The sequence below is a fragment of the Trichoplusia ni genome, chromosome 3 (assembly GCF_003590095.1).
Source record: "Trichoplusia ni isolate ovarian cell line Hi5 chromosome 3, tn1, whole genome shotgun sequence".
In the NCBI taxonomy this organism is placed as follows: domain Eukaryota; kingdom Metazoa; phylum Arthropoda; class Insecta; order Lepidoptera; family Noctuidae; genus Trichoplusia; species Trichoplusia ni.
The window spans coordinates 12,464,581-12,711,477 of NC_039480.1; the positions used below are offsets into that span (position 1 = coordinate 12,464,581).

At 34.8% G+C, this 246,897-nt stretch overlaps 9 protein-coding genes and 1 pseudogene across 17 annotated transcripts in view; 6 read left to right on the forward strand and 4 right to left on the reverse strand.

The window, feature by feature from the left end:
- Window positions 1-9,016: 9,016 nt before the first annotated feature.
- On the forward strand, window positions 9,017-13,488 carry LOC113491958 (28 kDa heat- and acid-stable phosphoprotein). The gene is made up of 6 exons (XM_026869180.1): window positions 9,017-9,180; window positions 9,428-9,518; window positions 10,321-10,420; window positions 10,823-10,950; window positions 11,378-11,563; window positions 12,434-13,488. Exons 1-6 carry the CDS (start codon window positions 9,171-9,173, stop codon window positions 12,435-12,437), a joined length of 519 nt encoding a protein of 172 aa, XP_026724981.1. The 5' UTR covers window positions 9,017-9,170; the 3' UTR covers window positions 12,438-13,488.
- Window positions 13,489-31,235: 17,747 nt separating this feature from the next.
- LOC113491959 lies at window positions 31,236-167,053 on the reverse strand. 2 transcript variants are annotated; one of them, XM_026869181.1, is made up of 6 exons: window positions 166,543-167,053; window positions 123,462-124,169; window positions 35,415-35,611; window positions 33,569-33,800; window positions 32,417-32,494; window positions 31,236-32,002 (listed from the first exon to the last, which is right to left on the reverse strand). In XM_026869181.1, exons 2-6 carry the CDS (start codon window positions 124,097-124,099, stop codon window positions 31,693-31,695), a joined length of 1,455 nt encoding a protein of 484 aa, XP_026724982.1. In that variant the 5' UTR covers window positions 124,100-124,169; window positions 166,543-167,053; the 3' UTR covers window positions 31,236-31,692. The 2 variants fall into 2 exon arrangements, with proteins under 2 accessions (XP_026724982.1, XP_026724983.1); XM_026869182.1 differs by lacking the exon at window positions 166,543-167,053 and having other exon boundaries at window positions 123,462-124,176.
- Window positions 167,054-188,032: 20,979 nt separating this feature from the next.
- On the forward strand, window positions 188,033-213,135 carry LOC113491963. The gene is made up of 7 exons (XM_026869193.1): window positions 188,033-188,332; window positions 200,803-200,932; window positions 206,485-206,660; window positions 209,189-209,365; window positions 210,817-210,914; window positions 211,469-211,570; window positions 211,842-213,135. The coding sequence occupies exons 2-7, from the start codon at window positions 200,830-200,832 to the stop codon at window positions 212,209-212,211; spliced, it is 1,026 nt and encodes a 341-aa protein (XP_026724994.1). The 5' UTR covers window positions 188,033-188,332; window positions 200,803-200,829; the 3' UTR covers window positions 212,212-213,135.
- On the forward strand, window positions 188,415-191,139 carry LOC113491961 (dynein intermediate chain 3, ciliary-like). Its single transcript, XM_026869189.1, has one exon. The coding sequence runs from the start codon at window positions 189,325-189,327 to the stop codon at window positions 191,050-191,052; it is 1,728 nt and encodes a 575-aa protein (XP_026724990.1). The 5' UTR covers window positions 188,415-189,324; the 3' UTR covers window positions 191,053-191,139.
- A 676-nt stretch (window positions 213,136-213,811) lies between the features above and the next one.
- LOC113491960 (putative homeodomain transcription factor 1) lies at window positions 213,812-227,512 on the forward strand. 5 transcript variants are annotated; one of them, XM_026869184.1, is made up of 16 exons: window positions 213,812-214,056; window positions 214,262-214,333; window positions 215,299-215,385; window positions 215,946-216,091; window positions 217,999-218,207; window positions 218,892-219,031; window positions 219,257-219,403; window positions 219,646-220,339; window positions 220,715-220,826; window positions 221,222-221,338; window positions 221,780-221,958; window positions 222,518-222,654; window positions 223,419-223,647; window positions 224,039-224,134; window positions 224,556-224,813; window positions 225,107-227,512. In XM_026869184.1, exons 3-16 carry the CDS (start codon window positions 215,366-215,368, stop codon window positions 225,254-225,256), a joined length of 2,634 nt encoding a protein of 877 aa, XP_026724985.1. In that variant the 5' UTR covers window positions 213,812-214,056; window positions 214,262-214,333; window positions 215,299-215,365; the 3' UTR covers window positions 225,257-227,512. The 5 variants fall into 5 exon arrangements, with proteins under 5 accessions (XP_026724985.1, XP_026724989.1, XP_026724984.1 ...); XM_026869188.1 differs by lacking the exon at window positions 220,715-220,826 and adding an exon at window positions 220,450-220,483 and having other exon boundaries at window positions 213,812-214,023; XM_026869183.1 differs by having other exon boundaries at window positions 213,812-214,023.
- Window positions 227,513-227,656: 144 nt separating this feature from the next.
- LOC113491962 (putative RNA-binding protein Luc7-like 2) lies at window positions 227,657-232,909 on the reverse strand. 3 transcript variants are annotated; one of them, XM_026869190.1, is made up of 7 exons: window positions 232,657-232,909; window positions 232,402-232,496; window positions 230,594-230,692; window positions 230,010-230,228; window positions 229,667-229,879; window positions 229,061-229,275; window positions 227,657-228,753 (listed from the first exon to the last, which is right to left on the reverse strand). In XM_026869190.1, exons 1-7 carry the CDS (start codon window positions 232,715-232,717, stop codon window positions 228,612-228,614), a joined length of 1,044 nt encoding a protein of 347 aa, XP_026724991.1. In that variant the 5' UTR covers window positions 232,718-232,909; the 3' UTR covers window positions 227,657-228,611. The 3 variants fall into 3 exon arrangements, with proteins under 3 accessions (XP_026724991.1, XP_026724992.1, XP_026724993.1); XM_026869191.1 differs by lacking the exon at window positions 232,657-232,909 and adding an exon at window positions 231,927-232,005 and having other exon boundaries at window positions 232,402-232,491; XM_026869192.1 differs by lacking the exons at window positions 232,402-232,496; window positions 232,657-232,909 and adding an exon at window positions 231,913-232,005.
- Window positions 232,910-233,276: 367 nt separating this feature from the next.
- LOC113491966 (phosphatidylinositol N-acetylglucosaminyltransferase subunit Q) lies at window positions 233,277-236,257 on the forward strand. Of its 2 annotated transcripts, XM_026869198.1 has the most exons (8): window positions 233,759-233,825; window positions 233,911-234,196; window positions 234,278-234,403; window positions 234,485-234,620; window positions 234,694-234,838; window positions 235,139-235,331; window positions 235,425-235,539; window positions 235,706-236,257. In XM_026869198.1, exons 2-8 carry the CDS (start codon window positions 233,960-233,962, stop codon window positions 235,885-235,887), a joined length of 1,134 nt encoding a protein of 377 aa, XP_026724999.1. In that variant the 5' UTR covers window positions 233,759-233,825; window positions 233,911-233,959; the 3' UTR covers window positions 235,888-236,257. The 2 variants fall into 2 exon arrangements, with proteins under 2 accessions (XP_026724998.1, XP_026724999.1); XM_026869197.1 differs by having other exon boundaries at window positions 233,277-234,196.
- Window positions 236,258-237,250: 993 nt separating this feature from the next.
- Window positions 237,251-242,541, reverse strand: LOC113491971 (nuclear distribution protein nudE homolog 1-like). The gene is made up of 7 exons (XM_026869207.1): window positions 242,112-242,541; window positions 241,859-242,006; window positions 241,623-241,759; window positions 241,107-241,243; window positions 240,544-240,699; window positions 240,207-240,289; window positions 237,251-237,778 (listed from the first exon to the last, which is right to left on the reverse strand). The coding sequence occupies exons 1-7, from the start codon at window positions 242,183-242,185 to the stop codon at window positions 237,668-237,670; spliced, it is 846 nt and encodes a 281-aa protein (XP_026725008.1). The 5' UTR covers window positions 242,186-242,541; the 3' UTR covers window positions 237,251-237,667.
- Window positions 239,978-246,897, reverse strand: part of LOC113491969 (nuclear distribution protein nudE homolog 1-like) — an 18,195-nt gene continuing 11,275 nt past the window's right edge. Inside the window, exon 7 of the mRNA XM_026869206.1 lies at window positions 239,978-240,106. The gene's annotated coding sequence lies outside the window, so the exon portion shown is untranslated. The remainder of the gene's footprint in view (window positions 240,107-246,897) is intronic.
- LOC113491970 lies at window positions 243,117-246,789 on the forward strand (annotated as a pseudogene).

A 246,897-nucleotide genomic window follows, 5' to 3' on the forward strand; every position in this document is an offset into this window, starting at 1 on the left:
GATAGAACAAAATAAAATAAAAAAACAAGTATAGGTATTAAGTTTTGAGAGGCAGATTTATTGATATCTAGGTAAGTGTAATGGTAGTCTCACAAGCTGTTTTCAGGATCGCTTAATTGCTAGAAGCACAACCTTCTTTCCAAAACAGATGCTTTAAGTTTAAGTTTAGCCAAATCCAACTGGATGCCATGAAATCCATAGGATTGTGTTCGATCAAAAAGGTTATATTTAAGATTCTCTATTCCTCATTACTAGGTTTCTATTCCTATCAAAAATACCAGCAAGAAACTCTATATTAGGTCATACAAAAAGAAAGATAATGTCTCCAATGTTTGCAAAAGATGTGTAAAAATTATCTTTCAACTTCAAAGTACTTAATAAGCCTAACCATGTATTAATTACAACCATGTTACAGTTGGGCCCTTTATAACGGTAAAAAAAGAAAATAAATTTGATTTAAAAACGGGATAATAAGGCCTAAAGCGCATTTAAATTAATTTAAGTTCACGTCCAATAAAACTGCAATTTTAGTGATAATCATTTGTTAGTTGTCATCCCAGCGGGGAATGTTAAGGGCTCCCGAAGACGAAGAAACGTGTTTGATAGAGACAAATGTAACTTCATCTTTACACACGTGGTTTGACGCACAGCAGAAATACCGCGAAGAGTCTTCAAATTTAATCCTTGTCGGGGTGAGTTTCACAAACATTCAATATTATATTATTAATGAATAAATAAATAAATACGGACAACATCACATACATTGTTCTGAATGCATAGTAAGTTGCTAAAGCACTTGTGTTATGGAATTCAGATACAAACGCCCAGACCCGAGACAATGTAGAAATGTCAATTTTTACATTGACCCGACCGGGGATCGAACCTGGGACCTCAGAGCTAGCGACACCTTGAAACCGGTGCGTACGCCACTCGACCACGGAGGTCGTCAATTATTATTTATGCTTTTCATATATGAAAAACTAGCTGTTGCCCGCGACTTCGTCCCCGTGGGTAGCAGATATAAGTTATGATTTAGGTATACCTGCCCAGTTTTTTTCACATTTTCCATTGTATCTTAGCTCCCATTAGTCGCAGCGTGATGGTTTATAGCCTAAAGCCTTCCTCGACGAATGGTCTATTCAACACAAAAAGATTTTTTTAATTTGGACCAGTAGTTCCTGAGATTAGAGCGTTCAAACAAACAAACACTTCAGCTTTGTATATTAGTATATAGATTATATATAGATTATATTACTTACTATTGTATTATTATTTGTGCTTTTCATATATGAAAAATGTAAAAGGGAGATTTCATTCCTGAGGCATTCTCTACCAATCAACCATAGGGTGATATAGAGATAACAAGAAGTAGCTGCAAAGTAGGCAAATTGTGACGACACATTCCTATTGTACCAATTAATATAAAAAGGTAGATTCTATAATATTATTGCAGTTGTGGAAGTCAGACATTTCACTACTTAGAGCGGCGTTGCTCTTCCACAATAATTGATCAAAACCTTAACACGAGGCGGTAGCCACTCCGTTTTGTAAGGTTTGACAAAAGTTTACGTGTCTAAAATTATTTTTATTTCGTTTGTAAGGGTCATTTTCATTTCTTTCCGCTGTTTGGTTCTATTCCACCCAAGAGCGTAAACCTGGACAAAATAACCTTCAAACAGTGCCAAAAAAACTTAGTTTGAGTCAAACATGTTTGATCGTTTGACTGGCCCTTTACGGAACACGAGAACAATGTATGTTATGCCACTCTTATACAGATGTCAACGATTAAATGGGACAGGCGGAAGGCAAACTCTTTGGAGTAAAAACTTTTTTTCTAAATGAACTTTTATGTGCAAATTATATTTTTTTATAAGTAGGTCAGTTACGTAATAGTGTCCTGTATTTTTCCTACTGCATAGAGAAAGATAAATTAAAATCGCGCATTCCAATTTCAAAAACTTGGATTATATACAATGCTTTCTTCATCTCTGGTTAGTAGCAGCTTACAATAGGCCGAGAACAATACAAATCTTTAGAAAGTTATGATAAGCTATCATAACTTTCATAACAAGCTAGAGTTCGGACGTCCCGTCTTGCACATACGACTAAGGTCGTTAAACCACAAGGACATCTCCGCAGAACTCGATTTATTTAATAGCACTGGATATACTTAGACGTAATAAGATTGATAAGCGGGCGTCGTTTGTGAAAAAAATATTAGGGTCAACATACTTTTGACGCTAATATTTTTTCGCTTTTCGTAATTAAATCCTTCTTACGTTACTTTTGTTGCCGAAAGCAAACAAATTAAGATTTGACTAGCTGTCGAAAAAATGGTGAAGTTTACCTGTGATTTCCAATAGATCACTCTATTTTTCTTCCATGTTCCAAACACCCTCTTATGTGCAACCCTCGGCTAATGCAACCACTCATTTTAGTCGTTTTTTTGATCAGTAAAATAAAATCAACTCCGGCTCTAAGGAATTAAACCCTCGTGTTGCGGCAGCTTATACCAACATTCAAGTCACATGTACAAAACACCAAGACTCAGAACAAACATTCGTGGCTCACACAAATGCTTGTCCTTCTGGAGGATGTAACCCACAACACTACGCACACGGTCAATTTGGCGGTAGACCTATAACCACTTGGCAATCCATACTCACTCAATAAGAAATACTTATTATATTCTCAATTTGTTTGCCATTTTTACTTAACCGGGAATCTTTCTAACTTAAAAAAAAAGTTACGCGAGTAGGCCGACCTTCTTCCTGACATGTTTATCGTTGTATTATGACGTCACGTCAAATTGGCGCAGCGTGCGTAATAACACGATCAGCAGTCATGCAACGGTAATTTCGCAGGCATCTTTAAACAATTGAATGGTCACGAGATTTTGAATCAGACAGTGTTATCAACACGTCTGCTGTTATCCCGTTATGGAAAAATGTCTCTATAATATCTCTATGTCTAAGAAAGGAGTGACAGATTCAAAAGAAAAATATTTGTCCATACCATTTTGTAACATTACTGATAATAGATAGAACAGTATAATTATGCGAACTCCCTTTATTTTGAAAAATAACTGAGAAAGTAAAATTAAAAAAATACAATTTCATTAAATCCCCAAATCACTTTTAAACATCAAAATGAAAAAGTGTGCCTAATCAGCTACCATTGAACATTATCATAAGGAAAACCAATAAAAAACAAAAAACAAACGCAACCTATCCTGATTCTTTTCATGCATTAACAAATCGCTTAATTCGTTAACAACATCATGACTGATTGGTTCCATATCCTCATAAACGCACACACAATCAACGCCCCATCAATGCTTAGTAATTGAAAACCAGGGTTAGTCTTGTCGCTTATAAAATAAAAACAGTGGCAGTCATTTTTGAAGGATTAAAAATCTGCATGAATTTGCGTAACATGATGGTAAACTGGAAGCTTACCATCACGTTATCCACTAAAAAAAGAGAGCGCTCTACACCGGGTAATATTCCCTCTTGCTTCCACAACAGCTTAAGGGAGTTGTATGCCTCTATACCTTTATACGTAATAATCTTTAATGCACAGGCCGTTGATTGTGGCTCAGAGGCACGAACTGTCAATATTAAAGATTCAAAATCACTTTAGCCTTAAAAAGTTTAAGGATATAGATCGGACCTCCTTGGACATACAAAAAGATGGGCATTAAACAAATACCCGTTATGAAGTCAACGAATATAAATGTGAAATAATCAAATGAAACATGTTTATGCTTTCTCAATTTATTGTCATTTAATCTTTTGTAAGGTCCTTTAATAACATTATGTTTTATCATGATTACTTAAACAGCACACATTTCGACATTTGATACCTACTCAATTAACACTATAAAGATAGGTACTTTGTCTTTGACTTTTGACTTTGACTTTGATACAATGGAAAATTCTGTCTCAAGCGACGTCGGGAGACCAAAAAGTTTCATCAAGATAAGTAATTTAAGAACAAACCAGTATACGTACCAGTAGTCAATAGTCATTTGTTTAACGGGGCCATAAAAAGACAACCCTAAAACTATTAAAATTATCATGAAACAAGTATCTGACTCTTAAAACGCACAAGAAACTATTACGATACCATTGGATGTACATATATGTAACTCACAATGTAAACGAATCAAGAACGAGTCGGACTCGCCACACCGAGGGTTCCGTTCAAAATTGGGAACCCACCCATGAAGTTGTTTAACCTGGATCTTTTTTTAACTATTGATAAAGGTGCAACTCCAATACTTAATCCATGAAAACTTCCTTTCTCTCATTCTATCACAGTTGATAAGATACAGCCCAGTAACAGACGGTAAGACAAACGTACTGACAGCAGTGCATCAGTAATAACGGTATGTTCTACTCTTTGAGTACAGAACTCCAAAAGGCGGCATAATTACTTCTCCAAAGGAAAGAATTTTTACCTTGTAAATATTAGTAAACATGTTTGAACCCTTAACACATTTCACAAGAACGTTAAGAGTTGTTTAACCAGACACCATAGTACCAACACAAAAGGGTATTTTTGTACCATTTTTACGCCACTTAAAAGCTGGTTTTCATGCTTAAAAGTTACATTTAACTGCGCGAATGCACGTTTATGAGTGAGTTTACTAGGGTACCTAATTGGCTCAATGTGAAGATTAAATACTCCTAAATTATTTACTGTTTTGGTGGCATAAGGCAATAATATTAATTAATATTATTAGCCATAAGTGTAAAGGCGCCTTTCCTCCTTCCAGTTGTCTTGGTTTATGGCTAACATCGGCCAGCTCTGCGAAAAGAACTCGAGCTCGTTACTTAATCTCCCCCTCCATATAGCATCAGATAAAAGTATTAGTTCATTTTGTTATTGTCAGTCTGGATTCGAAAATTCGGCCACCGCTTAAGACATTAGCCGCTTTACCAATTGCTTTTAAATCGGCAAAAATAAATGGAAAATAGATCGGCCACTAAGACGCTACAATCTTCATGTTTAATAATTGCAGACAAAAATATCTGTTATGCTATGCCATAAGTTTTGTTCCAGTTTTCCGGCTTGAGTTTCCTTTAAACGATATTGATGTTCAAACAATAAGCATTAGTGACGATTATTGTATTTTTCCAGGTTAATCAAAGAATATGTAAGAATTTATTGTAATAACGTAGTACCTACTTCTACGGCAATTACGAGACACCTACATGATTGTATGATTTTCTGATGACATAGTGAATCCAAATGATCTAATAATTGTCAACTGGCGCATTATCATACATTCAGCCTTATAAGTAGTATAACCTAGGAATGCACAGTTGTACTAGCGCTACGGCTAGCGGTTTCACTAGCTCAATCTATACAAACGCAAAGAAGAACTCGCAAAGCGTTTGGTCGACTCTACCAATGATCAGAAGGCTGGTTTATATTTTGCCCAAAGAATTAGCATTGCCATACAACGTGGCAATGCAGCCAGCCTTCTGGGCACTTTTCCCGACTTTGGCAGGGATGAAGATGTCTTTTTTGACGCTTTGTAAATAATGACATGTATATTTTACATTTTGTATTGATATAGTTTTAAAAATGTTAATTTAGTAAAAATACATTACACAATGTGTTTAATAATTTAGTAAATATTAATAATACATTTACAAGAATATTTTACCAAATGTGCCGTCGCATAAAAATCTCTTCACAAATAAGGAGACAGGCAAACGGCCATAAAATGCAACGTCTCCGTCAACGCGCAAATTTTTAATTCGTCCAGAGAAACGACAATTTTGAAGCTGTTATTAAACATAATGGTGGAAACATCTTGAAGGTGTTCACCTCAAAGAGTTGACAGATTATTGGAAAAATACGATATTAACTAAAAGGGAACGAAACTGGGTAAAATACAATGACTCCCTTTATCATGCCCTCACTGTCAAAAGGGAAAGACAAAAAAATACATTTTATAACTTCACATAGGGAAATGACGTTCTTGAATATTGAGAGTATCGTTAAAGTGCGTATTACGTACTGAGATTGATTATTTTATCTTGCTTTCTAAGGTAAGATTCTCAAGTACATCTCTTTTGGATTTTTTTCTTACTTTTCCTAGTCAACCTAACTTCCTCAAAAAAACACTACTGTCGGTCCAAATGAATGAAAAACTTTGAAAGAGATTGGAAAAAATCGTCGATAGTCAACAAAAATGATCATGAAAAATTACTTTACAAAACTAAATTACTTACTCATTACATAAATCGGATCAAAAACATCAGAGTAATATGTAAGCATACAATGTCCCAAAATTAGTATCGAATTAAGAACCTCCGTTTGAAGTCAGCTCAAAAAAGGCTTTCACAAACAGGACTTAAAGACGAATAACCGTATTACTATGACAGTAAACGTAAAACTATTGTTTACAATAAAAAAAATGCGTACAATACAATGTGAGTCATGTTAACAATTCGTCAAACACATTAGGTTTGTGTGTCGGGTTGTGCTTCACATACTAATCCCCTGTTCAACCTTGACTCGCCAATAACTTCTTAATATCGAGGTGAATGATTCGTGTTTAGTTTCCGTAACAGGATATTATAGATAATACCTTGATAGTAACTTCGGTCCTTCAAATAGTATTTAAATTAGTTGTAGGCATGGATAAATAAGTAGGTAGCTACGCACACATATCTACCTGTAAGTAGTGGTATTTATAAATATGTATGTATACGGAAAACTGTTATTAATTTTAGATATACTAAATATAGGTATATTGAGATATTTAAGTATTTACCTATACAGTGCATAAGTAGGTCATATAAACCAACGTAACGCTGGCCTTCCTTAAATATTGAAAAATATACAAAGGATTTATTTTATAATATTTTAAACAAAAACGTAGGTACTACTTACTTACTAATTTCAAATAAAAACTACTGCTCTAAACTTGATGAAATTTTTATGAGACCGAATGACAACTATTTCACGTTAAATGAAAATGTTTCATAACCCGCTTCATCCAGTCCGAAGTTTTGAGGTAACCCTGTTTTTAAACATAAAAAAAACGCAGTCGCAAAGTAAACAACTATTATGAAAACGTGTGAAACGCGAAATATCTGCAAAATCTGTGGATGCCTTCTTGATATCACGTACATACCTAAGTAACAACATTCATACCAATCCATTATTGTTTTCATTTTTCACTTCCTTATCGCAACAAATGTTTTGTCACGTTTGACCCAAATCTTAAATGTCTTGATAAATGCGGTATTTCTGATCCATCACACTTGGCCTGACTTGGCCTATATAGAGTTACTTGCAGTGGTGTTTTATAACGGGGGTTCCTAAACGAGGAATATAAATCAATGTGATAAGATTTTGGCGCGCAACCACTTACCAAGGTAAATGACCGCGCGGAACTCTTAGGGAGTATCAACAGTTGTACCTAATTAGACTTGGAGTTTGATCGCAAAATCGTGATTTTTGAATGTCTTTTTGTTTACTTATATAGGTAAGTAAGTACCAACTGCAACGGAGTAACTATCTAGACACCCAAAAAAATCAGCTTCAGAAATAAAAGCTATGAAAAATATTTTTATTTGCACAAGTAGTTAACATACAACAAAGCCGTGAGAGATCGCTGGGTCGCACAGGTTTCTTTCAAAAATTTTGAAAACCTACTTATCCTTTAAAACTATAATCCATTACGTACCACATACGTAACCATACCAAGATTGAACCTACCTAAACAAATATAGTATCTATAGGCCTGTCAAAGGTTAGTTTTTTTTTCACAAACTTCTTGCACGTGAATGGGACTTTATGCGTTTTGATGTTTGGAATACGCAAAGAAACAAAAATGGCCTAATGAATAAAAAATAAATTCCTGTAGATGTTTTTGTTTCAACAATGTATTTTTGTACAATGTTGTTTTTAAACCAGTTTAAAGTCTACTCCTTAGCCAGAGGACAAACATAATCTTACGAGAAGCGAACCCGTTGCATGTTATGCAAAAACTCAAAAAGTAAGTAGCTATGGTGGTCGTGGGTTAAAATTAAGAAGTAAAGATTTATCAATTCAGGAGCGGGAGAATTTAAGTACCCTTTTTATTTCTAAAATTAATGAAGGGGTTTAAAGGAGTAAGTTTACTATTGACAATTGCTTAATAATATTTAACAAGAAAAAATTATCTTATCACATAAAAACAATACAGCGGGTGTGATGGAAAACGTGTGTGGAACGTACCCATACGTACGTAACCCTTGTTAATGTTGCAAGCTTAAAATTAATTAATATAAAGTAGTCGATTACTAAAATCGACTTCCAAAGAACAGTACAAAACGGTGCAACAAACCTCGCAGTTGAAAAATTAGAAAAGTGGATAGAAAAATAAGATGTCATTAAGAATGATAGCTTTTTTTAATGGGAGATCATGAAATGACTCCTCCCGCTTTGGGTTGAGCAGCAGGGAATGTCAGACTCGTACTGTTTACCGGGGCAATGGTAACCCTTTCGGACAACCCCGTTGCTTCGACAGGCCTCCGCCCTAATCGAATGGACTTGATAGAGCTTGTTGACATTTCTTTGGACGCGCACGGCACTCGAACGCGCCGTAAAAGAATAATAGCTGTTTCGTTTTACCATCTGGTTCTGATAGACACCCACTTTTGTGAGCCAATAATTAGTAATTATTATTTTTAAACACTTATAATCCTGATATGAAACAGGTGTATTTGACACAAAACATAATTGATACCTTTGCCTGAAGGTCTAAAAAAATTAAATTTGTAAAAATATTTAAATGAGCATATATAATTTAGCAAATGTATCATTTTAAGGGAAATTTATTCATTTTAATGTAAGTTAATAATTATTTTACTGCTTATCATAATTTTGATGTAAAAACTAACTTTAATCAATAATAACTAAAGTTTATTATTCGTCATTTAGTAAAATCGACTAAAATAAATATTTACAATTGCAACATTTTTCTGTGTTATCTGCTCAACGAGGCTTCGTTTCGATTTCGAATTCCGGTTCCGACGAGACGTCAACGCTAAATTTATCCGATTTTTAGTATTTTGCTTACTAATTTCCTTCAAAGATTAATATTGCAGTCAAATAATAACTTTACAGTTGTATAAAATAGTAACAAGTAAATACATCTCAACATGCCACGCGGTAAGTGAATCGTTTACGTGTTGTTTTTTCTCAATGTCGTCCAATGTTATGGGAATGTGCTTTCTTTAGAAAATCTAGTTAGAATGTGGCTATTCCTTGAGTGTAAAACGTGAGATTTTTAAGTTATCATTTGTTATATTATAGTAGATGCGTAATGTCTTTATGATCTGTATCGTTGAAAGATTATTGATTGTTTTCTGGCCTACTAACCTTTTGAGACGAACATTGCTTTTGTTTAACATTTCAGGTAAATTCACGAATCACAAGGGCCGCAACCGCAAATTCACGAGCCCTGAGGAGTTGGAGGAGCAGCGGAAACAAGAGGAACAAAAGCAGAGGCAAGTGATTCATGAATAAGTTGTCTATAAATGTCTATGATAGCTTGACTCATTGTTCTGAATGAACTATAAGCATTGGCACTACACCTATAGTTTCACATTCACTACTCTTTTTTAAACACCTAAAACAAGTACCTCATTTGACTAACAAATAGTTTGTATCATTCTGAATGTGATCTCATTATATTTATGTTTGTGTGTATGCCAACACTACTTACATTTTTAAAAGTGGATTCTATTAATAGTGTCAATATTGTTTACACAGTCAATTTGCCCAAATTCATTGTGGAAACCTACAAGACATTGAGTTAATAAGCTTGTTATTAGGGATAATCAAAATAATGGATAATAAATAATTAGGGATACTAAGATTTTTTACACATAAACAAACAGTTAAGTATGAATATTGATGTCCATGACAGTTAGAGAACGCAATCTCTGTTCCTCTTTTAGAATTAAGTCCGGTAGATTTTTAATTACATAAAAAATAATTACATTGCATTGGTACAAAAAAAAACTATAGTTACTTAATAACATATTTAATTTATCATCTTAAAAGTCTAAAACAACTGTTCTGTTGAACCAGGAGACGCAGGTTCAAGTCCAGTCTTACATTAATTTGTATGCAGCACTATTTTTACACACTTTTAGTTTTAAGTAACTATAAAAATGCCTGTCTTTGTTATTTTACAATACAATTTTGAAGTAATATTCTTATTTTAAACAAAATCAGAATTTTGTGATGCCATAATTCCTAAAATGTATTTGAAATATCTTAAAATAAACTTGTTTTTAATTTCAGGTGGAGGAAAGAACATGGGAAAGAGAGTTCTAGTGAAGAAGAGTCAGAAGAAGAAAAGTCTGGCTCCGGCAGCGACGACGATAGTGACTCGGATGATGATGTAATTATATTTTGTATGTTCTATGGTTTCTCTTTTTAAATCATATCACTGGTCATAATGTGATGTTCTGTGCCCGCAATGTGTATTCTCATATGATTTTTGGGTCATTTTGTTAATAATAATTATTATAAGTTTTATTGTTTTCATCACATTGCTATTCTTTGCTCAAGGGTCCACAAAATGTAATTCACATCAATATATTCATCACAGGATGGTACTCCAGCCGGGCTTTATATTTATATGTATTCAGGAGCTTAATTAAAAGGCAACAAGTTGATAGATTAGAAATCTAAGATAGCCAGGACAGTCTTTCAGCATGTTAAAACTTCCTCTTCAACCTGACCATGATTGAGTGTATGGCATGTAAGAACAATGATTTTATACCTTATTTCACTGTTTCAGAAACCATCCAAGGCTAAGGGTGTGTCAGGCCTCATTGAAGTAGAGAACCCCAACCGTGTAGTGAAGAAAAATAAGAAATTGACCAACTTGGACAATTTAGGCGAAGGAGAAAAACCTCAGTTATCAAGGTAAATCTAATAAAATTTATTTATTCTGTTTTCAAGTTATATCAACACTTGATGGTGGTCTTTTGATTTGGATGAACATAACATTATATTTAATTATGAAGCTTTAGTTGAGCACTTATTTGTTTTAAGAAATGCATACTTGGGCATAAAAAGTATTGACCCCTACACAAATAACATCTATTTTGGCTGACTTTCGGAAGAAAGTTATGTCCATACCATCTGTCTGCCCGTGACCATGATACCTGCAAAGGTGTCGAAACGTTGGAAACTAAAATCTAAAATAAAACCGCGATAAAATCCGTAAAAGTAGTTTCATTTCAAAGTTATGTATTTTTAAGAAAGAAGTACTAAAAATACTACTACTTATTTGGAATGCAATAAATAATTGATTATTGAGTACACCAACACTTGCATCCATAATTTTCAGGCGTGAACGAGAGGAGATAGAGAAACAGCGTGCGGCGGCCGCGTACCAGAAGCTCCACGCGGAGGGCAAGACCGACCAGGCGCGCGCAGACCTCGCGCGGCTCGCCATCATCCGCCAGCAGCGGGAGGAGGCCGCCAAGCGCAGGGAGGCCGAGAAGAAAGCCAAGGACGAAACACCTAAGAAAAGGTAAAGGGGTAACTAACGTGAGAATGATTCATTATTAAATGATGTAACGATTTACTCAGGCGTATTTATCGGGGTAGGCCGATCCCGCCGCGTCTGCTTATGATTAAGGACTCCGGTTCTGTCAGAAACTAGTCGGGCCACCCCGATAAATACGCGTGAGTAAACCGTTAGTACCGTTACATCATCTAATAAAGGTAAAGGGGCCTTTAGCGATAAGACCATTGTCCATTACCCTAAAATTGTAGGCATTAAGAATCACTGCTGCAATTTTTTGGTGAACAATAAAGAATATTCTAATCTTATCTTTATTACACTGCCTTGTTGGTCTAGTGGTTAGGGACCCTGACTAATACACCGGAAGCCGTGGGTTCGATTCCCACCTAGGACAAATGTTTGTGAGATGAGCTCGAGCATCAGTTCTGTCTCTGGGTGTAATTTATCTATATTATGTATGTTTTTAGAAATTACAAGTTATCAAGTATTCATAAGCTTTGCACAATTGCAGACAAAAGTGAAAGCTGTTGAACATTAGATTATAATATATTACAAACATGAAAGTACGATTTGCATTCAAAGAGTCGCGAAGACGCGAGAGTGAGTAAAATGATAAACAATGTTGATTTATCTTTTTGTCAGAATATTCTTATTAAAAATACATTGTGACTAAACAAAGTTAAACAACAATAAAGATTACAAAATCAAATATGCCACTGTATTAGATGTTTATTTACATAAGGTGACATGTTAAGATAAAAAGACCTAGAATGTTTACCTATGTGGTTATTTCTTTCTTAATATTATTAATATTATTTTGACACTGTTAAATTGCTTAAGTATCTAACATAATATTATCTTTATCTGTGCTTGCAGGTAGACTACTGAGCAAAGGACGTGCCGTTTTGCTGTTTCGCATGCTCATAATCTCAGGCTAGGTGGCTTTCCGAATCACTCTCCTATTGAATATTGTGATCTTTTTATCCTATACAAATTTTGCATACAGACTTTCATTAATGTATAAAGCATAATATATTTTTACATCTTATGATTTTGTGAAGCTTTCCTAGCTGTGACATACCTCTGATTGTGTGAAATATTATTGTTTCTTTATTGGACGCACCAGAAGACTGTTGTAGTCAATCGTTCTGGGTATAAAATTCTAGTTCACAAGTATAAAATTTGCAAACCGAAAATCGAGCGTATAATTTTAAAATGGTGGTAACTCACGTGTTCTTGTTGTTTTTATATATTTAGGTAAATTTAATGTTATACTATACATAATATGAGCAGCATACAATGCCCCATTTTTTAAATGTCTACGTTTTAGAGAAATGTACAAACTGTCTAAATGCACAATAAGAGTGCTTTTTATTTACGAGATTTATTGACAAACCCTAATAGAATCACTTTCATCAATCCCAGTGGATCATTCGAAATGTAGACATTTACAAAGTGTTAGCACATAATTATTTTAACATAAATTAGCCATAATTACTTAAAGCTATAATTCACCATCATCGAGTTCGAAATTTCAATAAAGTTTTCATTAATTACACAGATTAAATAACAATGCCATGATTCGTGATGATGACAAGTCGTACGTAAAAATAAATAAATGGTGTAAATTTAAATATATATAACTTATGATGAAATGTAATAAGGAAGGGTACGATGTCTACATAGTTTATATTTTTTAATTCCACCGGAATGTCAGTTGCTTTGTGAAATTTTCATGTGTACTAAAAACAGCATGTTTTAAAATTGTTAAAACGAGTCAGATATATTTACAAGCTATGTCTTTAACAGAAAATTTCATAAAGAAATGTGCAATGTATGAATTTGCTTAGGACTAATTGTTAGATAGTCTCAATAGACAATTTTTATAAAGCAAATGTGTATCTATATAATAAAAATTGAAAATGATTCTATTTTTGTTGTTTGCTTTTCTTCTCCCGGATCTTTATTACCAAATCTTGTTATTTTATTAGAATGGTTGAAATACAAAGATATTGTACAATCAGTCAGCTTAAAAACCGATCATATTCGTTTTTATTAAAACTTTAAGATTCAACCAGTAAAATCATCCTTAACAGTTAACGTTATCGCGAGTATCAAGTCGATCTACCTAAATGATGGTTGAATTATTATTAATTTATGGGCCGCCAACAAAAACTGCACAAGTCCAAGTCATAAAATTAAGTACAAACAGTACAATTTTGTCCGTTGTGCTCCTATAATTACAGGAGACCGCAGCTTGCTTATATTTGAACAATAAAATAAAGCACACGGTTGGAATTTCAATCTTCATAAATCATTTTTCGGGCCATTACTTGACACCCCGTAACTGAACATACATTTTTGTGCCTATAGATATTATGAAGGTGAGTCCGACTGTATAATCGTATAGAATTCAAATAAAATCTTCAAGTTTCAAAACTAGCCCTTTAAGTTACAAAACAACTCGCATTTTTACATTTAGCTGCAAGTGTCGAGAAATATTCAATCTAGTATGGTAATACTAATTTCCCTCGGGATTGTACTGGGCATAACGTAGCGCCGTGCAAAACGAGAAACTCAGCGCAATTATGGGTCTGTTGTTAATTTTATTTTTAGATATTTTTGTTTTATTAAAACGACTTCCTCTCCTTGAAGTTTTAACACTCACAAATTCAAGACACCCAATCTCAGAACAGGCGTCTTTGAATCGGACAGTGCTAATCTTAATGCTAGTCTAACGCGGGGATCGAACCCTCGATATGTCGCGCAAATTGGGTTTGGTATGGTGACCTATACAACTCTGCTATCCGAGTTTTTAATCTACAAGGAAGCTTTTTTTGGTAAGTATAAGGCGTTTAAATTTTTAATAGACTTGGCACGAATCTTTAAAATATGTATAGAAAAATATTTCGAAAAAAAAGTCTGGTTTCGGCGTTCGGCTATTTTTTTATTCTGGTTGCCTTCATTTAAACTACTAATTTGTGTCCTAGTCGCATTGTTTGAATCATATTCTGTAATTCTGATAGTGTTCAAAAACTTGTTGACGATACTTACAACAAACTTCTAAAGAACAATAATGGTCCATATTTCACGGATCATTATCCCTTGAGAGTTAATCGTGGCGTCTACGATACTCCGATATATGCGCATATTAACCGCGACCTCGTCCAAACAATTGATAAGATTTGTAACTGTTGTTTTTGTTTACACATCTTTTTAACTACATTGTATAGACATTTACTACAGAAGGGTCCAACCGTTAATCTGTTGGAGAGCTTATTAATTCTTATTCTAATTGATTGATCACAGGTAATCCGCTCTGTCCGTGGATGGGCGACCATCTATGTCATAGAGTTCCTCCGTGTTTCGAAAGGCACGTTAAATGGTAGGTTCCGAGCGTTCCGGCTGTTATTAACACATCTTTGTCAGTCGTTACCGGTAGTCAGAAGCTAGGAAGTCTGACAACCGCTCTAACTAAGGGGTATCGTGTTACCAAGGTAATTGGGTTGAGGAGATAAGATAGTAGGTCGCTCATTGTTAAACTCTTGTACTTAGCTGCATCCGGTTGGACTCAAGCCGACCTCAAAATAGTTGAGGAAAGGCTAGGATGATAATGACGTATTTTTTTTGTTTTGCAATTAAATAAAAAAATAACGGTGTTAAAGTATCTATTGATTGAAAATGAACATTAACTTTTTGCACCTACTCCATCTTCAATTACTTTCCCCATAATGTATCAACCTCAATGCCTCAAATATTATATGCATAAAGCAAAACATGTAAAATTTATTTACACGTTTTCATTCCATATTGTACGCGAATAAATATGGTTATTAATATTTTTATGTAATAACGGATAATGCGATTACTCCATTAACGAAAAAGGGGTTTAATACATTAATAATTTGGCACCTATAAAATCTACCAGGTTTAACAAAATGTCCGTGTAGCGAACACTGTCCCGCTACGTAATATATTTAAAGTGTTTATATTAACTATATAAATTTGGCGCCTCGGTCGACTTCGCTCAGATTTCGTGTGACTCGGATATAACGCTATTAACTTAATATGCGCATACATAAAATTCTTTATGAGACGATATTTTCATGACAAAACACACTGTGAAAAACTATAGGGAAAATTGAAGCGAAAATATAATAGCAAAAATGTGACGGTATTTTCTAGCAGTCGACATTGTTGTTTGACGTCGTATATTTATAAAAAAATTGTATATTTAGAAAATAAAAAAGTTTTGATTTATAAAAATATTTTTTAGAGGGTAGTCGTCTGTTTGACACAATTCGCCGCAGTCACGTCAGCTCATAATTAAGGATATCGCTTGGATCCGAAACTAGTCGGACGATCCCAATTATAACATGGGACTCGCTCCTAGTTTAATCAAATAATATAAATCAGTGCTTAATCAATTTTTCATGACTGGTAGTTTGGTACATGTGCTTAAAACAACAAGATATTTTTTAGTAGAAGATTGTGTGTGTTTTTGAGTTATGTCAGTGTGTATTAACCAAAATAAATGAACGTTTAGTGTTAAAAAAAAGGCTACAAAGTAAACTCTACAAGATGTGACAACGTTCATGAACCACGACACCCTTTCTGAGGTAAGTACCTAGCTAGATTTATTATCATTTCATTTTAACGCGACTATAGGCTTTCTATAAAATAGGCTTTTTACAACACGAGGTTTTCCTCACCGACTATTAATTTTATGCAGTCCCAAAAGTATATTTAGGTAGCACTCTATCAAGATCAAAATTAAAAGTAATATCAAAATTAAATTGTGGATTATTTTAATCCGTCCACAAACAGTTGGCTTACCCCTCCACATTATTCAGACAACCCCCCAAAGACCACGTAAGACAATTACACGTCCGTTTGATATTCCGTCGACGTTTCCCCAAAACATTTGTTTATTCTACGCAAAAACATTAAACAGGATCTAAAACGCCCTAATACCTATCTATCACGTTATCCCCAAATGGAAAGCTTCTGGAAACGAATTTACGGGAGTACTCCATTACAAAGTGTAAATTCGCGGCCGTAAGATATCAGAAGCTCAATTTTTGTAACACAAGGGTGCAGTCAAATTGGCCGCCGATAAGCGAAGGGAGGGTTGGACGAAGGTTGATGTAGGTAAACGGGAATGTAAAACCTTGATAATATCGGCTTCCTATCTGCTGAACATCCTTATGTAGATTAGAGGTCTCGCACAGGCCGTTCATTGCTTCTTCAGCTCGGCAACCTTTTACCTTACTTCAAGACTGTTTAACCTTAAAAGGGCGTAGTAAAATTGAAGTGAGGTGACGTTATGGCGGACTTCCATCTTCCCTATTATACATATGCTGGCCTAAATTTAGTTTTATGTAAAGTAAACTTATATTTTGTGTAGGGACGTGTAGGTCTTGTCGTATAGGTACTTACTCCATTTATTTTAAAACTGAGCGTCACTCGTTTTCTGCATAACTAATTGTATGTTCACTGGCAGGTAACATTAAAATAAATGAATTACAAACGAAGTAAAACCAAAACAATAACTTCTTGTCAACACTCTTACTACATAATGGCCATTTGAAAATAACATACATATTTTAGTAGAATATAAAAAAAAAACTACACGACATTTGGAAGTGAATAATACGACATCGGAAATTAAGACACAACATGTATAAAACTTTATATCTGTAACAAGAGAAGTAAAAAACACCGTATTTCACAATCATATACGTGGCATGCTTCACCGGCTTTACCACGAATATCCGGAAAAGCTTGGAACGTAGGTACGAGTACAAAGTTGTTTTCGCCGCGGGCTGCAACAATAAAAGGCCGCAAGCTCCAGTTTCGGCCGTAACAGGGAGCGATATTCGCCGGCCGGCCTCGCAGTGCAATTTACTTAACATGCTCATTGTTGTACGAACAGATTTAGATAGTAACTTGCCAGTGTTCGTTGTTTACTCTCTGTTTAACGAATGAAGATGTTTTAGTAAACGGTTGCTTATGTTCAATACGAAGATAATAGAATAAGAGTATTATGCGTCGATAGCAGGTGTAATAAATTGGTAACTTCAATCTTTATATACATAGTTCTACTGTACGTGTGTATGTCAGGGAACTCCTCCGTTAAAGATCCTAATAGATTGAAATATCATGTATGACAGCGTTTGTCGGGTCCGCTGTTTAAGTTATAAATTTGGGCTAATAAAACCGCTAACTTCGTTAATTTGGTCTTTACACAATAAACATTGTCATTATTATTGATACACAGATCTCATCGGAGTGATTGCAATAGTCTAGCATAGCTGATAAAAAACATTGTTATGTTATTTCCCATTGTCACGTTAAACTCTAAATCGACTTTTATAAAAAATAACGTCACACCAACTTAGTCCCTAACGCCTTTAGAACTTTTCATCCGCACATATACTGAGTCACCTAATGCGTCCGAAATTTTGCAAAGTCAGCGTATCTTATCTGTTCACAAGTCACAAAGCGAATAAGAAACACATTAACACAAAAAGGTTTTCGGTAGCTTATTCATATTAGCAAGTCTCTCGAGTCTTGCCCAACTTATTGTCTGACTGCCTAAAATATTACGGGTACGTGCCCGAATATCTAAATGCGTCGGGAGCTACGTAAAGCAGTAAATTCTCATTACAGGTCCGGCCGCGGTGTAACATCGAACTATGTTAATTTAACACACATCCCTCTGTGGGGCGGAATGTGGTCGAAACTTTTTACTCAAAAATCTTTGTTCGTATTTTTGCTTTGAATACCGTAGTATTTCGGGTGTTTAAAATTCGATGGTTTGATTTAAAATCATTCAGTGGTTTTCATTTGCTTTTGTTTTGATTACGTGTGTCCGCGTAAGGCAAATGTATGGACAACGATTCCTAATTTTGCATGAACTCAAACGTTGAGAAATTACTTTTATTTTTTGTCAGTCTAGTGAGTTATGGATACAAGTCATTTACATACACTCAATCAATTCGTCTTGCTCTAACTCTCATAAAAATTTCGCATGTCCGGTGAAGCTTTACTAAATATACGGTACTCATTTGAATGCAGGCGTTGTATCTCAAATAATGAACATTGCTCACCTTATCTTATCTTTAGGTATTACTTAACGTGGCGTACGCATGACGTCATCCTTTTATAAAAACCCCTTGACATCCTCCCCTTGTGAAAGCAACAAAATAATTCAATTTTCTTTCTTTGATTTCACAAAGTCTACTACAAAAATCTGGGGTCTACGTCGACTAAACAAAAACTGAAGTCCTGTAAAAACTGTTACTACTCAATAGCGGGTATCCTAAAACTTCATTTGAATTGGGTTTCCCATTTGCATTCCCATTCTGAAACCAACGTAAAGTAACATAGATGTCCCGGTATCTTCTTTTATGACCTGCAGTCCAGTACACAGGTAGGTCTGGTAAGCCAGTATTACGATGGTTCGCTTTTAAAAATAAATTTCGCAACAAAGTTTTGCTGGAAATAGAACTGAACTCTCGTTTGAAACAAAAACGTGAACGAATTTCTATATACTAGGAGCTGTTTAAAAACGGAAGAGTCCTTATGTGCTTATACATTTTTGACTTGACTTTGACTATTGCTTGCTTGCTGTTATGCAAAATTATATGAGAAGATAATGATTTATTTTTCGCCAAGAACAAGGTTATTTATGGAGTTCTTGTTATATGATCAGTTAGTCAGCAGCCAGTGCCAGTCTGGAATATCTATTGTTTGTGAGCCAGCAGTTATCAACGATGGCAAACTGACTGTATCAAGTATTATTTTCATCCCGATGAAAAATGATGAAATATATATTAACTAAAAATACACATATAATTTACGATACACATTGCAATGTAATATATATTTCATTTGAATTTTGTTATTATAAATGAGATATGTCTAGCAAATATCAAAAATCTGTATCAATAAATGTTTACAGTAACATTTTTATCATACAAATACTATTGACGATAGGCCTGCAACAATAACTCATAATTTTATTGTAATTAGTCTGTGAATTCGAATACATTCAATAAACTTAATCGTAATTAAGGATTTGGGGCGTGTACTCCTGAATACATTGATGTAATTGAAAGCGGGTTAATTTGTGAATATCAACAAAAATTAATTTGTCTTTTTTATCAGAATACAATAGTTATTGAATATGATTGGGAATTTTCAAATACTAAACTTTGAATTAACGTTTAGACGGTTTCAGATGTCTTTCTGGCAATATGTACAAGAGAAAATAAATATTTATGCTTTAAAAAAGTGACTACCTTAATAAGAAATTTAATACTTGTGTCGCGGGGAGTTTCGTGTATTACACAAACGCCTTTCCTACGCGGGGATCGAACCCGCGATACGTCGCGTACGGTAGGTTTAGCATGTGACCACAATCACTAAGATATCTGTGCTGTCACGAGAACCAAAATCATCACAAAATTCATATAAAACTGAAATACAGATTTCCCCCACTAATATCATATTATTAGCAAACTTTTTTTACCACTTATAACAAATATAATTGAGTTATATGTAGTTACAAAATACCCGAAACGACTTATCAAATATTCTTCCACAATTCAGGTCAAAACAAAACTCCAAGGATAAAAGTATCAGGCGATCTAATTGAATAGCTAATAAACAAAGTGTCTAAGTTTCCCGCCGTGCAATAAATAATAGATAAATTAAATGGCCGAGAGCCGAGCGAAACAGAATTAAAAGTTTCCGGGAGGTTTCACCTAAATCACAGCTAGCTGATTTATATTTCACGCACCTTCGGGGCTGCAGCGAGTAATTCAAGTGAACCTGTGATAACGTGTGCTTCCTGATTTCGTTGGACTGATTTGTGGTGGTTATAACTCTTGGACTAACTGTAGGTTTAGAAAAGAGTTTGTGTTATTTTTCTGGGAAGGTTCGGTTGTGTTTTGTTTCTACTTTTTGCTACGAATGGTGGTTAATAAGCTTATGAAAAAGTACACAGTATGTGATACTTTATTACTTCCAGAGGTATCTTGAATAATGTTCAATGGAACTGAATTTATAAGAAATAATTTATCGCACTCTAATATTTCTGAAGATTCTATTCTTTTCATGGTTTTAAACAACTAATTGATAGCTATTACAAATCGTACTTGAGTGTCAATGGCTAAATTAATAAAAGTGTGGAGGTCCATTTCTAGCCAAGTCGTGAACAAATTAAATATTAAACAATTCAAGCTGTATAAATAGACTCATAAATATATCCTTATACTGGAAAATATTTTGTGTAGAACATTTTGTTTCCATCATTATTATGAAAAACTCAGCTTGATATTTTCGGTTCAATATTCTTAACATTTCGTTTCCTCTTGAACGAATGTTCATCCATGCTTAGTTTCGTAGATAAACTGTTGACTCTATTATTCTTGGACGCGTCTTTTTTCACATCTCTTAGTAAATATCGTTGTCAAACATAAATACAGTCACAGTTTTATTCTTGGCAGCATTTATGAATTTCCTATTTTCACTTAGCTGATTAACTTCTATTATAGTTATGTTCAAAAATTGTCAATTTTAGTACTTAGTCTTTATAATTTTAAATAACCTTACGCTTACAAGCCAAAAATACTTTACATAAAAAATAAACCAATTTCATCTTTCGTTCAGCAAAATGTGTCATGTTTGTAAACTTTGCCGCTGGAGCAAGCTCAATTTACATTGTTACCACATAACTTAATACTGTTGATCGGCTTATGATCTGTTAATATAACCTTTTGCAGCTTTGCCTCAACAATATCAGATTTCCATAAACTGCTCATAACACACGATCGTGTAATTAAATTTGCGAGCTAACGGAGCTTATCGAAACAATATTATCGATAGCATGGATCGCCTCCAGCTGTTTGTGAATACACAAATTTAGTTGATGGCAGTTCGACTGTCTGAGATCAACCCGTAACTCAATGTACACAAGAGTTTATTTGTTCCTTTCGAGAACGCGACCTAATTGAGCTAGAGTCTAACTTTGCCCCGTTTTGTTTATATTGTAAAGGGTAAACTGTTTAAAAATGTTTGCAGCCAATATTGGGGAATGTAAAATTGATGGGGTTGCTGTACAACTGAAGCGATCTAAAAATAATGCAAAAGCGATGATAAATATCTATATTACCTCGCCTACTGCTGTCGTTCAAAGATGAGCAATATAATGCCGTTTTGTGTCAAATTCCAAGAATGATTATAACTTCGGTACTTATTTTTGTCAAACTTTGTCATGTTCAGTCCAATCAAATAGGATTAACATAAAGTTTCCGGACGTACGTACAGGATTCAATAATTTGGTACCTATATACATATACTTACTTTATTATCCCTTAAGTTACGGTAACGAAATAAAAGACGGTGCACCGCAAAATGTCTCACTTCCAAAACTGACTTGTTCTGACTTTTCATGGTGGTAGATATGTATAATATATCCTGGGACAACTCACTCACATGGTAACCAGACAACTGGTAAACTTATATATTTCTAAATACTTACATATTATAGATAAATTACACCCGGACACCAGAACAAATGATCATGCTCATCACAGAACATTTGTCCTGGGCGGGAATCGAACCCACGACCTCCGGTGTAGCAGTCAGGGTCACTAACCACTAGACCAACTGGCCCGTCAAATGTATGATGGTATTAGGTGAGTGTTTTTTTATTATGATGATTGTGAAGGTCAATGTGTGATTCAAGATCGGTATTTTATAAGGAATTCAAGATAATGTTGTTCGTCGTTGTTGAAAATGACGTTAGACTTAGCATAATAATATTATTGTATATTTTTCTTTCACAAAGGTACCTTAAATCTAATGAAATATGATACATGATAAGTATGCTTTGTAGTTATAATACGTTGATTACTTTGTAGACCAAAGACAAAGACTTAGTTGAAAAAAACTATTGTTACCGTACCACAAATTATAAGCTTGAACGAGTGGTACGAAAATCTCAGTTGCCAGATATAATAATACTGAGTGGGTTTCGTTTACAGTCAAAATAGCCAGGTTTGAATATGAAATGAATAAAGGTGAAATCACTTATGTAAATGGGAAAAGTTTAGAATCCCGCCTTTGATATGGAGTTTTAGTTCCACGTAATAGAAGTGAATGTTTTAAAATAGGTAGGTACATTGTTTCATGATATACCTGATTATTTAGAGAAAATTATAATATCATTTGACTCTACAAATGTAGATTTGAGTAAAATATACTAATCTATGGTAATATATAAAGCTGAAGAGTTTCTTTGTTTGTTTGAATGCGCTAATCTCAGGAACTACTGGTTCAAATTGAAAAAATCTTTTTGTGTTGAATAGGTGATATGATTCTAGGAATATTGTTTTTGGACAGAGAGTTCTGGAACTGGATTTTTAATTACATTATATTACTTCAATGCCCATAAAATGATTTAATATTGTTGCAGCTTTAGATTCGTAATAAAACAAATAACGGCAATTCGAAAACAGAAAATAGTAATACGAATAACAGATAAACGAGAAGCAACTACTAGAAAAATATATATTTTTTGTCCAGAACACAAAAAAACTCTATGCAATAAACATAATTTCGTAAACAATGCCGCAATCATTCTAACTTCGCAGACCGTTTTCCCAAAACGACCTCGCAAAGGTGACCACTTATCGTATTTCCAACAATACACCCAATTTCCTGCTCTCTCTGCTTTTATGATTGCATAATTTTCTTTTATTTATCATCGTCTGGGAAAAAAAAAAGAAACAAGGCAGTGGTGAGCGCTTATTCAGCCACCATTAGTAAGCCCGGCGGGCGAGGAGCCGACAAGTCAATAAATCATCTCGGCATCGGCATCTCTTATCGATTCTATTGAATAGCGATTTATTCGCTCGATGCTTAATCGCCGCTTTTCAAATATGAGTAGGCTTGAGGTACCTAATATGTCTGCTACTCTGCTCAGAATAAAACCTCGTTAAAATATCGCTGGGAGTTGCGTATTGCTGTTAGTTGTCTGTTTTTCTAGCTTAGTTCATTTCCTATCAGAAAAATGGGTTTATTAATTTTTTGGCTATAAATATGGACGCATCCACAATTTTAGATACTTTATTATTCTTTTGTTGGCACATTTTTGTGTATACATCTCCTGAATTTTCAGTAATGAATAAGCATTAAATACCTTTGTTCACCCCTTTACTTTTGTCTTATTTAACTTTTGTAAACAAATAGCTAATCACATGTTTTCAATATACATATTTTCCCAGTACGTTTATTACGTTAAAGCTTAGTAATTTTATATATAAAAAATATACCCGGGTGGAGTAAAATTACGCATTTTAAAATTCTTAAAGGTACCTGTGATGCTTGTTGATTGCATTATTCTTTCATTAAGGGTGAAAAATTAACTCTACAATATTCTGTAAAGAATGAGAGCTGAAGCATACCACCACTTTATAACGTAAGACAGTTGCCATTGTGGAAAAGAGACAGCGCTCTACGTAGCTTATATAGCTTCGTCTCTCTTCAACAACAACAAAAATCTTACTTTGAGAGTCAGTGGTAAACCCCTGTTACTAGATACTGTTGTATTTCGAGACCGTCCGATATTGTTGGAGAGCTTTTGGCATCCTTTCAGACTTGTTTTATCCCGGCTTGTGATGAATAATAAACTTGAGTTTCATGAAAAGAGTTCAAGTACTTAAGTATTTACTGCGTTGTTTAAAAAAATATTGTAAATCAATCCAGGAGTAACTAAGCCGTACATGCAGTTTCATCTTTTGATGCATTTTTCCCACGTTTTTATACACTCACTTCTCTTATTTGTTTTTTTGTTACTTCAGTGTAGCTTCAAAACAGATGACAATGTAATTTACAACTATAACAACCGCTGGACCGATTTTGATCAAATTTGAATGAAGTTACATTTAAAAACGTAGTTATTGGATTTTTAAATCTATTAATTTGTAGTCTACATACATCAAATCATAAATGGAATTGTAACGAATGCTTTAGCTTGTATTTAAATAAAACAAAAGCTTGTGCTATAAGCAACTGACTGTCATATTTCACTGCTACCATCTTCAATTCGTTCCAAAAAGTATCTACACTTTCAAACAAACTGGCTGTTTACAATAAAAACACAAAGTAGCTACATAGGTATTTAAAAGCCATTAAAGTGAACGCAGAAGATGTGGCTAAAGCTAGTATTGGATATGCATATGTTCCGCTTGGATGGGTCTTAGGTACGCTCCGGGGACCAAGTTGCATTCGATTGCAATATTTGAATTTTTACTAGAAATGTTTGAATAGAGAAATTATATTTTGTTTTGAAGAGTGACGTAATAGAATTCCTTTTACTGAGTCATTTGGTATGTATCAATATGATTCAGGGATTAAAATGATATTATGATTAAAACCTTTATGGGTCTAAAGCGATTAAAATAATATAATTATTATGAATTTAATGGGTGTTTTAATATTATGTTTAAAGAAAAAGGAAAAGAAGGTTCAGTTTGGAAGTATTTTCTTTTCTGTCTAAAGTCTAGTTTACTTTTTTATGATTGTTGGTCAGTCAAATAATGCAGTATGTGGTATTGCAATGTTAAATTGGTACGACAATTTTTTTTTACAAAATGCCTTCCTTGTTTATATCATAAAAAAACTTGTCCGAGGATGAAACCCACGACCCGTATAGCATAAAGATAATCACGCAGCGGCTACCTAAGCCGCTGCGTCAATCAAACTAACTAGCCCTTCGTTAAACCTTTAGATATGCCTATAGAAACTCTTTATAACAATCGTGTCATAGTAGATATTTTTTCACTTTTTCCACTTCCTCTTACATTATTTTATAGTATGTAAAAACTACAAACCATTACTTACTTAAAGAAAGTTATTTATTGTTATACAACCCAATCAAACACTACATATTATCATAACACTCGGGCAATGATGACGATTTCTAAAGTTATTGAATAGGCCTGATATTGTTAACAAAACATTATTTATAATTATAATTATCAATAAAATTGGAAGACGACTTACAGTTTCTTTTCGTATAAATAATTTTGATCGTGACTGTACAACGTACATACATACTCGTAGCTACTTCGTATATGTGCTGATATCTGACTCATGGTTCATGCACAAAGCTTAATGATCCGTCCTATATTCCGTCAGTTCTTGTCATTATCTACAAACAAGCTTTTGGTAGAACACGCAGAGCTAAGTTCATTATATACAAATCTATATCTATACTAATACTAGCTGTTGCCCGAGACTTCGTCCGCGTGGTTAGAAGAAATTGCGACTATTACTTGAGATTTAAACTATCCTATCTCTCAAGTTGGATCGAACTGCACATGGTGTGCGAATTTTATTATAAACGATTAAGTGGTTTAGGAGTCCATTGATTACAAACATTGTGACACGAGATTTATATATATTAAGATATCTATACCAATATATAAAGCTGAAGAGTTTGTTTGTTTCTTTGAACGCGCTAATCTCAGGAACTACTGGTCCAAATTGAAAAATTCCTTTTGTGTTGAATAGACCATTCATCGAGGAAGGTTTTAGGCTATAAACCACGCTGCGACTAATAGGAGCGAAGATACAATGGAAAATGTGGAAAAAACAGGGCAGGTATAAATCATAACTTATAATATCTTCTAACCACGGGGACGAATTCGCGGGCAACAGCTAGTATAAAATAATATTTTTACAAATTTTAATGTTAACGAATAAAAGTCAAGTCTTCAATGTGTTGTTAGTTTGGTTACTAAGACTGAAATACGGAGCTTTTTCTCATTCTATATAGTAGTTATTATTAATTAAATTAGGTACTGGTTGATTTGCAATTTTTATTTAAACTATACTAGATATGTTAACTGAGAGTAATTCAATTTTGCTCTTTAAATTTGAAATCAATTTGCAAACGTTTTTAGTTCTGATTTGTGGGCTACCACCAATAAATTTCAGTGTGGTCCACAAATTTATTCGTCAAAGATCAAATTTATGATCGTAATAATTATTGCCATTTGTTGACTTTGTTGTTATAGTGGAACAGAAATGCAGCATTTGGAAAAATGTCAACTGTTTAGATAATACAGTTCATGAGATACAGCCTGTTTACGACGATGAGACGAACGGATAGACAACGACGACTCAGCAAAATGGTCTCATTTTTATTTCTTGCCTACGGAAACCTTAAAAGGGGAGTCCGAATCAGCGCTCTTTTATTCTTTACGCAAGTAGGAAACATCATCTTTAAATTAAACATTTATTTGTTCAATAAATTGCAAGTCTTTTACGCATCAAAAGTATTCCGAATAATAATACAGGGGCGTTACGAATACCTCTTTAAACAAGACTGTTGCAATTGTGCAAGCGAGATGCACGTTTTGCATAATGTAGAGCCGTATCCATCTTTATAATCACTAACAGCCTTACTATCAGGACTCTGGCTTATTGGTCTGGTGGTTACTGGCCCTGACTGCTATAACGGAGGTCGTGATTTCGATTCCCACCCTGGAAAAATGTTTATGTAATGAGCACGATCCTTTTGTTTTAGGTATATATGCGGGTAATTTATCTATGTTGTGTATGTATTAAGAAATATATATTAATATGTTTATCAGTTGTCTAATACTCATAAAATGTGCTTAATTTAAGACTAGATGGCGCTGTGTTTTGTAGAATACGTTATAAGAGATAGTGCCACGCCAACTGTATTTTCAGAATGTTAAGGAAAACAGGGTGATCCATCTCTGCGTATAAATCAATACAAGTGTGGTATAGTTTCCTTTATCCCGGGGATAACTAGCCAAAATCTGAATTTATTGCGCGCCGTCGGTAAAGAACGTCTATCGATCACTCGTATCTTGTAATCGGATCTTTTGCCCGCATGTCTCGATTCATAATGTTTTGTGGTGTGACAGAGGGTCGCTAACGTAAATAATCGATTTACGTGTTACTTTGAGTAGTTTGAGTATAGCTTTAAATCGATGATGTAAATAAATATACCGATTACGTCCCTACGAAAACTTACAATGATTTATTTAATGTACTTACTGCTCGTTGATGTTGCTATAAATTATTTTATGTTAACTTAAGCTACACCACTAAGGAACAATGATATTTTTTATATTAATCGGCATTAACCAGAACTATACTATTTTTATGCATTGTCTTACCGCGGGAGGTGTTTGAAACAAATGATTTTCAATTAGGTATAGATTTTATAAAGAGGCATTAAGGACCGAAGACAAAATTCGACTTTTTACCTTGACACACAGAATGTACGCTATCGTCCAGAATACACTATTTTTGCTTCAAATTTTTACTCGTAAAAGTAATTAAAGCAACAATAACTAAATGACATATTATTATTTACCACTAACTAACAGGAAGAAAGCTCTACGAAGCATTATTCGTCGAAAATAAAATTCCGTATGTAACGTGCTGCAGATTATATTAAAAATGTTTAATTCCTTTATAATTTTTTCCTTTATTACATTCACTCTGTTCGCCATTGTAGCGAACGTTATTAATACTGGACCGATTTTCATTTTCCCAGCGTCGTGGGGTGTCGCGACAAAATTGCTTTACAATATAATTACAGAGTACCATTGTTCCGGATTCCACTGGCTGGGCTTCGATTTGCATTCGAAATGGAACGAATTTTGTTCAAATTGTTCGACTAGTTTCATTTGAGATGGTGACTTGGTCCCGATTAATTATTTGGTAAAGATGATGAACGATGAAGGGGTAATTCTTCATTAAGCTATTGAATGACATAAAACTATCAAATTTATTCGCTTCTAAAACTCTTGCGTGATATATTTACTCGGTGAATTTGAAGATTCCAGATTAATATTATCTAAATCTATTTTAGATAAGTACAAAAATACTCAGGCGTTTGAAGGTTTAAAGTTTAATCAGATTTAATTAAAAAAAGAATTTCATTAATTGTTTTGCAGACATAATTTCTAAAGAGTTTTGTTTTAATTTTCTTTTTCGGATATCGTATTAAACACATGTAAAGGGTTTTCTCGAAGTTCCGTAGTTATTACGTGGGAACGATTCTTTTCATAAAATTCTGTCCGTTCCATGATTCACTTATAATACTTTCATTAAAACAATTACATTTTAACAAATTAAAATGAAATGGAGCATAATTAATACAGAGTACTCACTTTTAATTAAATGAAGTGTCAGTGATCAGTCCCTGCTTTTTAGGGTTCAATACCAAAAGTGTAAAAAGAAAAACAGAGCCGTGTTAGGTTGTAACTAAAGTTCAGCTGTCTATTGAGCTGTTCTTGTTTCTGTTACCAGGGTGTAACTTATGAACCATGATAATGGGACAGTTGAATTCGCCAACTGGGATTACTTTATGCTTAAAGCTTCTTCTAGACTTTTAAACATTTTGCAACGGCTATTGAGAAAAAATGAAGGGTAACCTACTTTCTGCAAATTGGTTTCTCTAAAGTCTACTTAGTACGGAACTCTAAGGGTCGCAAATTAGCCTCGCAATTAACCAATTTTCTATCTTAAAGCAGACAGTAACATAGCAACTTAAACTTATGGACGTTGTAAAATTTGGTTATTTGTCATTTGATTATACCAGACATAAATCTCGTGTTTCATTTTATACGTAAAACTACAAGTAATGTAAGGTCACATACCCAAACTGCCACGTTTGTCATCTCTCCGTGACTATTTAGAGCGAGGCCAGAACTCCTACCACGATCCTTTAAGACTTGCAGTCGTAGAGCAAGACAGCGATACACAACGTAGAGCGCCATCTCTGTCTCACAAGAGCAACAGTATTACTGTAAGTTATCATGGTAGCTGGTTTAATGTCTAAAGCATCCGTGCCGCGTACATCTGCACTCGGCTTTGTGCTAGTGAAAGTGTGCCCCACACTCCTACAAACATCAAAACGTTAACAGAAATCCACAAAATCCGATTATGCAAATGTTAAATCTAGACAATTTACATACATATTCGCATACTGTCGCAAAATAAATACATAATATTAACATAACGTGCATTAATAAAGAGAGAACTAACAATAGTTGGTCGTTTAATCTGGAATGAATAAACAACTATATATTGTCTGGTGTATCTAATGGAAAATTTCAGTCTTCTTTTGTTTTCTGTTTGTTGTTCGAGGTATCTTTTGTTTTGTATAGAAAATGAAAATATTTTTTTTCCAATGAGGGTCCAATCAATCTTTTGTTTTAACTGTAATGTTCAGGTTTTTTTTAATTTTGGGAGAGATAGTCAACTCTTTATAAATTTTTGACATTCGACTTAGTCGATGATGGTTTTCAAAGCGTTAACTAGTAACATTTCCCCGAGTGCTCAAAATAGCGAAACGCTCAGATATTTATTAAACTGGCAAGTGAAAGACACTTGTCAAAAATAAATGTCATTGCCATAATTTGATTTTTTATAATAAAAAAACTGTTTAACTTAACATTATGACTGTATCTGGGCTTTCTTTTACTTCCATTAAGTTTTGATTACTGAATTGATATAGGTATACCATCATTTTTTAATTAAGTGGGAACTATGAGTTGATAAATTATAAACAAAAGTTTGGTTTCACTAAAGATCTTTATTTCTTATAATACAAATAACGTTATTTACAATATGTTTATTACATTATCGTTACAATAAATCTTATTCTAATAGTTTTTACACAGTACTATGTCACTATATATTGTGGATAGGTATCGGAAACAATGCTATTTTGTATAAGACTGGTTTAACATTTAATATAAATATTGGTTTCTAATTACACATTTTTGTAGTATTCATATCACTACTTAAAATATACCTCTTTGATCAAAGGTTTCTATTCAAAACCTCGAAAAATCTAAAATAAATTAATTGAAAGGAATATGTATGTAGTGGTATTTATTTTGAATAACTTTTAAAGTTTGGCAGAATAATGAATGCTTATATTCCGCCAAATAGATTTTTAAATAAAATGCCTCTAAATCATTTTCTGTTTAATTTAGGAACAAGATTAACATTGAATACAATAAGTTAAAAGTAGAAAAAGGTTTTTTGAAGGATAACAGAAACCAGTATGAAGTTTTTAATTATGTAGTTCATGCAGAGCCATAAGATTATAACTGTCATTTAATTATGAACAGTTACTTCTAAAATGGTGTGTGGGTAGCATTGAGACTAGCTCCAAAGCCAGTAATTGTCTTTGACGTTGATAAATATTAAGAACAAATTACATTTAAAAATAGAACACCTATACACAATAGACGGTACCGGGAAATTTGCAATAATTGCGTCTTTAAATATGTTAGTATCCAAGCAAATTTAAAAAGAATAACTGTTATTCTATTTACAAAAAAACTAATAATGAACCATTGGCACTACATGAATAACAAGTTCCATAGTTGTACATCGCGGTGAAGGATTTGGTTTCAATGATAAATCGATCGTTGCATCAACTACTTATTTATTCATATTTATTCCTAATATAATTTGTATCAATTGTATATACACGGCACATATTTTGTTAAATATAACAACACTATTTAAAACGAAAAATACGTCAGTGCTTTTAAATATTTACACGATACTTATAATAATATAATAAGGTACTTCAAACCATTACATTTTTAAAACAGAGTTAAACACAAACATTGAACACAGTTTTGTTTTGAATGAGCGCTAAAACTTTATGTATGAAGCACAATTAAATTTATTCCTCTCGTGAATATTTTACGGTTAAAATCGTCTACTTTTCACTATCTAGTGTAGCTAGACGTGAACGTAATTTCAAATGCACTTTATTATTCGGTCATTCAAAACAAAACGCCTGCTCTCGAATATAACCGCTAAAGTTCATTTTGAAAATTATTTTTTTAATAATAATTAACTTTTCACTTTCTATGTATAATATTAAATCACTTTTTGCTTACTTTCTTTACATTAGTACATAGTTCAATCACGTCAATCGTTGCAACTATCACAAGCCTTCGGGAGTCTGCAAGGCTAGTTCCGATGGCGTTTGTATCAAGTGTATTTCTCCTAGAACGTTTAGTTCGTGTATTGTGCTAATGCTTGGAGCGTTATAAGTGTGCTAGTATGTCGATTTCTGAATTTGGTTGTGTGTGTGTGTCGTTGAGGGCTGTGGAGCCGGATACGGTGACGATGACGGGCTGTGAGTCTGTGTGGACGATGGTGACGAGGTGTTCGTCTGGGTCCTTCTCCTGTTCAGGTTTGGGTAAAGCTTCGATGGTGTTGTCGACGTATTTGAGGTCTATGGGCGTGATGGTGGGCAGGTTGTCTGTGACGGTGACGGGCGGGTCGGCTCGCGGCGCGCGGTATGATGGCGGCCCGCTGTACTCCGAGCCACACCACGCGGCGCCCGTTGATCCTCTGCAAGTGACAAAACAATAATAAAGTTAATGAGTATAATGGGCTACTAAAATCGATTGTTTTCCATACAATAAGAAATTCTTTTCTAAAAATGACTCCCGCATTTAGTATTTTAATCCTTGTGTCGCAGGGGGTTTCACAAACAATCAAAACACATGCACAAAAATACTCAGACTCAGACCTTATTTTGATTACATTTATCGATAAATATGACATTTTACCAGGCGATTGAAGAACAAAACGAAATACACATTCCACAAAGCCCCGACAGCCCATTATTGTGTCGTTCATATCCGATACATTGTCTCGTATTTGATAGGAGATTTTCGTTTCTACAAGGAAAACCATTTGGAGACAGAAACAATCTGGCGATAGGTTTCAGATAGCAATTGTATTGACTCTACAATATCGTACCTGACTAGACTGGCTGAGTTTGATCTGTAAGTCGGGGGCGGCGACACGGCGGGCGCACTTCTGTCCAACAGAAGTAACCTGACAAGAAAAACGAATCGTTTAGACTTGAAAAAAAAAACGAGTATTAAAACCTCTTTCGTTGCGCAATCTTCAAAAATTCAGGACCTCAATTTTGCTTTTTACAATTGCCGATGAAAGTAAATATTGTATATAAATTTGACTCTAGTCGTATGCATGCATTTTGCCAACATAATAATTGGAATAACATTGGTTCATCGGTAATAGTAAATAGTGAAATTGGGCCTTGGTTGCCATTCAAATATAGCCCTTATGAACTCCGCGGATTGTATGTTTCGTAGTAGTTTACATAATGTATACAAGGTTGAGAAATGATTTTGTTGACTGTGATAAAAGCTCCCATGTGTTTAAGTACTTATTCACCTTTTCCATATATTGAAAAGCTTGGGACTTTAAATCAATCTAAATAAAAACTGAAGTTAAAAATGTTTAAGTAAAATAAACAAACCATTATTAATTATATCAATCACATCATTTAAAGCATGCGAATCCACAAAGACTTAAGAAAATAAATATTCTATTAAAACTTTGAAAGCATACTTTATAATTTACATCGGATGCAAAATATTTTTAATGTTCTCCACGTCTTTGTTTTCTTCCTCCTTAGCTTCCATTAGCAAGTTTTTGTTTTGACGGGGTCCTACGAAGCGGACTTTATATTTCAAAATGATATCAGGTTTCCAAAATACGTTATGAATTTTAAGACATCACGTATTTATTTAAGCCACATTTTGCGATATTTAGATGTTTTAGTTGAATGGAAACCGTAGAAATGTATTTCTTCAGGTATGCATTATTGCATTAGAGAGTCTTTCGTTAATATAAGATTAGTCACACTGACACAGAAAAATTTACCGTGAAACGTTGTCAAAGGATTCAACGTTTGTCACGAATTATCAAAGAACTGTCTACATACATTTCTATATACATTCGTGTCTTTATATATTAACTTGCCTTTATCATTTCGTGTAAATAAGCTAAAAGTTGATTATTTTTCTTTCAACACATCAACAAAGTTGATAAAAGGTTATGTTATAATGGTAGAGTGATGATTATAATAGATGTGGTACACACCTGAGTCTATATTCTTGCATTGAGGCTTGGTAGGTGGGTGGTGGTGGCCTATAATGGAACTCAGGGTAGAGCATGGCCGCGTAGGGATGGTGCGGGCGCGCGTAGCTCGGCGGCAGGCGCGGCACGAGGCGCCGGCACGACGCGCGCCGCAGCCCCAGCAGCGCGCATGGGGCGTCGCGCGCACCCAGCTTCCACGCCAACCCCGCTGCTGTTACTAGCACTACTCCTATACCTGGGAACAAATGGTTACATTAGGCTTATGAAAGAATCAATCTATAACTAAGAATATTATGTATATACGTGTAATTGGATGTTCTTAGTAAGTAGGTACTTTGGTATTATAATACTTTTGAAACAATCATTGAAAAGAGTCAAATTGTTTTTTGGCAACTTGAAATAAAAATGGTAAGTGTAAATTGTTCGGTGAAACAGGAACATGCATAGGATGAAGAAGTGCAATTGAGCAATTTAATTTGAAGTCATTGAACTCTACAATACTGCCTTTAACACTCTACCATGCCTCTACTCTATATTTATTGTAACGTACTATGAACTTCATAGTAAAATTCAATACATTTCCCCGTCTAACACCAGATGTCAACACGACGATGGGTAACATGGCTGTCAGAAATTAGCCACAGATAATAACAACAACTGACGCTTATTTAGCAACTGTTGTTAATTACTTTCGTGCTCGTGATCACGAACAATATGTTCCGGTAATCCGGCGGGCGCTGACGGTGCTGACTTTGTACATATTGTATTAATTTCGTCCCAACTAAAACAAATAGAGCAGAACTCACAAACGAAATTTATGAATATTTTTTTAACAAAGGCATGTAGAGCTAGATTTGATTCGAATCGAACTGATGCTTTTTTGTTTTTATATGTTATTGACGTCCTTTCATTAGTGCTGTTGCTAAGTTGTCGATAAGCTTCCAATACATGAGCTAAAGTACTGCAGATGGGTGAAGTTTACCGGTGAGTGACATCGACAAATTGGCCCGTCGGTGTTGGCACAACAATAGATCGCTTGCCTGTAACAATATCATTTGTCCCTAACGCTAATGAAATTCCAATTAATTCCACTCTAAAACTCATTCGAAGTTTAATTGAAACCTCTAGGGGCGATGATGTAATGAGATTGCGGCCAGACTTGTTATTGTCATATGCATAGCGAATAACAAATGAGCCACCACAGATTATTTTACGGTTAATTACGGTCGTCTGTTATGTCGACCGTGGAAAACCGTTTCGGTCGAATTTATGAATATTAGAACACGGACATTAAATTTTATGCACATCTGCATGCGAACATCTGAACGGTTGAATCTCGCTGAGTTTCGTTTGGTCGGTTTGCTCATCGAGCTGGATAATTTTAATCAGCTATGAAGAAAAAATATGTTTTAGCATAAATGAGTGGCGAACTGTTGAGCGATCAAAGTCTTCATTACAAAGGGTTTCGTTCTAATGAACAGCTACAGCGATGCAGTGTAAAATTTCACAACTCGTTCTTCTTTTATCAATTCTTATAACGTTATGAAGGAAATATTGCATTTTAGCGAAAGATATTCCTTTATACAGATTTTTGAATTAGGTGACCAAACGTGATGTAATTCCTTGACATTATAATTGCCGTGTAGTAATTTACATAGATACCTATTGTTAGCGCACTAATTGTTCTTTTACCCTAAAAAAATCGCACAATGAGCCAATTTAGAGTCTACGTGTGAAAAAAGGATACCCTCTGCCATCACCTTAAAGAAATTTCTCGGTTACCTATGCATTTAGCTTTAGAAAAAAAAACAACAAGAAGAACTGGTTCCTGTTTTTACAGATTCCTTACCTATCATAAGTAGGAGTAGTGTGAGCGGGGCTCGGGGATGAGGCCTGAGGGCCCCCAACACGGCCCCCGCGGCGACGAGGCAAGCGCCAACCACGCCGAGGAACAGCACGCACAGCCGCAGCGGAGGCCGGCCGCAGCACGACTTCGGCGCGTTGCCCTCGCCTTCAGAGCACGCGTACGCCGCGCCTCTACCTGATCTGAAAGTTTAAAAAGGATTTTAGATTAAGATCTACTTAGATATGTTCATAGTTTATTGTAGTATAGTATAGTGTAGTTGGATGGTAAATATTCATGTTTAAAGAACAACTTTGACAAAAAATAAATAGAATTAGTAAAAAAATAATCACATTGTTGGAATCAATAGAAATATAAAAAAAAATTAATGCATATATAGCAAATGATTTGAAAAATTAGTAAAAATTTTAAAAATATATCACTTTCAAGCAATAATTAGGTTAACGATAAGTGTTAATGCTAGAATCTAATATATGTTGTTTGTGTTCTAGTAAGTACCATTAATCAGAGACATTTTTTTCAGGATCTATCGTAAGCGCAAATGCAAACGAAAGCCAGTATTAACATGATTTCTCAATTAAAATTGTAAGTACCTTTCTTTTGGGTCACAAAGTTAAAAGCTGTCGCTCGCAAATCCACTGTCCTAACATTTTATGTAGCGAAGTCACATTCGCGTTGTGTTGGGCATATAAACTTTTCACGACAAAAAATACCCCATTTATATTTTTACATACCGCAAAAACTCACATTTAACACGGCCGTGTATTCATACCATTTTTTATGAGTTTCACGTACATTTCTGCTTAAAGTTACAAAATCACGGCAACTTGGGCATAATTCTTATGAAAAAAGTATTTTCCATTCCCATAAAATTAATTAAGAAAAAGTGGGTTTTCGTAATAGACGCACAGCAAGGTGACTTTTAATTTTTCAAAATTTAAGTACGTTGTTAAAGTTACTTTTGAGTTTAATGAGAAACTGTTGCTAGAACAACATTAGGAATCAAAAGTTTATTACTGACAGTAAATTAAATAAAGGAGGAGAAATTGAGGAAATTATGTAATAGTAGATGTTGTTCTATTTCTTTGCGTATAAAAATATAGCTTACTAATCAAATAACATATAATATATGTAAAGGTGCATAGTACTTATATTAACGTATTTAAAGTTCGATAGTGCACAAGCCGATGGCAGTAACACAACACACAACACTATTTACTACAAAACTTTTGCTCCGTAGTAAGTTTTCATTACGAAACTTATGCTCTCGCATCTATATGAAAATGTATTGTTCCCTGGCTGGACATTCTTTAAAGCTGTTAAGTGTATTTATCTTGAAAATGCATTTATATATTTTTTAATACAAAATAACGGACGAAAAATTGCACGATCCTATTCTGCCAGTCAGAGCTAGTTACGTATAAAACAAGGGTGAATACAGTGACTGGCAAACAAAAAAAGTAAAACCAATATGGCCACGCCACCACAAAGACTAGTAAAAAGAAGGTTGCACGCTACAAAACTACATTTAATGAAACTAGCTTTTACCTAATGGTGACAATGTGGCTGTAGTAAACTAGACTTTAATTTAGAAACCCAGGAGGGTATCGCCTGCATTTTAAAAGAAAGGCACTGTTTACAGTAACTTGAAAATAAAAAGTTGTGAGGTTATGCTCGTAATATATTTTTAAATTACTAAAGCATTTAGCATGAAAAACATACAAAATTAGGCACCATAGTACAGTGAAATGCATTTTTTTAAAGAAAGAGTAGATAATAAATTAAAAAAGAAACATTCGATTTGGATTTGAACTCCTTCGTAGGACTAGAGTTTGTGTGATCCACGAATGCGGTGTCTTTGTGCATGTAACTTAAATGTTTGTGGAACCCCCGTGACACAAGGATTAAATAACATCTGCTGACAATAGCTTACAAAAATAACACCCTAAGGCATAAAGATCAACTAAGTTACACAACACACGTTCACACCTTTATGACCGACAAAGGAGTCTTACTAAATTCTTTACGTCGAACATAAACCAAAAAAAAGAAGAAATATGAAATGCAAATAGCCTGAACGCGGAGTCGTGAAGTCGTGGTATTATATTATTATACTGTAGTCGTTGGCTTGGTACAGAGGCTTCTAAATAACTCTATTATTGCTCATTCAACGTTTGTGCAGTCTTTATCTTCTATTATAGTTAACGCAGCAGACATTGGTATATACTGGCCTATGGCGTTGAGTGTTGTGCAAGGATTCATTTTTTTCGTGATAAAATTTGAAAATAGCGCTTTGCCACAATACGAAGGATGAGATGTGTCTGTCTGTCTGTTTGTCTGTGGCATCATAGCTTCCGAACGGATTGAACTTTCTTAAACATGATTGATCGTAAAAATTAAAATAGGTTAGTTGAATAATAAGTCTGTCTAAGAATGTATAAAAAGCAAGTCAATATTTACTACTGAAAATAAATGAAGTAGCACATCATAAAATATTTCACTCATTACGTTACGTAACAAAACCTAATCCGAAATTAATTAGGAAAATCACAAGTGTATTAATGCATTCACAATGCGGCTTCAAGCGAGGCCAGAGGAAAAACACGACGCACCTCATTTGTGGGCTAAGCTATCTAATTCCAGCGCAACGTTTTGTTTTCCTCATTAGGCGGTTACATCACTAAATAGTGCGGGGACTAGGTCGCCATGAACGTGGTAACTGGCTCGCGTCGTTTTGCATTATGCATGTATGCCTGCATGCCGGTAACAGCCGTGTTCTCACATGATATGAGACTTACTCGCCTCTAAACCGCATTAAACCCCTGACGATTCTACTTAAATGTCTATTACTAGATTTTAATTGGAGTTTTATTTTTACCATCAACTTGTACTAGAAAATGGTACGCGCGCTGGAGGGTTTATGTTCAAGTAGAAGGAAATATGTGATATGATTCAAAGATTTTATAATTTGACCTCTTTTTTCTGTATGTATGACAATACTTTCACATCTACAAACTTTAGAATTAGGTATTGCTCCACTTAACTCACTCCACTTAAAACCGAGAGCTCTATTTCACTATTATAAATCATCCACCTCAAATAGTACGCAGTATTTTTGTATTCAGGTAGTCGGCGGACAGGGGAGGGCAGTTAGGTATGTAAATTGCAGACGAGTGCGCTTAATGCGGGCTCATCGCCAATTAGGCCTAAGTTGAGCACGGCCTTTATACGCTAATGGACTTTTTATGTTTTCTGTCATTTTTCCACACCACTTCGTACATTTTACTCTTTTTGCTAGCACCCCCAGTAGGACTCACACTCGACATTACAAATTAATTCTCAACTCTACCCCACGCTCGTGGTCTCACGTCTAAGCGGCTACTTAATTTGCTTATGGTAATACTTTCGAACGCTCTCTTTTATACTCCTACATTACGACTTCGCATCAACTCTAAATCCATCTTTTGTGCGTACGTTCGTTTTAACGACTATCATTGAGAGCGATCACAGCTGAATGCACACGAGTTTGTCGACCCCTCATCGTCTGACCCCTAAAGGAAGAGGGTTCTTATAATGTTAATAGCTAATAGCGAAGCACATACAGATAAAACTTTACTTTTATCTCTGTCACGCTCCACAATCAAAGTTTTTATTCTATTCATGCGAGTACTATTTGTCATTGCTTTGATCTGAGACTAGTCGAATGGGCATTAATTTCTATTTAACAAAAACAATTGAGGTCAACAGAAGCCCCGAAAAGCCGACATTAGTATTCAGTCGGCGTGATTTGGCTTACTTAAGAATGGAAAGCCGAGCTGTCAAAGGCAAAACATTTTATCTTTTCCAGTGCAGTGATCCTAATAAATCTGTAGCTCGAGAATAAAAGCAATAAGAGTTGTACGTCTCTCTCATTGGTTAAATTTCGTATAAAGCGAGCGCGGTGCGATAGTTGTCGAGCGGTACGGACATTTTGATAAATTACTATAGGTACAATAACATTCATTCCGCTGCTCGCTCGGGTCTCTTCTGTTTTTAATTTGACTAGTCATCGCCGACCTCGGCGCTCTAAGTTTGATGAAAAATACGTTTCCCATTTCTGCCTGAGTGGAAGACCTTTCGATGTTCGTTTTTTATTAAAGCTCTCAGCAGTATTATAATAATTTAAAGTATATTTCTGGCTGATTTGACTATCGCTGCCGTTTATCCGCTCGATAGCATCGTTGGGATGTTATGAAAAAGTTCGCGTGCCAGATGAGATAGATTGTGACGTGGCAATACAATAAAGTGCATTGAATGACGCCATGTGCGCGGGCGATGGGTTCGATAAGCGGGGAGGAGACGCCTCAGTTTGTCCCAACTATAATAACCCTCGCCACGCGATATGGAACGCGTGCTAGTAATGTAATTATGCATTTCCCATTTTTAATTGCTCTTTTCTCTACCGTTTGGTTGGTAGAAATGACCAGTGTCGCAGTATGTTGCAATGCCCAGACTGCTTTTTGATGCGCACTTTTCACACTATCATTTTGTGGTCTATTACGTTACGCCGTCCATCAGTAGTTGAAAGCTAAACTCTCAGATTACCCAGTAATGACATTTTACGTAACTCAAACAATGGGATAAAGTTCCGAATTACCAGCGTTATATTTATGTTCTGATATTGCTTAAGGTAAAAATACACATGGACCAGGAAAATGGTTTAAATAAACTATTAAGGTAATAGCTGATGTTATGGCTATGTTTATATAAAATACTAGCTGACCCGGAAACGTTATTTTACATTAAAAAAATATTTGTAGGGAATTTACGAAACTTTTATTTGCAAAAGTTGAAAAAAACCTTAATGTGAATAAAAAATGTTAGTAGCTAATGGTAAACACATAGTTGCTGATTCTCAGACTAACCAAATTTATATAAAAAAAAGTATAATTTCGTTAAAATCGGTTCAGCCGTTTTTTAGAATCTAAGTGTGATAATTAACATTGTAACTCGGGAATTTCGTATAAAAAAGTAAGTTTTTACATACAGTTAAAATAATCATTTTATGGCTATAGAAGTTACGCAAACCACATCTATTTTGCTTAAGGTTAAGAATATCCAGGTTTAAAAATCGCATTTAATAAGTAAAGACAAAATAAACATTAAGTAGCACTCAGACACATTATTGTCTCACGTTCTGAAGATTACATGAAGTTGCGCAATAATTGTTAAGGACAACTCAGATTAACATTGTCTTGTACTTAAGCCGCATTAGGCCTCCAACACTTACTGACATAATTCCACCAGCAGACATGGCGTTGAGTATGTTATGCGCATATTAACCAACATCTCGTCTCGAGTGCTGTGCTTCAGAGCGCGAAATTTATGTCGTTAATAAGGGCTAGGAGGGTTAATTAGCTGATTTATGTTGCCCATATTGCGGTGCGCACTCCGGATTATGACCCTCTGGCATTGACAGTTTAATAGCCTCTCTATATTACAGGCTATGAGTCGTCACGGACAGCAATTATGATGAACAAAGATCCTCCCATGATGCGTGACGAAACGGGATAGATTTGAAGAGATTTCTTTATTTTAAGTGGACGTACGTAAAACAGGGTTGGGTTTTTGTTTGACTACTACAGAACGAGTTTTGTTTTTACGCTTTACGCGAAACGAATTGTAGAGAAACATTGATGATTGCTTGATCAGTATCCATCAGCGCTTCTCGTGGAAGCAACATGCGTTATTAACTTGTTAAGAAAAATATGCGTAAAATTTTATACATTATCATCACGCACGTACGTTTTTAATTTACTTTAGTAAGTTTTATAGCGTAAAAATGAATCCCACTGTTTGTAAATTAAAACAATCCAATAAAAACCTATATTAAAGATCAGTGTGTTGCGTCTAATAGGTCTACATCAATTCGTTAGGCATGCAAGGAAATTGACTACAATAAAAAAGTAAATCAGGGCTAAGGATACGCGTATTCAGTCAAATAAAAATCTCTGCGTGATTCGAAATGTAAATAGCTTGGTATTTGGTACGTAGTGACGTGACGCGACGACGAGCAAGTAATGCCACAATATGATCGCCCCGAGTGCCATAAAAATGGCAATTTTGTGAACAAACAGCCGTGGCCCCTTGGCTCAACAGTCGGCAGAGCCACGCTCCATCAACTCACAGCGTATGAAACTTAATCATCTTTTGCATAGTTTATACTGGAAACGCTGTGGCAAAAAAGGCAAATGCGATGGTACCTTCTAAGGTATTAAATTGAACGTGATAAAACCTCTATCTATCTTCTGTTCAAAAGAAAACAATATCTTAAAACGTTAATATGAAAATAGAAGTTATTCTTTTGGCGCATTAATTAAGCTGTTTATATTATTTTCTGCATTTAAAGTATAACCCTTGCAACTAATACTGCTTTAGCGCGACATTTATAGTCGCGTCTGTCGTTTCCTTACTCTACATTTTGTTTACCATGTGTCAGTCTCAATTTGAATACATTTTAAGCACAGTAAAGTTTCTGTGCGATACTAAAACAGCCGTAAAATGTTTTCAGTACGTTTCAAGTCTCTTATTGTTTTATTATCTGAGGGATATCAACATGATTTAGTTATGTTAGACGAGTTTCAGTGTTGTCGTGAATGAAATGATGTATTACATGAATAGGGAATGGTTAGACGGCGTCTGCCTAACTAAAAGAAGTATCCGTGTATTGAATAAACCGTTTGGATTATCGATAATGATGGTAAAATAAGATAGATAACAGGTACAAAATGTTTGGGAATAGAAAAGTATTTCAGTAGAAACATAAAAGTAAATTCCTTAGTTCACAAGAAATATTAATTTGAAAGTGTTAAAATAAATACCGAACAATATTAACCAAGTCTATATCTTCTATACTCCACATGTAAGCTAGCCGTTCGGCCGTCGTCGGGCGGCCATCGCGACGTCTGTCCTCCCTACATCCTGTAGGCGCGCCGCTCAACCAAGCGTGCTAAGCTCAAACATATCGCACGTCCCGACATTTGGTAGACCAACGTTTTATGCGAACTCTTTGCAGTTCATTACATCAAATCATCATCATCCATATTTCTAACCTTTTCACAACTATGTTGGGGTCAGCTTAAAATCCAACCAGATTCAGCTAAGTACCAGTATTTCACAAAGATCGACTGTCGCGGGCAACACGATACCCCTGAGTAAGACTGGCTTTCAAACTTTCTAACTTCTGACAACCTGTAACGACTGTCAAAGATGTATGAACAATAGCCGGGATCTACAATTTAAAGTATCTTCCGAAGTACGGAGGAACTAATTACAGCAAAGATCCAAAGACCGACCGCGTCAAGCGTAGCTTAACCTGTGATCATTCAACTTGTGCAATTGTAGCTTAACCACGAGCTCCTCTCAAAGCTTTATTCTTAAAAATTTAATAATCAATATCGAAGGATATTGGCCAAGTCTAAATCTTCCAAAATCTACAGCATGTAAGTTCGTCGGGCGGCTATCGCGAGGTCTGTCCTCCCTACATCCTGTGGGAGCGGCGCTCCACCAAGCGTGTTCAGCTCAAACATATCGCACGTCCCGACATATTTGACATTCAATCTATATTGCTGCACAGGTATGCTTGATACTTGAAACTTGTGGAATAAAGGTATATGTATGGTTAAAAATATGAAGGTATTTATATTGTAGAGACTTGTTTTTAAATCGATGCTCACGAAAGAAGTACATCTTTTGAGTATTCTAGAAAACATTTTCATTAAGAAAATATTTAACTGTAACAAATCTCAGTTTAGTTAATTTCCAATAGGAATTACAGGTGTTTTTTTTTTAACTTAAGCGATAAATGAACTCTATGATTGTCTGTAGAGTTATTTTTGATGCTTCTTTTTTATTTTACCGTAATATTTTAAACAGAGGAAATTCCACTCGAAAACAATTAAATGTTCGATGTTTTGTTATTTTTTCAGAATATTTTAAACAGAGGAAATAGTAGATACACAAAAGCAAAACACTCAATTCCTTTGAATTTCGTGATTTATTCGAACCCATATCACCATTTCTCTCAGTTTAATTAACGAAACAAATTCCAAACAAATCAAAGGTATAAACTATCTAACGTTACTGTATCTGAATGTAACAATAAATCCTCTTGCCTGTTAGTTGCTACGCACATACATACATACACATGTCCGATCGTTGTTCGTGTATGTACAGATAGGAAGAAAACTAAATGAATTAGAAGATAATATATAATTTAAGAGCTACTAAATACAATCAAAGGTCATTACTTACTATTGGGAACTGGAAATAAAGTAGTGGTTTCTTAGGTTTACGTGAATGTTAGACATTGAAATGAAACGACTTTTACGGATTTTATCGCGGTTTAATTTTTGGTTTTAGTTCCCGACTCAGTCTGCCCGTGACCATGATACCTGCAAAGGTGTCGAAACGTCGGGAACTAAAACCAAAAAATAAACCGCGATAAAATCCGTAAAAGTCGTTTCATTTCAATGGAAATAAAGTAGTTTAAATTATATGAACATTTATGTAAGTTCAGGTATTAGACTTAATAAATAAAATAAAAAAAAACATGACACAAATTAAAAGTGTACTTTGTTGTCATGGTGCAATTCCAATTGCTCTAATTTATATAGTTAAATCTATTTATCAACTGTTCTGCTAACCATACGTACTAGTGTGTTGCTTTTCACTTAGTTCACTCACACAAGGCAAATACCAACACAAAGTAGGCATCGATTTACCGATTACACGTGTTCGGTGCCCGTGCAACGCATCGGCGATGATATTCAATAGAATTACGCAGACCCTTTGTGAAACCTAGTAACGGGCTTGTGGAAGCGATGGGATGTTCTACCTCTAAAGAATTCAGTTTCTAATGTATTTCACACATTCACCACTTGTAGGACGAAATAGAAAAACAGTTCATCAGATTTTGAAGGTGGGAATATTTTGAATGTTTGAAGTTGTACGTTTATTCCAGTGCTCTTCAGATTAGGCTTAAATAGATGTATAAAGATGAAGATGAAAGTTAATTGTGCTTTAATGCAGATGTACCCTATTCATGACACACAGACGTAGGTTTGGTTATTTCAAATAAGCATCAGCGAAAGCACACCTGGTCTCCGCTTATTAAACTGGGCTTAGAAATAAGATGAAAGTTCGTTCACATAACTAGATAACGTTACAAATGAAAGCAATATTCTCGAAATACAAACGTCGTCATTTGTTTCTACCAACATAAATATTTATTTAAATCGCAGCCGAACGCAGTTAGAAAACATAAAAAAAAAACAATTGAAAAACTAGCAATACGCTATCGACGTTTGCAGTTTTACACATCCAATATTAGTTATTTTAAAAAATGGCTAGCTTTTAACGAACATTTATGAAATAAAATGTTATAAAATGAAATTCGGTTTCACGCTTATGAGAATTTCGTTTAGCTTTTCGTTTCATTGAAGCCAATATTAATGAGAATGCTTAATATTTTAATACCATAAAGGGCTTCATATTTTATAGGAAATGATCGCTCTTTATTACTGACTAATTAAACTCGAGGGGATATTAAGTGTGGAAGTTGTAAAAGTGAGTGATGAACGTTTAAAGAGTACTTACCATCGAAAGGCAAATATTCACGAACGTTATATCATGACTAACATATCGCGAAATGATTTACTTTTTAATAGTGATTTAGATTACGAATTAGATTTTTTTTTGCGTTAATTTTTTTATTATGTCTTTTGTTTCGAAGAAATATATGTTCTTGTTCAAAGAAATTTCAAGTTAAGAATCCAATATCATAGATTTACGTCTTAATTTCTAGTCTAAATTCCTTACATTTCAACGAAAACCTTTGTATATATTTATTCGCCTCCTTGTAGTAAAACCTCCTCAGAAACATTTCTTTAAATCTTTATCACGTCCATCACAGATAAAACATACTTTCTTCTAAAATTACAAGCGTGACGTTTATGTAACTATGTTATGCATCTGTAATTTGTATCATGCGTAAGTAATATGCGTAAAAACATAGTTCACGCATCGTGCGCTTGTGATAAATTTCTTTGCCATCCGTACTATAATTAAGTAGGTAAGTAATGTGTGAATTATCATTGTAACATTAAATCCGGTCTTAGAGGCACAACTAATTGCTAAGTACGAACGTAATCCCAAAGAGACTTTTTGTCCAAGTGACTGTGGGACAAGGAAGAGGAAATGCGTAAGATCACGACTTGGACGATTCACACGCGTGCTGTACTATTAGCAACGAGTCATTTATATGTCGCCATTACATGTAAAACCTCCTTAATTGATGGAACTATTTCCTATATAAGACAATAGACGTTCCTGATTTGATACTCGTTTGTTTTACGACGAGGGAACAATTTGATTCAGTATACAACCTATCTAGTATTGTCGATGTCACAATAACGCATTCCTCAGTACGGTGTGCAGTATACAATGATAGCTTACTGTTCGTGTTGTTTGTCGGAATAGGAAGGTATGTAGTGATGCGCACGTTGTGATAAATAATAGGTATGTGGTCGAACTGTTACTGATAATTACTATGTTACGAAATTTCCTTCCTAACTTAAAAATTACGATGTTCATTTGTTTAAACTTAAATATATTATGTGTTCTGTTCTGTACATTCTTTAATGTTGTAACTTGAAATATAGTTGTATAAAATTCAACAAATCGACATTTCATGAAAACCGTTATATATTTAGAACAATGCAAGTATTTTACGACTTCATTGTAACACGTTACGTTCCAATAAGTTTATTTATTATTTTATAATAGACTAGCAGTTTTATTGCAACAATTACGAAGTTTATTCTTGTATTTGCTATAGTAATATTACTTTGAGAACAGTTATTTTATTTTGGAACGTAAAAGTGAAGTGGAAGTGTTTATTAAGCAGAAAAAGCTGCGACTTTTCAACATTTTAAGTTGGTAGCGGACTTATGAAAACATTTTTCTTTTCAGTCCTTAGTTCTAGACAAGTAAAGACTTCTTAGTTGGACTCGTTTTGAGTGATTATTATTTTCTGTCTGATTTAAGGACGAGCGTTTTTGGACTTGCATTTTTCCATTATTCCTGTAAGGTTTCATACCCAAAGGGTAAAAACAGAATCCTATTTACTAAGACGTATGACCGTCTGTCTGTCACTGGGTTGTATTTCATGAACCGTGATATCTAGACAGTCGTTTGGTTTTTTAAATTATACATTTCTATTACCATTATGCCAACTATTAATGAGAATTAACAGCAAGGTTAAGTAAATACCGGTAAGGTCATAAACCATTTTTTGTTGTAAATTTGTTCGCACAAACAACCTCCCAGGTTTGTGAAAATAGTTAATTTTTTTTAGTAGTAAATTTACATTTAAGTATCGTGCTTTGCTGTAGTATTTAGGTCTAATTTATTGTCACCGTAAATTATCGCAGATTTACAAAAGGAGAGCGATAGGAAGCAACACCTACCACAGCGGTATCTATTGAATTACACCGGTATGTCGGCATAGCGGCGAGCTGCGCCAGCGTGATTAATACCCGATCAATAACGCTTGTTTGTCGCAATAAATACTAACTTATAACAGCGTATGTACTAAGTACGATATCATCGTCGAAGCTCTAACTCTATAAATAATAATTTTCGGTGGTTTCACATCAATAAGCCTTATTAGAGACATGTATCGCCCAATAGAAAGTCAGATAAATAAGGGAAATACAATGATTCTACTATAGTGTCCCAGCAACTATGTAGTTTTAAAATAAAGAGCGAAGTTAAGTAACGTTTGTTACGGTCAAAAATTTGTTTGTATTGTATAACAAATAAATTTGAGAGTTGCGTGTCTGACTCGCACTTGACCGGGTTTTGTCTACAGATCTAAAAAGTTGCTATTTTTAATATATGCATAGGTGTTGGAACTTTAACTATGTTATGAAACCTCTTTGGTTATGTCCCTCGAATCCGTGGAAATAAATAGGGGCGACAACGAAGCGTTAACTTTGACGATCGGAGTACGGATTAGGATGTGAAAAATGATAGCTTAGTACCTTAGTACCGGGTATTTTGTGATGGCAAAGGTGCGTACACGGGGATAAGTGCGTGACTTATCCATCATGTTGGCAGTTCCTTACTGCGGTACTCGTCACTTCAGACCGTGATGTGTGACTGTGAGTGTATTATGAATCTTCTGTCAGCTCTCAAGGACAAGGCATGTTTTACCATATTTCTGTATCAATAGCTGTTTGATTTATGAGCTTTATCACTGATGTAATGGTGGGGAATCGATTGAATGACTTCGCCCCTGCTACAAACGTACGTTACGTAAAAAAACAACCTTTCGTTGACTTAATAGTGTTGTAACTGTATACGGTTTTTTTGTATCCATCACCCTCGTAAAATTTCGCTATGTGTTTTACATAAAAAAGATCTTGGAGTGTGACGAATTAATAACAAGAGATCATATTTACGCGGTGCGAATAATGTAACCTTTTTTGCCGTTCGCGTCGGGTCAGACCTAAAAAAAATACAAAGCCGGGCTAACTCACGAGCCGAGCGTATGCCTATTTGGCCAAATCCACCCGAACCATGAGTGGATGTGTGCCGGGGTGACACATGTCAAAATTCGCAATTTAGAGCTCTTCTCACAATGTTTATTGTTATGTTAAAGTATCAGCTTAGTATTAGAATACACATTCCATGTTTCGTAATCCTTTTTATTTTAATTTCACAAAAATGGTAATTGAAAAGCTTTGCAGGTAGAACAATGCTATTTCGAGCATTAAATTTGAGGTATTTTGTATATATTTCATGTGTAGCTATTGCACACCTTGTGATTATATAGCACGGTATTCCTTTTTACTCTGAAACGTTTTGACATATTTGAGTATAATTTCTTGTGAACACAACACACAAATCTACGAAGCACATCTGTTTCGTCTCGTCACACACCTCTTGGGGTTCTCGCGTAATTAGTCACAGTGTTTATTTACACACATGTTTACCTACGCGTGACGTAAGTGATTTTGCCAGACAGTCGACTGTTTGCCAGCCATTATCGTACGCCGCGCGGCCAGGATGCATTTTGAATACCGCAAACCGATAGCCGAGTTAATGGAGTTACGTTACTGTCAGCGCTGATTCGACGATACCCTAATTAGCATGTGATGGCATTAACCGAACTAATGATAAAATGTTTATTCAAATTGAAAATTATGCCCGTAAACATGTAGTCGATGAGCCGGAATTGGGTATTTGTATCGTACAATGTTTCCGACTGATTCTTTATTCATTCGAAACGATTTCCATAGAAAATAGGGTGGAAAGCATTTGAATTTCTTACGGGAAATATTCGCTATTGATACGAATATTTGTTTTGTTCACAATTCACCACGGTTTGTATCACTTGGGATGTATTTTTCAGGCATACCTCCTCGGATTTACGAGTTTAGCTCACCTTATCTCGTGTACCTGTTCTCGGTGCAATTTTTCAGACAAGATGGAGGAACCACATTTACAAATCGTCTGCAGTTACTGAACTTAGAAGGGAAATATTGCTTCCGATTTTGTACGTTGGAATGTAGCAAAAAATCTTGATGGTTTTGTTTTTTGAGATAGTTGCATATGGAGCATAGCTACATTTCTTTTAAAAACCATAAGATTAATAAAAACCTCTGGTGTCTGTTCAGCGGTTTGCCCGTCTGCCTGTCTGTCACCAGGGTGTATCTCGCGATCCGTGAAAGTCAGACATTTGAAATTATTAAAGATTTTGTATTCTGGTCGCTGCTATTACACCAAATAACAATCATAAAAATAATCTATGTTTTGCAACAGTTGCAATGGTTAATAATTTGATGGGTTGTCTTTGAAGCTTTCGAGTTCGACTCCCACTTCCCTGGTTTTTATTGCGCTGCTAGAAGCAATAAGACACATGAGCCTTATTATTTTTATAAACCAAGTACCTACGTACTAATAATAGGTAAATGTATTGAGGGCCATGTCTACCCGGATCATTTTGCTAACATTTTATTAAGGTAACGTGTACGTCGGCGAGTGGCTCAGGTAGAATCCTTTATATTAGCTGTCTTTGTGGGCGTAGATGACAACGAAAAAAGGTATATCTCTACCTACGGTACCTTTCAAATCGAACCCGGGGGTTGCGCTCTATTGGGATTCTATAGGGATGTTCGAACACTGTGGCTTGTTTTTATACGAATTTACAAGCATAACACAGCTGTTGAATGAAGAGAACCAGATGTGTCCAAAAGATTTATTTGTTAACAGAATCTCTGTGCATACTGTTCTTTACTGTAACAGGATCTATCTTCAACTTTGTGTAAACTTAGTAATTAGACAAAACTTATATCGAAGAAGCTTCCATAATACGATGTTGTTAGCTAACTCGCTCCAAGTTTAATAATAAATGTAATATGTAGCTCATCCATAACGGCAAACATTGCCTCTAGGTAATAAGATGAAGTAATCGATATTCAAGGCACTATAAGTTATGTAAGTAAACAGTTTGGACGGAGGAAAAAAAACATAGTTTTTATAGGTAGTAAAAATAATGAAATTACGCATCGATGGTACATCCCTGTCCCTATTAATCGTGGAGTTGACATACCCTCGTCGTTTGATGAACTAATACGGGCTAAAGTGGAAACAGTTCGGAATTTCCACCACTGAAACGTATTTGATTGAGATGCTGGGTGCACACCGATGTTTATAGCACAGTAGTACTAAAAACGTTCTCGATATACATTTTATACAACATCAAAAACTTGGCAAGGAAATACCGTTTATATGAGCTGTACATGTCGCCTAGACGTCATTGTAAAACACTTTTATGAGGTATTAAAAAAACCATCAAATTCCGATCAATAAAGACCGTTGGAATAAAAATTTCATTTTGTTCCAACGAATTAAAGATACATCAATCTTCTTAGTAGTAAATTGAAAAGTCTGCGATCAGATTAACGGTTTACAAAAATGAGCAATCAAACACTAAATTGGATTCAACCAAATTATGGAGTCACTTCCAATCTCAATGATCGAAATAATGAAATTCATTCTGTTACAAAACCGTCCTTTTTGCAAAAGAAATTTTGGGGACAGCGTCGTCCCTTAAATTGTACGTATCTATTTAAAGTGTGTCAAGAGAATCAACATCGCCGGCCCATCCGGATATTCGTGGCTCTCAATTCAATTTGGCATAACGCTTCGGGGTAATGAAAAATTTCCCTTACAAATGACGAATTTGATACTTTTGTCACGCACTTCATCAATTTAATGACGAGTAGGTATTTGTTTTCTTCTCCTAAAAACGGTCTCGACGGTCTTGTGACGTAATAGATTGTGAAAGTTTGAGAAAATAAAGGGTATTGTGAAAGTTTTCAAGGTAATTTGAAGGTCTAGACTTTGAAGACAGGTAAGACGAGCTTTGTTCTCAGTTGCTTCATTAATTATCTTATAAGAATACAATTAAGATAATTACGGATTGTTAAAAAAGCGAAGTACCATACCATCTTCTTCTTTGCTTGAAGTTCTTTATGGTGATCATTCGAAACTTACCCTCTTAAAGCAGGTTAAAATAGCAAACTTACATAATATTTAAAAGAGGTTTATTTTCTAACAAGAAGAAAGTGATACGGGTCATGAATACAAATCGGCTATTGAATTAAGATATAAAACAATAAATGCGTTGGTGGAGCGCGCTCTCAATCCCCATGTAGGAGGTCTTATGTTTGCGGTAAAGCCACGTCTTCAAGCAATATTATTGTAGTTTCAGAAGCGTGACAGCAAAATACACAGCTTAGAGTGTCGTCTCTCTTCCACAATATTATCGCTTTAAGAGGAACCCTTGACGAGGAAAACGGACTGTGGCCGGCGATCGTTGAGCAAAACGAAACGATATCGGGGGCCCGAGGGATTTATCGGTATGCTATTAATCATCCCGCTAGGTATTGACGCTTTCCTGCAGGCACTAGGCGGGTTTCGAGACTGTAATCCTACCGATGTTAAGGATTATGCGGCTGTACCTCAAGCTAAGCCAACAACCCTCGAGAGGAGTTTGCCAAATTGAAAAAACCTTGGGATAGTCTGGGAATACAAGTCTAAAACAAAATCTTTTTGCTGTTGTACTTTTTTCTGAAACGGCCACTATTCCTACATTTGATGGTCTTTATGATACCTTAACATGGAGTTTTATAGTGGTTGTGTTTTGTTATTAGGCCACAAAGGATGCTGATGTCCAATTTCTTGACGTTATCCCTTGATCGCCTTTTACGGCACCTAAGGGAAAAGGAAAGGGATGGCTTATCGGTTCCCAAATACCATGAGCCTTCGCATCTTACGAGTATTTGCTAGTTTTACGGAAAACATGCAACGTTCAAATAATAAAGCTCGAACAATGAAACGAGTTAAACTAAAATCAGTTAAATTATTAATAGACATAAACACTTGGTCATTAGTTAAGCAGCACATTGCTTGGTTAGATGCCATTGTTTTCGGTTACAAAACAAAACTCATACAAAACTGAGCGGCCATTAGCTGGCTGTAACGAGCCGGGACACGTCTAGAGGTCCATTAGGTAACCAGCGTGTTAGATTTGGAACATTAAAGTAAGACTGTACCCGTGACGCAAGATTAATGATGAAATCTTTCTACGGAGTAAATTGATCTGTAATGACGTCACAAGCTTCAATCTACAGTACGTTGATAAAACTGACTTTTACACAGAAAGAAATGAACATCAAGATTCAATTCTGATATGGTTGATTTTACTCATATTTTCGCGTATTTGTATAACCCTTGCAATCTTTAAAGTGATATTTTCTTTAAGCATCTGAAATGAGACAAATAATGTGATCAACATTAAAAATATACAATCACAAATACACACGTACCACCACGGGCACACATGAATTGTACAATCAAAATATAGCGACTATGCGTAAGGACAGTCTGTAGAGCCCATTAAGTAGCCGGTTAGTGGCCGGTAAATAACCACAGCCAATGAACATTTGCTACATGAAAGAAGCCAGTGGTGCGTTGGCCGAAATGCAAAGCACCCTGAATGCGGCATACCGTATTTGTGGAGTGCTCCGGCTTTCCGTACCCGTCATTCAGAAGCGAAACGCAGTAACAATGTGGCTCAACGCAGTGTACTCTATAAGAACCTGATACGTTGGTAGATAGACAACTGAATATCGGACTATAGATACCTCTAATTCTAATTCGGAATTTTGCATCGATCAAGATTGAAGTGCGGTAAATATATCCTTCCTTATAAATTACGTATTTTTTCTTCAGAGTTGCCTCAATAAATTGAACCAAGCGCAACAGGACAACACGCAATTATAAACTTAACAATAAAGAAAGAAAAATGGTTTCACCTTCACCAAAACCTTATTGAAAACTATTTTGTATCCCTCTCATACTTCTTAAAGTATCATTAATGTAGTTATGGAAAAGAGACAACGCTCTACGCTGGACAGCATGCATTCACGCTTCCACAATTCCAATCACCAAATTACTTGAAAAGTCAGCATTATCCCCTACATTTCTTCCTCGACTCTACTTTATAGTTGTATGTAAATGTATAGTTCCCTAACAGTAGTGTTTCTCTCGTTTCCTAGTGACGCAACAGCAATTTACGAGTACAGTCAGATCGACAGCGCAGTCAAGTTGATCGTTACCAGGAGAAGTTCGTAACATTTTCACGATCGATAAAATGTTTGTCCTAAATATAGACGACTTTGTTCAATGTTTATGTCTGTTTAATTCGTAAACAGTCTTTTATGCAGTATGGAGGTCTAATTACATGAGCGTTTACAAAAAACTATAAAATACACGATTAGTGATTGAACGTGGTGTAACATTAGGCAAAAATCAGATCATATTTTTTGAAAACTTTCCCAATAGATTAGTCGAGTTTTCAATTAGTATACACACATATAAAAGTACAATATGGTTAGAGATTTGATATACTTCCAAATTGAAATAAACTATATAATAACATAAACTTCCTAGCGACCAATAAAAACTATGCAGTTTGCAGGGGTCTCAGAACACCATAATATAACTGTAAGTAATATAGAGTCTCAAAATTATTTTCTTATCGTCAATTTTGATAGCATTATTATTTACATAGTATAATTTTGTAAGTAGATATATGTATAATATTGCACCTAGGTTAGATTTATCGATGTGCCTAAAGCGCTTCCTTATAGTGGGCTATACCAGGAAGGGGACTAGACACTTAGGTAGGCTCTTCTCGAGAAATACTATATCCAACACGATCGAATTTGAGTGAACTCAGTAAACGTTGGTGTTACCAAGCTTTCAAATATCTAGGTGTACCCAGAAGTTATCTCATATTTCAAAAACGGATGCCAATAATCCAATTTAGTTTGAATTCAGGGTTCCCAGGTGAGTTAAGTCGAACGACGAACTCTACTTTTGTTATTAAACTTCAATAATTAATGACTTTACTTTACTTTTTAACAGAATTTTTATTAATGCAGAATGTATTGAATGAATGTAAAAAACCAGTTCGGTTTATCAGAATAAGCCAGTCCAGTTGGAAATTTGTTTAAATAAATTGATACAGATTAATTATCTATGCTACCTAAAACTGAGTTTAGTTAGTTTCGGGAAATTTCCCAAAAAATTAAGGTTGTATGGCTATGCTTAAGACATAATATATGCTTTTGATAATGTCTTGCAACATCGAAGATGGTTTTTTATAGATACTGTATATTCATTGTCATCTAAACAAAATATTACAAAAAGGTAGTAACAAAATATAACTTTTTCCGAAGGAAATGTGGAGGTAAATACACCGCATGCCTTTGTTTTATTTTTGTCAGTAATTACTCGCGCTTAATCATCATTCAACTCATCATTATTATCAACACAGCTTTATTTAAGTAGTTTAATAATAAACGTCAGATAGCAATTTGTGCTAGAAAGCTGAGCCAATATCGACGTCGAGAGCTCATGCGACCGCAGACATGTTAGTGCCATGTGCGTTGATCCATCGAAATAGGCGATTTGCCCCAGGCCCGGTAAAGCACTATAACACGGTGCCACGTCGTACCCACTGACACCACTTGACAGAGAACATAGAAGTACCATTTTGAACTAAAGTTTAAGGCGACTCCAACCGTTCAAAGTAATCAACAGTAATTGTCACATAAATTTTGTTTTGATCTACTAAATGATAAGAGCTGAGGTGAAAACATTGCTTTTCTATCCTAGTCAAATAATAATAAATATCTAATAGACAATTAACATGTGCACAACTGCACAAGTTATCGATATTTACCGATCCAATGTGCCTATTATTGTTGTTTCAATTATGAAAGTGACGTTAATGATCCATTATGTTTCTGATACAACAAAGAAATGAGGAAGAACAAATTATTGAGTTCATCGAATTAATTTGCCCTTAAATCAGATAGCGATTTTACAATGTTTCTTTGTTACTCAACACGCAATGCCGCTTCAATTCAAGGGCAATTTTAGTGAAATAATACGAAAATTATTTAGAACCATATTCTTACTTCGTTGGACGGTAAACATTTTAAGGTACCTATAAATCACATTCAAAAATACCCTGGCTATCTATTGCTAAAATATGATTCTAAAAATGATTTATATCAATCCTGAGTCTACCCTACAACACCATCATCTTAACCTCTTTATAATGATAGTTTAGCTGGAACTTCTGTTTATTCTGTGTTGTGGCAACGGGGTCGCCATTTCCCGGCACCTGGCCACACGGATGTCAACCCAACTTCCCCACATTATATTTCGAAACATTTATACAATAATTATAGGAGAATTATACTTTATAATAGGAAGTGGGCGTACGTTTGCAAAATGAATGCCTGTTTAGTATTTAAACAATAGGACATTGGAAAGTGACTGACGGAATTATATTGTGCTGTTTTATGTAATGTCTTATGTGAGTTAATGGTCTGAGTAAACATACCTTATCTTATTAAAGGCGCCACGAAAGCATTTGCACAAAATCATAAGTATCGAGCAATGTAATTTGTACCTAAAACCTTGTATAGTCAATTCATCTCATCTTTTCTTGCGGCTCTGTGAGTGTGTATACCTTGTAATAAGGTGCCGGTATACATCAATACATCTTACATTTGTGTATCACTGTCAAAATTACAAGCACACATAGCACCGCACGCACAAATGAGTAGATTCAAAATCTCTTACTTAACGCATATTTTATCTACAAATAGTGTTCGGGTCACGGCCTCCGTAATTGTGTTCAAGTGAGTTCAAGGTTCAAATAAGACGACTTGCAAGTCAATATTGCCGTAAATAATTTAATCATTGTCTTGTTTACTTACTTGTTTAAGGATTGGCATTTATATGTGACTTACTAATGCTTCATTCGTTTGTGTAAATAAATGATTTCGATTTATTTATAAATGCATGTCTAACCTGAAATTATCTACTGTTAGGCTAAGTTTCTTCTAGAATATCTCTCTCGCTCTCTCTCATAAGAATGAGAAGAATGAGAGAGAAAAGAAAGAATCCAGGTTATCTCGTCATTTCACCTGGTTCTGCCTTTCTAACACCTATTCAAATGAAGACCATTCGGTTAGCTCCTCGTTGGTTATTACGAAACAATAACATTCAATTTCGTATATTTAATGATCAATAATAAAACAAAGGACATATCGTTGGGAGGATACATTAATGTTTACCCAGACGGAAACTGACCTCGATAAAACTGAAATCGTATGCTCAAACACGTCATTGTGTTCGTAAATATAAACATTATTCATCCTTTACCTATTTGCTAGGCCTACCTTTTGTCGTTTTATTTTGTTCTGAACTGACAGCGCTGTGTAATCAAAATTCTGAATGAATTATTGAAAGAATAAAATACGTAGTTGTCTTGAAGTGGATATAAGAGTTTCAATGTTTTTAAATGATCTTACTAAGATTTTATATTGAAAATACTAAGTCACAATTAGTCTAAGTTGTCTATAACTGAGATATACATGATACAGATCTATGACAGTTTGATATTTTCTTTTTGTTAAAAGCTGTAACTGAGTGGGTGGGTGCGACATTAACTTAAATGTGGTCTTCATTGAATGCAAAACATACAAAAGGCGATGTTTAAAACTCAGCTGTCACAAAAAAGTTTCCAACCATACAGTTTTACCTACCTCACTCGTTTCTCTATTGTAACACTCTCTTTTGTGCAACCTTTTCATAGTGGAGCATTTGGCTGGTGTTTTGTTTCGCCAATATAATAAATACACATGCTGTTTCAGTGTTCGATGACTGTGGATTATTCGAAGCTTTTAGTAAGAGATAGCTTGTATTGTTCCGTGAAATATTCAGAGGAATGTAAGAGTAGCCTGTGGGCAACAAACGTTGGCTATTGTTCCTTATTGAGCGTTTGTTTTGTTTTAGACTGTAAGGTATTCGTCATCTCGTCCTCGGCTTAAAGCCAAATAGCAGACATGAAAATAATGTAAATAGTAATTTATCAACTCGTTCCTTTCTTGTGTGGAAATTTGAACTAAATGAATGTTTAGTACAGACAAAAAAATAACTATGTATTTTTTAGGATTCTTTTATCATATGTTTCCGTACGATACTTTACCTTCCCTGTAATTGAGTTATTATCCCTGTGATTGTTATGTCATGTACAATGTTAGTTCACATGGCGCATTTAATCCTGGCAGAGTAATATGTTACTGTCCACGTCTTTGTGCGTTTGATATTCGGCCCTCAGAAGAAGACAAAGCCTTGCGTCCCGGGCTAACGATCTTGACACCGATATGCTATTGTCCACATAAGTCTAATAGTTTGTTCAATGTCGATTTATGGGATCCCTTACGTCATAAGGCGAGGTGAACTAAGAATCGAATTCTCCATAACTTTGATGAATGGCCAGTATTTGTTACATCCTTGGTAAATAGTTTGTGAGTTTGAGTGAACACGCAAAAAGGTCCTATTTCAGCGTCTATGAAATATGTTAGGGTTTGTTTGATGAATTTCCTTCATGTTCGTATCAATATTTGAAATCTAAAAATATATTCGATCATATATCTTTTTCTATGTCATAACTGAATTGGAGAAGCGAAAAGATTTGCGTTGATGAGCAAAGTCTTCGTATAAAATTAATATAATTCGTTCCGGTCACATAGAGCTCGTGTTAGCAGATTTGACAAAGACAAACGAGTGGCGATTTGTCTTCGTCAAATTTGCAATGCAATCGAGAAAATATACGATATCACATGCTTTTAGTAGTGTGGATATTTTATAGAAAATATTTTGACTAGTATTTTTATTACGCATCATGTGAATTTGTTTTAACGTGATAATACTGGCATAATAATACTAGCTATTTTGTTAGTAGCTTCAATATCGAAGAAAACAAATGGTGCCATAGAGAGTTCAATCAATAATGCTAAATAAGCCAATATCTTAATGACAAAGGCATTCAAGCATGCAAAACGCAGTCATAAAATATGGTTTCTTCAATGAATCATTACAGCAATGTCACGTATTGTAACAGTTTTTGCTAGTACAATGAGCTGACACCCGCAGCTCGGGCTAACCTTCGCCGTGGTCAGATTCCTTGTCTGCCATTGGCAGTGATCTTGATATTTTTTCCCACGACTTTTTGTTCCGCGGATTTTGTCAAACTTTGTTTTTGTCCTTATCTTTACAAAAAAAGCAATGAGCGAGGTAAAACTAAACACCGTGCCACTATTGCGCTACAGAAATGATTCGTCCGAGAAGAAAAAGTATTACGTATAAGTGTGTATTCATCCACAATGCTCGGCTACGTAATTCAAAAGCTAATAAAAAATTTGATGGGTCTTTGTTGCTGTGAAAAGCAATTTGAGGCGATCAGTATAGAGCTGTTTTAAAATTAATTTTAACTTTACACCTACACTGTTTTATGGGCAGGGTAAAGTTCGGATCTGATTCCATACTTAACCAGAGAAATATTGCGCTTTTTTATTTAAAAACTTTTCGAAAGAAATAAAATGTTTTATGGTCATTTTTTTATTCCGTTCCTTCAAAATACTTCCTTATGATTGCTTTCAAGAGGCTATGGATACACGCAATGGATGAAACGTCAGGTGCTTTCGTTAAAACATCGACTTGGGTTTTGATCGTGGTTAGAAAGAGACGACAACAAGAAACAATTGAACAAACCTCTGCGTGTGAATAGTTAACCTGCGCTACGTAGTTAATTTCCCATGGCGTATGGTTGTTCAGTTTAATTCTTGTTTTAAAACTGCCGGTGGTGCTGCCGTGTGAACGACGCGACCTTGATACCATGATACCCGTTGACTTCGAGACTTTTTGTACGGTTTCCTTATGATACGAGCAATTAACATACATTCAGAGTGCAGTAACAGGCATATTCTATGCTCGTAATACACGAATTTGTTTATTTACTATGAGAACTGTGGCTTATTGCGCAATTGTTGTTGTTTGACATAATATGTCGGAGTTGTTTTTAACACGTATTCATTTACCGCTATGTGAATAAGCATGACAGTTGACGTGCATTATTATAGAGCTATGTTAACTGGCAGAGTTTTTATGAAACAGGCAGTGCCTTTTATAATATTAAGGATTCCGTACTCAAAGAGTAAAAATGGAGCACTATAACTAAGAGTCCGCTGTCTGTCCGTGTGTCTGCCCGCCTATCTGTCCGTCTGTCACCAGGCTTTATCTCAATAACCCTGATAGCCATACTGTTGAAATGTAGAGATCATATTGTATTCCTGATGTTGTTATGGTCAAAAAATTGTTGGTGTACCTCAGTATAATCTGATGGTTGTGCACTTGATCGGTTTTATTAAGCATGGCACACACAAATTGCAGACGATTATAATTAGAATGTAAAAAAATGTGTAAATTTTAAATTGAATTGTTCACTGTATAATTAAATAGAAACGAATGCTTTAAAGAATAATGAAATTAAATTATTATGTAGGTAAGTAGGTATACGAATAAATATGTATTTAAGTTAAACAATTATGCCTAAGTGTGCGTGCTGCATAAGTTTTAACATTAAAGTAATTCAAGTATTTTTGTATTCATTTGCATGATAATCGTAGAGGTCGTCGGATTGCGGTCAAAATTAGCATATGTATCTATAAACAAAGGAAGAATTAGCAGTTATACAAACACATAAGAAGGTAATATTCGGTAAATCATAATTCTTCAATGCCGGCGATGATATTAAATGCTTGTTACAGTCATAAATGCAGTTAATGAAGATATTGGTTCTTTTTTCCTTCCATCTTTATGAGTTCTATAACTTATAAAGATGAAATTGTTATGTGTGTTAAATGATAGTTTTTTAACTTAAAAGCTGTGATGATAGGCACATAGGATAAAAACAGCTAGACATGGAAATTTGAAATACTGTTAAATTACTGAAAATGGTGACCATAACGACAAATGTAAAATAAAATCGGGGCTTTTGCAAATTTGTTGTTCTTAACGATAGAACGCTAAGTGTCGCGAGCCCAATGAATGCAAGGTCATATGCTTATAAAATACATAAAATGTAAAAACTGCGATACTTTGTAAATATATCCAACGAGAAACAGCGTTTAGCGTTACCAATCACTTGACCGACCGCACATTCCATTAGCAGTATTGCAAGAAAGACTTTCCATTGTAATTTACAGTAAGTACATATACATGTGAGATAATAACGTTGCTTGACTTTACATTGTTCCGATATTACGGTCCATTGCCCTGGAAACTATTACAATAGCGTCAATAGGAGCTAATCAATGTACATTATCTGATGTATCACGAATTAACTTTGACTAAGCCATCTAATTCACTCATGCATGATAATTAACCTTGCTCATATATTCACACGGTAAGAGTAAGCTGATTTAATGAAATTAACATGCTATTCGCCAGCTATAGGTAAAATGGTCAGTTGCCAACCCACGCTCCATTAAAAGTGAGTCCAAAATCTCATAAAATTTATGTTCGCGCATGACGTCGTAAATGCACCCTGTACGGAGAAATAAAACGAGTCTATAAAATTCGGGTGAAAGGGAATTCTTTTAACGTACTGCAATAAAGTGTTCTTTATCGGTATCGCTAAAAAATTCGCTACACTTTGTAAATAAATTATTATTATTACGAATAAGTCTTAACGCTTGATTTGTTTTGTAATTGCGCTCCGTAATATTAAGAATGAATGAGGGGTATGTGGAGATTCATCAATTTCTCAATCGTTTGAACAAAGGCTGTCCGTTTCCGAAGGAGGTTCGCCACGCGCTATTGCGAGAACTGTTCGAACGTGATGGTTGCGACACACTCGTGACTGAACTGCGCGTGCGCTCCACTCGGAAAGTTGCTACACAACGATACCGAGACCTAGACTTGCCTTTGTAAGTAATAAACAGACATGAGTTGATTGAAACGTTTGGAAAGTGTATTTGTCTCGTTGATGATGAGCAGATCGATTGACACACTGTCGGCGACCTAATTGGAGAGCTGCACCAAACTGACATTTGGACGTTCAGTACCTACTATCATGACATAGACATGAGTGCTTTAATGAGCCACCTATTTGGCTTCGGTCGGTGCAAATGACGCGGATTTGCAATCAGTGCGGTCACGAGCGTGATTCCGCGTTCACTCATTTCGTTGTACTTTGAACGGGTAATGTCCCATTGACAAATCCGCACCAGTCAAAGGCAACACGGCGTTTGCTTAAGTGTCCTTAATTGTAGTACGCAATAGTACGTATGTTGTGATTAACGATAATGTCAGTTTAACACACAAGCTCGTATTTGTTGTTACACCAATGTGTAAATTGAATGTGGTTTGTGACTTTCGCAAATTCTCTCCAAAGCGAGTGTAAACTACGGCTGTCTGTCTCGGTATTGTTTAGACAATGTTTGTAAATATCTTAACGCTTTGAATACACTATTCTCAACGTGAATAACAAACAACGTTTGAGCTATGAACAATCGTTATTTTAATTACATATTTACATTCCACACTTTCTTTAATCAAATCGTATAAATTTGAATAAAAGGCCAAGTTCACAATGGCCTTGCAGACTCACCTCGCGTATTTATGTCATCAAAATGCATAGAAAATATAAATATTCAAATGAACCATTTCCATTACAATTGTTCAAATAAAATGTTAATTATCTACACCGGGACTTAAATAATAAATAAGGTTACAAATCGGGTTTAAAAACAAATGAAGATAGACACAAACGAATTCGAAAATGAGGTTGTTCTTCTGAAACATGTAACGCGGTACTTTCCTAAATCCTAATTCTGAACTATGATTTAGGAACCATGGAACAGAGAAGTAGATGGAAATTACGATAAAATTGTCGTTACACTCTTAACGATCAACTTAAAAGCATATACTAATTTGTTTAACTTGAAGCGAACAAACCATCAATATCTGCATGTTTTTTTTTCATATTTTACTCTTTACATTCGACAAAAAACAAAGAGTGTCTTCTGTGACAGATTCCAGTATAACAGCATTATAGAGGCACTTCCTCCTACAAGCCTCCTTCTATAATTGAAATAGAAGGAGGTTGAAAGTGTGTTTATAAAGCTCGCTTTTTACTTTTTAATTTCTAAGATCGGTTACATAACGGCCAGTGTGTTTGGAATATTGTATTGTGGTATACGGAAGCATTTCCTTACGTTCTCCTTTTAGATGAACAGATTAATGTGAGAACGTAAGAGTCGTGATTGAAAAGGTGTTGATGTAAGATTGCGACCTCATGTTACTTCAATAAGTCTTTAAGGCTAATTGCCTTATTGAATTAGGTAAGCGGACAAGACTAAGTATGTAGAGCTTTGCATGTTTACATAATATCCGAGAGCATTAACGATTTAACAATATGATTAGAATAAATAAACAAGGAGGTACGTCTCAAAACGTAAATGTCGTGATTATACAAAAATTTAAAAAAAATACACAGAATATTTAGGCCCAGTTGAAGGACATTAATTTACAAGCGGTTTATCAAATAATAATATATATCTACTTACGAATAAAATGCAAATAAGAAAAGCAGTATGTTTTACTCCCTTTAATCTATGAAACTTATGTAATTAAAAAGATTTTATTAAATCTCCAATGGAAAGCAGCTACGTTAACAGCAATGACAGAGCATATAATTATGTTTTGACTAGAGCACGACACAAACAAATGAAGTAGTTATTCTAAATTCAATCAGCGTTTCAATCAGGGATCGTTACACTAAGGTGATCCTCGCCAGTGCTCCTAAAATGGAGTGATCATTACAACAATCGATATTCGTAATAGAATAACAATTATTAAATAGATTTGACCTTAACCCATAACATCGGTAGCCAAGTGTCCTCACAGTCCCTTATTAGATAGAGTTGTACGATGCATTGTAATGCGAGAAATGCGGGGCAAGGATAATAAATCGATTCTTAATCGATGTAGCATCAGATTGTTGTATAACTTGTGGATAAATCGATCAATATCTACAAAGCATACAATTTCTTCACCAAAATATGAGGGATTGATGGATTGGGCTGAGATGGATTAATGCTATAACCAGAACTATCACTGTCTCTACAAATAATTTTCATGAAAAGTTTTCTTAAAAAAGTATGGCAATTAAAACCTTCTGGCAATCGCTTAATGCTGCCTAAAGAGAAATGATACGTAGTATACGTAGTACCCTTACATCATTAATATACCTGCGCAGCGAACTACAAAGAAACTATATAGTGGTATACATACATCCAACACTACTAAGTTCGATAAATAAGGTTTTAACGCATCAGTCACGTGTTAACTCATTAGCTTTTCTGATTATTAAGTGTTATATTAATCCGTGCATTTAATTATTTTATAACCGAAAATACAACACTTAAATTCAAATTATTTTAAAAAGTATTTCAGTGTCTAAAAAAATTTTTTTTTTTAATTTTCATCGTAGAATTGACTCTACAAATATCAATTTCTCGAATATATTCTCAATTCAAATATTATTCATCTAATCATTGAAGGCTGGCCATTGTTAGTAGTTGTTCTATTAATTGGCCTCTCATATTTGCCTCGTGGAACTTCAATTGCTTAGCTCAAGAAATTGCGAAAGCAGGAAGGCCCTTCAGGCTGGCACAAAATGAATTATACAGAGCAACAACAAGTCCCTATTAGAGTTTGGACAACGGCTCGCGGCGTTGGGGACAGAGGGACTACTGCCTCTTTTTAAAGTAAAAAAGAGATGCCGTCTGACGTCGTATAGAGCTCTATCTTGCTTCCACAATTGCAAAAGTCTTAATTTTAAAATTTTGATAGTATGGGCACAGAGTCTGTGAACTTGGACGCTTGCTTACTTAAGTATACTTCAAGATTGATGTGCCTCAACAGAGTTAGTTATATGTCATCTCTACTGGAAATGATTAAAATAAGAATTAGCAGTACCTTTGTACACCTTTTTTAATACTTATTTTGTTTTTGTTAATTTTCTATGTGCACAAATTGTTAAATAAAATGCTATACGTATCAAATTATCTTTAGTTGTCACTGTTATTATGCGTTTTAAGACTTTTACCTGTACATCTCATTATAAAAAGATAAAGAGTTGAATTTATTGTCAAAGTAATTTACCGAAACAATTGTTGAATCTGCTCGTTAAGTTGCACAAAGCTTGCCAAGTTAGACGTTTAACAAATAATCGAAGAGCAAGCAACCAATACCTAGGACAAATAGTTTCTCAATTACCAACTACGAATCTCGAGATATCAAATTGGGGTTTAATGGTTGCTCTTGCCAAAGATGAATAAGGTCTTTGTAGATCAAGTTCTAAAATAATTAGACATGAATGTCATACGTTACTGGCTGACAAAACAAATGCTGTGGTTATTGTCAGCTTAAGAGGATAGAAGATTTTTAAATTGGAATTACGAGTATTCTATGTTGTACGCCAGTTTATTGTAACCCCCATACCGAATAATAATAATGTTTATTTTATGATGGGTTAGTAAATAATATGAAGATGAATATGGGAAAGCTCTTTCTCATAATGTCGTTAGCAATACATATGATATTAGTTAGCATAATTTTGCACCATAGTATCTTAATTATTACTGACGAAACGTCGCCAATACAAGTCATACATACTTACATATATCTTAGCAATAATATTCCGCTTTACCGTTTCGTACAATTCCCGCAATAGAATTGTCCCGTCACACGTTTCTATGATTAGACGATAAAACGTATGTGTTTTACCTGAAACAAATAAAAACGTCGTTAATAATGTTTAATGTTGTCATAAAGTAAAATACGTTTTTCAATAGTCATAAACTGACGCGGTGTTACCAGTGCTTAATGCTCATGTCACTCATATCTCGTTAAAAACTTTTTACACGATTTTGGTTTTTATTTCTAACTTCACGCATTCACGCTAATGTTCAGGCATGGTTTTTTGTTGTTTGTTTATGGATAGTAATTACCTATATTTTTCTGTTGAAATATTCGAAAATTCCTTTTTATAATAAGCCATCAAGATTTGACAGATACAGATGTGTCTCAAACATACACAGTAGGTCATCATATTGTTATGTTATCTTTCGAGAGGATAATCCTTGTTTATGGGACCGTCCCGTGCCCGACTGGTTTTGGAACCCACATTAATCTCGAGTCGATCCAGATAATTACTTTATGAGTTTACATTATGCTTGGAATCTATAATCGCGTACAGTAATATTTGGGCGAGGTAACTTCTCCCACTGGACACTATCCATAAAGACACTTTAAATATGTCCTTAGATGACCTAACATTAATATACCAACAATTACCAAAACTTATCCTATCAAACATTCTAATTTCCAGTGAAAGTGTCACAAACATGAATAACGAACAAACGACTGTCCCCCGAACTATACTTAACCATAATATCAAGTATTAATGAAACGAACTCCCGAAAGCAATCTGGTGCCTTACTATCTCCTCTATAAGTAACATTATTGCAATTGTGATAGAGAGACAACGCGATACAGCTCGTAGAGCTGCATCTCTTTCCCACATTTGCAGTGATATTGTTTGAAGAGTTGGTGGTGGGTAATCTGGTCGGTCCTCATACGTTATGAGTCATAACGTGCTCGTAATAATTACATATGTATAAAGTCAGTGGCCGTAACTCGGGAGGTGTGAGTTGTGTAACATTAACGTGCCCGGTTATTAGTGATCACTCACTGTGCAGCGATCATTTATTTTATTTTTTATTGAAGGCTTGATTTAAGGATAACCTTTATGTGTGGCCAGTATTGTACCGTAAAATAATATTTTTTTTATATTAGTTCTAATTTTAAAATATTGAACATATTTCTTTTTTTATTTGTTATACTATCAACGGGTTAACTATGCAGATAATGTGTTTTACGAAACTTACTCTACATACATACATTTCACATCTTCGTTAATTCTTTTTTGTGTTATTTCACATCATGCAAAAACAGATTATTAAATTAATGTTTATTTTATTTCAAGATAATTCATTGTTTATTGATTATAAAAGACACAGTATGGCGCAGAGTTTCCTATTATATTAAACAAACAATATCCTAACTTGTACGTGCATGGGAAGTTGAGTTTTATTTAATTTGCGCTGCCATCACAGAGCAATTATTCTACTAGACATACTAGAACCAAAGGTACGGCTCTCTGCAGACAGCTGCAAGGCAATCACGTCCTTTATTGAACTTATAATTCCAACAAAGGAGCCCCGCTTCTCTCCAACTATAATATTTAATTAGACCACAATCACTAGGACTGCTCCATTTACATTAGTTTGCCTGAAATTCCATTAAAGTTTAAACGGAGCGAAAAGCTTCGAAAAAGTATTTATTACACTATTACGTCATTAATCATAGTTTAGAAAAGTAATACTACCAGTAGAACATAAAAGTATTAAACAATATTATTTACGTTAGTACCTTTACATTTTCTGACTTAATACAATTGTACACAATGAAATATGTAAATTTTATTTCATATTTATACAATTACAATGTTTCAAACCTCACAACAGTTCCGCGTTACAATTGATTCCTAATTTAAATTCAAAACTAAGTACCACTAAATGCTGTTATCAAATACCCACACAATAGAATCTTACATACACTTACATAAACATTTTTTTCTTCTTTTTTTGGTACTGGCCACTACGAGATAATTAGTTACTGTCGAAGAAAAAAACAAAAGCTTCGTGACGATTGGTTATGGCTGTCTTGTTCAGCAAAAAGTATGAATGTGTTTTAGCTTTATCTATATTGATGTACAATTTATGGAGGTTTTAGTTCCGGCCCATGATATATTTATTTTAAATCTATTGTACAGTAATGATGGTCACTTGTTATTCGACACTTTAGGCATTGTTCAAGTAACTTAATCTTTCATTTTTTGACAAAAAGTTTAATGTTTTAAGCAACTTTAAAAAATGTAGTCAGCAAAAATAACAGATTCCCACCACGATTGGTGATCTATGACATCTACCTGTCAAAAGCTGTTTTTGCTGACTTTACAATACACACATTGATCTTGTATGGATCGTCATGTGATTGTCGCTGTATTATCTTGCTCCGAGGGAACAATTCAGCACACGTCCGCAGACGACGTGCGTCCACTACAAATGAATCATTTGAATAATTGTCCTCTCTGATTGATACCTGCGTTTGATTTATAACTTTATTTAAAATACAATTGGGTTGGAATTACGTTTTTGTATTTATCATAAATTGTGTCCTTTTGAAAATGATGTCCAAGTTATGTTTTCGCGCATTTTCTTTAAAGTGGTCAGCATTACACATTCAATTGTTTTATTTCATATCATAAATACATGAATGGAATTTTACCCATACTGTCATTATCTTTACTTATGCAAATAAAATCTTCTAAGCTTTGATTATATTAAAGCTCGTGAGCTCAATCCCACGAAGGCTGTATAGGTGGTCTGGCCAGGGAGATAAAGTTATAATTATTGATACCGTTAAGAATTTCTAATGGGAGGAGGTGGGACGCAAGAACTCTGTGTTTACAGCTCTTCAATTGTTTTACACAACGTTTATCAATACCCATGAGTATGCCATTGACTTTGCTCGACCATAAAATGTGACGTTTGAATGTCATTCATGATAAACAATACCGTCATTATTTTAACTTGCTATTATCTAAGTTAGTAGGTACCTGACACAAAGGCGTATAATCACTGTATAATACTTTATCGACTATAATCGAGATTTCAGTTTAGTATGATATGAAATGTTGACATATTTTTATACAACTAATGTGTATTGACTACTCCGCAGTTCGATTTTACCTGACTTAAGGTTTTGTCATGCGATAAAAAGAGGACCATCTGTGGATACATACCAGAAAGCTAGTATTAAAAGAATAACATGCATACTTATACTAACTTAACATAATCATTAACACCTGTTCCACATATTAGGATATGCAATACCATCACTACTATGTATGGTATCTACCGTACAAGGAGTATTAATATGAATCACTTTATCCATAATAATATTTACGATAACACATCAAACAGATCTGTTATAGATATGAACTTTATTGAGCGTCATCCATCATTCACTGTTTATGGCTGGATACATAACGCTAAGTGTTCCTTTCATCTTTAAAAAGTATAACATTATCATAGACAAGAATTAATGAAGCAGCTTTGAAATTAGAACTTTACAGCCATAGGTGAACGTTGCATGTTCTTAATTTGAACATTGTTTAATTTTAAATTAACCGTTTAATTTCGGCTCCTAGAGAACCGTTTTGAATTCTCACTAAGTTACATTATACTTATACATAACTTTTGAAAAATTATTTATCATTTAATATCTGTGTTTGTTTGTTTAGTGTATAAAATGAAATGTATCAAGTAGATAAATCGATCAATCAGCTTTGAATTTACATGTCAAGAGTAAGGTTGACCGACCAAATTGATCTTTATGCATATATACGTATACTAATATATACGTATTTCTATAAGGAAGGTTAAGCGGAAAAGGGAAATATAATAAAAGAGATACGCCGTAATGTTTAGTTTGCTCGGTGCACAAGATCCAGGTCAAGTGCGAGCGCCGAACGGTACTCGGCAATTACATAAACGGGTTTACACAAAAACACTATAACGATACTGTTTAACCTCTACTCTACGAACTACATATTTATAATACGGAACCGTTTTACATGGAACACTTTCAAATTATTCCACGATTTGAAATTTAGAATTTTCTTTTTTTTTATCAAGGACTTTTCTTGGCTATGGTAATGTTTTGCGAAAATGTATCTAACCTTTTTGGCCATAACAGAGAAATGTTTCCTCCTTTTTACGCTTATTGCGACATTTCTTCTGAGCGGTGTAAATATTTTAATTATGCCTGAAAATGTTTAATGTACGGTTTGTAATGAAACCAGTTATCATTCGATAGGTGAGCGACGTAATTTTCACGCGTGTTTAACAATATGATTTATTCGTTTAATGAAGCTATAATTATCGTAATAAGTTAATATTGTCTGTTACACTATTATTTTGTTTTAAATCGTGTATGTCCATTATAAGGAAAAATATAATGGCGTAATTCGCACTTGGTATATTTACGTGTGCATTGGGTTCTATAAATCAGCTCTCTAAAAGTACGAACTCTGTATAGGTATTAGTGAAACTGGGTCGCGTTTCGCATTCGCGGTGAATCCATTTCGCAGTGTTGTATTCCGCGACCATTGTCTCATGTTCCGTGATGCCCGGACTCCTTCCGTTTGCATTAACTATTCGCACATTTTTGTTCCATTTTCTTTTGTTTTTTAAAAAAGCTTAATAAGGCAGAATAATTATCCTTTCTAATTAAACGTGCGTGTTATTCGCAAGGTTGTGAAATTAATGATTTTGAAGCCTGGTTTGTTTGAAAAATACGATCGAATTATTTTAATTAAAGTTTTGCTTTTACATAACAGTACTTATATATCGAGTTCGTTTTGTAAGTAAATACGTGTGTTTATAGAAGTGTTTATTTTTCAAAGAAAACTTAATATAACCAACTTTTTGGTTGACATTAAACAGAATATGGCGTTGTCAAATATTGTGAGAAGATGGCATCGACCGCTCGTGTTGTTTGCTTAGGACGAGGTAATGTACTATCTTATCGATAAAGCTGGACACCATATTGTTGGGCGAAATAAAAAACGTGTGAGACAGGAAGAGAAAAAACTCTCTAACTGGTTTGTGATCAGTTGACCACCCAACGTCATTACAGGGGTTATATAAATATTGTAGCAGCAGTTTGCAAGCGTATGGGGAAGTAGACGATAGATGGCATGCAATCCTATCCATGCAATACTCGAGACATGCAATATAATTTATATATTGGATTTAATAATTTAATTTTATTAAATCCATTTAATATAATTTAATTTTATTAAATCCATTTAATATAATTTAATTTTATTAAATCCATTGTTTTTAAAAATCATTTAAAAAGAACGACTAATGCACTAAGGATCGTCGTGCGATCGTCGCAGGGGGTTTCACAATCATTAAAGTACACGAATACTACAATATACTTATACATATAGGTATGTAGAATGTCTTACTATAATTCCAGCCCGTTGCAGCCCTAATAAGAATAAAAGCTCCATAATATTTAACTAAACTTCCGCATCACTTATAACGAGGAGCCACAAAAATATCACACGAAAAGATATGAGATAGAAATCCATTCTTTCCAACATTAAGATGATTTATTTACAAAATATCCTCATCCATGCATCCTCTATGGTGGTATTCGGTGCCAGTGATTGGCACTCAGCCAATAGACATATCCTGTTTAATAATTCTTATTCAAAACTTGTGTATTTAGCGTACTGGCCGGAAAGGAAAGTTTTTAACAATAGCCTGAACAAACAAATGAACGAGAAAATGTTTTTTTATTTTAAACACAGATAATGAATATTATGTGTGACGTCTGTCTATATATAGGTGGGATAGTTATTGACGCAGATAAGGCACGTTTTTTATTGTACGATATTTTTGACGATGTATAATGTCAATAAATTCTAATGATTTATTATTTTGCACAAAATTAAACTAAAAGTGTTCTAACACTAAAATAAGGAATGAATAATATTTACTTGACTGTAAATGTACAAAATACTAGTATACGTCACTTCATTTGCGCACTAAAAAAAAGCATAGATTTTATCAAAAATAAATAAATAAGTTAGCAATGTAATCCTATGTTGTTAGAGATTGCAAATCAGACTGGAATTCGTAGCAATTCGCAATTTACTAATTGTAATTCGTCCGTGATACTCCGTTTTACAAACGTTTCATAATTTTGTGATTGTAACCACATCTACGGAGAAATATACATTTTACATTCATTATGATGTTAGAGGGAAATGAAATCAAAATATCTAACAATGCACTTTCAAAACATTGTTTTAGAAACGTGACGATGAAATATTCACGCAAAATAAACGGCTAAGTTTTTGGAGAGCAATGCTGTAATCGAAAACAATTGACGTCTTTGAAATATGCATGGAAATAATTGATGTCATACTTTTAATTATGTTTGAAGCTACTAGTTAGATAAAAATAAGGTTCTCCGTTAATTTTTTCATATCATTTCGATTTCTCGATCATCCATTTATAAACTTATAGCGTTTGTTTTGATAATTTTAACTGACTCGTAGCAGTACAATCCTGTGTTTAATGCCTCAATAATTTATAAAAAATATATATTATCTAATCAAGTATTTACAATTTACAGGTTCAAAAGTACACACGCCGTACATATCGCGAAGGCCTTCTCTATAGCAGTCTAATATCCTCAAAGAATAGTGTGAAAGCGAATAATTATAGGATATAATAAGCATTCTACGAGACCGATTTCAGCAAGAGCAGTGCCTACGATGCATTCTTCAGAGTATTGGTGCGGCTGTGGAAGAGAGATGCCGACGAAGAGAGAGCGCCGTATAGTGCGCTGTCACGCTCCCACAACTACTTTATACGGTAGCTAACTATTGTCTATTGCCTTGACTTTGTTAACGAAACTTTGCGATAAATACTATCTATTCCTACAATCTTTCAACAAGGACTTTTGAAATGATTGCCTAGTTTGAAATGTAACTCTTAACAAATGCATGATAATGTTGGCAAAGTTTTACTCCATAACTTGAAATATTTTTTTCATTCCGTCTCAGTGTCTTTTGATGGACTATTGTTTGATATTTGGATGAAACAATCGCACATAATTATTACAGCATGATACAGTAATGTGTTAAGTAAGTAATTAAACTTAATTAGACAAGAAAGAAATAATATTTTCGAATTGTTCTATGGGTATGGAAGAGGCGTTACTAGTGTTGTGTGAGACAAATAACCTTTATTAATATTTTAATGTAACTTAGTTGGTACTGTGGTAAGCCGAAGGACCAGCATTGACATTAGTTGATTCCCGTAAAAGGTATGCATTTATTCATCGTATTATTTACATTTGATTGCTAACAATTAATAATAGAAAATACAGTTTCCAAATCACACCCTATCAAGAAAATATTAAACAAACAAGATTAAAAACAACGCCCATCAAACGCAGCCAACTATATAAGTAGCGTTAAACAGCGTTACAAGATATACGGAAAATATTCGGATACATTACAAATACGTGATTTACAAAAACATTAGCCTCCTTTTCGCACTCAGTTGGCTAAAAGGGACGCAGTTAAGCATGATAGTCGCGTGCAATTACCGGGTAAACTAGTTCTGTGCAGTGTGCGGTGCTCGGTGCGTGGGAAACAGGCGTCCGAGATGAATCACGGCAGTACTCATTCTTCAAACGTACTGGCGACTCCATGTACTACGTGCACCTTTACTTGGCAGACCTTGACTGCACGGAAAGTCCAGATTGAGATCATGATGCGATGTGTCGAGGGTTGGATCCCGCATAAAACCCATTTGTGTGATCTGATGAATGCTCTGAGTCTAGGTGACTTTGAGCATGTGTATTGTAAATCTGTGAAACCCCGGCGACACAAAAATAGAATTCAGACAGCAACGCCAAGTCGTGTGATCTTATGCAGAATTATAATATAAACAGAAATTCGTGGATCGAATCCTGGCATGCAACAAATTCATGTGCGCATAATAAAGTAATTATCTCTTGCTTAAAACGGTGATGGAAAACATCGTAAAGAAATCAGCACACCTGAGAATTTATCAAGGGAATTAGCCGCGTCATAGGACGGGCAATAAAGTGTGACAGGTTGTATCATCAACCATAAGATAAGGAAGCCTCCAGGTCTTGCGTCCTCACGATCCAATGTAAAGGGTATTTAGTCCTCTTTGTACCCAGTTGATGCACCCATCTGTACATACTGGGCGCTCGGAATCCCGTCATTTTGTAATTGATGGATGAAACGTCTCGATCGCAAGAGACCTCCGGTTAAATGCATATATTTTCTAAAACAGTTTATTTATGTTCTGACTGATCGATGTGTAGCCATAACTACATTTTTCTATTGAAAATTTAAGGATATTATGACTTAAATAAACAATTTAGTTTAAAAGTTTCTATAATGCTAAGTTAACTTTTTGGATTACGTACTCAAGGGGTTAAAACGGAACACTATTCCTGAGGCTCTGCTGTTTGTCCGTCCGTCTGCTACCAGCCAATATCTTATCAGCCATGGTAGGTAAGTAGCTTTTTTCATTCAAAAATTGTATTTTTGTTGTCGTTATAACAACAAATAAACAAAATGAGTCCAAGTTTTAAGCAACGCTTGTTATAGTTGTCACGTACCATCTAAATTGAAATCATTCATCCATTGCACAAGTTTGTTAAAATATAATCATGAAATACATCTCTGTTTAACTTTTGAATGTACCAAACGTGTAATTATACGCAATAGTAGAGCTCATATATTCTAATTTATTGTTTCATTTACCCTTCAAGGTGCACGATTCTTAACAATATACCGTCTATTGCGCATTAATCTAAACAAATACATATTAATATTATAAAAGTACTTGGATCAGACTTGCTAGCCTCTAGGCCACCCATCACCACGTGCTAAAGTAAGACAGTTGCAATTGTAAGAGCGAGAGAGCAGAATACACATCATAGAGCAGCTTCTCGCTTCCACAATTGAAATAGTCCCATTTTAAAATGTGGCTAGGCTTCTGGATCGCCCTGACACGTATACTGATTATGGACTAGACGGATCACGAATCTTAGCATTCATTATTGTTACCTTATAAAGAAACATACTCTTATGGCTATGACCCTATGTCGCTTTGTTAACTAGATGCTTATAGTTGCTAGCTTGTTACGAACAAATGACGGTGAAAGTGTTCGTTTGAGTGTCAACGTCAGAGCACGTGACATTTAGACAATAGCCCAATGATATAACAAAGTAAGGCTTTAGCAATTAATTACTCTTGCATGTATGAAAATTACATTTTGTTTTGACTAATCTATTCCTAGATAAATGTGACTTAGGATTGTCATTTTCATACGTTTCAACTTCTTCTATTTAACTTAACAATTTACAAAATTGTCACTTGGCTCGTTTATGTAGAAAAAAACAGAAGTAAAGCAATCTTTCCCGCCACAAATATTGCTCTTCAGAAGACCAAATAAGTGCTAATTAACAGTATACAAGCCAATTAAAACACTTAAACACAGTGCAAACTTGAACTAAGAAAATCGTTCAACATAATGTAATAGATTTTTTTTCTGCACCTTGTAAAAGAATAAGAGTAATAAATTTCCCCGGAGTTCGCGGACTTACCCGGGAGTTAGCCCGGACTTATGTAAGGAACACGACTTCTCAGTTAATTACTTTGTATCCAGTTAACAGGGTGCTAACTCGCAATATGTATGCAGGCCTCACTGGGTCGTTTAATAAATCGTCTCATTTCTTTACTCTGCACCGATTGGCTACTTAAAGTTAATTTTTCATAAGTTAATTGCTCTTTTGTTTGGCTCTACAAAATATGGGCAATTGAAATTAAGCGTCTACTGCAGTAATAAGGACTTCTTAATTAGTCTCTTGGTAACAAAATGGTCAAGTAAAATGGTTCAGTTTAAGGTATTATTTTCTACATTTAATTTGTTTTTTCTTGTATAAAATATTGTCTCAATGTTTAACTGCGATTCATTATCGATCCATATTTGATGATTATTCGGTTAAAGAAGAAAAAAGTCATTTTAGGGACTTTTTTATCCGTCACCAGTTCTGATCGTTAGTAGTATTTTTTTGTATAATTTATTATTTCTTCACATTCTACAATGAGGAGGTTCTCGACTCAGCCAAAAAATAAGCTGATGCGGCTGGAAAATAAAGTTTGGCTCGTATTCTATGATTTTTAATATATTAGAAAATCTGTCAGAGACACGAGTGCATGCAAAGTCTTGCCTCAGGTATAATGCAGGTGTGAAGAGAGAGTGCTGGCACAATGCCTGTGTAATACGCGGCGATTTTCTTTAAGATAACGTCAACAACGCAAGCCAAATTCTATTCAGCAAACCACATGCTTTCCATACATATTAAGAGCATGCTTATGATCCTTGTATGGATAAGAAACAATTCATGCAATGGCTTGCTTGGTACAGAAAGTTTTCGTAATGGAACTTTTACTTTTTTTTGTAATTCATTCATTTATTTCGAATATAGAAAGAGGCCTGTGAGAAGCAATGGGGCGTTTACAGGCTGATATTGATACTAAATAGTTGTTTGCAATTCACAAACTGGGATTGTAGGATCTCGGATTTAAAGTTTAAGACGAAAATTAGTGAGCGTTCTCTGACGTCATGATTGTTTTTTTAGGCTCCCCGAAGAAAGCTTTCCATCAATTCATTATAGGTGTATGTATCAAGACCAATTACTATAAATATAATCTATCTTTTATAAAATACTTACGCGTTAAAGCACATATCTCACACTGCACCATCCATTAAATCCATTTTTTTTTTCATCTTAATGTTGTGGGCGATAAAAGATATGACAGGCACCCACATACACCGAATAAAATTTGATAGATCACTGAATATTTGTCAATGAATAATAAATATTATATCGTAAAAAATATAGGACAAGGCTTTACACAATTCCGGGTATAAAATTAATACGTACAATTGATTTAACGATCTTTTTACATACAAACTTTTTATGTATTTCAGTCAAAATATTATTGTATTTTAAAAGAACAATGACAAAGCCTTGTTTTTTTTTTAATTAAATGCATCCGTTTACCTTGAGTAGGAAATAAAGGCGATGATATTTTTTATACAGATATAAAAACGGCGTTTCATTGAAGGCCCTATTAAGTAAGAAGTGAGATGCGCTGACTGAATCTTGAATTTAAGTTAGTTTTGTACCAAGCTGCCTTTTACAATCAACTACATATTTATAGTACCTTATCTCAAGGGTATAAGGTTGAGTTTTGCACAGCTATTTAGTATCAACTTAAAGTCCACATTACAAGGATTTTCTTAAAAGTTAACGCTAAATGTGAGACGTAATTATCCTTGTGTCAATTACAGTTTGTTTGAAGTTACGTGTAGAATTATCAGCAATTATTATAATAATGTATTTCCAGGTAAACTAAGACAATTATGAGACAAACCACTAGTAACACAAGACTGCATCGTATAAAAAGCTATAAATTTTGTTGATAGGTGCAACAATCAGATCTAAAAGTACCTACTTTTAAGTATTTAAATAGTATGTAAGTTACATATGTAGTCACGTGAGAAATTAGAGAATTTACTAAATTCCTATGTCGTAATTAACTATTCTAACAACTTAGTACAGCATTGGCTATTTACATTAAATTAAATAAAAAATAAAAACACTGACAGTGATATACATAAGAGGGTTTTCCTTTTTTAAGATGTGTGTTTTGTCATTCCTTTTTTTCCCTTTTGCTACCAGTTAATACTCGTTTTAAGAGTTTATAGGTCATGCACCGACAACTAAAATAATATTTTTTTAAAACCAATTTTAATTTTTGAAAAAAATAAACAATAGTACTAAGAAATCGTAATAACTCTTGTATCATTGAACACCAACACCTACAGCTCACAGCTGTACTAAATATTAAATGGAGCCTATAAAAGCCTATTCATGTCCTAACTTTAATGTAAATGAAAAAGTCAGCTTTTATTATTCGTCGTCTGTGCGTACTTCAACGTTCAATGGAGCAACAGATGGCAGAAAATATTCCCATTGAAATCTTACGCGTGCCCTGTATTAGCGCTAAGGTACCTACTTACTTAATGCCTCTTCATGACATAACAAGTAAGAATTCTCAGTAAATCTGATATTAGAAAAAAACAATGTAAGTATGTATATATTTATTTTGTCTTAAAACGCTTCTCAATGTATTCTCATGAGGACTTTATAAGCTATCATTTGGAAGTCAGTTCTTTAAATCGTCTTTAACAAAATTTAACTGTTTTTTATTTTATTAAACAAAATTTAACACTCTAAAGTCATTAACTAATATAATTCTCTTCATTCAATCTTTAATTATATTTTCTAACAATTGTTAAGTGTAGCCAATAAATAATAAGAAAAAATAATCATATTAATGTCAGTCAAATAATTTGATAACTTACTATAACTTATAAAATTTTCTGAACGCTTTCAGGATGCATTTTGATTGCCTATCGAATCATAAAGTTGTTTGCAGACTAAAGGTAAATTATATTTAAGCTTTTTAGTTAGTTAAGTCAATTAAATCAAGATATAAATTAAATAATAGTGAATAGTTTAGACTCTTCATTTCTTTTAATGTCGTTACTTAAGTTCATTAGTTAAACACCGTTTACCAGATTTCTTTTTATTTATATGCTGTTTATGTACACACAAGTTTACAAAGGAACATTATCATAGCCTTTTTAAATGTCTCACTAATTTCACACTAATTTCTAGTGCGTTCCAACAATTAAATCATTTACAATGCAAAAACAAACTTACACATATCAAACGCGATAACCAATACACTACGAAACGGTAAACAGTTTCCGAACTGTCACAATAATACTTTATTCCCATTACACAAAAACTTTCGCAGACGAGTGCGTGATAAATGGTGTTACGTTCAAACAATGGGAACGTTTTCAGCTGCTCTTGAAGCTAGCTTAATTGAAGTGTACCTTTACTCAGTTTTAAATGTAATTTTGTTGTTGAGGAAGCAGGACAGCGATACAAGATGTAGAGCGTTGTCTCGCTTGCACACGGTCTTAATAGCTGATAACAGCATCTTTCTTTGTACTCTGCTCTTGAAGTGGCAAGGTTGCCTTTGTGGGAGGAAGATAGCATGCTATATTTCGTAAAGCGGCGTCTCGCTTACTCAATCGCGACAATCCTGCTTCAAGTTCTCATAGTAAGAGCACTGGTAAGTGGTATCTGACAAGTTCACATACAAACCATTTAGTTACGGAATTTCTAAGCGCTGATTGGTTTTTATTAGTTCTGATTGTTAATCTAGATAATTCAGAATGAGATTATAAACGCGATAGTTGTTTTTAGAGCCTAGAAATCTAGATGTTCTATCGGTAAATGTTAATATTGAGTACATTTCTTTTAACAAGATTTTATGTGATTATATTGAATATAATCGTGTATGGGAAAATCTATTTTATGCTTTTCACCCGCGGCTTCGCCCGCGTCGAGGTCGGTTATTTCGCGTTTCCAAGAGAACTCTTCAAAAGTCCGGGATAAAAAATATCCTATGTTCTTTCTCAAGGTCAACTCTATCTCTGTACCAAATTTCATTAAAATCAGTGCAATAGTTTAGACGTGAAAGCGTAATAGACGGACAGACAGAGTTGCTTTCGCATTTATAATGTTAGTAGGAATACTTAAACATGAACATGCTTTGACAAGCACAGTATGTAAGAAAGTTTCAATTGTTTCATCTCTTTCTATTACTTTGACAGCCTTAACTTAAGTACATAATTATGACAAAGTATTTAGTATATGGCGTAATTAAGAGTAGGTACATTCGACTACATCATAGAATGTAAAACACTTCCTCAATATTGGCTTTATTAAGGAGAATACCTGTCTTAATCCTTTGAATGAACTCGAACGCTGAGTAATTAGGACAGGCACCGTTGCTCTTAAGAAAATGAAATCTAGTCGCGAGACTTGATTTCCGAATGTCTTACTAAGTAATTTGCCTTATCTCTGAATTTAATTTGAACTTCGTTCTTATTTACTAAGTACTGTTGCGTACTTTCTAAGGTAATCAATAAGCAGTGTTAATTTTATTTCATGTTGATCTGAAATATAATTGATTAACAGAGTAGTATTCCCATTCGCTACTGTGTGGCATCGCGAATTTTTTCAGAGAATAAAAAAAAAAAGTTTTTTAGTCTATGGCAACTCACAACTAAACGTCACTTTCTTTTTTCGCGACTTAACGGCATCGTGGGGATGCGTGTACGCAGCCCTTGCCCTAGGTTCATCGCCGTTGGATGGAACCCCAAATTACGGAATATAAACGATGGAACACTGACCCATAACCTCAAAGAGGGGGGCCAACAGGTGAGGTTTTCTCTGATTTTAGGTTCAGCGAACAAGGACGCAAATATGATGTGAGATGATGCGAAATACTAAAAACATGCATGAACCGAGCGGGTCCGAGAGACTTTAGCTCGAAGATCGGGCTCTTCGCGAGACGTCGTAGCTCTGATAAACCCTACTGCAAAGTTCGGGACGCGAGCCCGCAACGTTGATAGTACACAAAACAACATGCATTACGTATAACCGAGCTAGTACGCGATGCTCCACGCTCGATGTTAAATTGTGGGCGCCCCCAAATTACGGAATATAAACGATGGAACACTGACCCATAACCTCAAAGAAGGGGGCCAACAGGTGAGGATTTCTCTCATTTTAGGTTCAGTGAACAAGGACACAAATATGATGTGAGATGATGCGAAGTACTAAAGACATGCATGAACCGAGCGGGTACGAGAGACTTTAGCTCGAAGATCGGGCTCTTCGCGAGACGTCGTAGCTCTGATAAACCCTACTGCAAAGTTCGGGACGCGAGCCCGCAATTTTGACAGTACACAAACAACATGCATTACTACAAAGTTCGGGACGCGAGCCCGCAACTTTGATGGTACACAAACAACATGCATTACTACAAAGTTCGGGACGCGAGCCCGCAACTTTGATGTTACACAAAGAACATGCATTACTACAAAGTTCGGGACGCGAGCCCGCAACTTTGATAGAACAACATGCATTAAGTATAACCGAGCTTGTACGCGAGACAGCTCGAAGATCAAAACTTCGTACGAGATACGACAGTTTTGATGAAGAACATACTATGTTCACTGGTTCTCACAGTCCACAACAAGAACCAATGGTGACACTCTTCGAGGTGGATTCGAGGCTCAAGATAGAAACAAGACCAATGCACCTATCAAGAATATATAACAAAAGTTATAACCGAATACCACCTCTAAACCTAAGCAAGGACTGTGGAAAACATAAGTGGTCCGGCATCAAACCAAAGTGCTAGCACAGCAAGGTGGACCCAAGAGTGGTATGATACAACTGTGACACCCTCGCTGAACAGGACACAGGAAGGGTGGCCCCGAGAGGGTACACCATGCCATGCATCCAGCAGGCAATTGTCAACCAGGTATATGTAATATATCTAACTGTCTTTCATGTTGTGAACATACCACCACTAATGTACCTTAAAATACTTGAACATAACATTGTTTACATAAACAATATACATATAAATGAAATCAACAATATGTGTCAGACCATCAATAACTCATGAGTTAGGGGCTGTACAAATATGCACTCACAGTAAAAATTTCTATCTATATACATGTATGTCTAAAGATTTAGTATTCTTAAGACCACCAAACTCAACGGACAGATCAGATTTGTTCTTAACTGAAAACCAAAAATATATATAGAAAAATATTATAGTTTTCAAATTGTGGATATGGGAACCTTGGACCATCAATATCACATGTCTTGCACAGTCTTAAGATAAAACTGATTCCTTAGGTTCAATAACACCTAAACTCAGAAAAATTAATCCGCTTTGAGTTTGAAAATGTCATATAAATTTACTGCAATTCCATGTAGTCCATGTACAGCACCCACAGTCCTTACAGACTAGAAATTTAACAAACTGTTGTCTGAATGACCACCCATTGGTTAGAATCAGTATAAATGTCTAGCTGACAGAGGGGCTACACTCACATTTATCTAAATGATTTTCCCTCATTGTTAACTATGATTAAAGTATATTAGTGCAATAAATACTTTAGGTTTACTAAGTAAAACGAATAGAGACTAGTTAACATCAGAAATACAGCAAGAATGCAACTCCTATAGAGATACTAAATATCAATGATATTAAACATTGCCCAATCAGCAAATTGGCAAGATTGTTGGGAACCTTCTGTGAACCTGCCCAAGAGGTTATGTTCAAACACACACAAAAAATAATAGAACAGGTTAAGTACTTAGCCTTGTTGCATAACAATAGCAATCTTGATGCTGTCAACTGACCTAAGATGGGGCCCCATTACATAATCCGAAACTATAAGAACATTATAGAAAATGTATACTAGAACTAGTTTCTAAAGCTTTTCTAATAGAATGGTGACACATTGTAATGGCGAAAACAATTGTAGCGTGGTGCCTTGTTTAGAATGATGACTTGCATTTAATAAATCAATTAGAACATAATATTAACTGGATTAAAACACATTGCAAGATTATACAGCCAGAGTAACATGGCTGCAAATACATAAGTAAGATAAATAGTGCTCAGTTCCACATGTAAGTCAACGAAAAAACCATACTTGTTTCGTTATCAATAGATTTTGGGCCCCACAAGTTTATCTATAGCAATAAAAACAATGTGACACACACATCTCTAAGAAGTGAGGCACCCAATAACATTAATGCTACTAAACACTAAATGTATATGCATCAATACTTAGTGGACATGAATATGTTTTTTAAGCATTCCCAACATTTGTTTACCTTACTAAATGTTTCAGAATATTAATAATGACAAAGCAAAAAGTCACTAAGTTCTTATTCACCCAATTTTGGGATTTTTTAACCGACAACACACACTGAGCAGACTAGGTGCCCTGACAAAAAGCATCTCTTAGGGGAAGCAGTTAGAAGCCAACGTTAGATAGCTCATTAACCATCATGTTACCATCTGTGTCAACAAAGCAGTAACCGGGATCCTATTTTGATCTTCACCCTTATTAATTAGGAAACATTAATAGAAAGTTTAGAGAATGGAGCTAGCTTCAAAACCCTAAATTTCCACAAATCAGCATTGACTCTAAAGATGGGAGAGGAATTAGGTATGGATAACAAAGGATTTCTGAGAGGCTTACTCAGATTGAGATTTGCCTGTATTACAGAAAGCCAGAACCCATATTTTGTATTGAACCAGCTAACTCATCTGCTAGCTGCCTCAAAACACAATATTATAAACATATTGCTTATCGGTTAAGAAAGTATAGATGGTTATTAAATAGAACTTGCAACAACTGGTTGCAAGCAACATGATGACAAAATAGGCTAGAACATAATTATATGGCACAGGAATAACTCTGTTGACAATAAACACAAACATACATATATTATGTTAATGAAACATACAATACACCTGTATCTGAAGACACAGAATTATTTAGTTATTTATTTGAACCAAGACACAAAAATCTTCTAACTCCTAGCTTGGATAGCTGCTCAATGGGTACTAGCCGCCCTCTCATACATTAAACTAAATAACATAGCCCATGTCACACCCTGACAATTAATAAGATGAGAATTGTGATAACCAACCTTACTCTCAGTAAAAAAGGAAAGGAACCATAATGTACTTTTTACTTTTAAGATCATAAATTATGGCTAACTTCTAAGATTTAAAGATCCTTGTAGCCTCAACCAATACCTGAAATAAGTTAACTTTACCATATTAAAAGTTTTACCCTTGGCCTTCAAAACAGTTAATCAGGTATCAAATTTATACCTGCTGACAGCTGTATCCCACACTCCAGCAGTACATCTGCAAGAGCAGCAGGAATGCTCTTGAGTTTAATCAGGGAAAAAGGTGGTTTGGTTGTAGGTTCTACTACCTTTGCAAGGCCTTATAGCTCATGTCTTAGGAACCGACAACTGCAGTGACAAAAATTTTAATTTAATTTTAATCATAATTGAGTGACTTACAAACTGCAACTGACAGTAAATGGAATATCTCATTATCATCTTGTTATTTCTTATTAATAGCTTATAAATAAGAAATATTTGCAGTACCTTAAATACTCTTATTATTACTGCGCTAAAAAAGAGCAAAAATTAGTAACTAATTATCTAATTTTATGGCAAAATTAAAACAATATGAAGAAAATCTGTATTACTAAAAAAATCATAATTACATTGTAAATAATTAAAAATAATTATGTATAACAATATTATTATATATAAAAATATATAATAATATTGTTTGACACAATTAACACAATGTGTAGAAAATTTGTTACTAAAAATTTATTGTTACATTGTTAATAATGAATAATTAATTATCAAACTGTACACAATATCACTATGTATTGGAAATGTGTCTTACTCAAAATCCATAGTTACAGTGTTAAAAGCTAATGGTTAAGTATCAAATTGCACAAGGTGCAGGAAATTTGTATGACTTAAAAAAAGTCATAGTTACATTGATGTCAAAAAGAGCACAAATTGGTAATTAATAGTCAATCATGAAATTGGTGGACACAGTCTCCACAATATGTGGAACAATTGATAAAGATATATTTATTTGCATAAACATGTGTAACATAACATAAAATTTGTTCATTGTTCCACTTAAAAACTCATATTACATTAATCTCAGTAATAGAACAAAGATAAAGAAGTATTTATTTGCCTAAAACATGTATTAAACATTTTTTTTGATGTGGTGAAAATATAAGGACAATATATGCATCAACATGTTCTGCCCTTTTTGGCTTACAAATTCGGCATTTAGAAAAAATTGTTAATTACTACAGACTAATTTTATAAAAAATGAAAATTAATAGTTGATCAATAATCAATGTGTATGACAGAATATATGTATTAAACATTTTTTGATGTGGTGAAAATATAAGGACAATATATGCATCAACATGTTCTGCACCTTTGGCTTACAAATTTGGCATTTAGAAAAATTTGTTAATTACTACAGACTAATTTTATAAAAAATGAAAATTAATAGTTGATCAATAATCAATGTGTATGACAGAATATATGGATAAAAACAAATATAGATACTAATATTAGAATAATATGCCACTATAAATAGATATCTTAATAATTATAAAGCCTTAACCGTTATTCATCATATCCAGGCTTATAAGATGTACCCATTATGCCTCAATCTCTGAACAACTACTCTGTTAATCAATTATATTTCAGATCAACATGAAATAAAATTGAGGATTGGATTAACTTACCTAAGTGACATCCAATCGTAATTTTATGAAGGTTGATCTGAAATATAATCACCCACCCCAACCCCAGCATCAATAGCTGAACCCTGGCATAATGGGACCCACAAAATCATGGTTAGCTCTAAATCAGTGACGTTTAGTTGTGAGTTGCCATAGACTAAAAAACTTTTTTTTTTTATTCTCTGAAAAAATTCGCGATGCCACACAGTAGCGAATGGGAATACTACTCTGTTAATCAATTATATTTCAGATCAACCTTCATAAAATTACGATTGGATGTCACTTAGGTAAGTTAATCCAATCCTCAATTATATAACAAAAATATTAAGATTGCCCGAGAACACAATTAAAGTTACGATGCTTAGTTTTTGGCATAAAAAAATACTATTTCAAAGAATAAGTAGTGTGATTAATAAAAAAAAAAATCCGCTGCCTATGTAAGAACGTCATAAAAATCAAATACGCGTAACAGCAAAAAGATTGGCCGGAAAAAATAACTAAAACAATTAAAAATGAACATACAAAAAGGTCATATTACAGACAAATTCATACTTGTCTGTAATATGACCTTTTTGAATATATATATATTTATTATATGAACGCGATATAACACCATCTACACCACATACCAAATCAAACGTGTAAGCCGTAGAAACGTAAAAATAGGAATTAATTTAAGAGCAACATAATTTAGTGGCCCGATAAAGTTCTGTTCATAAATAATGAAGAGAGCGAGCTTAGTTTATTTATTTTTTTAAAGTCGTCCGAACGGCGTCTACTAAAAATATCCGGTCGTTAGTGACTCGTTCCTCGATTAAAATTAGTTAACAGTTCCAACCCTGTTTGGGAAGGACTTCGTTCGCTTAACAACGCGAGAGCTAACAAATTAAATCTTATTCACACTTCGGCGCTAATCTCATCTAATTCTGTTCTAGAAGTGTTTAGATAGTGTATTTATTAACTTGACTAGGAATAGAGAAAATCTAAAGCATCGAAGAATTTTCGGTATTGATCTCGATAGTCAGTTGTTTGTCCTTCTTTTTTTGAAGCTGAACATTTATTGGGCACAAATCCAAAGTTCCAGTCTGTTGATCGAATACAAGAATTTCAGAAGTAAAGACGACAATTAAACCAATAAGGCTAATTACAAATCTAGAAATAAATTTCGTTAGTTCTTGTTTTACTTAATAAACAACTTTAAGTTAACGTCAACTGAAATCGAAGCTAACTTAAACAGAGAAGCCATTAAAACCGTTAATACGATCAAAAATTAATTTGGACTCGCTGTTACTTTAGTAGTAAATTTTCTTTGCGTAAATACATTACGTAAACATTTTAAGAGGGCAGAAAATTGGTGTGACGTAATCAGAGTTAAACGAAAAATATATTACTTGCCGTGTTAAAGGCGACTTATTGCTGGCCAGTTTGTAACTCACTAGGTACAATCTTTCTTAATTTTTGCCAGTTTCAGAATTTATCTTACCTAATATCTAACGCATATAGTAAACAGTCTACATAAGAATGATCGAAACTAAAGTGACCGTAGACAATGGTTGTATTTGAACATCCATTCGAGCTATCGCCACCTCCCCTTGTGAACGGTTCACGCCGCAATGCAATAAAAGCGATGAAGCGCGATGACAGATAAGAGTTACGGCGCACTTCAGCTTATTACCTTATTCGGGAAACTTCCCAATATAGATATAACTGTAGCACACAATAAAGAAAATACTTGCAATTACAAACATAATGTTCACGTGCGGCTTTATTTGAATGCTGATTACGTTGCGCCAGCTGGGCAAGGTAAAGCATTCCGCGCATTCTAAAACAGGTACACTAGAGTTGTTCCGATGAATCCCGGCTAGCCATAAAAAAATTAAAAGGTACGATTCCGCCCAGCCCAGCACTTAATGAAAAAATCCATTTAGGAATGTCTGATTAAAATACGTAGCCATTCCGTAGGTCGTGGGACTAGATTAGTTTCGGGTAGCCTTTATTTTTCCGCTTTACGTTCGTGCACTAATCGATGTCGCTGACGCCGAGCGGTTACACAGCAAGGCATCAGGTGGTTTGATTACGTAACATTAAACATTGTTCACGACCATTACAATCATCAAGCATACTTTAAACATTTTTTCCTGTAATGCAACAATGAAAGGCCAATGGCATTTTAATTTAAAGCAATGTGTGAAGGGAAAAAGTTGTGGTTTGTATACATAAGAATGCCATGAAAGCTAAAATCCAGGGCACATTAAATTTATCAATCACAAATTTAACTTTTAATCACGTTGTAAAGTAAATTAATTTACTAGACTAGCAGTTCCAGGAATTCTTTATTATTTAATGTAAGATGGGGAACCATTTAAGATTCCCGAGATACTTAGTTGGGTGGTGTCGTATAAATGAGGTATGGAGCTCTGTCGTAGAGTGCACCATTAAAGCCACATGTGGCAGCCGTCACCTCGCGCCTCGCCACCGTTTCCCAATATTGTTAACCTAGTCGCACGTTTTAATTTACTGAATTTACACTTCGGAAGGCGACAGCTTTGAAGTGAGATAGGATTGTGGTGTAAAAATTTTGTTGGTTTATTTTTGAGCAAAAATGGAGCAACATGTTCTCTTTTCTTTTTCTATTTAGTAGTACACACTAACACACAATATTTAATTCTACATTATTAAAAAAAAGAACCCAATATACAGACAAATGCAATCTCAGAATCTCAGACTCGCAATATCCAAAACCATCCATCATTTAGACTCGCCTTAAACATAATCTCCTTAACAAAATAAAGCTGAGAAATATTATATTTTTGATGAAGACTATCGGCTGCTTATTTCATTATACAGGCTGAATGTTATTCTTCATTATGCCGTAATGAAATGCCGCGACGACCGAATTATGACAGAATAAATAAATTCCATAATTCATCTAGTTTAAACATTTTTATTAGGAGTCCGTATATAAATTTAGCTGATCATTTGAATACTGCATTAATTTAGATGAGAAAATAGATTCTATTTCGGTTTGGTGTGAAATGAGCAAGCGAAGAAGATGCTTTTTGACTATTCAGTTTTGTAGCAAAGTTTTAACAGCTAGAGAGGATTTTTGTAATTTAATACAGCCCGACATTTTATTTTATTCTTAATACTTACTACTTATTTTAAGTATAGGTAAAGTTACGAATACAAGACTGCATTTAAACACAAACCTAAGAGGGTAACTTTCTAATCATAAATTCGAATTCCTATTATTCATTCTACGATTACACAATAGCAGGAAAAACAAAAATATTTGGCCATAAATTGATGGTAGCGACATTCTAATTTCAATAATTGGGAAGCAAACTTTGAGAATAGCCAATTAGGCGATTGGAACTTTGGGATGAGATGACGATTTGTTTGCCCGGCGGTGCGCCGCGCTTTCGTCTGCACCTCGTTTGTATGTGTACGTAAATAATCTTTATATTTTTGTTGCGGAACTGAAGTAAAGAAATGGTGATGAAAAAATATTAATTTAATATTGACTTTGACATCTTATCGATTTCATAGAAAGACGTTTTTGGTCACATGTCTCCTCGTTTTAACAATCTTATTAAGTAAAATATTTTTTAGCTGCTTTTTATCGACGGTTAATGATGTAATGTTGAATTAATTTAGCAGAAACTATTACATAAGATCAGGAAGAGTCAACATAACTCAACATTTTATTTGCTTTAGTGAATTAGAATGCATTCTATTCATGACTGCGCTCACAAATTCGTTTCTGATTGCTCACACATGTCGTCGAAGACATAAGTTACGTAATCATCTTATCTGTCTTTACAAAAACGTTTCTTTATTTAGAACATAAACACGAGAAAATTGCTTTCAGAAGACATCAAAGGCTCCCAATAAAACTCACTTATTTGAACCGTTGTCGAAGCGAGACATCTGTTTCTAAAACATACCAGAACAAATATGATTCCTTATCGTCCATCAATATTCAAGTCGTTATAAGCGCTCATTAAATTAATAGAAATTCAATAAGCTCTGTCAGCGTTTCTTATAATTCTTTAAATGTATAATCCCACCTTCTTTGTATTCGGAACAACGCACCGACCCTAATTCACGAAGTTCGTATATTATATTCAGAATTTCGAAGTTTGCGTAATGAAGGAACTCGGCAAGTCATTTATTTCTGTGCTTGGTCATTCAATAACTTAATTTGTAGTTATATTATACAAGTTCTGAGCTGAGCTGTTAACAATTACTGCTATTAGTATACGACGAAGTTTTCGTTCTCAGTAAGTTTTGAATCAATATATTCAGTCGGAAAGCGTTAGAACAGAAGTCAGTAAAGATCGTTATAAGTTGGTACTAAGGAAACGTGGCTATTGAGTTTGGTAGATATTAATCTCACCAATATTTCTTGAGCTATTCTTTACAGTATGATAGAAGTCCCGGTTCAAAGGAGGATCTTTACAGACTGACAAAAAATATGAAACGTCTCGACGCGGGTGGCGTTGTCTTACCACCGGTAAAATATTTAATAGCTACGCCGTAGAGAGACATCAAGAACGAATGAACCACTTATAACCATAAATTTAACACGTTACGATGCGGTTTTTTTGTAAGTTATTATTGTGTTTACTATACCTAGTAGATACTAATAGGAATGATGATTTATAAATCCAATTTTTTTTTCGTTTGCTTATAGTTAGTTCCTTAAATTACCTATTAAATACTTAAAGAAATCCAATTATTTTTTTAATCAATGTAATAACGTAAAGCATCTCATTGTTTCGCATTTCATTCAACATGATCTTGACCCGTAAAAATCGAAATAAAACAAAATACCAAAAGGCAGAAATAAGTTTGAATGGTCGCCTTCCTACTGCATAAATCTTGAAGCAGTCTCTAATTGAATATTCTCTTTGCGTAATGCCGTCTTATTTCACCCTTTAAAATAAAATAAAGGCTGAAAGCGAAACATGTAAATTTTATCGTGTCTGGGCACGGCCGCCGGGACAGGCACGGATTTTTTACCATCCAAGGTAAAGGAGAAAACTTGGCTCGTATTTTCAGCTAAAACTTCCCCCACTGCAATGCTCGTTGAGAAATACTTTTGTGACTTACGGAGCGAGTTATAAAAGAATGGCGTATTGTATGAAGCGCGAGGAGCTAACAAATCATTTCAAACGCTCCGACCGCGAATTTGGGGCGGTCAGTGCGAAGTGTACCGGAGCGTTAAGGCTGCGGGAAAACTGTTAGGTGTAAAATGTTACATATCCCGGACGGTATTGCGTGGACTTTGAATTCGCCGGAAATTCAACAATATAAAAGCGTGATGATAGTTTTAAAATAATCAAAACTTGTGCAATGTTGTGGATATGAAAGTATTTCTGCTTTTGTTTCCGCAGTATTCCTGTGAAACAAAATGGCGAATTCGCATTAGACTCATTCCGTCACGACACGATTGTGTCTCAGACTGTTATTTTTTGGGATCACGTTTTATTCATGTTTCATTTGAAAGAAAATTCTTCTCGACGACTTCCATAGGAAGGTAATAATCATTTGGCGCGTTTTTAATATACCAAGTTGCGAATTGGAACGAACGTTGCCACATTGCCATATTAACCGAATTTTGGGAAGGAAAAAAGATAATTTTAATAATAAAAATAGCATCAAGTAAAATTACTAACGATTGTCTACCAAAAGTTTTTGTTACCAAGTAGGATATATAATAGATACTTTAAGATTATATTTTGCCTAATTTAAATTCTGAACAAAAAATGAAGGAGTTTGCAAGCTAGTCTCCTATTACATGAGTCTATAGGCAAGCATCGATGAAATGTGAACGTGCAAACAACGATACGTCTTTACCGAGCAAACACAGGCTGGACGAAATGTTTATATTTGTATGGTCATAAGACTTTGTGAAATAAATGTTGGCCATATAATTGTCCTAGACGTAGTTTGCAATACAGCTGGTGATTAAGGAATGACCAATTTAAGAGATATAAAGTTGGGTGAATTGTAGGCAAGATTTGATTTGAAAACCATAGAAGAAATAAATAATATTAAACTTTTACTTTTATATGCAAACTAAAATTTAAGTTTCACATCTGTACGATTAGCAGTTTTAATTATCTGACTTGACAAGCAACACTTTGCATTAAAACCTTCTTTTGTTTAAGTGTTGATGTTGTTGTATATATTGTTACCTCTCCATATTTATCTATGTTTCTTAAGTCAGGTAAGCAATGTTCTGAGTTTCGAACTAGATATTTATCTTGCGACCCACTCCCAAAAAAAGAACGAAATAGGAACTTTTTTCTCTAAGTTTAGCCAAACTTTAAGAGTGTCCATGAAATTTGTAGCAAGTTCCTCAAAATCGATACAGAAGAGATGGCAATGCGTAAAAAAATAGTAGCTCCATATATTATCTGTTTTCAAATAACTAAATATGATTGTAACACATAAATTTTACTTTCAATTCGATATGAATAAATAAAACCATGGTATAGATTACAAATAAATGTATTTACATTGCAGCAAACAGTTTTGTTTGCACAGTAATGTCAAACACAGGACTACACGTTTATTTTAGTTAAATACTTCATGTTTTTGTTATTAATTTTACGATAAAGATTTATTAACAGGTAATTTATTTTAATTGGTCTTACAGCGTCATTGTTTGTTATTGTAAAGATTATTGCTAACAATTTACCATTGAGGTTGATTTCTAAAAGACTATGGTTGTCGTACATTGGAGTTGACAAATGAGACAATTTAAAAAACAATCAAAGGAGGTTCTAAGAAATAATAAGTCTTATAATTAACAAACAATCATGTTCGAAGTTGTAAATAATGCTGTAGAAACAAATTCAGGCCAATAATTTGAATAAAGAATAATTTAAAACGATGTTTTTTTCCTCAGTAGATATTTTCTGGTATCTACGCGTTTCTTTATCTTTTGTTTCATTTAAACAGAATTTTTACTACATCTGACTAGCACTCGTATTTTGAAATGATTTAATCACTTTGATATCACAAGTATAAAAAACATTCGTTTCTGATTTAGGTCCACAAGAAGACTTTAACAAGGATTTCAAGAAGACGTTCACTAATTACAGTTACTGAGCATCCAATTTACGAAAAAACTGAGCACTCTAGCACTCATTAAATATCAAGTGATCACTTAAAACACTTAGGATATATAATCTTTAAAGATACCGTACAAACGGAATTAAGGATTCAGTCTGTTTGTGACCTCATTTCGTAACATGCTAAGATATACAACTCAAGTACTACAGAATTTCTATAAATAATACGAAGCAGGATCCTACTGTTAAACAAAAGACAAACCGACCGAGTATAAAGTATTGTGAACACAGCAATGCCATTTTCCAGAACAAAGTGGGAATTACATTAAAAATGGACCGTATTCTTAAATCTATAAAGTTTATTTTCTTTTGGCTTGGAGTGCGATCTGAGTCGCTCACGTAGTGGGTAGTGGTTTGCCTTTCACTCCGCTATTTTATTGTACAGATATTTGGTATGGAGTGAAGCTTAAAACGTATGAAACTAGAGACCAGTGCTGATAGTTCGATTAGCGCTGATACATTAATTATTGCTCGCTCATAACCCAATTAGGTCATTGTTTTTACGACTGGTAACAGCGCTTTGGAGATTAAATAGATAGTCGTAGATTTTAGTTGAGTTATTACATTTCATACTTTATTGGATACTAGTAGTGGACTCTCTTTGTGCGCACTAAGATTTTAAATTTGCCCAGTGTGAGTTAGTTGGCTTTGGGAGGCAGTCAGTCCATTTATACCATTTCAGAAGCCTAATAGTACATAACAGTTTCTTTTATAAAATATTAGATAAAACCTTTAGTTTAGTGACAGTCTTTTTTAAATGTGCGAAAATATCTGTCAAAAATCTTTCCTGAATGAGATTTAATGAGATCTTAAAAAAAAAAATATTTTGTCTCGTAAATAAATATGAGTTAACGATAAATATTGAGTGAGTAATTGGTGTTATATACCCGTGCTCGGACTAGAAGTTGTGGGACATAAACTTAGCAATAAAACAACGTTAACTGTAGACGTACACAATTTACATTGGCCCTATCACCTTTAAAAGCAATTCCGTTGCAGGTGTGCGAGCGAGATAGCGCTTTCCAAATTGTAGAGCTGTGTCTCGCTGCCACAATTACAAAAGAGGTTGTACTAGGCCTTCATATGTACTGTAATGAAAACATAAACGTGTGATTTATGTCACAAACAAGCTTAGTATCTCTATAAAGTTGTACGATGGCAATTTAAATTCCCTCTTTGATTGGCATATCAATATTGGTTATAAAACCGGATTTCTATGTGATTTGAATCTGACTGCAGTGCGATTAATGTGATTCATGTAACTTCTATAAAGCATCCGATTCTTAATCTAAGGAAGTATTGAACTAATGAACGGATAAGGACAAATACAAGTCTTACTCTAACTCTAAATAAGAAGTTTTAAAATAACACCTTAAATTAATTTTAACTTATGATATTCAATATAATATAAAACACCAGTTTTCTCATTACCTTTATTTACCTCACACGTAAATTCTAGACCTAAATTAGTTTATTCTAACAAGATGGACGTGTTTAGTTTTTCGAAATTCTGATAAACAGACAGCTCGTGGAATAGTACAGTATATTATAAATAGATTAGTTCTACTAACAGTTAATTTCCGATGAAACCATAAGCATCATCATCACCAATTTAGCCTTTTCCCAACTATAATAATAATAATAATATAATATCATTTCTTTATTCAAGTAACCATGACTCAATAATGTTAGTTTTGCTTAAAACTATTGTTAGTAACATTTCATAATTTAATTTAACTTTATTAATTCGAATAACTCACACGGGTCACCGCTGCTTTATCCCATGCGAGACGGCACAACAATGATTTACGTATGAGCAATCCAGACGCCCAGCAATCATAGTCAGGACACTGTTGGAGCTGGCCCGCACCCTGCGCACCAGAGAGGCACATCTCTTTCGCATGGTCGCATAAAAACAATCTACGTGTGCGTCAGCAAACATTCCTGATGCGCTACAGAAGCGAGGCAGCCCCACCAGTATCCTAAACGCGTCATTGTATTGAACGCGGAGAGCGCTGTACGACTTTTGAGTATATCTGGCCCAAAGGCTGCACGTGTAGAAAGAAGTACAGTAAGCTCGAAAGAGTGTGATCTTTACCTGAAGGGAACAACGTGCAAACCTACGGGCCAGCATGTTCGCTCGAATCGACAACGCTCTCCGCTCCCGTTCAATGTCGTCATCGTCGTGAAGGCTGGGGGTCAATGAGTGACCCAGATATTTAAACTTATACACTCTTTTTAATGGTATCCCATTGAGTGCAACAGGTGGTATGGTGGTGGTATGTTGGGGCCGGCTTCCAGTCTAACCAGCTGCAGCTAAGGTTGTTTTCGGATGGCGCGTTCAATTGGTCTTTATGACGTATTTTGTCGCCCATCCACGGACCCACCGCATCAAGCATAGCTTAACCTGTGTTCGATCCACTTTTGCAGTTGCAGTTTAGCCACAAACTCTAACAAAAAATATGACACCGTAGACAGTCTGTTTTTTTTTGTTTCCGTAATCAAAGGGTAAAAATAGCACTATTACTAAGTCCACGCTGCCTTTCCATCAGTCAACACGTTTTATCTCGAACCGTGATTTGGAAATTAAAATTTTCCTAAATTAAAAAAAAAATAAGTTTATTTTTAGCCTTATGGAACTGGACATTCAGTTGCGAATCTTGTTTCTATTGCACAACTGTTCTACTCTATAAAACTAAATATGCAAGATCTACAGAAGAATAAAAGACTGAAAAGGAAAATAATTACCTACATACATACAAATGATTTTCTAAAATAAACTTACAAGGGAAATCACACAATACGTAACCATTTGACTATAAAAGTAAAGAAAACAAGCTATTAAATGTACATTTGATTCATGTTTATGTTTGCTAATGAATACATCCTTATAACTTCTTTTAGGTCATCGAAATAATTAAAAAGCTATAAAATGGTCGTGTCAACACAAAAAGACTTGCTTGCACACGTGTTTTACGACTAATTAAAACGTTTCCAACACTTCCTTGTTTGGATTTCCATTAATTCCGGATAAGCACTGAGATTTAACGTTCTGTAGTAAAATAATGATACTTTCATCTTTTAATGTTTATGCGAAAAAAGTTAGTTTATAAGGTTAGTTCTCGACAATCATTCATAATACTAATCTAAGAATCCATATTTCACAGCATCATATAAATTTAACATCAAAGAAAATACCACAGTCTATAATTATGAACGTGATTCCGATTATCTCTTTAAGATTCTCTAAGTCACAACTCGTTGTTCTAAATCACTGTATTATAATTATAATAATAAAGAGCTTAACTACGCTTGAAGGTATTCAACGTTGACCCAGATCAAATAAAGCAATCGCTGTTTTTCCTCAACGTTCAACGTGTATGTAACTTTTTAGATCAAGGAGACAGATTAATTCACCGAGCACCAAACTTAGGCAGACGCAAAAACTCCGTAGTATTTTTATAGGTAATCACGTATATATAACCACAATAAATTGATATCTGTGGAACGATCAAACAATAAAATTGTCGGTTACTCAACGTGCGCTCAGATTTCAATCATCAACACAGTAATTTGATGCAGCAGCTACAATGAAGGTCGCTTCCGATGTTATTTAAACAGCTGAAGATTTGAAACCATGTATCCATGTTTACATAAAAACAACTGTTCAAAGAATGACACATCAAACAATTGACGTAAAGTAAATATCACAACATGCAGCACGAAAGTACATTGTATTGAACATCAAACAAAATAAAACTCGAAATCGGATCTCCATAATGCTGTGATGAGAAGAAATGCTTACCGTCTCGTGTTAAATCTTTTTCTTATAACTTTTCTTTATCGAACACAAAGTTGAGTGAAATTTGGGAGGTATAAAACGTGTGGCGTGCGGGCTTAGCGCGGTAGGCGTAGCGTTTACAAGTCGACGGGGTAAATTGGATCCCCCGGGATTTACTGACGCCTTCACGCAAACGTTTCGTGCGCTCAAGCCTTCAGCGTTCACGTCGGCGCGTAAAATATTCAACATCTTTGTCGATGTTATTTATAAGACGCTCTCGGATAGATAAGAATATTTAGCATTTTACTTGGAGCTGAGAAACTCGGGATTGTTGTATCAAATATACTTTTTAACGAGTTCACGTGCAGGGAATACAAGGGAGCGTGAGAGAAATAACGGTGGATGTAAGGAAGTTTCATCCGTGGATATATTTAGACTAATAATGGGTTACAAAGCTGAGCCTTGCTAATTGTTCATCCTGTTGTTTTGCTACAAATCCTCGAGGACGAGAGCGAGTGTAGGTGGCCGTCTAATACGTTTTCATCCGACATGACTAGACTATGCCGCCTTTATATAAGAGATAATTAAACCTATGTTAGTTATACGGGATGATGAATCTGTTGTATCAGGTTAGTATCTGTATTTTTATTTACACGACTAAGTATCAATTGTTTTTTGTCTTACCTACAAACAAAATAGACAGTTTTTGTTTTATTCGTCGATATACGAATGGACCCTTTATCGTTAAACACTATCCTATTTGAAGGATCCTGAGTGTATTAGGGCGCAGGTACACGGGCTAGTAATTGGGCCCGCCTCCCGCAGGGCACCCATTTCAAATCCTTAACGTGGGTCCGGATTACTTTAATGACGCATATGTTGGAAGCTTTTTGTGCCATCCTAAGAAACTGATCGGCGATAATACAGAAAAAAGATTGACGGTTAAAATTGACAAATTAAGTTGCGTTTAGATCGCAATTTACATAGTTTCACGAAACCGTATAATATTTTAAACGGTTGTGAATACGCAAGTAGGTAGCTGTGCCTACGTTTTTATTCGGTTGTGAGATTTCAACCAAAAACAGAAATGAGAAGCTATTAGTAGCCATTTTCGGTTTATTGCCCAAATATTTCTTTACAAAACATTCGAAGATCGTTATCTCACGCACTGACAGTCACAGTCTGATAACAAAACAAAAGTGTGTCGATGGAACATTGTAAAGGCGTTAACAAGAGCTTGCATTTCCAGGCGATTTGCGTTCGTGACGTCACATTACAGTCAGCAAAACGCATTTGCTGATGGTACACATTTGAAGTAGAAATGCGAGTATATTTTGTCATTTATTATTTATTCGTTGAAGACTGGAAAGTAGTACGTGACTTCGCTTGTCTGGAACATCTCATCGCAACCGCTTTATGCTTTCTTCTTGTTGTGATCACTACCATTGCCAAGCGCTTCGTCTTACGTAACACCGAGCTCAGAGCTCCCTTTGTCTTGTACAATATGAATTACTACATTTGCTGGGGCGCATCCGAGCAAACGTAGGAAGTACTATAATTAATTTTCCACACATATTAGTAACATAATATCTGCCTTTAAAATAGTTTTGAATGTGATAAGATCATTTCAAATTACTATATCTTTGTTACTTTTTGCGCTATAAACATGATTGACAGTTTCATACTTTTCAAGGCGTAAAGGTCAAATATCAAACGCAAGAGAATATTAGCAGTACGAGGTTGCTTAACAGCAAATTTGCACGGAGCGGTTTGCATCATTTGCGTCATGATTTAAACAAATTGTAGTAAAATGATAAACGTCTGTCGAGCACGCGAGTGTGGTCTGCTGCAATAGTTACATCAAAGTAACTTCAATTCGCTTCGTTTCCTTGTATGTAATACAATACGGGCAATGCAGTTTCAAGTAAAGTATCGTGTGTGGTTTCCAGTGACGGATAAAGCGAAGATCATGGAACCATGTAGAGCCGCGACTGTTGACGTTTACGCGGAACAATAATTGAATTCAAAGAGTTTTTATTCAATAACTTTTCAGAATCCAATGAAAAGATAGGATCTGAGAATTGATACAGAAATAAGCTACTTCGAATAAAGAGTACCGTAAAAAGAATATTTGATTTACTGGGACAGAAATAAAGAAATTATCCATTGGTTGCTTTAAATATAGAATACTGCTGAGTTACGAAATATATATTTAATTAAGATTCTACTATAGAAATAAAGAGAAAATTTTACCTTTGCAAATAAATAGAAACTTTTCCTCAGAACTAAATACTAGTACTAACGTAAAATATAGAGAGGAGTTTTAGAAACTTTTCATACAAGACGGCTTAAACGCTAATCCTGCTAGAAACTTTACACGGATTTAAAGTATTGGAGTGAAAAATAGTTTCAAAATGACAGTGAGACAGCTGAAAGTATTTAAAGGCCCAAAATAACATTACGAGCGCAGTATAATCCTACTAAAGGATACCGTTGCTACGAATGTTCGTTTTATTTGAAAAGTTCTCAACCTTCTTTTGTTTTCACCAAAATAGTTCAGTAGTTGTCCGAGTATTTTGTTTTTTTCTTTTCCAGCCAGGTTAGTTGTCTTTTGTTTCATTTTTGTTAGGCTGTCTACTTTTTGATTATGCATCGATTTATGTTTGGATGACTAATAGTATTGACGGATGTAATGTAAAAATCGGTAAACTCGTGGCACTGACAGATTTCGTAGAATGGGAAACAAATTTCCTAAAAAAATCTAAATTAGGGTTCTGTTATCAACGATTGTGTACAAACCCCTAATATTACATATAAATATTGACCATTAATATTTAGGTGTTACAAAACCTCTAGAATACCTACTAAATACAATTTTTACAGTAGCTCTATTTATCTCTGTGCGACACATGACCATGATTTTTATAGACTATATTGCACCATAAAAACTGTGCTTTAACGTATTTTACAAAAAGAGAACGGCTCGTTATATCAGACTCATGAGGTTTTGACGACAGAGTTTCAATATGAAAATTGCCTGTATATTTATTTGAGAGTGAACAAACGATTTTTGATTGTAAAAGCTCACAAAAGTAAAACCGAAGGCCTTTGTGCTGCAAACTAAGTCAGTGCGCCACATTACGACCTTTTACCGGCCTTCGATACGCTTGCAGAGGAAATCTATGCTAACGACAACAACCATTGTTACTAGCCGATAAAACTAAAATGCCGCTATGCTCTTAAATACTTTCATTTAAAACTCCTTGAAAAGTATGATTTAGACGTAACTAGCTGTTGCCCGCGGGCTCGCCCACGCAATTCTACATGAACCTAAAATCGGGGAAAAAACTATCCTATATGTTAATCCTGGTTATAAACTATCTGTGTACCATATAAGTTTCTTATAAATCCCTTCGGTGGTTTTTGAGAAAAAGGAACAAACTTCCATAATCTATACATACAAATTCTCGCGTTTATTATATAAGTAGGATAGTAGGATTTTGAACGATTCAAGTCGTATTTGCGCAGCGCGCGATGTGTGGTTAACTCTTGTCAATATACAGTGACGATGTGTAACCATACAGCTTTCATTTGTGTGTCACTCAAAAGCTTTAATAACAAACAACCGCACGCACACATAGCCACACGCGCACAGATGAGTTGAATTGTCCGCAACTACTAAATGTTTATGTATATATCCACCCAGATAATAACAGACAGTTACATGTCCTTAATTAACTTACCAAGCGATAAAAACTGGTTTTAATTATCACATACCTGAAACAAATAAATTTTTCGTTAATAATTTGATAATACGTTTATTTCGCTTTATTACAAAGATAAGTATTAAATTTCATTTAAAATTGCATTCGCAACCTGTTTAATGCCGACATATTTGTATTTACTATGTAATTCGTGTTTACAAATTGTATTTACTAATAGGAATTATAAAAACACTGTTTTATTAAAAGTATCAAAATGTTTCATTCGTAGCACAATAAATGTAATTTATTGAGAAAAGTTTAGCAAAATTATTCAAATCACGTCCACCTTCCAACCAGCTTTACAATTCTCTCCATTTAGGGACCAGTTTCGAATAAACTCGTGAAACTAAAAAAACTACATCTACTGCAGTTTTTTTAGTTTCACGAACTCATAACGAGCAGACAAATTATGAAAATTTCGGGTGTTTATCGATTTTTATTTATTCGTGTCGTGATTGAATGCTCTCGATTTTAGCCGAGCGGTGTCTTCAGTTGGCATTCTTTCCGAGTTTCCCACGGTTTTCAAGCAAATCGATGTTGCTTCATGTCGTGAAACGTTTTGCAAGGGATGGCGCTGTTTCCTAATTTAAATTTTTGTAAACGAACAAAAGCTGAATTATAAAAAGTTAAGTTGGCAAACTGGCTTCCTGCAGAAGAAAAAGCAAAGGGTTCATTGACAGTGAGGATGCGGGCGGTGGACAGTTTGGTGGTCGCTAACTAACCTCGTACCATCAGACAGTTGACGGATCGATGCACATAATGAAGCCGGAACGCAAACCACACTTTCTAGACGAGCCAAAGAAGTTTAATAGCTCCCCAAAACCTCATCTCTTTATAATTCCCATTTACTAAAGTTATGGAAATTGAAAAAGGTAATATCAGAGCCATAAAATAAAATGCGAGAAGTCGAGCAGTGGCGGAGTAGTTCTCATAATAATATCTTGAAATTGGTTTCTTAATTAACGTACTTAGTTTCTTCATTACATGAACTACTTAAAATTCTGTTCTACATCATATGCACTTTTGCTGAGTCGAATATTTGGGTACGAAATCTGGTGAATTATAAAATGATATTGTATCATGTATATGCCCATTTTTGGTACTATCGGTTTCGCAACGAAGTGTCATTGTTATTTATGATCCATTAATCGGCATCCAATGCGATCAAAGAGAACAAATTCTTCATAAGCTGCAATAAATTATAACAATTAAAACCCAATATCCCCTGTTGTACTTGTAAGGAAGCATCAATTAGCACGGTGTTATGACTCAGGTCTTAACACCGGTGTGGTCCAAGAACAGAGACATCTGGCGATCGAGCGTCGACCTCTCCGGTACCGGTTTACTTAAGACTCGCTGCAGTCTGCGCCGGCGCGTTCACTAAACATCCATACTCTATAGTAAGTTCTCAATGTATGCGCTCTGATTCAATTGTTTACGTGAGCGTATCGACTATTTACTACGCGGACGGAATATTGATTATTGTAAATCTGTCTTTTGTCAATAAACTGGAGGCTGACGAGATCGTTCAACTTTTACAAGTGTACATTGATGAGAAAAAATTGCAGAGTTTTTGGATTTTTATTATTAGGTGGATTTTTCTTTAAAACTCATGTTGACCAAAAGCTCGATTTTTTCGAGGTTACCTATAAGAACTTGGGTATAATAAGAAAAGCCATAGGTAGTCGTTATTCGGTGTTGAATGGTATCCATGGTTACCGAGGCGTGATCGTTCCACAGACTTGCTCCTAGTTATTCGCCGACATTATTACGAAATTGCTGAGAAAAACTATTTACATAACGTGATTCTTGTTATATCATGATTTTAAACGTTTCTTGAAATAATGAATAGGGTATTTTATTTGTCACAGAATGAATTGGAAATTTAAACAAATACGTATCGCATGGAGAACAAAGGGCAATCATATAAGCTGTAAAATAAAAGGAAGGACAGACACCTTGTTTCCATCGGTTTCCCACGATACTCGCGTGCGTAGGCCCAAGTTATTTCGTCTCGTTTCAGGACTCAGTTTCGTAAGTGTGTGAGCGAGACAGCATGCTCACATATCGACATGTTGCAACCAGAAAGAAAGGCGTCCTGGAGGAACAGGTTCCTTGATAAAAATAATATTAGGGTCAAGGATTTTATCTAAACTCTATACAATTCACAATCCAACAGAAGTCAAACATTAACTTTTGTTTAAAGAAAACGGAACATTGAATAGTCGGACAAAAGAAATTGAATAATCAATGAACATTGCGGATGCCTGTGCGTCACATTTAGAATTTGTTTTGTTAAAGATAACCTTGAAAGATCCGTGAATCTTGTCAAGTGAGAAGCCGGTCACAATAAGCTATGGGGACCGAAAGTGACCATTATGCGTCGGAGAGTACCTACTTACGCATTGTTACAACGGCCGGCCGCAGGTAGAGGCTATTGTGACATAAACAACTAGGGTAGGTCTCGCTACGCAAATCACCCAACAGATACAAATCAGATTCCCAAAGTGTTTTGTTAATCCAACCAGCTATTGACATTGCCCTAAACTTTAACGTAATCGAGATTTAAGCACTTTAGCCAAGTTCGAGGGTGCTTTATCTTCAATTGAACGTTTAATCGAATGGAAATGATAACCCGAGATCAAATTTGATTTAGTACGGTTTATATTTCGATTAAATTTATATCGAATCTTTATTTTAAGTTTGATAAAGTTGGATAAGAGTTATAAAAGAAACTTTACTTGGAATAAAAACAATATTGGTCTCCTAACTTCTAACTACCGAACATTATTCACCCAGTTTTGCTTGAATGATTTTCGTAAATGGTGTAATTTTGAGTACGTTTTGTGAGCCAACTATCGAGGCATAGGAAGGTCCGAGGGCTCATGAATAGATGTTCTATTGAATAAAAGTTATCAATACATTTAACATTCATAGGCAGGGTTCGTTTCTATAGCAGGTAGAGACATCCCTCGTCATGAACGTTGGCACCAAACCACACGTGCGAGCACACAATAAATCACCGCTTCTCACAATGATACTGTAACAGTGTCTGGACAGAATACTATTACTTCTTAGATAAATTAAAAGGGGCAAAAACTTCAACAATGTGTACACATTATCTACGCAAAACTTTGACTCTACACGCTGCTTTTTTTTCGTAACAACGTCAAGCCACTTTTTTTGGTCGAACAGATACACAGTAATTTTCAATAGTATGTGTAATTAGTCTTACGTTATAGATCAGGAGAAACAGAATTCTGTCACTTTAAATTGTTTAATCATTCCCCCTATTGCTTTGTTTGTTCCATTCCAAAAATCCCCCTTTCTTCACAAATCACAAGTGCCTCCCTAATACTGTTCTAGTATTGATCATACTTTAAGGAATACATGTGATGTAACACACAACACAGTTGTTCGTAGAATCATTACAGTAAAAGAAATCCCTACCTGATAACCCTGAGTCATCCTTTTATCGCTCCAGAAACCAGTTCCGAAAAAAAAGATATGCCAAGTTGACCTGCGCACTCGCAACGGAATACATACACGGTATGTTGATGTGTGAGTGTAAGCGCTCGTGTCGTTGCTTTAGAAGCTGCGAGTGCTACGTTTGTGTGTGTTTAACGAGTTGTAACCTGTTCAATGTGGTTGAATGAAGAGTGGCACAGGAGGTAAGCTACTTTCTACCGGTCCGTCGACGCGCACACCACGTGACCGCGGTGTTTACCGAATTCTACGGTATCTATCTAAATTCCTAATCTTATACAGTTCGTAAAATCGTATTTAAGCGTGTTTATAGTCATTTTCTCTTTATTTAAATTAATAACATGTTTTACAGTAAATAACAATTATCTGAAATTAATGTTTATGATGTCCCATTGTAATTTCACGGGCCAATAATATTGCGTTATTAGCGAGGTCGTTTTATGCGTTCACTGACATTTTCAGATTTTATGTGTTTCTTTTATTAGTACTGTTTGGAAATCACAATGTTCTACGATAATGGTTTTTATATTTGTTAACAGTAAATGTGCACGACAGTTAGCGTGTTTTACCTCTTTGACATTTTTAAACATCTGAACATCGGGCCCAAGTTCGTACAGATTCTTTGGTTAGCTTTCTACTCTTGTTTGTACACTACGCGCGCGACTTTGACCGCGAGGCTATAAATGATGTGAGTGCACGTATCTTCTCACCGTTTTTCTTACACATTTCATTACTGATCTACTCCTATTTACCATAGCGTGGTGGTATATATGCCTCAGTAAGTAAGCGCCTCCATTCAAATAAACGAACATACTCTTCAGCTTCATAATATTATAATATCGACTTTGGGGCAGATCGAATAATACAAAAGTATCCCTTATGTTATAAAATAAATATTGTTCTATAGGAAGATTAGAAATACGTTCGATGGGTAAATAAACTGTAAGTTATTTCCCGTTCCGGATAACCCTCGGATTCAGGTCGTAACGAGATTTGAACACATCCGACATGGAATAATAGCCGTGCCCTATTGGACCTTATTTGAAGAAATGGAAGTCGACTTAAAGTTGCCCTCTTTTGATACATTAGACTACTTTCTGTCCTTTTCAAGTGTTAACAATGTCCTTGGGTTTCTATTGGCAATATTCGAAGGTTTGGTTACTTGTAACAGGGTTTCGCAACTATTTTGTTTTCTCTTATAGTTTTTTTGGTGATTTTATTATGAAGTTTATATAGATTACTAAATGTTATAAGTGCATTGCATAGTGTAGTACATCAAAATATATCATTGATATTATGATTATTACAGCTTGTAAATTAAAATTTTCTATTAATAATTTTCTACAATACTGAGACAGCCTAATGTTAATTATTCAATCAAAATGTTAATGTATTGTCACCTTGATATTAAATTAAATTATTCGTTGCGAAATCAGTATTAAAATGCAGTCGGCCATCAAATACAAAATTACATAATAATTATAATAAATTAATACAGTTCCATAAAACCGCTTAAATGCGAGTTGGATTAAAAAACAAATGGGTTAGGTGACGTAGATTATTCACAAAATTCGATTTCAAAGCTAAAAAATGCCGTGTTCCAGTATAATTGCCAGTGTTCTAGCCTAAGAAAATGTTTTGCTTAAAACAGTTGTGTAATAGAAAACAATTCTGCTTCAAACTCAAATCCCAGACGAGTAAAGATTCAAACTCATCTATCAAACAATCTTATGTCTTTAAAATATCGTTAAAATCACCAACGAGTTTATCTTTCACGCGTCATGCGCATCTAGTTGACAGTTTGCAGTAAAAACCGCTATAGTTAGTATAGCAACAGCCGAAACAGATAAACGGTTTGCCGCATGAGAGAGCACCACTAGCACATCGACATTCTCCAATATAGTGGAGTGACTGCCGTCTAAGCATCACCTTTAATATCCGATACTGCTGTGGGATACAATTTTGGGACCACGAATTGTGTCCACCTGAGCAGTGTATACCTTAGTAGTGTATACCAAGCTCTTACTGTCTGAGCTAAAACCTTTATGATATATACTAATAGTGGTCTAATATAAAGTTAAAAGGAAACTGAAACCTTCTCTGTTCTATTTTTGAATTTGATTCGATTTTCAATTCGACCCTAAAATGGTGCTATGACAATGAACCAAGATTCAGTGTTATAAGCATTGTTAGCTACTCTTTCGAATGTAGTTCCAACTTGTGCCGCTGCTCGGATTGGCGCTAGTGTCAGGTTTCAGGGTGCCAACTCTACCTCAATTCGATTGAGAGAAGATTGAACCTGCAGAACATAATAAATTAACTTTTCGATGAAATTGCAAAAATGTATAAAAATTGCATTTCTTTCCGGTATAATTTAGAATTGTTTTTAAATTGTTCATCATGTTGCGCCGACCCCAAATGGGCATGATGAATTAATTGAATTCTTGGTTAAGATAAACCTAAGTCCATACACAGCAAACAGACCTGCCACATAATACTGAATGCAAAAGTTACTTCATAGATCCGCTTCTGTTTATTTTTGTCTACAAAGAATATATATTTACCAAAACCTTTTGACCATCACTGAATCATATCTTGTTTGAGTCACATTATGCCCACGATTGCTAGTTTAGCGGTGTGCAGTGGCAATATTATTATCCTGCGCAGTATGTTATTCTGTTACATTATAATATATACACGTGCAAACGCCATCAGTCAAATAAACCGCCGTGTATTAACAATCCACTGTTATGTACAGTTACAAATGTATTATGAACTATTAATACAATGCTAGTGTCCTGTTCAAATTATTAACGTTTGCTAGCATTAAAGCCTAATGGTATGACTAAGAACTGATAAGGCAAAGGTCGCAGGTTTGAATCCCGTCCTGCACTAATGTCTTAAAAAGGTCTGACTGAAGAGGATAATAAACTGCATTTAAATGCTGCTTCTATTTTTCGTCTTCTTTAAATACCACTTTTGTGATTCAAAAACAACTTTGACTAAGAGCAACAGTGAATTCTGTTTTGAATAGAATCAGTGAATTCTCAATGAATTTTTAACAGCGGATATTTTTGTTAGATCCAATTAAATTTTTGGCAATTTTGGTTTTTGTTTAAAAAGGTGCTTCATTTCAATCATATCCTTTTACACGTACTTATACGTATGGGTATAAAATTTAACCGGTTCTTCTTTCAAACATTGTACGTCATGGATAATCATTACATAAAAAAAATAACACTGGAATCCATGAGACCAGGGAACGCAACTGATCAATCAAGGTATCTGCAAAGTTGAGATTTTGCCGAGGTGTGAATTGAGGGGATGTGCTTAATTCGTACATTGAATCTAAATAGGTGGGGTAGGGTGCGGGCGGGGGCCGGGGGTGCAAAGGGCCACAAAGGGCTGTGTCCACGTCATTAGAGCCCATTGATACAGAACCCCGCAATACATAGGGGATGGTCGGGATACAAACCAAATATCGGAAACTGGTTTCTGCACCTGCGACCGCTCTACAATGTAGTTTTAAAACTATTTGGTTAGAATGGGGTTTTGTACTTACCGTGTACTCGAAAACGACGTTTTTTTTAACTTATTATTATTTTCTTATTACCAGTATGTATTAGTTATTATTTGTTTTTATAGTACAGAAGTAACTTATTTTTCCTCTATCTTACGCTCAATATTGGATAGATTAACTAATCAATGAGGCTGTCTGAGCGATAATTATGTTGCTAATTGATTCCTAATGCATGCAGGAGCATTACTGAAATAGAAACTAATTATGTAGATGGAAATAGACGTTGTTTAATTACCTGTATATAAGCAGGAAATGAATTAAATAGCCAATGGCTGTTTACTCCATTGAAGTAATATCAAGTCTTGTTTTAAACACCAGCTCTGAGGAGTTCGGGCCTAAAAACTATGTGAGAGTTTTTGTTTCATCGACTCCTTCACAAAAACAAAGAAATGAAACACTTGTGTAGCAAAGGATTTTACAAACATTCAAGTCACATGCGCAAAACACCCAGACTCAGAACAATCATTAGTGGAGGCCACTAATTATGGGCTCAAAAACATATTGTGTTTAAAATGGTGACTCAAGCTCATTATGGTCTATAGCATCTTTCAATTCCTGAAGCGAACTTTTCCAAAATAAATCAGTATCTTCCAAAACGAATTGAGGAACGTCAGTTCAAAGGTGTACCAATAATATGTTAAATTTTATTCAGTTCAAATGTTTACAAATAAACTGAATCCAGAGTATACATGTCGGTGAAATATACTGCCGACCCCGACCGCTCGCCGAGACCGACATTATTTATTAAGACCAAAGTCGTGTCACCAGCAATGACCGAACTCCTACATGTAAAACAGATTCACAGTTTTATCCGTCGATGCCGCACTAAATATACAATGTAAGGTTGAGGTTTCATACAAGGTGCATTAAGGTGATGTAATTTTGGTAAAAATTTTAGTGTCCAGGTTGATAAAAAACGAACATATTTGTAATGTATCGTATTAGCACTCTCAGGCCAGTCAATCAATGACATCAATCAGTCAATCAATGCCGGTCTAAGTTTCATCTTTATTATATTCATACTTTCAAAAAGCCGTGAAGCGCTTTTTAGGTCTCGCATGCGATGTATTATTTTACCACTCATCCATTCTTAAGAACAGCAGAGTACTTAACATATTTTTAAGCTCTAAGTCACAAATAATTTAAAATCATAAATACTCATCCCAACTTTTCCCTACAAAACATTTTTGGGAAACCATTTTCTTTACAATAATAAAGTAGAAAATATATGTTTGGGGTTCGTAACAATGGACAGTGACCTCCAAACCACCCTAGCTTATGGCGTGACCCCACACATTCATGGGATAAACTACATACGGCTTATGTCCCCAGAGTATATGGTTATTACATACGCCTAGTGGGATTATTCGCACCTAATGCAGAACTGGTATTAAACTGATTTGATGTTATGAATTTTACACTTACCTACCATTTTACATACAAACTCTTAACCTGAGAAGTCTTAGTGCTTAGCCGGTCTATAATTTAATACGTTCAAACTAATAAAAATATTAATTGTTTCTAGCAAACCAAAGAAAAGGAATCAATATCAGTTTCAAACTTCTAACAACAGTTCCAAATAGGTCTGCTGTTAATTTTCAATTAAAACAAATGCAGTAACGTGCAAACAAAGCAACACCGTAGTAACTTTGTATTAGTTTCTCAGATCCAATATCGCACCCTTCATCAACAGCCCTTATTATTAAAGTAATTGTTTGGAAACAATAGAAGCAATTCAAAACCGGGACATCGTCTATAGTTCGGGGATCCCGCAATTAATATGGCCATAAATTTATAGACACACGACGCATTATGTTCTTAGGTAGGGCAACATTCGGTGCACAGCAGGACGTAAAACCATTAGTAATATACAAGTAAATAAAAATACACTTTCCCACAAAAATGAATTAGGTTCATATCTATATGGTATAGAACACATTTTGTCCATTATAATAACATGACCGCAAAATATTTTTCCTGGTAAATCGTGGATTTGCACTCAAGAATAAATACTAATTTTCCTGTTTGGCACTAAATTATTAAGTTCATCATACAAGGAAAACAGAACAATGGCCGAACTAACATGAATACTACACCTATTAATTAAACCAATTATTTGGAATAGGTATGGTTGTTTCTACATAATACAGTGTTGTCTTATAGTCAGGACAAATTAGAAATAGGCGATATAGGAAGGTACGTGATTAGATCAAATATGATGTACCTGTAACAAGCATTACTACTGATAGTAGTAATATTAAGACCTTACCGTCAACTGACAAGGAAAACAATTGAATCTATCAACCTCAATCAAATGTATTTTTTTAAGTTGTATGATCCTTAGGTAGTAAGTTTTAAGAAACATATTCAGTGATTTTTTACCAGATAATAATAATTTTAGGCTTCAAGATTGGGTATAAGACCAAAATAACAGTTTTCATAAAAGATAGTGTTACGAAACTGCTGCAAGCTTGATTAAAACAGCCATTAAGCTAACAATAGACCGTAATTGCGAATGCATAGCAACGATGACAGTCGCAGCAAAGCCCATTTCATATTTGGGAGGGTTCAAAACAACGTTGGGTGATGAGATAGCCGGCCGGCTCCCGACGGGTCGTCAATACTCCGTTCCCACACATTCCCACGATAAAATGATAGACTGTGCGAGTCTATTATTTTATAACAAACTAAAACGAACAATAGTAATAGCTATTGGTGCATAACACAACTTTAATTAAAAATGTACGTGTGTTCCTCATAAATTGAAAGTTGACAAGAATAAAAAAAACAAATGCCTAAATTAAAAATAAATAAAAAGAAGTTAATCGGCCAGGGAATTCAAGTTTTGAAAACAGAACGTAGATTTTCTAAACTTATACAATACACATACATAAAAACTTTGTGGTTTTTGTTGCTTTTGCCTGCGACAAGCTTAAGTTTACATGGTTTTAAATATTGAAACTTAATAATGGTAATTTACAATATCGCTATTAATTCGTCATGAAATTGTTGTAAACCAATACATTACTTTCAAAATAAATCAAAAATATAATAAATCTCCACTAGAGGCATTGCAACGGTAACAAAGTCACAGCGCTATAGAAATCTCGAGGCGGCCGCCATGTTTTATTCCGTTTTTAAAACCGTTCTCGAATCGATGTGATTCGATACTGAATAATGTCTTTTGATACGTCTCGCTTTATGAAGCTCTCGGCTCTCCACTATTTTTCCGTTTACGATTTATTTGCGTTGCCTTCATAGCAGAGTGTACTTTATATTCTTTTTATTTAACGTTTTCATGTACTGCGCTGGTTGTATTAAGTTGTTGTTTTTCGTTTTTAATGTAAGGCGATGCTTAGTATTCCAATACTGACGCTGTTTATTTGATTCAAACAACATCAGAGGTATCATCAAAGCGAGCATAATGTACTCTTTGCATTATCGAATGCGCATACAAATATCATATTACGATGCATTTGTTTATTACAAACAGATATGTACGCCTACATTACCAAATACGTTTGAAACTTGTTATTAATGTTTCTTATGACCTACTTTGTTGACAAATATTACGTAATACCAATGTTAAAATGTTAGCCATTTGTTTATAATATCTCCATTTTTTCTTTATTTTGATAAAAAATAATTTACTCATTTCATGGTTTAATCAAATCTTAAAACAATATCCTTTTCGCCTCATTCGAATTACAAAAACGGACCTACCAATGGCAATTGCATTAATTTTAAGACGTCTAAACCTAAACGAAATGAATATTCTTACTGAATCTTTAAAAGCGCTTATCGCTCAAGCAGTATCAGAAATACATCCAGGGAACTATTTTAGTCTACCACAATTTCCCAACACAGTCCCTTAGCGGAAACTAAAAATTTCACACGAAGAAGTGAGAAAGCAATAAAACGACCAATCCTGATTTATTGACCATTTGCAGAAAACAACTGAAACCAGGTAGCAACTAGCAAGCACCTTTACGGAAATTGGAATTTCCGAACAAGTTGTTTTAACACCAGCCCTTGTTACACACATCATTAACGCCCATTAACAATCGAGTAAGACTAGGCACCTGATTTCATCATAGAGACAAATTGCACGATTAGCTTTTGGTACGAGGTGCGGTCTTATTATACATGTCAAATGATTTTAGACTTTATTTTCTGTGCCATTAGAGTTATGCTAATATGAGTTAGAATGTAAAGTGCAAGCGTGTGGGTCAGTTGCACCGAGGTCGCTCAACCAAATGTCAGCTAAACAGGATCCGTGTCAGTGTCGTACCGCTTGGCTGTTGATCTGATCGAAATACGATCTACCAAATGCATGAACTCGGAAGCATTGTCTTCTCTTATACTAACATTGAAAGAAACAATCGCAAGAAATGAGTTTTTATTGAAAACAGAATGCTCATAGTTTGCCTCATGGTCTGGTCTACAGATTTAGGTACGCCTCTAGTGGAATCAGTTTTAAAACAGCGTTCCAGCCGACGTGCTTTTGTTTATCGGGAAACCATTCCGTGCACATGCTTATATTTAGCGCAGTTGCTAGTTCTGGAGTACCGAAATAGTAATTTGCTATTTACGAACCAAATTCACTTTGCACAAGCAAAACGACGTTGTCCAAAATGTTCGGCCTCATTTGCATGCGAATTCCAATCGAAGCTTTCTTAAACATTTTTATATTTTTACGAATAATAATAAAAAAACTGGTCCTGCAGATAAAATAGTGAAAGTTTGCTTTGAAGTAAGTAAAGTTAACTAAAATGTTGATACCTAATACGGTAATGAGACTAATGAGGTTTCTATACATATCTAAACCTACTTACCTAATAAGGTTTTAGTAATCAACTGTTAACAGTTGTGGTAATATTTACTTACCTATCATTTGAAATGCCGAAGTTGGAATTACAAATAAGAAAATAGTTTTAAAACGAGTCATTTATCAGTATGTACATTAGAAAGTGTGCTTGGCCTATTGAATAATTACGCCTTGTGTTATATACGTTCCAAAACAAAAAAGTTAAAAAATATTCGAAGCTTAAATGTTTCGTTATCCAATTATGTATACATGTCTCTATTCCAAACTGCGCATGTTGTGTGTATGTGTGTGCCTGCTATGTTCAATCTCGGGCATAGCAATCTCATGTACACATAAAGTCGTACTAGTTTCCTCAAAGCGTTTGTCAGACCGCGGGTTGTACTCGCCACGAGCCAGGCATACCGGTAACGCTACATTCGATCTTATCACATTCTTCATACATGCCCGTCCGTTTAGGGTTATCTGGACCTAGCATTAACCTCATTTCCATTTTCTCGTTTAGTTCCATTCCATTTCTCTCTCCTCATTGTCCACAGCAATAGGTGTGAACACGTGTGACATTTATTGCGATGCAAAAACACGAGCTACACAAAGAAAGGGATATAATGTGAAAGGTCAAAAAGTGAATACCGAGGTGTACTTTTCCTCAGACGTATTATGTCTACATTATAGTTAAAAATCGTGTAGGTGTAGATTTCAAAAGCATAACAAAGCTGTATTGAAATTCCTATAGAAGAAAATCTGACTCATCCATCATAATTCTGGTACTCTTAAGACACAATAACACGAATCAATCAATTAAGAGAAAAGCAACGCGGTGCCTTCATTTGGAGTCGTTAAACTAAAGGTTAAGGTTCACGAACATTAGAGGCGAGCATACAATACGTGAGGCGAACTGACCGTCATTACAACCGAACGATGATAATTTAAATAATGACCTTAGAGAATGAACGTGAAAGATATTGCAACGAGAATTTTCGTCGCTTTTACATTAATAGCCGTGTCGTGGTAACTGTCTATATTTTATCCGCGCCGAGTACACAACAACAAAAATATGACAGCCTATGAATAAAAGTCAAGCTTTTTCCTTATTCTAAGCTTTTGTATTATTATTCGGCAAGTAGAGAAATCCTGTTTATGTTTATGTGCGATTTACACGTAATATTTCGGAATTCGGAATCAATATTTGCTTTATTCAAATTTTGACAAAATACTTCATTGAGACTCTCCAAAAGTATGAATTGACGATAGGTATAAAAGGGAAAGGATTGATCCCTGTAGGACCCCTTAGCACTAACAAACGTGTCTGAATAGTATTTTCAACAAACAGTATTTGGTTACACGTAATTCAATACAAATAAACCTATTTCAATATTGTCCTCTTAATTCTATTTTAATTAACTTTCTTCAAGGACTTCTTCAAAATCTACTCAATAAAACGCCTTTTTAATATCACTTCGAGCGTCTGTTTCTTTTTTAAATTAACTTAGTTATATGTCTGTTCGACTGTACCTTATAGCCTTTGTCTGTTGCTACGTAGTTCCTTCAAGGCTGGAGGTAGTCAATACTCTCAATTTAAATACTTTGAACACTACGTAGGACTTGTCCTCGAACTTGTTTAGGCAATTCTATTTAACAATAGGCTCGTGTAAAACATCTTGTATCAATCAGGTCAATTGCAAGCGTTGGCTGATATTTATTGAGTGTCGAAACAGCCTGTAACTCGTATACAATTTCAGCAATTTTTAATTATGTGTGAGTACGTTTTACATGTAAACACACTAGACACTTGGTTTGTTACAAAACGAGTAAATATTACTAATCGGTTTACTCCTTTGTTAGGAATACGTTCAGAATGTGTGTCACGATCCCATGGCTGTCCGTCACCACACTTAGATAACACACGAAAGTTTTTAATGCGTTATTATGCAACGCTTATTTAAAGTGAGACCAAATAACACCAAAAAACGTTACGTGTGCTATACCTATCTCTATTCAGTCGGTTAGTTCTTGCGCAACAAATTGATGGCTTTGTTCATCATTATGTTACACAAAAGTGGAACAACTGTATTTTCCTCATGTTAATCTCATTGTCTTGGCAAGTTCGTAATTCCGGTATTTATTCAAATGCCAATAATATAACGTTCATTACTTAACATTTAACACGTAATGCCAAGAAACGTATAAACTGGATAGTAAAAAGGTAATTAGCATAGCATATGCACAGACACACATAAGTGTTTGTTATGGCGATTCATTAAATTACAAAACATTAGCGACGTTCCGTGTTATGACAATTTTCATGTTAATGCTGGGATTGCGTGCGGCGGTACAACGACACAAGTCCAATTAGTCGTGCAATGATACGAACAGTGCGTGTTCCAAACTATTCAGATCTAAATACGCGGGCATAAACACATCGACGTAATGCGCAAAACTAATAAACACTTGATACGCATGCGATGCTACCACAACGTAGAGTAAAAGCTTTATCGAATTGATGTCACTACTTGAAAAGGATTAGATTACAGCAAATAGTCACGTTTCTAGTTTTATATTGTGAGGTCGACTGTTGAGGCCGGCATTGATAAGTTCTTTTATCAGTAACCTTGTTTTGTTTACCTGTATTTACCTCATTGTAACAGTACTGGTTCCAAGGCTCGCTAATCCGTTCCTAAACAACATAATTACTAGGCAACAACCATAAAAAACCATAAGAACTGAGATGAATATTTACTAGTTACTTTGATGTACGATGAAACTCAAAACAGGTCAGGTAGCGCTTGTAACCGGCGCTTTCTAAAAGTATTTTGCGAAGTCGGGTAAGAATTATTCCACGTGGTGTTTTACGAGAATGTTCATACCGAGGATAAGGTTGTATAGCAAAGCCGATGTTGTCTTAATAAGTCAGTTCCATCCCGGTTGTATCGCCCGAAACTGTTCCAGTATTCTCTGCTCTGCTCATAATGTATATATTGCAAGAGTTCGTGCACTGCCACAAATGAGTTTCTGAAGCAATTATTTTGCTATGAAATAAATCACAAAGCAACTATAACTTTTGTGGTTGAGTTCTCCAAAACTTTTGTAGAATTGAAATTTGAAAGGTGAAACATCAAATTGGCTATTTATTTGTTCATCAAACATTTAAATAACCAGCAAATATCGTAGAGCAAGTTCCGTAATTGGTTTCATGATTGAGTAACATGCTTCAAATGTCAAAACTTTTGTATTTAGGTAATTCAACTTTGAACAGAATGTGTGCTGATACGGAGCTTGGTTGCCTACTTATGTATGTGGATATAGTACATTCACTTCTCTAGACGCCGAATTCCATCTGTGAATTCAATTACAGTTGACAAAGCGTTAACTTACTCGCCTTGGATAGGAGGTAAGACATTCAACACCGAGCACTTTCACCGTACCGATGCCGTACCGACTCGGATCGTGCCACAGCTACAGGCTAAACTCATCGAATACATCGGTCTCATTTGTCGTCACTTCTAACAACCCAGTTTGGTAAAGCAAAATTTAGAATTCATAGAAATTGTCTAGAATTAAAATAATGAACGGTTATAGAACCCACTTCGAATATTGTTTCATAAAATATTAATTGTTTTATTAGCTTTTATAATTATTGGAATATACTGATCTTTAACAGTCTTTTAATAGGTCGCAAATTGTGATTTTCCATATTTTTAACCTTAGTAAAGATTTAAAATAACCGTGGATTGAAAACATAAATTACTTTTAAATACAAATGTCAAGTATACTTTCCATTCCATTTTTATGTAAATAAATTCATTTTCGTGGTTGGTGCTAACTTTTCGAAATGTAACATAAGACCTCATTGCGTTATGTTATGATCTATATCTTGTTCAATACAATACGTACTCGTGTTACGCAAACTTGCCACACTGACTGTCCGGTCTATTGCAGCGCAAAATAGTCGGCGAATAACTTTTGTACTAATGTAGAGTTTTTATATTAATCTTTTTCAAATATATTTAGAACTTGTTGGCATTTTTGATGACGAATCGTTTTGTAAAAAATAGATTCATAAGGTCTTTACAAAAAAGTTCAAGGCGAGAGAAAAATTCCTAACATAAAATATTTGTTTAATGACAATGATACCAATAAATAATTAAGAAATTGTCCTAAATTCAATCAATTTAAACTAACTTCTCAGACAGTGCGGTAAGTGGATACCGAAATCTAAATTAATATCATATTGTAGCCGCAAACCTTCTCACATAAATATGATAGAGACTTGCTACTAAACATTAGAGATGGCATAAGATTTGTGAGGACAGACGGACAATGCACTCGGAAATTGGATTGCCTCTGGGCCGAGCATCGTCCGAAGTCGACTCGTAATTGGCCGTTCGGATCGCCTCAGTCACGAGCCGAGTGCACAATCTTGAGCGCACTCGGGCCACAAACACACCAGCGCAAACACTCGCTATTGTGATACAATCAAAGAAATTGAATTACAATTTGAAAAACGACAAGCAGAAAAGCCTTTTACATTCTCCCAACAAAAAGAGCCCTCTAACCTTGTAAACGTTATTGTTGGACTGTCGATATGAACATTAAGTAAATCCACTTCAAGTCGCAAAGTTTAGTTTCCAATACCGATGATTTTCTGGCGGCTTTGGCGCGAGGCCCGAGCCATTAGGATGTTGGCAAAACGCCAACATCGCTCGAGGTGCAAGTATTTATTTGTAAGCTCAACATTCAAGGAAGTGTGGAATCTTGGAATAGAAGCCACGTGGAGTGACGACCGCTAGAAATAGTGCAGGGGATTTCTTTATCCAAAATGATTAATTTGTTTGGCAACGAACCTATTAGAATTATTCAGTGTTCTACATTTAGTTCAGTTTTCGAAAAATTAAATTAAAATTAATGATTTTAGCCGCGATAAACTGCCCATGGCTTAAGGTTATTCAAATGAGTTAAGAAATAAAATGTGTATTCACGGATGTAGCAAAGAGGTTCATTTCGCGCAACTGCACACGCGTCGGGGTTTCGCAATGCTTAGTGATATTGACCGACAAACCACGTTTGGAGGACAGAATTGTTTACTACTTGAGCAAAAGAGCATTTCGCTTGCGACATGTAATACAAAAAGCAATAAATGTGAAAACTGGCGTTTATATACGACACGTTTCTAATAAAACTACGTAGGCACCTAAATGTTTTATTGCTCTCTCTCAACAAATAACGAAACACAAAGTTGTAGATATACATTAACCCTCATGACAGTTGTGTAAATAAATATAATTCCGTCCCAAAGAGAAGCGGAATTTAAACTGATACAAACACAAATAACAGTATTAATTAATTGATTAATTTACTGCTGTTTATTTTCGTTTGACGTCTTGACGTAACATTTAGACAACTCTGAACTTGCCGGGGGCATGGCCCTATACACACAAGTCTTGGTTCAAACTTCGCCCTGACAAACTTAGATGGCGATGCACATTGTTGCTTCTTTGGTTTCCACACGCCCATTACATATCAGATAAACACATAACATGTACATACATACAAGTAGTTTCTATGTGAAAAAACATCTGCACAATACGGCGATTGTCATACTGATGGATTGTTAATCTATTGTGCGAAATTGGGAAAAAAGTAAATTGAAATTCAGTGCCACAAAATATGAAAAGAGGATTTCATAAAAACAGAATATTGATAACATGCCAATCAACATATGCTTATAGTAAATGTTATTTACTAGCAACAGCGGAGCGATTTTAGCGAGAACAGTTAGCTGTAGATCGTTAAAGCAAATAATTGCACTAGTTTTTATGAACCGGTCGAATAATTAACCGATTGACAGAGAACAATGATAAATACCGTAAGTAGAGATATAAATAAATACGCAGTACCGAGATGCATCGGCCTACATTTGTAGTGTGCGAGCGACCTACACGGACCTCGTTACGATGTGGAACACACACACACACGCACAAACTGAGACAACAACTCATTTATATTCGATTGTTGACAACCCACATTGGAATTAACAGACATTAAAATAGTTCTCTCGAAATAGGATTTCCTTCACAATGAGGACTCGATTAATATACAGTTGTTTACGAAATTAAATACTTCGAGCTTAATTCCCACGAGAAACTGTACAGGAAGGATTATTTATAAGATATAAATAATTATATTCATAGGAGTCTAGATAAGTGAAAACCAATCCCTCAATACTGCTATGATTAAACATTTTAACTCATGTAGAATGAACTCATGTCTTAGACTAGAGCTACTCATCACTAACATTTATAAGAAAGTGACAATCAAAAACAACTTGATCGCCTGTTTGGACTGACAAATATTTCTCACGCGTGTGATGCGAACAACTGTTTTTTACTTTCTCATTCTCAAGAATTGCGTAATCTTATGACAACTAACAACCACTTAAATATAATTTTCGACCGAAACAATTTTTTTTCTATTTTTAATGTTTTAAAACTTGGGAACGTATGGAAAACAACGAGACAATTCTGAGATTATGATTAAGTTGATCACTGATTACTTCTACGTAGCATTGCCAACCAAACCCTAGCGCAATCGAGAAGATAGGTGCCATTGTACAACGCCATCTAGTGTGTTTACTGGTAAGTTGCAAAGACAAATACATACATAAAAACTGTACAAATAATTTCTGCATTTAGCTGTTTATCCATACCCCTTTATCTAGCTATCTCGCAACTGGGGCGCAATGTAAGCAATCTATATGATTGAAAGCAATCAATACCGCGTATAAGATTATCAGCGAACGTTCTCTAATCAATTGTAACGAGTATTTTACTGGCTTTATTAATGTTACTTGTTGCCGTTTATTTATTGCTTACTTTTATGTTTTCGTTTTTGTGGTTACTGGTAGGATTAACTCGCCTACTATGTAACATCATTAATAGTTTTGTGAACTAAGAACACTCTTCGAAGCCAATTTCATTAAATCCTATTTTTTGTGTTCCTGTCACTTATTATTTACATGGAAAACATACTCAGTACCGGGTGTAATCTCATCATCACTCATTTTGTTACATCATATTTACTCCTTTGATACTCATCCATCAATTAAATAATTTTATTTTTAGCCAGTCTATTCAAATTCATATTATCGCCAATGTTCGATTCCTAACTGTCACCGTTCTCCTTAAAAATAGAACATGGAAAATATGATACAGGAATTATTATTTTAAACCGAAAACTAGAATCACCTAAGGTAGCGACAGCACTTTTTAAAGTTTGAATTAAGATACAGGACTTATGATTGTGCAAAGAGGTTTAATAGCATAACAAAATACAACTACAAGTTTTGATAATACAATGTGCTACAACATAGGATAGTATACACAATATGTATGTTCCATATACCATGTCTCGCGATGCAGTCTTGGCTCCACTTTCCAGCCTGTGCCTCAAACCTGTTTCCATAGACCCGTGGGCCACAATGAGAACTGTTTCAACCAATAACGCCGATCTAACAACTTTTTTTTATTTCAACTTCCTAATGCTAATGAATGTTATGCTTCCTTTACATTTCCTTAAACAAATGAATGATGCTTCGTTTAAGAGAAGTTTAATTTTATTGCTGTTTTTTATTTTGTGCTCGACGATTCTTTGTTCAAAAGCGTAATAAAATAATAATCTTATTCTTTTACTGAATTGTACATAATTAGGTGACTGAAAAAACGTATGAAGGTTTACATCTAATGTGATCTTATTCCACGGTCTGTGATAAAAAAGCTAAATTATGAATTTTAAATTTGAAATAACACTTTTTTATATTTTAATCATCAAAATGTATTGCTGCGCTTTATGTTGTTGCCGGAATTAATTTAATTTACATCACTTGAAGGACAAAATAATGAACTTTTGTTTTAAAATGGACTCTTTAAGAACGAGTAATTTGTTCTATTCTTGTAAGGACTACAAATGTTTCTTCTTTAGTATATAGGTTATCTGTAAAATATAGCTCTTAGCGTCAAGTCCAATCATTGAGGCATTTAAGAACTATTTATTACTTTTGTTTAATCCTGTACTCATGTTTTAGGCATAAAAAAACTCTATATACTACAAATAAATTCCCGAATATACAAAGCACATCTATTAGTACGGCATACTTTATCGAGTTTTATGTTTAGCACATAATGAATTACAAAACTCAACCTTATGCTCTAAGAAATAAAAACCTTAACAATAATCTAATCGACGATTTACAATATTACAAGTATTCATATTTGAAATTATACTATAGTTTGTATTTCCTAAAATGTTACAAAACTTATTTGCCAAGAAACTTTTTCATTTAAAATCACGTTTTAATAGATATTCTAGTATCTTACTTAACCGCAACAAGTCGTTCAATCTCTAATGCTTTATGATTTCTAGTCTTGGAAATACATTACTTTCTTTTATAATAGTTATACTGAACCTGAGGTTGTTCTGCTGTTTATTCTCAGTAGTTATTACGAAGCCATCTGGTGGCTGGTTTTCTTTTAAATTTAATCGCCGTTTGTGGTCACTGGTCGTGTAGTTCTAATCAACGATAATATTTTTAAAGAGGTTTTATTACGTTAATCCATCATTAATGTTTTTTTAATCTTTAGAAGATTTATACGGAACCTTTACTGTCGCGTATCCGACTCGCACTTGATCGGTTCTATGACAATTTCTACTGTTTTCAATTCCAATCTGATATAAATATAGTGTAGAACGAAAAATGACCAAATGCCAAAGAGACAAATACATACGAAGTTAAGTTCCATTAAGTATTCTGTAGGAGAACAAAGTATATTCAAATCTTAAATTTAATCCCACGGTTACACTATGTCATACAAGAAAAAACTCAGGAAGTAAATATACTGATTGCAAATGTCACATTTGATACCATGTTTAATACCACAAACATTATTTATGCTAAGCTTTTTATATTGCTATTTGCTACTAAATAAATCGCTATATCAACAACATGACAATACCGGTTTCAACAAGCACCGTGATTAATTTGTGGACGGTTTTATTATAAACAAATATTGCGTGTACGGAATAAGTAATTAAAATCACAATAACAATGGCTGCCAAGTTTCTTTGTTGTATTTAATTGAATTGATTATTATGGATTTATAATTGACGTTAGATCACCATGTTGAATTGATGGTGGGTCTATATTCGCTTATGTCATAGTGTAGTTGTAACGTGGTCTAAATGATTAAAGCTTAGTCGAGTCCTTTGAATGTTCAACGCCTAAAGCTAGGCTCAGAATAGAGGTCTGCTGGCTGTTACTTTATGTATAGTTCGTTTAAAGCCTAGCCTCCAGTTACTGGCGTTTATCCCGTTCTAAAACTACCATGAAGGAATATTATATAGAAAAAAGCTCGTTGGAATATTTGCAGTCACTATGTCTCTTTAATATTTTCGTCAGAAAGAATTTACTAAGATAAGAATGCAATTTAAGAACAGAAAATCCCTGACAAAAATTCTCTCAAGATTCAGTATAGAATAGTTCAAAACGGTAAACAATCGATGCTCTCATGACTTACTAGCACAAGTATTAAAATAAATGAATAACTCACTGAAACTACCGTGTTAAATCGACCATACGAGGTATAAAAAGACTGTAAAGAAAACATTCCAGCCAGCAATTAATGTGCCAACACTGAATCCTTAAAACTGTAGCCCGACCTTGTCTGATATGTGTAAACAATCCGCTTACATAACGAGGCCAGTCCAGTTAGCATCCATTACAGAGCGTTGCATGACCGAAACAATTTCAATTACAAAAAACAACTACGCATGCCCCATGTGTACCGAATACATACCGTGTGTATGTAGTCGTATGTACATAATAAAATATTTATGTTTCGAAATGTTTGCCCGATAGAATTGGAAGTCGAGATGGCGACAATAAAAAGAAATCGTTTTTTGACTGGCTCATTAGTCTTGAAATCGCACACGCCTCGGAGGCGTTTTCTGATTTTAAACTTGGTCGGACTTACGAAAACAATTTCTTTTTCTTTATTTGTTAACAAAAAGGTCTATCTTAGATGTTGTTCTTATGTTGTGCCAATTCTCGTTATTTTGCGATGTAACAACTACCGCTAAGGCCGAATACATTTCGAAATTCTGAGTATAGTCATGTTTACATTATTTTTCCTTGAAATCCATATTGTGTAGGTCTTGGCATTATCAAGGTCTAAATACCACATCACTCCATCAGTATAGATCATTTATATTGGCAATTGATTAACTACTTATCGTATTAATAATAGCTTATAATGAACGGCGGTGATGATAACATTATTGACGCTTCTGCAATATTATATGTTTATAGGTAAATAGTATATGAAGACGAATCAAATTTAAATGATGCAATGGTTTTTGTATATAGTCGAGATTGTCCGACTAGTTTCGGACTGGCGAAACTAGTGGGACAATCCCGATTAATAAATAGCGAATGATAGGAGATACGATGAAAAATTGTGTATCGTCAACATTTGATCCCTCTTCTCTTTTTTTTAATAAATAAAGTGTAAAATAGATTTTAAATACAAAATTAATTTTCATTCCTGCACATACCATACGAAACTGTAAGTAATCATGAATGTTGATTACTAACGGTATGCTAAACAACGCATTGTTTTATAAACACTTAAACGCAACAACAAACAAAAACATTATTAGTACTAACATAGTATTTTTTTCAGTTGAATGTAAAAGGCAGATTAACATACAACGCAACTATAGAGCTTCACTCGTGTCGCTAGGGACTTCACTGTAACAGATTACAGTATAGTTTCTAGTTCCGAACTAGTTTCTGGATATTAGGGACTTCAGTTCGCACTGTTGTTAGTATATTCTCAAAAGACTTGTAATGTTTAATGCTAACACGATACTTTTTTTGTTTGGCAAAAAAATCTGTTGTGAAAAGAGTTTGGTTATATTCAGCATTAAAAAGTGCCCAAAATGTACTTGATACTCCTACGACTAAATACTACTACGTCAAATGATTTTAAATCAATTTTATTTGGCTGTAAGTTTAATGTTGACTCTACATTTTCGATGAGTAAATACCTACGTATGAATAGAGACTTTAGAACATACTAGTTGACCCAGCAAACGTTATTTTGCTGATTTTTTTTTCTAGTTGTATGTATTTTTAATGCCATATTATAAAAAAAATAAAACCAAACAATTTCGTCCAAATAATAAAATATTTGTTTCAGTGCGAGCAACCCTTATCACTTAGGGGTATGAAAAATAGATGTTAGTCGATTCTCAGACTTACTGAATACGCATATAAAATTGGTAAAAATCGGTTAAGCCGTTTCGGAGGAGTATGTTAACTAACATCGTGACACGGGAATTTTATATATGAGAAGAGAGGTATTTTTTTAAATTTGGAACTAGTATTCATATTTCCACCGTGTAAATAGATGAAAAACATCCATTAATAAAAAGAAGTCGTTTAGAGTTATTAGGCACAGTTAAAAAAAAGAATGTAAGTATTGCTTCGTTACAACCTGAAGTACTGTTAATTTGAAATTATAAGAACTGCATTATATTGAAGAATGCATGTCTAAAGACAACTCAACACATTTGAGTTGATTCAACAGTCATTGTTATATGTCGTGGGTGTCAATGTTTTCATAACAATAATTTCTAACAAATTCTCTTTTACAATAATAATGACTCGATTGTTTCTTTGAATATTTGTGTGTCTCATAAAGCAATTATCAAGAACAACACTAACTTTCGATCTGTCTTTTATATAACCTAAATTCAACTTTATTCATAACGCGGCGACTGCGTGCGCATGTAATTTAACTAATATTACTTCATTTAATTTAAATAAAAGTGGTATTTATTACTCCATAACAAAAAAATAGTTGGGTGTGGTATATAACATTCAAATGCATGTACCTAGTTTACAACGGTTTTTTCAATAGTACACACAGACATTAAAAAAATATATACATATGTGTATAGATTTTCTGACAACCTTCGTTTAGAAATGCTAAATTGTTATGTTTTAAAGCAATATATTGAATAGAAATTTATTCTCAGCTTTCGTTTACAAGGCCATCGCCGGCGCTGATTCGCTCTACTTTTCATTCTAACTTTCTGTTTGGGTTTAATCCAATATTCTCTAATATTCACTAAAAGGTTGAAATTGTACATTTTATGCAACGCTTATTATACACTCCGTATCTTTACAACGTGATAATAATTACTTACGGTTATGTAATACCGGTTCAAGTGTTTAGACAATATGATTACATTTATAATGTGATATAAGTACTTAGAAATGATTTACCCACTATTATTTATATTATGAAAGTATATACGAATTATTATACGAGTATGAGTAAATAAATTGCAAGTTAACAAAAGACTTCAACGCACGATTCTGTTGTCAAATCATATGTTGTCGCGAATTTTGAACCTTCAAAAAACGTGTTGAATCAGTTGTTTAATATGATTTATGAAAGAAAAAAACTATTCATTAAGTCCTTGCAGTAACGTTATAGACGAGGCATTGTAAAACTAGGTAAAAGTAATGTTCTACGGACAAACAATGGTTGGAATTAACTAGCCTAGATGTTTATCTAAGTGTTCTTCTTGGTTGGTTAACGCTTGTTGAAGTAAAGTACGACTGTAACTCTTTGAGTGTTTTTTTTTTATGAAACCGTAAATATTTATGGTTAGAGATTGGAGACCTTTTTCGGCTGGTTGGTAAATCCTCTACATATTGGTAATGTAATTAATAAAGTGCTGGTATTCACCTTAGAGGAATCGGCTGAAAGGGGAATCGATGTGCAGGCGGGTGCACTGGTGGGTGCACGGGTGGGTGCACTGGCGGGTGCACGGGCGGGTGCGGGCCCAGCAGCGGCGCGGGCGGGTGCACCGGCACGGGGTGCGGCAGCGGCGGCGGCGGCAGCGTGCTGTAGGGCGGCGGCGGCACGTTCTCCAGCAGCTCGGGCGGCCGCGGCGCCCGCGCACGCCGCACGCGCCGCCGCCGCGCCGGCTCCTCCGTCTGGCACTCGGCACTCGCCACACTCCGCTCCCGCTCGGTCTGCACGGCACTGTTCACATTCACCGGCGCATCCTGCACTTCCACTATGTTCACGTTCACACTGGACACGTTGTGTCGGCTCGGCTCGCCCGGGACGCGCACCGAGACCGAGTCCGACTTGCGCAGGCCGGGCGCGGGCACGGGCAGCCGCATATCGGTGTAGGCGCGGGTTGACGCGCGCGCATGTCGACCGCCGGTAGGCGACTGGTCGTGGGGGCCCCCCGCGCGGTGCAGCGCGGTGTCGGTGCGCGAGCGCGCGAGGGGCGGTGAGCGGCACTCGTAGGGCTGCCACAGCAGCGCGGACAGCGCCTCGGCGGCGGACGGAGGCGGCGCGCTCGCCACGCTCATCTCGGTACCGCGCTCCGCAGCCGCGCCAGCGCCGTCACCCGCCACCCGCCGCCACGACACCCACCACCTGCTGGACAATAACAACAAAATTAATAACATTTTTTCAGTACAAAACAAAAAACGTCATTAGACGATCATTTCAGGGCAATATATAGTACTGTACTTTTTTATTTAGAACACCTTATTTTATAAATTAAATACATTTGAAAGGTGAACAAGATTACATAATTATTCACTTACAAGCATCCCGAAGTATACTACAATATTGTCAGATTCTTGACCGCAATGACAGTAAGATTCGACTCTACATTTTACTTGCGTCAACAGGGTTGTCACTTCAACCAATCTCCATTAACCCGAACAAACTCCCAGCAAAAACCATGCAAATCATTTTTGTTAAATAACAGTCTCTAATTCTGTCAACACTGCAAAATAAACAAGACTAATTACCATTCCTAATTAAGTCTGAAGCTAATTTACAGAACGATAATCTTGAGACAACTAATTTAAATTGAGGAAGTAGTTAATAACTTCCTACTTACACTCGTACATAATAGGAAAATGACGATGTAGTAGTGTGTACTCTAATTTCTACAAGCATTACGTGTGTCGGTATAATAGTTGTAGAATAGTCGCGTTATCTTCGCATCTGAAGACTGTTTGAAGTTCGGTCGGCTGCCCCTGTCTTACATAACGTGTTCGCTCCACTTACTGTACATACGTTGCCCTCTTATCATTTTACTTTGGCCATTTCTTTTGGAAACTTTTCCCTGGGTTTTGCATTGCTGTTGTTAGTGTTCTTCGTGAAACGTAAATGTGTTGTAGTTTCTTTTTTTCGTGCAGATTTATTGAATGTTGTGTACGAAGTTGTGTAAGCGACAGTCCGTATGATTTGCATTTACATTTCGAAGTCTTTGTGTAGGTATAACTGAGTCTTGTACTGAGAAGAGTGCAAGGTAAACTAAATTTAAAGTAAAAACCAAAAACGTAAAAAGAAAGACTTACTTCTAATTTAATTTTAATTAAACTCAACACTACTCTTATATTTATATCATCTCAAATATACCAACAGTGTAGGTCTCTAAGCAACTCCCATTATTCCAAGTTATTCCATCTCCGTAAATCTCTTAATACTTTGCATCTTGACCAAAGTAGTCGTTTGTGAAAAAAAACACGCACACAATTTTCTAAAAGAAAATCCGACTGTCGCGGGGATTCGGACATTTGCATAAATAATAGCTGCCTACGACGGTTCCTTTAATCCTTTCGTACTAACTCTTCTGAGGAATAGAGATTTACCACGACGCCGCTTAATATTATGCAGCAAAGCTCTTATGTAAGAATAAGCTCTGGATACCGAGGAAACTTTATGAAATTTTAATATTTCGAGCGGAAAAAGTTGAGCTTGTAACTTAATAATTCTGACAAAATAACATTCTTAAAGAACGTTATTTTTCATCCTGTACAAATCAATTGCACGAGAAAACAAAACACTGCAATGTTGTGTTATTTAAATTTAGAATAACAATTTCCTCTTTGAATAAAGGAGGTTACTTTCGAACCAATTTTGCTGATAAAATTTAAAAAAAAATCGATACTTCAAACTTTAGACTTGTTGACGTCGTAGTTTACTGTTATCGTGTTTGCAGAGTCACTTAACCATCCGAACTTGCATAAGACCACTGAATCTTATGCCGTCTCTATTTCTTTGGGGAATAAGGGTATTAAAGACATCTTTAAGTGAGATTTCCTACGGATCCTTATTATTTGATCTTTTTTCAAGGCAAAAAGCCTTTCTAAATCTTTTGCAGTTACGATTAAAGAATTAATAACTTAAAGAAGCTTAAAATATTTCAACATTTATTGAATTAAAATTTTAATACCATGCACCAGTGAAATCAGCATACCAAATTCAATGTCCTATCAAAAAGCGATAAACAATTGAACATCGTAAGGCGATATCATTCGTTACGTATGTCGGGGAGATCAGCTGAGAGAGTACCACTGTTTTAGAATCAGATTATTGCAGGTGCTGAAAAGAGACAGCGCTTTACACCTAGTGCGCTGTCACGCTTCCACGACCACAATCAGATTTCTTTGAGAGGTTGTGGTAGGCTTTCTGGTCGGTAGCTGAGACAAGATCCGCGGTGAAACCGCACTCATACACTTTCTCCAAGGCCGCTCGGCGCCACCGCCTCCCACCACATAATAATCATATACTATAAGCTCCCAATATGTCCGTCCGTCTATGTCACATAACTGTTCCGTTGCTTTAAATAGTTGCGAAAGAATTCAACTGGAACTCACTTCAAATGTATCAGATGATTACACATGGCATATGCAGTTTTAAATTGATGGATAAACAAAAATAGAACTGAATTACTAGTATCAGTACTAATTTAATTCAATTTCCGATAGTCTGAAGCATCGTTGAACGTTCTACGAAATCCAATCAATGTGAAGGCATTTCAAGAAGTTTGCAAAACAATTGACAGTGCTACTATCTTGAAGAAATGAAAACTCATTTCCAGGGAACGAGACCGAGACAGGCACTACGGGGTAGAGTGACATCTTACTCCCACCTTCAAAACGTTCCAATGATGACTCTAGTTGCGCGGTTTCAAAGTGTCATTCTTTTGATGAAGAATCGGCAAGAAACTCCATAAGTCTTCATGACTCTTTTTAAACATAAATTTTATGCTTTCAGAAACTGCAAGCAAAATACTCGAATACTGTTATATCACATAGTTATTATTATATTAATAATATTAACTTTCGATTAACATTGACACTTTACAAACGTCTTCCGTTTAATCATCTCAACTGATTGTGTTTTCAAGCGAATAAAGAGGATTAATCTATAATTAAGTTATAACAGTAATTAGTGTGTTGTGTATAATGCAGTTTACAACAAGAACAATGTTAAGCTTCGGAAATTATCTTACACGTACAGCTATGTGCGTATTCGAATTATGTCTATACCCAAAGAGTAAAGAACCGGTTAAGTGCGAGACCAAAATACTAACAGAGGAGTTAGTAAAAATAGGCTAAAAACATATTTTGCTAGTAAATTGGTTTCAATGGTTTCCTATGATTGTTCGTAACCAGGATGAATTTAATGAACCATGATAACTTTAAACAGTTAAAATTTCCTCACGTGATATATGTATTTCTGTTTCCGCCATAATACAGAAAAAATGAGGTAGGTACAGTTAAAACTGTGAATATGAAAGAATATTTTTTACGTTAGTTTCGGACTCCAACTTGCAATAATCCGGTTTTTATTTGTGTCCAAACATCTGTTATTCAAATAAAATGACTAAAAAAATAAATTACAATTATAATTAATTAACATGAAATACAGTATCAACAAAAAGTGGAACTAAAATATACACTCCTACAAACCGCACAATAGTTTTCATTACCGGACAAACCTGATTTAAGTGCAAACAAGTATTACCCCGACTGAACTGTCTGAACTAGTTTATCTGACGAGGATCACCTAGTTTAGCTTCCAAAGAACTCGTTTTTCCTCACATTAATTCTCACTTTTTATAACAAATTGATATGAGATGTGGGCCATTACTACCGGTTGTAGTAAATTGAATAGAAACAATTTATTGGTGTTAATTGATTTAATTGGTGAGCGAAAATTTTAGTTTTAGTGAGGTCGATAGTTTTTGGGATGCCGTACCTAAGGTTAAAAACGGGATTCTATGACTCAATCTCCGCTGTCTATCCATATTTCACCAAGCCCATGAATCGTGTGAAAGGGAGACAGCTGAAATTTTGCACAGATAATTTGTTTATTTAGACGCTATACTAACAAAAAATAAAAAAATCGGTTGAGCACTGATTGGTATGAGTGTGCATTTGGTGGTTGACTCTTATTGCAAATTTGTAGTTTATCTTTGATCTATTTGTATGGAACCCTTAGTATCGCAAGTCCCAATCGCACTTGGCTGGTTTTTATCGTCGATCAAATTAAACACTGATTGCTAATTTTGTCCCACAAGGTGACTACGTTTTGGTGTCTTATGTCATAGCAGATCGTCTGGTCGATCCAGAAATAAATAAGATCAAAGCGTGTGTAGTAATTAAAATTTCAGGAAACAGTCAACAACACGTCCTATTAAAAAGAAAACGGTGAGAGCAGATAAATGTGTCAAAGAAAGAAAATGTTGAATGTTGATAAAACTGTTTATTTTCTGTTTAAAAATCGATTGAGAAGTATTTTTTATTTTGAACACGTAGGAACATTTAGTAAATTTTATAAAGCACATAAATGTCTACCTATCCGGCTATACCCCTATATTTCAATCTTTAATGATCGTCCATCGAAAGTTCTTAAACTATGTCAACCAATCCGATAATCTTCTGTAAATACAACGATTACAATAAACAAGTGACTAACGAATTACGTCGCTAATTACGCCAATCAAAATCTTATGACAAAATAGAAATCATATCGGCTGCGACTAAATAATCGTTTCAAAAGTATAGATCGGTCAAATGTTACGCTTTCACCGAAGGTCATTTGACGGAAAGCAAACTTCATTGCCCACGGCGTCTTGCCCCATGGCTTTCAAGTTTCTCTTACTTATAATTAGAGGGGACACTAATCCACAAACACTTTGGCGTCACTCTGAATACCTGTCAGCTTTAATAAGACATTCAATTGAGTACAAAAGTAATTGTTTTTGATTATGTAATATTTTTTGTTGAACGTTGTGTAATATTAAGTAGTTCGTCCATTCATGAGTTAAATTCTATTACAGTACTATTACTACATCCTAAATTGTAGCGATATCATCGCTGTTACACTTTTTGAAATACGAAGATTTGAATTATCTAAATAATTTTATTGTGTCTATTCATCTCGATGATAAAAGTTAAAAGCTACAAAAATTACACCAAAAATGTCTCCTCACTTATTAAGGATCATAATTTCAGGGTGTATTGAGTCTGAGATGAGATGAAATAAAAAGACAAAGAATAAGAAACATAAGATTTTGTCATTAAACCTAGCACTCTTTTATCGAAGTATTCCCGTTTGATCGTCTATGCATGGAACACCGTCTAAAATTTTACTACGTTTCCTAATATCAGTCAAAAATATGCCACCCCAAAAGTAACACCCCGCATTATAATTTTCGTTTTACATTCGTCGATGACGTACGCAAAAGCAAGTTAACGCATTATGAAGTAATTTATCAGTCGGTCCGCTGACGTCGGCGTAATCCATCGTCATAAGCACGACTGCAGAAGCGGCCACAAACCAGTAACTTAATCCCCATCAATTTTTCACAAACTCTCACTTTGTAAAATTCTGCGATGCCAGCATTATTTAACGGCTATGTCCAACCAAAGCTGTGGACTGATAGAGTAGTATAGATCGCTATAAATATTTTATTTATATTGTTTTTACTACAAGGACTTTTTTAAACTTTCTTGACAGTTTAGACTACGGACTCTCCATCTTTATCACAATTTTAGTATTCCATCTTTCTTTTGTTAAAGTCGGTATATTCTTATACAAGCCTCTTTGTAATAATGGAATATCAAAAGCCTTATAATCAAGTCATTTAAATCCAAGTAATTTAGTTTTAACAACCAAATGATACTTCAAACAAAGACCTGTAGTGCCTGAATGTTTCTATGTGTGATTATATAACCAGATAACAATACGCTAGCGAATATCAAGCGAGTGTCACGAACTACACTTAGCTATTGTATTGTATGGGATTGTAAAGACACGCTAGTCTGTGGCCATTCATACAACTGTCGACAATTTCAAACGATTTAAAGATGAAAAACGTTACATGCATACTTCAAAACAAATTGTCTGTCTCGAACTATTCACGTAATATGTTTTTTAATAATAATATTTAGTCAAATCTTTACAAAGGCGAGCTTAAATCATACAGATAATTAATTCCAAATGTAAACAAAATAATTTCGAAACAACACAATGAATACATAAAGCGAAACTTTTCAAACCAAACATTTACCTAATAAAGTTTATTTACCTTATCTTTTTTGGTATTTGATGAATAATAACGAGGCAACTGTGAAAATACACGGGCTTTAACAATGTATTATTGTAGCAAGTATTACGTAAATAGCATTTAGAAGTTTATGAGAACACAGGTGTCATAAAGACGAGCGGTTTGCCGCTGACTTATGTAATGCTTTCTCCAAAATGCATCTGAGAAATAAAATAGAATGCGTTCCCTTTGTAGTGGCGAGAACAACAATGGCATGGCGCTCCGCGGCGCCGGAACTTGCTATAAAAATGAAAGTGGATTCGCCTGTTATTTTCGTAAACCCGACAATCTTGTTTCATTTCGTTGCCTTCTCATTAGCATACGTCGGTAGTGTCCGAGAGTTCTGTCGTAAGGCCAAACTCTTAATACAATTTACGAAAGCCTCGTAGCCGAAATCCGCGATACAAATTGAATTGTATACTTTTGGACATGTTGCCAGGTTGACTGTAATTGTTTTGGACACGTTTAAAACAATTACATCGTAAGGAAAGCCATTAAAAACATTCTTAAAAAGTTACCTACTTCATTAAATTTTGAAAGACACGCGATTAAAAATGTCAAATAAACAATAGCGTATAGTCTACCTAATTGTGATGATTTCGGTAAGAATAATAGGTGTATTACAAAGGTGTCACACGTCACCTTCACCTCAAATGTCACTAGAGCTTACACCGGAATAGGTACCCGAAGGTCAAGCACTTGACAAATGTAAGTACGTGTGTTAAACAAACGGCCGATGGTCGACAACCATTGTCAGACCATTTTGTCTAACAAAGGTTAGGTAAGGTACGCGCTTGTAGGACATAATAGTAAAACAATTGACTTGTTGAGATTGAGTGATTTACAGTTTTCTCGTCCTATAGGCAGGTTACTTTTCTCCGAGCCTTAAAGCTCATTGAATGGCTTTTTATATAGAATTGAGAAGTCGAAGTCACGTCATTTGTGGAAAAGAAATCTATTGCGATATTTAGGCTCAGCTCTTGTTCCAAATCTGAAACATATTGAAATAGAAATCTCTTTTAACGATATTACTTTTTTATTCTTATGTAATACACGTAGAGTCTAAAATAGGTCGGCAAACTAAAACTACATTCGATAAAATACATAGAATACTGAATAGCAGGTTTATTCGCGGGCAGTGACCGCCGGAGGCTGAACTTCACTCTCTATGATATTTACTGATAAGGATTGTACAGGACATAATTATAAAATTGCAAAATACAATATATTATGTATAGAGAAATTCCTGCTATTCACTGACTAATGCATTACAAAACTGTTTGTTTGCCAAACTAGTAAAATAATACAGGCTTTTATGATAATTTACATGAAGTCTGTAAAAAAATAGAAGTATACGTAATCATTATTTTTAAGGCGAAAAACTGTTTCTCTTAGCTACAAAGAAAGAAGTTATCAATAAACTGTGATAGTTAGGTACATTAGAAACAAAAACTGAACTAGGTACTCTAATAACATACTGAAGAAAAACCCACATTTTGTGTAAACAGTCTACCAACATCTAGAAAACTATGTTGTTATTCTATTCTGATCATGAAAACAAATGAGTTTAACTTTCTTTGGCTAGATTCGGTCAATCGGTCAACCGGTTCATTCCGGACACTGTTTATGAATAATAAATTATATTCTTTAGTAAATGCGGAAATCGTAATCTAGTAAAGAATACTGGATTCTTTTATGATTGAGTTAATACTAATAAATATAGGCAAATCCATCCGGTGATTAAAATCTTTTATCTGTAGAATTAGGGCCTATAAATATAACTTAAAAATAATCTACATATATACAAAATTTACCCACTTTTAATTTGCTGTTTGCTAAAATCAGCGATTTAAATATCCCTAAAGACCAATAATTCTTCTGATAAAGGACAAACCACTGAAAAAAATATTACAGAAAAAAATATAAATATCTTGTCCCTCCTCCATTTAAGTACTTACTTACACCTCTTAGAAAGACTTTATACTAAAACCTGTAACTGGAGCAGCATCAATTACTGGTGCTAACGAATCGACCCGAGCAGCGAAACTTCAAACAAGCCACCGAATCTTGTATCCGACTATCCGAGTTCATTACTAATGTATTCGTGGACACCTCTAATTATGACAATCTCGTTACATAAGACGACCCGAGCATAGAGTAGACAGGTATCCAGAGTGCTTTCGAGGCAGTAGAAGGACCCAAGACGATGTTGTGTGTTGATGTATTGTTCCAACTTTGAAGATGAATCGCATCAACGCGATTTACTTCATTGGAACTTATTGCTTTTTGCCCTTCACTGGATTAAGCTGCACGTGGAACGTTCACGCGTTTTTAATTTTTAAGGTATTGCCTTTGTTACCATGTACAGTTTGTAATTAAAAGCTTTAGTTTAAAAGTAGAAAAGAACCTCTTTCCAAGATTCCGCTGTCCACTGTCAGTCTGTTACCATCTGCATCTCATGAACTGCAATTAAAGTTTTACAGCTAATGTTAGTACGTATGTTGCCTTTATAACCAAAAAAAAAAATGGTGACTAATTAATATTTTCCTTTAACCTTATCGTACCCTCAGTGTAGCGAGTCAAACTGGCACTTGATTTGTCTTTTATTTATTTTCCCTCCATTATTATTACGAGTTCATCCAATATGTGTAAAAAGTGGAATATAAGGACTAACTGGAGTTCTATCATCAAATTCGTCATTGAAGTCTCCAACATTCCCCAGGTCAGGGACGCATTTGAGGCCCATTGAAAATACCTCACAATCCTTTTTGGCTCTATCGAATATGACGTTTAACCAATGTGCAACAAAGAATTCTTTTTTTCACAATGTTTTCCTGCGCTTCATAGATTTCAATTCCGATATATGTACGTATACAAAATACATCCATAAAAGGGAAGTGTTTCATTTAACATGAAGAAACAATTGAACCAATCAGCGATACATTCACCAATAACGTAACATCATGATACATCGCTTTCATTATATCATTACTGGCATGACTGCAGCGACCGAACACTTATCCATATTGCCGTATGATAAACTCGCAGCAGATAACTTGATTACGTTCGAGTGTGATACTCGGCGTACTATCGGCACATAGGTACGTACAATCGAATCACAGCCAGTATTATTTCATTAGGGCGATCTCCCCGCCTCGTCTAGATCTCGGATGGTGCACGCCTGACCAGATTCAATTACTACGAAATTGATTACCATCTGTCTAAGCCCATGTTAGCATCTTCCCACGCGTCCTTACGCTGTTGCGTATTACAAAGCAGCTATTTAACTGAATGGTCTATTATGAACGCTTTTCTTTTGCCATCAATGATAGCTGTATGTAATACTTGCCTAAATAGTCTCTGGTTTATAATGGCTTTGTCAGCTGTGTATCTGTCTCACAATAACGTGGTAAGTTATAGTGAAACGTATAAGTCCAGCGTGAAATAACCGACTATTATATTTCACAACACATTGGTGAGTTTTTTTAGTGTGTGTACTCAAAAAATACTCGGTCGTGTTTTTTTCAGCAATCATTTATTCAAGCGTAAGGGACGTTCAGTGGCGTGCGCTTGTACGCAATGCTACGCATACAAGCTTCAGCGTTTGTTCGGTGAACTCGTAAATAATTTATGTTCGGAATTACTTGTGAAAAAAGATTGTTACGGTCGGTCTCACCTGTCCACCCAAAGCTCGGGGGTTCAATAAAATCCGAGTCGTCGCCAACAAGTGAAGCCATCACCCGCAGGCCGGGGTGCATAAATAATTTAGCCGGGCAATCCGCCGCTTGTTTGCATGCGGATTATCATATTAAACGGATATCAGGGTCGTCGACCGCGCGCCCGATACAAATGCAAACAATATCATGTAACATTTATAAAGACAAACAGTGACCGCAACAGCAGCCGGCCGGCATCGCCGCATTGAGCTGTCCGTGACCGTCCCGAAACCGGAATCGCACCGGCAACGGTAAGGATGAATCCACGGAATAAACCAACGATGTCTCCTAACAGACGGTATTCAGCTGTGACGACGTTACACTTTTGATCGAATAGCAATTCACTAGAATCGGACCGTGCGAGGGATCAGTTTTATTTTTCCAGGATTTTTTTCCTTCTTTGTAGCTGCTCTATGCGTTTCGTTGCTGTTCTATTAAACAAATAGCATTTTTGATTTGAAATAAAACTGAAACAAAAACGATTGAAGCGGCTGGCCGAACTGCACATAAAACTGCAACAATAATTACTTAATTTATAAGATTCTCAACTCGTAATGTAGCAATTCACATTAACATCACGAAAAAATGAACACAAAAGAACGTATGACGTCTAATCGGTAACCGAACTTGTCGAATAAGCTTAAAAACGAAACACAATCGAAAAACACGCCACTGCGCCACTCGGATCGTTTATCTAACTGTCTCCGAGTATATATCTAGATGGATGTGTTTGAGTCCAAACAGTTTTTCCGAAAGCAAAAACATATTAAATCCTCGAGCCAACGATCTAAAGCCTTAGGGATTATGTTTAAAGAGGTTAAGGATAACTTACTAGCAGTGTGCAGAGCGCACGCCGGAAGAAAATGAGAAACTTAATATCCACGGCACTTACTTATTCGATATTAGTTTTACATTCTCTTTATATCTGCCATGTGTAGCAACGTATTTAAGAATTTAATATTCTATGAAGCACTAAGACACTTTTATACCATATTCCGGACGATAGTATTAAATTTGCTGTATCTCTTAGGGAAATGAGATTTTAGTCGTTTTTGAAAATTGCATTCCAAACTGCATAGTATTTTTAAATATGAGCCTTATTGATATTGTTTTAAGTCTGGTTTTTATTTTTTTGCAATATTTTTACCACAAGACATAGGCCTTGTCCCCACAGACAAGGAATTTTAAACTTTAAAGTCTTAACTCTGTCATCTTAAGACCACAAACTGAGGAACATTATAAAATCACGAGTTGTATCAATATAATGAACAAACCTGCCATAAAGTTACAAACACCGGTACTCTACCAAAATTCAGTAGAATAGGGAGCCTATCACATTTACATTACTTCTACGCAGGCGTGGAACCGGGACAGCACTCTATATGATGTAGAGCAGCATCTCTCTTCCACAAATTGTGTTGAGAGTCGGTAGTAGGCCCCCAGTTCGTTTCATTTCGGAAACGGGAAACCCGTTTCCATTTCTCAGATCAGGCAACAATGCGCAAGGGTAATTACGTACACAAACAATTTTCTTCCAGTTCCTTAAGTATGCGAAAACAAGTTGACAAGAAATTAGTTTATTATAACTGAAACTCGAATACGGCTCCGTTACGAATGTACAAACACGAAAGTTACGTATAAATTTTGTGCTGCTTCATAAAGTTATTATTATGTTTGTATTAAAATAATGAATACCGTCACAGGGACTGTGCCTTCCGTGTTAGAAGCAGAGTAAATGCAAAAATAACAGACGATCTATTTGATTTACATTATTGATAAAACAGGATTGGATAAGTTCAGCCCGAAAAAAATATTTAAAATTTTAGCATGAGTAGTATTCATAAATGTAACGCATACCTCATTAACATTTTTACCTCAAATATAGCAATATATATTGCTATACATTGATATAGGTCAAGAACGAACACTTGATTTGAACTCATCAAGTACTAGTGCAAGATATTTTCCATCTAAATATCTTCGTAACCAATCAATCTACGAGTATGATTTTTTCATATAAATAGCCGAAAAAACGAATCCTGCTCCAAGGAATATAAGTCCCATACAAAAGTGCACAAAACAAACAGACTCCACAAATAAGACAAAAACAAGAGCTAAACAGTACAATTCCAACCAATTAAAGAAAATAATAAACAGAAGCTTTGCTTTACATAGCCAAGGATTTATCCTTCGTTCTGCGTGAAAGGCAAAATTGAAGTCTCTAAATTCATCTGCGAGTGCGAGTAGGTACAGCTAAAGACGCTCGCTAAAGTAGACCCTTTGGGATTTACAGCCATCGTCCCACACCCCTTCGGGTCCTAATTCTACCTTTCTTTTGCAGCAAAAACAACTGAGAATCCGCTAGAAAAATAGTAAAAGCACTTTTCTTGTGTTTATCGTCTGAACAAACAGTAGACACGTGTAATAAGTAACATTATGAAGCGTCGGGTTAAATGAAACACGAACACATGCATGGAAATTTGTGATCTGTTTAGCGTTTTGCGGTAAAGATATTCTACCCTAGAACAGTCTACAGTGTTTAAACTTTTATAGTTAACAGTGTTGTGTGTTGTTGCGGTTCTGTGCATGGACTTGTGTGCACGAGGTGCAGGTTCGATCCCAACACACAGGCGAAGTATAAATGTGATTTTTTCAAAGTTATATACATTTTTTTGATTATTCTAAGATACCACCAATATACGGTGAAGGAAAACAACGTGATGAAGCCTGGATTCCGAATATTTTAAAACCTAGCGGTCCTTATGTAGACTGGTATTATTTGTACTCATTGGTTTATTCGATTTTAACTTTATCTTATTTTATGTAAATTGTTTTGATTCATTTATCAAAAGATTTACTATAGTAATCCTTATTAAACACGTGATTAGGTTTATTTCACGTCCATACAAAAATGTTATGTAACTCAAAATCGTATCGTTGTTTAGCGTTTTTCTAACCAAGATAAAACCCCCGTCTATTTGTAGTTGTCAAAACGTCGAGAGAGTGACAGCTTGGGGTAGGGACGTCTACCCTGGTAAGCAAAAAAGTTAATAGTATTACGCCGCTGTTCTAACTATGATTGAGTTATTGTCCGACACAGATAATGTACTTACTTTTTACGACCATAAACAAAAAACTGACCCTCTAGCAAAATAACACTTCCACAATCAATAACCACGCTTAGTTGTATAAGTAATGACAGTTCGTATCAATTGATCACGAGACTTAAAACTGTCATTTTCATACATAAGAGTTTTGTTCACCAACACTAACGATTTTCAAATTTAATGGGTTAGGCAAGCATTGTCTAGGTCCTTCACAAAGAAATAAATGTTTTTGTAATGTTTTAACTTCGTCATGATTCGTGAAAGTCCAGCCTATAGGGTACTCGGATTACTTACTGCTTTTTAACTACGGCTTAAAACCATCTGCGCTCATAGTAGGCCATCTGCGACAACCTAAAGACTTAACTGTTTTTAAGCGCCTATAAATATTGCAATAAAACACAAGCTTTTGGCCATTACCCAAATGTATTTACAGTCAAGAAAATATCGAAAGTACTAAACAATTTTCTAACATAAGAAATAAGCCGATAGAATTACCTAACCGTCTATAGGTGCAATACGCCTCGATGGCTTTACAAATCCTTTTTGAGGGTACAAAAGATCGCACGCCTTCATTCCGATAACTGGCTGCCGATTTTTATCTGTGCCTTTGTGGTAGCTATCAGAGTTTCAAAGAAATGAGTGACGAATAAAGCTTTAGCTATCGTTCCTTGTGACGTTGGCGAATGAAAAAAAGAAGGCATTCTTAGGTTCGTATTTCAAACGGCCTCGTTCCGTACCTTCTCCCGATGTAGAATTTATTTCGACGATTAGAAATGCTTCAAAGCTTATTGCTTGCTATGTTGTTAGTACTTGTACAGAGGTATAGATTTAACTCATCTTTTCGCGCTGAGGCATGTGTGGAAAAATCCTGTAAATGTACCGTGACATTGTGTACTTATACAGCTTTCGATTGCGTGTCATTGTCACACAAATTAAAACATCCCTAATATACAATCGCTGTGTCTCATACGCACACATAGCCTCGCGCGCAAAGATGAGTTATCTCTACCTTAGTGAGTTTTTTTTATTGTTGTTTGCAGGATTTTCTTCTAAACCCCATCATATCCTCGTAATATTATCGCGGAACCAACGAAAAGGTTACCCTTTGTCATACAAAAAAGAATGGCTCATTTATTTCTGCGTTAGCAGGGGAAAATAACACTTATATTTCCTCCACATGACGTTAATTACAATTATAATTATTTGTTTACGTTTCTTTATTTTTCCTACGTAATCTCCGCTGGAATAAATAACGGGTCATTTTCATTATTGCAGATTGCTTTGTTAACAAAATTTAGGAATAGAAAGACCGGTTAGGTGTATCATTAAATATCTATATTTTAGTCTAAGGTATAAAAGAGTGTGTCACAGTTATAAATATTCGATCCCCTGTGCTTATACAATCCAAGGTGAACGCGAAAGAAATGAGAAAAATGACACGGTTCGAAGGCACATGTTCCCTAAGAAATGTATTACGATGTACAATACCAAAACGAAGATGAACATCATAAAAAATAAAACATTGAAAGAACATTTTGTATAACTTTTTATGATAGTAGAATGTGGGTCTTTTTGCGTCGCCCCGGCTAAACAATAGGCCTTTTCTTTTCCGTCCGTAGTAGGTGCTATTAATGGTGACTAGGGAACAATGTAGAACTTGTCCCGTTTGACGAAGTAGCTAAGATGCTTTGTAAGTTCGAGTTTGTAGCTTCTTTGATTCTTGAGACAAATGTAGGTGTTATTCAAAAATAAAAATCAGTATACGTATAGACAACACCTACATACTGATTAAACTAATCAAAAATTGCAGCAAAGGGATATTTGTAAAATACACAGTTAATAAAAATTAATAATCTTGCTATACCATTACTGTTTCATAATGTTTACCGAATATATTAAACCAACCAAAGTAAATAAACGTTTAAATAATTTACGAAATATCACCCAACATGATGGCGATATTTCGGACGCAAATTTTGTTTTGCTGAATGACTCTTGACGAAAAATTTCAAGTCCTATGACATGTCTTATAAAATGAAGATACAAAAGGGGTTAAGTTAAGTAGACTGAAGGTATGATCTGAATTTAGCTAGAAAATAATGATGATGAAGAACGCCTGTTGTTAATAAAAGCAAACTAATTGCTCGCATAAATTTACTAGGCGTTCTTAATGTTGATGTCCGTAAAAGAATAAGTTTAAGACGCTGCCCTGTAGAGTAAGTCTCATAATAAATTCTACGAAAATAACTTTATATAGTAAAGAGAGTATTTAAAAGTTCCCATAATTACACATTTCAGTCTTTTAAGAATCGTAAAATGCACCTACACGTTCGATATGAAACACTTTTGACAAACCATAAATAGTGTTCTAATACAAACGACCGGCTTTCATTACCATATCCTAACAAAACGTACTATTCACAAAAATCCATTTTAAAAACGAATTATTCCTAAAATCAGAAACAAAGAGGTCTTAAATTATATTTAGTCATTAGATTTGTTACATAAAGCTAAAAGCTAAACTTATTATCCTCAGTAAATGTATTTCGTTTCCCATTTATCATATTTATATTAGGCAAGCTAAAGCTTGGCAAACCATCTCAGAACTCAATTAACAACTTGTAGGGAGCAAATACTCCTTAACTGAGTTACAGTCATAATTACAGTACTTTAGTATTAATTACGCAGTAGATACAAATCCAAGCATAAAAGTTAGCCGAAGCTGACTGCAAAGGAAACTTGTTCCGATTGAATTTATCCAGATTTACTGTCTAGTACGTTTCGGTCCGGTAGTCAGGAGTTTTTAGCACCTGACGCGACTTACAAATTGTATTGGCAAGCTTCAGTTGTGCCGACTGTAGCGGAGACTTGAATTAATGATTATATTCATACAAGTTTATAGCTGCCGTATTCTTGTGAAGTAGCTACGTACGTTGGGTTAAAGTTTAAGGTTTTATTGTGTTTATGTGTACCGTCTCAATTGAATAAAGGCGTTTTCTTAAGAACTGTAGGTGACTTTAAAAGTAGTAGAATGGCAATAAAGTTTAAATCGGACTCGCAACACTGACGGTTTTGCAACCCTTTGTTGTTTGTTCTGATTTTTTCGGACTAATAATATCTCAATAATTAACAAAAGTATTGAATTTACTCTTAACATTAGTAATACTTAAAATTAGATACACAATCTTACAAATTTCCCAATGCTGGGCACAGGCCTCTACCCTACAGGTAAAACATTGATAAACTAGATTTTCGATTTCATTATTGACCGTTGTACAGACGTATCTTAGCACAATTTAAAAAGTACATACAATAAAGACAAAGTAGCATTGTTATAGGAATCTGTAATCTGAGGAGCAGATTTGTACAATGAAAAGCAAGGCTTCCACGACATTACGTCACGAACAGGTTACTAACAAACGATTTTTAAATAAAACTGTTCATAAACTAACTGAGCTGAAAAAATATAGGTCTCGTTCAACGAAAAGGAAAACTTCACATGTAAAATGAACGTAAAATTATCATCGTTCGGTCGTTCACTCGTTCAGCCGCTCATCTGTTCAGTATTAGGTCAACTAGTTTGTCCGCCATCTCGACCTCTCTAGTGCCGCTTTTACCCTCGATTTCTGTTCGAACGTCTTCAATTCACAACTCGGAGTTACTGACCTGGACAAGCTTTTGATAGTTGAGCGATTAAACGTGTCTGATTCCATGAACCGAGCTCGTTTACGTCAGTGCCAATACTGGCTTGGGAATTTTATTATGCTTGATTTTCTTTTTGTTAGATTCTTTGCATCGTATGGTTGATGTAGAACCTGGTTCCATGGCTCAAACTGTAGGTCTGTAACGTGACTTTACACATCCTTGAAAAAATATGCCGACTTTTTTCCTACTATGTCTTTCTTTGCCGTCTTAAATTTTAGTCTATCGCGGTCCACCGCTAGGCATAGGCTTCCTCCAAGTTGCACCAGAACAGTCTTTTATCCGACTTCCGTCCTTTGCCGTTTTAGCAGATTATAATTACTTTCTAATAACGTTACCGAATTTGCCGGAAATCGAACCTACGACCTTTGACATAGCTATCCAATAGTCATACTACAAATTTATCACTGGTTTAGAAAAGGTTCGTTATTTTTAGTGAGTGACGAATCGAGCGCTCTGAGTTTGTTAAGCTCTTTGCGTTTTCTGACGTAGCGAGAGTTTCAAGTGACGTTTTCCTAACGGTTTCAATCTGGAACACAACGATGACGTAAAACGACAGAATTCCAATGTACAGGTATAGCGTATGTTACATTGTTTATATGCATTTGCTTTTTTGCAATGGTTCTTAGCTAACACATCCTGAGTATTCGCCAAATTATGACATTACTCACATTTTTTGATATTCCCATCAATAATACTTTTGTACGCAACTCAATTTCGCACTAATATCATCAAAACTAATATGAAGTTATGTAGAATAGTTACAAGGGCTAAAAACCGGATCAGGCGACGGTACAATTTAGCTAATTTATTCCGTGTAGGGAACGCGCAAAAAGTTTCCCTCGTTAACTGTAGGAAGTGCAGTAAATCACTGTGATCTACTCGACTCGTGTCCCAGACATGATCGCTATCTTCAAATTAGTGGAGAATTTGCCAAATTATGAGCTTATTCCTTAAGATTAAACTTATTTGTCGGATTTAGGCTACTACTGAGGCCACGCTGTCTGTTGGTCTGTCTGTCAGCAGGCTGTAAGTATCTGTTAACCCTTTTAAAAGTATCAATACATGGACGATTTATAACGAAACGCAGTCAGTTAATACCTCCTTGCCGAGCATCTAGCACAAAAGCTATCGAAAAGTAAATGAATGCTATACCCACTCAAAATGTAAGTACTAAATGACCTGGCATCGTTATAAATCTATCATAAGTTCATATCAAAACTCCTACTTTTACGAAAATACCGTATTCCTACATAATGAAGTTGAATAGTAGTCACTAAAGGTACCAAGTGACGTCATCAGTTGCGAACTAAACCTCCGTGTTATAACTATTAATCCAATACAGTTGTTCGTAGTTCTGAAGGAATTAGTTCGGAAGAACACTCCCGCAAATGAACTCCGTGAGTTAACGGATTTATTTGTACCAGTCACGATATTATTCTGATAGTTTCTTTGTTTCAAAATATACTTAAATCAAAGAAGTAGGGCGTCGCAAATTTTACTGCTAAAAGTTTTATTAAGAAACGAAATGTTTTCTTTTGAAACAAAGGGTTGTTATAAGTTTGACTTTTACGTCTCTGTATTATTATAGTCTGATTGGAAAGGATTTGAAGAAACGTTTTTTTCGTTTAAAACAGTAACGATGTCAAGGTTTTTTTTCTCTTGCACGGATACCTGAATGGCGTAAAGCCACTGCACGACGAACCGCGGGTTTGATCCCCGCAAAGGAGAATTTGTGTGACCTACAGATGCTTGTGCTGAGTCTGAATGCGCGCCGCCTTGAGAGTTGTTGAAAAAAATACTGGGTAAGTACGTCATATAAATACATGTAGCAAAATAACCGAAGATAATATACGATGATACTGCCATCATTTTCACTGGCAATTCTTGGCATGAGGTTGCACGTTCAGCTGAAACTGGTATGGCTCAAGTGGCTAGGTGGCTTAAAGCTAACTTACTTACATTAAACTCATCTAAGACGAAATACATATGTTTTAGTATTTCTAATCGTACCCATCCAAACTCAGACTTCAACATAAAAGTTCACACATGTGATGACCTAGATAATTGTCTGTGTCCAACACTAGAGAAAGTGTCACAATGCAAATACTTAGGTATCATTATTGATCAGACACTTTCCTGGTACCCACACCTTGACCAAGTTTCGACCAGAATCAGAAAGCTCAGCTGGATTTTTAAGAACCTCAGACATATTGTGCCAAAAGCATTACCCACTGACACGAAAACACCTAGAAATGTGCTCAATGAAATATACGTGGCTTTGGTGCAGTCTGTTCTGGAATATTGCATTCCCATCTGGGGAGGTGCAGCTAAAACTAAATTTATTGACCTCGAAAGAAGTCAACGTAGTCTAATAAAAACAATGTATTTCATGAACAGAAGGCATCCTACACACGCTATGTATTAAAAAAGTAATTTACTTTCAGTTAGAAAGTTGTACATACTAAAAATCATTTTGAAGAAACACAAAGCCCTACCGTATGTTCCTGACTCAATTTTGAAAAGAAGAAAAGATAAGATAGTTGAAATTCCCCGAGTAAAAACTAAATTTGCCAGCATTCAATATAATAAACGATCCGTAAAATTATATAATAAAATAAATAAGGATAGCTACATATATAGCAAGCCACTATATGAATGTAAAAAAATAGTGAAAGATTGGGTTAAACCACTTACATACGATGAGGTTGAGGCCCTGCTTCAATAACATAATAATTACACACATGCACACACGCACAAGCACCCACCCACCTCACTCATCTTCTCTCTCACACACAGACACCCACACTGCCTCACTCATGGTCACATGCTACTCTGTCATAGACTCATCCTTACATTCTATCACACACACCCTATCACACACACCCTATCACACACACACAAATACACCCCTTCTCTCACACAGCTTCTCACACTAGTAAACTCCAACTATCACAAATTTTATATAAACTCTTTTTTAATTATTTTTAATTATTTCTAGTTGTTAAACCTGTATAACCTTTACTATTATAACCCTTATAACAAGTTTGTGTTCTAACTACATATATGAAAGAGCGGAGTTTCCCAATACAGGCTTTTTGCTTAAAGGGAGGCTCCAATCGATAGCCGTTAAGACAACTTGTTTTTTGAAAATAAAACATTTTTTCATTTTCATTTTCATTTTCAATATAGTCAAAATTATAATGTCAGGAGACCCAAAAATTTTAACAACAAATTTGAGTTAATCAATAAATCATTAGAGTATTTACACAATATTGAATGTCTGTTTATATCAATTTGTTGATAAAAGTATAAATGTCTTAATGGAACCATTTCTTGGTGGTCGATTGAGAAGATGCATAAAACAGACTGGTCTCTCAGAAGCTGATTAATTCTAGGGCACGGACAGTCCCACTTACTTGTTTATACAACTAATGGAACCACTAGGACAAGCGTGAAAATATATGTATTAGGTCTTTACTAAGAATAACGAAAACTCATTTGTTTTGATTTTATTATAAAGTTTGTATCATATTTTTCTAATTTCTGAAATCTTGAAATAACCAAACTTTATATTAAAAAAAAGATAAAGACGATATAGGATTAGTTATTCTTGTTTATGCAATATGAATAGGTATGTGCAATTAATTTCATTGGAAATAACCTATCTGCGGCACAAATTTGGAGGATCTGGGGATTCTTAGCTATGGATGTTTAAAAACACTATCAGATCCAGTGAACTTCGTTCTGGCTGAATTGTGAATGTAAACCATCCACTCAAATGCATACTGAATAATTCATTTAAATCGGTACAGCCGTTTAGGAGGTCTCCAATGACATACACAAGTAGATGCAATAGTATTATAGGACTATATACATATGAATGAACACAGACAAGATAGTTGTCAAGGTCTCACGCTTGCCCAGTCTTAAACCTTGGCAATAAACCAGCAATTACGAAGCGCAGGAGGAAAGGAAAAGATTAACTATCTGACCCATAAATACTACCCTACGTAGGTATGTATGTAGGTACCTACTGGTAGTTCTTACTTTGCCCACCGAAAGTATTACAGAAACTTTTTACTTCATTCTGCGCAACATAAAACACTACTAAATGGTTCCGTATAAAATATGTACCAAAAAATTACACCGACAAAGTAAACTAAAAAACATCGTTCGAAGTTACCTGGGCATCGCAGCACCTCCGCTTTTCATGATAATTCCCGTCCAAGTTTCCCTTTATATCAACTTTTTTATTTTTCCAGTTTAATATCATGCAAAATGAAGGCCCGGCCATGCCACTCTGAATGGTCGGCTCATTGCATCCCGGCCGTAAATCCAACTCCCTTGTCGGTATAGCACAGATAGTAGTCTACACCGTCTCACCAACTTTTTCAACTAAAATAAATTAATCAATTTGGGTACGTAGAGCCTTCGTGAGTATCTAGATATAATTCATTCACTGTATTGGGTTTCTTAGGTATTTGAGTTTACGAGTACGATACGAGTTTCTGCTATTAGTATTACTAGGTTCTTTATTTTGTTATTTAAGGCATATGTGACGTTGTGCTCTTTGCAGACGATACTTCCTTAATATTTAAAGTTAACAGAAACAGAAATGACTTTAACGAAGTAAATAGTGCACTTACTCGGGTCACACATTGGTTTTCAGTTAATAATTTAGTTTTGAATGCCAAAAAAACCAAATGTATTAAATTTGCGATGCCTAATGTTAAGAATCTTGGGCCAAATATTGTTATAAATAATGAAGTACTAGAGACTGTAGAGTCAACGGTTTTTCTCGGCGTTACAGTTGATGCAAAATTAAAATGGACGGCGCATATTGCATACCTAGCAAATAAACTCAGCTCTGCGGCTTATGCGGTTAGAAAAGTTAGGCAGATTACTGACGTGGACACAGCTCGTCTTGTTTATTTTAGCTATTTCCACAGCGTTATGTCCTATGGCATACTTTTGTGGGGTAGGGCAGCAGATATCGAATCGATATTCGTCTTACAAAAGCGAGCTGTCAGATCCATTTACCAACTAGGCTCTAGAGTTTCTCTTAGGGAGCGGTTTAAAGAGATAGGCATTTTAACGGTAGCATCCCAATTTATTTTAGATAATATACTACTGATACGAAAAAACCTTCACTTATACTCCAAAAATAGTGATATTCATAGTATAAATACACGAAATAAACATAAGTTAATTGGTACATCGCACCGGTTACACAGGGTACACAATTCATTTGTGGGACTTGGTGTTCGCCTCTACAATAAACTGCCTCTCACTTTATTGGAATTGCCTTTTAACTCATTTAAAACAACGGTTAAAGATAAACTGTGCAAGAAGGCTTACTATACAATCAATGATTATTTAAATGATAAAAATAGTTGGTCGCCGTGATTTGCACAGGACGGTTTAGTGTGGATTAATGTTTGACGTGTATTTGTGTAATTTGATAGACATACTCTATGTGTGTAACATTGTGTTACCTATTTTGTTTTATTTTTAGTATAATTATACGCATGCACGTATATATTATTTATTATAAATTTTGACATGTATAATTTATTAATTATAAAATTGAATGACGTAGCAATTTATGCCGCCTCCGTGTTTAGGGCTATGCCAGGTAAATCAACGTTTGGGGTATTTCTTTCAGTCTTATTTTATTTTATTAGCCGGCAGCAGATACGTCATGCTCCCTAAGTCGTCACTGCCTGCGGTGGCGTCTTGGGTCGGGTCACCTCCTTCCCTCTAATATGGCGAGGGAGGTGATGGCTGACCCTTGCGTCATACTCGTGAACGGGTGCTGCTTGCGGTGGCTGGTCGGTCTGCTGACCTTGGCCTTAGTACTTAAAGTTTAATTTCGTATAGGTTTATATACAGCGACCTCAAACTTTTGTTTGTTTGGCATGGCACCTGCACACTTATTTTTGTTATTGTTCTGTACAATTATAATATTTTTTGTAAACGGAATGACAGCGTGCTGCTGGGGAGTTTGTTGCGCCGTTTCTTCTCTCACAGCAAAAGCACTTAGGAAGCGGTGTAGGGTGGGCGAAACTGGGTGCTGTCCAATGTAAATGACCTTCAAAAAGTGCTACTTAGTAGCCTAATTTGAATAAATGAATTTTGATTTTGATTTTGATTTTGATTTGAACTCATAAAATGATGGCTGCAAAGTTATTAAACAATACTTTTATGAATTAAATTAAACTAAAACTGACTCGCTTTTCGTAATAAGAGTTACCGAATAGAAGTAATAAAACGTAAATGAAAGAGTAAATTTCACTGTATTTTACTAATTGACTGAATATAAAAATATTTCATAAAATTTCTCAGTCTAACACGATACTACCATACTATACTTACACAAAGAATTAGTACACCTTTATCAACTGATTCATATTAAAATACCTATTTACTACATTCTAACCAAAAAATCTGAAAATGTTATTTGTTGGAATTTCGCAAAAGCCAACCAAAAATAAATGCAAGTGAAAATTATACATTGACTCTTATCTCTTTGTATAACGTTATCGGGCGACGCGTGGTACCACAAACTAATTCAACAGCAATAATTATTCATATTTTGCTATTGCCTTTGCAGGATACATAAAACCGCTGCCCGATAACTTGATCATAACTTTTTATGCAATCTACATTTGTCTATGCAACTAGCTAGTCAGCCATCATTAGCGCCACCTGTAGTTTATATTCTTCGTTCAAATATAAAGAATAGAGTGTCGTTACTCTTGCTATCATATCCCAGGTGACAGCCATTCAGGCTGCGGAGTCCCGTTTTATAGCTTTACCTTCAAACACTGAAACATTTCGCGGAATATTTGTACTAGGAACGCGAACCGTATACCCTCTTAGTGCGGTCTACGATACTATTAAAATATGTTCACTGAAACTAAGGAGTTTAGAATACGAAGGCAAAAAGATTTTTTAATTGTAGACATTTTATCTCTATTGTATTGGCAGTCTATACTGTAAGGTATTCAATTGACGAGCGTTCTTTTTTCTAAACTTTCTTAAAAGTTATCTTCCTTGCTAGGAACAATAGACTGATTCGAATCACAATTACCAAAAATTTTCACCGAAACTTTACGGGCATGTAATTAAGAGAAACTTGTTCGTGCTACATACGTAAAATGTTATTAATGTGTCATATTGAGAAACTCATAGCCTAATATCGAGTATTTTATCCAGCAATACGTCTCCGTAACATATTTAACGCTTCCTAATCCTCGGATTTTCGATAAAACTCACATCGGACATAAATCCTTTAATACTCAACGATTGCTTTCAATCCAGTTATCTCTATCTATAACGTTTACTGCTCAAGAGTTTATAACTCTAGGCTGACGGATATACCGAATCGACCTGAGTAATAAATTCATCGTTGTAGCTTACGAGTACATACATGGATATTACGTCAGCACTAAACTGAATTATGAGTGTGTGGTAGCCTGGAAGCCGAGCACACGTGTGCCATTACACTTGCAATGAACTAACGCCGAGATCGAAATAACTCTTGAGCTTGTCACAGCCCTGTTCCTTATCCAGTCCAAAGCACAATGGATTACAGTTCTTGTAGTTGTTCTTGTCTCCTCCGCAATGCGATGAGGGACGCTCCCTAAACGATTAATTCCGAGTGAAGTGAGAAGATTCTCGTCTCGCAATACTGTTAATTAGTTTAGTGTCCGTGCGGTCACTTGATGAATGATCGACTTGATAAATTAGAAGAAAACCCTGATACATATGGATGGAATTTATCCCTTCCGCTTTCCCCATTACATAATGGAGAGGTGTTACAGTTTTAAACTCCGTATAAATAATTGATTGCCTCCGAATTTTGTTTGTTCAATTTTTAACAGCTGGAATTGAGTTAAGGTTTTTCGATATTCCCTTGTTTACCTTAAAGTATATTATTCAAATTGAATTATAAATAACCTTTAACATTTAAAGGTTTCATCTTTCATCCTGTTCATTTTGAAATCAAGCAATAAATACCTAATTCGGAATTCGATTAAAGCGAAATAACTTTTCTGTTCATTTCTGTCTCAGTTACGATGTTCAAAAAAAATAAAAACTAAATAAAACAGAAAATACAAACAGCCAGAGCTCGTAGTCGTTTTATAATCAAGTCTAAATTAGAGGATGCTACGTTTGAACGCGAGCGAGCCTACAAATCCCCACGAATGCGGCTTTATTTCGTTCCGTCGCACCAATCAGAGCAATTAACGGACAATAAAAAGAAAAAGTCCCTTTCCCGCCGCCGTGTAGGGTGTGGAAACTGGGAAGGGTGGAAGAGGAATCCTAATTGTTCTCTATTGAGCAGACAAAGCGAATGTACTTTGTGAATAACCGTCTGATTATAAGTTAATGCCAGAGAGGTGTAATTATGTGTTCCGATAAGTACTAGTGCTAGCTAGCGGTGAGTCGGTGCGGGTCGACCTCGCCAAGCGGTACGTGCCGGCAATTCATAAATCAATTAAATGGGGAGTATCGGGATAAGCCGCTACCCGCCTTTGGCAACTCCTAGAGAAAACAAGTGTACGTACATGGCATACATATTATACATATAAAGTCATTCGATAACTTTTTGTTAGTATTTTTTATGAATTGGCCCGGTTTAACTCTTAATTAAATTGATTTCCATTGACGAAGACTTAAAACTCTTAATTGAAAAAATATTTTATTTTACTGAAACTGATACTGAAACTTGAATAAAGTATACATATTTCGTATACACAAAAGCCAGACACATTATCTTTTGAATTGAAATAAAAGAAAAATAAGCGTTCAAAAAATTACAGCCTTGTAAATACACGCAATATGAATAAATACTCGTGCATTTTAATATTGGAAGACATACACGTGTCCCAAACATTTAATATCTTTTGACATCGAATCTCTTTAATGGCATTTTAAAAATACCCTTATATCGATATTAAAAAGATTCCATTGTGAGTCGATGGCAATGGCCAGTATTTCTGAGGCTATTTTCTTTGAAGCGAACCGTTTTGAATAAAGAACACAGTCGCTAATGATGCAAACGATTATTGACAAAACGTTTCGAACGCCTGACGCGCCGAGATAACGTAATTTACTAAATTAAGTTTGTAGCACATAGTATTGATGTTAGGTACTGGGAATATTTTTGGTTATTATTTTCTTTACCGATGATATTTAGATGAAAATGTACAATGTGAAATATATTAGATTGTGAAGGCAGTGGGTTTGGTTTAAGAGTAATACAAAATAATCCCACACTTTCAAATTGCTAAACATTGTGCTCAATACCAATCAGTACAAGTTTAATAGGCTACCTGAGGAATTGAAATGTGCCTTTTACACAGTTTCATTTAAAAGAAAACTTAAGAATTTCCCGTTGGAAAAATGTTTGTGTTCAATTGATGAACTTTAGAAAAGGGAATGATATTTTGTTATGAAAAAAATAATGTTATAATTGTTGAAACTGTTATTGTGTGGAATGTTATTACTTATTATCTTATGTATGTTTTTAGCTGGAATAATTCTTTGGATGTTGTGTTGTTGTTATTATTGTTAATCTATACCTAACTATGAATGTATTCATTTTGTTTTTAATTCTTCTGCATGTTTTGTTTTTGTATCCTATCTCATCTCATTAAATGTCAAATACAATGTAAATTGTTAATGATTAAATAAATAAAAATAAAAAATTATATAAAGAACCTTAAGTATCAAAGAATCATTTTATAACTGCTCTTATAGTCAGATATTTATTTATGTCTTAAATATGAATAATCGCTAATATCGTGACAAACGCTGTGTTTTAGCTGAAAGTCTCGATCACATGGGCGATCATCGATAATCTTTGATTAAAAAAAAACCGAAACAAATGATATTATATTACTAAAAGGCTATAAAGTCGACACGAACATCAATGATGAACTTGTCACCAGTTGTCCATTAAAGAATATTCTGAGTGAGTTCAGCGGCGTGGTGCGCAGTAAAACTTGTGTAATAAAACTTGTGGACGAAGGCTGTTTGATGCGGTTTACACCACGCTGTAAACTGCCCACTTCGCCACACTTACTTAATGAGCGTTTTTAGAAACTAGTTCAAACTGGATAAGTAACTCACTTTTAAATTCTCCGTGTTCTAGAATTCTAGATTACCGACGACTTTTAATTTTAATGAGCTACTAAAGTGTTACAACCTCTTTGCTAAATAATTTAATTGTTTATTTATTTCTAATAAAAAAAAATACTCCGACACAATCTATTGCGTAGAGTTTCACAAACATTCAAGTCACATGCAAAAAGACTCCCAGACTCAAGACAAGTAAATTTACCTACGAGGATCACACTAACGCTTGTCAAAACCGATTCACGACACTATACTCATAGTGGTTTTGTGATGTCCTTAACCACTCCGCTATCCGGGCAGTACAATTCTGTACCAATTAAACGTGAAAGCGTAGACTGCGAAAGAATAATATTGAAGTTATTAATTTCGTCACACTTATACAAATGTAATTATTGTAAAAGCCTCTTGAAATCTATAAGCAATTCTTCGGAACGCTCTTAAAAGCTTTTTATTGTAAGTACACAAATTCGTAGTAAAACAAAGAAGCAATGGCGACTGTAAACAAACAGTTGAAGTACATCGATAGCATCTGTTTCTGCACGTGTCTGTGAATAAAAACGAAACGACTAATCGAGGGAAGGACGTTCAAGAAAAACAAAGTACTGCCTCTAGGGGCCTACCAAAACCTCCTTATAATAAGCGTGTTGAACTGCGGAAATGAGACGGCATATTACACGTATAGCGTCGTCTCTTTTTTACAATAGCTACAGTCTTACTTTAAGAGACGTTGGTAGGCCCTTGGCGCATTCGCGGAGAAAAATAAACTGTGCCCCCAAGACACTTCCAAGACTTACCGTCCGTGCAAATGAAGTGAAGACTTTTACCTTCAAATGTTTACTTGCAGAATTGAATAGAAAAGCCGCCATCACATTAATGTTTCGCTGAAATTCCATGAAATTGCCCACGCTCTGTTATGTTTTGATTTACGTTGAACCTTCCAGCTAATATTATGAATTCACGCAAATATTTATCGACCCCACACGATATTACGTGACGAGAGTAAGTAAAGTGTGTTGTTACCTGAGAATGGAGTGGAGTAAATATAATGTACTCATTTAACCATTTTGAAAATGGCGAATTTTAAACTAAAAAAGGACAGAGACAACGCTCTACGACTTGTAGTGCGCTGTCACACTTTCATAACTGCAAGAATATTACTTAAAGAGGTGGTAGCAGGACCTCATCGAGAAACATGAAAGTAATAATGTCGCATTTACAAAATGTTGTCAGCTTTTGGTGGAGATAGGATAAACATGACCTAACTCGATGATTTGACATCGAGTTTCAATTTCATAATACGCTTAATACCATTGGTCAATTTTATATCGCGCTATCATAGTCGCGAATAGAGAACTTCGAATGTATGAGATGACATTCCTTCTAGGTTTATGCCTTTTGAATGAAAAGACAATCGTGATCGAGGCCATTTCAACAAAATAGGATTTGTTTATACATGAACGGTAACAACTACTTAATTTTTCATTGATCTCCTTTCTTTCGCATGGTACGTTATGGGCGAGACTTCAACTTCAATACGTTTAGGTGATTCAATCAGCGTTTACACTCTCACTTTGGTACGTAACGCCAGGCTGCGTTTTCTATGTAAAAGTTAATAGATATACCACTTTAATACCGTTATAGTTCAACAGCTTCACAGATATTAAATAGCAATACCACGAAAGATCGATTGTTGTGGTGTTCAGCTGAGTTATACGATATTCTGCGGCTGACGTTTATGGACTTTTAATGATAACAATAAATATTTGATAGCGGAAGCTTTATAGAAACTAATAGGTTTTATTGAAAACATTAAATTTACTGTTTTATATATGGGGACGTTAACACAACATATATATAGTGTAGTGTATTTTAACATTTTGCAATTCGTTTCCCGTTTTCAACGTCTCTGTTTAGATCGATCTCGTTCTTTCCTCAAAAAGCTTGGCTTTATCACTTATAGATAATAGCATTTTAGAATTGCCTAGACGATTTAATAAGATTTTGCAATTTTTTCATAAATAGCCCTTTTCTTCACACTTCTGGACTCGTAGAGAAAGCTTTTTGTATTTTCTAAGAGTGGTTTATTCCATACAAAGTTAAGTTGTACTTTTTAACGTGTTGATTGATGTCAGGAACGTGTTTTGTTTAACACTTAGTGCATCAATACTTCAAATAAAAGTTGGTCTCTACTTTCCCATCTATATTCTAATTCCGTCCTTATTACGCCTATCTACGTTTGATCCATCTCTACATATTAATAAAAAAAAAACAATGAATTTCCTTTAAAAAATACAAAATCGAAACAGAAAATCGATTAAACGACACATCGATTACATCTAGGTGTTCTACCTTTCCAGGCAGACAGTTCGATTTGTGCAAGACAAATTACATTAACGTATGTTCTGTCTACACGTGATGGTATCTTAGGCTTACACTGACTGTGACTGATGTCTCCGCACAAGGCTGGATGCTCTACAATACTCCACGTATTCAAATCTATTGTTACCCCATCTACTACAATTGTATAATTGTAATTAATTTAACGTCAATCAACTTCTTAGGAGATTGCAGGTATGGAAATTAATTAGATGTTCTGAATGTATGAGAGGAATTTGTTTTGATTTATTGCGAATAGCTTTGTAAGTCTGAGGTTTGTTGGAGAAGGGTACAGTGGTAGTTATTTAAATACCACCTCTTTGGTGTCAGTTATAGTAATATTGAATTATGTTTTATTATTTTTACATTGGCATCCTAAAATAATTGTTAAAGGTTCTATGTTGAAAAGTAAAATATTTAGTAGGAAAGAGGTATTTTTTTTTAAGAACCATGGAGGACTGGCAGCTAAGAAAAATATAAATAACAGTATGAGCAACCATACAAAAGCTAGTAACAACCATTTTAATACAACTCAACACCCATATTGATAAACTGGTAACGCAGATGCAGTATAAACGTAAATACCTATTGATCATATAACATTACCACTGTATGTAAAACTGGGTATCTTCTCTTTTGAGCAAATGAATATTAGCTATGAATATATCATTGATTCGCCGTAAGCACGATGGTTCGCCACACGTTACCGCCGCGTTCAGGCTATCAGCTGTGAAAGCTATCGATCGAGTTCTCACCTCATCTGCTAAATCATATTTGAACCAGAGTAAGAAACATTATGTACGTACTTCGCAAATGCTTGTTTAATAAGATATACCTAAATTATTGGGTATTTAATCGGTTTCCATTTGAACTATAAAGTTCCTTTTCAAAGTATATTGAAGCCATTGCATTTTTTACAACTGACTTCAAATAGGTGGAGGTTTTCAATTTGTCTGTATTATTTTTTTGCTTCAAGCCTCAGAACTTCAGTCTGGATTATTGCTTCTTTTTCAATTTAACATGAAAAGCTGTTTTTGGTCCCATAAAAATAATCATAAAGTTCGGCTCCGTAGTTTCTAGTGGAAGTCGGTTGTATGTATTGTTGTTAAAATATCTTCTTATAAACCTCTTTATAACTGCTCTAGAAGCATTAGTTTTGAACGGATCTATGATTGCCTCAGAAAATCATCTTCGCAACCACAGCTTCCAAAACGTTAATCGTCCGCCTTTCAAACATACGACGCAGGCAAATTTAATTAAACAGGCTTTTACACCCTGTACAGCGTTCCATTATTAATTAGTCTTGACGCGGAATTGGTAAGCAGGTATTATCTGAGTTTACGTAGCAACGGATGCCAATGTAGGAGTACTTACGCAAACCATGTAACATTGGTTGAAACAGCTTCTATTGACCCCTTTCCTTACAGGTTAAAGTGGTCCAATATTGTATATGAGAATAGTTCCGCATAGTCGCTTGAATTAAATTAGCCGCATACATCAAATGTGGGACAACGAATGGTGCTTAGTACGCTTAGATATACCACGTACGACGTTAATATTTAGCAATCTCTTCGTAGTGATGTCAACATGTATGAATATAACATTTAAGTCACACATTATTACATGTATTTTTTTAATCGTGTTTGAGAGCTTTACTAATCTAGATATTTGTACTGCTTAAAATTTGCGGAGCTATCTAATTCACTTGTTCTAACCATGTGTTGTGTAGTGTGCGACAGAGTTCTAGTTTGATTGATGATCTCTATAGCATGCATATATCAAATGTAGAAGTGTCAATGTCAATTGATAACAGCGCCTTCATATAAACTGCCGCAAACGGCTAGAGTGACGGCTATCCGATGGCAAGCGTATGGAAAAATGATTCGTACGGTCGGAAAGCTTTCAAAGTACCACACCCTGACGCCGGATAGCCGGCGTCTACCACTCTACCCGTTTCCCGAAGCGTGTGAAAAGGCGCTTACTGTCGTTCAGGCAGACATGATAGACGGCTGAAACATCTGCCGATAATTGAAATGTCAGACTCCGGACCGTCAAGCACGACAAGTGCCCGACAAACGAATAAAATGACGAAAGTATTCTGTTTCATTAACATTTTACGGCAACTTTTTTGAACGCCTGTTAAAATTCATGTTTCAAACCTGTCTTGTAAAATGATGTTGATTGGAACTGCGATAACAACGCGCCGTTCTTTTGTTCGAATTTTTACGCTAATGGTTTTTATTGAAAATATTTTGATCCCGTGAGAGTAATAAAGCTTTTTGGTTTTGTAATATCTCATAGTGAATTAAATGTTTTAGTACTTTCAACGAACGAAAATTATAACTTTAAGTAAGAGTGCAAATCAGAAGTGTGAAAGAAAAATGAAACTTAAACTAAAAACACGCCAATTGCAATAAATTCCAAGTCATTTAACTTTTATTTAGCAAAATAAAACCTTTTAAAGAAATTAACCATAAGCCCTCATGAATCAGTATAACAACTAAAATAAAACCCATTATCTTTATTTTGCCAGGTCTTTACGTAAAATAAAATACTCGGAGCTAAAATTTCAAGGCCCATTTACCAGATCCGTGAGCTGGACAGAGATTAACGTGCTTTCTGTTTCATTAATAAATCCTCAGTTTATCAAATCCAGAAGCGAGAATCCTTGTCCATGATAGCTTTGAAAAAATCGATAAAATCTTGTCGTGTTTTTTTAGCGTGCCGCAAATTTTGGACCATCCAGGAAAATGAAGTAATATTAACTAAAGAAAAGATCGACGTGTTTATAATCATTAAGAAGATTATCACAGCACAAGTAGAACACAGTTTTCCAATTATACATAGTTTCCATGTATTGTTAAATATTTCGGATGGTGAACGGATTTAATTATAATCTACTTGCTTTTTATAAACACAAAAAACATATAACGCAGCGAAATATTTTTTTGACAAAATTACAATACCTAATTGCTGACCGTAGTGTGAGGTGCTAAGTCACCACGAGATATCTAAGCACAGTAAAATGAATTGAAAATATTGAAGTAAAAACGTAGGAAAAAAGTTACAAATAGGGCAATATTAAAAAAGGTAATAAAATCTAAAGTAATGTCATCTTTTATGATTTAACAAAGCTGAATAAAAAGTAAGGTATGGTATATCTCATGATTATATTTACTTATATGCTAATATCGGTAGCTAATAGTAATGAAGGGCCCTATCTGATCAAGACTTATCAAAAGCTGTGTTTCAGACAGTACAGATAATCCAATAAGATTATGTAGGCATTCACAATCGTACAAAACAGAACGTCCTACTGTTTAAAGTTAAGAAAAGTTTTAAGAAATAGGACTATCAACATATTCAAATAATAGTACTCAACTCTTACACTGCAATTCAACAAGAGATTCACCCCAAACGCAATGTAGGAAAAACAATTACAAGATGGAACCCAAACAATGTCACCCAAACTTGTTAAAACTTTACGTCTCTTTTATAGGCCGTGGTTTCATCAGATCATCATCGCGGTCACTGAACACGATTGCAATTAAATCCAACATAATTTATTTTCAGACTTGTTAATCTCGCCTTTGTAGGTACCTAGGTGAAATCAATTCACTTCATACTTGCGCACGGCGTCATGTGTGGGTAGCCCTGGTAAATATACAGTGACGTTGTGTGCTAACACAGCTTTGATTTGTGTGCCGCTGTCACACAGATTAAAGCTTCTACTATAAACAACTGTCAATCGCATGCACACATAGCGCCGCGCGCACGAATGAGTTGAACTATCTGTATATATACTCGAGTGTGCTATCAGGCCGATATGAACGCTAACTTTACGGCCAGCGATAGACTTTTATCGTTAAACTTTCCCCTGTAAACTAACGCGGGCTTCGTTCACCGTGCATGTTACCAGAACAAAGCATTGCAATATGTATGTTCATGCTACTGTATATTGTGGATGTACATTCAATAGCGAAAGTCGATGAACGTTTCGATTTACTAAACCAGAATACAGTATAATCTTTTATTTGGGTGCTGCAAATATTACAAAAGCTGGCGTATCACAAATAGTATATTTTTTGTAAAAGCAAACTAATCCATCTAGCCCTGGATGTATTGGTTTAAATCTTGCTCTTCTACTTTTATTGCTGACTGTACCATGTACATTTTTTTTAGTGGTGGGAAAACCTCCTGGACACCCACCTCTTCGGGGTAATAGTTACTGGTCAAACTCTTACTAACAAACATGATTCATGTAACGTCTCCGCGTCTAGCCAGTGCATTGTTATTCATCACGCACCACGTTTTAATGACCTTTTTAATAATTGAGCATTAATTACGAAACACGACTAAAGAGCAAGTACCAAACACTATTCAACATAGGATCAACAATCCAATCCTGAAACCTCATTTTTTATGATTAGTTACGATTTAATATTCCATAAGAAAATACCGTCGTTACGTTATCAACTCATATGTATATAGAGGTATAAGAACGATTCCAATCAAACATTCTTGAACCGAAAACGCATATGCCCAACATTCCGGCGAAAGGAAAATCATCTGATTCATACGCCGTTAAATGTTATAGGTAGGTACTGTCAGCAACAAAAGTCTTTGAAAACTCTATGAGAACACAACGTTTCTTAACACAATATACTAATGGGACTGGGAAACAAAATAGCATCAAACATTGAAATTCTATTCCATTAATACGAAACAAAAAAGTAATTGATGTTCTTCTTTTTTATTCTGAGTTCAAAAATCCTGCGATTGCTTATCGGCTTTTGTCACTGACTGTACCCAGTACACATATAAGTAATGTTCCTCGCGATGTATAGACGGAAATATTTAAGGAAAACGGAGGAAAAGCGATTTCTTTGTTCGGCCTGATTCGTTTGTCTTTTGAGTTTTCGCCAACTCGGAAGGGTATCCCTGATCATTAAGTACGCTTGTTAGGTGGCGTTTTCGCGAAATACTTTTGATGAAATCTTTTGAAATAATAATGCGAATTTAATTACTTATTTCCCGATTTTCATCTTAAATTACCTGGATTAGGTATAAACAGATTTTATAATTAAAATGGTACAGTGAAACTACGGGATAATTGTAGGACTTTTTTGACATCACTTCATGTTTCTTGGTAGTAAAATAATTTTAGAAAATCAAGTGCTACTTTGAGCGTATACAAAGTAAAAAAGAAAACATGTTCTACAGTTTTGTAAAATTGCATACTATTAATAAGCAAAACTATAGTATTAAAATCGAGGCACCTGCACCCATCGATCAACAATCCCGGCTATACCCTACTCAACCTTGAAGTACCAGGTATCATTGCTTGAATTACGTCTTATGATTTCGAGTAGGCAGAAAAATAATTATATTTATACGAAATACCAACTTATTATTCATACTTGCGTGGAACATTCTGTTTTAGAACTTAACATAATAGATTGCCCACGCAACGTTATCATAACCTAGTCGTTACTATTTAACTATAGACTAACAAGAATAAAGACCGAAAGGTTAACTGAACATTGTGTACTAAAAGTTCTATAATTTTGTTGTAGTAGGCGTTCAACCAAACAATTATATTATTTTCCAAATTATTTCAAGGATTTCAATCGGATTTTCAACCTCATTAAATAGTGACTCTACGTTTATTCGCGTGAGAAACAGACAGGTGTTCCGAAATGTCACGCGTGCGTTGAACCACCCTTGAATTATTAATCTGTCATATTTTCTTTTCACCGAAATTCAGTGTAAATATACTTACTAAAACTTATACGACAGTGCTTCGAGCGAACCAATAAAGAAACTTTTTTATTTAAGAGTAGATAACTTGCGCCCACTTGGTTTTTTTGGTACTTATTGGGTTGATATTTATAGTCTACTAGCTGTTGCCCGCGACTTCGTCCCCGTGGGTAGAAGATATGTAAGTTATGATTTATACCTGCCCTGTTTTTTTTCCCATTTTCCATTGTATCTTCGCTCCTTTTAGTCGCAGCCTGATAGTTTATAGCCTAAAGCCTTCCTCGATGAATGGTCTTTTCAACACAAAAATAATTTTTCAATTTGGACCAGTAGTTTCTGAGATTAGCGCGTTCAAACAAACAAACTCTTCAGCTTTATATATTAGTATATAATATATAGATAGATGATATTCTCAAGGATTTTTTTGATCGATTTAATAGCTTTAGAGTGATCGCATGTACTCCCATTTTTTGTAACATTTTATTACTGCTTTGCTCCTATTTGTCATAGCGCAACGGTAAATTTCACAGCCTTCTTAAATGAAGCGGCTATCTTACTCTGAAAGATATTTTTCAAACCTGACCTGAAATTATCGCGTTTAGACAAATAAACAAACTACAACGAATTTATTACTTTACAATATAAATATAGATACATTAAACTACTTATTATCTATTCTGCAATAAAATACTCATAAAGACTTCGTCAAACTTCATCAATAAGCGTAAAAGTAAGATAAGATGTGTCGAACATAAAAATATGAATAGAATATATGTTACGCTATAAGCAAGTTTTTCTCGGCATTTCTATATAACATGTAACAACTCGTGAAGATATTGGATGTCCAATAAAAATACAATAACGTTTGAATATTGTATTGACAGACGCTTCTACAAATAGTCCGAATAGAAATCCTATCAATTTCAGAAGATATTTTTTCATAGGTACTGTGGATTTTATGAACACTTAATTTGTATTTTAATAAATTTTGATGTAGAGTTTTTTTTTCATTTTTTATGTGAATCGAATTGCACGTCAAGTATACATATTTTGTTAGTTTTCGCACTCAAATAAATCATTTTCATCATTTGTCAACTATGTTGCGGTCGACTTCCTGTCTAACCGAATGCTGCTAAGTACTAGTGTTTTACAAGGAGCGCCTGCCTATCTGAACTCCTCAACCCAGTTACCTGGGCAACACGATATCCCATAGCAAGACTGGTTGTCAGACTTAGCCGCTAAATACCTGTAATCAAACTCAATCAAACGTGCCTTCCGAAACAAAGACTATATCTTTACGACATAGATGTTCACCCATTCACGGACAGACCGTAGCAAGCGTAGCTTGACCACTCAACAATCGATAAACTTGTGCAGTTGCAACTTGGCAAAGAGCTTCTCAAAATATATTAATTAAAGTTCTTATACTTCGAAGCCCATTTGTCTTTACAAACCGCGACTTTAAACTAAGTGTCACTTATGATTACGGCAAAAGTGTAATTGTAAGTATAACAGAGCCAGACTTAGAAAAATATAGGAGCGCAAAATAAAAGCATAGAAACCTACCTGCCTGCTATACAAAGATCAACAAAATTTGCATAAAAAATAACGAAAATTAAAACATGAGTACATTTTTCGATTAAAATTCCGTACACTCTATTCTGAATCATAATAAGTTGAGGCGTCGGGTCAAAGTGATATTAAGTAATAAATTCGTTGTGGGGAGCGATATAAACGCTTTTGAATTACCGAGTGGTTGAATACTTAATATTCAAGAAGGGATCAAAACGTACCCGGTCTATGTGGCACTCGGGGAACTACAGAACGTCTCATATTTAGTGCAAGTAATAGTAAAACTAGACTAACTGTTCCAGTCCTAGGCAATCTACCTTTGTAATATGCATACACATACAGTATGCTTAAGCATTTTGAACTGACAATTTAAAGCAAATTAATTAAGATTTTCCTCTCAAAATAAATATTGGACTTGCTTTCGTCAGTCCCAATCAGTAAATTCTTCATTAATTGATTGAACTTAATTAACAACATGTTAAGTTAAATAATTCGTTAATTACCTGGATTCGATAGAAATTTTATATAAGAACCCTTTAGATACTGCTCGAAATGTTTTTATTTTTAACTCCAGTCTAGCATGTTCCCAAAATACGTTTTAGCCGACTTTTTATTCCAATCATTGTAGTAAATATGAATATTAATTAAAGACGTCAATATTTGAAGTGACACCTCCCTTTCGTGACAAGGGATGTAGGGTAAATATCAGCGTAATCTCTTATTTATCATGCTAACTAACTGTCAAAATATTTAACTAAAGCATTTAGTTAATCAATATTGTGACAGAAGCGACTGTTTTTGATCGCTTCCCTGACTTTCTGACATAAATATAATATGAGATAGAAGACAAAATATAAGGATAAAAATGTTTTCGTCTATAAAGCAAAAATATTTGGAATCGTCATTTTAAAAGCAATAATCGTGATTTACGCTTTCCTGCACCCACAGCGAACACTAAAAGAATATTATAATATATGTTTTCTGAATGAACGCACGGCATACGAAAATAATGAAGCTAAAATAACACATCCGAACATTTAACATCCCCTCTACGTGTTAAAATGCAAATAAATTAAAAGCGAATGGATGAAAAAATTACAATAACTTCTGATAATGGAAGCCATATTTTATCACGTGTTCAAAGGGGCGAAACGTTATTCACAGTGTTCACCTTCCCTGTAATAACGGCAGATTTAAGCTTTAATAAGTCGCCAACAAAATGAAACCCGAAATCAGGAGGAAATTGATAATTGAAATTATAAATTAACCGGTCATTACAAAGCTTTTATCGCAATAGCATCATTAGGGACATTGTAAACAAATCCCTTTACAAAGTTTGGATAAACGAGATGAAAGGGTACTCTAGCAATTAACATTTAAATAATTTCACAACAGGTAAGTGAAATTAAATTCATGAAATCTGTACCTTTACCTTAATAGCGCTACGCCAAATGCTACGTTAATTTCGTGTGAGAGTTTTTCACTTTCATAAATAATAAGAATTGGTTGAAATTAAACCTTCTTTCGTGCAAATATGCTACTTATGTAGAGGTCTACGACCTAATCAATAAAAGGCCGCTGGCAAGCAATCAAAACACAATAGTTGGAGCGTGTTCGGAGCCGGTGCTACGCGCTACGAGTCGCTACGACCATCAAACGATATTCCCATTGCATTCCTTTTGTTATCCGCCTATGAGAACCATTCTCTCCAATCCTCCGCATTTTGCATTATTTTCCTTTTTCGACTAACGAATCGAATGTTTCATTTGTATATCAATGTCGATGCTGAAAAGCAATCGGGGTTTGTTTGTGATATTGTGATGCTTTTTGGTCAGACAAGAATTACTATTATTGTTCTTCTACTTTGTTGTGACTTAATTTCTCCTAGATAAATGATTTTATTACTTCCGCAATGTCATATTGTGTGTATATATATATATTTGTATGTTGAAGTTATGAAAACGATTTAAAATCATCTATTAATTTTTATATAACTTTTCGAGGACATTCCAACGTATTTTTAATGAGAATCTAAAATATTTTATTTGTATACTTATAAAATAATTAACTTAAATTCCATTACATTCTATAGAATGAATGTTATGAACCACAACTATATTAAATACCCACAAACATACTAAGTACAGATCTTTCACAAAATTTAGGAACGTTTCCTAATATTCAAATACAGATTAAACAAATATGATATCAATGAATAAATAAATTTTATTTACGAGGGCAAATAGCGATCAATTAATAATTAAACGTCGATCAACGCGGAGAGCAATTACATTCAATATAGACTAATGTGGTTCATGCGATATATCAGGCGCTGACAGTCGCGTCAATAAATACTGGCCAATTAAAATAATAAATTAGATTCTTATTCCGAAATTGATTAAGAAAATGTTTTGTTTTGAATTGACAGGTTTCAAATTTAAACGTCCACAGCCTCATAGCGAAATTATTTTTATAACAGACTAGCGGTTGCCCGCGACTTTGACCGCGTGGTTAGAAGATATAACTTAGGAATTTATGAACAGAAGCCCTCGAAAATGAATAATTTTCCGTGTTTTTCCACATTCTCCATTGTATCTTCGCTCCTATTAGTCGCAGCGTGATGGTATATAGCCTCAAACCTTCCTCGATGAATGGTCTGTTCAACACAAAAATAAATTTAACCAGTAGTTCCTGAGATTAGCGCGTTCAAACAAACAAACAAACTCTTCAGCTTTATATATTAGTATAGATTAATCACATAATGGCCTATATATGGCCTAATAATGTTAATGATGATGATGAATCACATATACCTATGTGTCAGCACTAACTTCAGACATCAATTGATATACCTATATTTTTTATCACATGTGTGTAGGTAAATCGATACCTCGAAAGGTAATCAATATAGGCGAAGCTTAAATACATAGCTAAACGGATCACAAATACATACACCCAAAAATATAAGTGATATCCAACAAATTGGTACACGGCACACGCTGCGCTTTATCCAATTACGAACCTAAATAAGTTTCACGGCACAGCTCGCGTTTATAATCCAACGTTTACACGAAAGCGAGCGAGTTCACAATATTAATGTCAATTATTAATTATAACGCAAACAATTATCCTGCTCCTTAATTTGGAGACCGCGAGTCGGCGCCGAGCTCGAATTATTGCGCTAAATACGCAGCCCAATTTATCTTGAATCTCGTCAGTGAGCCTACCACCACGTTTTAAAGTAATCTTCTTGTCGTCGTGCAAGAGGGATGCCGCTCTACAGCATGTAGTGCGCTGTCTCGCTTCCGCAATTGCAATGAAATAACTTTAAGATTTCGTGGTGGGCGCATGGTCGAAATTTAAATTAAAATGTAAATGTTGGGTGGGCCTGCCCTCTCTAATTGCGAGCGAGTCCGTCCGTTGTCAAACTTGTCCCGCCGAGGTTTATACGGGATTCGCATGTTATGTTACACTTATCGATGAATTATATTAACGAACAGGTGTATTTATAAAGGGTGTATTTAAATTTGAAGGAATTTACAGAAATATTATAACTTGCACGGATGAATATGATCATCAAATTAGTTTTCGACGGACCTTACATTACCAACAACAAAAAGTCTTAATTAAGTTTTATGTCCAATACCTAAAAGCTCTTGATTACTCTTCTGAACACAAATGAAGACAAAACAAAAACATAAATCTCAGTTATCAACTCACAATTTAAACGAATACTACTCATAATTAACTCTTTAATCTAAATACAAACAACTTTGTTAATTGAGAGATGCCGAGTGGATAACTGAAGGAACTGGCTTCAGAATCCCTGATACACTTTTCAAGCTAAAATCTCCTGTCAACTGTGGCGGGCGAGGCAATCCGAGCGCTAAATCACTTTAATTGCTTCGAAATCTCTGGACACTCTTTGTAAGTACCAGAAGCGCCATATCTGGGGATAAATAACTGTTTTGCTAGCTTATAAACTTCTGTGTTCGTTATAAATGGCTAGGGCTAATGTGGTATTAAGTTTCGTTGGAAACTAGTCATTATGTAGAGCGGCTTAGATTGTGGAAGTTAATTGATATTCTGTTTGTGAAATTGTTGTTATTAAAATTATGATGTAGTTATAGAATTTGATGTTAGCAAGTAATAATTATGATGAGAATAATTGTTCATAAAAAGAGATTCTTATCTTAATTTATTGTAAGTACGGACTAAAATGTTTATTGGATAACATCTTTAAATTACTGGTGATAACCAACTAGTTACTACTAATTTAAGGTTTTTAATAGCACTATTCCGGAGGAAGGTTTTAGAGTTTAGGGGTTAGTTTTAATACCATGAAAGGACATCGTCGCCGAGGTCGTACGTGGCGAAGGTGGTGTGATGATCAGTAAGATAGGTACGCGGGGTGTACGAAAGAAAGGGATGTCTCTAAGAAAAGGTGGAGGCCTTTGCACAGCAGTGTGATTAGCAGCAGGTTATATCAAGAGAAAAACCAAGAAATTCCGTATTAAAACCAGTTACTTGCGTAAATATATTTAGATAAATAAGTACTCACTTTGACAGAATAAAATACTCGAGTTTATAGTTTCCTTTCAATTAATTTAGCATTCATAGGAATTTGGTATGTAAGACGGACATACAGCTTAACGTCCGCTATGCGTACCTACGTAAATTTAACTTTACCCAAGAAAAGATATTAAATACGCCATAAAATGTCCAACGCAGCGAGGAGCACTAACACGTTTGTTTTACGATATAAGTAGTACCTAGCTAGGTAATGGCATACCTATCCTAGCCAACACATGTCTATGTATATTTAGAGGTATGCTAGCTCACATGTGTTCTGATGTATATAGTGGAAACTAGCATGTACTAACGATGTTGCCCGCATTCTTCATGAGCTAAATTCTACTCTGAAATAGTTTTGCTTTTGGCACGAGCAAATCTATTCACGGATTAAACTTAATTTTAAAACGCATTCGGCGTTTTAAAATTATATTAAACCATTTTAATTGAATATCGAAACGGTGACAAATTTATCAAAGAATATTGATTTTAGTAATATTTGTTGAACGAAAAGAAGAATAATAAATTTTCATCTTATAAGAATATACGCTTTTACAGATGAGCACTAAGATCTTATTAAATATTAACTCCTTCTATAGGGAAAAAACTACTAAGAATATTAATGATTATCTAAATTATTTTTCAAGTTAACTGGAAATTAATTTATCCTTACATTATGAAAGCCTGATTTTCTTCTAAGAAATTAAATTTATAGCAAATTTATCCAAATTAGATACACGTTACGAAATTGACTTTTACGAGAAGTTACAATAGCTATTAATAAAATTTATCGTTTAAAAGTCAATCAATAATTCCTGCTAAAAATATTGAATTAACCTTCTTTCATGTGACTAAACACGCTATGTTTTAAAACTTTAAACTTAGATACTTTATAAATAATTTCAAATTCAATTATGTCTTAAATAATATTTAAATACAGCACAATTATTCTTGGCTCTGCCTATTCGGAAATGTTAAACATTTCAACAGTAAGTAAATAAATCGGGTTCGGTAATGAAAGGATCAAGTCATTGCTTAATCTCGTTACTGAATTATAAATATAACTTTGCCAGAATTTACAATTATTCAAACGTAGGTTGATTGTTTCAATATAAAGGAGGCTTTCTTTGAAAATATGCCGTAACAATTGAACACACGACATTTATTAATTGAATAATGAATTACAATGCTTTATCGTTGTCATTAAAACATCATTACTCAATACCTCAGTATCATACGCCTGCTAAAGCTACATATTTTACATAATTTAATTTATCGTCACAAATAACCTTCTTTATAAACTTATAAAAGAATCGTATAAAACAAGGCAAGTTTAATTAAATTCACCGACAACAAATCTCATCATAGAACTTTTCCTTTTCGTCAATCATTATAAGTTGATCGCTTCCTAATTGAAGCTTAACTTTTAAATTAATACTTACTTATTTTAGTCATTCCAAATATCAGAAAAACATTGTTATCCATTAACGCTCTTGGAAAACGAACATAAACTTTATCCGATCACTGTGTCTATCTAGAGGACTGAGATAGGTTTAGATAACGTCACGTTTTATTTGCTTTTTATTTTGTAATGTATCACAGCCGTGTTATTGTGCATCGAGCTCGCTAAGCGGGTATGACATCGGCGCAACAGTATCGGAATATTGTTCGTAGTTCGCGCCACGTGCCCGACGCGACAGTTCCCGCCGCCGCGCGTGTTCCGACTGCCAGCGAAGCCAGCATTTCCCCAAAGCAACACATGATTTTCTGAAACAACCCCCGGCGTAACTCGGTCGAGAGTGCAAAACCTTCACACAGTGACACGAGGGTGAAACATAATAGCAGTTCGTTAGCATAACTCCGCCTCGACGCAGCATCGGCTGACTTAAGTAAAATATTTGCCTTATTAAATGATTTTAACCCCTCAAATTTCATTCTTTATGCTGAATCAGGAATAATTTCGGCAAGCTCGCCATTTGAATTCACAAAACGACTACGAAAAATTATTCGGTGTAAAAATCTGATGTTTGATTTAATATTTTTGCCTTTATAATGCAGATCCCTTTCTTACATCTGTTTATTTAGGTCTTCATGAGTTAACGAAAAATTCGACCTTCACGAATTAATTATAAATTGAAACTGGAAACGAACGTATTTATTTTGTCCTTGTAATCTGTGCCCTCTTAGCTCAGTACTTATTAAGATTAACAAGACTAACAAAAGCTTTAAGTTTCAATGTTTTACTTGTGAGGAGATATTTATTTTTGTACTTAATTCTTGTTGCATCTCGTTATAACTGGCACGGGTCGCTTGCTCGAGCCTACGCCGACTTCAAAATGTACTGACATAGTGAGCAAATAATATTACATCAACACCAGCAGTGAGAGGGTGGGGGTGGATTAGTGACACACAACTGATATGTTTATAATCCCTCTGATTTTTGTCGTTAATAGTTCTTATAGGGAACTACTTTTGGTTTCGCGTCATTTTCTAATCGATAAAGTTACTGACATGTTACTGATATGTTACGCGTTAATTTAAGAATGTATTTTTTTATCTAAATACTTAAAATTCGAACGGAGTGGAACAGTTAGGGGGCTACACAAAAAAATATTAAAGTAAGAAAGTTCTTTACTTTTCTATTTCCAAAAAAAAATAATACATTTGTCTATCAAAATCTTATATGTACCTACATTGTTTAACTTTTCATTCCAAGCACGAAAATATAAAACAAAACAATTTATCTCAAATATTTGGCATCGTGGCATCTCTGAAAGTTTATAGTTCGCCGTCGAACACTTACACCGAGACTATATTTTCACAAAGTGGTGAGTTCAATTTTGTAACTGAACACGTAGACATATTTTAAAGTTTAAAGTGTATTCAAATCACGGTGTAGGTGGGACCGCGGCTAAGTAAATTGTGTACGTGCTTGGCCCACTGCCGAATAGGTCAACCGCAAAGGATGCACAACACACATAACCTAGGCATAAATACGTAATACTGTTAGCCGCTGGATTCGTACACGTTTTGTATTCTTGTATCGTAATGGTCACGCTGTTACCGAACCATTAAACGTTTCATTTAGCTTTTGGGCCTCTTAAACTATTTTCGAACGAAATGTATTGAATTACAAATTTAGAATCGTTTAGAAAAACAACTAATTTCTAGTCATATTGAATGTTAAATCTCTCTATACTAATATATAAAGCTGAAGAGTTTGTTTGTTTCAAATTGATTTTTTTTGTGCTGAATAGACCATTCATCGAGGAAGGTTTAAGGCTATATACCATCACGCTGCGACTAAGTGGAGCGAAGATACATGAGAAATGCGGAAAAACAGGGCAGGTCATAACTTATATTTATCTTCTCACCACGCGGTCGAGGTCGCGGGCAACAGCTAGTTTCTTATAATTCTGTTCTTTATTCAATTTGGTTTTCTAATTAAGACTATAAGGGCCTGTTTAACCACCGCCAGATAAGTTCCCTTTAAATTACTTGACAGATTTTTTTCATACAGAGAATGTAAAATTGTTCATATATCGGCTAATCAATGATTGTGAAACCGGCGCTAAATCTGCATTCTCTGTTTATTAATCGATAACTATATTAACTATTGCAATATATGTGTGTGAATTGATTGTTTTCTACATAGGTAATCATTAAGCAGCGTATATTCGATAAACTATAGAAGGTTGTACATTTTTAATCACTGCTAGCTCGGCCGAATATCGATGTGGGCAGGTTGCGTCACTTTACTGTAGATGTATCATAGACTAGCTAAGAGCGGCGGATTCACCTGCCTTTTTTAAATTTCCTTTTAATGTATTCATTTTGATGGTCATCATAACATTGGTGTGATATGATTAGAAGCTTAATTTCCACATAATATATACTTGTATAGCATTATATATTTTTTAAGAACTCATCGGTACGATGTAATTTTATGTATGAAATTAAATAAAGTTTCGAATAAATTCACGTACCTCGCGAAAAACATCCATAAAAATAATATCAATAATTTTGAAGTACCAAAACACATTTCAATTTATATTAAATTGTATTTATAGCACAGTTATCCAAACATCTCAATGGAGCCAAATTACATACGGTTACGTATGTCTAGCGGAGCATTGAGACATCCCTATAAGGTTGCCATACTACCGAAGATTTAATAGTCAAATAAAGGAAACAAGTTACGATGTGATTCGCTGGCAACCCGCCAGAAAACCTGTCACAACTACGAACTACTCTAAAATATAAATTTCCTTTTTTCCGTAAGAAAAAAGTAGTAAATTTTTCAACACTGACGTTTAGGTTATCGAAAAAAAATTCGAGATAAAACTAGATTTTAATAAAATCAAACTTAAAACTTGCAATTAGAAAATTGATACTGAATAGATTTGAATGTGTGACGACAACTTAATGTGTCTCAAAGCATAATATCATGTGTTAACATGGTAACGTTTACATGAAAATAGGGTTAAAAAAATACATTAATTAGAGAACAGTTAAAAAATATACGTATACATATAAACATATTTTGAAGACTATTTATATTCTGGACCTAGACGATTATCTATCTGCGAACAGAGTTGTTTTAATTATATTTTCGGAATGAAATCTTCAACGTAACACAAATGTAAGTGATCTGATTTTAAATGAAGGTACAGTTAGCAACACTAGATTGTTAGGATCAAGATTTAATTTAAAGCATACAATAGTTAATGCTATGATTACGTTAATAAGTTTTACTGCTTACTGTACCAGCTGTTGACTTAAGCACAAAAACATAAGTAAAAAATCTAAAGGGTCATGTCCCATTCATTATAAGTCTAAAGCAATTAACATCGTGACAACAATGGCCGTAAAGATCGTAATCATAAACAGTGACAAGTGTAGCAATATATCTTTACAGTAGATCATCTTGAGGGCTTAATCCACATCTTAAAGTTATACTATCGTAAATGTGGGACCGAGACGCCGCGCTACGCTTTGTACGCTCTCTCTCCTACAATTGCAGTAATCGATAGTGGTCCTTTGATAATCAAGTCACTTGACCCCGCAGACGTCATGTAGCTGTTGTTATTCTTTATGACATCTTGTTATAATTATAGCCCTTATAATTACTTTTTTCCTGTCTGGGAAGAGTCTGGTTATAATTGTGGCAATTGTAGAAATTATAGTAGGTTTTTTGAGCATACCTATCTGACTACGTAATTTTCTGTCATGCACACATATTGAGCACAATATTGAAGTTTATTTAATAAAAACTTGTGGAAATTACTAATTATATTTTTAATTTCGACTCGCGATCCCGCCCCCGCGTTAGTTCATGATTAAAGACTGTGGTTGGATCCGAAACGTCGGGCTATCAAATTAAATATGCGTAAGTAAACCGTTATTGACTAAATATCGTGTATCATACAAGGTTAAAATAATACTGTGCAGATTTTTGTTAAATAAATATCAAAATTATCTCAAAAGACAAGATGCTAAATACGCTCTAAAAAACTGTACTTACGCGTCCATATAACACAACTCTCTAAATAAAAACACAACCCATAAACCTGTTCATTATAAGTTAGAACATTGTCACAGTCATACACGACATCGTTATACAAGAATAACAATATAAAACTCACTAAACGTATCTCATGATCTATGAAGTTCCCCCAAAACTTATCCTTAGAGTTAAAGATGAATATCGCAAAACTTGCGACGGAAACTTTATCAAGAGTTCGGAACAAATAGGCAGCTATGTATGTACATAGTAACGAGAGCAGTTACTAGGACAACCTGTTTCGTGTCGTCGGCTCCGGTATGTACGTAGCTGGCCTTACATTTGCATCTTTCAAATACAAATAGTCCTTATTGTGGTACAACCGTTATTTTTTTTTACAATTTTTCAAAATAGTTCACAGATATGACCCGCCTTAAAGGCTTACAATAATTTCAAAGTAACAATTACTAATGTAATGAAGAATGACAATAGCAATATAATAAAGCAGGAATATTGAAAGAAAATATACATTAAGTACTTTATATTTGGACATAAATTATAAATTCAATAATAACTAAATGTTAGATTTAATTATATACAAATTGTTACAATTCAGTTGAACAGGGGTCTTTCTTAAGCTCCCTCCCATATATCACTTGTTACCCGTAATAAGGAAATGTATTAACATTAAGCATAGCTAACATCTTCCAGTTGTCTATCACGTCTCAAGGTAATGTTAGTGCAGGTGTAGGACCGTGACAGCACTATACAAAGCGTAGAGTGGCATCCCTCTTTCACTATTTCAATGATGCTGATTATTTAAAGTAAAAATAAAATGTAAAACTGTTTCGTGGTTCTAAACTATTTGAATACAGGATCATTACTGATTACAGTTTACATGCATAAGCTCAGCAAAAGAAATATTAAAACATTTACTCTTAATACGTCTCCACGACATATTACCTAACATATTACATTTATAATATCACGAAACCCAGCCATTATAAGTAAATATTGAATTGGAACGATGATTATTTACATTATTGTATCAACAGTATTTATAATATCAAATAAATACAAAAAAAATATTATCTTAGTCCCATCCAATTTCATATGAGCCAATCATACATGTTTGCATACGCTCAACAGGTTGAAAAAACAAATCTTCAAAATGAGTTGCTTCTATCAAAAAAGTTATTAGAAGGAAAAGTTTCGAGGAAGAAGTACATAAGGTTGTTAACAAGATGATAACGGTTGCGAAGCTTTGTATGAAAATAAAGTTTTCAGCTTTGTCGCGGCGCGTCCCGGTTTATTTCAACGAAAGCGTGAGGCGTCGACAACGGACACGTTCCCTTTTATAACGAGACGTTTCATCAAGATTATTTTCTTTTCAAGACATTCTCGATGTCCCGACACTTCAATGGACGCTATCAATTCTCGACGAGAAACCACATCGTCGTAGCCGGCGTCGGGAATCGTTCAACATATACCTACGATATCATCCATAACGTGATAAAACTCGTTCAAACGCCACGATTTTCTTCTTACTTCTGATGATTTCAACCTGAAAAAATTCAGTCAGATCCATTGGCACTAATAAAATATATAATTGAATTAAAAGGGTGAAGATAAAAGCTCCACTTACTTTCACAGAAGAGCTATAAACAATGGAAACTTTAGACAAGTTTGAATGTATTGTGGGTGTGATTTTGTCAACAGGAAAATGGCGGACCCGGCTGTCGCTTTCGGATATTTATGACCACGACTCGACAAATTCTGCATCCTTTTATTTTCAGAGCTGGACTAACTGAACGTGAAGGTAAATAGTAGGGTAAAACAAATACGCGTGGACGTACGCACGCAGCCAGGATAATGGATTGCACAAATGAAACTGTTTATTAAACTGACATTAATCATTATCCGTCTATTGTGTGTAATTTTGCATTGAATGTGCGTTCATTTCGCTAGAGACTGCCCTGTGTTAGAGTTATTTACTTGCGTATTGTGTATACCGAGTTTTCTATATGGAATTGTTAGAGGAAAATAGTGCTCTGTTTATGAAAGTTTAAAAGCGTAATCCATCAGACTTGTAGTAAGTACCATACTAAAAAACATTACCCTCCTCTAATGACCTCGGATAAAAGTAGCATGGTTTAAACTTACACACCAAATTTCATCGAAAACGATGCACGTGTTTGAGCGTAAAGGTGTAACAAACACACACACACGTACAACCATATCGCATATACACTGTCGCATTTATATCTAATAGGTACTAGATTGATTCTTTTCTCACATAATTCCAAAAAAATCTCTGTGTTTTCCAATTATGTAAGAACTGTAAAAACCAATGTCTGGTAACGGAAACATTAGTATTCACTGGTTAAATCGGTATAGGTGTAGTCCTCGCAGACAAGATGGGCAAACCCGAACAAATCGATAAACTATATTCCTGAGTCACAGTCAAAGCTTAGAAACAACGCCAATAAACAAAGCAATTGACTTAAGATTGCGAAGAAAGGTTAAAGCACGATCGAAAAAGTATTCATATCGAAGTGTCAAAATTCTGTTTGGAGAGCGGTGTTCGATATTCAACATTACCATTTTCTTTTTCTTTTAGAGAAGCTTTAGCCTATAAAGCTTATTACATCGAGGAATACACAAATAATAAATACTCAAGATTGCTTATAACTATCCTCCCCATGTAAATGTCAATATAGCAGCTAATTATATTGAAAAAAAAGCCGGTCAAGTGCGAGTTGAACTCGCGACAGTGAGGGTCCCGTACAATAAGGCTAGAGATTAAAAAACCCGTCAAATTATTTTCCGTAATAACCGTTGCTTAGAAGATCTCAAATGTTTTAATATTTCTTGTTAAAGCAGAAATACGCCATCAGTGAAAATTTGCACTGTTTAGCTATCAAAGCTCATCAAGAGATAGAGCCTGGTTGAGGACGGATAGCAAGATAGACGAACAGACAGCGAAGCTTCATTAATATTGCTCCGTTTCCACCTTTTGGATACGGTCGATAAAAATAAATGACCTTGTCTTCCTAACCGTGTACGTCACTATTCTGTACACAAACGACTCACTTGAAACCACTAAAAGACGAATATATTGAACTCTTGGTACAAGCCATATTTACAGAAAAAAGGTAAAAGTAATCTCTCGAATAAGTATTCGCAATAAGCACTCAAACTATGCTTTGGTATTTCTTAGTCAGACACTAATTTAACTTACGGTTCCATTTATTTTAATCAAATTTCGTTCCCAGGCTCAGAGCGGCAGATGTTTCTTTTTGCTAGTACAAAAATCAATTTTCTGGTATCCAGTAGGTCCATTCTAAATATAAGTGGATTCCTTACTGGTCGATCAAGGCGAAATAAAAAGTTGAAGCGTTCGATTTAATTAACGAAGCGCACGACCTAATTATATTAACCATACAGTAGGTTCGCGCTGCATTCGGAATTAAAAAGAAGTATTTTTAGGATAGGTTGTATATGCATTGAACAAAGAACAATTGCAGTGTTGAACCTATAAGTGGGGGTGGTGAAAGCTGCCAAAAAGTATGGGATGTATTGAAAGAAAAATTTAATTAAGTCCACAACCAAAAAAAAGTTGTAGGCTTTACACAAACAAATATATTTTTATGCGAGATGAGTTGAAGTCCATTAAAAAGACTCGTTAAAACAGTAGGCAGGTAATAAAAACAACAACAGAACAAATTATAATCATTCTACAAATAGTGGTAGGTAAGTATCGTTCATTGTTCTTTGTCGTGCCGCTCCTAACGTACGGCAATTATTTACAGTCATTATTAATCGGATACGCCTCGCCCAATCAATGTATCTAATTAATAATATTTCTTACAATTGAAGTAGTATGGCATCCTTATTGGAAATAAGGAATTGGCACGGATAGACGAGTAGTGTATGTCGCCACCAAAAACCCACTGTGCAAGACGTGTAGCAGGTTCAATTCTCGCGTTGGACTGGCATTTGAATATCCCGGGACACATGTATTAAATTAATTACTGTGATAGCCGTAAAAAAAGACAAAAAACACATGAAAGATTTTTCTGCAATCGCTTAAATTAAAAGACTACGCTCAAATATTTCTAAATGACATTTCCATTCGATCAATCACGTGACCTGTCATTTACCTATATTACGCGTTTTCTATTGTTGACACTTGGAAGTGACTTTTACTTATTTTTTATCTTCTCGATAAAAAACTTTTTCAGTACTAATAAAATTATCTCATTTTCCAGTAACAGAGTTTTACTCCGTAGTCTTAAAATTCTCTATATAAAGAGATCGCTTCACGGGTTTCTTCAAAGAATTCGCGCTGAGAGTTTTATTTTGAGAGTGGCACTTATAGTGTTCTATTCTCTCGAGGCGCAGTCTACATATCAAGTAATGGAAAGGAAAACGTTGACTTATCTCTTTCGGTATTTACGTCATACTAATATGGTAGTAGATAACGTACTTTAAAAACCGGTCAAGTGAGGGTCGAGAATGAAGGTTCTGTACAAGTGCGCAAAATAAAAATAAATTAAAATAAAACTGACAGCTATGAAATTTGCAATCGACTCAGCTTAATCTCTTGCTTTTATTGTTCTGATGGCAACAGCAATAAATCATCTGTAAAATATCCGCTGACTGGCAACATGTCTATTTTTCTAATTGAATTGTCCATTCGCAGGTCTGCTGAAAGAGATAAGCATATCCCTAAGCATATCGATAAGCATTACATCAACTATTAAAATGAAGGAGGTAGGTTGCTGTACCTTTTTATTGTTCGGTACCTTTTTATAAATAAATGATTCATACGATACAGCCAGATTACAGACAGACAGGCGGTTAGACAAGGGGCAACGATTAATAGAATTTCGTTTGAGCCTTTAGGTACGGATCCCTAAAACAGCATATTCCATAGTATAAAAAGAAAAACCCAAGTAAAGTCATGAATATTTAAAATAACATTGTCTGTGATGGTAACCGGCAGGTAATTGGCCATCAAGTAGGGCACAAGGCACAAGGCACAAGTTTGCATTCCACGGCAGAGGCAACGTTCGAAAACAATCCCACGCTCCAATACACATTGATAAACTAAGTGGCGGCTCGGTCCAATTCCCAAATATAGCAGCCTGGACACAAACCAATGGCCAAGAGTATAGCACACGGATACAATCGATTTCGTTAGAAAATGCTTTAAGAATTTTTAAAAAAAGTAAGGCTTGGTGTTGGTTTTTAAATTAAGGGAGGCGCGGTTTTTGTTTTTTTTTTTTTATCTTAACCTTGTAGGTGTGTGTAGTATCTATGCCAACTATTGCAAGATTAAGGAAAATTTCATACAAGTACGAGAAAATTAAATAGGTTGAGCGTCAAATAACTTTATGGGTACGCAGATTATGTATTTCTATAGTCGCTATAACAACAAAAAAGATCGAGGTTTTGCAATGACTTTTACGGTAATAAATTTGTGACCCAAGCGATTTGATTTTTCTTTAGACTATTCGTACGGAACTTTCAGTGTCTCGAGTGTGACTCACTCTTGCCCGGTTTTATTAAGTACTCTTTAGGTAAAGAGCTAAAAAAAGTATTTTGATCCTGCCACCCTAAAAGGAATTCCAAATACATGGGGCTTACATTGATTTCAATATATCGAACAACACCAATTAATTAACAAAAAGCATTTTAATTATGGACTTATTACAACCCTGCCAAATGCGTTTGGCAATCATCACACCCGATTCATTCACTCATAAACAATCAAACATCAGATCGACATATTCATTACAAACATCAATATTTCTATTAATACCAGCCAAATGGATGTTCGTCAGTTTGTATTTCATAAGAACGACACCGTTTCTTAAAAGAAGACATTTGCGGTTGTCTAAGCGAGAGAGGGCTTTACACAATGTAGACCTCCGTCTCGCTTCTTTTCCTCCAGCTGTTTAACAGCAAGGGGTGATGGTAGACCCTCAGGGCCGCACAAAGAGCAATTACAGAGTCTACGGGTAGATTTAGGGCGAAACTCGACGCAATACATTGCAGGCCAACGATATTGTGAACTAATGGTTGGAACACACGTGTGCTTTGTATACCGTTCTATTTTTAAACAAACTTTGAAGGAACGAAGAAACTTGTATAATGTTTTTTTTTTATGATCGGTTTATTTGTTACGGATGTCCGTTACAATATATAAATAGCACTTAGTATGTATTTGTAGATACCCCTTACATGAAATTTTGAGTGATTAAATAATTAATAATTAAATAAAGTAGCTGAACGAAAAGCTCTTTGAAAATAAATATTTTAGTTTTTATTGTAGAATTATGATATAAAAAGCAAGACCGACCTATAAAAACTTTTTTACTTATTTTTTATAATCTCTAAAGGTCTGGAAGAAAAAGCCCATCGCTCAATCTCACATATGCTCCATAAAAAAAACCTGTTTTCTTTTTACAAAAGTGTCTCCACACTCAATAAAGAAAACCTTAAAGTCAATTCGGTATTCGGTAGTGGTCTAGGAAATATGACTGACTCAGAAATACAGGATACGCATTAATATGTCATTAGCTAAATGGCATTGCAATTGAAATCAAATAGCGTAACAACTAGATAGTACTGTTTAATCCGATGTGCAGTCACCAGATACGCTTATATCACAAAGTGGATACTTGCATCATGATAATGGGAATACTAACATTAGCTAATAATGGGCATCTGTCATCTACGATAGAAACAGGTATTTTACTTGTATGTCTCATATTGTATATACTACAAAATGTGCTTCGTTCGTTGACTATGTGATCAAGTACAAGCTTAAACAGGTGCTAACCGATCTAAAATATATAACTAAAGATGGCTATATGCCATCTTTTTTTACGAAAAACTGATTTTTGAGTCTACAGCAATACAGCTTGTTCTTTGTGAGGCTTTCTTATGTACCGCTACGGCAGCAAAATTTTCTGAAAGGGATACGCGGCCCCGGTACACGAAAGAAAGAAGAGGAAACATGGGTGGGTTTTAGTCGTGGAAACTGATACTCCCTTCAGCTCAAACCAAAACGGAAGGAGGCATTTGATGATTTTCCATCCACATAAAAAAGGTTGTGAGAACGAGATGAAGTTCTAGCTATGTAGTGCTCCATCTCGCTTCCACAACGTGAACAGTTTTAATGTAATGTTCGACTCTCAGACGCTTAAGAGCTAACATTTTTCATTAAGAGCGAGCATTTGGTGTTCCAAGTTTTTATTCGTCGCCACACATGCTCGCAAATCTTAATTACTTTTAATTAGCTTTGTATTTTTGTTCAGGAGCTTACACGATTCCGTTTGATGATAGTATGTATAGTGTTCCGAATAAAATTCACAGGGTAACATTCACAAGGGAGGTGTAATATGTTTTTGAAGTGAAGATAAGTTAAAGTTTAAATGAAATTTACGACCTACCTCTGTTTCGGATCGGAGTAAAATTAAAACAAACATAAAATCAGGTGTCAAATGAGAAATGTATATTATTATTTTTTAACTAGCTTTGTAATATTCACAATCATTATACACGGATGGGAACAGCGTTGTGCTGAATGCTGTTTCAAAGTTGGTAACAAAATTAAAAACACTACGATTTTTATGCTAGCGGTCGAACACAAATCCTATTCACGCGTTGACCATGCAACATATGTAGTTATCTACTATACGGTATAATTTGTCTAAACGGATAATCGATGCGGGTACTATGAATCATAGCAGTAAAAAGAATTTATATCTAATGTTTTGGAATATCCCCACAGAAAAAGAAGAGACATATTCTCTACTTGTCTATGAAGAACAGGTAGCTCATGTGTGTGTAAATTTTCTTGAAGAAGATTGTTTACCAAAGGCTTTGGTACCAATGGTAACCAATGTGGCGGGCGTATTAAAATCGCCAACACTAGATTTGCTATGTAGGTATTTCCGGGCACCGACTAAATGCGGGCAAGGGTATTTAGGTTTAGTCATTAAGAGTGTGATGCTACCCGCTCTCTATTCCAAGAAGGTGGGAGCTCATAAGAAGACCACCACAACATAACCAAAAAAAAGAAGTCAAGAAGCTGCTGGGCTTGAAATTGGCTCGGATGTCATCATCAATAACATCATCAGCTTTACCTTTCCATTCCTCTTTTCCTTGTGTTGTGAAATCGATCGTCGATAAGACTTGCAGGCGAATAAAACAGCGTCTTCTTTTCTATAACGGTCGCTACCATAATTAACTATCCAAATTCTGTACATGGGTATACAGAATTCCTAGAATAATCATAGTTGGCAAAATAGTAACTTTCTTCATTCTTCTTTTATTTACACAATCATATTGTGTGTTTTGTTCGTGCTTTCTTCACTCATCAATGGTTACAAATTCTCGGTCAATGTCTCATTTTGATCTGTTTCCAACAAGCATATTACCGTGCTTAGTACCGTCAAAATCGCACGTTCCGCCATGTCTAAACAAGCGTTAAGCATTGTGCTCCAGTTTCTAGTGGATATCACCTTAATACCTACATATTACGACACGGCAGGGAAGTGAAACACTTAACCTATATCATACTTTTTAGTTATATTGGCGTCTTCGTTAAAATTTTCGTCATATGTAGCGATGTCGTATATTTTTTACTCTTTTCGGATAGCAAAAATTACCTTGTTGTCTGAATATTTATCCATAATTCAATTTAAATATGAAAAACAGAACAAAATATGACAAAAGATTGTCGTCTGCTGTTAAAAAAATCAGAAGATAATATTTAATTCTTTGTTTGATTTAACATAAAAGAGTTAATTATTGCATCTCAATAATGTTTACTTAGTCACCTGCAACTCGAACGACCACAAGCAAACAGATGAGTTACATAACCGTGATTAATATTGCATCAGTGTCAGTCGAATCATTGAAACTAATTTGTATTATCGAGTAACAGTCTCGTGCACCGGCAGACAAACAACATTACGTGAGCTATGATGGATACATCCAGCCCTCACAGGTAATGTATTATTCATATAAGCGTAATAAATCACGTTTGTACATCCCCCTAGATTTGCGATTATTCTATTTTCTAAATCTGTAGCTCATTATTTGAAAGCAGGTATCAAGGAGGGTGGTCTAAAGTGAATCACAACCTATGAAGTGGTACTGCTTTTGTTTTTTTTAGGTTTCCGTATCCAAAGGGTAAAAGCGAACCCAATTACTGATGCTCCGTTGTCTGTACGTCTATGTGTTAGTCCGTCCGTCACCAGGCTTTATCTCATGAATATTTTTATTTCAACGTTACAATGTATGTCTGTCTCTATATTTTACTGGAAAATGACAAGGAAAACCTCACCTTTACTGACGAATTTCTGTGTGGTTCTTGGATAAGGTTACTGCAGTTTGACACCGAATGTATAAGGAAAACTTAACAAGTTACCCTGAATTTGCTGCGAAATAAATCATGACGTCACGTCGGACGACATTTTTCTTGTTTAATAATAGGGTCATTATTATTAATAAGCGTAAGCCTTAGAAATAAAATCACAATTTATAAAAAAAAAATAAGAACAACAAGGTCAATGCATGGATTGACCATCCATGCATTGACCATCCATGCATTGACCTTGTTGACATAAATAGTTTTGCATTTTATAGAAACTACATTTTTAAACATTTGCACAACCACTGTGCCTCTACAATCTATATTTTACTACAATTTACAAGTGTTACAAACTATTTATAAGGCCAACAACAATACCGATCCGCGATCTAAATGTATAGATATAGATTGACCGTCAATTATTTTCGTGTACGCTCAATCCCGATCGAGATTAACCGCAATAATAATACTTAACAGAATCTAGCCAATAAAGTAAATAAAACTCTTTCAACAAAAACTCACCCTTCAATAATTCTTGAAACAATAGAAGTGTAAGAGAGACATTCAATACGAACCTAATATTCGGATATTATCCTCTATTGCAACACTTAGTTCCTAGCAATGCAAAATAAATGGTGCTTTCTCCATTGTTATTACAGCTATTTACCCCACAGCTCGTAGCTAGATCTCAAACGCCGCGCAATGAACTGACGGCCTACCACCTGTCACAATAGTATTATTACCGTTGCGGGAAAGAGATGCTACTCTACGCCGTATAGTGCGCTGTCACGCTGCCACTATTACAATATTATTACTTTTAGTTTTGATGGTAGACCTCCTCCTATCAAAGACTCTTTTGTTATTCGTGAATATAATAATAGCAGGTTATGTACAAATTACGAGTGTATCTCAAAGATAATGATGCATTCATGATTTAATGTTACAGAATACTTATGTCATACAATACAATGTATGCTTGATGACTTTTTGTATGTGTTGAGAAATTTACATTTTGTTATTTCTGTGTAGTTTGACAATCGGTGTACTTAAATTTGATGTAGAGTTTGGATCTAATTGTAGAGTCGTGTTTTGGAAACAAGCATTGTATTTATATGTCATAAGAAGTGCATTTACTTTATCTTAGAATTTTGTATGAGTTCATTTTCTATCCTACATAATCATAATAATAAAAATGGAAAGAAGAAGCAATAGACCGGACAGAGTGGAAAAACGCAAGGGAGGTCTTTGCCCCGCAGTGGGACAGTAAAACTAAATAAAAAAATTGTGTTTGCACTGAAATCTAAAAGCATTGCTGAATTATGGTTACGAAATACTTTTATAAATGGATTACTGATAGCGTAAAAGTAACTTATCTAAGCGGGTTGAATCAATTTAGTCAATTTACATAAAAATTATTCAATAACCTCTCTCTTTACTCGAAATACAATGAGAATAGGTCAAAGATGACACGAATTCTCAACGCTTAAGGCAAGAAATACAGTTGATCGTGTTTTACGCATACCTCGGACTTATTCAATGGTTACAGAACTAATTTAATTAAATTCGTGGAATCTCTACTATTACTGTAACAATTAGAAAGGTTTTACTTCAATCGCAGTGCGCCCATTTACTCGAACATACTAATTAAATAAACAACATTTTTCAAACTCTTTATACTCCATTTCTATTTACAACTTATTCGCAATTTAAATTTTTAGTTGGTTGAGTGTGTTTTGGTTTTCTTGAGAGCATTTGTTTACGTACAAAAACAATTATAATCGCGAATCACACGTTTAAGTTTTGTTTTACTTGTTAAAAATCATTCGTCAAGAATGTGGCACAATGTTTTTTGTACAAAACAGTACTTTTAATCATTAAGAAAAAAATATTTTCATCGCAAACATTTCTTTTAAAGTTAACCGTTAAATCTCGTACAGTCACGAGCCGTGGCTTACCGAATTGTCCCGTATAATACGTGTGAACACAAAACTTTATACAAAGTCGAACAAGGGGAAACAATAAAATTCACGGGTCGCTGGCGCACTTGTAACGGGGGAAGCTCGACTCCCGATCGCGGCGATAAATCTGACGGTAAGCCGAGCGATCCCGGCACTTCCGATAGTGCAGTCCTATCTTCAACCAACGCTGCTACACTTGACAATGACCCCTAAAGCATTACAAACCTACCGTACAAGATATAAATTATTTACGCCCAACAACAAAACATGTCATAAATAAACCCGCTCTCGGATTCCTTGTGCAAGTCAGTTGCATTGCACTCGTAAATCAAACGCGAACATCCAGATTTGGAACACTCGTATGTAATTCGTACAGTAAGCTATAATGATGGTGCGACTGAACTTGTGATCTGAAACAGACGCAGACAAAGCGGCTGCAACATTTAGGTCGCCTCGCAAAGCATCCACTACAAAATCTGTTCGTAGTTTTTTTTAATCGTGTTCGCCACGTGTGTTACGATAAAGTAAATATATTGCATTATGAAACGACAAGTGATAAAGTGCAAGCCACACATGCCGGTTTTATAGTCGGCAACAATTTTTTATTTAATGACGACCTCCGTGGTCGAGTGGCGTACGCACCGGTTTCAAGGTGTCGCTAGCTCTGAGGTCCCGGGTTCGATCCCCGGTCGGGTCAATGTAAAAATCACATTTCTACATTGTCTCGGGTCTGGGTGTTTGTGGTACCTTCGTTGTATCTGAATTCCATAACACAAGTGCTTTGGCAACTTACTTTGGGTTCAGAACAATGTATGTGATGTTGTCCGCATTTATTTATTTATTTAAAAAAAAAAAAAATTCACGTAACATCGAGCTAAAACAAAATTATTATCGTGGCTTTATTAGTTCATACTGCTATATATAAATGCGAAACATTCATTTAAGTAATCTTTGCTCGTGTTTAAAGCTTACTTCATTAATTTCTAGACGATTAGAATAATACTGTGTATTCGCTTTGTTATTAAATACTTATCCCAATACACTACGCAATTAGTAGCACATTTGTTTCAACTATTGCTGAGTTAAAGCTATTATAAAGCTGAATATGCGCCATTAGCCGCGCAAAATTATCCATATTTATAGGCTAACTGTGGATGTGCTGCTGTATTCCCATTTCGCTCGTAAATGCATTTCAATATTCGAATATTATTTCCAAATATTGGTATACAGTGTAAATATAAGGGTTTATTTGTTAAGCAAACGTTCGAATGATCTACCGTAACACAGATAAAAAGTGTTCCGTCATCGGTTCTGGGTAAATTGTGGGGGAAACCAAACAAATATCCTTTGCGCGAAAATGGGTCGCTTTCCAATTGACAACGCATGATTAATGGATTCCGAAGTTCGCATAAATCACGCGGATGTTGCGGTATCAAATCTAAAGATATTACCGACGCGCTCCGCGGCGCCCTGAACAAGAAACTCTTAACATAATAGATACATTATTTCGTAATTTTGGTCCCTACAAATCGTTCGGAATTACTATGGAATTATATTCTATTTATTATTATTGATGAGGGTTTTGAAACCTTTATGCTTCAGACCTATTATTATTTATCACTTATATAGATTATTTTTGTATCAAAATATCTTAGATTTTTACATTCAATAGTCGTAGTTTATAGTTGAAATAGCTAAATAATATTTAGTTTTCTTACTTTTACTACTAATAAGAGACATTAACTTTCAACAAAATTTGTATGCTAACGTGTCTGCAAATAGTAAGCTGGATATCCTTTTACACGTTTTACTTTACTACCTTATTACGTAGACAGGTACAGATTTCGTCCTGAAATAGAGGTTCGTCCTCACACATGGTAACTATCGACACCACATCAAACACATAACCAGTCGCTGCCGAAGTTATACAGCGTAAAGGAACATAAAATGAGCACCTCTGTCGAGGCGGTCGTGTTATTGGATTGATCCGAGCTACAAAGGCCCAATTACGAGGGATGGCACGGGCTACAAGGTCAATCAGTCGGCTGGTTGGCCGTCCGTTCAGTAATGACTCTACCCGGATTTAGCGTCCTTATGCTCTAAATTCTCCGACTACGTTTTCCTTAACATATGTCGTATCGGATTAGAATGATCAGTTTTACTTGTAATTGCATTAGTGGCACGCTTTCAACTGAAATGTTTATTAAACAATTCACGCACACATACAAGCTGACCGTGACTTTGTTCTCAGTACACACAAACGTTTATGACCATCTCCATCGGTTCTTCAGCACACGCCATTGTCCATTGTGTGTACAAAGAACACATTCATTTGTGCGAAATAAAGACTGGTGCAATGTGTCGATATATCGTGCTCCTATTGTCTATTTTCTGGGCAAGTGTACAAGCTTCGTTTAACTACAAACAAGGCTCGTTTATCTTCCATCCGTCGTTACCTCACACAATTCTTCTGAAATAAAACTGACAGTTATAGATGTCCACCGCATTGTGCGAAGCAAAGGTAATATTTCAAGTGATTGTACGTGACTAATCGTGACCATGGTCTCTTTTAATTATGCATGGGCCGTCGTGATTATACCTATAATTGAATGAGCAATGATTACGGATCAAACGGAATAAGGTTTTATTATTAATTATGTCAACGTGCAATACTGAGGTAGAGTCTACTGGGCGTTTTGTAATATGGTACGTAGATATAGGATGGTATATGGCGAACTGCGATAACGATAATACTGCAATGTCATTTCAGCATAATGCATTATACTTCAACATACATAACTATGAAACATCTATTAATTACCGATACCAACGGAGTAATATTATTTTTGTTATAATGCAAGTTCTTTCAATGTAGATAACTTACAAAATAAACTAAATCCTTCATGATAGACAACATCAACTATATGTCATTATTAATAATGAGTTTAGCTTGAAGTTTGCCGTCAGCCGACGTATTATTGTAAACATTTTACCTCGAATGTGTCATAAATCCGTACTTAACCCGTACAACGATAACCTAATATTCATGACAGAGGGCACGCCGATGCTAGCAAGGTCTCCACGGGGTCAATTACTAATCAACTCAAGGAACGATCGTCTCACCCGCTAATTACCAATTATACCAATTAACTCTTGACGAAAACATTTTTGTTTAAACCTTTTTTATACTAGACTCTGTGCTTCTATGATAATATTGTATTCAGTTTCGTCCATATATTGTTATACACATCGTAAATTTACTGCCTACCAATTATTTTACTATGAAATGTAAAATCGTAGTTTCTAGATTTGCTAAGCGGAAATAATGATCCGATAGTATTTTCGGAATGGTCACGATTATAATTATTCACACATTGGCTGCAGAGACATCATATAAGGATAGATGCATTAAAACATTAATCACCCAAACAATTTAATGTTTGGAAGCGGCAAATCACGACCCTTATATTGGGTTTTAAACATAATTTTCATAATAGTGTTTCGATAATAGTTTTCAGGTGACAATATCCGTATAGTCTATTAGAATTCCAGCATCAAATAACAACATGTATGCTCCTGGCTTTGCACGGTAGGGGACTAAATCCGGAAGCCGAAATTCATTGGAATACGGGCGGTATGGAGAGTGCAGGCTCCCAACCATGTTTATGACAATCACTGCAGACAATGATTATGGTTCGTCCGTCTAGAGAAACCAAAATGTAATCAATTTTTGAATGGTAGGCGTAACTAGTGTAAATATTAAACAATGCCAAATTCATATCACATGTATTTTTCAGGAAAGTGAATTCAGTTTAGTATCCATTATTTTATCTGTCATAAATGAACAATAAACAATATTGTTTTGACTAATGTGTCTATTAAAAGTTAGTGTAAAATTAACGCGATTGAAGGAGAGTTCATCATTCAAAAGATTTATCTTATATTTTTACGTTCAAAGAGATCTCGCAAAGAGATCCCCTTTTTTCTTCCAGACCTTTTTTATTTGTTGCAATTTGTAGCAACTTGCGTCCTCATATCTGAATAGATCATCATTCACCGACAATAAGCCGTATTAAAATGTAGTCCATTAATGTCATAAAATTGGTATCTTAAAAGTGTTTTTTGCATTCCTCTTCGTCTGATCTTCGTACTCGTATGTATGTCGATAGTTGACAGTCGATAGACGTTACGTAATAAAATGGAGTTTAGATTACAGTGTTGATGTTTTCCTTATAGTTTTCCTCCATTGGTTAAATTGTTTTAATAAGTAATTGAGCGCTTTGTAAACAAGCGTTCGCTACCGGGTTTTTATTTTACGGTATTTACAATGTAACATTGAATTACAGTTGCTTCGGGAATGTAAGAAGTTTTTACTTAAAAAACTAGAAATACAAGAGTAGGCCATCAGAAGTTCAATGGAATAATTTTCTGAAGAATTAGGATAAGGCAAACACCTAAAAAACCGGTATTGAAACCTGTTTGCTCGGTTCCGTACCATAAAGACACGAGCGCAACTTTCACAACACGAACCAATGTGACGACGTATTTACTAAGCGACCCTATTTGTTATAAGAAACGTACGTGCGTAGCTTATCTAGTATTTATAAGGGTCTATATAATTTGAATAAATATATCTAGTTATTCCATAACGTAAAAGACAGATTGCTATAAAAACGCATTTTTTCGAAATAGATGAAAACGTATCGACTAATAACGTTATTTGTTGATAAAAAGTGTACTTTGTAAGTGTCATAAAAAATTTAAACTGTTTCACTTTTTTCGGAAATGTTATTCGCATGCACTAGTAAATTGGAAATCATTATACTAAACTGTCTCAATATATATGCATACAATAATAATGATATTGAAAAGCTCAGTAAGATTACGATCATCTCTTAAAATAAGACCGCTGTGTGGAAAGGAGACGAACGCATGGTGTAGAGCAGTATCTCTCGTTCAAAATTATTTCAGTTTGATTTGAAGACGAAGTGGTCTATTAAGTTCCAGAATTCATGTCAAAGACCAGTGCTCTACAAAGGAGGTGTAAACATAAACAAGTGCGTTTATAACCTGTTTATGAGTAACCACGTGATAAATGAACAAAATGAGATCAGTGCAATAAAATCCCACTTTTCCAGATTCATGACCTAAAAGTTCGATCGTCTACCTGCTCCAAGTTTTGAAGGTTATTTGAAGGTGTGTGTTTGATACTAAGTAACCTGTATTTCTATCGCGATATAGTTAAAGATTTATTCAAAATGTATAAACCACGTGTTGAGACTAACAGAGTGACTCTACATTAAATCTGATAACTTATCACAGTAGCAAGTTTTATGATAGTCTTGACAATATTTCACGTAAAACTTTCGATGGCATTATTTATTCGTAAATAACTTTTGATTCCTACTTAAGGTTGTTTTTGTTCTGAACTACTATTAACAACTTCGCAAACAGTGACAAGAAAAAATATGTAGCACCAGCTATTAACTCTATAGAATTACCGTTAGGTTACGAAAAAAATAAGGATCATATTAAATTGCAGCAAACAGCCTTTGAACTGTACAACGACTGCAAAACAACAAAGCATCAAGCGCTCTCTTTTGTTACAATTTAAAGCTGTGTATCTGGTAGACACAGGAGCGGTATGGCCCAAGTGCGCCGTTCATTGTGCACATCGCTCTCGCCGAGTGCTGCACCGTCGTGACTCGGTCATTACGCTGGCCTACATCAACAGCTACACTTTTCCCTACACCGTTTAGCAAGACATTTTACTTATGTGTCCCCACTTAGTACAGAAGCCAGTAAAGTTCCGTCAAGATTTCTTTTCAGAGTAAGACTACTTAAACGTCAGTATAAGCACCAAGAAATTCATTTCTTTTAATGAAATCCTTTGTTGTATTCACTTATTACCATGGAATCCTTGACATTTAAAGCTTATAATCATGCGGTGAGTCAAATACTGAGCTACTCTGAAAGTTCAAAAAAGGGCGAGGTTACATGCACCGCGTATGACCTGTCGAAGTTACTGTCAACAGCTAGCAGTATTACCATCATTCAACGCATCAATTGGTTGAACAAAACCAGTCGTAGTACTCAACCTGAGGTAGAGTTCTTTCTACGTACGAGTACTTGCAGTGAGTGGCGTCACGCGGCGCGCCAGTCACCGTTCAAACGTCCATCCGTACGAGCGTGCTGCGCGCGCGCACAAACACCGAATTCGAATTTCTAATCGTGACGCAAAAGTGTTGTGACTTGTGCTAATTCGTGACAGTGTATCGATACCATCTATGATTCGAATAAAGAATTAGGATCTACAAAATGAGGTGAAGTGATGGATATGTGATTATAATACTGTTATGGAAAACGTTTACATTTTTATGGTAAGGATTATTAATTTAATATTTATGAGTTTGTTGACATTATTAGTCAGCTGAAATTCAAACTATACATTTTAATATATATAAAATATTATGAATAATTTATCGTTTCAAATGTGGAACACAGTTATAAAAAAGTATAAATTTATTTTCACGCATGTTTGTGCATGTGCGGTTATCAACCGCCTGCAGATTAATAACTTATTTATGAGACGCTTAATTAAAATAATCTCTAAAACGTTCGAGAACCGCAGCTAGTCAACAATTTAATCAAGAGAGTTTAAAATAAATTACATAGAAGGCAAATTAACCTAGCTCAAATTAAATGAATAATCTACCACTTAGATCTTGAACATTTCGCAAACACATGAAGCCTTCTCGGGTTTCATAATTGTTTTATAAAACAAATGTGTTATTGAAATTGGAATAAGTAGAGTGAATCAGCATAAAGGCGTAACATCGAGAGGCGTCTCACCTCTCGCACATAGCTATTGCCATATGGACTCGATGCATATTAATGCGAACCGCATAACAACTCCTTGCTCCAACAATGTGGTTACGACACTTCCTGGTACGAGCACAGCCGGAGGTGTAGGAAACAACACGACAAGCGAACCCGACCAACTTAATGCCGGCTCAAAAGCACCTGAACGTGACTTTCCGTAGCAATGCATAAACCCGTAATTCTATTTTATTTACCTTTTAAGGCAAAACAGGCGAATAGGAAGTCTATAACCATAAGCAAAATACAAATCATGTTTAGTCGGAGTAGGTATAGACCGACGATAATTAAGTATTGCCACAGAAACAACTTGTCGTCCAACAAGGACACATATGTTCCCAGACGCAATGACGTTAAAGTAATCAGACATGATATTGTTTAATTCAGTCATCAATATTAATTTTGAGTCATGGCCTTGTTGATATAATTTTCGTGTATCTGACAGTTACGGCTCGACGTCTTGAAGTATAAGATATTATTAAGAAATTAATCAATGTCTTCTTATGTAAAATGGACCTACGAGTACACAAAAGTACGAAAAAACTTTGGCAGGCAACCACTTTTTCAAATTGTACCAGCCCGTATGTTAGACTCTATCAACCCTGATATAAGTGAGCAGAAAAACTATATTTTGCGAAACCCCGTGCATCGTGAGGTACAAGCCGCCAGTACAGTGTCATGGAATGAAACAAATACTAAAAGGATCAAAATGCATGATCAAGGCATAGATCACACCGAAGGAGGGTGGCCGAAGGAAGTGCACCCTTATAACGAAGATCACGTACAACGACACCGTCGCAGAATTATGCACGAAGATAGTTATATACACTCTGTACTAAACCTATCACCAGCTTTGTTTCATAGAGTAGACCAAAATAATGCCATCGAAATGTATGAAACCTACTACTCTGATATGCCTCCCCAAGATCCAGTGGAGAAGTATGGTACTCGTATAACTAATGTGTTCCGCGACGAAAATCACAGACCAATATCATGTGTCAAATGGACAAATGAAAAAAACGCCAAACTGGCCGTCGCTTACTGCTTTCAGACTTGTATGCCAGAACCTGAATTAAACAAATTAAACGCGTGTTACATATGGGATGTACACAGACAAACAGAACCAGTATATAGGTTGGAACCAGAGCACCCTTGCGGGAAACTGGCCTGTTCTCCCGCGAATCCAGACATATTGATATGTGGTCTTGAGAACGGCACCGTCGCTTTGTTCGATGTTCGGACGAGTAAACACGCTGTGTCGACTAGTTCGGTATATAATTCCCACCGCAGACCCATAACATCAATACTTTACATTCACTCACGTACTCACACGGACTTCTTCACTGGATCTTCAGACGGTGAGTGTTTGTGGTGGGATCTAAGAAATCTTTCATATCCCTTTGATCGGTTGTCCATGTCAGTACGCCACGGCCCAACAGAAATGCCAAACTTGAGTAACTCAGAAGGCGTAAGTACTTTGGAATTTGATCCTGGCTTGCCTACAAAGTTTCTTTGTGGAACTGAGACTGGTTTAGTCATTAATGGAAATCGCATGGGTAGATCTCATGATGACATTTTAGTATCGTACTGGAATGCACACGATGGTTCAGTGCAGGCGGTACAAAGAAGTCCTTGTACATTTAGAATGTTTCTTACGTGCGGGGACTTTACAGTTAAAGTATGGAGCGAGGAGGTGCGTACCGAACCTATAATAGTAACAAGGCCATATAAAAATCAAGTTACAGACGCGGCCTGGGCTCCATTGAGATTCTCTTGTTACATGTCTGTATGTGCAGGTGGAATGTTTTATTACTGGGATCTTTTACGTAAATACAAAGAGCCCGTCGTAACTCTACAAGTTTCTAAATATGGCTTAACAAGAATTACTCCTCATATAGAAGGTGAATCGGTTGCTATTGGTGATTACCACGGCGACTTGTATCTGCTTCAGTTGTCGGAAAATATGTCTATACCGGGAAGTCGCGATAAGTTGTTGATGGGACAGGTATATGAAAGAGAAACAAAACGTGAGCATATATTGGATAATCGTTTGAAGGAGATTCGTTTGAAAGCGAGAGCTGAAGAGGAGGCAGCTGCTCTTGAGGTACCGGTCGAAGAGACCGATGAGGAGGAGTTGGTGCAAGCGGCAGAGGATGAGTTCTTTAGAATTGTTCAGGGTGAGTTGAAGAATATGGAAATCGCGTCAGAGCACACGGAATAACAACGATAATAGTTTGACACATTTATAATGATTCAAGAGCTTTTATGTTTATTTATATAATAGAATTAAAGTTTCATTTTAATTTGACCTTTAACTTTTGTTTTATACGCAATATGTAGAGGTGGAATTTAATAATTATATTGTAGTAAAGATTTTTATCAACTATCAAAATCATGCATTTGTGTAATCTACCGCGATTTGTAACCATCCCCAGTATTTATACTTGCAAAAGTTAATTAGCCATTGTTAATTAAATTGCAAAAGAAATTAACAAGAAAATCTGAATTACGTATAAAGATTTCAACAAATATGTTACTTACTTATTCCAGTACATTTATAAAGATGTAATTAAACAGTGTTATTCCTAAATAATACCTGTTTACGATTCATTAAATGTTTCTACAATGTCACAACCATTGTGAAATGTATGATTCATATTATTGAACGGGACATAGAGGCTAAAGTTACGGCTATGTTTAAAACAAATGCCTGTCAATAGGTAAACAAGCCAAGCCTAATTTCGAAATTTTAATTAATGGTTACACTGAGTATATGACTTGTATATTTTTAAATAAAGGCTATGTGTAAACTATCAAATAAATAATTCAAATGACAACTCCAGCCTGATGTTGCAATGAAATGTAATTATGTATTCTGCAAGTAGGATATATCATCAGTTTTACATGTTTTTTTTTTAATCTGGATCCGACATTTCCTATCTGACTACTCTAAGAAGAAATCTGCAAACAAACTCAGGGGTCGCAGCCTCTTTTAAAGTCCAGACAATTTTAAAATACGAGCATAAGTGTATAAACCAATGCAGAGTCGAATCGAAAATTTTTCATACAACATGACGTTTGTATCATGATGGTAATGTATTTTAAGTAGACAAAAAATAAATCAAGTTATTAATATAACAAGTAAGTTTGAAGAAACATCATCCCGGATGTTCACCGCGCTCGAGAACCCGCATGTCTCACAGATCGGCTGCAGGGGCCATGACCGCCGATTTACAAAACGACAAATCTAATATGAACTGTCAGATTTCAATAGAGATTCCCCTTCACGAACATTTATAATGAATTATCGCGGGGGGAGGGGAAGGTCTCATTAGAGTGGTAGCGTAAATTACTCGAGACTCGTGAGTTGCGTGAATACAAAAGTGCGTCACCGGCAACTTTCACCAGCGACGAGGTACTAACAGCGGCGCACGCGCACGCATCTTGTACAGCCTGTTTTCATTAAACGTTTTACTTAAACACTCACATTCTAATACATATAAATAATTCAATTTTCAATATCGTGTGAATTAAACTAAATATCCTAATAGAAGCTATACAGATAAAAGTGTTTATATTTACTCTAATCCAAATGTAAGCTCGATCGGTTAACATGCATTAAGCAAACCCGTTTCATAAACCAAAACATGATATAACATTAATTAGTAATTAGTTAATCTAAACAATCACGTGAGTGGTTTAACATAGAGCTGGGAAGCCGAAACTTGTTCTCAAAGTCGGACATTCCTCTCTTTGTACTTACATGTATGTTGTGAATTCATGGGAGAAATTGTATCTGTTTCCAATTTGTATTAATGAAGCTAAGAACATGTCAATCTGTATTTCAATAATTAATGATGACGGAATGCTTACGACTGGTTTTGTGGGTTCATGATAGATACGATTTATGTTACATATATTTAAATTGACTTATAAGAAGAATACCAGAATAACCGAAAAGGTGAGCCAACGGCAGTAGACGAGTTAGGTCAAAAACTGTAGCAAAGGAATAAAAAAAATCGTGTCATATCTCGAAAATGAATGTGACTCCGATACACTTAAAAATTTCGAGTTCTTTTTTCACGTGCGATATATCGCTGTCTAAGCCCTCAGAAATACAATAATACAAAATTAATTGGTAGAACATTCTATTTACAAAACAAAAAAGGTTACAAATAAAATTTTCAGCTTAAAAGAAGCTCTAAAAGACGGGTAAAAACAAATTTTAACGATTAGCTAATCTAAATTACGGAGCTAAGATTTACGAGGAATGTGCCCGTAAGAGCGAGTACCTCCTACCAATGTAGGTTAATGTCTGCCACTCCAGATGCTGTACTAAACTCACCGTGTAAGATGCCATAGCTAAATAATTACTTCCAGTTCTTCATAGTACGAATGTTTTTGTATTCAGGACAAGTCTAAGGACCTTGATTTTTTTTATTATTTTTATTGGCTCTGTAAAACCATTTAGACCAATTAAGACATAATATACATTAAAATAAAATAAATTATTCATTCATCCATTCTTATGCATGGATAGCGACGTGTCCCATGTTTGTGAAATCGCCTGCGACACTAAATTCCTTAGCGTAGGAGTCGGTTTCTTAAATAAAAGAAAAAAGAATATACACCACGCAAAACAATCAAACAAGATCACCTTTGCATTTACATTTATGTTATGATCTTTAGAATCAGGAACAATCGCGATATTATAATAGTCAATAGGAAATTGTTGTGTTTCTTGGAAAATAGGATGTTTTGCTTTGATTGTGCGTTGTGAGAAAGGGCATCAGGAAGAAAGGGATGAGTGATTTGAATGGTCATCATAAAAAGCACCAACAAATGGCAATAAGATATAATAAAGATAAACAAAATAAAATCAGGTATAAGACATTTACGCGGCAAAATTAATAAACAAGGAGATGGAAAATACGTTAATTTTTAAAAACAATACTTCGTTCAGGATTGAACTACTAAAACAACTGAAACATTTTTTCATAACTTTCACAAAACTATGTAGTCTCAAACTAAGCAAAGCTTTTATCCTCATCGTGGGACTTCAACCCACGACCTCCGGCATAAAAGTTACTGCTAGACAAACAGGCCAACATTCAGATTAAAACTTACATTAGGCCTGTCAAAACCTAAATTATAACAAATTCAACCAAAAACATTTTATCTTGCTTATTTTTATTTAACCTTAGTTCTAATACAAAATCTCCATATTTAGTCATAACATTTATCGTGGTCTGCATCAGCAAGTAGGCTAGAATTATAAGTCGAAGGTTGCTCCTAGGTACCTAGACTACCTAGCTGATATAAAGCGGAGTCGTGCAAACCATTAGTGGCACCCACAACGTTTCATAATCTCAGCTTAGTCAGACTTGATTATTAGATACTGGCAAAATATATTCAACATGATAAACTGTGTTTGTGCTTTTGTAGCTTTTGTCATTACAGGTAAATGAAAGTTACATGTCAAATTGATTTCGTTATTTTTTTTGTTTACACTTAGCTAAGTATATAATTGTCTACCATTGTAATTGAGACAAGACTTACATATATTAATATTATTGGTCTTTGAATTAAATAAGCAGTTACCGTTGCGCATAAGATAAAGTTTGCAAATAATATAGTAACAAAAAAATCAACAACACAATATCTTTACAGCCAGGTTTAGCAGGTTCAAGTCAAGTTTGAAGTTTTCACTGTATTATTCGCATTTATTTTTTTATTGTTATAAATCAAAGTAAGCTTTGAAATTGACAACTTTAACATTTAACAAAAACCTTCATGTTCGTTCTCTCAATTCTATACCCATTATTGTAAACACAAACTACGCAAATGAAATAGTCATTCAATCATTACACATATATATTACAACCAGTATTAAACTAAAGCGGAATCGAAATCAATGTCAATGTTTACACATTATAACAATAAACTTTTTTGTGTAACATGCAGTCCACACATACAACACGTAATGTCTTCACACGCACATCATTTTGCATATTTCACGCACGCTAGGCATTATAAGAAAATCTCACGCGTTCGTGACTTACACGCAATAAAACATAAAGTCTACACCAAAAAAATAAGTCTGTGTGTATTTTCTCGTTCTGATGTCAAAAGGTCAACCACTATTAAAACACACACGAAATAAAAAAGTTTTGGGCTCTTTCGTGAAATTAAAAGATACCTGATTTTAATAGGCAATCGACGGCTGTCACACTAACTCAAAGTTTCGGATTTAAAAGAGTTATTCCAGAAATTGGATCTAAAATTAAAGTTAAATGGAGGAAGAGAAGTATTGGATACTAAAGTTCCCTAGTATATGCACTAAGTATGTAAAGTGTACATATGAAAACGTTATTACCAAAAAGAGACAAACTGTGGTAATTCTAAAATCCTTTAAACAAAGCTTAGAACATGACAAGTGGATGTGAGAAGATAATTTATATCAATATCCCGGCTTCTACTATTTCGAGGTAGCGGTGTCAATGTTATGTGAATTGACGTGCTTCCATGGTCAAATTCCTCAGAATAAATTGACACAGCAATACTAGCAAAACGGTTAGTCATAGTTGTTTTCTTAATCCTGTCCTATTAGAATAATTTTAATTAATGGTTAACCACTTTGAGTATTAAAATTTCGGAAAAGCTTGGTTAATAACTGCACGGATAACCGAGTGGTTGAGGTTACCACGCCAGCCCCAATGAGCGGAACGTGTCGCGGTTTTGATCCCCGATCCGATAATGTGCGATCTGAGTCTGGGTGTCTTCGTGCATATGACTTGAATGTTCGTGAAAGACTTCGCGACACAAGGATTAAATTACTTAAAGTGGGAGTCGTTTTTTTTATATCAACAGCAGTAATATGACCCTGCAGAGTAGGTAAATACTAATATTGGTTATCATAGGAAATAAATTCCCTTTGTTTTGTCTAATCAAAGTCACAGATATAAAAAGGAGAGTTAATTTAACATGATGTATGTCTGTCCATACCTTGTCAGGTATTCAGACAAATTGATCTCAGTAATCAATTTAGAAAGGCAGCACTATCTATATTATATCTCATTCAACGAATGCTTTGTTGAACGTTCTTAGAATAACCATATCTGTATCGACATACGATTCCAGTTAGAGACCAAATAATAAATCGCAAATGAAATTGCAATCGTCTATATTCTGACTATGTTTTGTATACGTTTAGTAGCTTTGAGTATCGGCTACTCTCTATTTTTCATAACTCGTTAAAGGTAATAAGGGTTGTCTACGCTAAAAGATTTTTTTATCTTATGAAATATTTTTACTACACCAGAAATTTTCAGCTATAATTTTCATGGCAATAAAATATTTGCATATATCATATATTTAAAACGCACTCCTATACATTCGAATGCATGTGCTGACTTTCTAATTCTAAATCACAATATTATAAACAATCTGTCTTGCGTTACATAAAATATTCCGTTCATTGTCAACATACACACGTATACAAGGTAAATATAGAAAACACGTGGTTTGTGGGTGGAGCCTTCAGTGGCGGTTATCGAATGCCAATGTCAACTAATTTGCAAACCCGTCGGTACTGTTACTCGGCGTGGTCTGACCCACATCCCACAACCCATGCTACATGCCCAAACAATATAATTAAACCACAGATTTTTTTGTTAAAAAGGACGTCGTCCGGGCAACGGTCAAAACGAGGTGACTCACCGAATCCGTAATAAAGATTTCATTGTACTTGAAAACGTTTAAATACGTACATTTTTTTATTCAAAGAAACGTTTGTGATTATTTTTGATAAGTTAAATTGCAGTGAATGCACTCGTTATGGTTATGTAGAGTTCATTGATGAAAGTCGATAAAGTAACTTTATGATATACCTATAATCCTGTTCACGACAATCAACTGTTTATCTGTTCATTTAAAACTTGAAAGAGTCCATTTACTTTAAAATTACCTATTGAGAATTGAGCTTTTCAGATCAGGCTATTATGAACCTAACAGCTAAGGAGAATCAATCTCCAAAGCTGATATATTTAAAAACTAAATGTATTTCTAACCATATTTTTTTTAGACGCACTTGACAGAGTACTCATGACTGTCGACAGACGTCGGCAAATTATGAAGGTAATCTACCACCAAGACTGGGTTTAGCTGTCATAAGCGGCAACGTTTAACCAGACGATAAGTTATCAGCGCCGCCCATGAACGGCCACCGCAACTAAGTCCGCTCCTAGAACATAAAACGCCGGCCCTATTTACATAGAGTACCTTTGCGCTACAATTTTGTGTGAACACTGAGAGCTCACTTATCTCACTTAACATTTAAGTATTCCGTTTTAACGTGCTGTTTAGTCACAAGCTGTCTTTGTCTTTTTAAACCGGAAAGTACCGATAGAAAACTTTTATGACAATCTCGCTAAGTTTTGTTTCAAATGCTAATGGAATAAACTTAGCTAAATGTAGAGCATAATTACGACGTGGTTTGAGTATACGATGATCTGCCACACCGGGTACAACATATTTCAATAATGACCAAAACCATCCGATCAATTAATGGAGCATCTGGAATGTCGGCAGCGGATACGCGTCCACTCACCATCTGATTAACTGGAACTTGCTATTCAATTCGCTGACACGGGCCAGCTATTGTTGTGGCTTATACTCTTGCACAAGTACCACTACATTTTGCATATAACGACACTTCTCCATATCAAAAACATTCATATAATAATACTGTTTCGTCAACTCTACAATTATTATTAAAACAAGCCAATAACTTCTGACCGGGTGTCGAATGTTTTTATAACATTTTTTGTTGAAATACTCGGAAGCCTTGTTATCGCTACATACCTTAGTCACGTAAAATGATTGATTAATTACGTTATAGAAAATATCCCGTATTACATCTTTGCAGTATTAAGCGATATGGAAACGATCAAATCCGGTTGGCGGTAATAGCTCATATCAAATTGCTAGAGATGTGGCTATTGCGAACATTACATATTTAATACGTCATAGTGAAAGTCAATTCGAGGTTTTGCGTGCACGGAATCTATTGCGGTGAACTACCGAATCGAACGTAATCCACACATTGAAGACATTTCGTTTATTGGTATTAAACATTATAAAGTTACGATTATGAGCTTTACTGTTTAATTTATTGTGGAGTCTGAGGTACTAAAGCGATGTCACAACAAAGAAACGGAATCTGTGGTTTCGTATAACATACAAAGTCTTGGCATTAAAATTCAAGGACCATACTGGCTCGAACGAGAGACGTCACTAGAACAGTTATAGTAGAGTTATTGGGTGAGCTTATTCTAAAGAATTCGGTACTTTTAGCAATTTAAACATGTTCATACCATGCCTGTTAATCGCTGACGTAAGCAATCTTTGAGTTTCAAATTAACAGTCATAATAATTAAAACAATATCGAATGTTTTAGTGCCCGTTCCACATGATTTAAACTTTACTTTATCGATTCATAACATTTATATTTCCGTATCTAAAGTGTACCATGAAGAATCTGATATTCATACATTTATATAAACTCTTTGAGTAAGTATATCGTTTCGTAACATTATCATAGGCTTCCATTATACTTTCTTCTCCTTTTACGATTTATAAGACACATTGCAGCTAATCCGGATATTATTTTAATAAAATACTTGATCTAATAATTCTGATTTTCGACATTTAGATAAGAAACGTTCTAAAATGTGTATTTGTCTCTACATTTCGTTTGAAAAGGACGAAGATGACATGACACCATTTCCTAAGGGCAACAATTTGCTATAACTTCTTTTTCTTCTGACGGCCAATCATGAAATGACTCCCCCGCTTAGGGTTGAACGGAAGACTATCTGCCAGTGCCAGTCTTATACTTTATGTACCGGGGAAGCGATCACCCTTTGCTTGATTCATAATTACAGTTTATACCTTTAAGTACCGTGACTTTATGTAATTTACATTAAGAATCGATAAATGTTGGAAATATATTGAAATGTTTGTTATTACGTGAAAGTTGTGAGCGTATACTTGGGAAAATGTAAATAAGATTACCGTGGGCGTCGATGTAGCAACCAGTAACAACTTGCAACTTGTAGCACATGTTAATAAATATTATTGAAGAAATATTTACTACTTTAGAGCATAAAGGTCCATAGAAAATTAGCAATAAATTATCAATTTCACGTACCGTAAAATAAACAGTTAATCTACGATTGTGGATGGAATGACGCTATGAAGTTTTATAAAAATAGTTTTGGACCTTCTTAACCGTTTTAATCTATTTGGAAATAATATAATTTTTTGAGAAATGTGAGGATTATAAAATATCATTGGAAGTAATGAAGCATAAATTTTGCTACTTCTAAACAACGACAAGAATGACACCTAAGTTTAATTTTATATTTGTCACCATGGGCTCTATCTCGTGAAATAATATCACAGAATACTTGAATTTTCTTTCTATTATTTGTACGGAAACCTCAGAATCACGAGTCCGACTCGCACTTAACTGGGTTCATAATCTATACTAATATATAAAGCTGGAAAGTTCGTTTGTTTGTTCGAACACGCTAATCTCAGGAACTCCTGGTTCAAATTAAAAAAATGTGTTGAATAGACCACTCATCGAGGAAGGTTTTAGGCTTTATACCATCACGCTGCGAATATTAGGTGGGAAGATACAATGGAAAATATGGAAAAAACAGGGAAAATTATTGATCTTCGAGAATCGAGGGCTTACATTCAAAAAATCCTAACTTATATCTTCTAACCACGCGGACGAAGTCGCGGGCAACAGCTAGTTCTTAATACAGCTGTTGGCATTACTAATAAGTGTTCAGAACATACATTTGAAGTATTATTGTTAAGCAACGTTTCGGAACATGCTAATCGCTTTTAAATGACAACAACTTATTACGCAACTGAAGTTCATTCTATCCGTTACTTTCTAATGCTAACGACTTGAATCCCGTTACTTCGATACCTATCGTTGCGCATGAAAACTGTTTCAGTAAACTTCGACAACCAAATACCCGTACTTAAACGACTGACTTTGAATTTCCTTGTAGATATATGTGACCACATGCTAACGAATCTTGTAATAGGCGTATATGGAAATTCAGTTAACTGTGAGTGAGAATTTAGTAGCAACGTACGCCTAGGGTTATTATTAATATAATTTCAAATCAAAACTCCTTCTTAAGTAATATTTTTATAACGTTTGACTCGGTCACATTTATCGGGATAACCCGGCGGCGGTTCAAGGGCAACGAGATCGCGAGTCAAATTCGCAACCCCATCGCTCTGTCAGCTCATGATTAAAGACTCCAGTCGAGTCCGAAACTAGACGAGCTCTACTGAAAATTATGCCTAAGTCAACTGTTATTACAAAAATAACTATGGATCCACATCACGAATGTTTACAATAATGATTTGTAAGTTCAAAATAACACAAAACCTCTATAAATATTTGATACCAAAAATAGGTATAATACTTGCCTAAAATATGTAAATGATAAACGAATAATGATAATAACCAGATTTAATAAGTTCACCTACTTATAAAACTTGTTTATTTTACCCACTTAGCAACCGTATAATTAAAAAAAGAACAAATTGTTGATAGGTAATATAATTGCCTATCCAATTCAAACTGACAGCGATAATATAATTACTATAAAAAAAAAACTTTGCAATAAGTGATAGTGATAGTGTACTAAGTACGAAATTATTGTGATGTGTGTGTGAATCCTGCGTGTTAATAAACATTACATGGAACAAATCACGTGCATATCAGAACTAATCTATGGATGATATGAATGAATATTTTTCCAAAAGCAAGTTAGCGAATTTGGAACATATGTAGTTACATACTGTAAATTACTATGTACAGTATGTAACTATGTCAAAAGTATAATATTAAATATGTTAATTATAATTTTGTCCACAGTAAAGTCACGATGAGTAGCGGTGTGCGATGAGGTGCGCGGCGCTGGTGGCGGTCGCGGTGCTGCTGGCGGCGCAGGCGGCGCACGCGCAGCTGCGGCCCGCCGACGCGCCCCCCGCCATCAACGACACACGTGAGTGAGTCCTGGAGAATAACTTAAGATTTAGGTGATAGGTACTACTTTAGGCTGGTATTTTAGGTAGGCGATAGGTTAAGGACACTGGTAGGCATAAGTTAAATAGGAGCTGTTATGCAGAGATATGGGTAATGATCCAGTGAAAACGTCGTTAAGGCTAGGTATGTGCTATGACATGGGTCAAGGGTATCTCAAGCAAGAGGTATTTAAGTGTCCGAAATTGTCACTGGTTTTCTGAAAGATCATAATTCTGTCACTAAAATATTTTGACAAAACACTAAAGAACTAATAATGCAATAAATTCCGCAAGGTATTATACAGTTAGTACAAATGAAACTTTAACTAAAGTATACACGATTTATGTACGTCGTGTTTAGTAGTTAGGTATACATATATAGGTATTAGAAACCGACCGAAATCCAACAAATCTAATTAACAGATCCCGAGTCCTGAATATGAGTAATCCCTTCGTGGGATTAAAGTGTACCTTCATTAGTTTCCAATATTTAACCGCCAGTTCCGAATATCTAACGCCAAAATGAAATATGAGTAACATCGCCAGTCCCTATTCATCATTAATCATACGGTCTGCTTATTACGGAACCTAATTTTTCCTAACGATATTAATTTTAGAGATCCACTTCGTGTTATTTATAATACAGGTACTAATTTAATGAAGTATACTCGGATATCGATAATGTACATCGCTAAACTACAACTGCTAAAGTTGATTGATACGGTCGGTCCGTGGATGGGTGAACCTCTATCGTAACCAGTTCCTCCGATGTTTCAGAAGTCATGTTAAATTATGGGTGCCAGCTGTAATTTATTTTTGACAGCCGTTGCAGGTAGCCAGTAGCTAGAAAGCCGATAACCATTTTAAGGGTGTTGGCCAGGTAATCGAGATAAGGAGGTCAGATATGCAGACCAAGAATTCTAGGACAGGACTTCATAAACAAAACTACTTTTGAGTACAAGAACCAATAGCCAGTTATATTTCAACAACAGAAACGTCATAAATAGCTCTCAAATCTAAAGAAATGATATTTCGTTTCTTAGATATCTCACGTGACTTTGACCTGAACTCACAAGAAACAAATGAAATATCAAAGCCATTGAACATGGTACTACGCGATTCTCCCACACTAGTGGCAGTAGTGACATTCCAACAAGATTACCATCCATTCATCTGCAAACGCGTAACAATCCGGTCCAGTCAGGAGCGAAGAGAGCGAAAAGCCGTCTCAAAGGCAACTGCAAAACAATCGACCACGCCATTCGACACTAATATCGACTTAAATGAACCTTAACGCAAAGGTGTAAGATCGATTTTCGATATACTCATTACTCAGTTACTAATATGTGTGGTCGAGTGTACTTATAGGTTGTATATAGACTGCAAGCATGGCTGTCTTGTAAACATCGCCTACGATTTCACTAACCATCAAGAGTTAAGCATACATTGCTTTCACTCACACCTACCTAAAATGCTAATTAACGTACAAAACATTAGCAGTTAGTTACAATAAATTAGCAAGACATGACACGGCATGTGCACTTCTATAAATAGCTTGTCGGCAATCACAGAAGTTTTGTTCATTACCTACTTAATGTTAGTCAATAAGTTTTTAGTTAACCCTTCAAGTATAATTGTGTAGTTGAAGCTTTGGCAGCCTAGTGGTAAGACCGGAGAACAGCAACATCAAAAGTCTCGAGTGCAAAACCTAGGTCTATCATCGGCTTTTCGAAAATAATATCACTTATTATTCCCTGTTTTAAAAGTAAAAATGTGGGTTACTCTACTTGATTTGCCTCGTTTTGCCAGATTGCCATCCTATCAGACTATAAGACTTAGGGAACAGAGAGTACAACTGACTTTGAGCAAAAGTTCTTGCACTACAATAAGTCAGCAGTCGACTAAACGACAGACGGAAATCGGTCAGGAAAATATGTATGTGCCTATATTTTTCACTTCATTCATTCATCATTACTCAGAATTATCGTGAACACGGCAGATGTTACCTTAAGTATGATAGAAAGAAAGCTATTGTATTCAAACAGTTTCCCGTTTCGAAATCCAAAAAACTCTCACAACATTGGCGCTACACTTGACAAGTCAATTACAGATATAAACACAATAAAAATGACATCACTTAATTTATATGGAATGTGGAAGGCATTGCTTTCTAAACATTGTGATGCAAACAGTCGATGAGAAAAAAAGCACTAAGAAAATGAGATTTATATTTTCTCGCTAACACTGCAAATGAAACAACATTATAGTGTCAATTCACACCATTGCGTGTAAACAAATGACATTTATTAAATGGAGATAGAAATCAATGTAGATCACGGCACATTACTAAAAACTCTAGCGCCAATGAATCGCTAAAATGTAAGGCACTGACTAGTCAAAGTCACGTCACTAGTCGAAACAGAATGTCATTCCGGACAGTTGTTCGAATTGCAAGTTTTTTATTCGATTTATTTTATTAAGGTAGTGATCATTACTAAGGTTCTCAGAGTCTGTAGACAAATGATGATAGATATCTTTATTATTTTAATGTGCAAAAAGCGCTGCGGATCAGATAATATTTGCAATTAAATCCAAGTATACAATGAAAAACCACAGACAGACACTATAATAGGTGTCACTATGTAATTAACAAATTCAAATTCTTGGGCAGTGATATCTTTAGCTTAGTTGGCGCGTATAGTCAGGATTCGCCAGGAGTGGCAAGTTCCAGTTCTGTTTAAAGCCTGAATTATTCACAGTATTAATTATTGTTATATTTATTATAATGATGATAGTAATCGCTTGAATGTACATCACATTTGTTTTCAATTTGTCACGTGACACCAAAATGTCACGACGATTCGATCAGCCTTTGCAGAAATACATTACGTTTCAAAATGAGAGTAGATATTACAGTGATTTTGCCATGGAGAAATTGGCATGTTCATTAAATCACTATTTACTCATTAATCATCGCTTTCAGATTAGAAACAGCACTAAATTTCTAGGAAAATCACACACGTTCAGTTTTCTAAATCAGAATTAGTATGAATTTGAGAGTCATTAATTCGTAATCTAAAATGTATTAGGGAGTTTCATTGCAAATGTTAATGAAAGTTTTGATGGATTGCAGGTAGCTGATTCTCTTTAAATTAGAAAACTATCAGACTACCAAGCAGATAAATACCTGCAATCTTTTCCTAAAACTTATTCAATTTTTCGTCAAATAATTGTTTATATGAGTGCCAAGTTCATTACAAACCTTAATACATTAAAATTAAAGCACAATTTTAAATAATACAGAAAGCTCTATAGGTTAATTGTCCTCTAAGATTCGCTAAGTAACAAGATCTTGAGCAATTTATCAGTAATATTTTATTCAATTAAAAGCTTTTCGTATTGTAAGTTAGTTTTAACAATTACTGTCGCCGTCGCCTCTCGGTCCTCCCACGCCATTTCGAAACAATTCACTCTCATACTTAGCACGTTTTAATTGGAGACGGACGAACTTGATAAATTAATCAATGACTTTCTTTACTAACGCTGATTACATATGACCTGTAATTTAACTGCTCGTATAGCCGAGTGGTTGAGGTCACCACGTCAAACCCACTTGTCGCGAGCTCCCGACTAGGACAAACATTTGTGTGATCCACTAATGATTTTTCAGAGTGCGGGTGTTGTTGTGCACGTGATTTGTATGTTTGTGAAACGAGACACAAGGATAAAATTCCTTATTGCGGGAGTCGTAATAAAAAAATAAGCAAAATTTGCAAACTAGCAATCGATGAAAGCTGGCTAATCCACCAAAAATTGCATTTACAAGAAAATCTATGTAGAGTCTCTGAGACTAAGAACACTACGAAAATGAAAATGCCAAGAATCCATAATAAAGTTACAATTTTAGATACACTTTTCCAAAATAGTTCATTTGTTGTCATGTTCTTTTGTTTAGGATATATCCAATACACCTCGCCTACTAACGGAGACTATATAGAAGCTTACTGCTGAACTTAAAATAAACAAAACACGGTAATGTGTCTACTCGGCCGCTCGCTTTAATTGAACAGCAGCGCACTAATCGCATATTGCCCGCGCTTTCCCTTTGAAAAGTATTGAAATACGATCCGAATCAGTGAAGTTGAATATGAATTAATTTTCGAACTTTCAAAGTCATTGCTTTGAAAATGGGAATTAAGTGTTCTTGTACTTTCGTGTGCATACCGAAGCGTTCTAAAGTTAATGCCAAGGGACTTGGAGCCGACATTTAAACCGAAAGGCCTTTAAGCATTGTTTTTTTTTTCGATATGAGCAACTAAGATTTTATTTGTATATTCACGAATAAGTTAAATGGATATAATATAGCTATAATTGCAAGTGATTCTAAATAATACCTTACATAATCTCAGTGTCCATTCCGTTTTCGGCCACTAAAACGTTTTGACAGAATATGACTATATATTATTAACATTAATAACTTTATATGGAAGTTCCGTGTAGGTGAGGTGAAATTGTACATTCACCAAGCTGCGTTGTATAAAGTAATCGAATAAGCTGTATGCATCGCTATGAATACATTACGCCTAAACATGGACCACTTATTAGCATAGAAATTCGAAACATTTCGATGGGTACCTGTTACGTGGGTCGCAGGTTGCAAATGTATAAAAACTGGTCAAGTCCGAGTCGGAGTCTTGATACTAAAGAGGTCCGTTCAAAAAAATGCAATATTCAAATCTATTTCTGTAGGCAGCAGAAAAACATTATTTGTAAAAAAAATCAACTGTTTAGCTGTCACAGTTCATAATTTGCCGCCTGGTAACAGACTGACAAAAGTAATAGGGATCCGTTTTTACCCTTAGGCGGGGAACCCTAAAGAATGTGTTCAGTACATGGCCCTTTCCGAAAACAACGCCACGCAAGTATCTTATAAGTTACATAATAATATCGATGTTGTTATTGGACTACACTTTGTGGAAATTTTGGGTTCTGCCATTAACGAACTGTTCATGTCAGTTAGTTTCTGCTGCCTCTTCAGTTCACACTGCAAAGTAGCTTTGATAGTTGATTATAATCCGAGGCGATTAAAATCCTGACACTGACTTTCCATTAAAATGATAAGATCACACTTTGAACTTCATAAAAAGAATCTGATAAGGATTAGTTGTAATCAATTGAAATTCGAAAACTTGAAAATCATAAGAATTCGGGTATAGAACCAAACACAGATGCCCAAATCTTTCGGTAGGAAACATACTTTCCATTTCTGAAGTAATTCTAACTTTTATGAAACTGGAAGAAATCCATCCGATGGTAAAACTTAAGTTCCACAGTCTGACAAAAAAATATGGCATGCGCGATCTTCACAGCCAAATTCTTCATAGACATTCTCAATATAACATTTCTTATAGTACCTATTCCTCTATTGTCTTACATGCTGTGGTATAGAGTGCGTGATCTTCACAGCCAAATTCTTCAAGGTCATTCCCGATATAACCTTTTTTGTTATACCTCTTCATCTAATGTGTTGCAGGCTGTGGTGCAGAATGTGTGCGGTGCGCGGCTGACGGCTGCGTGAAATGTGCGCGCCTCCTGGTGTGGCCGGGGGGCAGCTGCGCGCACGCATGCCCCGCCGGCAGCCGCGAGGCCTGGGCACACGACGACCATCTCATGGGCCGAGTGTGCTATCCGGCACAGACTTATAATGAGGTAACTAAATTCTTGACTTCGTTTGATACTGAGGTGATGACACTAAATAGTGGTTTGTGACAAATTGGTTTTTTTTTCTGAATGGAGATGTAGAAACAGACGCCAGCTCATATATTCGATTTAAAAAAAAGAAGACTGATATTAAAAAGAGGTTTAGATTGTTGAAGGGGTACATTCTGGATCTAGTGTTCAGATTTTAAACAACATTTACCAAAAGAAAACTGTCATCTGTTTCACGCTATATGCGTCACAGTCATATTGAAACGAAAATGATGGCTGTGATATTTACCCACACAATAAGAGCATGGGGCGGCTAGTGTCATCATAACTTTAAAAAATATCAAATGATTTCAAAACAGCAAATAACTGTAACTACAAAATACCAACTAAAAACGATAAGATTTGTCATTTTTGTAACACATTATAAGAAAACTTAATGGTTTCAAAAATATAAATGTCTACTTTTAAGCATAAACCCATACACATCCATATAATAGATTACCCTAATTTCCGAAATGCCAGAGTATCAAAGTTCAACGTCTTAAAGATTATTACGATGATGCAATACTGATGAGCGCAACACAGACATGTGGATAACATGCTCTACTTGTGTTCAGAAACAAACTCTAGTAAAGAATTATAATAATAAGTTTTCCGTGAAAGTGTATGAAAATAACTCATCAACAATGTGAATAAAATTGAATTGATTTTCTTGGAAAATTGCACAACATTCTCAAAGAAGTCCGTATCTAAAAAAAATGGAATAGAGAAAGAGTATATGCAGTTGTAATAACTTAACTTCTTAATCAATCCTTATTACTTGAGAAATGGAGTTCTGTATAGAAAATTGTTGCCACTAAGGGCGCAAACGTTCCTTAAACTATATTATAAAGTAAAGAGTGTGACTAGTAATTTTGCACTTCAAACTTTGACTATCGGATGGTCCAATAGAAGTTGTATTTGTTGACTAACTTTAAGTTAACTTTCATCTTTGGTGAGATACATTGAAAGTTGATACTATACGATAGTTAGATACTTGTACGCAGAACAAGTAAGGATGGATGCTATACTTACATGATGCAAAGGTTTACTGATGCGTATTCATCGGGTATGCCGATGCGTATGGAACTTGTGTACTTATTGTTCAATAAGTTACTGGCTTATTTATTACTTAGCCTAACTATGATCATGTTGTATTTTTTTTTCTACGTGGTGAATACTAAAGATGTAAACCCTATTTGTAAACGGGGGAAAACAATCCCGGTTCCATCCCACTAAAGAATAGTTTGTAATCGATTCTAATTTTATATCGATATTTCAAAAAACGTAGGTATACATAGTAATAATAAAACAATTAAAAACACGCAAGTCCTCGGCTTTTATTACCAATAATTGTTTTCTAAATAAATAAAAAGTCTTATGAAGTGTATTCACATCACGCCCGCCGCGTCAAGCACAGAGCAATGTCATTTGAAATAAATAAAGTGTTGTATTGTAACAGCTGTTATTACGTCGCTCACTCCGCTTGCTCTGGCGTCACGCTATTGTGTACCACTTTTAGTGTTAACAAGCTGTTCCGGAAGTGTTGTGGAAAAACTCATCTTTACAAACTTGACACGGTTTGTCAAGTGATATGTTTTGTGGTCGAATTTTGTAGTATTGTTTTCGCTCTTATTGACACCTATTTTAACTGACCACTTGGCAAGAACTGTCCATATTTTTTCTGTCTGTCAACTGTTGATAATAGTTTATAAATTTTTGAATACTCCCGTACTATTAGATCAAAATCTTGAGATCATGACATATCACTAACCGCGATTCAAACTTTTTACTGTTTTGTATGATGGCACGATGTCTAAAGAAGTAGCTTTACATGTAGGAGTGGAACAAACATGACATCAGCACATTACGGATGCATGCACGACAAAACGTGATTGGCTTACAAAGAGAATGCCAGTGTCCAAAATGTGCTGCGGCATAAATTAAAAACAAACGCGAAATCATTGGCTGACGATGACGAAAGTACGGTGAAGATGGACAAAGCCGGTGGCATTAGAGATATCGCCTTCTTGGAATATATCGTAGATGCTGACGACGTGAATATTTCCATATATAGATAAATCCAGCTGTGGAAGAAACATTCCATCGTAATAGATAACGTAAAAAGGCAAATTTCTACATGAGAACGTAAACAATAATAAGGTAACAATTTGTTTTCCTTTACTAAATGTTTCGGTTCCTAAAATAGACTTCATCAGTTTCTCACTAATGACAGTCAGAAATCTCTACTTATGTTACCTTTTAAGCGTTAGTCAGAGAGGTTGGTAGTCGTAGGCTTCCAGTCATCTCTGAAGCTTTTAATTTATACAAAAGTACTTAACGACCCATTAGCTGTTTTCGACACTACGTGATTTTCTCGGATACCCTGTATATTTGTATTATAGTTACAAATCCGTGTGTAGGTTATGATGCAAAGACACTTAAGACAGTTTATGTGCCTTTATACAATAACCAATGTTTTTTACCAGGTGATAGTGGGCGGTGCGTGCGGCGTGGCGGCTTGCATCGCTCTGGTAGTAGCGGGAGCGGCGTACGCGCGGTGTCGCAGCAAGGCGCGCGCGCAGCCACAGCCGCTGCCGCAACGAACCCATCACGACGACGACACGCGACTTCGAGAGTTCCACAAACAATTAGATTGTTTAAGAGTAAGTATTTAAACAGACTACAGGAGGTTTGGAGAGAGCTCAGCTTTTTATGTAATGTTATATTTACGAAACCTCAGTAAGCATAACTAGTTTAAAGTATAACTAGTTCTTCTTTTTCAGGCACATTTTCATACAAATCTTAAGATTCTTCTAAACTGGTGGATAGGAAATACAAATGTTTGATCATGTTACAACGCAAGACAATAGAAAACATTTAGGAATACTTCTGAAGTTTTCCTAGTATAAATACTCTAATACGATGTATCATTGTTCAGTAATTATTCAAGTTATAATAAGAAGAAATGAAATTTAAATCCTACTCGACGAGTCAGTGACTTTAACTTCTAATTTTAAAACATTTGTCTGATAGGACCGAATTTAGCACCAGTTTTAGCAATTACTTTGACACAATTGATGTTCATATTCGATATTATAAAAACTCTACCAATGGGATTCTACTTTCGTAACAGCGTGAAACGATCACTGGCATAGAAAATGATGGTGTCATTTTTCTATATCTACAAAAACGGTTTTAAACCCCGTGATCTAATAGTTAAGAAATCGAGAGTTTACAACTGTACACCCACACGATCACACGACATGTCATAACTGTTCGCCTGCTTTCTTCTGCCGTTTTGTAATACGATCTAGTTTGGTTGTAACATTCAGCCTGTAAGTACTATGGTGCAAATAGATAATGTAGCCAGACGTACAGCTGGCTGCAGGAGCCGAGTCATGACCAAATGGTAGCCAAGGAGAGGTCGAGAGGTTTACTGAAGTTACTTGGGTTAGAGAAGCACAACACAAAAAAGTGGCTGATATGACGACAGAAATGTCCCTAGAAGTAGGGAATTATATAAATTTTTGCTCTATAGATAAACAATCATGTGGAAAATTCAAAGTTCATTTTCAAACCCTCAAACTCATTTCGCAGGATAGGCAGAGTTAGGCGAACTCTGAAATAAGTAGTGTGCTTAAACTGACATTAGTTCTAACTGCGGAACCAACTTTCTTCGGTAATATCCGTGTTTGAGAACCACATATCGCAATAGTAGAGAGCTTTAACGTCTTATTTGATCCATTTTGTTATGCAATCGTCGAATCAAAACAAAAGTTTGTTAAAAACATCAAAGTATATGAACGACGCAAGATGCAGTTTCGGTATTTCAAAAACGTCACCCAAAATCTATCCAAAATGTCCACGTTTCATATAGAAGCTGTCCTTTTTTACTAATGGTAATCGTAAAAAGAACCTTACGTTTTCGTATAACTGCCTATAATATACTTTACTAATTAAATAATACTAATTATATAATAATAATAATATACTATACTAATTAACTAAATACTATAATAATTGCCTATACTATAAATGTATATATAACTATATTTTGTTTAGCACAGCATCTAGGGCTTTCATAAATCTATGTATAATATTTTTTTTGTTACAGCCACACGCGTACACCTTGCTGGCGATTCTGAATCACACGCGGCACCAGGTTCGAGAGCTCTACCAGCTTGGCAACAACGATGCTGCAATAGCGTACAGGTACGAGTATGTTATCTTTGTAGTATTTAATATACCCCTACAAATACATTTATTGTAACAAGGTTTTGCGAGTAGCGACATTCATTGTCCAGAGAGTTCGATACCTATTGCCTTAACTTAATCTCGTAACTAATATAAATGAAAGATGTGTTTTTAAACTAAAGCCAAAAAAAAAAACAAGATTTCTGAAGTTTTTGTGTCGGGCAAAAAATGCAACTGACATCTGAACAACGGAGATAATTTAAAGGTGCAGAAACCAAGCTATCAGCGCCGAAGAAGCAATTCAAGTCGAGAATAAGACTCAACTTAGTAAGCACGTAATTACAACAAAGTGAGTGCTTCAAAGCCAACAAACTGAGAAGCCAACCGACCGATATAACGTCGTTGCAAAAGTGTTCTAATTTAACATAGTAGGTAAGCGAGTCTGTTGACAGAGCTAGCGAGGTAACCCACAAAAAACACATTCCAAACAGTGCCTCAACCAGCGTGTGTTTATTTACGTTAGCTACACGAGATAGTGGGCTAGTGGGGTCTAATATTAGCTCCTGTTACAGTTGCATCCTGAGTGATCTGGCCAAGTTGCTCATACTGTTGAACAAGCAGCAAGTACCTGTGGTGCCGGACGAATGGCCCCGACTCGCCAGTTGGGCTGAACGGTAATTGTTTGTTAAATTTTTTTTGGTCACTGGTTTTTGTTTTGAGTCCCAATCTTCTTTTGTTTCAATACTTTGAACTTCTAGATGCTTTGTAGAAAGTATGTTTACTCAAATCGTAGTAAGGACAAGCTCAATCGTGGGTAATTTTTATTTGATAAAAATATTTAACACGACACCAAACCACGTTTTTTTTTCGGAGATTATATTTATATTTAATTTACCTAATAGAAATGTATAGTCCCAAATGGTAACTGTTAATTTTTTGTGACAGAATATTGAAAAGATATAGCCGTACGGGTGTCGGTACACAGCAAGATGGACAGCTAGTTAATATCCTGCCCGCCCCACCGAGCCAGGGCTCCGACTCAGAGGCGACTCAGCAATCCTTCTCAACCTTCAAACCTCCTTCGTATTCCCCCACGTCGTATGACAGCAATATAATTGACAAGGAGATGGAGTGCGAGTGGAGTGACGCGGGCCGGCCGCCGAGCTACTCCCAAGTAGAGCGAGAAAGAGAGACCATCGTCCTCTCTGACCCCTGGGAGCGAAGACCCATCGTCAGAAGAGAAAGCGTCTGGCTTGAAGACGAGTTCTTCGAGATGACGAGGCGGCCCCAGGACGAACTAACCACTGAACTTTAATATAATATTAACATAAGCATTTGGTTCACCATTCCAAGTCTGAGAAGTACAAAATACAAGATTACTAACATTAGTTTAATACTTTGTAAGTTTTGTAGTGGTGCTTCGACCTTGTATATACAATCCTAATGTTTACCTGCTCTATCTTTTCTATTATTGTTAAGATTTGTTTTATGTTCAGTGTGTTAAAAAAAATGTCTTCGCACTAAATAACCAGGTAGTAACTACCCTACGGCACCCTCGACTTCTATCGTGTAAAAATTAAAATGTATAAAAACTAAGCACTCTCCAATCACGATATATCTCCCTACTAAATATAATAAACAGTTAAGCAATTATATTATGCTTTAAATAGATTATGCAAAATTAACATTATTTTTAGACAATTTAAAACCAAAGTAGAATGTAGGTATAATAGTATCTAGTCTAATAACAAAATTTGTCTAGAAATTAAAGATGTAGATGTTTGTAAACAAAATCTGTATCGTAGAACCACATCACTAGGTATAATTATTGAAATAAATAAATGTATTTAATGGATTTAATAAATGAAATCAAACGATCGAATAACCGTAGAAAACTGTACCAGTAAATAAGTAATACGATATCTGAGGCCTACACTGCAGCACGTTTTAAAATAATATTGTTGTGGTTGTGGAAGAAAGAGACCACTCCACGCCGAGTAGCATGCTGTCACGCTTCCACAACTGCACTCTTATTCATTACTATAGCAGTTGGCAGTAGGCCCCCAGAATTAATATCGCTGTGTATATGATGTAAAAAAACCATTATAATTTAATAATAAAATAGTAATAACTGCCTTATTTTTTAATATAAGTAAACAACGAAAATACCTATCTGTTACAATACTTAGAATATTTTTTATGATTGTTAAATTAATAAAGATGAATATATTCTGGTTCACTATTTATTTTAGTCAGCCACCAAAATAACGGAATACAATCCGTAAGAAATTACCACATTTACTATGCTATGTGGTACTAAGTACATAACTAGGAAAGGTAAGTCTGTAAGTATAACAATACTTATATGCGATTAAAGGTAACGTAAAAAGTATAAAAATGTAGGACTTTTAACCCAACTAAGTCTTTCTTCGCGAATAAACTAAATCACTTATTTCACGTCAGTAACACGAGAAATAAAGAGTCGTAGTGGATTACATATTTATCCAGATGACTGTAAACGCATTTAGCTTGATAGTAATCTCTGTGTACTGCTGAAGAAGTCTTAAAGAAAAAATAAGTATTAAAGGAACAATTTTAAACATTTTTCAAGTATGTTCCGAATTAAATCCTAACTTGCAAACTAAAAAGAAAGTTTCAGTTCTTTTTACTTTATTTATAGAACACTCACATTCAAAGTAGCTGCTTGCGATTTATGAGAACCTATAGAAACGTTTATTTATTTAGTAGGCAGCGTTTATTTCTTACATTTGAACAAACAATCTGCATTATTTGACCCAATAAATGTACTCCGATCGTGTAGCCGTGGCTTAACAGATACAAAATTAGCTGTCACATCCATTTTGAGAGCTCAGAATTCAGATTCTTAGGTTGGTAGTAAACTGTCATTAAGTTTATTGTACTGCTGTCAAAATCAGTAGAGAAGATCGGCGAGATCTTTATTGTTGTACCACAGTTTAAATCGTTAATTAAATTATATGAAAATAGCGGGATTCGCACTAATAAAATCAGTGAATAGAAAGTCTCGAAGTGTATTAAAAAAATAAACTAAATTTATTTACGCAGTGATCTATAAATTTCGAAAAATGTAGCGCAAAAGTACATAACGGTAAAGCTCTAAATTATACAAAACATTACACAGGTTGGGTGTTCTAATAGAATACCTATCTGTATTTCCTAAGGTGACCTTTACGGGTCAGGTCAGTTTACCTTTGATCTGTGGGGTTATGAGGTGATCCCAAAATAATATTTCATAACAAGAACTTGTTGACATACAGCTGATCAAACAGTCTTTGTTCAGAGTATTGAACCGCTTATCAGTTATGGAAATAATGTTTCACTTTCAGATGTCTTATACAATTTGAGTTTTGATTTTCCTGAAATTCTCCAATAACAACCTGCCATCACTTAGCCAAATGGTAAGTTTAATTAATCATCTACATTCTTACTGATAGCCTGATATAGTATCGTTAAACTCATTAAAAGCTACTTAATATTAATTGATCACTCAATCTGTTATGTTTAAATGTCAAAGGTTGTGTTAGTCTAATTTTCACATAGTCTTAATATTCAAGAGTTATATAGATTTAGAATAACTGGTTTCTTAGATAACTTCTGGTGTTTCAAAATTCAATTTCGAATATAATGTCAGTAATCATTGTGAAATGTTATGTAGAATTTTAATAAGGTAGATAAGTGCTCTATTTTTCATCAAATGTATGAAAAGCCTGGGGTTTCAAAGTACAATATTTGAATATCACTTTTCCTTCCTAGATCCAATGTTAACTCACTTTACGAAAAGGATGGTTTGTCATAATGTGTACACAAATGAATAAGTGAAAGTCAGGACTATAAAAAATTGTGTATGGACATTTTGTTCTGAATATTCTTCTATAACTTACGAGAAGTTATTTTTTATACAATTTATATTTTATCTACAGTTGTTTTATGATAATTTAATTTTTGTGACATCTTTTCTTACTTCTCTATTAATCTGCTGTATTTAATGATATAATCATAGTAGTAAAAATTATAAAAGTACTTATAATATGTGTAATTTTATGATGCTTTTTAATAGCTATAGTAGACCTGAAATAACTTAATCACTTTGAATTCCTGTCAACAGACGCAATAATTAAACAATAGCAATGTTCAAATTTGACTCGCAGGACAGGGAAATGGCTTAAAAACAGTTTTCCAAATTCTTTCACATCATTCTTGTACAAGTTAATGCAAACATATTATTATTACATATAGCGATTTTAAACATATCTATGAAGTCAGCCTAATGCATTTTTTTAATGCTTCATGGGGCTATTAGTTTAAAGGGAGATGATCTTTCTCCAGTACACTCTTATTAGTCCAACCTTTTTTTTGTCTTCAGCTTTCAAGAACTATAAAGAAGAAGTTATTTGGAACAACATATTCTAGTCAGTTGTTCTCAATTCAACATGAAGCAATTAGCAGCATGGTGAGTAAAACCTGTTTTGTATTACCTTAAGGAAGTTAAGAGAACAGTAAGGCATATAATTATATTTATTTCCATCTGAACTGAGTAACAAATAAATATTTATTTGAAAGAAAATTGTTAAGCATGTTAGTACCATTAGTTGAATCAAAGAACATTTTTGTTTGCCTTAAAATGCAGATAAGAAGTTTGTCATTCATGTATTAAATGCTAATAGTTGTAATAAAAGTTTGTCTTGTAAGTTTATCTTGATACTGACATGAAAATGCTAATAAGTAAAGCGACTTTGATTAATAAATAAATATTTGTCAATTACTAAGCGCTTTGTAGTACCAACAACTCAAAAAGAAGTTAATTTATTTCAGATAATTTTAGCAAATAAAAGCTTATTCTACCTAAACTTTATTTAACTTTGGATATGGTGGACCATATAACGTTTTTTTTTTCCATAAAAATAGGTATGTAATCGGTGTAAATGCGTCCATAATTGCCAACAACAGAGAAAATATATTACTCAATACCTTTAAGTTTTATCACAGATTAATTTTTGTTTATGCTCTCAGGTATCAGAAGAAAATAAGTTCTTACGACAAGGAGGAATGGGAGACGATGGTGGAACAGCTGCTGATGCGGGGGACGTACCGCCGCCGCATCGTAGATTTCTCGTCGCATGCTCGCTCCTACCTGATCGACGTTGACTTAGTTAGAGGTATACCCACTATAATACTTTAAGCTTAAAGAGTTGAAGTAAAAAGTTTTTAATTGAAGTAGGCCGTCTTCGAGACACTTATTTTAACCAATGCGCATTTTTGTCATTCCTATAGGGTCAGAAAAACGGATTTTATTTTTCTAGCATCCTTCAGGGGCTAGTCAGTAAGAATGGTAGCGAGATTGTTTTCTATTATTCGTAGTCAATGGTTATTTGGGAGAACCTATCTCGAAAAAGTTTTCGAAAATTCCTCGCAATCTAACAGTCCAATAGTCAAAATCTTCAACTAAAGGGATTTTATTTTATTACATAGTTTTTTATTTTTATTACGTCGGACCAGATATAAAATTGCCAATCATCACAATAAATAGTTTACACGTTCTTACATTCATGTAACCTGCATCAAACATTGTGAAAATAAACCGAACTATTCTAGTCAGATATATCAAAAAGCCAAGGTAAATAACGCATGTGCCAATAATCATAGCCATACTAATCAATCAGTCACAAATTTAGCATTAATGCCAAGAACGAATACATTATAATATAGTTTATTATGTTCTTTAGGTAATTATTGTGGGCCTGGTACCTAATGTTCTCCGTCTCGAATATAAAAAAAAACAAGATAGTATGACAAACTAATACCGCTATATCCTCTCCGATCAATAAGGATTACTGTGTCAGTGTCAGACAAAATCCGATGGAAAATTGTCTACCTCTTTGTGCTGCTAAAATATATTGGTTATTATCTTGTTTTTAGGTGGGTTTTCCTGTTAATATTATTAATAGATATCATTGGGGAAATGTGGGACTAAAACACAATCATTATCATATCGAGGAGTATAAATATATTAAAACAGTTGAAGTCACGTTTTAAATGTATTATTTGTTCTTTGATATGTTTTTATGGCAGTCACGCGGCGGTATTGTTATGATATAAATTAAATTAATATGGATCTGGCTTGACTGCGTATTCAGTAACTACCTATCAGAATTATGTGACTGGAGCCAGTTTTGCTCGGCATCAACCCGTTTGAAGTCACCAGATTTAAAGAATTGCACGATTTCTTGGCTAGATATTGTACCTACATTAGATGTTTCATATGAGTAAAAATCAAATTCATACACGAAGTATAGAATCTACTTTTTATCACAAATTAAATAAACGATTAATATATCCATTTCATATCCAAGTCGTGCTCGGAGACTTAGATCCAACATGCTTCAAATGTTATGGAATACCTGGGAGATTTCAGCGTCAGCTCTTTGGGAGAAGAGTCCAAAGTAGATTTAAAACTATTGTATACTATGAGTGTAAAAACAATTAGGCTATTGTACTGTCAGTAGGCCAATACCTCAATTTTGCCGTAAACTATGGCGCATGCCTTTCTACACATCATAATGTATCCATTATTATTATAAGTGGTATATACCTAAACCCTAAACTATGGAGGCAAAGCATGCCATAAAAGTCACGAGTTCTTTCCTACATAAGACCTTTGTCCTTTCTTTCTTGCACACGTGTTTACCGTGTAACAAATTATTGGTTTGATAAAATATTGTTATTATGCAGATTACAATAGGAAAGTTATCCTATAAAAACCATGTGAAGTGCGAATCAGACTCGCGACACTGAGGTTTCCGTAATATATAGGCTAAAGTTAATCATAATGAATTTGACGGTAGATTAAAGTAGGTTTTTTTATATTTAGCTTTCACCCAAAATAACATTTTGTCCGATGCCTAATGGCGTTATCGCCAACCCGTAATCTTATAAATGTGATAATAAGCCCCCGTTCCGTTTCTATCCAGGGATGAGGCAATTGCCCAAATATAACAGTGTGACATTCACAAGCTAACATCACTATTAACTCCTGAAAAACACTAAAACACTCCTCACATTCCAGGCTCATCATTTCCCAAAGCCAAGCCGACGCTTGGCATGCGTCGTGTGATATGGTTCGCTCTAGTCCGCCTCGTGTTCCTACCGGCTCTGTACCAGTGGTGGGCGCAGCAGACCTCGCCGGCCTGCGCCAAGTTCCTCCTCACTTTATGGCTCATGCAAGTCCTGAACATGACCCTGTATTTTATGACGCCAGATCTTGCCGATGTTGATGTGAGTTCATATTTATTGTATACAAATATTACACGCTACAACACTACACGCTCTACGACGTGTAGTGCGCTGTCACGCTTCCACAAGGGCAATATTTCTTTAAGGGGTAATTTGAGCTCCTTGTGAATATTGGGATAAGAAATAATCCAGTTCCTCTATTCGTATTTTCATATCTGTTGTATCAGAAATAGCAAAACAGGTTACTTATGCCAAATCACGATTTTTTTTTAGCGCAAAAGAATGATTAGTAACCAAATCTCGTGGCTCTTTACAAAACAAAATATGTAGCTGCCTTGTGTTTACGGTAGACACCTAATATGGCTATGTACAATGGTCAGTGGTGCGTTTATGCGCATGTGTCATGACAATAGATGGTGGCGAACATTCATGATAATTGCACTACAAATTGTTTGCGCGTACTTACGTTTATGTGGCTTAACTTTTATTTATAAATTTACACTATAAATTGAATTTATTTTTAATACACCATTATTTAGGTCCCTAAAGGAAAATACTTTCATGATAGTAGCCACGGATAGCATAGTGGTCGATTTGCAGATCATTACATACAAACACATTTTGTCCAACATGCTGCAGGTACTCATTATAAGCATGGAGTCCTTGCCAATATTATTTAAGCCTTAACTATGGCAGCCGTTTATAACAAGATAATGTAAATTTCAGCCCAACTGCTGGCTAGTGCCGCTAGGTCTAATGCTGGTACTGAGTGTGGTACACTCGCAGATTGTCAGCACGACGGAGATGGAACTCGCTAGGGTGCGCCCTCGGGCCACTTACCGCCGCAAATTGCCTAGATACTTTAGGTAAGATACTGTATTACTATTGTGTATGTACATACCTTAATGATTACCCAGTATTTTGATAGCGACTGCTTTTTCCATAATCTATACGTACTTTCGATCAAGGAAAAAGAAAATTTAGAGTTAACCTTTAACACCACAGATTATCTTGAGAATATTTAATTCATATGAATCAATAGTTTAATTAGATGGTCTGTCAATCGTATTAAATGTATTCTTATAATACAGACGACCGAGATCAGAATGTGACGGTGGCAGCGGCGGCGGCTCGGCCGAGAGTGGCGCCACCTCGAGCCAGAGCAAGACGCCCACGACAAAGCCCGCCAAATTCCGGCGGAGACAATCACGCACTGATATCGCTGAGAATGGTCTCAGGTATATTCTTGATACTACAGTTATTCTTTTTATAAGAGTAATACATCTTGTCCATAGTTTTAGATTATAAACAATGTTTATCGTTGGTAAAACTTGGATAAATTAAACCAAGAACTGAATTTCTCTTCATACTAAAATACTCGTACTTTCTAAGGCTTCAATTATATAACCACATTTATACGAAATTCCATCTATATCTGGGCTTAATAATTATCAAACATTTGTCTCACTTCCAATTACAGAAAACGAAAGAAGGACTTAACAAAAGAGAATCTCATAAAAAATTTAGATCCTGTTAAGAATAAAACATTAATTAAAGTGAAAGCTAAAGATTCGGATGATGAAGAATACATGGTTTGGAAAAAGCCAGATCTCACTGCGCCCATAGTAACATTTACCCCACCGCCTGATGACGCTACACCAAGCACTTCCTTTAGATATAAGCCTAACGTTCTAACTAAGAAACAATTAGAATCGTTTAATGTACGTCAGAATCAACATGCTAATATAGCAAGGGCCTTCGCTGATGGTGACGATGGATTTGAAAGTCTTAACGGATACAATTCGAATGGTAGCGAAGGTGACAAAGTCAAGAATGGAACTGACATAGTTCAGAACAAATCATCAAACTCGAAAGAACAAATAAATGAAATTCGTTTAAAAGAAAATGTACCCGACAATCAAGGATCTGAAACTCCCGAAGCTACGACCAAAAAAGATAGTGCAAAAAATAGTCCGTCTAGAAAAGTTTTTTGTAAGGTTAACATTTTAAAGAAAGACGACGATGAAAAGTCTATTGATTCCGATGGTGTTATGCCCACAAGTAGCCCTAGTACTGGCAAGAGAGTTGGTGTACGATTCCGAAACTCGTGGGCCCAAGACGGTATACGACCAGAATCAAGCGACGAAGATTTTGCCGTGAAGAAGAAGGAAAAGGTATTTATCAAACAATATATCAGCATGTTTTTAATTAAATATGTATTAAACTCTTAAAAATGCACTTTTAATAATAAGTGACACTTATTAACGTTTCCTTTTAACACTAGGTAGATGGAAGCGATTTACCGCACGCGAGTAAAGGTACCTATCGAGCGTTTGGGACTGAGCATGCTCACAACGTTACTGTGGCTAATATAGCAATTAATGACGATTCTTGCCTTTGTGTTCGAAGAAAATTATACTATGCCAATACTTCACGTACGAAACGAATTGACAATACAAAATATCAATGTAATAGGCCCAAAAAGCATACCAACGAAATTCCTGAATTCCTTTTCATTTTTAATAAAATTATACTATGATATTCCATAGAAATTAAATTACCAGTCATCGTCATCGGACGGGGAATGCTCGGCGTCCGCCCCATCCATCGCTCTACCATCCCACCATACCATGTCTGATTGGGTTGGGCAAACTACTAACAGTAAGCATACATTTGATTGCTGTCAACTACTCTATAACTACTAATAAATGTTCTTTTAAGACGCCAATAATACCAGTTACAGATAGTTCAAATTATCTTTGCGCGCGATGCTATGTGTGCGTGTTGATGAAAGCGATCATTTTTATTCAAGCTTCAATTTTTATAAAACACACAAATATGAAAGTTTTATTAGTATACAACGTCACTACATATATACTAAAGTTACCCACGCATAGCACCGTGCGCCCAGATGAGTTGCATTGACTCGACTTATGTATTATATTTATTTTAAATTGTTACACACCGTTTCACAACTCAAGTGTCTGAGGGAATTGCATGCAGTTTCGTATTTAAATAAATGACAAATGTGATCCAATAAGATAATGTTTTAACAGGTGAAGAAAGCAGTTATGGTTCCCAGTCGGAGGGCGAGCATTCAGATGTGGGCTTCCCTTACGCCGCTGACACCTCCTGGGACCCATTCGCTATCCTTGATCCAACTAGTGACACAGGTCTTAATAACTTCATTCTTACGTAATATTTTAAAAGATACCCGCTATGTTTAATAAATTACAAATTCCCAACAATTATCATTACTATAGTAACTGAAAAGTTAAAATTTTAATTTAGTAACCTAATAAAGGCTTTTGACAAGGTCATGCATGTCACGCGTATGGTATGACATACGTTTAACCGTTACATTACACTTATATCAATGAGCGACACTTAGTTGAAGCTCAACTGAAAAATATTCATACAATAATTATTATTAGTGTTAAAATTACAAAACACGGTTTTTAATCATAGGTTTACCTCAAGGACCTATCATAGGACCATGTCATTTACAAGTTATAAAACACTTGAACGTTACAAACCTATGTATAATATTGATCCGTAGCATAGAAATATCATCAATTTTAAGTAAAAAAAGTAATAATTAATAATTATAACAGTAAAATGCACAATGTGGGAGCGTGGTTCGACATTGCGTGCGGAGTTATCAGCAGTGGACATCAGCTGGTATGTGGTGGCGAGGGCTGAGCGCGCGATGGCGGCCGACGGCTGTCTGTGGGCAGGCATCGCTATGGCCGCCGCTGTAGCACTCATCAAACCTGTCATAAGATTCGTACAGGTTTGTATTCTTATGTTTATTTACGAAGTTGTTTTAGTACTGTGAACTGATAAATCAACTCACTTTTTATCATAGATTCGTTCTTCTATGCTGCCTTTCTACGATGTCATTTGATTAACTTTGAAAAAGACAGAGATCGTTGTGTCGTACATGAATACGTTAGCAAGTGCAGTGAATTGTGCATTGGCATGAAATCGCCAAATTGCAATCAGGAGTGATTGCTCGTTCTTTCTATAGAGAAAAGACTATCAATCAAAACTATTGTATAATCCTACTATTGTATAATTTTTATCAAAGATATTTACGTTATCCCAAGAGTAGGACCAATAGCTCTAGTAATATATCTAGCTGACTATTTTAGATATCGCTAAGTTGCATTAGCTGCGATGAACTATTTATTTTTGTAAGGTTCACCATCTTGTATGTTCATTTTATTATTATATTATGTCATGATCTTATACAGTCGCCAAAAAAAAGGATAACCAGGAATAACATAAAACGAACTTACAAAATAAATATGATCATGAAAATCTAAGGTTTTTTTTTATTTGCCACTCAGGTGGTCGCTGAACAAGATGGCAGAACGGAGGAAGAACTTCAAGCAATGTCCATTATTACGTACTTGCCATCTCTTATAGCTAATTACAAAGGATCTTTGTTTTCCGTCTTCATTGGTGCTTTTGGTGATAATATATGGTGAGTATGTAAACTGGAATATATTTGAAGCAATCTTAAATTTAAATTTTTATATTGTCTATCTAAAATGTTGAATAAAGAAAGTTTATCTTGGTGCCCTAATGACATCTGTATAAGTATATCATGTGTAAGGGCCTTAACATACTAGCGGTTTGGAATCGGCTGCGGGGCGGAGCGGACGCGCAACGTATAATATAACTGATAATGGATGTTCCCAAATTCGACGATGCTTTCGTTTTCGTCTCTGGCGTCTTCGAAGTGATAAAGTCAACAGGACTATATCCTGGTCGGAATCAATTTTGTTACTGAGTATATTGTACGGCAATAATTGGCTACAAACACGCTACGCGTTCGCGACGTCCTCGCCGCGCAGCCGCGACGTGATCGTGTCGCATGCGTTGCGCGTCTGCTCAGCCCCGCAGCCGCTTCCAAACAACTAGTTTGATAGGGTCCTATTCTTTTTCTTTTTTTTCTTTTCTTTTATAATAAACGACTCCCGCACTAAGGAGTTTAATCCTTGTGTCGCGGGGGGTTTTACAAACATACAAATCACATGCACAATGACACCCAGACTCAGATCAAGCATTTGTGGATCACACAAATACTTGTCCTACGCGGGGATCGAACCCGCGACAGGACACGCACAGTGGTTTTGGCGTGGTGACCTCAACCACTCGGCTATCCGTGCAGTCCTATGATTATATTTGTACGATTTTACATTACTAATCTTTTTCTTAGTTTATCGTTAGTCTTTTTCTAAATAGGGCGGTATCAACAAACCTGCTGTCATGCATGCTTCGGTTCGCACTGGGGGCGCTAGTGTTCTTCCTGCTAGCAGTAGCGGAGCGCGCGTTCAAACAACGTTTCCTATACGCGAAGCTATTCTCACACCTGACGTCGGCGCGGCGAGCTCGCAAGTCTGAGTTACCGCACTTTAGACTTAACACTGTAAGGAATATCAAGACTTGGCTGTCCACTCGATCGTATCTACGAGTAAGTGTTCTTTATAATATATTTATGTAGCTTATAGGCAATTATAGACAAATGAAAGTGTTCATGGAAGGGGTAACCTGCCGATATCAAAATAAAATACCAAACGAGGCTTTAAAATTTGGCTTCTATGTCACCTGTGGTTCAAAGCAACACTTTCCTCTAATTTTAAACAACTTGTAATTTGTAGCACTCTTGTCGTTCGTACTCATTCGCAATTTGTAGCAGACTTTACATTCGCAGCACACTGTACTATTTCTGCGTGTCTCTGAGGATGTGACTGCAATGTTACTGAAGCCCCCGCGACGCAAGAACTAAATTCCTTAGTACTGGTGTTCTTCTCTTTCTTTAAATCTCATTATTTGTGAAGGACTAACATGATTTTATGTTCTAGCGTCGAGGCCCACAGCGGTCAGTTGAGGTCATCGTGTCAGCGGCATTCATGCTCATAGTTGTATTACTCGGGTGTGTTAGCACCCATCTTCTAAGAGTAAGTCATTTTAATACTAATGCTTGCTAGGCTTTGCACTGGAATCTGAGGCACCTACTGACTAGTAAATTTCACTTTCAACTTTTGGTTTTTACTTGCCAGTCGCACCACATATGCACTTTGCTTTTTTGTGTGTCCATACGTACTAGAAAATATGTATTTATTATGTAAGATTGTTTATTAAGAGATTACGCTTTATCTATTAGAAGATATAATCTATATCTTCTCGTAAGTTAGAAAATGCCGAATTCATTGAGCACACGAATAACGTGAAAAAAAATTGCATACTAAACAATTTAATGTCCTATGTCCATACATTATGTACGTTTACCCAATCATCAATTAAATGAGTTTTGATTCTTCTGTCATGCTCATTCGACAGTATTAAAAAAGTTCAGAAAATTATAAAGTCTAATAACAGTATAATAATCCACAGGACTCGGTGACCTTGGAAAGTGGTTGGCTAATGGAAGTATTAACCTGGAGTTTATGCATCGGCTTGTATCTACTGCGACTGGGCACGTTAGGCAGCAACGTCAACAAGAAATACCGCGGCTGCCTCTCTGCAATACTGACCGAGCAGATAAACCTCCATCTGGCGATAGAACAGAGGCCTGAAAGCAAGGAACAACTCACCGTCGCTAATAATGTGCTGAAACTAGCTGCCGACTTACTCAAGGTAAGATTTCATAAAGCAATTGGAACTTTATAGAATCCTAGTAAATTTATATCGTAGGATTTAGTTCATTTAGTATTTTGTTCTTGTTAATAAAGTAAATGTCATCAACGAGGACAACCTTCAATGGTATTTTTAAAGTTAGGAACAAACAAAGGGAGCCATCTTAAAAGAGCACATTTATTTTTATGTCTCCACATATTTCTTATTTTATTCTCTTGAATATAAAAATACTGATACATTATGAAAGAAAATAATATTATGATCGTTTAAAAATGTATATTCGTTCTTTACAGGAATTAGATGCACCATTCCAGATATCAGCTTTATGTGCCAACCACTACCTCTACACTATTACGAAGGTCGTTATTCTGTCAGCGCTGTCCGGGGTGTTGTCCGAGATGTTAGGCTTCAAACTTAAATTGCACAAAATCAAAATAAAATAATACCAACAAAAGTATTTGTGATCGTAATGAAATCGCTGACTACTAGTCTAATTATTCGCCATTTAGATGACGAACCAATCGCCATCGCCACAAATATGTTGATAAATATCATATTTAACACCTATAAGGATAATATCTTTAAAAATCATGTTATATCCTTCAGGGTCTGAAACCTAGACATGCGATAATAAAGTTTTTATGAATTACGATGTTATCTGTAGCCTTTTCTCTGACCATAGACAATTATATTTTCTATGTAGTTAGACTGTAGAATAGTGTTTTTCATATTATGCTATTTACAAACAGGGATATTTGTAAGTAAAATATATTTAGTAAAAACCTAATTAATCCTTATTACATGATAAAGCTTAAGTAAAGCTTTACTTCAATCTTTAGGAAATGTAAAAAAGACGATAGATAATATTGTTTAATCATTATGTTTATATAAATACAAGGAAATCAACATTTATATTTTATGTTTATATCTGAAACTAATAATAGATAATTATTATGTTTTAATTGGGGTTTTGGAACTATATACCGTCTAGCTATCCTGTACTTATCTTAAAAAATTCAATTTCGATATTATGTGCCAAAGTATAAAGATTTTTGGTACTCACAATATATGTTCCATCAAATTCCATATAAACGTGCCACAAAGAATATCTCGAATAACAGAACTGCGTTGACAACAACAAGTCTTGGCTATTTTTATTTTTCTTATAAAACATGTGAACTACGTTGTTATGATCTCATTTTTACTCATAGTTGTATAATATCAGTTAATGAACTATTTTATTATATTCAAAAACGTAAAACTGTTTTGAGCACTTCGTTTCTAATTAATACCCATGTTTAGAACGTCCGATTTAACTTGGCGAGTCGGGAAAGAGCTACAAATATCGCCGACTGTGGTTCATACTTTGATCTCGTTCCAATAGACTTTTATCTCCTTTTCCGGAACCCCTAGTTATATCGGCCGTACTTGTGCGTCTTGTTTACTATAACCTCTTATTTAATTGAGAAACAGCCATAAATTATCATAGTCTAATGTAATTTTACATAAGTATTTTTACCTATCCGTAAGGAAATGTTTCAAATAAATAAACTAGAAATGAACTGATATCTAGCTACTAAACGGTCTTTATTCATAGGCATCAAATAAAACATTGTTCTCTCCACTAGTATCTGTAAGTACTTACTTCCATAATCTGAATGACAAAAATATGGTTTTTAAAGTGGATTTGAAGTTGCCGCCTAAGGTAATTTCGCTTTTCTCTTTAAACAAATATTTCACAACCTAACAATTATATTTTATTCAATTATCAGACGTCGGCAATAATTTAAATAAATATTTTTGTATTTAATGTAGCATAACTTATTTGTTATAGAGACTTTACGTAACTGTTACGTTTTTACTTGTAATAAACTTTTAACAACAATGTAGATAGTTCAATGCGAAACCTAAAACTTCGAGCTTGTAGAGAAAAACAATTAGTCCTTCTTGCATGAATATTGAACTTCTAAAACACCTAAATAATAACGAAAGAGAGTAAATAAAAGATTTCAATGGTAAGCCACCACAACAAACCACCATGATATTATTATATTCATGCGAATATTTTTAATTTCGTTCTCTTTGTTCATACATCACCTACAATAAATTATTTTTATAAATAAGATAATGTAACGAGGTCTTTAGTAAATTGGTGCCCACTAATTGACTACAGCCAACGAATAAAGTTTTACGGCAATTGCAATGACACTAGCTGACCTAACAATTGATCACAAATAAATCACAATAGAATTCCTATTGCACCGTAATTCACTTTTGTTGACACTTATAAGTAAGCTCCTATTTGCAATAATTACCTTAGTTACGTAACAGTATGAAAGATTATAAGATACCAGTTTTACCATCTGATTAAGGTTATGAATGGAAGTCAAAGGACATGGTTTTGATAGCAATCAGGAAATGTGTGAAAAATATTTTCAGCCTACAGGAATACCGACAATAGATCATAGTTATTTATTTAAACTTTCACAAAGTCTCCGAACTAGTAGCAATGTAGGTTACGTTGACTTATTTTGTAGAGTAGGTAGTCTATTAGCATAAGAATTTATAAAAGTAACAACGTAGGTGCTTTCTTAAATTGCAATGACAGGTATTTTGTAATACCGATTTGTTTTTTAAAGTAAGAACTTATGTGAGCATGAGATGCTGCACTAAAGAAATAAATACATATACTTAGAAAATATGGCATTTTTATTTTACAGTCCTATTTTGTCGGTGCCGATTCTTTTTTCTTAATAGATTCTAGAATTCTCTCTTTCGACTTTTGCATTGAGTGAAATGGATCAGGGTTAGTGGTTCGGGAATAAGTAAAAAACAAAACACGGTCTATGTTATTATGATTTTAATTTTAACAAACGAAAAGCACTAATCTACATTTTATATCATGCTTTCATAAAAAAATGTTGTAATGTTTTTGACTTGTTTCTGACATATTAATATCGCTTCAACAATATCTGAAGTAACTTCATCCCATTTAAAATCTAGCGCAAATGAACTAGGTACCTATACCGACTTGAAATATACTTATATTTCAAATAATAATACGTTACAGCTAACAAGTCTTACAAAGACATTCTAGAACTAAAATATAACTTTTTAATATCACCTATGCTAGTGCCTAAACGATCCATTGTTTCAGTTCCATACTATATACATGCTGTAGTATTTATAGCTTTAAGATCATTTTCCTAAATTCTTGTGCAGGATCGTTCAGAAAATACGGATATACACATAGACTGGTATTAAATTACAGTATTTAATAAAATATTGTCAGTCAAAAAAGCATAGTCAAGGTACGATTCTAATCGTTTTAGACTTCAGGCGTGATGTAACAAAGTAGTTTCATGAGCAGTAAGCGAAATAAAGTTTCTTTTAACAACAAAAATCTGTATACATCCTCAGGAAACTAATTTTCTTAAAATAGTGAGGAAAATAAGTGATGAAAGAAAACTTCGAGCTCACTATTGTATACACTATAGTATCAGTTGTCATAAAACAATTTTATTACTCTAAAACCCATTAAAAATATTTATTTCTTGGTTTACACTCACGTGCATGCTTCGGGAAGACCCGGGTAGTTATAGAATCCTCCAAGCATTGCATTAAAATAATAATGCAATCAGTAGAACCAAACCATAGAAGCAGATTTCTCACAATTATGGCTATGATTTTTAAAGGGTATGGTTGTTTTAGAATTAATTGTATATTTGAAACTTCACGCAGTAAGTTTGAGAGAGAAAGTGGACTATTATAAATTATTACAATTAAATATGCTGTTGGTTATTCTCGCCTACGTTCTTTGGACGAGGAGCGATGGGAGCGACTACGTCGGGACTCACGTTCCCGTTCGCGGTCTCGGTCACGACCGCGGGACCGCTCGCGAGACTCCTCGCGTTTACTCCTACTGCGAGACCGACTGCGCCTGAATGAGAAGGAACAGTTGCATATTTTTATTGATAAGAATAAAAACTTATTACTTCCTTTTTCATATTTTAATTTCCTTTTTTATGGTCGAAGAGGTAACGGTGTCACTCATGCTTATAGTTTTGTACATAAAAAATATTATGCTATAGTATTCTTTATCAGTCATACTATATTTATATAGATATTTAAAATGCTTGACGAAATTTCGACGAAATGACGAAAATTCCTTTTGTGTCTGATTGACTGACTCACATTCTCTGCCGAAAGTATACTTAAAAAATGTAATATCATTGTTGTTTTGTTACCTCCTTTCGCGTTCGCGTTCACGATCGCGGTCCCTATCCTTCCGTTCTCGGTCACGGTCGCGGTCGGTCTCCTTGTTGCGGTCTCGGTCGCGCGCGGACTCGCGGTGTCGCCTCGCGCGCCGGTCGAGCTCACGCCCGCCGACGTAGTGACGACGACCCCCGCTGCGCTCGCGCTCAGAAGCACCGCGTTCCTCTCGACGTTTATCTACTGTTTTCTAAAAATAAGCAGAATGTTAATTAATATTAGGTATATATATAATATATTATCCTCAGTTACTTTACAGATAATATTAAAATACATAAATTATTATAATACATCTAAACTTGTACAGTACATGCAATTTCTATTTTTCGTACTAATTACAGTAATACAACTAACGGAAACAGTTTTTTATAATATTTACATCAAAGTTTTAAGGTTTGCAGAAAGTGTGTTATAAATAATATAGATCAGAAAAAAAAACATTTCTTAAAATTAGCCGATATAAATACGCGTCTTCAAAGTATATTGTAAAATATACTTTATGTTATTGATTAGATAAGACTGTGAAACTTAGGGAATACTCTCAGTAGATTTCTGAACAACTATAAGAGGTAGAAAGTTACCTTGAGGTCAGCTAATTTCTCCCGAATCGTAATAAATCCAAGATGAAGTTTCCCTCCAAAATGATCTGCTAGCCGTCTATCATTATCATGTATACCCAGATATGCGGAACACACTTCACAGACACGTAATTTCTGTTGTTGGTATGAGGAAGCTGGCATAGAATTGCGATATTCCTGCTCAGCAACTGCTTTCTTCTTGCGCAGTTCATCGATCTGGAAGATACCAAGAAGTAGGAAGATTTTTTTATTAAAAATGTGAGTTAAAGGGTTCAGCCAGCAGCCTTGATCAACACAAGTAGCCTTAGAAAAAAAAAAACTATTACATGTGTCTGATGTTTCTCACCTCTCCCATGAGTTTGACACTTTCTTCTACCATACCCTCCTCGCCTAGCGCTTCAGCCCGAGCCAGTTTCTGACCAATCTGTTCAGCTAATTCATGAACGGCATTTGCTTTTTCTGTTACTTCGGCGGACAGTTCTTCCTGTGTTTCTGCTAGACGTTGCTTGGCCGCGGTGGTGCGACGATCGCAGTCGGCTATAAAGGCCTCTAAATGTTCTGTTGCCTATATATCATAAGATTAAATAAATTTATTATAAGCTGCGGCCATTTTTACACATAATTTGCCTTACTATATCTAGTTTTTACACTCACAGGAAGGGGCTTCCCGTAGTAGCCCACTAACTGCTGTGAACTTTGAAGTTTGTAATGCATGGGTTGAAGCATTGAAACCAGCTGTTTTCTTGATAAAGTAATTATTTCACATAAGAACAAAGTGTTGTGCCATAAAATAAACTTTAGTAACAATTAAATACTCTTAATTGCCAACAAAATGACTGACCAAAATTATTTCACATAGTTAACTGTCTTAAGAATGCAAAGAAAGAATTATAAAACCAATTTAATAAATAATAAACAATCAATACTTACATCAATATCATAGAAATAGTCTTTGGTTTTTGATGCTAATTCATAATCTGCACGAAGAGCCAAATCATGTATTTTTGGACACTCACCTAGGTCCATTCGCTGTAATCAAAATTAAAACCACATAAATACTAAGTGCCCTTATAATATAAAGGTGTCCCACATTAGGCATATAACAATAATTTGGTTATAATATTATTTTGAATAATACAAATTTTAACATTATCCTAACAACCATATTTATAGAAATGATAAGTTTTTCAATACACAAAAATCTCTCATAATAATATTTTAAAGAAATACATACTACATCACCACAGCTCACACAGCCCAGGTTCACGCACAGGATAATGTAATTTATCATAAATACTTACAAATTATAGAGAAAACACCCTCCCGAATATCCTAACTAGGTCACAAATATTTAGTATAGAACAAAAATGAAGTTTATAGATAATAATTAATGCAGCAATTTAAGGTAGAGAACATTTGTTTTTAATTATTTTCAGACCATCTACAACTGACAATGCTAACTTTATTATGCATTTTTTAAGCTCAGTATCAAACACTTTTTATGAAAGTTTTATAAATGTTACACAGAAACAATCATAACTTGTCATTTTAATACACAGAACACTATTATTTGAATGCTATAGGTATATGTCACAGCCATCAAACTTAATACTTTTTGAAGGAGTCCATTACTTCAAAAGGAGTTTATTTGTAAAAGCTCGAAACAAACATGTTCACATCTCAAAACAGATAATACCTAACTAATAATTCATTATCCAATGGATGACGACTGCCCTGACAACTTTATAATTATAAGATGTGGTAAAGGGAACAAGAATTTCCTACTCAATTATTACAATATATTGAATTTTATGTTCATTATTTTTTAACAAATTCTGAGGCTACAACATATACATATTCAGGCAAATAATAATTACAGGACTGGATAGAAATCTGGTATTCAGATCAATTTATATAGACCCTATATCTTCAATATAGAGTAAATAATTACTAAAATTATTTCAGAATTTTGAAGGTTTGAAATTTTTCTTGCTCATTACATGCAAAAGTTGATTGGATATGCTAGCCATTTAAACAGCACAGTACGTACCCAATGTAGTTAGAATGTATGACACCAAATTGCTCTCACCCAGGCAAAGATTTTTCATGTTCCTAAAATTTTCTTATGTACTCACCGAAGCAGCATTAGTAACCGTTGGAAAATTTAATTATTTCAAGAGCCTTAATAAATTAAGTACTGCATAGCAGTAATAATACAATCAGCTAACTATAAATGTTTTTATACGTACATCTTGGTACTTACAGAACAGCCTAACTCATACAATCTATCCCTCATCTGTTAAGTATTGTGATGAGCAATAAAGACTAGTGTTGGGCATTTTCTGAAAAGCATATTTCACCACAGTTAATGCCACTCCGATGTAAGGATTCTCCAACGATACTACATTATCATAATAACATGACAACAGATGTAAGAGTGAAAATCATACACATACATTAAGATTTATGGTTTATTATCAATATTACTGTATGCAGTTGTAAATTACAAGTTTAAAAAAAGATACATTGTCAACTTTGCATACAATATCTCAATGTATGTGAACCAAAAAAGCACTGCAATTCCCAATATGTAAAGTTATACTAAGATTTCACTAAAAGTAAGAATAACTATATCAGACTAAATTAGCAACAAGTAGATAGATGTGATGGGCAAGATTTTAATGAAATCTCAGAATTTATTACCCAAAAGGCAAGACATACACAATAGAATTTCTTACCGTGGATGACAAGATCTCATGAGGACAACATTGTAATAAAAACGATTTGCACACTGCATCGTCATAAAATTTGACACCATGTCTATCTGTTTCACCTGAAATAAATAGGAAAATTATTCTACCCATTCATGATGGTGTCATGATGAAGCGTTTGATACCAATGAGCATCATTATTTGTAGAAAAAAAAACTTCGTATTTTACTTATAAAATCAGCGAAACTTAAGCTTATCTAAACAATAAGTATTATATATTACCATTGCGAGCTGTGCCCATCAATTGGTCCAACATTGCCCTCATTTGCTCGTGTGCTGACATATTGAATCGACGATTTGGCCAATTCCGTACTCAGTGTTTATAAATCTAAGTTAATCATTTAATCTCGGTTAACCGACACAAAACTAAATTATAAGACTAATTTATTGGTTCTTATTTTACTAAATTGTAAAGCTTTCGGTAGCAACGGCAAGCCAACAAATCAATCAAATTACGAAACTAAAATGGCGGGCCGATTCCTATTACTTTTAATAAATTTGTATGCACTTGGCTTCAGAACAAAGTCTTTTTAGATTAAATTTACGTTTACTTTTTAACATAATAGCCTACTTCTGTAAATTTTGTTTTTCAACTAGTATATCGCAAATTTACCACACTGTGTTTACAGCTGATTAGCTTTTAGTTCCGGTAGAAATTTTAATAGATAATTTTTCAAAGTGTAGTATTTAGTTCCCAATATGTCCTTTATTGGATATTCTATCATAAATTATAATATAAGTATAATATAATATAATATAAGTAATATGCAACACGATATTGCCCATATGGGGGATCTCTTTGACTCGTAGTTTGACGTTACATAGACATTGTTGCATTTCTGTTATTCTTTTGCACACAAATCCGGACCGGATGCATGAGCCAACAAGCCTGTATTTGAAGTGAAACCTATCATAATAACGATTTTCAATATACCACAAATATTCATTATTATAAGTATTAAATGGTCATTTTTTTGTCCTGATATCCTGCACGTCCTACACTGGTCCTATCTTAACAAAAATATTTTACATCTGTGTATCATCGCAGCTTACTTTGACAGTCATGTCAAAATATGTCAATGTCAAATCCTGTTATTAATCACATAGCACCGCTTATCACAACATCAACAAAATATTAATTAAATAAATATTTTAAATACTTATTTTTATTACTAAATATTTAATATAATTTTTAATGTAAAACATGCCAAATACTATAAGGATATTACTACCTATAATTCCAGACAGTTTTAAAGATGTGTATTTTAAAGGAATTATTAGTGTTTCAGACGATCACACTGTAACTGTTTATATTACTAAATATACTACAGATATCACACTTATATCTGAGAAGCAAATAAAATGGGATAATATAATATACGGATATTGTGGTAATGATCTCTCAAAGAATGTTTTAGCGAGTAGGTTTCCGAATTTTTTATTAATACAAAGAAACAAAATGTTAACCATAAACAGGTTAATATTAAATGGGAAGAAAATCGACCCGAAAAGTAGTTGTATCCTCATGCTATATGAATATGATAGTATCAAAGACTCTCAAGCAATTGGTGACACAACTGATGATTACTTTATGAAACTAGTGCAGTTGATTCAAGATGAACATGGTGTTTCAAAAAGATCAGAATTTACACCTAAGAGTAACAAACTGCATTGGCTTAGTGCTTCTATGTTCCTACAACATGTTTATAATTATTGGATACTAATTGATTGGTTAAAATGTTCAATTACAAGAGGGAAAAAAGTAAGCTCATAATTTACTGTTTTTATATAATTTGTTTAATATGCTTATACTAAATATGCACTGAACTGTGAATTGTTTTAGATTTCAGTGAAACAAGGCAACTTAATTGTGGCAATTGCCATGGATATAATAATTGGATATTTAATTCTACAACTGTTATCACAAGACAAGAAAGAGATCAGTGTTTTACTGATGGGTATTTTGGAGGTAATAATTTTGAACTGACAAACTTACATGAAGCAATTTTATAGATCTCGATATAACATAATATGCAATTTTGATTTTCAGAAATTGATTAATTCACTATACTCTCTCCTGAAGTGGCTGATGGGTGCGCCAGTAGGACTGAAGCTCAATAATGCCTTCAATAAAATGTTAGGAAAATACTTTTCTTATCATGTGCAACTTTGGTGGATATTTTTAGGTAGGATATTAAATTTTATTTCATTTTGTATCAAGATAATTACAAGAGACTTCATAAATATGTGTATTTTCAGATGTTTCAGGAGAGAAACTGGATGTTATTCTTCATATATACCACTACATAGGGTATTTGGGATTTACATTTCAAACAGCTCTGATCTCTGATCTGATATGCATAGCCACATTCCATTCATATTGTATCTATGTCTATGCTGCAAGGTAAAAGTATTTTCAAATATATTTTTTTATGAATATTTATTGTCTAAATCTTCTTTTATTTAGTTTCCAGTAGTGCCGAGTTCCATTCCCGTGTTGATATTATCAATTTTACGAGAATTTTATGTTCATATGCTCTCACATTTTTCTATTTGGGGCAAAGAAAACCAAAAATACAAATATTATCAAAATCGGCACATTTCTTTTTAAGTTGCAATAGACTCAACTTGATATTATTCTAAAGTTAAACAATCATTTTAATGCAGGAATCAGCTTACGTCTAAATATTACTTTATATTTTAGGTTGTTCAATATTCAAATATCTGGATTAATTGCATTACTAAGGTTGTTTGTTGGACGAAAGTACAATCCTTTACGAGGAGGCATTGACTCTTGTGAATATACAAACCAGGAACTTTTTGTAGGCACAGTCGCATTTACTATCTTATTGTTACTGTTGCCTACTACTGCTCTGTACTACATAGTATTTACGTTGGTAAGGTGTTTTTCATTTGAATATCAATGTTGGGCAACAAGTCTAATGACGTCGTATGATCTTAAAAGCTCATTTTTATTTTTTGTTTTTCAGTTTAGAGTACTATCTCTTGTAGTCCAGTATTTACTTGCTAAGCTGATTTACATGGTCCAAACTCTACCTCTGTATGTTGTCTCACTTTGGTTAACTAGTTCACCTAAAGTTACTGGTAAGTATGATTTTATTATATTTGTCCCGGCGCACATGGCGCGTCGAAATACAGACTATGGACAACTTCTCATAAAGAAAACTGCTATGCTTCGTGTCGCAATGTGTAGCCAGGCTTTAGAAGCCTGATTTACTATGCTTACCCTGATTACACCTTGTTCTTTCAGGAAATATTTTAATAGAAGTGATAAATCAAGAGAGCAATTCACCTCTAATACTTCGCATAAAACTGTTGAACAAATCTATACCACAGTTGGTAAAAATATTCCAGCCTCCGGTCGAAGTCCCTAAACAGGTAGAATGGACAAATCTACTTTCAAATGTTCTGGTTGGGAAACAAATAGTGTAAGAAAGAAAAGAAAAAAACATGTTCTGTTTTTACTTATTTATTATCGTTCGATATTTCATATTGCGTAAAAAATTAAAAGTTGTTTGGTCACCACACGCGTAAACGTATAAATGCTAGATACTTAAAACTATTTGCAGCAAACTAGGCAAATACATTTGAGTAATTACGCAAATAACAAACCATTTTGTTTTGACCAACTGTATGTAGACATTACTAGAACTATTTTCAATACATTAATATTTAAACGTCACACAAATCGTTTAGAGGTATGTTACATATGTAGTGATATCATCTAATTACTATTTTTGTTACGGGCTTAAGAATGCTAATTTGTATGTTATACATATATAAAATACAGTGATTTAGATAGCACAAATATTTAATTTACAAAATCCTAACTACAGTCAACTGCTTTCAATGAATTTCTCTCATATTATAATATGTTGTAATTATTTATAAATGTTATGTAACCTAATTACATTGAAAATTATATTACCGCCACTAAATGTGTATAAGGCAAGACCCGACTCGCTCGTCATTATAATAAAATTTAAAAAAAAATGGTAAAATTATTTTCTACCAAGTTCTAACATACAAAATTTCACAGCAGACACTGGACTGTCGATTACTAACTTGGTATGGAATAACCCAAAGCAGAATATATATGTATAATACAGAGCAGGGTAATGACGAACATTTAACACGATCGTTAGTGCATGCCAAAAATGATATCTCATGCGATTATTGCCCAATAGTAACTAGGTTAGTCACAAAAGTATAAACTGCAATGTCTAAAATGTTTCCAAAATTAACAAGAAATCATACTAATCCTTAAAATTACTTTCAATTCTGTATAAAACTAATTGTGTATTGAGCACCTGATTGTAATTAATGAGGCGTTAAATGTTTGAGTTGAGAAAAGTATAAAAAAATATTTCCATATAAATATAATAATTCACAATAATAATACAGCATGTTAACAGAAAAATCTAACATAACATTTATTGCTATAATAATATTTTCATCTCAATGTATTGTCGAATACATAAATCTGATTGTATCTACATAAATATGTAATTATTATACAAGTACAAAATACATACATGTCATTGAAAATTCTGCTGATAAATTTTAATATTTAATTTTAACAATTTCATACATACCTCTTTACCTACTATTTACATAAATATCTTTCCAAAATATCTTCGTCCACTGATAGACTAAGTACCTATTTATTTATTTGAAGTAATATTAAGGTGAGTTCAGTAGCTCCTAAATTTTACACCGAGAATATGTGCACTCAAGTGATATTTTAATTATTAAAGTAACATAACAATAATAATTGCGTCTGGACTCAGGAGAGCGACCAAACATTAGATCTACAATATGTTACCGTCAACTACGGTATAATAACTCCCTTTACAGGATAAAGATGGACGATTATTATATTTTTTTATTCATGTATAGAAACAACACGTTTTGCGTGAAAATAGAAGCAACAAGGTTTGCGGCAATTCACACGGTGCTAATTCTGCGGTGGGTAGGCCAAAACCGTTCACATAGATATACCGATCCTAAACTATTTCATTATCATCACAGATATTAGTAAAATTAGGAAAATGTGATAACGATCACAGTAATCGAGTGTATTTTTTATGATCAGCAAGGTTAACTAGAAGCGATGTTTAAAGATTCGCTTGACAAAGTATCACATTATGATAAAAGCTAACGCTGCGGCGGCACGTCACGACACAGATCTGATGATGATTTGGGGACGTATCTAGTTCTTGAGTACACACCTGTAGTCCTTATTGACATCCGATGCGGAATTTGGTGAATGTTCTTTAGGTCTAACTGTACCGCGACACGACGCTAACTTTGATTCCAAAGCCTACAATGAAGAAAAGTACACAGTAAATGATGATGTTAATATTAGTAGGTGACAGGAAGACATATGCGGTTACAACCAACACCTTTATAAAGCAGATTGTACAATGTACAGGTAGTAAGCGTCCCAAGATATCTCGCCTTCATGTCTCAATATTATATTTTTATTGATATAAGTCGCCATAAAGTAAATAAGTTAAAACAACAGTTAAAAAATATTGCAGTGCATTTACGTCATAGTGTTATCACAGATATATGCCTCACGCCATTTTAATAATATCTCAATGAAACACTTTTGCAATATGTATTCAATATTTTGTAAACTGAGTAAATGTAAGCTTTATGTACGTTAGGCAGGTATCTTTAGACGCAACTGTACATACGAATAATGAAGCAAAAAAAAAACAAATTATTAATACTTTGTGCAATATAATATTAATAAAGTTATATCCCGCTATTCCGATAATAAAACAGTGTAAATCATTAATATCGATGAAATATAAAATTAAAAACTATTTTGTAAGTATACTGTACAGGTTATTACGTCGTCTACTAATATGGCTGTATTGATATACATCGTTTGTACATATTTTTACAGAAAAATACACTATAAATGCTCTATTATCTAAGTAAAGCTATATGCATTGAACAACATATTTTCCTATTTTTATAAAACTAAAAATCTCATTGAGGTTGTGCTTGTTTAGTTTTAGCCTGACCGGGGCCTTTTCTGATAGAAGCGAAACTTAAAAGGTTTTCTAAACCTTCACGCGATCGCACGGCAAATGATCTTCTTAATTTTCCATTTTCTGCTTGCGTCGACCGCACAAACGGCTGTTCTGAGGCACGGTGGGACAAAGTAAATTGTTTTTTTGGTATGGGATCTGCTTCCGATCCGGAACGCGGCCGTACATGAACTCTTTGGTTTCTGTACTCAACAGAATCAGGTTTATTAAATGGTATGTCATTCAAGCCATTCTGTAAGTTTTCGCTGGATTCTCCGGCAAAATGGCGACCAGCGGCCGAAGGTGTCTCACAGGAACATTTAATCTTACCACATTCGCGGCAAAGAAACCTTTCAAGCTGGAAGCAATAAATATCATGCATACTACACAACACAACCATGCAAATACAAAAAAAAACAAAACAACTACGATCAACCTTTATTAACTGTAAAATCTACTATTTCTCGCTTTTATAGCGTTATAGCTTGCAATTTATTGGTACACTATTAGGTTAAAAATGAAACATCGTTAAGATTAAAAAAATAGGCTTAAGCATTCCCTTCAAATATGAATACTATTTTATGGTATTCTATGGTACTTCATAAAAGTAAGTTTAAGTTACTAGATGTTTATTTAAAATCAGTGATGTATATACTGGCCACAACCAAAATTGTTTTATAACAATACAAGTCTGGTATGTTTAGATAAGGCAGGCCAATTGTTTAATAATGCACCTAACTTGCTGCCTCCGGCTATTTATGTTATGTTTTAAGATATACAATGGAGTATAACATAATAATAGATAAGATATAATTATACTGTATTAAATAAAATTAGCTTAGTATGCTGTTGATAGGACAAGTATTACCAACACATGGCTAGTAGACCTAAAATCTAGAAATTATGCTTGCTAGCTTTCAAATTTAAAAACCCTACTGGTCCTTTAGGTGCACCTGAACTACACAACATGATTTCAAAGGACAATAAAAATATATTACTAATACAGTAATAACTCTATTTTTATTTTTCTTTTATCACTATAGACATGTGATGTGGGCCAGGTAAACACTAACATAGTCCAGCTATAGTCCTATATAAATCATTATAATTATTGTGCTGCTACTGGTTAGTAAACTTGGTAATCTATGACATTATCAGAATAAAATATAACCAAATACAGTTAGTAATATATCTATATAGTGAACAAAATTTCCCAAAAATAAATAATTTTTCAAACATGAATTAATGCAATCTTGAGACCATTTTCGATGTTATTAAAAATTAAGTGCATTCGAATGATGAAGAAACTAGAAATCATCTAAAAGTCGCATTTCTCGCAGGCAGCATTCATTAATGATCATGTGTCTGCTATGTATAATATTTACAAAAGAATATTGTAAATAAATAAATAAGTAATGTAAGAATACTTTATTTGAATCCATACTTACATCTATCGTAGATCAAACTGTATACATAAAAATAATATGTATTACAAAAATATAGGCCTTTTGCGGTTTCTACAGCTTAACAAATGAATACATAAATACATATATATTGAGTGAATTAATAAAATAAATACATATAATAGCAATAAATAAATGTTATCCCTTGACTATTCCCTTACTACCTGGTGCAATCTAGGGTGACTAGTACTACAAATAAGACTATTACAGCATTGACTATAGTGAACACATTTAGTTGACTCACCCCCACTTTACGGAGTAGATCGCCGACTATGTTGATGGCTGTTACTCGTGATGATGGTGTCATTGCGTTACCATTTATTTCACCTGTTGTAAAATTAAAACAAAATTCATTATAGACTTTATATATGATTATTTTGGAGAGTATCTTACAATGAAACCACACTAAGAAAACTCAAGTATTGTTTATATAAAGACAATATTTGTAGCCAGATTATTGGCTAATAAAGAACACAAATGAAATGACAAATTGCAGAGTGAAAATAAAGTATTAAGACTTTTATAATAATATATATGATTTCCGTGTAGTACATACTAACAAAATTTTATAATTAACTTACGTTTTTGTGGTGACATAAGGGAAGTCTGAGTTTCAATTTCAACTTGAGTTCGGGATGGATTGGAAATATGTCCATTGACTAATGAGCTTTCAGTACTTTCATCACCTTTCTTTGGTTTTGGAACTTTTTCCATTACTTTCAGTTCTTGCTTCAGATCTGAAATAAGTATTAACATATTTTTAAATAGTATACTAAGTAATTCAACATAGATTTCTAGCAAAAATAATATTAAAATTTGGTATTGATATGAAATATAGTTGGTATAAAGGAGGACAATTCCTCCTGGAAAACAGGTAACTTTTGCAAACTCTTCAACTTAATATCCCTGGATATAATTGACAATCTTAACAAAATATTAGCAAGTTCCATCTTTGACCTAAACCCTTACAGGTTTATAGTAATCAATAAACAACACACTTTCTTAAGCTTTACCTAAACTTAATGTTTTGTGAATTCCAATTCAAATATTTACATACAGTGACACAATTTTACACATGGCAACTACCCCAACAATGTAAAAATAATAAAAAGAAGAATAAATAGACTTTTTTTTTTACTCATACCTCTGGCTTCATCTGTCGCTCTCTGCAACCTGATCCTCAAGTTCTCAATTTCATCTACCTCACTCTCCAGAACAGCATTCCTTTCATATGCTTGGTTCAACATTGATTCTATGTATGATACAGATTCTGATATTACTCTGAAAGAAAATTGCACAAATATGAACTTACTTTACGTATAAAAATATTAAACTGCTGTAAGTGTTATGTTTGGTTGCATAATCCTGATAATACTACATTAAGCATTCGATTTAATAGTAAATTATTTTACAGGTTTTTCTATTAATTATTTATAGAGAAGGTCAATGTTCTACAAAGGAATTATATTTTTTATAAGGATAACATTTGTGATTGTGAAGAACACCTTGATGTGTTATTTTCTCCCATTTAAGTTAACTTTAGATAACAATACTATGTATTAAATATCTTGTTAAATATGCAATTGACGGACAGCATTACAGTTGTTATGGTTTAAAACTACCATGGTAACATAATTGGAAACTAATTAGGTGACCATACCTCTGACCTCTTTCCAGATCATCATTTTTCTGTTCTAACTCTCTGATATAAACTCCTTGTTTATCTTTATCTATTTTTAAAGCTTGCAGTTCATTTTCCAAAGCATTTGTTTCATGTTGACTCCTTTCCAATTTGTTCTAAAAAAAAGAAAATTATTAGGTGCAAATATAACATGAAAGGTCGAAAATTAAAAGTATACATAAACATAAACAGACATAATTTTATTTACCCTTAACAGTTTCTATTTCATTCTTCAGCCGCTGGTTCTGATTTTCCAGATCTTTGTTTTGTCTCTCAACTTGTTCTAATGATGCTTCTAACTCTTTTTCGAGTGATGCTGAATTTTCTGTGTACTCATCTAATTCTTGTTGTGTATCAATAACCCTAGAAGTAAGACGAAAATGCAATCAAGTAGTGAATCATGGAATGCCATTTGTCACCTGGCAGCACAAAGATATTTTCAATTTTTCACGGTAATTATGCACTTACTTTTGCTCGTAGTACTTGGCCTGTTTCTTCCAATATTCGAGAGTTTCAGAATCTGACTGTCTTGGATATTCCATGTTTCCAACAATTGACTTTCAATAACGAGATTCCAAGGATGTTTAACGAATCATAACAAAATAACGTTACAGGTTTCAAACTATTGCGCAGATATTATTTTTGCAACTTTTCCGTGTCAACTTAGTTTTTATTAAAATTCCTTTCGTTTTTTACACTAGTCAGCCGTTAAAACACAAAAAGTGACACAACTTCGTCGTTAAAAACCCAAAACAAGTGAATTGTATTCCCAATGAAATTAAAATGGCTACCAAAAGTCGACAATGACAACTCGGAAAAAAAAATAGTGTCAATTAACGTTCAATTTGAACTATGGGATTTACAGCCGCAAACATAATTTGGAAAGTTTAGGAGTACATATTTACTAGTACTATTAAGGAAATAAAAAATAATTACACTGAAATTAAGAGATTAACGCCAACTTTCATGTACATTACTTCGTTAGGTAGTATTTTTCAGGTTAGAAAGTAAGGAAATACAAAATTACCGAACATGAAATAAATCAGTACAATAGACAGTTCCAAAAGTAGTGATAGCCTATTGCCTCTCAAGTCAAAAGTCGTTGGTCCGGATCAAATAAGTCCTGAAATAATTGATACAGGCAGCATTATAAACTTTACTTAAGTAATGTTGGCTAGTAAAGGTTTTTCTCAATATGCGACTTAATTTCCAAACCATTTCGTTTTCTCTGGTAGGGAAAAGAAAGTATTTGGTTACTTAATAAATTGGAAAGCAAATGGAATTTTTGGTCAGTTTTAAAACATCTAGCATTTGTCATTTTTACTAAATAAGAAAATTTTAAAAGGCATCTTGCAACTATAATAGTATGCTTTATGTTCTTAAACCTATCAAAAATTTAGCCTAATTTAATTTTATTAAAGGTGATGATGATGATGACTTCTTATATTCACTCTGCATCACTAGTCGATGTATTTGCTTGAACTTTTGACAGTTCGCGTCAGCTGACATGACAAGCTCTTCAAGTGTAAAATAAATTATTTGTTATGAACTATAAGAAACCTTCAATGAACTTGATTTAAGTGAAGGTTTATTATGAATTTTCCGCTTATCCCACTCAACATCGTTAGTGCCAAAACGTTTAGTTGTACCACATTCCTTTTGCAATGCTATGTTATCGACGGTCGAATTTCAGCATTATTGTTTTTGAATGACGTGTAATGTTTCCAACGGCGGACGCTGAAGATATTTCACAGGTCACGTCATTAACAACGAAGTCAAGTGCTGCTAGCGATGCTCAAAACTCGGCTGAAAATACTCAAGTCGCAACACAACCGAGCAACAGGGAGTTAACCCTCAATATGTTGATCAAAGAGATGGTCTTTTGTATAGCCCTGGCCCTTACTACGTATGGAGCCCTCCACAACACGTAAGGCTTATTTATTTATAACAAATATTTTGACATTTTAATAAAAGTCAGTTTTGGCTGGGTAAATATTTACATGCTTAATGTCAAGCTGTGACAATAAAATTGCAATGACAGCAAAAAGCTTTGTAAATAAGATATTTTCTTACGAGGCATTTCAGAATACCTTTTTTATAATATATTTATTAAAATGGAAAGATATTTATAAATAACAATTAAACCATTATTGTAAAGAAAAGGAAAAGCTTTAGCACCACTTATGATCAAATAAAATTCATATAATTCTGTATTATTTCTTGGTTTTTTTTTTACTTCTATTATTGATAAATAATATTGTTTCAGCCCCACAAAGATATCTAAACACCCTCAAGCTACAAGGTTCTTCAGATCAGATTCGGTTGTGCAAGATTGGTACCGAGGTCAGCTGAGCAGTGCACTTGCTAGCATCAACCGGGCTGATGTCTCCTTTGTTATGTATTATGCTCCGTGGGATGCTGAATCTCAGTATGTCAGAGGAGAATTTGAAAAAGCTGCAAATATACTCAAAGATCGAGTGAGTATTCAAACATTGTGATAAGTGTTTCTTTAGCCTGATGATGTATTGTTCCCAGTTTGAATATTTATTGGTATTGTATGTATAATGTACATGTGAAGAAATATGCACTCATGATAAGCTGGTTTACAAAAATTTTATATGAACTACAATGACTAAGACCCATAGGAAATAGTCTTTTTTTTAATTTAGATTAGAACCCTTGAGCCATAGAAATTCTATTCTTTATAAAAAAAAAGTAACAAATAAATTTTATGTAGTTTTCATAGCATTTTTTTTCGTTTATTACTTTTAACCTTTAATTGCTCTTGTAACCTCTTATCTTAGTAACAATCTATATTTAATTGTACAACACTCGTACATAAAACTTGAAAATATTTTGTTTGCAATAAAAATATGTATACTCCCTTACTGGAGTAAGTAACCAACTTTATAAAATACTTTTTATTATTCACTGCAAAAATGTTTCAATAATATAAGTTGTATTTTATTTTAGATCAAATTTTTCTGCAATAAACTGTTGGAACCCAGGCAGTGAATGCAGGTTACAGAACAATAAGATACCCTCTTGGCCTATTTTGATGGTGTAACACAACTATTTCAAGAGGTGTACTTTATAATGGTCAGTATGATACTCAAATATTACACTTTTAATTTGTTTTGAAATTAATGGTACATAGGATGCTTAATGGTGAAATGGAGAAATGTAATTTTCCAGCACTGGCATAATGCAGGCTAATATATCAATAATGAACATTAAGTTGTAAGATTCCTAATTTAAATATAATTGTTTTTAAACATCCGGTTTAACACAATAATCTTCAATGCCATGCAACCTCATCAGTGTATCTGGGTTTTCAGGTCAAAGAGATGCACATAGCATGGTTAACTTCCTAGAAATCATGATGAGACCTTTAAGAAGAGTTTCATCCTCCGAAGATCTTGTGAATCTGTTGTCTCGTTGTGATGTGAGTAAATATATTACAATCCTTTTCTTCCAGTGTAGTGTAATAATAATACTTAAGAATAACAAAACTATTTTTAAATCATGTGGTATCATTCTTTGTTGATATTTGTGTTGTTATATTTGCAGGCTGTAGCTGTTGGATACACACCGTTAACGGATACGTCGAAGTATTACAATGTGTGGTATACAGTCGCATTGAAGGCTAGAGAAGCGGACACAGTCGGTGAGATATGTTTCGCGGCGGTAACATCAGAGGAATTAGCGGCAGAACTAGGCGTGGAGAGCGTTCCTAACGCTCGTCTTATGCTTTGGAATGATACTAAGGTTTGTAATGTTGGTATAGTCATTTCAATTCATTTTTGCTGATGGTGCCATGTGTGGGTAACCTTTGAAAACATACATCCTAGACTGACCCAGGATGGGGATCAAACCTGCCACATGTCATGCTCAGTGGGTTAGGCATTGTGATCTTAACCAATCAACTATACGTGCATTCTGTCACACAAATTAGACTTTCAATAAACTTCCATATAACTGGCCAAATGACCTGAAAATGTACACTTGTGCAAACATTTCTGTGTTTTTTATACATTACCAATGTTTCAAATTCACTACAAAAGTTTTAGTCGCGTACGTATGTTGATAACAATACATAGTCGTTACACTAAAGTTATGTTTCAAGTAATTGGTTGTTCTGAAATAATTGATTTTCTGCCTTAGGAATACATATCGCGGGATGGCGATATTCAAGCATGGAATGATTCTTCCCTTATACAATGGGTGTTGGAGAATTTCTCGCAGCCGGTGGCGAGAATAATGCCGATGTGGAGAAAAGCATTTAATTTTGAGAGATATGTCGATGGCAATCCCATATTAATACTTTTCACACCACTCAATCCACTGTACGAGCAGTTGCCGGCGTATGCTTTGGTAAATGTTTTTTTTTTGTTATGTTATAAACTTCGTTCTTACAGAATGATCAGTTTTCGGACTTCTCACGAAGGTTCTCTGTAGCAATTATAAAATAGAAACTTGACGGAAGAGATTTAAAACAGTATAATGGATTTCTCTCGATTAAATATTACTTCTGATTCCTGTTATTATGCGACTTTAAGTTAATAAAAATCATACCTTAGCTATATGTAAATAAATGCCATAACAACAAAGCAAAAGTATCAACTAATTCTTTTCTCTTTTTACAGCTGCGAGAAGTAGCAATGGAGTATTATAATTGCAAAAATAACGAAAGCAGTCAATGGACTTCGGAACTAGTCAAATTACAACAGGTCCAGCGATTGCTGTATCAACAAAAGAACTTTACAAAGTTCTGTCAGGAATACAAATTTAAGAAGCCAATTAGAAAATACAATCGCTTTTACAAGAAGGAGGTAGAGTCACAGAACAATAAATACCCATGGTACAATACTACACAGAAGAATCCAAAGAATGGAGTTTTCAATTTTCTCTTAAAAAGAGGTTTTGCTATGGCTAAAGTACTGGAGAATGCGGAAGATAATTCACAACTGCTCTCCGCATTGGATTGGCTGCAGGAGTGTAGTATGAAGGCCCTGCCCGCTGAAAGGAGTTTCTATGAGCGTTATGAACAGTGTCTTACTATAGAGGAGAACTTAAGTAATGAACAGGAAACAAGTTATGAGAGGGATGAGTAAGTGCAGTGTTTTTCGCTTTAAATATATTTAAAAAAATCTGGTAGAAAGAACATAAAATGGATAAGTAAACATTTTTGACGTTATTCTTAGTAAAGGCACTTGACACTCGACGACAATAAGGTTGAAACTTCCTTGACACA

Coding starts and splice junctions, on each gene's coding strand:
- LOC113491966 (XM_026869197.1), top strand. CDS start 233,639: ATGCCAAATACTATAAGGATATTACTACCTATAATTCCAGACAGTTTT. Junction 234,404..234,484: donor TACTGATGGGTATTTTGGAG/GTAATAATTTTG, acceptor TTTGATTTTCAG/AAATTGATTAATTCACTATA. Junction 234,839..235,138: donor ATCTATGTCTATGCTGCAAG/GTAAAAGTATTT, acceptor TTTATATTTTAG/GTTGTTCAATATTCAAATAT.
- LOC113491971 (XM_026869207.1), bottom strand. CDS start 242,185: ATGGAATATCCAAGACAGTCAGATTCTGAAACTCTCGAATATTGGAAG. Junction 241,760..241,858: donor TGAAGAATGAAATAGAAACT/GTTAAGGGTAAA, acceptor TCTTTTTTTTAG/AACAAATTGGAAAGGAGTCA. Junction 240,290..240,543: donor CCTTATGTCACCACAAAAAC/GTAAGTTAATTA, acceptor ATTTTACAACAG/GTGAAATAAATGGTAACGCA.
- LOC113491961 (XM_026869189.1), top strand. CDS start 189,325: ATGTCTTCTTATGTAAAATGGACCTACGAGTACACAAAAGTACGAAAA.
- LOC113491960 (XM_026869184.1), top strand. CDS start 215,366: ATGAAGCAATTAGCAGCATG. Junction 219,404..219,645: donor ATCGCTGAGAATGGTCTCAG/GTATATTCTTGA, acceptor TTCCAATTACAG/AAAACGAAAGAAGGACTTAA. Junction 224,135..224,555: donor TTAGCACCCATCTTCTAAGA/GTAAGTCATTTT, acceptor GTCTAATAACAG/TATAATAATCCACAGGACTC.
- LOC113491959 (XM_026869181.1), bottom strand. CDS start 124,099: ATGAGCGTGGCGAGCGCGCCGCCTCCGTCCGCCGCCGAGGCGCTGTCC. Junction 35,612..123,461: donor TTTCAGCCGATTCCTCTAAG/GTGAATACCAGC, acceptor TTAAACTTTCAG/ATCAGGTAGAGGCGCGGCGT. Junction 33,801..35,414: donor ACTACTCCTACTTATGATAG/GTAAGGAATCTG, acceptor ATTTGTTCCCAG/GTATAGGAGTAGTGCTAGTA.
- LOC113491963 (XM_026869193.1), top strand. CDS start 200,830: ATGAGGTGCGCGGCGCTGGTGGCGGTCGCGGTGCTGCTGGCGGCGCAG. Junction 200,933..206,484: donor CCCCGCCATCAACGACACAC/GTGAGTGAGTCC, acceptor AATGTGTTGCAG/GCTGTGGTGCAGAATGTGTG. Junction 211,571..211,841: donor CTCGCCAGTTGGGCTGAACG/GTAATTGTTTGT, acceptor TTTTTGTGACAG/AATATTGAAAAGATATAGCC.
- LOC113491962 (XM_026869190.1), bottom strand. CDS start 232,717: ATGTCAGCACACGAGCAAATGAGGGCAATGTTGGACCAATTGATGGGC. Junction 230,693..232,401: donor ATGAGATCTTGTCATCCACG/GTAAGAAATTCT, acceptor TTTTGATTACAG/CGAATGGACCTAGGTGAGTG. Junction 228,754..229,060: donor GAACGCGAACGCGAAAGGAG/GTAACAAAACAA, acceptor CTTCTCATTCAG/GCGCAGTCGGTCTCGCAGTA.
- LOC113491958 (XM_026869180.1), top strand. Junction 9,519..10,320: donor CAAGAGGAACAAAAGCAGAG/GCAAGTGATTCA, acceptor TTTTAATTTCAG/GTGGAGGAAAGAACATGGGA. Junction 10,951..11,377: donor GAAAAACCTCAGTTATCAAG/GTAAATCTAATA, acceptor CATAATTTTCAG/GCGTGAACGAGAGGAGATAG.